This window comes from Diceros bicornis, chromosome 17 (genome assembly GCF_020826845.1).
Source record: "Diceros bicornis minor isolate mBicDic1 chromosome 17, mDicBic1.mat.cur, whole genome shotgun sequence".
Classification (NCBI taxonomy): domain Eukaryota; kingdom Metazoa; phylum Chordata; class Mammalia; order Perissodactyla; family Rhinocerotidae; genus Diceros; species Diceros bicornis.
Window position 1 is genome coordinate 12,179,700 of NC_080756.1, and position 207,506 is coordinate 12,387,205.

At 42.6% G+C, this 207,506-nt stretch overlaps 6 protein-coding genes, 2 non-coding genes and 1 pseudogene across 24 annotated transcripts; 7 read left to right on the top strand and 2 right to left on the bottom strand.

Moving 5' to 3' along the window:
• Positions 1-20,735: 20,735 nt before the first annotated feature.
• PTGES3 (prostaglandin E synthase 3) lies at positions 20,736-44,303 on the top strand. 2 transcript variants are annotated; one of them, XM_058557884.1, is made up of 8 exons: positions 20,736-21,039; positions 38,095-38,208; positions 38,362-38,431; positions 39,174-39,272; positions 40,030-40,119; positions 42,167-42,229; positions 43,077-43,101; positions 43,409-44,303. In XM_058557884.1, coding segments are annotated over exons 1-8 (483 nt in total). In that variant the 5' UTR covers positions 20,736-21,037; the 3' UTR covers positions 43,429-44,303. The 2 variants fall into 2 exon arrangements, with proteins under 2 accessions (XP_058413867.1, XP_058413865.1); XM_058557882.1 differs by lacking the exon at positions 20,736-21,039 and adding an exon at positions 21,664-21,686.
• Positions 44,304-54,611: 10,308 nt separating this feature from the next.
• ATP5F1B (ATP synthase F1 subunit beta) lies at positions 54,612-61,532 on the top strand. Its single transcript, XM_058557905.1, has 10 exons — positions 54,612-54,753; positions 55,235-55,417; positions 55,663-55,837; positions 56,401-56,522; positions 56,771-56,955; positions 58,241-58,399; positions 58,522-58,644; positions 59,328-59,540; positions 59,960-60,161; positions 61,265-61,532. Exons 1-10 carry the CDS (start codon positions 54,627-54,629, stop codon positions 61,360-61,362), a joined length of 1,587 nt encoding a protein of 528 aa, XP_058413888.1. The 5' UTR covers positions 54,612-54,626; the 3' UTR covers positions 61,363-61,532.
• On the top strand, positions 55,487-55,561 carry LOC131416590 (small nucleolar RNA SNORD59). The gene has a single exon (XR_009222610.1). It is a non-coding gene; the product is annotated as a small nucleolar RNA SNORD59 (small nucleolar RNA).
• Positions 56,610-56,680, top strand: LOC131416589 (small nucleolar RNA SNORD59). Its single transcript, XR_009222609.1, has one exon. It is a non-coding gene; the product is annotated as a small nucleolar RNA SNORD59 (small nucleolar RNA).
• A 1,351-nt stretch (positions 61,533-62,883) lies between the features above and the next one.
• On the top strand, positions 62,884-97,423 carry BAZ2A (bromodomain adjacent to zinc finger domain 2A). The gene is given in 32 exon segments (XM_058557885.1): positions 62,884-63,344; positions 64,538-64,632; positions 68,057-68,141; positions 78,137-78,274; positions 79,852-80,445; positions 81,325-81,510; positions 82,125-82,343; positions 82,814-83,314; positions 83,459-83,519; positions 84,858-84,966; positions 85,138-85,239; positions 85,402-85,612; positions 87,338-87,438; positions 87,759-87,824; positions 88,006-88,239; positions 88,360-88,614; positions 89,007-89,221; positions 89,529-89,603; positions 89,814-89,994; positions 90,099-90,158; positions 90,356-90,500; positions 91,019-91,683; positions 91,844-92,066; positions 92,182-92,337; positions 92,444-92,595; positions 92,787-92,978; positions 92,980-93,077; positions 93,181-93,313; positions 93,427-93,573; positions 93,979-94,205; positions 94,321-94,464; positions 94,552-97,423. Coding segments are annotated over 32 exon segments (5,940 nt in total). The 5' UTR covers positions 62,884-63,340; the 3' UTR covers positions 94,718-97,423.
• A 3,087-nt stretch (positions 97,424-100,510) lies between these two features.
• RBMS2 (RNA binding motif single stranded interacting protein 2) lies at positions 100,511-190,728 on the bottom strand. 5 transcript variants are annotated; one of them, XM_058557909.1, is made up of 15 exons: positions 190,468-190,727; positions 178,644-178,700; positions 169,969-170,036; positions 122,057-122,223; positions 117,505-117,563; positions 116,530-116,621; positions 114,980-115,137; positions 110,477-110,556; positions 110,232-110,341; positions 109,863-109,909; positions 109,334-109,427; positions 104,953-105,030; positions 104,511-104,621; positions 103,796-103,876; positions 100,511-103,368 (listed from the first exon to the last, which is right to left on the bottom strand). In XM_058557909.1, exons 4-15 carry the CDS (start codon positions 122,197-122,199, stop codon positions 103,288-103,290), a joined length of 1,134 nt encoding a protein of 377 aa, XP_058413892.1. In that variant the 5' UTR covers positions 122,200-122,223; positions 169,969-170,036; positions 178,644-178,700; positions 190,468-190,727; the 3' UTR covers positions 100,511-103,287. The 5 variants fall into 5 exon arrangements, with proteins under 5 accessions (XP_058413892.1, XP_058413891.1, XP_058413893.1 ...); XM_058557908.1 differs by lacking the exon at positions 178,644-178,700; XM_058557910.1 differs by lacking the exons at positions 169,969-170,036; positions 178,644-178,700; positions 190,468-190,727 and adding exons at positions 125,990-126,103; positions 168,975-169,036.
• LOC131416495 (iron-responsive element-binding protein 2-like) lies at positions 127,927-128,839 on the top strand (annotated as a pseudogene).
• Positions 190,729-190,972: 244 nt separating the features above from the next.
• GLS2 (glutaminase 2) lies at positions 190,973-204,279 on the top strand. Of its 11 annotated transcripts, XM_058557900.1 has the most exons (20): positions 191,297-191,372; positions 191,515-191,611; positions 192,212-192,406; positions 195,223-195,912; positions 196,369-196,490; positions 197,098-197,227; positions 197,741-197,820; positions 197,906-198,069; positions 198,285-198,343; positions 199,836-199,868; positions 200,151-200,209; positions 200,702-200,768; positions 200,918-200,968; positions 201,172-201,348; positions 202,257-202,388; positions 202,498-202,590; positions 202,760-202,821; positions 203,571-203,647; positions 203,923-203,986; positions 204,118-204,279. In XM_058557900.1, the coding sequence occupies exons 4-20, from the start codon at positions 195,832-195,834 to the stop codon at positions 204,272-204,274; spliced, it is 1,608 nt and encodes a 535-aa protein (XP_058413883.1). In that variant the 5' UTR covers positions 191,297-191,372; positions 191,515-191,611; positions 192,212-192,406; positions 195,223-195,831; the 3' UTR covers positions 204,275-204,279. The 11 variants fall into 11 exon arrangements, with proteins under 11 accessions (XP_058413877.1, XP_058413883.1, XP_058413887.1 ...); XM_058557904.1 differs by lacking the exon at positions 192,212-192,406 and having other exon boundaries at positions 191,303-191,372; positions 195,813-195,912; XM_058557901.1 differs by lacking the exon at positions 191,515-191,611 and having other exon boundaries at positions 191,327-191,372.
• A 91-nt stretch (positions 204,280-204,370) lies between these two features.
• SPRYD4 (SPRY domain containing 4) lies at positions 204,371-206,916 on the bottom strand. 2 transcript variants are annotated; one of them, XM_058557913.1, is made up of 3 exons: positions 206,820-206,916; positions 206,088-206,452; positions 204,371-204,577 (listed from the first exon to the last, which is right to left on the bottom strand). In XM_058557913.1, exons 1-3 carry the CDS (start codon positions 206,902-206,904, stop codon positions 204,371-204,373), a joined length of 657 nt encoding a protein of 218 aa, XP_058413896.1. In that variant the 5' UTR covers positions 206,905-206,916. The 2 variants fall into 2 exon arrangements, with proteins under 2 accessions (XP_058413896.1, XP_058413897.1); XM_058557914.1 differs by lacking the exon at positions 204,371-204,577 and having other exon boundaries at positions 205,811-206,452.
• Between the last annotated feature and the right edge of the window lie 590 nt (positions 206,917-207,506).

Sequence of the window (207,506 nt, forward strand, 5' to 3'; positions counted from 1 at the left end):
GCTATAGTGGAGAAGTTGGAATAGCTCTGTTGCAATAAAAAGAACATAAGTCAGAAGATGACATTTAATATTAAAAAATATTTACTAGCAAGCCAAAATAAAACAATTTAAAAAATCTAAGCACTATGTTCTATCATCCCACCACATTTGGCATGAAGCTTCAATCAAGATAAATGAAATAATACTACAGAGCCCGCCCGTGGCTTAGCGGTTAAGTGCACGTGCTCGGCTACTGGTGGCCCAGGTTTCCCATCCCAGTGCGCACCCAGGCACCGCTTCTCCGGCCATGCTGAGGTGGCGTCCCACATACAGCAACTAGAAGGATGTGCAGCTATGACATACAACTATCTACTGGGGCTTTGGGGGCGTAAAAAAGAAAAGGAGGAGGATTGGCAATAGATGTTAGCTCAGAGCCAGTCTTCCTCAGCAAAAGAAGGAGGATTAGCACGGATGTTAGCTCAGGGCTGATCTTCCTCACACACACACAATAAATAAATAAATAAATAAATAAATAAATAAATAAATAAATAAATAACTAGATTAAAAAAAACAAATTAAAAAAAAAGAAAGAATACTACAAAATCAGGATTTTATTACCCTTTGAGTTGGCATCAGGCAACCACAAATCCTCCACCACAATGGCAAGACATTGAACCTTTTCGATATCAAGTGTCAGGTTCCATCCCTAAGGCCATAGGCTATAAGGCCTTGCTAGATTTTTACTGAAACGCTTTTGTGTTTTTTATCATTTCATGTACCATTACCAATTCATGTAAGCATCAGGAACATTTTAATTATTTTAGCCAATCCACAGTACCGCTATTTTCAACAATGAGAGCCCATTTCTAACATCCATTATTCCAAGTAACTATCTATTAATGTCTCCAATATAAATGGATTTCTGACCTTCATTAGTTTAATAAGCAAAATGTCTGATGTTGATCAGAGTTAAGACAGCTGAAATGCTTCTGGTAATCCCTTTGGAGTGTGAATTCCCAATTAGAATGCTAGCTGCACCTAGAGTATAATTTAACCTAACATACCCATATTTCACTCTCTGTGAAATATTCACTCTCTGTGCTGAAATATTTTAAACTAAATTATAGATATTGTAACACCAGATTCAAATACCAATTCTGCCACTTAATAGCTATGTGATATTGGATATGAATGTAATTCAATCCCCTTGAGACTCAGTTTCCTTAAGTGTAAAATGGGGATAATATCTCACACAATGGTGAGGATTAAATAATGGATATGAAAAGGCATTATAAATTCTAAAATAGTCTACAAATGTTAGGCATTATCATTGGATAATAATACCTCAAGGAGCCGGCCCTGTGGCGTAGCGGTTAAGTTCGCACGCTCTGCTTCAGTGACCCTGGGGTTCGTCAGTTCGGATCCTGGGCGTGGACTGACGCACTGCTTGTCAAGCCATGCTGTGGCAGCGTCCCATATAAAGTAGAGGAAGATGGGCACACATGTTAGCCCAGGGCCAATCTTCCTCAGCAAAAAAGAGGATTGGCAACAGATGTTAGCTCATGGATAATCTTCCTCACAAAAAAAAAATGATAATAATACCTCAAGTAGAGGTTAGGTTCTATCGAGATCCTTTGAGGATTTGTCCATTACATGGAAGATGAAGTGACCCCTAATGTTCACCTATTGTAAATATTACAGTTTTTATATTCTCTTTGCTTGTCTACAAAGAGGATAAAAAGCAAAATGAGTAAGTTATGGGGTCCTTAACCCAGAAGGCCAAAATAATTACCTTAGCCAGGCATTGCAGCTGTGACCCTCGCCTATGCTATTCCAGGGGAAGATTCTCTATCAAATGAGGACAGACTTGATAGATTTAATAATAATAACTAACATTTATCCAGTGTTTGCTATCTTCTAGGCCATGTGCTAAGTACATTATCTTATTTAATCCCCATAATAACCCAATAAAGTAAGTACTGCTTTTTAAGCCCATTTTAAAATGAAGAAACTAAGGTTTAGATAAATAGGTAATGCCCAGGTGGTGATTCAAGGATTTGAACTCTTGAGCAATTGTTGAAAACCTATATTCTAAACACAACAGTTAATATATAAATATATAATATATAATAACATAAGACTATATATATGAATTTTTCCTGACATCCTGGACTTAAAAGAACAAGGGGGCTGACAAAAATGCATGATGTCTCCTTCCTTTATTAAACATACATAAACCTTCAGCTAGTTTTCCTGGGGAAATTCAAGAATACTAACTCACAAAAGTATTGTAGAAGTGTAATTATATTGTTTTTCCCTCTCACCTTATGTTTCTCCTCTTTTTTTTTTTTTTGTGAGGAAGATCAGCCCTGTGCTAACATCTGCCAATCCTCCTCTTTTTTTGCTGAGGAAGACTGGCCCTGGGCTGACATCTGTGCCCATCTTCCTCCACTTTATATGGGACGCCGCCACAGCATGGCTTGCCAAGCAGTGTGTTGGTGCGTGCCCGGGATCCGAACTGGCAAACCCAGGGCCGCCACAGCGGAGCGCGCGCACTTAACCACTTGTGCCACCGGGCCGGCACATCCTCTTTTCTGAACTTAAAGTTTTTTCCCTCTTTTTAGTTTTCTCTTTCCCCATTTACCGTAGATTGTCCGCGAAGATGGCTACCAGTAGTTCCTCCTATTCCTATACATGCGTGCTGCTCTTCTCATCAAGAGGTAACATCTATTACCTCACCCCTTGAATCTGGACTGGCCTTACTACTTGTTTTAACCATGAGAATGTGGTGGAAATAAAGCTCTGACAGTTTGAGGCTTAGGACTCAAGAGACTTGGCAGTTTCCACTTTTCACTCTCTTGGAGCCTTGTAGAGAACTCCAGCTATCCTGCTGGAGAGATTATGTTGCCAACAGCGGACACCAACTGACCAATGTGTGAGGTCATCTTGGGAACACCCAGACTCAGTTGAGCCTCCAGCTGACTGTCATATGAGTGACCGCAGCTAATACCACATGGAGTAGAAAAACCACACAGCTGTAGCCAGCCAACCTACAAAACAGTAAGAAATAATAAATTTTTGTTTTAAGCCACTGGGTTTTGTAGTGGTTTGTTACGCAGCAAAGGCTAATTGAAATATGATGGGCCAGAAACATTTAAACAGAATGGCCATGGGGCTGGCCCAGTGGCTCAGCGGTTAAGTGCGTGCGCTCTGCTTCCGCGGACTGTGGTTCGCAGGTTCGGATCCCATGCGCACACCGATGCACCACTTGTCAAGCCATGCTGTGGCGGCGTCCCATATAAAGTGGAGGAAGATAGGCACGCATGTTAGCCCAGGGCCAATCTTCCTCAGCAAAAAGAGGAGGATTGACAACAGATGTTAGCTCAGGGCTGATCTTCCTCACACACAAAAAAATTAAATAAATAAATAAATAAATAGAATAGCCACATCCTTGGGAAATGTCTTCAGGTAAAGAGATGACTGTTCTTGAGATGTCTACAAAAGAGCTTGAGGCAGTAAAGTAAAAATATGTGGCTGATTTGGATTTGTCTTATCTAACTATAGATTTTCCACCAAGAACTGGCATAAAGGAAAGAAAATCAGATACAAAGATCTTTCATTTTTTTCTGACCACATATAAGAAAACATGAATGTGTCTCATTTTGTCCAATACTCCATCTGTTGGACCTGAATCAAATAGGAGAACAGATTCTCAGACATAAACATCTTACTACTTGAATTTGGCTTTAAGGTGCAAAAAGGCTGCTTTTCCCTGAGAGCTAGAAACCTACACTTACTGGATGGAGAGGATACCAAAACATCAACCTTCTTAAAAGCTGCATTTGGAACTGCTGTCAATTCCTTGCCTATGTAATGGAAGTTAAAGCCAGTAAAATATAGTTAAAACTTATCTGAGGAAAAACACTTTTATTTTTGGGTTTCTTTTTCCTACCTTTTTTGGAATATACTGAGGTTTACTTTTCTCATTGTATTTTACCCATGACATGTTATTAAAAAGACATCTCATTCCTCCCAAGCCCAACAAGGAAAGGAGGCCCTAAAGTATTAGAAGAAACTATTGTAAAATTAAAATTTGTTTCAACAATAAATTTTAAGCATTGAGTAGACAGTGCCAACTTTACCAGTTATCTCATAATTTAGAATGTGACAAAATTAAGGTACAAAATACCTTCCTCCTCACCCCTCCCCCCAGTTACTGCAGAGAGAAGGACTGTAAGGAATTGAGAGTTGCTTCTCATGAAGTAGAGGAAAGGAGGCTGAAGAGAAAACCTAAAAGTGATCTTCAAACACAGTACAAAGAAGAGGCATCAACTTGGTTTCCAAAGACAGAATGTGAAAGGGAGGAATGGTGATTGAATTAGGTAGATTCAGGGTTCTTTTTGAGGAACGGATTCTCACTTCTCTGAGAAGTAGGCATAGGAGAATGGGTGAGATTACTTTCTTGATTTCTTCATGTGTAAGAATTTTTCTATCTATTTTTGGGGTTCTTCTTTTTTTTTTTTTTTTGTGAGTAAGATCAGCCCTGAGCTAACATCTGTTGCCAATCCTCCTCTTTTTGCTGAGGAAGATTGGCCCTGGGCTAACATGCGTGCCCATCTTCCTCTACTTTATATAGGATGCCACCACAGCATGGCTTGACAAGCAGTGCATTGGTCCGCACCCAGGATCCGAACCCACGAACTCCAGGCCCATGAAGTGGAGTGTGCAAACTTTAACCACTAGGCCACAGGGCTGGCCCCCTTTTTTGGGTTCTTAATATGAAAATTTTCACACATAGGGAAAAGTAGGAAGATTAGTACAATAAATAGCAATATTCCCTTCCAGAATCAACATTAATATTTTGCCATTAATTAATATTATTAATATTTTATTTATTTGCTAAACGATTTTAAAGAAAATTACAGATGTCAAGATGTCATGGCACTTCACACCTTCATCAGTATGCATCTCCAAAAAAAAAGTATTCTTTTACAACACCATAATATCATTATTGCACCTAACAAAATTAAGAATAATTCACTAATCACTGAATACTAAATCTGTGTTCAAAATTCCCCAATGTCATTTATAGCTGATTTATTTTTTCAAACCATTATCCAATCACGCATGAAGATTATAATCCACAGGTTTTTTGTTTGTTTGTTTGTTTGTTTTGTTTATTTATTTTTCCCCCAAAGCCCCAGTAGATAGTTGTAGGTCACAGCCGCACATCCTTCTAGTTGCTGTATGTGGGATGCGGCCTCAGCATGGCCAGAGAAGTGGTGCGTCGGTGCGCGCCCGGGATCCGAACCCGGGCCGCCAGTAGCGGAGCGCTGGCACTTAACCGCTAAGCCACGGGGCCGGCCCCTGTCCACAGGTTTTTGATATCTGAGTTAAGCACAAAGTTTCCTGACCTCTGTCCCAGAAGCTGTTTCAGCAGTCCCATCGATTTATTAATCCAATTCTTAGAAATCATCATTAAGTCAGATCTTTTTCAGCCTTTCCATTTTGGTATAATTCTGGGTTAAAGAAGTAGCCACTGCCTAGATCCAGTTAGTGACCTTGACTGGGAAAGCAGCAGCTCCCAGAGGACACAAATTAAGGATGAAAGCTGCCAACTGCTCTTAGCCAACAGTATGATGGAGAGGGGTGTCAGGGAAATTTCATCTTTTGGCATTTAAAATAAAGACTGTGGTTAGTAATTCACAATAGCTTGTGTCTCCAGCAATGAAACAAGCCCTTAAGAGTCACAGGGGACCTAATAATAAGGACTCTTGACTTCCCCACTGAGCATTTCCGGTAATTTCTATATTGCTCAGATAGTTCAGGAAAGCCTCCACCAAAATCACGGGGAGAAACTATAATGCTGGAAGTGAATAGATCCATTAAAATGGGGATTACTTTAATTGGGCATAACTCCTGTTTCTCTACCCAGGAGATACCCTAGCCAGATGCTAAGCCTGGGCAATCATTTTTACCCTTCCTATCCTATTAAAATCTTCCTTCACTTCCACTGTCATCCCAGGAACTGTGAAAAACACCAAATAACTGAAAACCTAGGCACACACGTGGTATTCTGTGCTGTCACAGGTATTTGCAGAAGAATAGGGGACCTTGAGAAAGCCCTAAAGGGAGGACCTAAAGATGAATTAACTGGAATTCACACAAGCCTCTGCCCCCAGTCACCCCAAAGCTCCTCTTCCTGCTATGCCTTCCCTTCCCCATTGAAAGCAAAAAATATAATCAAATGTTGACGTTGTAAAGTAGTTCTCCCCACATCCACCTTAGGGAGGGACCATGGTAACCACCCAGGAATTACAATATAGTCCGTATTAAAGCTCCTACAGAAATGCAGAAAACTGTTGATAAGATGTAATTTACAACGAGAAGTAAAACAATTCGGCCTGCCCACCCCTCCAATATTCTCTTGCCTATGCAAGCAGAGAATAATAATTTCACCTTTAAGAAACATTGAGAGGATAAGGCTGCCAGAGTAGGGAGAACACTGGAGCTTTGGATCTCCAAGTTTCTTGGAGGCTTCTGGGCTACTATGGAGAACTCCAGGTTGGGCCCAGAGAAGAGGGAATAGGGACTTGACTACTTAGGATTTTCTCTAGGATTTAAGAAACTGAACTGAGGAACGGTAGCTGAAGTTTTTTATATAGTCAATCAGCTCACTAGGGTAGGAAAGGAAATCAAGATACATTCTTTCAAGAATATTGTACATTTGACTGGTAGGTCCCTGCTGTGGCATCTTTTCAGGAACCTTTGGATTATATACAACAGGCATAGGGGAGAGAACCCCCAAAACCTCAATAGTGTGCTGTGGGGTGGAAATAAAAAGATAAGTATGTATCCTTGCCTCAAGGAATTCAAGTTTTTTTGGAGGGAGGCAGGTGTATAAGATAAGTACATACGCAACTGGTAGCACAAGTTTTTAATTTATAAATATAATTACGCATATACAGTCAACCCTCATTATCCATAGATTCCATATTTGTGAAACTGTGGTCATCCACAGACAGGCACAAAGCAGCGAAAAACATGAGTTGCCTGATGTGCATGTTCCCAGCTGAGTTGGAACAAGGCTCTGTCTTCTTGTTTCAGCTCTCATACTATCAGGTGTTTTTGTGGTATATTTAGTGACATGTTTTTTGCATTTTGGCTTTGTTGGCGATTTTACTATTTAAAAAGGCCCCCATGTGTAGTGCTGAAGTGCCATCTAGTTTTCCTATGTGCAAGAAGGCTGTGATGTGCCTTATAGAGAAAACACATGTATTAGATAAGTTTTGTTCAGGCATGAGTTACAGTGTTGCTGGCCGTGAGTTCAACGTTAATGAACCAACAACATATAATAAGGCATCTTTAAACAGAAACACATCGGCCAGCCCTGTGGCTTAGTGGTTAACTGCGCTTGCTCCGCTGCTGGCGGCCCGGGTTCGGATCCCAGGCACACACCGACGCACCACTTCTCCGGCCATGCTGAGGCTGTGTCCCACATACAGCAAGGATGTGCAGCTATGACATACAGCTATCTACTGGAGCTTTGGGGGAAAAATAAATAAATAAAATTAAAAAAATAAAAAAATAAACAGAAACACATATAAAACAAGGTTGGTACTGATCAGTGATGAAAGGTGACCAGGGGCCGGCCCTGTGGCATAGCAGTTAAATTCAGCACATTCTGCTTCAGCGGCCTGGGTTCACGGGTTCAGATCCCGGGCACGGACCTACACCACTCATAAGCCACACTGTGGCAGGGACACACACATAAATTTGAGGAAGCCTGGCAACAGATGTTAGGTCAGGGCTAATCTTCCTCAGCAATCAATCAATCAATCAATAAGTAAGTAAAGTAAGTGACCAGAGGCTTTTAGGAATCTAACCTTGTATTTTTCCTAGGAGCAATGGTTCAGTATTTGCTAATTCAGTACTCATGGTGCCTTTATAGAACATAACTACTATAAAGAATGAAAATCGACTATATATATATATTAACTGTGATCGAGAAAGTTTGGCAACCCCTAGTGATGGAGAGGAGAGCTCCAATATTTAGAGAACAGTAGAGAGTCAGAGAAGGACAGAGAAAGGCCAGACAGTTACAGAGATTGATAAGAACTAGGAGACAGCCATTTCAAGAAAAAAGGAATGGTCAGTCAACTATGTCAAATGCTTCACAGAGGTCAATAATGGGGACTTAAAAAAGGCCTTTGAATGTGGCAATTGAGTGACCAATGTATCCATTTTTGTAGCTTGGGGAGAGTGGAAACCAGAGAATGGATAGTAAAATAGTGTCTTTAGTGAGAATAATGAGCATGGATTATTCTTAGAAATCTAGAAAAAGTTTAGCAGACCACAACATGACAGGGAGGCCTGAGGGAAGATTTTTTGTGTTTTTGTAGTGCTTTTTAATTTGGAGGACCAAAGCATATTTCTAGGCAGAATGGAAAGATTAAAGGAACAAGCTGAAAATGCATAGCCCTGGAAAAGGCAGAAAGGTAATCCTGAGCTTGAAGGAGGACACTTCTTATAGATGGAAGCAAAAGTAGACTTCACAATTTTTGTTTACTTTTTAAAAAAATTTTTATTCTTTTTTTAAAATATTTTATTTATTTACTATTTTTTTGGCGAGGAAGATTGGCCCTGAGCTAACATCTGTTGCCAATCTTCCTCTTTTTTTGCTTTGAGGAAGATTGTCCCTGAGCTTAATATCTGTGCCAACCTTCCTCTATTCTGTATGTGGGACTCCGCCACAGCACAGCTTCACGAGCAGTGTGTAGGTCTGCGCCTGGGATCCGAACCTGCAAACCCTGGGCTGCCAAAGAGGAGCACGTGAACTTCACCCCCAGCCCACTGGGCTGGCCCCTACTTTTTATTTTTAAACAGTACTTTTACTTATTTATTCAGTTCTAGTATACACATAGTGTCAGAATTGCTAACCCATATTTCTGTGGAAAACACATTTACAGCACTTATGTACAGTTATTTTTGTCTTAAACCTTGCAGTATCCAGATAAGATACCATTTTCCAAAGTTTAGCGTAGTTCTTTTCTTCATCCCTCTTTCAGTGTATTTATGTTTTTTAATTATAATATAGTTAGATTCATGTGTTATTGTTTGCATTCCATTTTGGGTTCCTTCCACATTCTCATTGGTTTGAATTATTTATTTTTTGGGAATGTGAAGGGCATATGAAACACTACTATGGTTCTATACAAAAAGGTATTCTCGAAGAGGTGTTAACCCTATCCTCATCCATATTACCCATTCCTGTTCTCCTCTTTTTACTCCTTTTCCAAGCACCTCTTATAACCAATTTCTTAAGTTTCTGAGCACTGCACTTTTTTCTCATCTTTTAAAAAACAGTATAATATGTGAACATGTCTGAAGCAGAGACTGTTAGCCACCTATCCCAACATCTCTTCATCTTCCTAAATCATACAATCTCCGATTTTAGCTTGGCACATAATCACCTGGATTAAACACTTCCATTCTCCCAGTCTCCCTTGCAGCTAGAAGTGGCCACATGAGTTCTTACCAGTGAGATGCAAGTAGAAAGGTTGTATGGCCGCTTCTGGCAGACTGATTTAAAAGATTGCTGGCATGTCTTCTTTTTCTCTCTTTTCCTTCCGTCCTCCATCCTGCCGCCTGCAACATGAATGTGATGGCTGGAACTCCAATAGCTATCTTAGACCATAAAGACAGGGGTCCTAGGGATGGAGGAGTGAAAAGCCTAAAGAGCCTGGATTCCTGATGATATCTTAGACTCTACATACTACTTCCAGATGCATATATGTGTGTGTGTGTACTTTAACATTTTTAAATGGCACATAGGGATATTCTCAATTTCCGTGAAGGTAAAGGTAGCCCTGCATCATTCTTGCATTCATATATTTCTTTCTGCATCCTCACATTTTGTAAACTTTGTAAAGCTCAGTGTGATATTAGTATGCTCATCTTAAGATACGGTGTTTAACAACTGAAATAGATGGAGTTAAATATTACTTCAGGGGCCGGCCTGGTGGTGTAGTGGTTAAATTTGAGCATTCTGCTTCGGGGGCCTGGGGTTCACGGGTTCGGATCCTGGGCACAGACCTACACACCGCTCATCAAGCTGTGCTGTGGCAGCATCCCACATACAAAATAGAGGAAGACTGGCACAGATGTTAGCTCAGGAACAATCTTCCTCAAGCAAAAAGAGGAAGACTGGCAACAGATGTTAGCTCAGGGCCAATCTTCCTCACCAAGAAAAAAATGTATATATATATTACTGCAGCATCATTTCTCTAATGTGGGGAATTAAACAGATGAAGCTTGGATAAGAATATACTAGTAAGAAGTTGTGATAGAAAACGTAGATATGGAAATAATTTACCAATTATCACAATTATCCCTGTTCATTCCTCATACCGATGAAGGCTATAAATATCTGTCTTTGTTAGTATTTAATCACTTTTCTATTCGTGAGCATCAGGCAATAAGCCATACATGCTGAACAGAAGATCTAAAAACATAAGGGCTTCTTTGGCATTTCCCTGAGGATTTCAAAGCCCTTAAAGTTACCTATATAGGAATATATGTTAGATATTATGTGGGAGTTAGATATTAGTTTTAGGGCTGGCCCGGTGGTGTAGTGGTTAAGTTTGTGTGCTCCACTTTGGCAGCCCGGGGTTCACAGTTTCGGATCCTGGGAGCAGACCTACACACCACTAATCAAGCCATGCTGTGGCAGCATCCTATATATAAAATGGAGGAGGATGGGCACAGATGTTAGCTCAGGGCTAATCTTCCTCAGCAAAAAGAGGAAGATTGGTAACAGATGTTAGCTCAAGGCCGATCTTCCTCACCAAAAAAAAAAAGATATTAGTTTTATTTCCATGTTACAGTACCTAACAAACCTTGAAACACAGAAATCAAGTGATCTGAGGTCCTCTGAGGTAAAAAATTATTTCCCTCATGGATCTGGCACCTGATGCATTCATTCAACAAATTATGTATTGAGTAAGAATCAAGATAAAGCTACTAGGAATAAAACTAGTCCTCTGAAGACTGCTGTTGGCATCTGCAGGGGTCAAGAGAGTGGCCCATGGGCTAGGAATTATGAATGCGGGGCTGGCCCAGTGGCGCAGTGGTTAAGTGCGCACGCTCCACTTCGGCAACCCAAGATTCGCAGATTTGGATCCTGGGCGCACACCGGGCATCACTTGTCAAGCCAAGCTGTGGCGGCATCCCATATAAAGTAGAGGAAGATGGGCACGGATGTTAGCCCAGGGCCAATCTTCCTCAGTAAAAGAAAACAAAAAGAGGAGGCTTGGCATCAGATGTTAGCTCAGGGTTGATCTTCCTCACAAAAAAAAAAAAGGAATTATGAATGCCCCTCTATAAGCCTGGAGGTTCCTGAGAAGTCAAGAAGGACCCAGATTTGTGCACTTCAATAAAAATTCTTATAATAAAAATATAGTCAGTATCCTCAGGGTAAAAACAGCCCCCCTACAAGTCTCCCTACTGACTTCTATCAGAAGAGGTCAAGAGGGAACCCCAGAACTCTGCATGTCCTGCCAAAACTCCTCACTCTTCTCATCATTCACAGCCTCTCTACCACCATCCTCCTTGAGATCATCATGCCCTTTACCCCTGTTCACGTCAGTTATCACTAGAATCTGGGATTCCCCAGCCATGCCTTATATGCCCAGACTCCAATATGCCTACAATCTGTACATCACGGCTTCTTTTTGTTGTTGTTGTTGTTGTGAGGAGATCAGCCCTGTGCTAACATCTGCCAATCCTCCTCTTTTTTTTTTTTTTTTTTGCTGAGGAAGACTGGCCCTGGGCTAACATCCGTGCCCATTTTCCTCCACTTTATATGGGACGCCACCACAGCATGGCTTGCCAAGCAGTGCACCAGTGCACACCTGGGATCTGAACTGGCAAACCCCGTGCCACTGCAGCGGAGCGCACGCTCTTAACTGCTTGTGCCACCGGGCAGGCCCCTGTACATCACTGCTTCTAACTCCATTCTATACCCCTTCTTCTATCTTAAAATCCTCTCACAATTGAATTCAAGATCAAATATCTGCAAAATCTCTTATATCCTCAATCTCTTCTCTGAACATTCCCTTTACCTTCTTGCTCTTAATTGCAATCTGATTCTCCTTTGATGGCAATGTTTCCCTGAAGCCCTCTTGAATGTAGTTATTTCTTCTATACCTTTTGGTACCATTGGGCCTACAGGTGGCATAAGTGTCCTCTTTAAATCAGGTGTTATTAAATTATACCACACACTAGTCCTTCTTGTAATTTATTGCCTTGTCCCCGAGGTTACTTCTACACATTCGGTTAAGATTTTAGGTGCTGGCTCTCTATCACTCTCTCCAGGGACAACTATCAGAATTCTTGAGCCAGCTCTAATGGCCTAGTGGTTAAAGTTTGGCACACTCTGCTTCGGCGGCCCAGGTTCCCAGGCGCACAACCACACCACTCGTCTGTCAGTAGCCATGCTGTGGCGGTGGCTCACATAGAAGAACTAGAAAGACTTACAACTAGAATATACAACTATGTACTGGGACTTTGAGGGAAAAAAAAAGAGAGGAAGACTGGCAACAGATGTTAACTCAGAGTGACACTTTCCCAGCACAAACAAAAAGAATTCTTAGTGATTTCAATATTCCTTCAACACCCTGGCATTTTAAGTTCCTTGAACTTTTCTTTTCCAACAATATTGTCCTTCATCATATCTGAGCTACTCACATCAATGGTCATACCTTTGACTTATCATCAGCAATAACTGCAATTTATCCATAATTGCATTTTCTGGCAACCTTCTTTTTTTTTTTTTGTGAGGAAGATCAGCCCTGAGCTAACATCCATGCTAATCCTCCTCTTTTTGCTGAAGAAGACCAGCTCTGAGCTAACATCTATTGCCAATCCTCCTCCTTTTTCTTTTTTTTTCCCCAAAGCCCCAATAGATAGTTGTATGTCACAGTTGCACATCCTTCTAGTTGCTGTATGTGGGACGCGGCCTCAGCATGGCCAGAGAAGCGGTGCATCAGTGCGCGCCTGGGATCCGAACCCTGGCCACCAGTAGTGGAGTGCACGCACTTAACTGCTAAGCCACGGGGCCAGCCCTCTGGCAAACTTCTTTGGCCACATACTTGAAAATGCATAATTTTAATATATATTAAATAATTTACAGATAATTTTAACTTCCATATCTTTTTGTAAAATACATTGAATAACACATCTCAGCGTACTTCTTGCTTCTTTTTTGTCTCCCTAACCAAAATGTAAGCTCTATGAAGGCAAGGATTTCTTTGTTTACTATTATATCCTCAGCATCTATAAGAATGCCTGGGCCAAAGTAGGTGCTCAACAAATATCTGTTGAAAGAATGAATGAAAGAAATGCCTATTACATGTCAGGCCCTAGGAATATGACAAACAAAACAAAATCCCTGCCTGCATGGAACCTATAATTTTATGGTGAAAATAAAAATATTCACATGGTAAAACTTTACTATTTAGATTACAAAGTATTCTTTTATTTATTTATTTATTTTTATTGATATAAAATTGACATATAACATTATATTAGTTTCAGTACAAAGTATTCTTGAGTCTGTGTCAGGACTCTATCAGGAATACCCCATCCCTGTTATTGGTTATTATTAATGTTTATACAAGGGTGATTGAATCTGTATCAAATCATCACTTCGATACATGCCTGATCATCTTCGGCAAATTGTCTTAGTTTGAGCTGCTATAACAAAGTACCACAGGGCCTGGCCCCACGGCGTAGCAGTTAAGTGCACGCGCTCTGCTGCTGGCGGCCCGGGTTCAGATCCCGGGCGTGCACCGAGGCACCACTTGTCAAGCCATGCTGTGGCGGCGTCCCATACAAAGTGGAGGAAGATGGGCATAGATGTTAACCCAGGGCCAGTATTCCTCAGCAAAAAGAGGAGGATTGGCATGGATGTTAGCTCAGGGCTGATCTTCCTCACCAAAAAAAAAAAAAAAAAAACCCACAAAGTACCACAGACCAGGTGGCTTATAAACAATAGAAATTTATTTCTTACAGTTCTAGAGGCTGGAAGTCTGAGATCAGGGTACTGGCATGGTTGGGTTCTGCTGCAGGCCCTCTTCCAGGTTGCAGACTGCTGACTTTTCATTGTATCCTGACATGGTGGAAAGAGCTCTCTGGGGTCTGTAAGCGCACTAATTATATTTATGAGGGCTCCAATCTCATGACCTCATCACCTCCTAAAGATCGCTACCTCCTCATACCATCACATTGGGAGTTAGGATTTCAACATACAATTCTGTGGGGGAGACACAAACATTCAGCCCATTGCACAAATCCAAAACTGTAACATTCCAGGGTTAGAGTACCAAAATAGTTCTAGCTATACACACACGAGATCCTCCTTACAAGGCAAATCTTGAGTTTTTCTGTGTGTGAAGGAGTTTAGAACCTATTTATATACCCGTTTAAAAGCCCTTAGACTTACTTTCATCCCCTTCCTTCTTCCTAAGCCTTCTCTTTCTTCTAGGTTTTATTCTCTCCTGCCTCATGCCAGATCTTGCTCTCTCAGTTATCATGCCTTTTTCAATCCCTCCCTTTCCACTAGCTTCTTCTCTCACCCTTCAAACATGATAAAAAACAAAACAAAAAAACCTTCTTATTCCTTTTTTTTTGCTTTTGCATTTTATTTATTTATTTTTTTTTTTGTGAGGAGATCAGCCCTGTGCTAACATCCGTGCCCATCTTCCTCTACTTTATATGGGACGCCGCCACAGCATGGCTTGCCAAGCAGCGCATCGGTGCACGCCTGGGATCTGAACCGCTGAACCCCGGGGCCGCCGCAGCGGAGTGGGCGCATATAACCGCTTGTGCCACCGGGCCGGCCCCTTCTTTTCCATTTAAAAAAAATTATTTCATTAAAGTCATACTGGCTTATAACACTGTGTAAATTTCAGGTGTACATTATTATATTTCAGTTTCTGTATAGACTACATCTTGTTTACCATCAACAGTCTAGTTTTTATTTGTCACCATACATGTATACCCCATTACCCTTTTCGCCCTCCTCCCACCCCCTTCTGGTAACCACTAATCTGTTCTCCTTATCTATGTGTTTGTTTGCCTCCTTATTCCTAAACAAGCCACAAAAATAAAAACCCTTCCCTCAACTATTAAATATATACAATATTAAAGTATCTCTTTTTACTCCTCTGTCCCTTTCAGTTTCAGCAAATGGTGTCACATTTCACCCAATCTCCCAAACTAAAAACCTCCCTATCTCTTCCCCCTTTCTAATTAGTCTTCAAGGTCAGAAATTATCAAAATTCTGGGTGAGCTTTTCTCTTCACTCCTACAGCTACTCCTTTGGTTCCGGGTCTACTCTCTTGCCTAAACCACCATAACTGATCTGTCTGCAGTCTTTCCGCACACCAGATGGCAAATTATATTCCACAAACATTTTTTGAGTACCGACTATGTGTCTGGCTCTGGAAACACAAAAGACAAATATGATACCAGTCCCTATACTCAAGAAACTTATCCACCCACACTATAGCTTCGGTCCCTTTAAAAACGTCTCTTTGTTGCCAATAGAATTAAGTTCAAACTCCTTTAAGTAGGCATATAGGGCCCTTCACCATCTCTCCTGAACCCGCTTCTCCAGCCTTATCTCTCACCACTCTCCTTTACCTATAGTCTCTCCTAAGCTCCAGCCATACTGAACTTTGCACAGATCCCTGAAAATTCTATTGCCTCTGCTTTACATATGCTATATTTTCTGACTGGAATACCCTCTTCTGCTTCTCACCATTGGCCTGGGAACAATTTATTCAGCCTTCGAAACTCAACTCTTAATCATTACCCCTCTTTGATGCTCAGACTTCCCTACTTAGTTCTTCAGGCTGCTGTTCCCACAGTAGCTCTCATATAGGACTCATTGCAATGCATCATAATTTATCTATTTACTTATTTTTCTTTCCTACAAGACAACTTCTGGAGGTCAGGAACAACATTGCTTCGCAGTATCTGGCATATTGTCGGCTCTAAATTCCAATTTTTTTTTTTGCTGAGGAAGATTTGCCCTGAGCTAATTAACATCTGTGCCAATCTTCCTCTATTTTGTATATGGGTCACCGCCACATCATGGCCACTGACGAGTGGTATAGGTCCACACCCAGGAACCGATCCTGGGCTGCCGAAGCAGAGTGCGCCAAACTTAACCACTAGGCCATGGGGCCGGCCCCCAAATATTTTTTTAATGCATCTCTTAGCACTTGGTCTTATTTTTCCCCAAATGGTATTACAGAACCCTATTTCCTAGAAAAGAGAGCATTAAAAAAATTTCAGGGGAGCGCCCAGCAGTGTAGCAGTTAAGTGCACGCGCTCTGCTGTGGCGGCCTAGGGTTCGGATCCCAGGCGCGCATGCACACACCGCTTGTCAAGCCACGCTGCGGCAGCATCCCCTATAGAGTGGAGGAACATGGGCATGGATGTTAGCCCAGGGCCAGTCTTCCTCAGCAAAAAGAGGAGGATTGGCGAAGATGTTAGCTCAGGGCTGATCTTCCCCACAAAATAAAAATTTCAGGTGAACAACTAAAAAATCAGAAAAAATGAGGGCCCCCTTAAACTTTGAAACTAATCCTATTTCTCCATTATTCCATTATGTAGTCAGTTATCCTGCAAGGTGCTGAACAAAATGATGTTCATATTCCTCCAAAATTTAATGTCTGAATGTATATGTAAACTTCTCTGGTGACTTCCTACCTTATATGATGGAAAAAGCACAATGAAGTATCTACTTACGGCAAAGAGTTACCCAAGAACTGTAACACATTCTCATTCATGAAGACCATGAAACTAAAATAAAACTTTATTACCTGATTTCTTCTGATGCTAGAGAATATTGCTAATTTACATAGAAATAAACATATATCACTCTTTTTATAGTCTTATTTTCCATAATATGAACTCCAGGTATATATGAGGTGATGTTTGGGGTAGAAGACCATTTTTAGAAGATTTCAATGTATTTCATTAAAAAACATAAATTAGCTTTTTAAAGCCTCTTCCGAGCCGGCCCTGTGCCTTAGTGGTTAACTGCGTGCGCTCCGCAACTGGTGGCCCGGGTTCGGATCCCGGGCGCGCACCGACGCACCGCTTCTCCGGCCGCGTCCCACATACAGCAACTACAAGGATGTGCAGCTATGACATACAACTATCTATAGTTGTATCTATCTATAGGGCTTTGGGGGAAAAATAACTAAATTTTAAAAATTATTAAAAAATTAAAAAAAATAAAGCCTCTTCCTTAACCTAGAGCTGTTCATGCTGTTGTTGGCCCACAGTGAGAGACTGGTAGCAAAACTCAGAATATGAAAAAGGTAAATACAAGGCACAGTTGTTTTTAGCTCTATTACTGCCAAACGAGACTGATAGGGTATGCTTTCAAATTGTGGGACAATAATGGCATCAGATAACATGAAGTAATTTAAGTTGCTATACATGATGTTTACATTTAGCTAGGTCATGATGTTTCCCTTAAACTTTATGACCAATTTCTTATTCCCTACACCTAGAACAGATTACTACTTTACCCCCTTTCCCTTTATTTGCCTTACAAATACAAAATTAACAACCTGTAAGTTCTTTATCTTATTAGAAAATCCTCTCATAAAACCAGTCTGTTCTCATCTGTTATTATTTAAAAAAATATTTTTAATTGCACATGTAAATCTATAAAGTTCTGTTTTGCTGTTAGTGACTATGGACACATATTTAAATTCAGTCCTCAGAAAATATCGGAAGGTTGATGCTACAATTATAACCGACAAATTGTTTCTGCATTCTTTTTACTACTGTTAGTATTAAACTTGTGAAATGGGCATCTACTACTTGCCAGGTATTTTCTAGTTTATGCCAATTTGGGTTGCAGATTTCTCTCCCAAAAGCCCTAACACTGTAACTATACATGTTTGAATCTAGAAAGAGAACTTGTTAGTGAATTCGAAAAAGGAACCTGGTACAACTTGGGTCCCCACCAGCTAATGGTTGAGATAACATGTAAAGGGATGGATAAACCTGATTACAAACTATTTGTGAAACGTCTGAGTGAGAAGCCATTTCCAGAGCTACACTAACATGAAATCCCTTGAAATACGTCTGACGGGGGAAGTAAATAAACTATGAAGTAGGATGCAACGGATTTGAATTTTCAAAAATTTCTTGTGTGGAAGGCAGTTTTTCCCACAGCACTTATTTAGATAAGGGAAACTGCCAGTTATTTGGAGTTGCAGTCTTCTAAACGCTATCTTCAATTCAGTTCCTCCATTTCTAGTTCACCTTATACATTGTTACCAAATTAATCTTTCTAGAACACAAGTGTTACTGCCCTTCAAAAAACTTCAACAGCTTCCCACTGTCAGAGAAATAAGTTGAAAACAATTAGCCTGGTATTCAATGCCACCATTACTTGGTTGTGACCTACCATCTAAACCTTATTTTGAATCATTCCTCTATACTCTGGACTACCTAGGCCAGGGGTTGGCAAACTACAGCCTGCAGACCAAACCCAGCAGGCTGCCAGTTTTTGTATGGCCTTCCAGGTAAAAATGATTTTTACATTTTTAAAGGGTTGGAAAAGAATATCGTGTGACATGTAAACATAAGAAATTCAAGTTTCAGCATTCTTAGTGTTTTTTTTTTTTAACACAGCCACTCTCATTTTTTACATATTTTCTATGGTTGATTTCATGCTGCAACAGCAGAGTTCAGAAGTTGCAATAGAGACCTTATGGCCTTATCTGACCCTGCACAGAAAGTTTGCCAATGCCTGATCTAGATGTACTTCTATTTCTTTCTTTCTTTTTTTTCTGTGTGTGAGGAAGATCAGCCCTGAGCTAACATCCATGCCAATCCTCCTCTTTGTTTGCTGAGGAAGACTGGCCCTGAGCTAACATCCCTGCCGATCTTCCTCCACTTTATGTGGGACGCTGCCACAGCATGGCCTTACAAGCAGTGCGTCAGTGCTCGCCTGGGACCTGAACCCAGGGCGCCAGCGTGTGCACTTAACAGCCACGCCACGGGGCCTGCCCCTATACTTCTATTTCTCTCTCTTCACCTATCTAGAGTCCTGCCTGGAATGTACTATTCCCACTCATTCCTGCTGTCACCTCTATGAGGCTGTCAAAGAATTTTCAAAAAATTTACAAACATGATTCTCCCACAAATATAAAATTAACACGAGCCAAACATTTATTGAACTCACTGACGGAACCAGTAAGACGGTAAAACTGGTTGCAGGCGTATTTAAGGAGCTAAGTATTTAGAGCCACAAAAATAAAAATTACAATAAGGTTGAAGGTTAAACAAAAATACTGTCCTACACAGCAATAAAACTGTAACTTTGGGGTTAGCTTTTCTATCAATCAGAAATCTACAGCGTTACAAGTAACTTACAATGTTTGAGCTCTAATCATTTAATAAATAGCAAAGCCAAACACAGGTACCTTCTCCCAGAGAATAATGCTTAGACAGGCAAGTTAAAACACGTCCCAGTATGAACTGCAAGGCCATCCCTCCAGGCCTTGCCTTATTTCCATGTTTTGGGTAACTTTTAACAAGGCCTATCCTAATCCTTCCAGTCAATGTGGACCTCTCCTCCTTTTATGCTCCCATCACTTTTTGTACTTCCATTATAGCACTCAGTTATCTGCATTTGCGAATTTTATTTTCCCCAACAGGCAGTAGGCTCCTTAGAATCACAGTATTTAAGAGCTGAGATTTAACCTTCCTTTTTCACGGGATTTGAGCATAGGGCCCAGGGTTGCAGTTCTCAATACCTGCCTTGCCCCGCACAGATACTTAAGTCCTTAATGCCGAATATGCAGCCTCCACTCTTTCCAAAATGTCTCAGGGCACTTTCCTTACACCTCCTTTGGGTTCTAACGGGCGGTGCACTGGTGTTTCTCCCTTACTCCACTGTTTAGTGGCCTTCTAGAGTAGGCAGGTACTGTTTGGATTCTCTTGGTTACTATCTCCCATTAGAGCCTAACCCAGTGCCTTGCACAAAGCACCAGTTCAAGAGACAAAGGTTGAAACAGATGGGGGACTCTCTCCCCAACTGATGTAGCTGGAGACACCGAGTGTCCTAGCCTCTCCATTCACATGACCTTCCTGTCTCACCTACAGCACTAATACCTCAAAGCAGGGGGAAATGCCCGCCCCAAATGGCAAACATTCCTCCTCAGCCAAAGACCTCAAATTTCCGCTGCCCCTGGACACGGTCTCCAACCCTCAGAGAAACGGCGAGGTGGACTAGGCCCTGGATTCTGAAGTCAGCCCTTTCCGCAACTATCACCAGCACCGCTTTTCGCATCTTTTGGCGGTGGAATGTTTCCTCGGTGGGCTGGTTTACTTCCTCAAGACTAACCAGTCCTCCCTTTCACTTTTCAAGCCTCCCGACTCTGCGTCTCTCCGCCTCAGCTCGCCTCCCCCGGAGACGGCCCCCGGCGCGTGGCCCCATAGCGGTGCGGCCAACGGTTTTCCGACGCGAGGGGGGAGCGCAGGAGCAGAGGCGGGAACGAGTCGGGCGGGAGAGAGCGGACGTAAGGCGGGGCCAACGCCGGGAAGGATCGCGAAGGAGCTGGGAGGCCCCGCCCTTTCCGTAGATATCTCTAGAAAGCCGCGCAGGAAACCAAAAACAAAGAGTGCGCACGCGCGGCGGTAGGGCCCGGGCATTTTGCTGCGTCACCAGCCGCCGCCCGGCCTCACCACCCCTCGCTCGCACGCACGCACGTTCATTCTCCGTCCTCGCGCCCCTTTTCCTACAGTTTCCTCTTCTCCCCGACCGGAGGAGCCGCTCTCTCCGCGCGGTGCATTCTGGGGACCCGGGTCGAGCCCGCCGCCGCCGTCGCCTGAGGGAAGCGAGAAGAGGCCGCGACGAGGAGAAAACGCCGGAGTCGCCACCGGAGAGGAGCCGACTGCCCACCAGCTGCCGCCGGAGAGGCCCGCCCATCCGTGCGCCCGTCCCCCTGCCCCGTTCGCGATGTGAGTGCGCCACCCCTCCGAGGGAAGGTCGCCCCGGAGGGAGGCCGAGGCCGTGCTGGGGGCTGTCGGGAAGCCGCCTCCCCCTACCCCGCTCTTGGCCCCTTCGGCTCTCTCCCCTCAGTGGTGGCAGTCGTTCCTCCCCGGGGTTGGAGGTCCAGGACCCTGTTCCGGGTATCGTGGCGGGTGGAGGACATTTTCCTCCAGATGTTCGCTTTCCCCTTTGGGCAGTCCGCGTTGTCCGTAACTGTCCCTAACTAGTCTCTGGCCTTCGTCTCCCGCGAGCTTTGGGCCATGTGGGCGCCCTGGAGGTGGGGGCCCTCGTGGATTGCCGCTTGGCATCCTGGGCCGTGCGGTTCGGCCGCGCTGTTGTCTGGGACCAGGCCGTGGGCCAGTGCACCTGTGGTGGGTGCTCCCAGAAGCTGGGGGTGCTCCTCGGAGGGCCCCATGCGGCCTCCGCCGAGAAGCGACAGGCACTGCTAGGCAACTGGAGGAGGCCGCGCCGGCGCCACCACTTACTTCCCTCTCGGGTGTCGGGATTTCTTGAGCGTGGGTCTTTCCAGGCCTCCCCATAACTCTAGTCCCTTTAAGGGGCTGAAGGTTACCAAAACGCAGCTTTGTCCCTGGCAGCCAGGAGCTACCATGAGCAGGTAGTTGTGCACGTGTCGAGTCCAGAGATACTTGTGGACATTTTCTGTGTTCTTTGTTAACAGGCGAGGTTTCATTATCCTATCCTAATTTAAGGTTGAAATAGGTATGTGATTGCCTCCTTGTTGTCTTGAAGAGCTTAAATTTGTTTTTGTGGAGGTGACCACACATTTTTTAGCGATCTTTAGTTTTTATTATGGTAAAGGAAAACCTCGGTGATTTTAACCGACTAAGAATTCTTGGCACTGCCACTTCCAGGTCTTACATTCTTCTCAGGAAAAGCTTTTACGTTTTCAGGTGTGTGAACTGCCGGTTTTATAGTTTTTGGGACTAACTGCTCTCTAAAGGTTACGTATGGAGAGCAATTGAAGGGGAGCAGTTTTTATTCCTATAAAAAGTAATGCACTTTCAAGGGTTTATGTAATTAATGACATTAACGGTGAGTATGTTGGATTAGACATTTAAATGGTAAAGGATACACTATAGCCAGTTGACGACGGGGAACAAGCCTCGGGAGGAAAGCATGTGTTACTGTAAAGGGAATTTATTAGAATTTTGGAAGGATTTTTTTCCCCCATAGGTGATATCTAATAGAAGATTTTAATTTATGTAAAATAGCTTTTGCTTTTCCCTTTGAAATCTCTATTCCAAATAATGTAGCAGGATTGTCGGTCTTAAAGTATCTATGAGAAGAAGATGAATTCTCAGATAAAGCGTTACCAACTTTTAATAGACTAATGTAGCCAAACAAAATATCTTTTCGTTAAGAAATACCATGTTTAATACGGTTTGAAATAGAAAAACTCTAGGGAGGTCACATAAAATAGTTAGATAGGAAACCTTAACTAAATAGATTAAAAGATGAAAAGTGTAACAATATTCCAAAAAGCACTGTCTCTACGTAAAGAATGCTACTTTCAAAATGAGTGTTTTGAAGAGATCAGATAAATCTCATCCTCTTTAAAATAGTCAATATATGCAATTTTGCAAATTGTTTAGGATATCTTATTGAACTAATAAAATGAATGAATTTACAAGATGAATATTATGAGTTATTTGAATTGGGAAAAACTTTTAATGGGTCATCCAGTCCCAGGAAGAATCCACTGATAAGGGTTCATTTTGTTGATGTCTGCTATAAACATTTTTCTAGTTGTGGAAATAGACATTTATGCTGGAAATCTTAAGGGTTTTAGGGTCTGGTTTTTTTTTTGTTTTTTTTTTTTTGAATGCTCTGTAGTAGTGATTTCCTGGGTAAATTTCTTTTAATCACGTTTTTAAAGTTTTGTATAGTAGCATACATGAAAGCTCTCAATCTCTCACCTACCTTGGAGAAGGCTGGAATTTTAGGACCTCCCTCCCCCATTTAAGACCTGCGCAAACCCCCTGCAGGGGGTGCTCATTTGCTTTTTTTTAAATTAGCGATTGTAGTTGGTTTTAAGTTGGACCCATTGACAGTGGGTATAAAGTAAAATGTTTTATTTAGTTTTGAGCTATTTGAAGTCATTCTTTTTGGTGTCCTGTACTTAAACTAATAAATTGTCCAGAACTATACCATGACTATTTCTAACGTTGATTAAAATCTTATTTACTTTGCCATCACTCAGCTTTGTAGGATTGGGACCCGAAAGTAAAATCATCAATGTTTTGTTTCCAGAACAAATTGTAATAGTGAGCATGGGGTATATGGTTAATTTCTAAAAGCTAAGGAAAAGTAACTGATCATGGTCTTTGTTCAGTGTTGACTTCCTAACGACTGTAATCTGGCAACTGGATTTTCTTTTTTTCTATGTTTAGTTAGACTTTAACTAGAAGGCAGTAGAAACTGGAAGTGACAAATCACCTGAGTGCAGACCAGTATGTATTGTTAATTAAGATTCTTCTGTTTAATTGTATTTTCTCAGTTTTGAAATCTAGAAGCTATATCATTTTGGGGTCTTAAGTGGCTTGTGATTGTAGCTTTTCAGAAAAAAATACCTTTGTAATATCAACTGTTTTAGAATCAATCTAGCTCTTAAACGCTTAAGATCCTATTTTATCTGAGTTCTTAAATTGAGAATTGTTGCATCTAGTGTAGTTTGCTACAAAAATACAAAGTGTGTTGTAGTAAACTTTTTGTAATTTACTGTATAGATTGGCAGTGATAGATTTTAAATTGAGGCTGACTTCCCCAGGACACCTTTGAACTTTTGATTTTTCCAGGAAGATGCCAATTACTTGAAACCCTACCTTGAGCAGTATACTCAATTTCATGTTGTATCCCACAGCCAAATAAAATGTGCTGTTGTGGATTTTCTGTGCAATAGTTGATCTTCACATGTAGCTATACTTTATTGCCGGAAAGTTTATGTCGGGGCCCTTTCCACCTTAGCATGTTTAATTATCGTTGTGTACTGAAAGGATCTAAGTTACAGACAGGTGTTTAAAATTTTTAATTTTATTAGATTCTAGGATCTAGTTATTCAAATATCAATTCACATAGCACCAATTAGTATAAAGGGCTGTCTCAAATAGAATTGGAACCCAGGATTTCTGACAGAAGGCTTATTTTTTTCTACTTAACAAAAAGGGAGAATAATTTTCAGGTGGTCCTTTTGTGTGTGTGTGTGTGTGTGTGTGTGTGTGTGTGAGGAAGATCAGCCCTGAGCTAACATCCGATGCCAATCCTCCTCTTTTTGCTGAGGAAGACTGGTCCTGGACTAACATCCGTGCCCATCTTCCTCCACTTTATATGGGACGCTGCCACAGCATGGTTTAACAAGCTGTGTGTAGGTGCGCGCCAGGGATCCGAACCGGCGAACCCCGGGCCGCCACAGCGGAGCGTGCACTTAACCGCTGCGCCACAGGGCCGGCCCCTCAGGTGGTCCTTTAATTTCCAAATAAAGAATCATGTCTCTGTAGTTCATTTTTATTTATTATCTAAACTACTGTTTCTGTTAAAACCTGTGCCACTTCTTGACATATGGTAACGGAGCCCTGAGGCTATGAAATTTGTCTGTAATGGAGGCAGTGAGAGATTGACCTCGTTTGAGTTTTATACGTATGAAGAAAAAAATTTTTTTGTGTGAGGAAGGATAGTCCTGAGGTAATACCTGTTGCCAATCCTTGTCTTTTTTGCTGAGGAGTATTGGCCCTGGTCTAACATCTGCTGCCAGTCTTTTTCTACTTTATGTGGGATGCCTCCACTGCATGGCTTGATGAGCGCTGTGTAGGTCTGTGCCCAGGATCTGATCCTGGGAACCCCAGGCCACCAGGAGCAGCACGTGCGAACTTAACTATTACACCACCGGGCCCGGCCCCGGCCAAGTTATTTTATCTGCTTTGGGCATGTTAAAAGGTTATATGTACAAAAGAGGGAATTTGGGAAGGTCATAGAGTTGCTTGGAAGAAAGGCACTAAGTTTTAGGGGGCATGTTATCTTTGAGAACAGCTTTCACCTGTATATTTTAGAGTGCAAATTACCAAATAAAGGAACTAGCACAGAGCTTCACACAAGTTCTTGGTTCGCCCCCTTGGTGTCTTAGTAGTGTTTTTTTTTTTTTTTATGGTGCTGTTTAGGCCAAAAGGAGTAACCTAGCAGTTCTGTTCATTAGGTAGTGGGTTCAAACAACTTAAGTATTTTGTCCTAACGGCCTAGTAGCTCTTGAAAAAACTAATACACATAAATTGAAAGAAAAACATAGTTTCTTGTATCACCACAGTTACTAATGGAAAGTGTCTGCCTTTTGGGCACTATGTAACTTTTTTTTTTTTTTTTTTTGAGGAAGATTGGCCCTGCGCTAACATCTGTTGCCAGTCTTCCTCTTTTTCTTTTTTCTCCCCAAAACCCCAGTACCTAGTTGTGTGTCATAGTTGTAGAGTTGTAGCTCTTCTATGTGGGACGCCTCCTCAGCATAGCTTGATGAGCAGTAAGTAGGTCCCCGCTCGGCATCCGAACCAGCTAACCCCGGACTTCGGAAGCGGAATGCACAAACTTAACAGCTATGCCGTGGGGCCTGCCCCCCACTATGTAACTTCCTATACCTTGGAATCAGATTGGATACTTCGAGCTAAATTCCTGTTCCTCATTGGTTTTTTGTGGGTGCTTTTTTTTTTTTTTTAATCATAGCAACTACCAAAAATCCAACGATGCAAAAAATGAAACTTAATGGAGAGGGATGTAGTGCATTGAAACTGAACCATTTGGTGGCTTGACTGAAGGTGAGTATCATTGAATTCCTCTCAAATTTAAAATATTCTCTGGCAGCCCTGTAAGTTCCTCCATAGTGCCCTGATGCACCTTCGCACGTAATTTGGGAACCACAGAACTATCAGATCACCTTTCCAGAAAGTTTTACATAGTAGTACAGCTGACATAGAGAAGATCTGAAAGTATGAGAGGCAGGGCCGGCCCCGTGGCTTAGCGGTTAAGTGCACGGGCTCCACTGCTGGCGGCCCGGGTTCGAATCCCGGGCGCGCACCGACGCACCGCTTCTCTGGCCATGCAGAGGCCGCGTCCCACATACAGCAACTAGAAGGATGTGCAGCTATGACATACAACTGTCTGCTGGGGCTTTGGGGGGGAAATAAATAAATAAATAAAATTATATTAAAAAAAAGAAAGTATGAGAGGCATATCTTGGGATTTCTCTGAGCAAGGAATGTGTGTATGAGAGAGTTAGGTTTTAGACGTTTATAGACAGGGATTTTTTTTTGTGTGTGAAGATGATCAGCCCTGAGCTAACATCATGCCAGTCTTCCTCTTTTTGCTGAGGAAGATCGGCTCTGAGCTAACATCTATTGCCAATCCTCTTCCTTTTTTTCCCTTTTTCTCCCCAAAGCCCCAGTAGATAGCTGCATGTCATAGTTGTACATCCTTCTAGTTGCTGTACGTGTGACGCTGCCTCAGCATGGCTGGACAAGAGGTGCGTCAGTGCGCGCCCAGGATCCGAACCTGGGCCGCCGGTAGAGGAGTGCTCGCACCTAACCGCTAAGCCACGGGGCCAGCCCCTAGGCAGGGCTTTTGATAATACTTAGGGAAAAACTGCTCAGTCTATGAACTTGGAACTATTTTTTCACTTTCTGTAGCAGAATTTTCATGTTTCGGAATCATTCCTGACTTAGTACAAACTGAAATAGATTTACCAGTTTCTTGATTGTCTTTTGCTTGTGATAGACCAGTTGACAAACTCAGTTTTAAAAAATCAGTAATTCTGAACTTTATCTTTTTTTACTGCTGACTTTTTTTCTTGATTATAATGAGTTTTATTTTTGTTTTATAACCCTTCTTGATATTTACAGATATTCTGGGATGTATAAAAAATTAGTGAATCTAGTCTTTAAGAAGCTTTGCACTTAGTAGAAATATGTTGAGGTTATTCCTAAAGCTACAAGATAGTTACTCCATTATTAAGCTCTAGTAAAAAGCTTGTCTGCTGATTCCTATTGTTTTATCTTGTAATTCAAAGTGATCTTTTAATTCAGACAAATACCATGCTCCATTAAGAATAAACTTGTGGGTCGGCCCCGTGGCATAGCAGTTAAGTGCGTGCCCTCTGCTGCTGGCAGCCCCGGTTCAGATCCTGGGCGTGCACCAATGCACTGCTTGTCAGGCCACACTGTGGTGGCGTCCCACAGGTACGGGTGTTAGCTCAGGGCCAGTCTTCCTCAGCAAAAAAAGAGAAAGAGGGTTGGCATGGATGTTAGCCCAGGGCTGATCTTCCTCACCAAAAAAAAAAAAAAAAGAAAAGAACAAAAGAATAAACTCGTAAGGGAACTATCATTAATTAATTTTGAATAAGGTGTGTGAGATTGTGTACTGTTAGAGAATGTCTTAATACTCTCCATTATCTTACAAGTTTATATATATATACAAGATATAGGTAAGTTATCTCTCAGTACTAACAACACAAACGTTATCTTATGATGTATCTATTTATACATTAAGAAAGATAAACTAATAGCTAATAATGGACCTGATCACTTTATCCCCATACTTCTTAGAAGATTTTTGGCCTAAATTTCATCTAACTTGAATAGTAAGCTTCTTAAGGGCAGGGATTTTTGTCTATTTCGTTGACTACTGTATCTCCAGAACAATTTCTGGCACCATGTTCAATAAATATTTGTTTATTGAATAACATTCAAACTCTAAATGTATTTTAGCTGTGAGGCTAGGCTACATGAGGTGTTGGACTGAGAGTTAGGACTAACTGGGGTCTTCTTCTATTGGTCCTGTATTCTGCTATGTGACATCTTCAGTCAAATTTAAATATCTCTTACATAGATTGGAAAGTAGATTGGTGGTCAGTAGTTGAAGGATAAAGTTGGTGAGAGCCATCTATAAATGAAATCTCTGATTTTACAGTCTATTAATTCAGGCTTTGCTATATTTTGGGAAATCTGGAAAAGAAGTACCACCAAATCAATATATACTCTCAAAGTACATTTGACTTGTTATGAGCCATTGGTTTTGGGAATATTTAGCTTATTGGTTATGTTTTGGTCAGACTGAGGTTTCTCTTAACTGTGGATTATTACTATAGATTCTCCTTGAACTGATTCTACCCTTCTTCCTCTTGCCCCCAATTTTTTTTATTCCAAAGAAGTTGCCTTTTCAGTCAAAATTAATCCTTTTTTTCAATTTTTTTCTGTTTGATTAATTTCTGTATGAGGCCATTAAATGAAGATAAAACCTAATTTAAAAATATTTGCCTATTTTATCATAAGATTATTTTTTTGTTTGTTTTTAAAGTTTTATTTATTTTTATTTTTTCCCCCAAAGCCCCGGTAGATAGTTGTATGTCATAGCTGCACATCCTTCTAGTTGCTGTATGTGGGACAAGGCCTCAGCATGGCCGGAGAAGCGGTGCGTCGGTGCGCTCCTGGGATCCAAACCCGGGCCGCCAGCAGCGGAGCGTGCACACTTAACTGCTAAGCCATGGGCCAGCCCATAAGATTATTGTTAGTTAGCACATTCTGTATCACATTTTGCAGTCCCTTAAATACTTTTATAAAAGTAGAGCATTTTGGGGGCCGGCGTGGTGGCATAGAGGTTAAGTTCACGTGCTCTGCTCTGGCAGCCCACGGTTTTCAGGTTTGGATGCCGGCTGTGGACCTGCACACTGCTTATCAAGCCATAATTCGGCAAGTGTCCCACATGTAAAGTAGAGGAAGATGGGCACGGATGTTAGCCTAGGGCCAGTCTTCCTCAGCAGAAAGAGGAGGATTGGCAACGGATGTCAGCTTAGGGCTAATCTTCCACACACACACACACACACAGACACACACACACACACACACACACACACGCATTTTTATTAAATAGTCATTTCTGCTGTTTTCTCCAGTACATTTGTGTGTGTGTGTTAAAGAGCCTGATATTGTGTGACTAAGTGATAGTATCTAATTTTTTCCCAATGATTTAGAGTAAGAATTCAAATATTAATAATAATTTGTCACATTTGTATATGATAGAGACCTTTTTTTTTTTGGTGAGGGAGACCGGCCCTGAGCTAACATCTATTGCCAGTCCTCCTCGTTTTTTTTTCCTTTTTCTCTCCAAAGCCCCAGTAGATAGTTGTATGTCATAGCTGCACATCTTTCTAGTTGCTGTATGTGGGATGCCGCCTCAGCATGGCCGCACAAGCGGTGCATCGGTGCGCGCCCGGGATTGGAACCCGGGCCACCAGTAGCTGAGCATGTGCACTTAACCACTAAGCCACGGGGCTGGCCCCTAATAGAAACCTTTTAATAAAGAAACCAATCTAATTGAACACTACTATGACAGAAAGGCATTAAAGATTTCTGGGGGAAATATACTAGAACGCTGTGGAATTATATGTAATTCTATGGGGTGAGCGTATAATATATATATATCCCATGAGGTTGATCTAAATCATGTATTTCAGATTTGAATTATTATGGTATTAACTAAGATTTGTAGGCCTCAATTGAATACTGAAAACTTTTTGTTTCACTAAATTCTTAGGCATAGGCCTCAAGATTTTTTATGTTTGCTATCTGATGGTCCAGAGTACCTGCTTATAAAAATTTTTGAACATTGAAAAGTCTGAGAGAAAAAGAAAAGAAAGGTGTTGAAACTTTGACTATAGTGTTGGTTATAGAGACAAGTCATATGCTGTGGAATTCTATTATATATGGAATTTTGTTCCTCTTCAAGATTTCCAAAGTTCTAAAGGGATGATAGCTGTAATTAATGTTGTTTTTTTTAACTGCTCAGTTAGAGAATAAAGTAAACTCCTTTCTCTTGCCTCCAGGGACATCTGTGACCTAGCCCTAACTTGGTTTTTCAATCTTAAGCTTTATGAATTTACTCCAAATTACAACATGTTTGTCCTACCAGTTAATTAAAAGACTTGAGGTGTTTTATCTTTTATAATGCCTTGCACATAGTATCAAAAGAGTTACAATAGCTGGGAGATTTGCCTTAGCAAATTTTTTCCATTTAGCTCTACTGGTTGTCTTAGTCTGCTTGGGTTGCTGTAACAAAATACCACAGATGGGTATTTATAAACTGGGTAGTTTATAAACAGCAGAAATTTATTGCTCACTCTTTTGGAGGCTGGAATTCCAAGATCTGGGCACCACCGTGATTACCTTCTGGTGAAGGGACTCAGTTCCTGGTTCATAGCTTCTGCTGTATCCTCACGACAGTAGAAAGGGCTAGGGATCTCTCTGGAGCCTCTTTTTATAAGGTACTGATTCCATTCATGAGGACTCTGCCCTCATGACCTAAGCACCTCCCAAAGGTCCCACCTGCTAATACCATCACATTGAGCATTAGGATTTCAACATGTGAATTTTAGGGGGATGTATTTTATGCTATTTTTTTTGTTCAGGAAGATTTGCTCTGAGCTAACATCTGTTGCCTATCTTTCTCTTTTTGCTTGAGGAAGATTCATCCTGAGCTAACATCTATGCCAGTCTTCCCCTGTTCTGTATGTGGGTTACCACCACAGCATGGCTGCTGCTAAGTGGTGTAGGTCTGCTCCCAGGAAGCAAACCTGGGCCACTGAAGCGGAGTGTGCCTAACTTATTAACCTCTAGGCCACTGGGCTGGCTCTCATGGGGGGATGTATTCAAACCATTGCACTGGTGCATTCATTTTTTAAAGTGAGGGGTGCTTATAATTTTCTGCAGATGAGAATACCCACCAGATTCTACCATATTAAAAATGGTATTTGGGAACAAATATGGTTTCCACTCTGTCATTTTAAGACAGACTAAGAAATTTTAGTCAAAACGATAGAGGAGAATTTTAGGCTATGCAAAATTTAGTTGCTGGAGTCGACATAGCCTTAACGTTAAGTGTGGAAGAGCTTGGCAGTAGAGTTTAGAATGTCCCACTGGGGGGGTTTTTGGTATTGTTTTGCTTTATTTTTTTATTTTTTTTTAATTTTATTTACTTTTTTCCCCCAAAGCCCCAGTAGATAGTTGTACATCATAGTTGCACATCCTTCTAGTTGCTGTATGTGGGATGCGGCCTCAGCATGGCCAGAGAAACGGCGCGTCGGTGCACGCCCGGGTTCGGATCCCGGGCCGCCAGCAGCGCAACACGCGCACTTAACCGCTAAGCCACGGGGCCGGCCCTGTTTTGCTTTAAATAGTGGATTATTTATATAATGTATGCAGAGGTGAAAAAAGTTTTTGCATCTTATAGGTATGTTACTATTAAAATGTATTAACAGACTTGAGTAGTAGTTACGAATTTTGCCAATGTTAGTATCAGGCTAGGGATAAATCTAGTGTAATTAGTTTAGAAGCTAGCGTTAACGCTAAATCAGTCCTTCTCTGGGTTAATAGGAGAAAAAGAAGTGTTGTGGTCCTCGTAGAAGACAAAAAGGGATATCATAAACATTCAGTTTCCCTTTCAGATGAATGAATATAGGTGTTTATTACTGGTTAGGTTAAATGTAGGATCCTTCCTGGAATTTTGGTGGTTTAGGTCAGGGTCACCTGGTAAATATTAGGTTTTGCAGGCCACAAGTATCTCTGTCCCATATTCTCGTTTTATTTTTTGGAGGAAGATTGGTCCTGAGCTAACATCTGTTGCCAGTCTTTCTCCTTTTTTTCTGTTTTCTCCCCAAAGCCCCAGTAGATAGTTATATGTCATAGTTGTACATCCTTCTAGTAGCTCTATGTGGGACGCCGCCTCAGCATGGCTTGATGAGCAGTGCGTAGGTCTGTGCCCAGGATCTGAACTGGCGAATCCTGGGCCACCAAAGCGAGTGTGCGAACCTAGCCGATACGCCACCAGGCCCGCCACACCATATGCTTGTTTTTACAACTCTTTAAAAATATAAAAACCATTTTTGGCTCCTGGCCTAACCCCTGGGTTAGATTGTTTAATTTTGTTTTTATTATCTGGAAAATGATTGTATTAGTTTTCTAGGGCCGATGTAACAAAGTACCAGAGACTGGATGACTTAAACAATAAGAATTTATTTCCTCACAATTCCGGAGGATGTTAGTCTGAGATCAAGGTATCAGCAAGGTTGGTTTTTTTTTTTTTTCTGAGGCCTCTTTCCTTGCCTTGCAGATGGCCATAGTCTTCTGTGTCTTCACGAGTCTTCCCTGTGTAACTTGTGTCCTAGTCTCTCTAAGGACACCAGTTATATTGGATTACAGCCCACCCTAAGACCTCATTTACCTCAGTTACCTTTTTTTAAAGATCCCCTCTCCAAATACAGTCACGTTCTGAGGTACTGGGGGTTTAGGACTTTAACATACGAATTGGAGGGGGACACAATTCAGTCCAAACAGTGATATAACTCCAGATTACTTAATGCTAATTTCAGAAAAGAAAAAAGATTCTCTCTTGGTTCCAGTGTGCTTTAATAAGAACAGAAACTGATTTAGCTTAGCTTTATTATGTATTTTTTTCAAACACAAAAGGTAGAATACAACAGTGAATCCTCATGTACCCATTCAGCTTCAGTCATCATCACAGGGTCATTCTTATTTTATCTACACTCTCCCCTTCTCCCCAATGGATTTTTTTTTTTTTTAATTAGTTCCAGACATAATTCTTTAAAATAAGGAACATCTGCAATCCGGAAATCTATGGCAACAAGTAAGTGCTGTTGTTTACTAAAGCAGCAATTTCCAAGATTTTAGAGTAAATGACAATTGGACAGTCATAGATTTTGTGAGCTAACACAATTTCACAATTAGACTGAGTAGCTCCAAGGGAAGAAAGCTCCATGCCAAAATCATTTAATATCATTAAAGAAAAGTATTATCAATATAATCAATTCTCATCTACCCATCATCCAGATTCAACACTTTTCAGGCCTTTCCCACATTGTTTTATCTATCCCTTTTTTCTTTCTTGAAGTGGTTTTTTTTTTTTTTTTTTTTTTTTTTTTTTTGGGAGGAAGGTTGGCCCCAAGCTAACATCTGTTTTCAGTCTTGCTCTTTTTGCTTGAGGAAGATTGTCCCTGAGCTACCATCCATGCTAATATTCCTCTATTATGTACATGGGACGGCCGCAGCGTGGCTTGCGGAGCGGTGTGTAGGTCCGCCGCGCCTGGAATCCGAACCCGTGAATCCCGGGCCACCAAAGTGGAACGCGTGAAGTTAACCACTACGCTACCAGGCCGACCCTTTGAAGCATTTTAATGGAAACCACATATACTTCAGTTTTCATCTCGAATGGACATTTTTTCATAAAAACAATGCCTTTCGCGCCTAACAAAACTAACATTTTCCATATCATCTGCTACCCTGCCCATATCCAGATCTCCACAGTTTCAGTAATCTTTATGTTTAGTTTGAATCAGGATGCAGACTAGCTTCATAAATTGTACTTGTTTGATAACTCTTGTCTTTCTTAATCTAGATCAGTTCCCCCTCTTCTTTATGCCATTGATTTAAGAAACAGTGTTCTGGATTTATCACCTTCTTCTGGTATCATTTAACTTCTTCCTTTTCCTCATATTTCCTATAGACTGGAATTAAGTTTACTGTGGGATATATCATGTTGCATCAACTTGGGAGGTATATGTCTGATTGTCCCACTTTTAGTGATCATAAGTTGTTTATCAACTGTTCATCTAATTGTTAATGGTTTCACCTTTGATGATCACTGCCAAATCAGTTTAAGGGTTCCAAAATGGCAGGTTTTTTTCCCTCCATGTTTTATTCCACACCAGAGCTGGAATTCTGTAAAGAAGTTTCCTTCATGAACTGGTCCTATTTAGTTATGAATAAAGGTTCATAAAGGAAGAGAAGGAAAAGTGCCCAGTTCTTTCTCTTTCGTTGCCAACTTGTAAAGAATTAGAGCTGTTGCATCTTCTGGTGATCTAGAATTATGGGTAATTTTTCTTATTTTTTTTTTGTATGTGTGTGAGGAAGATCAGCCCTGAGCTAACATCTGTGGCCAATCCTCTTCTTTTTGCTGAGAAAGACTGGCCCTGGGCTAACATCCATGCCCATCTTCCTCCACTCTGTATGTGGGACGCTGCCACAGCATGGCTTGAAAAGCGGTGCGTCAGTGCGCGCCTGGGATGCAAACCCGTGGCTGCCACAGCGGAGCGCGTGCACTTAACTGCTGCGCCACTGGGCCAGCCCCCGTATTTTTTTTTTAATCGATACAAACGCAGAGTTTCTTTATTCATTGTATTTGAATCAATTTGCAGTCATTCTTTTTTTTTTTTTTTCGTGGAAGATCAGCCCTGAGCTGACATCTGTTGCCAGTCCTCCTCCTTTTTTTTTTTTCCTCAAAGCCCCAGTAGATAGTTGTATGTCATAGTTGCGCATCCTTGTAGTTGCTGTATGTGGGACGCGGCCTCAGCATGGTTGGACAAGCGGTGCGTCAGTGCGCGCCCGGGATCCAAACCTGGGCCACCAGTAGCAGAGTGCGCGCACTTAACCGCTAAGCCACGGGCCGGCCCTGCAGTCATTCTTTATGATCCTCAAATTGTCCTTGGCCCAGGGGAGAGATATTGATTGTTGCCTCTTGTTTTGGCTGATGTCATTGTCATTGTTTTTAATAGCTTAATTTGCACAAGAAGATGTCCCAGTCTCGTCTATATTTCCCACCTCAGGCCTGAGGTCAACCATTTCTCTGTAGGAATTCTGGTTCCTTGTAGTTGGAAATAGTATTTTGGCACTGGGGTGTGCATTGCCCAAGATTGTAATCATTATTACTTTTTTTTTTCTTTTTTTTTTTGTGAGGAGACCAGCCCTGTGCTAACATCTGCCAATGCTCCTCTTTTTTTGCTGAGGAAGACTGGCCCTGGGCTAACATCCGTGCCCATCTTCCTCCACTTTATATGGGACGCCGCCACAGCATGGCTTGCCAAGCAGTGCGTCGGTGCATGACCGGGATCTGAACCAGCGAACCCTGGGCCGCTGCAGTGGAGCGCGAGCACTTAACCGCTTGCGCCACCGGGTCAGCCCTCATTATTACTTTTTAAAAAGAAGACTATCTGATCACTTCAATTTGAAAATCTATGAAGCTAGTCATTTCAAGTTTTAATTACCTATTAAGTTAGAAAATATTTTCAGTTAAAGACAGAACCTGTTACCACATATTGAGAATACTGTTTGGCAAGAAAATGAGCTAGAAATAATGTGTGGCTTATTGTGACCTATTCATAAAACTCCTAAATTGTTTATTAGCTATATTAACATTAGAAGTTGTGAATTCTTAGTCCACAGAAGTTTGGTTAGGTGTCTGTCAGAGGCATTTAAAAATCTCGTTTTTGTTTTTTGTTTAAATCTGCCAATAGATGCCTAAAGAAATAGCTGGTATTTCCTGGTACTTGCTGATTTGCTGGTATTTAGACTTTGGAAACTACCATTTATAATTTTTAACCTACTTTAGATCTGATATCAGTATTCCAGAGTGGAGTATGACTAGTCAAGTTTAACAATTGCATAAAAATATTGAGCAGTTGGCTGCAACTTTTTATTTATAGAAAGGACTTTAAACTGCTACTCCTTAGGTTTGGGAATTTTAGAGCTTGGAAACAAAGCAATTCCTTTCAGTTGAGTTGATTTATAAGTAGTGTTTGAACATATAATAACTAATATTTTTTAACTCGTATTTTGAAATTTTAGGTTTACAGAAAAGTTGCACAAAATACAAAGAATTGCTGTACAGCCAGTAACTTTAATTTTTAGGTTATTAAAGCAGCACATGCTTATTTTAAAAAAATAATTGAAACAGTTGAATGATGTGGTTCTGTTACCGCCCAAAAAGGGGGTTTGTCTGCCTGCTGCAGTCAAGAGGCAGGTGGGAGGAGAGAAAGGACTTTTTATTACAGCTTGCTAGCAAAAGAGAAGATGGCCGACTAATGTCCAAAAAAAGCCATCTTACAGAACAAGGGTTACAGGCCAGTTATATAGGGGGCTGGTCTTCGGGTGGAGGAGGCATCTGGTCTCTGAGTGGGGGCATCCATCTGACCTCCAGGTAGGGGCAGACATCTGGTCTTAGTTCCTGATAGTGTTTGGTTTTGCTGGATATGCATCAGAGACGGGAGCAAAGCCCTATACCCTGATCTTTCAGTTGTTCTTGATGATGGCTGTCAGCAGACTCTCTGCCCCGGGGGTCATCACATTCCGAAGGAACTCAAGAGAACAAAGTTATGGGCCGGCCCCCTGGCTTAGCGGTTGAGTGCGCACGCTCTGCTGAGGCTGCATCCCACATACAGCAACTAGAAGGATGTGCAGCTATGACCTACAACTATCTGCTGGGGCTTTGGGGGGAAATAAATAAAAAAAAAAAAGAACAAAGTTATCAACTTACAGCAGCTGGGAGGGGCCATAAAATCCACAGAGCGTGTCTGGGCTAGTTAATCAGAGGTCATTCCAAGTTACAGTAGGGTTTCTTTTCTACAATATGGCTTCCCTTATGTCAACCTTATGTTGAGCCGGTATCAGTTCTACTTCCTTTCCCTTGTCTTTCTGGCTCATTCTTTAGAGGCAAATGCTGCTGTGTGTGTGAATTCTAGGAATTTTTATGCATATGCAAATACTTGTCTAAGGATTACAAAGAAAAATTTTAAAGTATTTACCACATATAATATTTATTGCCTGCTAACCATATTTGACTGTATTTACCTCTAGCAGTTTTCTAGCCATGTTCTAAAACTTAATTTTAATGGATGGGTAGAGCTCTAGGGAACTGACAGGATGAAGATGACAGGTATATTGCAGGGAACAGGAGCAGGTGGATAACAAGGAAAGAGCAAATACTCCGGGTTGCATACATGTATAGATAGAGTAAAAGATGAGGTTGTAAAGAAATTTGATTTGTTATCTAATGTCATTATTTAGAAACATAAAATTTTGTTAGGAAGATTTGTTTGCCCAGAAGAAAAAAAAGTTGCTTTATATAGTCAGAAATAAGCTGCAGGGGCCGGCCCCCTGGCTCAGCAGTTGAGTGTGCAAGCTCCGCTACTGGCGACCTGGGTTCACATCCCGGGTGTGCACCGACGCACCTCTTGTCCAGCCATGCTGAGGCGGCATCCCACATACAGCAACTAGAAGGATATGCAGCTGTGACATACAACTATCTACTGGGGCTTTGGGGAGAAAAAGGGGAAATAAAAAGGAGGAGGATTGGCAATAGATGTTAGCTTAGGGCTGGTCTTCCTCAGCAAAAAAAAAGGAGAATTGGTATGGATGTTACCTCAGGGCTGATCTTCCTCACCAAAAAAAAAAAGAAAGAAAGAAGCTGCAGATGAGAACTTTTTTGAGGACAAATTTTGTCATTTCTCATACTTTTTTTTTTTTTTTTTTGGTGAGGAAGGTCAGCCCTGAGCCAGCATCCGATGCTGATCCTCCTCTTTTTTTTTTTGCTGAGGAAGATTGACCCTGAGCTAACATATGTGCCCATCTCCCTCTACTTTATATGGGACACCACCATAGCACGGCGTGACAAGTGGTGCTTCAGTGCCGCCTGGGATCCAAACTCGCTAACCCCAGGCTGCCGAAGTGGAGCGCGAGCATTTAACTGCTTGAGCCACCGGCCCACCCCATTTCTCATACTTTTTAATTCCCTCCAGTTTCTAGCGTTGTTAAGTAGAAATGTTGAATACTGTATTTCAGTTGACAGTGGATTAGTTCTGTTTGATTTTTTTTTTTAAGTCTGTCAAGTTGAATTTTAGGAGCAGGGCCCTAAAGGAGTAGCATATAAATTTTGACAGGGTTACCTAAATGGTTAACTCTATTGAGCATTGTTTGTTTTGTTTTTTAAATCTTTCCTATTATGAAATAAATATCATTGTGTTTTAACTTTGAATGCAGCTGTTATAGTAAAAATGTAGTTTCTGTTTGAAACTGCCTCAAAATAATCAATGTTCTAGTGGAGCAATGTATTACTTTATATAACTTGGGAGGTATGTGAATATGCAGTTAATGAATTCCAGCTTAACTTTGTCTAATTTTATCTCTTTGTAGGCAGCCTGCTTCTGCAAAGTGGTATGATCGAAGGGACTATGTCTTCATTGAATTTTGTGTTGAAGACAGTAAAGATGTTAATGTAAATTTTGAAAAATCCAAACTTACATTCAGGTAAATTACCATTTTACATCATTGGATAAAGAGCTTATTTTCAGACAGCAATAACTTTGGTTTGTTTGTTTTGTGTGTTCACTGACATTACTACTAATCTTTACCTCTTTGAAAAGGCTCATTCTTTTTTTTTTCCTTTTTTTTTTAATACAGTTGTCTTGGAGGAAGTGATAATTTTAAACATTTAAATGAAATTGATCTTTTCCACAGTATTGATCCAAATGTAAGTAGTCTTGATGCTTTAATCCCTGTTTAAATCATGAGGAAATGGGCACACTTTAAGTACTCTTTTTAGCAGTAACCACTAATTCTGTTTTTCTTTTCTTTTCTTTTCTTTTTTTAATTTTTATTTATTTATTTTTTTCCCCCAAAGCCCCAGCAGATAGTTGCATGTCATAGCTGCACAGCCTTCCAGCCGCTGTATGTGGGACGCGGCCTCAGCATGGCCGGAGAAGCGGTGCGTTGGTGCGCGCCCGGGATCTGAACCCGGGCCGCCAGCAGTGGAGCGCGCACGCTCAACCTCTAAGCCACAGGGCCGGCCCTAATTCTGTTTTTCTTAACAGTTCAGAGGCTGACTAGTTATATTTTGCGATGTTTTCTCCCTTCTAACTAATTTTCTGAGTACTCTTTTTGTTCTTGTTATCACTGTTTGGACTCAGGGCAGTACTCTTGAGGCTTGTCTTACCTAAGTATGGAATCTTTAAATTGTTCTATGATTGTACCATGTTTGGTTAATTTTTTTAAGGTTTTCTCTTCACCTTGTTCAGGGAAGAAAAATGGTGTTGTTTTTGCAATTGAATAGCTTATGAAATTTTTAGTAGTCTAGGGGATGTTTTTTTCAGAGTTTAGAGAAAATGTAGGCAAAGAAATTAGGAAGGAGGACTAGGAAATGACAAGCTACTTTCTATCCTCTAGTGATACTGGAGAGGTAAATGTTGTGATGGTGCTTTTGTTTTCGTTTTTAGGATTCCAAGCATAAAAGAACGGACAGATCAATTTTATGTTGTTTACGAAAAGGAGAATCTGGCCAGTCATGGCCAAGATTAACAAAAGAAAGAGCAAAGGTAAGTTTCTTTTTCTTTTTTTTAAAGTTTAATATTTTTATTTAATTTATTTTTTATTGCAGTAACATTGGTTTATAACATCATACAAATTTCAGGTGTATATCATTATATTTCGATTTCTGTATAGATTACATCATATTCACTACCCAAAGGCTAATTACAATCCATCATCATACACATGTGCCTAATCATCCCTTGTGCCCTCCTCCCCTCTGGTAACCAGTATTTTTAAGTAATAAAAGATACATTTGTTTAGTATGAGGAATATAGTATTTTTGTTTATAGCTAAGTACTATTAAAGCCTTGTGTTCTATATGTTTTCCTCTACTTTGAGATTCATTAGTTCTAACTTAAAACCAAGTGTGGTGTAAGATTAGTCACTAGTTGATGCAGAATCTTGTGCATTCAAGAGGCAGACTTTGCTTTAGAAGCCTTTATAAATTACTCAGATATCACATGGAGTATACTTTGGCTCTTAACAAAAAAAAAAGTTAAATAATCTGAGAAAGTTCCTACCAATGAATTTTTGTTGTTTTACAAAGTAGGTTTGTTTAACAGCTGTGAAAGAAGCTTCATGAAACTATATTTACCATTACTGCATGACTTAACTCTGATTTTCCAGTCTATTCTTTTTATGTGCTATTTCCATGCCTCACTAGTGAGTATGAACCCACAGTTCAGGAAATGTAGTCTTAAGGCATACGCCAGTGAGTGCATGTAAACCTAATCATAGGGTGATGTTTGTATTGGTCTATAGCTCAATTGGCTTAGTGTGGACTTCAATAATTGGAAAGACTGGGAAGATGATTCAGATGAAGACATGTCTAATTTTGATCGTTTCTCTGAGGTAAGTTCTTTTAAATATATTCTTCCATCTTCCTCCCAGTGCGTTTCTATGTAGTCTGTTTAATTTGGTTTTAAAGCACCTAGTAGTATTTAAGATGTGTATTATTTTACCTTCAAAGCTATTCTGCCATAAAACCAAATAAGATCTTACCAGTGGTCATTTAATCCTGAAGTTTAACATTCGTTTATGATTTTTTAAAAATATTAGTGTTAAGTTCTAAAGTTGAAAATAAACTGTACAGTCAATGCAACACAGCTAGTTTTTATTCCAGCCTTGGAACATTTTTTTAGGAGCATGAATACAGTAATTGGCTTGCATTTTAAGGTCATGGGACATGAATATAAACCTTCAAACACAAGAATCATGGTGCGATGCACACGATGAGTAGTATATAGGGCCATTTTAGTTTGCAAAATCAAGGAAAGGGTTTAAGTAAGCCTGTTTTTCCAAGATGTCACCCAAATACATATTGCCATGGCCAAAGGAAAGAAATGATGGATCTCCCTTTAGGTAGAATAGACCTTATCAAATGTACTGCAGTAAAGTTGATCAGAAAAGAGCACATTAGGTTGTAAGTTGAAGATATACCCGTGAAATCCATTTTCATTGTGATTTGAGATTTTAATTGACTAGACTTTTTTTAATATTTCTTCTTTGAAAACTAAGAGTTAAAAGGAGTAAGTTTCCAGCTTCATGTATGCGACAGCTTATTTAACATCTCTCTTCACATGGCTCTGGCATCTTGATTTCAAAAGAGGGAAGGGAGGATGTGGTGTGGTATTCATGTGATTCTCCTCAACTATGCTGTTCCTTACCTGTAGTAATTGGTGCCACTATTTACTCATCTGTGTAAGTCACAACTTCTTAACGTTCGTCTCTTTCACTGCCTCTCTCTATCCAATATAACATTAACCACTATCTTTGTTCTGTTGTTTTACCTCCTAAATAGCTCTTCAATATATTCAATTCTCTCTGTTACCATTGTATACTCAACCCCTAGCGTTGTGCTTGGCACATTTTGAGCATTTTTCCTGCTCAAAGAAACTTAATTGAAGTGTTCAACGGTCCCTTCAGATGTAGGGAAATGCGTTTAGTTACTCATACTATTCAAAACTAGATTGCCCAGAATTTTTATGTGGAGAGATTTGACTAGGTATCCTTTTAAGGCCCCTTTTAACTCTCAAGTCCAAGTAAGCGTGTATCTTTGAAGACTTTGATTTTTGTTTACAAAATTTTGTGTGGTTATGTAAATATTTTAAATTTTCAGAAATTTAAACATTATAGAAGAGTTGTAACTTGGGGAGATAAAGTCCTTCCCTATCTGATAATAGTTGTTTAGTCTTTGGTTATTTGTACCTTTTTAAATAATATGCTACTTGCTTTATGATCGCAAACAACCAAAGATAAGAAATTAGTATTTAATGTAATTATGCGCTGTTAGTCCCAGTTTATTGTAAGCTTATAAGAGTGTTTACATATACAAGGGTATTTTCCACAGTGTGTACCTTTTCTTTCAAGAATTACGTTTATTTTCTGTTTTTAGTTACTGCTTTTTAGCCTTTGATTCAATATTCAGGCCTTTTATACAAGTCATCCTGAAGGACTTTGTTTTAAATCATTTATTGGTTCTTCATGATGTTTAAAACTATAATGAAAATACCATAATTCACATACTACTTAGCTTAAGATACAAAACTACAACTACAAATGAATCTCATTCTTGTCCTTAGCCACCAGAGAGGTAACCACTATTCAGGATTTGGGTGTTTAATTTCTACATCGTATGTAGATATCTTGCTGGATAAATTTTAATAACTTCACGTTTCTTCGATGAGAACTTAGCGTTAACTTCCCTACAAGTATTCAGGATTTTATGTAATTACCTGTAATCTACCTTTTCCAGAAAGGAAGGTACTTAAAACATTTATTTTGCTTTTTTATTGGTGGAAATCGATGACAGACTTAAGGTTTATTCTGGAGCGTGCAACCTAATAATTAGGGCTTAATTTAACATCACTTTTAAAACTAATTTTTACACTTCAAATAGATGATGAACAACATGGGTGGTGATGAGGATGTAGATTTACCAGAAGTAGATGGAGCAGATGATGTAAGTCTATAAATTCTTTTCTCTGTTTACCTAAATAGTAAGAAACTATGTGTTTACAGGTTGTTTTCTATAGATTCAAGATTACTTTTTTTGCCACTTCTTTTTTTTTTCCTAAAAATATAAGGGAAAGCAGTTTTTAGAATGTGCCCATTTTTGAGGGATGGGTACCTACTAGGGAACTAGTGTCCTATGGGCCATTTTTAAAGGGACCAGATTTCAAAAGAATCATTGCATAGAGACATCATGTGCGTTATTCAGTCGAGTTCATTTAGGGATTATTTTGACAAAGTTAAATAGGTATTTACAGCAGGATTGGTCAGAGACTATAGAACAGATGGACGTTGTGAAATCTATAGGAGGAAGATATACTGGACCACTCTTCTCAACATTCCCCCCTCTGGCATTCTGTTAACATCTTTAAATAAGTTTTCAATACAGTTTGGAAAATACTTACACAATTCAACAGCCAGGATTAGAGTTCATTGTCTTCTATCAGTCTAGTGGTCTTAATATTAAGCCATTTTTCTCTTCCATTGAATGCCAAGAAAAAAGAAACCATTCTATATAAGATTCAGTCTGGTTGATAGGAAGGGATTTAAAGGATGGGCTCAGTTCCCACCAAAAGGTGCACATCTTACGGGAAGATAGAGCCTCAGCTGTACATCAGTTCATTATATGTAAACCTATTCTTAAGTCCATTGATTAAATTCATAGGCTTGATATAACCACATATATTTGCTACCTTAGTCAAAAGTACAGTGCTTCATCTTTTTAAGACAAACTCTTCAGTTAGCAGAGGAATGTTGGTTTGATCAACTTGGTAACTTGTTTTATTTCCCCTTTGCAGGATTCACAAGACAGTGATGATGAAAGTAAGTGTGTTGGTTAAAAAAAAAAGTGTGTTTGCAGTGATATTTCACTTCAAACACCAAACTCTCAAAATAGAGACGTTAATTTCTTTAAAATTCTTGGAAGAAAAATGATTATTTCTTTATGATCTCTAATAAATAGCCGAAACAGAAATTTGAATGATTCAAGATTCAAATTCAAAAAAAGATAACGAATTAATTTGCTAGGAACTGTTTATTAACTTTATTGTTGGCTGCTTTTCCTGTAAGATTTTGAAGTTGGTAGATTATTCCCTTATACTTCATACTAATCTTTTTAAAATCCTTGCAGAAATGCCGGATCTGGAATAAGGAATGTTGTCGTCACCGGATTTTGAGAAAGAAACATAACTTCTCTGCAAGATTTCATAATTGAGAGAATTCCTGAGTTGATAGCTCTAAAGGCAGATGCTGTATTTGCCTCCTTTAACCCATTTTTCAACCTGTTTGTTTTTTTAAAGGCTTCACTAAGGGTTGATATGTACCACTGTATGGGGCAATTTTAAATCAGCTAAGGCAATAACCTTATGCATGAACATTTCCCAGACTTCCATGACGCTGTTGAGGTCCTAGGCAATTGATACGGCAGTTGTGATAAAATTTCACCTAAGTCTCCTTTACTTCATAACATAGATACTGACATGGTAGGAAGCTCTTGGCTTAGGGAAAGATAACTAAATTTTAGATTTTAGAACATGGACTCAAGAGTGGCTGAAACAAATTGGTTGAAACCTTAAACTGGTAACCTGTTGTTCCTCTGGTATATCCTTCAGGATTGTTCCACTAAAGTTTTATTTTTCAAAAAATTTACTTCACATTATTGTACGTAAGTGATCACTTGTCAGTGTTCCAGATGTATCTTAGCTAAAACTAGTGAATGCCCTAACTTAGATGGTTTTTGAAGCCTGTACATTTGGTATTGTTTGACCCTTAAACTTTTACATCTCTTAGCATGGAGGACGAAGAAAGGCTGTACATTGTCGCTTGAGAGTCTGTACATTTAGACCAAATTTGTATTTGCACTGTCAGTATGGCAAGTGAGCAAAAAAAATGTTAATACACTATTGGATTTTTTATTTCTTTTTTTGATTCAGCTTGTACCAGGGCTGAAAACCTCAATTTATGTTCATGACAGTGGGGATTTTTTTTAATGTCTATATTCTTTCTAATAAACTGTTGGAAGAGTTTTTGGCTGTCCTTTTAAGTGTCTGGTTTACTGTAATTTCATGTATTAGCCTTTATTGGAGTGGAGTTTTTATTTTGAGGAAGAATTTGGGGATATTCCTCTGTTTGAAAAAAGAGGCTTGCTGTAATGTCACAGGAAACCTTTTAAAAGTGGATCTGTAATAGAATATTGTAGATGCACTTTGCAGCAGTTGGAAAAGAAAGTGTTGTGATTTGATTGAAATAAAACTAAATGTGTTGTCCTCCTCTAAATCTTTGAGCTTCTGCATTTTGGCAGTTTTCATTCCCTCCAGTTTCTGTGTGTTTGTGTTAGCATAAAAATGCTTTATATTTCAGCACTTTTTTATGTCCGACGTTAAGGACCTGTGTTACAGGCACTGTTAAGTGCTGGGGATACAAAGATTAATCTTTCAGGTAATTGCTATGCCCAGGGAGCTCACAGGCTAGGCCAGGTGACAAACACTGAACAAAAACTTGATAGTTGGGGGAAATGCAGTAATAGATATGCATAGGGTATTATGGGGATTTAGAAGGGAAAACAATCTTTTTGCTTCCCTTGTTAAGTATATGACTGTTCACAATGATATTCAAAACCATTTTCTTAATGCTACAACTAGAAAATCTTCCTACCTTCCAAGGGCCCTGGGCATAGTAACACATGGCATTCAACTCTGTTTTGTTAATGTTACAGAAGATTAACTTGGGTTCTGGTCCTATTAAAGGAATGCAATTTCCTCAAAGCCCTAGATTTTTTCACATTGGGAGGTATGTTTGAACTTCTGTACTTTTTAAAAATTATTTTACGGCCGGCCCAGTGGCTTAGCGGTTAAGTGCACGCGCTCCGCTACTGGCGGCCGGGGTTCGGATCCTGGTGCGCACCGACGCACCGCTTCTCTGGCCACGCTGAGGCTGCGTCCCACATACAGCAACTAGAAGGATGTGCAACTATGATATATACAACTATCTACTGGGGCTTTGGGGGGGAAAAAAAAAAGGAGGATTGGCAATAGATGTTAGCTCAGAGCCTGTCTTCCTCAGCAAAAAAGAGGAAGATTAGCACGGATGTTAGCTCAGGGCTGATCTCCCTTACAAAAAAAAAAAAATTATTTTAAACTTGGTCTCTTTTCTCTGGCACATGCCAGAGGTATCAGTATGACTGATAAGTAGCGTAGTTGTTAGCTTCAGGGGAAATCTTCTAAAAATTTCAAACACTCTTATAGTTTTAGTTTCATTCTCTTGAAAAACTATTTTTGTATGTCACTTCTGGAAGTTAAAGATTCATTAGAAATTCATTGGCTTACTTCCAGCCGTTAGGCTATACAATTAAGAAAGTATAGCTTGATGGATTTCCAATTCCATCCTGTCTCCTAAGATTCTTAGAGTTTTTAAAGTTTGTGTTCAAACACTTGAATGAGATTTCATTAACCGTTATTGCTTGGTCAGGTGCTAAAGCTTGTGCATGGTACCTGATCCCCCTAACTTGAGTATTTCATGCTGAAAGATGAAACAATAGGTGAAAACTTCAGGAGAACTGTTTGCCCTTGTATCTCAAATCTGAACTCTAATTACTATTGCTTTAAAGACTTATTGGGGAGAGGATCACTTGGGTGAGTTTTTAAGTTTGAATGGGGTGACAGGATCTATTCTCATAGTGTGTCCATTTTGATAAGTAGTGCTAAAGGTGCTATATTCAACTTCCTAAACTGTTAAGTTACCTCCAAGGAAGAGGGGAAGGCAATTAGTTGATACAGTAGCATGAAGGGTTTATTTACCAGTTTAGTTGTGGGCTAGTTTTAATTTCTGTTTAGTAGGAATTCTTTTGACAAACCAGTAATACTGAACTTCACTTGTATGCTAACATCTAGTAATGCTGTTACCCATGGCTCACCCAGCATTTTACCAAACTTAAGGACATCGAGGCTGGGAAGGAGAGGTGGAGGCAGATATCTTGTGTAAGGCCTACTGTAACCACTAAATTATTATTTTATCCTTGTATATGCTTTTCAGTCCTGTGGACTTAATTTAAACGTTACACTTGATTATCAGTTGTTAGATGTCTGTTCCTACCAGAAGAGTGAAGGATGTATATCACCACTAAACCTGCCCTTAGGAAAGCACCTGACATGTGGTGAAGACTCAGTAAATACTTGTTGAATAAATACATTTCAGGAATGCCATAGCGTGAGTGGGTCTGGAGGGAGGGAAATGAGTTAGTGCAGTAATTCAAATGGTAAAAGGCAAAGGGGTCAACTTTGGCACTGGCAGTGAGACCTGGAGAGACAAGAGATATGTAGGTGGTGAAATGGGGTTTGGTGACAACTCATTTAAGAAACTCCCAGTCTTGCTTTGCTCTTAACACTTGTATTGTCAGCCTGGATAATTTCATTGTTTATGTGAAGAACCTATTCAGAACTCTATCCTAAATTTCTTAGCCTCAAAACCAATGACCTTCACTTCCATAGCTCTACTTAGCAACTAATTCCCATGGCTGTATCTCATCGTGATCGTAAGTTTAGGAGTGAGAGAACTGTAAAGCTGCTTCCCCCACAACTTAACAGTCTCCATGAGGAGTACGCCTGTCCCTCAACTATTGTTCTTACTCTGTTCTCACAACTAATTAGTCTTGTAGCTGTAGTTCCTTCCCTATTTGTATAGCCCAGTGGCTCATCTTGAACTCAGTGGTTCTCAAACTATCAAAATCATGGGGGGCCAGCCCCGTGGCTTAGCGGGTAAGTGCGCGCGCTCCGCTACTGGCAGCCGGGGTTCTGATCCCGGGCGCGCACCAAGGCACCGCTTCTCCGGCCATGCTGAGGCCACGTCCCACATGCAGCAACTAGAAGGATATGCAACTATGACATACAATTATCTACTGGGGCTTTGGTGGGGGGGAAGAGGAGGAGGATTGACAATAGATGTTAGCTCAGAGCTGGTCTTCCTCAGCAAAAAGAGGAGGATTGGCATGGATGTTAGCTCAGGGCTGATCTTCCTCACAAAAGAAAAAAAAATCATAGGGCTCTGTGGTGATGTGGATTCCTAGGTCCCAACCCTGAAATAGGCTATAGTAGGTGCACGTGAGGCCCAGGGATTTACAATTTAACTGATGCTTGAGAGAATGGTTTCTGAAGTGTGGTCCCTAGACTAGCAGCATCAGTCTCACCTAGGACCTTGTTAGAAATATAAATTCTGGGCCCCCAAACAGACGTAGTGAATCAGACACTTGAGAGTAGAGTCCAGTGATCTGCCTTAAGCCCTGTAGGTGATTCTGATGTGTGCCAAAGTTTGACAACTGTTTTAGATCTAAAAATGCAGATTATGGGGCCGGTCCCATGGGCTAGTGGTTAAGATCTGCGTGCTCTGCTTTGGCGGCCCCGGTTCGGTTCCTGGGCACGGACCTACACCACTCATCCACGGCCATGCTGTAGCGGCAACCCACATAAAAAATGGAGGAAGATTGGCACAAAGTAGTGCAGGGCGAATCTTCCTCAAGCAAAAAGGAGTGTTGGCAACAGATGTTAGCTCAGGGCAAATCTTCCTCAGCAAAGTAATAAAATGCAGATTGAGTCAGTTGGTCCTGCTGAGGTGTCAGCCCTGTCCAGTGTGACTTTTTTAACAAAGGAAATGTGCTGTATCTCCATTGTCTGATACAGCAGATGCAACAGAGCTGTTGAAGATCTGAAATGTGGCTAGTGCAACTGAGAAAATTTTTAATTTTACTAAATTTAAATAACCCCATATGGCTAGTGATTACCGTAGTGAATAGTGCAGATTTAGACGCAAGTGGATCCTGGTTTACTCACTGGAAAAAAATATTCATTAATCAAATTCTTAGTAATGATAGGGGAAAATCCTTCCAAGCATGATACGAAATCGAGAAGCTTCAAAGGAAAAGTTAATGTCTGACATTAAAAATTACTTAGGTCAGGGGCCAGCCTGGTGGCATAGTGGTTAAGTTAGCATGCTCTGCCTCAGCGGCTCATGGTTCGCAGGTTTGCATCCTGCATGTGGACCTATGCATTGCTTATCAAGCCATGCTGTGGCAGGCATCCCACATATAAAGTAGAGGAAGATGGGCACAGGTGTTAGCCCAGGGCCAATCTTCCTCAGCAAAAAGGAGGATTGGAAGCAGGTGTTAGCTCAGGGCTAGTCTTCCTCACCAAGAAAAAGAAAAATTAGGTCAAAAGATACAGTTAGATTAAAAGATAAGTGACATACTAGAAGAAAATTTTTACAACATACTTAACGCTTTGAAGAGTACTTAATCATAACCCAATAGGAAGAAAAATGGGCAAAAGATAGGATCAGGTAATTCACTGAAGAAATACAAATGGCCAATAAACATGAAAGTATTCCATTTTAGTAGAAGTTAGGGAAATGCAAATTCAATCAATGAAATAATTCCATTCATTTAACATTAGCCACATTTTAAAAAGTTTTGGCAAGGATTCTGGGAACCTAGTAAATTAGCAAGATGGTTGTAGAAGGCCATTTGGCAGAAACTCATTTAAATGAACATAATTTTAAACCAATATTTCTAGAAATCTATGTTAAAGAAATATTAGATGGTGTACACAATGATGTGTACAAGGTTTTTTTAATTCAGTATTGCATGTAATAGCCATTTGAAACAATCCAAATGATCGTTACTGTAGTAAAATAAGATGACACATTCTTCTGGCATAGTGTGCAGTCATGATCAATAAAGTCAACCTAAATCTACTGACACAGAAAGTTCTCTAAAACATAAAGATCAGAAAACTTAAGTTTTCTGTAGTGTGCTTCCACTGAGGTTTTTAAAAAATGGGAATGTGTATGTTATGTGTATATGGAATGAATAGAAAGTGAAAGGTATGTGCAAAATGTTTTTTAGTGGTTATTTCTGGGAAGGGGAGAGAGATTTTGGGGGTAGTGGTGGAAAGATTTGTTCAAATCCTGTATACCTAGAATATGTTCATGTATTACTTGTGTTAAAACCAAAACACCATGGGCCGGACCCGTGGCTTAGCGGTTTAGTGCTCGCGCTCCGCTGCTGGCGGCCCAGGTTCGGATCCTGGGCGCGCACCGACGCACCGCTTCTCCAGCCATGCAGAGGCCGCATCCCACATACAGCAACTAGAAGGCTATGCAACTATGACATACAACTATCTACTGGGGCTTTGGGGGAAAAAATAAATAAAAATTTAAAAAAAGAAAACACCAGAATTGTGGTCTGACTAAAGAATATTAGATTTCTAGGGTCGAACTCTTCAGGATGATAGAAGTTGGGAATGACAGGGGAGTAGGATGCTTAAATGTGAAAGTGAAACTACAGTCATGCATCACTTAACTACAGGGACATGTTCTGAGAAATGTGTCATTAGGCAATTTTGTTGTGCGAACATCATAGAGTGTACTTACAGAAACCTAGATGGTACAGCCTACAACATACGTAGGCTATATGGTACTAACTGTGGTATATGCAGTCTGTCATTGACCGAAACATTGTTATTCGGTGCATAACTGTAATTGGAATAGAAGAGATGAAAGAACTCTGAAGTTGGAGTATTGAATGGATTATTTTCATGAAATTTGAAATCACCCAAGATGATTGTCAAGAAATGTCGTAGAGGGGCCGGCCCTGTGGCATAGTGATTAAATTCACACACTCCACTTCGGTGGCCCAGGATTCGTGGGTTCTGATCCTGGGCGCAGACCTACACGCCACTCATCAAGCCATGCTGTGGCGGTGCCCCACATACAAAATAGAGGAAGATTGGCAACAGATGTTAGCTCAGGGCCAATCTTCCTCAACAAAAAAAAGAAAAAAGGTGGTAGAGACGAAGACATTCTGCCAATTACCAGAGTACTGGAAGAAGGTGGGGCATGACCATTGTGGGTGGCAGTAAAATGAGTTGGTGGAAAATGCAATTTTCACTTTAAGATAAAATTGGTAAGGTTTTCAGTCATAAATTATGGGATCAGTCATTTGGAATTAACTTCAAGTAAGAAGCCAGGTTAGGTCTTTGCGATTCCTATCATCCCATGAAAAGTAGATTGTATTTTGCATGAAATATTAGCTGGGCTATATGGGAATCAAGAAATATGAAATAGGACCAAAACATGTCAGAACTCTAAAATAGATGACATTATTTGTTCAGAAAGATTGTTAAGGCCTGTCTGCCTATCTCCACCCAAGCTAATCTAGTTTATTTACTTTTTTTTCCTTTGGTGAGGAAGATTGGTCCTGAGTTAACATCTGTGCCAATCTTCCTCTACTTTGTATATGGAATGGTGCCACAGCATGGCTTGATGAGTGGTGTAGGTCTGCACCCGGGATCCAAACTTAAGAATCCTGGGCTGCCGAAGCAGCGCATGCCAAACTTAACCACTACACCACTGGGCTTGCCCTATTTACTTTTATTTTATTTTATTTATTTATTTATTTTGTGGGGAAGATCAGCCCTGAGCTAACATCCATGCTAATCCTCCTGTTTTTGCTGAGGAAGACTGGCTCTGAGCTAACATCTATTGCCAATCCTCCTCCTCTTTTTTTTTCCCCCAAAGCCCCAGTAGATAGTTGTATGTCATAGTTGCACATCCTTCTAGTTGCTGTAGGTGGGACGTGGCCTCAGCATCTCCGGAGAAGCGGTGCGTCAGTGCGCACCCGGGATCCGAACCCGGGCCTCCAGTAGTGGAGTGCGCAGGCTTAACCGCTAAGCCACGGGACCGGTCCCGTTATTTTAGACAGTATTATAAATTTAGCAGGTTTATCTGATTTCAGAAGACGACAAGATGTTGCTGAGGGCAAACGTTGACAGCAAAGGAGTTAGAAAAATAAGAAGGTCAGAAACTTAACACAAGGGAGAAATAGCTCTATACATCCACCTCAGTAACGTTGAAAGCATTTAGCATTGCAATGTGATATAACGATTTGTTTAATGATAACCCAAATGTCCAAGAAAAAGTTAAATTACTTGATACTGTAATCTGCTAAAAGGACAAAAATGTATAATACATTGCAAAAAGTGATGGAGCTTCACTTAGCTGAAAATTTATGTGACAATCTTTACTTTGACACCCGGATTAAGTGAAGTGTCAGTTTAAATGTGTTTGATGGTTAATAAAATTTTGGCCAAGACCAAAATTGGTGATACAAAACCAAAGGATCTTAACACTGAGTAAATAGTAAGTAAAAATATTAAAACAGTGCTAACTATATGTTGCATTGTTCTAAACGCTTCTGTCATGTATTAATCTACTTCTCAAAACAACCCTGTGAGATTATACCCATTTTATCTCTTTTGTAGATGAGGAAAATAATGTCCAGAGATTTTAAATAATTTGACCAATGACATCTAGTAAGTGGCAAAAACAAGATTTTAACCCAGTCTTGACTCCAGTAGCAATACTGTAAAGGAGTATCCTAGCATAGCTACAGAAACTTCAGCTCTGGGGAGGCAAATGAAAAATATATAGGTCTCGGGGCCGGCCTGGTGGCATAGCGGTTAAATTTGTGCACTCCGCTTTGGCAGCCCAGGGTTAGCCAGTTTGGATCCTGGGCACGGATCTACTCACCACTCATCAAGCCATGCTGACGCGGCGTCCCACATAGCAGAGCTACAACTCTGCAACTCTGATACACAATTATGTATGGGGGCTTTGGGGAGAAAAAAGAAAAAGAGAAAGATTGGCAACAGATGTTAGTGCAGGTCCAATCTTCCAAAAGAAAAAAAAAATATATAGATATATATATATAGGTCTCTATAAACTGGGTTGCTGCCCAGTGTAACGGAAAAGAGCACAGATCACAAATCAAAAATGTATATCGTGTGTTACAGTGCAGCCTATTGAAATTACCTTTGACTCCACTTCACCGTAGAATGAATTCCTAGTTGCCAAATCCAGTTGGTTCTTTTCAGCCCTCATTTTATAGGATGTTTATGTGATTGTTACTGTACTATTGACCACTTTCTCCTTAACATTCTCTTTCCTTGATTCTTAACACTCGGTTCTTTGGTCCTTATTTCTCGCTGCTTCCTTTACTGGTTCATTTTTCTCTACCTGCACAATACGTGTTGCTGTTTTCTTGGGTTCTTTCCCTCCTACTAAGCAAGATTAGCATAGGCACTTCAAATTTAACATTCTCTTCTGTTTCTGTTTTCTCCTTTAAATCCTTTGATAGCTCTACACTGCCAAACAGTAGGAAACTTTTTCCCAATCGTGCAGACACATGAGAACTAAAGTGGGCTGGTGGGAGAAAGTCTGGGGAGGTAGCTCCATGTTAAAATACTCCATATAGCCTTGTTTGTTCTAATAGAAAGATTAAGGGTCTCCCTTATCCCACCCCCCAATAGCTTTGAATAAAATCAATACTACAGAAAAGGATGCCCTGTTTATTCTATGATTTCCCATACTCAAGGAACACTTCCACACACCTACGTCTGCCCAGCCACCACTACCATCCAAAGCCCCAAGACCTGGCCCCTGCTTCTCTCTACTCATCTCTTTACTACCCTCTTTTTTTCCCTTCCTCACCTCCAACCTTCCTCACCTGCAGTTCCACAAAAGGGACATGCTGTTTCATGCAAAGGTGTGCTTGGAATATTCTTCCTTCCCACTTTACCCTAGGGTTTTCTACTCACTTTTCACAACAGATCTATCAACCGCCTCCACTTTGTTACCGCACCAGGTCCGTTTTTGCCCACCGCCCAGAAAGCCAATCACCAAGACGATGAGATTGCAGAGAGAGAGGGTTTAATCACAAGGCAGCCAAGTGAGGAAAACGGGAGAACAAGTCTCAAATCCGCCCCTCCGAAAATAGGGACTCGGGTATTTATGGGGAAGGGGGCACGGTGGTCTGAAATGATTGGAGGTGAGGAGAGATGAGGTAATTGATGATCTGCGCAAGCGTAGTCAGCCTTCATGTCTCTTCATAGGACACGTCTTCACAGAATGGCGGCATTAGCATGTCCTGAGGGTGGAGTTCCAACCCCTTGCCGTCAAAAGGGCTGGGTTGATGGGTTGGTGGTCTCAATCTGGCCTGAAGTGGAGAAGGGGTTCAGTTCCTGAAAAAATAACTCAAACATCCATTACCATGGTGACCCAGGCTCCAGGGAGATGTCATCTATAGGAACCTAGTGGGAGTCAGATAGCATATTGCCCAAACAGCACAGTTAACAATGAGTAAGTTTATCGTGCAGATTTAAGTCCTCATCTTCTGTTCTGATAAGTTTCTAGGTAAGGCCATCTCCCGCTTCTTCCTGGTACAGGGAAGAAGTTACCTTTACAGATGGAGATTTTCTTTTCCAACATAAATGTCTCTCTTAAAGGGTAACCAGAAGTAAGAATGGGCTTAGCATGGACCCATCCAGACACCAGAGGTGTCTATGGTGATGGCCTATTCTGGGGGCAGGCCTCCCATCCCAAATTCCTTGGGTTAGTTAGTGGGAGTGGGGGCCAAAATGTCATTCAGGCAGAGACATATTCTGAGCTGGCAAATTTCAATCCCCCATAGTTACTAGCTGCTTAATCATCAATGGCTGTTTGCCGGTTTCAACTTTGAGGCAATTTCCCTACATCTCTAGGTGACACCAATTTATCCCCTCCTCCTTCACGTACCCATATTACCCTATACTAACCAGGACCCATCACACTTTATTGCATTGTTTGCTCATCTGTCTTTAAAAGGGAGGTCCTAAATCTTCTTTATCTTCCTCTTCTCAATGCCTAGCACACATCTGTTAAACGACAGGTTACGTTAGTTCCTTTCATTGTACATCTTTAAGAGATATATAGATTCTGTCCGGATTCCTGACCTGCTGAGCTGCCTGTAAGCTTCCAACCTCACTGCTGCGAAAGAAAACCGTGTTTTCACTCTAGAGAAGGCTACTGACTTCGCCAAGGTCACTGTCCGTGGTGCTTCACGACACTACCACTTTCCCAACCCCCGCCCCCGCGACTGTCACCCAGCTCAAGGTCCTATCTAAGGAGAGAGCCCAAGGACACCAAATATAGCCCACGTGCTTCCTGACAGGAACTCAGCCCCTTTCCTAAACGTAGTTCCGCTAAGTACTCTCTCCAATTGACATCCCTGTTGTCCAATTATGTTTCGAGGCTCTGAGGGTTGCACCGAGCCTCACAATGTCCAATAAAAAAGAATTTCAGATTAGCACCAATTTTGACCAATGGTTGAGGAGACGAGAGATTATTAACCTATAGGGGCAGCATTGAGAGTGATGGGCAGCAGACTCATCCAATGGACGTGCCTACTGCAGAGTAGGCCTCGCCCCAACTACGGGGCTCTTGGCGCCGGGAGCGTTGCGGCGCTCAGTCTCCACCCGGGCCCCGCCATGTTGGGTCTTGTGGGTCGTGTGGCCGCTGCCTCGGCCTCCGGGGCCTTGCGGGGTCTCAGCCCGTCAGCGCCGCTACCGCAAGCTCAGCTGTTACTGCGGGCCGCCCCGGCAGCGCTGCAGCCTGGTAAGTGTCTTCCTCTAGGAGCTGGATTCATTTCTGCTGCCCCATGACCTTGAGCTGGGCGCTGATTGTCGCTCGGGCCTCAGGGATCTGTCGTGCTAGAAGGACGCCAGGGCCAGTGCCCTGCTTTCTAACGGGGGGCAAAAAAGAACGGATCGTCCTTGGGAGCTTTCTTCGATCTAATTCCGTCTCATTTTGGAAAAGGGGCCCTGTGTGACGGAGAAGTGTGGACAGGTGCATTGACCTTCCGGTGGAATGGGGGCACCCAGCTCTCGAATAATGAGGTTTTGTGCATGAGGATGGGAAGATTGTACAGGCGCTTTCTCGGTTCATGCGTGGCCCTCCCTCTGGACACGCCTTCCGTGCAAGCGGAAGGAGGCCGGGCCTGGCCTGAAGTCACCAGGCCTTGTGGGTCAAGTGGGGGCTTCCGATGACCTTTCACCGTCCTCACCCCAGCTCCTTCCCATATGTTTTTGTCTGTTAGCCAGAGACTATGCAGCCCAAACATCTCCTTCGCCGAAAGCAGGCGCCGCCACCGGGCGCATCGTGGCGGTCATCGGTGCAGTGGTGGACGTCCAGTTTGATGAGGGACTACCACCCATCCTAAACGCCCTGGAAGTGCAAGGCAGGGAGACCAGGCTGGTTTTGGAGGTGGCCCAGCATTTGGGTAAGTAGAATTAGTTAGGAATAGTAAAGAGCTTGTTTAGTGCAAGTATGCTAAAAACCAGGCTGTCTTCCTTCTATGATGATTTTATCAAAATGACTTTCGTTCTTCTGAGTTTGCTGAAGCCCCATTTAGGTACTGAGAAGGAATCTTGGTTGACTTAGGCCTTTCATGCCAGCTACATTTCATTAAATATCATGAAGCCAACTTGTTCTTATGGATAACCCTGCAGTGCCTTTATCTGGCAGGTGAGAGCACAGTAAGAACCATTGCCATGGATGGTACAGAAGGCTTGGTTAGAGGCCAGAAAGTCCTGGATTCTGGTGCACCTATCAAAATTCCTGTTGGCCCTGAGACCTTGGGCAGAATCATGAACGTCATTGGGGAACCTATTGATGAAAGAGGTCCCATCAAAACCAAACAGTAAGTATCCCTCTTGCTACGTCTACACACAAAGAAACTGCTTTTTCTTACAGTTTTATACTTTAAGGTGACACCTGGTATAGCAGAATTTTCCTGCGGAGAATACTTAAAATGCTGATATATTCAGTTATTTAAACCACACAATCCAGTTTCTTTTGAAGAAAATTAAGGATGCAGAAGTTCTGATTGTAAAAACCCTGCTACTTAGGACCCAAGTTGATTATTTAAGTGAGTTTTAATACCAGTGGCTTAGATTGAGGGGTTTCTAGAACTTACAGGTCTTTTGTATTTCCTGTTGTTATGTGGAGAAGTGCTATTAGGTTAGGGCTCAGTAAAAGGGAAATCTTTATGACAGTTAAAGTTGTCAGGGAATGGGATTATTGCTTCCTGAGATAATGAAATCCCCTTTATAGGGTAGATGAACAACAGGGTAGATGCCAGATGACACCTTGTCTAGAATGTTCTATAAGAGATGAGACTCTGAGTAAAGGGTTATACTTCAGAATTGAGAGGAACCTTTCGACAAGATGGAGAGACATGACTCTTCTCTTCTGCCTTTGCAGATTTGCTGCTATTCATGCTGAGGCTCCTGAGTTCGTGGAGATGAGCGTGGAGCAGGAAATTCTGGTCACTGGTATCAAGGTTGTGGATTTGCTGGCTCCCTATGCCAAGGGTGGCAAAATTGGTATGTTAGTGGTGGGTACATATTTTCCAAACCTAATGTGGGAAGAAAAAAATCCTACCACGTTATGAGTGGGTCCTGAGATCTATCCCTCGCTGATGAGTAGCTTCTGACTTTCGTTCTTCTGAGTTTGCTGAAGCCAGATGCCATTCCTGAGAAGGAAAAAGATGGAAAGAAAAACATTTTTTTGAAGTTTGCTTATTTGGGAACACAGAACACAGAGAGTATTCTTTCTTTTCAACCTCTCCCAGGCCTCTTTGGTGGTGCTGGAGTCGGCAAGACAGTACTGATCATGGAGTTAATCAACAATGTCGCCAAAGCCCATGGTGGTTACTCTGTGTTTGCTGGTGTGGGTGAGAGGACTCGTGAGGGCAATGACTTATACCATGAAATGATTGAGTCTGGTGTTATCAACTTAAAAGATGCTACCTCCAAGGTGAGCATTGAGTTGATTGATGTCCACAGTGTAGTTGTACCAGGAAACTTGCAGTTGAGTGCTTTGCTAGCTGAAGCCATGTTTTATATTTTCATTTTAGTGTCCCAGGACCTACAAAGGAAATTTCTGTCAGTGTGTTCCCCCCAGCTTCTAATATACTAATGACCATTTTCTTTTTTTTCCAAGATTGTAAAGATTTATTTGGAAAAATCAGCATAGGACAAAGATATTATTAATATTCCTTCTCAGAATATTTGAGTATTTAGAATCTATATATTCAGAATCTATATGAAATGTAGACAGCAACTCTGGTCTCACAGAACATCAATGGTTTATTCAAATGTGAACTCCCATTCCCACTGCTCCCCAATGTACTGCTTTGTCTATCCCTTATTGACATTAGCTTTCACTAAGCTTCTCCCTTCAGTGCTACTTGCACAAACTAAAAAGCAGAAAATCATTTTCATTTTTAAATGGCTGAGATCAATTAAAACAACCAAAGTATTACTGTTACAGCAAAGCTTAGTAAAACTATAAGAGAATACCATTAATGTTTTTAAATGATCCAAAATGATTTCTTGATTGAGATTAACTACATAGATTTCACAGTAGTATGGCATACTTATTTTAGTTCAAGTCACAAACACATTTAAACGTTCACAATGATGAGCATCATCACCATTCTAATCTACAAAGCTTATGAAAAAAGAAAAATACAAAAACCTCAAGTTTTACAAAAGAAGAACTTTAAAGTCTACATACATTAACAATAAAACCATTTGTTCCTGGTAACAGGTGAAAGTGTAAAGGCATACCACTGAATTTTTTTTCTCTAAATAGCCAGGAATGAAGAATGTTTCATATCTATGACGCATATTAGGGCCTTCAGAGTTGCCCTCTGGCTCACTGATGACCATTTGGTTTCCTCTCTGACATTAGATTACATTTCCAGGCTATGTTTTTGGTAGATAGTCCCATCATTTGAAAGCTAGTTTTGGGGGGAGTTGGAGGTGGTTCATATGTCTCAGATAATCCAATTTTGTGCCTGTCACTTACTTATAGTTTATTTCCTTCTTACTACAGGAATTTTTCCTCAGTAATCTAAGAACTGTCTTTTATGTTGTTTTGAACTGCACCTCTAAAAGGGAAAAAAATTTGAGAACAAAAAACGTTGACACCTTCTGAAGGGGAGGATTTTTTGGTAGTTTTTCTTGATTTGGGGACCTTGGGTATATGGCTTCCATACGCCTCTGCAAGGTTTTTGAATTGTGTATGATTACTGCAGGTAGCGCTGGTGTACGGTCAAATGAATGAACCACCTGGCGCTCGTGCCCGGGTGGCTCTGACTGGACTGACTGTGGCTGAATACTTCAGAGACCAAGAAGGTCAAGATGTACTTCTGTTTATCGATAACATCTTTCGCTTCACACAGGCTGGCTCAGAGGTAAGAGAGAGTGCTTGAGAGGACCTGGTTCATTGACCTTTCTATGGAATGATGTAGGTGAGGCTAAAGATGTAGACACCTAAGACTATTATTTTTACTCTTTTTTTTTTTTTTTTTCTTAGGTGTCTGCTTTATTGGGCAGAATCCCTTCTGCTGTGGGCTATCAGCCTACCCTGGCCACTGACATGGGTACCATGCAGGAAAGAATCACCACCACCAAGAAGGGATCTATCACCTCTGTACAGGTAAGAACAACTAAATGGGTGAAAGTCTAATTTGTATAAAGGCATGTACAGAGAGGTATAAAATTTAAGTAACATATCTCAAAAGGCTTTTAACTGGGTTCATGAGCTCCCTGAAATAATGTGTAAAATTCTGTGTGTACATGTTAAAGACCCTAAAAGGTTCAGGAACACTTATCTAAAGTAATTGAATGTGTACATGTAAATGTAGATCACAAAGTAGTGGTTTCCAGTCTGAAGGGGAGTCTGGAGATGGAAACAGCATTAAATACATACTGCACGAATGTACTACAAATTTTAAAACATATATAGATGATGTATGTAGTAAAATTATCTAAAAACGTGTCTAGATTGTAGTAACTTGCATGATTCCGTTTCCTAGTGAACTATTGTAGTGGTGCAAGGTTTTTGTTTTTTTTAACTCTCAAAGTGGGTATCACTACAATAGAGTTAAAATGTAGGATGAAGAACAAAAGAATGACAGTGGAAATTCTTTGATCACAGCTTGGAGGGACCAGATAATCTATAAGCTCACTCAGCAGCAATTAGGGGTGGTAAGAAGCCTCTTTTGGGGTGGCTGGAGTGCTATGAAGATGGAGTGAGATGATGAGAAGTGAGGAAAGGGGATGGCTTAAGTAGAATACTTGGATTCTTGCTGCTCTTCATGGGTTCTTGACTCCCCTCAGGCTATCTACGTGCCTGCTGATGACTTGACTGACCCTGCCCCTGCCACTACCTTTGCCCATTTGGATGCTACCACTGTGCTGTCTCGTGCTATTGCTGAGCTGGGCATCTATCCAGCTGTCGATCCTCTAGACTCCACCTCTCGCATCATGGATCCCAACATTGTTGGCACAGAGCATTATGAAGTTGCCCGTGGGGTGCAAAAGATCCTACAGGTGAGTATTTCAGCCATAAAGTCATACAGAGGGAATTGGGGACTATCTTAGGACCAGATCTTCTGGGGACTTGTGTGATTTGCTTTGGAGCAAAGAAGGATAAGACCAGCAGTTTTTAGTGAGTGTTAATGAGGTCTCTTGGGTTTCCAGGTGCTTAGTCTTTGGAATCCAGTTTTTTCTGACAGCACAAGACTAGGAGTAGGGAGAAGAAGACACTGATCTTAACTGAGGGCACTCCTGACCCCGAGTATGTAACATCCCCTCCACTAACTTGTTTAGCTTATGAAGTGAGGTATGGTACTAAAATGCTTTGTACAAAGCTCGGTGTGAATGTAAGGTAGTATTAACCCTTAGGTTTTTGTCCAAATTAAAGAAATGTGAACATTTACTTGGGTCTCTCTTTTCTTGTTTTCTCATAGGACTACAAATCCCTCCAGGACATCATTGCCATCCTCGGTATGGATGAACTTTCTGAGGAAGACAAGTTGACTGTGTCTCGTGCACGGAAAATACAGCGTTTCTTGTCTCAGCCATTCCAGGTTGCTGAGGTCTTCACAGGCCATTTGGGGAAGCTGGTGCCCCTGAAAGAGACCATCAAAGGATTCCAACAGATTTTGGCAGGTAAGATTTTGTGGGTATAAAGCTGAATGGAAAATGGCAGAGAAGCTGAAATCTCTTGAATGCTCGCTGTGCTCTGTTCCCATTCCAGCAACCAGCAAGCAATTATAAGTGTATTGTGCCTGGTTACATAATTTTGTAAATAATAAAATAAGCTATTTCTCATCAATTTTATTTAGGAAATACTCAAGTAATACAAGAGTGAAGCTTGTATTACTTGATTCTTATGTCATATCCAGCACTTACTGAGTGCCTTCAGTGCAAGCTGCTCTTCTAAGTGAATTACAACATCCTTGTAAGGAAAGCATTATTATCCTGTTTTACAAATAAAGCACTGAAAAGTTTAAAATAACTGGTCCCAATATCACACAGCAAAGTAGAGAACAAGAATTTGAACCCAGGTTATGTGGCTCCAGACCATTTGTTTTTTTTTGTTGTGTGTGTGTGAGGAAGATCAGCCCTGAGCTAACATCCAATGCCAGTCTTCCTCTTTTTTGCTGAGGAAGACTGGCCCTGAGCTAACATGCGTGCCCATCTTCCTCCACTTTATATGGGATGCCGCCACAGCATGGCTTGACAAGCCGTGCGTCGGTGCGCTCCCGGGATCCGAACCTGCAAACCCCGGGCCGCCGGAGCGAAGCACACGAGCTTAACTGCTACGCCACCGGGCTTGCCCCAGACCATTTGTTCTTTTTTTTTTTTTTTTTTAAGATTTTATTTATTTATTTTTTCCCCCCAAAGCCCCAGTAGGTAGTTGTATGTCATAGCTGCACATCCCTCTAGTTGCTGTATGTGGAACTCGGCCTCAGGATGGACGGAGAAGTGGTGCCTCGTTGTGCGCCCGGGATCCGAACCCGGGCCACCAGCATCGGAGCGCGCTCACTTAACCACCAAGCCACGGGGCCGGCCCAGACCATTTGTTCTTAATCCATACTGTATCATGTCTTATAAATTGGATTTGTGAGGGAAGTTTGTTAAGAAAAGATTTCTTAGATGATGTGACTTCATCACATTCTGATGGGTGGCCTCAAGTGTGAGGTGTGTACACACTGCAGAAAGTTGATATCCCTCCACTTCTCACCTGCTGGATTTTTTTTCCCGTATAGGTGAATATGACCATCTCCCAGAACAGGCCTTCTATATGGTGGGACCCATTGAAGAAGCTGTGGCAAAAGCTGATAAGCTGGCTGAAGAGCATTCGTGAGGGGGTCCTTTTGGCAAACTTAAGTGCTTGTCCTCCGTGCTGTCCCTCTCCTTGCCCCTAACCCCAAAATCTCAGTTTTCTCTGTAAGCCATGTGAGAGCCTTGATTGAAGACATTGTGTTCTGTCCGAAGAGTATTTAAGGTTTCCAATAAAATGTACATCCCTCAGAATCTGTCTGTTTTTCCTGGTACTGACAGCACAACCAACACAAGTTTTTAATAATTTTAGAGTGGCCACAAGAAGCAGTAGCACAAAGTAGGCCATATATGTTTGAAATGGGGTCATCAAAAAAGAATAGCCATGGTCTTGGATTGAGGGACAACTGTGGGTCTTGTGAGGGGCTTCCTGTGGATGATGTGATCTTAATAGTAGGGCCTCAGCTTTGGCCCTTTTATGTCACTTGTTAAAAGCAAATTGATTTTTTGCAAATATTTTATATAACACATTCCTACTTGGTAAAAAGAAAAGGGATTTTTTTAAAAGCGTATTGGGGAAAATGGGTTGGGTTTAGGAATAACTGCTGTTGTAAGACAAGGCAGGGGTTAATAGTGAATTAAATGAATTAAATTTTTAGGAAATTCTGAAGGATTAATACTGATCTGTGAATTGAGTCAAAAGGGCCCAGTCTTAGCTAGGCCTTCATTTTTTTCAGAATGTGTTCTTAACTACTGCCTCCTGATGTATTCTGGGCAAGCCTAGACTTGTATGTTTGTGATTCCTTGAGGCAATGCAGGGTATAAAATACCAGGAGGCCTGCCCTGAGCTGTACAAAAGTTGGGGAAATAGTTTTCAGGGTTGCTGGATTTGGGCTTCTGAACTGAATAATGGAATTAGGTAATTTCGCATTCATTTTAGCCCAGGGCCAGAAGTGCTCAAAAGTACACCCACCATTTCAGTTTCAAACAAGTGCCTGTTGCAGAGCAAGGTCAGATTTGGTGCCCCTGAAGTGTTCTTTTATGGGCCCAGACCCATCTCCTACTGCCCTCTGGTGGTAGGACTGGAGACTGCAGGAACTCTGATCTCACCATTTTGAAATCCATGAAGGCCATTTGCTGGGATGTGGTTCTTAGCTAATGACTGTTTACAAACCAGCTGGGGCTTCTGTCCTGAGGAGGATCCTGCATCTATAAGCCCCACCCCTGAGGCATTCAAGTGGGGTAGAAGTAGGGCGGGTCAAACTGAAATCCCAATTCAGAGGCCCCGGGGGGCTGAAGGTTGGGGAGGGGCCTTGGGAGAGGCGCCAGGGGTGGAGTAGGGGCCTCTAAATTTCCTCCCATCTGCCTCTGACGTCCTTGGCACCAGTCTCTCCTGTGTCATGATCTGGACGGAAGGTGGAGCCCCTGAGCCGCCTGTGCCCGGTAGTTTGCTCCCAGAAATGCCTGGATTTGGGGAAATGCTGAGTTCTGGGGGTGGGGGCACTTCCTCTAGGTCCTGACTCTGGAGTGGGTAAGACGCTGCTGCAGAGGCCCCAGGGTATGGGTCAGCCCTTTCTGTTTTGTTTTCTCAGGTTGCTCAGACGCAGACCTGGGAACTGTGATCCTAAAGGTCGTTTGTATCCCTCCCCTCCCCCGCACGTTTATGTCTTTCAGCGTTCATCCAGAACCTTCTCCCTCTCACGAGCTGCAACTATTTCCTTCCTCCTTTACCACTCTCTTCTACCACGCCACTGGAGTGTCAACACAGATCTAACCTTCCTCCATATTTCTCCTGGTTCTGCCCTGTCCTCGCCTCCTCCTCCCTCTCCACCCAGAGAAAGCCCCGCCCTTCCCTCCTCCCTCCCCACCCCAGTCTGTCACACAGGGACATCACCCTACAGCAGTTCAGGCTGTGGTTCGCAGGAAGCATACATTGGCTTTTTGATTCGTGCTAGTTCCCAGCTCACAGTTTGGGAGGATCTAACACCAGCCTTCACGTGAAGGGGGAACCAAGGACACTGAGGAGCTGGGTGGTCCCAGCCCTGGAGCCCTGCCAGCCTGACATGGGTAAGTATGAGGACCAGCCCCGGGGAAGGCCTGAGGGATGCCTACCTCCCTCCCGGGCTGACTCAGCAGGGGTGGGGCCTAACCTTTGCTCTTTTGGGGGTGAAGGAGGGGAAACGGGACTATAGGGGCACAGGGCTCAGCTGGTGAGGCTGCCGACCAAGAGATCAGGAGCATTGGCAAGCCCCAGCTGCAAGGAGGAGGCTGAGACTCTGCACCTTAGGTGGGGGCTCTCCTCACCTCACACCCCCACCCCATCCCCCAACCCCTTGCTCCTCCCCATTTAAGCTGCTGGGATTCAAGTAATATTTTATAGTACTCACTGCTGGCCTCCTCCCTAAAAGTAAAGCCCACTTTTGGTCGCGTTAGAGGGTTTTTGAGGTGCTCCTCCTCCCCCCTATTTTCTCCCAGGCCTTTTAAGTCCCTGTCCTCTCTCCTCCCCCACTCTGACCCACCACCAGGTGGGGGCTGCACCGAGCAGCTGCTTCCTGTTGCCCCAGAGGTTGCTGCAAGGGTGGTGCTGGTTGGGGGAAAAACTGAATTAGAATAAAGCCGATTCTCACGGTCCCACATCAGCCTCACTTCGGCTGCTATTGGCAGCCCCCCACACTCCAGTCACTGAGAACACTGAGTGAGAGGCAGGATTGAGGTTGAAAGGCCTAGGAGGTCTCTGCCCTCGTGGCTTCCTGATTCCAGAGGCTTTTAAACTTGAGCAGTGCTGGGGGAAGGAGCCCGTGCCTTCCCCCAGCTGTAGGGATGGAGCCCTGAGGAGCTGAAACAGGGAACCTGTTCACCTAGTAGGGCCGCGGCGCGTTACCCTCAGCAGCCTCGGCCTTGAGTTCCCTCTCCGGCCCCCCCACCCCCACCCCACCCCTCTTTGGAGTCCTGTGACTCTCACTGCCTTCCTGGCCCTGCTTTGTGAAGAGATCTTTGCTGGTGTCCCGGGAGCGCGGGCGGAGCTCTCCCAAGTCCTCCAGTTCGGACCCACCACCATCCCCCACTTCACCGCAGAAGTTTCTGTGTCTTCTTCCTGGGATGTGTTCTCTTCCTCCATCTGGGATCCTTCCTGGTTCTGGCCCCTAGGAGACGCCACCCGCTTCCCCCTCCCCCAGCGGATTCTTCGCGACAGCCCTACCCGAGCGCTCGTCCTGACCCCAGCAGCTCCTGCCCCTTTAAGTGCTACCCCCCTTCCACAGCCGCCGGCCCCGGGCTGGGGGAGGAGGCGCCGCCGCCGCCCGGCTCGGCCACCTGCGCCGCCGCCGCCGCCGCCCGCGGCCCGGCCCTGCTCCAGGTGAGGCCCGGGACCCACGTCCGGTCCCGGAGTCCCCGGGCAGGCCGCCCCTGCGGTCCCCTGCCCCGGGATCCCCGCTGCCTGGGACTCAGGATCTGACCCTCTCCCTGCGGGAGCTGCCCTTCCTCTCTCCCCCGCACTATCTAGTCACCCATTTCTCCCCTGTCCTCTGCGACCGGAATCCAGAGGCTTCTCACGCCTCTCGGCCAACATCTCCCGGGTACCCCTCCTATTCTGGACCCAGGATCTCCCCCTCCCTCGCGCCTTCCTCGCCAGAAAAATCTCCCGCGGTCTGGGTTTCGCCTCCTCCCCTCTGGCACCAGCGCTTTCCCACGCCATCCTAACCTCCAATGGGAGGGGGAATAACCGCCACCCCAACTCCTCTCCTTCCCCGTAGTAAGGGGGGCTGGGAGGTTAGCATAGACTACAGTCACTTTGGGGCCGTGCTCTGCTTAGCCCTTCAAGTTCAACTAAGTCACATCTAAAGCTTTTCTGTAGCCTTCACCTCACCCCACCTCTCCCGGAGTTTGGGGCCCGACCTCAGCGCCCGCCAACCAGCCCAGGTGGCAAGGCCCTTTTCTTGGGCCTGGGGTGGGATGGTCCAGCCTAGGAATGCTCCTAACCCAGAGTCAGGGGATCGGGGAGGGTGGTGCACCCAGAATCTTGTGATTCCGGGCTTAAGGGGCTATTGGGGGTTAATGGGTGAGGGGCTGGGCCTAAGTCTCTAAGGGTATTGGGGTGGTAGGGATGGTGAGGGAAGCCCAGCCTTCTCTATTCAGATGCAAAGGGAGTCCCCACCCCTAAGGAAATTAGGGCTTTCTCCATCCTCCTGAGACCACCATGGAGAAGTTCCCTGGGGTGTTTGAAACAGGACTCTGAATCTGAGGGGGCATATACCAACTTGGAAGAAGAGGAGGGGTTATGGTCCTTTTGATGTGTTATGGGAGAAGCTAGCCTCCCCAAAATATGGAGGGGGAGGAGACTGTTTTGCACTAACCTAGAGAGGGAGGGGGACAAGTTGGAATGGTTACAGGGTTGAGAGCCATCTCCCTACTAGACCTTATTAACACTGTGAAACAGCCAGGGCAAGGGAGGTCTTTAATAATTACCCCACCTCCATTGGGGAATTCCTCCTCCCTCCAAGGCCAGCTGTGCCCCCAGCTCTGTCCCTTCTCTTCTTGTGCTCTCACCACCACCCCCTCCAGAATGAGGGGACAGGGTGTCTGAATTTGCTTCAGACTCTTCTGAGTCATGGTCCATGGGCTGAGAGTAAGCTGGGAGGAGGAGAGGGTGGTCAGCAGTGGCGTTTGGGGTTGAATTCCAGGAGTATCTGGAGAGGGAGAGGGATGCAAATGAATCCCCGTCTCTCTCCCTTTCTCTCTTCCTCCTCCCAGCCCCAGCCATCTGGCTGCAAAGTGGAGCCAGGCACGGTGGTAGCTGACCCCAGAGTCAGGGTGGTGCAGCAGGAACACAGGGAGAGTGAGAAAGGGGGAGCAGGTGCTAATTTCACCCTCCCCATTCTCTTCATTACCCGCCCACTGCCCTGGCTTAAAAGAGGTTCAGAGTATTCCCTAGGTACCCTTCTCAAGTTGCTGAAAAAATGACCATTTGCCCCTTCCCCTTTCTAGTAGGGTCCTACAGGGAGATGGGGCGGGGGATTGGCCACATCTGATGGATTGAGGAATGTTTGGGGACATATGGGGTCAGTCTGCCCTCTGTCGTCTGGAGGGGGGGAGAAGCACAGCTGCTGCCTGGGGTGGCTTCTGGCAAGAAGTAAACACCCAGCTGTTGGGCATATTGACACCCCACCCTCATCCTTCCTCAAAGAGCAAGGAAGATCTCTGATGAGATAGGATGAGGAGGGGTCTCATACAAGGGAGGAAGATGATTGTAGTCTCTCTGCACCAGACTGGAAGAATGGATCTTGCCCCACTTTTCTTTCCTAATCCCAGGTGGCCCTCCTCTCCAACACCCCTCTTCCCAACTGCTGCTGGCTGGGATAGACCTAGGGGTTGCCCTGGAGACTAGGCCCGGGGCTCGGAAGGGGTGGGGGCAGTCAATAGGGCACAGGAGTAACCGGCTCTTCCGGAGCGGAGTGGAGCCAGCGGGTGGGTGTGTGTGGGTGTGCAGCTGGGGGGGAGGGGCGTGGCTACACCCGTCTGACTGGCGCAGGCTCCTCCCCTGCCTCCGGTCTCCAACTCCCCAGCCCTACGATTGGAGGCGGGAGGTAGGAAGGTTCTCCCTGGAAAAGGGAAGAGAAAAAAAAAGGATACCAGCTCTCTCTCCTGGCCTTTAGGAAGCCGATACCATGCCCTGAGCTCTCTTCTTGCGTTTATTTTTTATTTTGGGGAAGAGGGGCATTCGTTAGCAGAAGTTAGCTGGATCCCTGCTTTCTCCAGAAGGAAGGACCCCTTTCCCCTGAGTGTGGCCCCTATTTGCCTAAGGATTTGAGGTCAGCAGGCTGTTGGGGGTCTTTATTTTTTTTTTCAAGGTCATTTAGAAAGGGAGGAGAGAAGGGTTTTGATTTCTACCTGTCTGCTCCTTCCCCCTGATAATCTACAATCTACTTTTCTCAGGCGAGGGAGAGAAACCCTCCTAACCCGCTTAGCCTCCACTCCCTCTGGCCCATACACTTTGAGGCTTTGCTAAAGCTCGCTTCTTTCTTAGCCTCTCTGAGCCATTTGTAGTGGGGAGTGGAGTCTGTCTCCAAAACTCAGGAAGAGCCCACTCCTCTGTGGAGTAAGGAAATCCAATCTAGGCTGATGTATTTGGCCCTGCCTTGCCCTGTCCCTACCTAGTTTTCAGATCTCCTTCCTCCCCAGACGCCCAGAAGAAAAGGTATTTGTTGACCTCCCAGCCTGCCCGAGTTTCATCATCCCCACTCTGTCTGTTCCTCCTCCAGAATATTCAGTCTGAGTTTTGCACAGTTTAGGCAATTTGTTTGTAGAACTGCATTGCATTGAATTGAATGGGAATTATCTTGAAGCCTGCAAATTCTGTTGAGTTGCAAGGAAAGGAAACCTGGTTTCTAGACACATTTTATCCACCGTTTGACCTTGAACAAGTTAGTTAACCTTTCTGGGGCTTAATTTCTTCATCTGCCAAACAAGAGAAGGTTGAACTAGAAATTCTCTAAATTTTCAATCGTGTGTGACACTATTCCCCTTCCTGGGGCCCTGCAATAGACATTTTATATCATAGCCAAACTCTAGTCCTCTGCTAGATTTTTCTTTCCTGTTCTCAGAAGGTCTCACACAATTATACAGCCCTATCAGAAAAAGTACTGCAGCTATAGGTGGAATGTGGGGCATCTTAGTTGCTGGTCAGTTTTCCGAGCTCATTCCCCTGCCCCTCTGACCAGGTTAGGCTAGACTCAGGTCTTCCGTGTCTGGTCCCAGAGCAAGCTTCCTTTTCCTGTGCACAGGAATCTTCCCGACCTCCAGGGCCCCGCAGATGTCGCCGGGAAAGTGGTGATCCAGGCAGGACCAGGCTGCCCCCACGGGACAGAGGTGAGTGGGCAGCAGACGCAGCAGACTCTTGCCTTTCTCCACCCCTTTAGCAAGACTGAACTTCCTGACTGACCTTTCCGCTTCTACATTTCCATTTTTCCACAACCCAGCCTGGGAAATAACTGACACCGAAATTATCCCCCTCCCCCTTCCCCCCATCTCTCCCCCCCGCCCCCCTCCCACGTTAGGGGAGTGGCACATGCCTTGGTCCTAGAAATTTGGTCGTCTTTTAAGTTAACCTTGGGACCACGGCACGCCTTTCAGTTTGCTCAGTGTGAAGCAGGACTACCGCCCACAATGAGACATGGTGCAGAGGGAGCTGCCCGGTAGGCTCTGCAGACACCGCGGCGCTAGGACCCAGATCCGAGTCGGGGGAAACCAGAATTCACGGCGCTAGGACCCGGCGGCGGAGGCCGCGGAGGGCGGCTCTCCCTCGGCCGCAGCTTCCCCGCCCCCTCCGGCTCCGGCTGCCTCCTCCCCCGCCGGCCATGTTGGCTCCGGTCGGGCCCCGCGGTTGAGCCGCGTCCCCCTCCCCCCTCCCGGACCCCAGACCCCCTCCCCCGCGGTCCCCTCCCCTCCTGGCGCCCGGAGCGCGGCCATGTGAACCGCCCGTCCCCCGGGGAGAGACAAGCCCCGAGCGGGGTTGGACGCCGCCGCCTCAGGTCTGTGGGGTCTGCGGCTGGGGGCCTGAGGGGAGGGAGCCCCGCTCTCCTCGCCGCTTCCCTCGGGGAATCGGGGCTCCGGAGACGCCTGGAGCCTCGCCTGGGGCGAGAAGCTGACTTGGGCTGGTTTCCAGTCAGGCTCCAGCCCCGGGCTGGGGTCTCCCTGCCCAGGGGCCCGGGAGGAGAGGGGGCAGGCGGGGCTGCTGGAGAACCGGGATGGGGCGGCGGGGGCGGGCGGAGCTGTGGAGGTCTCGGCGACGGCGGCAGCGGCGACGAGGAGGCGGAGAAGCTGCCTGGCTGGTGGCGATGACTCCTGGGGGGGGACAGGGGTGGAATCCCCGGGAGGGGCTCCACCTCCTAGGGTGGGGGTGGGGGTGGGGATTGCCCGAGCGCCGGGGTGGTGAGGGGGTTCCCTGGGCGCGGAGACACTCCGTGTGCCGGGCTTGGGGCGTTTGGGCAGCGGTGAGTGGAGGGTAGAAGGGCTTCCAGGGGTCTCTGGGTGCCCTCTCGGGGAGGGTGGGTGGATGCGCGTCCTCTTGAGCGTGGCGAGCAGGATGGGGCCTTGCTGGAGTGGTGCTGAGCTTGGCGTGGGCCCTCAGTCCCGGGAGAATCCCCCCTCCAGGGATGGAGGTTGGTGGGGCTGATGCTGAGGCGTCCGGATTTGAACTGGGCTTAGGGGCTGAAGGAAAGAATAAAGAGGGATCCCTTTCCAAGGGGGATCCCTCACCTAAGAGGATCCCTATTTCCGTGGCAGAAAAGATCCCGCATCATCGCTTTCTATCCTGGTGTTCCCAATTTTCAAGGGAAGGCAATACCAATAGCAGTCATCCTTTGTAGGATTTATTGGAGTGGGAGATTTGCATCCTTCGGGGGGCCACGGGGGGGGGATAGCTTCCACCTCCATCTGTACACAAACAGCCCCTCCCCCAAGCCTCCCGCAGGAAGTGGCCGGGAAATGGCAGCTGTGCATTTGCTGCTGCGTCTCTTGTTGTTTTGAAATGTCCATTTTAATCAGATTTGGTTTCATTTTCTGAGGCCTTCTGGGCAAGCTTGGATCCTGCCAACCATGTGGCCTGAGAGTCCTTTCGTTCGACTTGTTTTTTTTTGTAAACTTAATTTGTCAAGTGGAAGTAGTCACTGCAGTTGATTCACTGATCCTGGTCCCCCCCTCCAGAGCATCTCTGTCTCCCTGTCTGGATTCTTTTTTCCTTTGAGCTAGAGGTCAAAGAGAAGCAAGCTCAGTCATCCACCAGCAGGGCTCCACTTTGAATACAAGTGGTGCAAATTCCCTCAGCCTAGAGAGCTGCCGGGAAGATTTGAAATCTTTTGTGGCATGAGAGTGGCTTTTTGGTATCTTGCTTCATGTATTCTTAAGTATGACGTTTTCTGTATTGCAGAGCACCTGAGCAAGTGAGCTTGTGAGGGGAAGAAGGATAGATTCTGAGAGGTGGAAGGAGAGGAGAGAATGGGGAAGATTTAGCTGTGAATGGCATTCGAGTGTTGGGGTAGGGACTGATTTGCAGAGTAGGATGATGGGGCTTGTTCCTCACCTGTGACTCTCACCTAAGGACAGTTCCTGTGGGAAGCCTGTTAGTTAACATAGGGTGCTGGAGGGTTACCTTCCGCAGAACCAACTAATTAGGAGAGTTAGCTATCATGTGACTTACTCTTTGGTCCATAAAAGACATCTTCTCTCTTATTACCCTTTTGGGAGAGTGGTAAGCTTTTCGTCTGTTCTGTGGAAAGTCGTGTGTCCAGATTTCTCTTTCTCCCACCTGATAACTCCAGGAGATTTCTACTATGGCATACAGTGATGGACTGTGTGTACTCGGTCCCCAGGCATTTGTTATACACTGGCTTTGGTTAGAGATGAGTTTGCCACAGGATTTTATATTTTGAGAGGTGAGGTATTGAGATCATTTGCACTATCCTGAAGACTGTTTAATCCTGGCATTTAAATAATCTTTTCAGTTTTTCCCAGTCACAAATCTCCCACCCGAATTGTAGTTTTCCTAGATTAAAGCTCCAGGGTGGGAACAAATAGACATATATGGTTGTGTGACAGCAGCATCATTGGTAGGATAGCATCATTGCTCTTTTCACTGGAGCTGTTGGGATTGATATGCTAGAAACAGTAAAACCAAGTCCAATGTCATTGTCCTTTTTCTTGCCCCTCTGTTTGACTGGTTGGTTCCTTTGAGTTGCTTTCTGATAGGGTTGAGTTGACACTGATTTTAAGTTCCCCTTTCTTCAACCTTTCTTTACCTAAATTGGGGCCTGACAGAATAGTAAATTCATTTTCCCTGTTGGGGGTTAAAAGAGTGAAAGAAGGAGAAAGACTACTTTTTTCTCTGGACTCTTTAAAAGAAATAGAAGTTGATTTTGAGAAAGTAGATATTGACTTCATTTGATACATGATTGATCAGAAAGCTGAATGAAGCAAACCTTTCGTGGCCTTCTTGTAAAATGGATGCATTTTTCTCCCAGAGATGTGGACTTCTTGATATTGACTGGTCTTTTTTTAGCCTCTCCCTAAAGGAAAAAATTTGAGATACAGAGAGAACTAGGAGGGCTGACCTCAGAGCCAGTCAGAAATCTAGAATGCCTGGAGAGGCTCATCTTGCAGTCTTGTGGTTCTGGAATCAGGTGTTGCCAAGAGAGATGGAAAGCTTGTTAGGGTTACTGACTGTGTCTTGCTGCTGTTGACCTTTCTTATCACCTCTGAAGAGGTCTGCTATGTTCTTTTACTGTTAAGAGTGTGAAAGTTAGTCCAATAGTTGGTGTGATGTCTGACCTTGTGTGAGATGTGTGCAGTGAGGCAATAGTGCCCAAGTTTTTAATGTCCTAGGACATAGAGTGAAGTATAAAACTCTTGAGGTATTTCCTGGGGCAAATCTTCCTGATTTGTTTCTTGGGATATGGATGTCCTCATATACCTCATAACCCAAGATTAATACTTTATCAGCATTGTTGCACATGGGTCAGAAGGTGCATTTTTTACCAGCTTGTTGGCCTGCATGATTTTGAAATTTATAAAATTCCACAAAACAACCTGTCTGTGAAGAGCTCTGGAGATTGTTCTTGGATTGGGTCACTGGCAGTAAAAGTAGCATTGTGTTACCGTGTGACTTAGTGTTTTGTCCTTCTCCTAGCTGTAGAGAATAATTAAGGGGGCATTTTACAGACTAAAAAGGATAATGTAATCTTTCCAAAAATTCATCAAAAAACTAAACATGAGGGTTCTTAATAGGTGGGTGGTCTCCTTACTTTTGGTCTCCTGGAATTGAGGTCAGCTCTCTATAACCTGCCTCACTAAACAGAATTCTTAACCTGCCTGCTCAGCTCAGGTTTTTTTGGGGGGAGGGGGACATCTTCTTGAAGGAAAGGGTGGAGTCCTTAACTGTTAGACCCGAAATTCTGAGAAACAATCAGAGTTGGAAGAGGGAAATAAGCTTGTTACAACCTCAGGAATGTAGCTTTTAATGTCCTCCAATTTCAGAGACACTTCCAGTCCTCTGACAGTAAAGTGACCAGAGCTGTGGCAGAAGCTAGCCTAGATTATGTCATTCCTTTATTCAGTCAACAAATATTTTAAAACCTACTGTGTATCTTGAGTGTTCAGTTAAATCAAGCAGAACTTGATTTTACTAATTTAGAGCTTAAATTTATTGCCTTTTTACATTCTCACTACTTCCCTGTTTTCAGGCCTTATTTTCTGTACGGAACAGCTGTCTAAAATACATCAAGATTTGGGGGCCTTTCTTCCCTCTAGAAATTCTATCTCTATGAAGAATGAAGCTGAATTTTTTGTTCTCTGAGAATAGTAGGAGCAAAACCCACAACCTTTATTGAATGAGTAAGCTGGTAGTGGCTGAAAAGATGGATTTATTCATTTGTTCGTTCAATCTATGGGTTCAGTAAATATTTCCTTTGGTTTTTTAATGTTTTTAGCACTAAATTAGGTGCTGGAGATATAATGGTAGAACTTAATATGTGGTAGTTGCTGTAGAACCTACATAGTTTAGAAGAAATAAGGACGGAGAACAATCATTTGTTCTGAGCAGCCTGGACATGGCAGTTGCCTCTGAGTAGCCCCCCTTAGTATAATCTTCCTACTTTCAGTCATCTTCCTCCTGCCTCACTGTCCTGACTAGGAAAGGGAGTTAAGGAAGGGACATTTTGAGAGTGTGAGCCTCAGTCAGTACATGCTGTAGTTTGGGTCAGAGTTCCTAGGTAAGATTGTTACCAGGGCCATCAGAATGGGCTATCCTGGGGCCGGCCCCATGGCGTAGCAGTTAAGTGCGCATGCTCCACTGCTGGCGGCCCGGGTTCGGATCCCGGTGCGCACCAACGCCCCGCTTGTCAGGCCACGCTGTGGTGGCCTCCCACGTAAAGTGGAGGAAGATGGGCATGGATGTTAGCTCAGGGCCAGTCTTCCTCAGCAAAAAGAGGAGGATTGGCATGGATGTTAGCTCAGGGCTGATCTTCCTCACAAAAAAAAAAAAAAAAGAATGGGCTATCCTGACTAGGGAAGAGGCATGTTGATTTTGTGGCTTGGCGCTTGGAACTCTGTGTTGGTGGAGGAAGACAGTTTAGCCAGGGAAGGGGTTTTTAGATATAAAAGTCAGAGCATCCTTGTTGGCAGCATCAGGAACTGAGAGTAATGAAAACTTCTGGAACTTCCCCATGGGGCAGCTTTGTATTAGAGCAGGGTTTTTCAACTTTGGCACTATTAATATCTTGGGCCAGATAATTCTTTGTTGTGATGGGCTATCTCCTGTATTGCAGGATCATTAGAAGCATCCCTATCTTCTACTTACTAAATGATAGTAGTATATACCTTTTGACATTACTAAATGTCCCCTGAGGGCAGAATCACCCCTGGTTGGGAACCGCTGTATTAGAGTATGGTGGGTGAATCCAGGAATGTGTAGAGTTGAGAAATATCCTTCATGACATTCACAGTTATGGAGCTAAAATGTAGTGGTGTGATTGATTTATTATATGCAAAATTGCATTTGCTGTTTAGTAAAGATAAACGTTTGAAATCTCTCCCGCTTCTTCCAAAAAAATAAAAAATTAGAAACCTCTCTATATGTGGGATTTTGGTATACTATATGGGAAGAATGAACCAAAGAACTGCAGGTACTGCCAAAGTGTCCTGATGGGTGGTGTTAGTGTCTTGTCTTTTGTGTGTGTGTGAGGAAGATTAGCCCTGAGCTAACATGTGCTACCAAAGCTCCTTTTTGCTGAGGAAGGTTGGCCCTGGGCTAACATCCGTGCCCATCTTCCTCTTCTTTATATGGGACCGCCACAGCATGGCTTGACAAGCGGTACGTAGGGCCGTGCCCGGGGATCCGAACCTGCGAATCCCTGGCCACTGGAGTGGAGTGTGCGAACTTAACCAGTACGCCACCGGGCAGGCTCCAGTGTCTTGTCTTTCTGGGGGTAGCCTCAGAGGTCTGAGTCTTAGGATTGGTCAGGGCACCTGCAACAGTGTTGAAATCTTTTATATTTATTTTAACATTTTGTGCATTCTCAGCCTTTTTCTATTAAACCCATGTCACAGGTCCACAGAATAAGTAACTCTTCAGTTGTAACTGAGAGAAAAGCAGCCTATTTGGCCATTTGGCAAGGGCTTTACGGCTTGAAGCTTAAGGGGCAATGTCTCTTAACTCTTATAAATGAAGCAGAGAGGCTCTTAAGAGATCCATTTACATACTACTGGGACTGGGCTGGGTGCTGGCCTGATTGTACTTCCTGGTCATGAGAGCTGTCTGCTATTCTGGGGGTTGGGCACTGACTGATTTCTTTTTTCATTTGGCCCAAATCCTATTAGTTCAAAGGGAGACACTTCCTTTGCTTTACCCTTCTCCTTACTAGCTCTAGATGGGAGGGTATAATTTACCTTCAGGCTTTATTGTGAAAAGCATCTTGGGTAGGAAGGTTAAAATGACGTGGCTTAGCAGTTAAGTGGGCGCGCTCTGCTACTGGGGCCTGGGTTTGGATCCCGGACGCGCACCGACACACCGCTTCTCTGGCCATGCTGAGGCGGCGTCCCACATACAGCAACTAGAAGGATGTGCAACTGTGACATACAACTATCTACTGGGGCTTTGGGGAGAAAAAGGAGGAGGATTGGCAATAGATGTTAGCTCAGAGCTGGTCTTCCTCACAAAAAAATAAAAATAAAAATAACCCTGGGTTTATTGCTGAGAGGAGCTGTCCACATTTTCTTTGCATTCCCATACAGTGATCCCATTTTTAAGTGACATCTGAAATCAAGAGTCAAGTTGCATATAAGAAAGTCAGGCTGAGAGGATCATCTCTAGTTTTGTAGTATCTCCCATACTAGTAATGGTTTTAAATTATATTTATATTATATTTTGACCTTTTGGACTTGATTATCCTTTTGAAAACTGAACAGTCTCTACTCTTTTTGTCTAATAATAATAGCTAACATTTATTGAGTGCTTGCTGGGTGACAGGCTCTGTGCTAGGTCCTTTATATAGATTTTCTCATTTAATCCTCACAAGCCCTGGAGGTAGGTACTAAAATTTTTACTAATGGTGAAACTGAGGCTCAGCAATGTTAAGTAACTTTTCCAAGGTCACACAGCTAGTGGTAGTAGAGCTGAGATTTGAATCTAGAGCCCACTGTGTTGTGCTGATCTCCCTGCCCAGCACAAAGAGTATTTTATGTTTCTAGGAAGCTTCTTGTAAATGAAGTGTTTGTGGTCCTGATGACCCTTCAGTAGAGGCTAGTGGGGAAACAGACCTCAGGCACTAGATAACTTCCCATTCCTTTTACTTGTCTGATTTCTGTGAGCCATCCATTTTTTCTCATTAGTATGTAATGTATGAGACAGGAAATGCTGTGCTTTCCCAGAGTAGCAGAGAGCAGGTGATCACTAGTTTCCTCATGGATTCAAACAGAAAATGGAAAAATGAACTGTGGCCTATCATTGAATGGGAGCATATAGTCCAGTGCACATAGGAGAAGAAGGTGTGTGTGTGTCACATACACCAGGGGAGGTTTAGCTGTGCCTTACACTCGGGGAGGGGAGAGGTGGAGATCAGATGAGATTGGTTCTCCAGGCATAGCATTTCTAGGACTTCTGAAATGAATTACTGCATGTCCTCTTTACCTGTGATGTAAGCTTTGGAAGGAACCTGCCCTAGAGGATTAGGGAATGAACTTTCCTCCTTGATGTCTTTCATTTCAGAAGAATCATTAATCTTATGATTCTTATTTTTCAGATTCCTTACTACTGAGGAGTGGCCCTTAACAAAGGGAAATCCTGGGAGACCCTGAGGTCTTTCTCTAAAGAGACTCATTTTCTTCATTGATGTATAGCAGGTTTAGGTCTGCTGCTTATGCTAGGGTGAAGATGGGAAATCCTGTATGTGAGATGTCAGTCCTAAAAGCTTTTTCTTCTTAAATCAGCAAAATACAAATTGCTTTTGCTTTTTATTTTTTAAAATTTCAGTTAAAATTGATGAAGTAGAGACAATTATGGTATTTAGCCTGGAAAATCTTATAGCTATCATGCCATATACTATACAGGGTTTATATTTCATGATCAGAATTATGTTAGATTCACATATGTACCTAATGGTGTTTAATTGCGTTATCTAGCATATTCAGAAACATGACTCTTGCAGACTTTGGGCAGTGGTCATCTATGTTCTTAACCAATTTATTCCTTCTTTAAAAAGCTTTACTTCTGGTTCTTTTTAAAAAGAGACTATTTTAAAACATCACCTAGGTCTGCTTATTGCCTCATCTTGGGAGCTTGATAAAGAAATCTTTCTCCCTGAATTCTTCTGCCCCTTTTTAAAACATAGGAACCCAGGGAGTTGCTTTTTCTGTATCAAGACAGATCATGTCTCTCACATATCAAATTAGTATGCACTTGTACATCATAAGTATCTGATTGATGTGTCAGATTTTACCAATAATTCTGGCTTCTGCTTCCTATCTTTCTTGCCTCTTCTCTTTGATCTATCATAGTTAAATTTATTCTGATCAAGGGCTTCACTTTTCATCATTCCTAGTAGATTATCACCTCGTATTCAGGAGAGGGTGAAAAGCTTTTTAACCGTACTATTCCCCAGTGAGCCACTGCACTTTACCAATATAAGTATCCAGCTATTCTCTCCATGACCCTTTACATTTAAGCCACAAAACCATATCATTAGGAAGTAACCATAGTAGACATAACAGAATAATATTCCTTGGGACATCCTCTTATTTAATCAGTTTTCCACCTCGGACATTTTTCTGAGCTATGTTCTTGGAGAGTATAGTAGTTCCCATCAAAAAAGAGTAGAAGTATTGCTGGATGATTTGTGTTTTGCCATTATGGTCACCTTTCCTGAAATATATTCTCCTTTTCAAATGTCTTTACTAAGGTAACTGTACTGTCTTCTTCAGATGTCCAGGACTATGGATAGAATAATGTGGAAATTGTTGGGGCTGGCCCCATGGCTTAGCGGTTAATTGCGGGCGCTCTGCTACTGGTGGCCCGGGTTCGGATCCCAGGTGCGCACCTATGCACCACTTGTCCGGCCGTGCTGAGGTGGCATCCCCATACTGCAACCAGAAGGATGTGCAACTATGACGTACAACTATCTGCTGGGGCCATGGGGAGAAAAAGGGGAAAAAAAGGAGGAGGGTTGGCAATAGATGTTAGCTTAGTGCCGGTCTTCCTCAGCAAAAAGAGAGGAGGATTGGCATGGATGTTAGCTCAGGACTGATCTTCCTCACAAAAGAAAAAAAAGAATAATGTGGAAATTGTTTAGCTCGAGTATAATAATAAAACAAAGCAGGATATATATCAAATATGCTTTTTCTGCCAACACCCACATCTCCATGGCTTCCTATCAAAAAGATGGCTTTGAGAACCTTCTGTGGACCCTGGCAGTGGGACTCTGGCCTTACCTTGAGGGGAAAAAAGCAAAAGGATGGAGAATGTTAAATGTTACAATAGAGGGCTAATATCTAATGTAGAGGGGTAACCAGGGCTGGGAGTTAAGAGGGTGGGGCTTACACAAGGGGAAGACTCCTTCAGGCTTATATCTTGGTTTTTCTCACTGTTTTGATCTCTACAAGGCTGACTTTAAAAGACTATTTCAATAGAGTCATTACCCAGGTTAGGGGTATATTTCCTCCTCTTCTTCTCTTTTTCAACCTCCACCCTCCCCCTAGAACTTAGGTAGGAGAAGGGTAAGTAGATGGAGGGGAGGGGGCATTCCCTCTAGAGATTCCAGGTGACATAACCTTGTTTAACCGCCAGTATTTTTTTTTCCCCTCTCTCTCCCCTCCTACAGAAATGGAGGCAAACGACCATTTTAACTTTACTGGCCTTCCCCCTGCACCTGCTGCCTCAGGACTGAAACCCTCTCCCTCCTCAGGGGAGGGCCTCTACACTAACGGGTCTCCCATGAACTTCCCCCAGCAAGGGAAAAGTGAGTGTGAGGGCCACAGGGCCTGGGGAGGGAGTGGGCATCATTCGTTTAGAGCAGGTTGATGGGACAAGGTTTGGCTCCCCTCCGGGCTAGCTGCCTCACAAAGCTCACTTTCCTGCCGGCTGGGGAGGGAGGAAGTGAATCCATAGAACTCCAGGGGCTAGAGAGAAATCAAGTCTCTAAGAACAAGTTCTAGGGGTTTATGGAAGCAACACTTTTAGTTTTGACTTAAGGTTGGAAGGGATTAGAAAAACATACTGGCTTTTTCATTTTAGCCTGCTCTTCTATCAGCCCTGTTCCCCTGGCTACTGCCAGAGAGTGGTGAGGTGGCTACGGCTTCTGATAACCAGGTTGGACCCACGAGAGAGAGATAAAGGGCCGAACCTCCGAGAAGCTGTTTTTAAGAGGTTGGAGAAGCCACCCCTAGGACTGGGGGTGGAAGAGTTGGGTGAAGGTTGGGATGTGTTTGCCTTTTAGTTTGTGCAGCAGAGAAGAGGGCAGATGCTTGAAGTGCCTGTAGCACCACCTGTCCTTGAGGATAGAAGATAGAGACAGGGAGGGTTTTAATGCTACCTAGTTCCCCAGAGAGAAACATCTATAATTCCAGATGGAAGTGTTGCTGCCAAGATTGGGTCTTTTCCTGGGGCTTATCAGTTGTTCTGTATCTTGGTTCTGCCAAGTACCTCTCTAATCTTGCCTGGGTTTCAGGTGCTTTATGCTTGGAAGCAGAGAGAAGCCCAAATACTTCCCTCCTTCCTTGCAGCAGAAAAATACTGCCACAGGCTTATACTTACCACCTCTCCCTCCTATCCTGCACAAAGGAGTTGCAGATAGAAGCTCCGTTATTTCACTGGAGGACCCCTACCCACCCTCCAGCTTCCTTAGTATCTTGGTTCCTTTTATTTGATTGTCCTCCAGTCCAGAGGTTGCCATTGGTCTTGAGAACTGAAGTCTGCAGTACTGGTCATGCAGAGATTTTTCCCCCTGCCTATTACCCTCCAGTGCCTATGGGGAGGGGCCAAGCCTAGCCTTCTGAGCTGGGATCTTGCTGCTGTGGTGACTGCAAATTCTATTCTTAGCCCAGCACAAAGTGCTGGATCTGCATGTGCCAGTGAGGTGGAGGCTGTCCCTTCTGGTGCCACTGCAGGGCCAAACAGGCACTGGGGAAAGGGCGAGGGGGCACTGCTGGAGAATTCAGTCATGCCACTCCAAGGAAAGAATTCCTCTAGGGAATGAGGGTGGAGAAGAATGCAAGTCACTGTAGGGAGTCTGCAGACAGCTTCATTTAAAAAAATTAAAAGCCCTGAGCATCTGCAGCAGCTAGCTCTCTGCTGGTCGCTCCTATGGTAGGCAGGAGAGCTCCCCAGCCCCCTACTCAGCAGCAGTTGCTAAGCTTACATCCAGGAGCATCTGGGTTTGGTGTTCCCTGGAGACTGAAAAGCTATAAATATAACAGAGGGGGAATCCCCCTCCCCTTCACCTTCCCTTTTTCTAGTCAGTGCTGTTCTTTTGGTAAAGTTGGTAGAGTTACTTGCATACATATATGTAACTGACCCTTTTCCCTCCTTCTCTGCCAGGTTTGAATGGGGATGTGAATGTTAATGGCTTATCTACTGTATCTCACACTACTACTTCAGGGATTTTGAATTCTGCTCCCCACTCCTCCAACACCTCACACCTCCATCACCCCAACGTGGCCTACGACTGTCTCTGGAACTACTCACAGTACCCATCTGCCAATCCTGGCAGCAACCTCAAGGACCCACCCCTTCTCTCCCAGTTCTCGGGGGGACAGTACCCGCTCAACGGCATCCTTGGGGGCAGCCGGCAGTCTTCATCCCCAAGTCACAACACTAACCTTCGGTCTGGGAGCCAAGAGTTCTGGGCCAACGGTACCCAGAGTCCCATGGGGCTTAACTTTGACTCACAGGAACTGTATGATTCCTTTCCTGACCAGAATTTTGAGGTGATGCCCAATGGACCCCCTACTTTTTTCACCTCCCCACAGACTTCTCCTATGTTGGGATCTAGCATCCAGACCTTTGCACCCTCCCAGGAGGTAGGCAGTAGTATCCATCCTGATGAGGCGGCAGAAAAGGAGCTGTCTTCAGTTGTGGCAGAGAATGGCACTGGCTTGGTAGGCAGCTTGGAGCTGGAAGAAGAGCAGCCAGGTATAACTGGGTCCATGAGCTGGGTTGGGAGATGGAAAATGGGGCTGTGGGGGGCAGTGGCTTTTTGAGGTGAGGAAAACTTGTCTTTCCAGCTCTCTGCAGTGGAGGCTGATTTGCATGTTGGTGATTAGCAGAGCCAAGTGGCTGGTGTTTTTGTGGCAGCAGCACCAGCTCGCGAGTGGGAGAGCAAATTATTTCAAGCTCATGCAGAGCTGCTGGCCTGGAGAGGGCAGGTGGGCGAGCCCGAAACAGCCCCAACAGATACCCTGCATCAAGAAGGGCTTCTTCCAAAATATAGGAAGGGGTTGGGGCATTAGCAGGGGGCATTGAGGCCAATTTGACTTGACTGTGGCAGGGCCAGACTGGCTGCTAAACTGAGCTGAGCCCTAGGAGTGATTGGCTCCTGAAGGATGGAAGGAAGCAGGCAGAGCATACCATTGCTTGTCTGCTCATAGTTTTCTTTCTTTGTTATTGTTGTTAGCATTGGTACATGTGACAGTCCCTCTCACCTTTTCCCTCAAAATAGATAAATGCTTAGGTTGCTATTGATTCCAAGTACAAGGGTGACCACCTTGTAAAATTATAGGATGTTTTCTCTGTTTACCGCTTGTTCCCACTGGATGGGGAAATAGCTGAGTATGTGATGGAGTTCTTGTCTCAGACTCCACTCTCCTTTCCCCTCTCTTTATCTGCTGTAGGATTTTACTAACACTTCTCTACTTATTCATATCTTGGTGTGATTGGTACCCAACATAGAACTGGTACCCATAAATGCTGAAAGAGTGAACATTCCTCTAGCAAAGACTGACTGCCTCCTAAAGCTAAATGAACCACTGAAGGTACTGATTTTCATTTTTGCCCTCTCCTGGGATTTCCTAGAACTGAAAATGTGTGGCTACAATGGCTCGGTCCCTTCTGTGGAATCATTACACCAAGAGGTCTCAGTCTTGGTCCCTGACCCCACAGTGAGCTGCTTAGATGATCCTTCACATCTTCCTGATCAACTGGAAGACACTCCAATCCTCAGTGAAGTCTCTCTGGAGCCCTTCAACACTCTGGCACAAGGTAGGCTTGGAGGGTGGCTCTCTTCAACTCATCCATGCAGAGGGTAGCCAGCTTCTACCACCTGGAAGAGATAGTAAACCACGGAAAGTATTCAGGAATCTCGGGCATTGGGGCCTCCAGATAATCCTGTGGCAGACCAGTTTCATGCCACCGGCCTGACTGGGCCAACTGCACTCTGAGCTGAATTGGTTCATTTCCCAGGTCCTCTCCCAGTGTTCCTTTTGGCCAGGAGCCCTGGGCCGTAATAATTCACTGTATAGGGACTTATTACCACATAGTTGGGCTATTTGGGTTCTCACTAGCTAGAAAGAAAGCATTTGCCAGTGAACAATTACCTTTTACCCCTCTGAGATATAAGAAAGGCCTATTTTATGATAGATGCTAGAATTTTGCATTAGTCTGTGGGTTGGTACAGGGCCAGTGCCTTTCCCTTCATTTCCACTTCAAGCTTTTACAATCCTTATAGCCTGGTGACTTTACTCTTTCAGAGAGAGGGCTGTAAAATTTCCCTAATTTAATATTAGAAAGAACCTTCACACTATGGGAACTAGAATTGGATATATTCAGACCAATATTTCTTAAGTCTTGCTTTCTGATTTTTCCACTCCCTGAAGAGCCAGTAAGTGGAGGACTCTATGGTATAGATGACACGGAGCTGATGGGTGCGGAGGACAAGCTGCCTCTTGAGGACAGCCCTGTGATTTCTGCTCTTGACTGCCCTTCCCTCAATAACGCCACTGCCTTCAGTCTCCTGGCAGATGACAGTCAAACTTCAGCCTCTATCTTTGCCAGCCCCACCTCGCCACCTGTCCTTGGGGAGTCTGTCCTGCAAGGTAAGTGAGGAGAGGTAGGACAAAGAAAGTCCTTGACCTAGGAAAAGGTGAGAGAACAGTTTCCATAGTTAGGGCCTTAGGGGTGGGAAATCTGTGAGAGCACCTTGCTGGGAGCTGAGGGGACTATGGGATAGTGTATAGGGGGACTAAAAAAGGCACAGGCTGCTACACTCTGACTTTTGCCCTGTGCCCAAAAGAACTTGTGAGACTTGGAGTTTGCAGGAAAAAGGAGGCCAAAGGCCTTACTGGCTTCAGGTGAAAGGTATTTCTTCACACAATGACAGCAGCTTTGCCCTTTAACCTTCATGAATGGTTGGGGAGGACAGCCAGAGGCTACTTTTCTTTTTCCAGCCCTAGAGAAAAGCCCTTGAAATAACCCTATTTAGCTTAGTCCAGGTTTGACTGAGTAGAGTCTCTTGTTTTATATGACGCCATTTTTCCTTTACCCATTCTGTCCCTTTGGATTCTAGACAACAGCTTTGACCTGAATAATGGTAGTGATGCAGAAGAAGAAGAAATGGAGACTCAGGCTTCAGACTTCCCACCACCTCTGACCCAGCCGGCCCCTGACCAGTCATCCACTATTCAGCTACATCCAGCAACCTCACCAGCAGTCTCGCCAGCAGCCTCCCCAGCAATCTCCCTGGCAGTTTCTCCAGCAGCCTCCCCGGAAATCTCCCCAGAAGTCTCCCCAGCAGTTTCTCCAGCAGCCTCTCCGGAAATCTCACCCGTCATCTCCCCAGCAGCCTTCCCTACGGTTTCTCCAACTTCCTCAGCAGTCCTCCCACCAGTCTCCTCAGAAGTCTCCTTGACGGCCTCCCCAGTGATCTCCCCAAAAGTGTCCCCTGCAGCTTCCCCAGCAGCTGTCTTCCCAACAGCATCCCCAGCAAACAAGGATGTCAGCAGCTTCCCTGAAATCACTGCTGACCTGGAAGAGATCACTGGAGAAGGAGTCACTGCTTCTGGCAGTGGTGAGTGTCCAGATCCTGTTTTACCCCTAGGTGCTTTTAGGAAAAGGGTCTGACCCGTGTGGCATTTAGCCCTTCCTTGCTGGCCTATTGTTTCACTATTTTGCTTGAGCTCTTAATTTGGGTATCCCCTATCTTCCTCCCAAGGTGATGTCCTGAGGAGACGTATTGCTACCCCAGAAGAAGTTCGTCTTCCCCTCCAACATGGGTAAATGCTCTAGTTTGCTACATGCATTGACCTTGACAATTTAATGAGGGACTCTAGGAAGAAGGGTAGGGAGCTCCTCTCATCTGAGATGGGGAGGATGGGCTAGACAAGAATGGATTAAATGACAGTTGTCTAAATGATAATGTTTCTCTGTATGAGATTCCTAGGCTTTCCTTCTGCCTCTCTTGGGGTCTGCCTCACTTTACCTATTCTTGCCTCATCTTGTGACCAATCCGTTTTTCGCTCAGGGGCTACAGCTGTTATCATTTCCAAACCCAGCTGGTGACCCTAGGGCTCAGATCTCCAAATTAGCTAACTTGTCCTATGTCCTCAGAGAAAGGATAGCTGTAAATGAGGAGTGGCTAGTGTGGGGAGTGGCTTAGTCTCGATGAATTGAGTTTTTTTTTTTTTTTTTTTTTTGATGCTCTTTGGAGAGGTAAGGGCAGGAACAGTACATGACCAGAGTGAGCCAGCAGCTGCCACTGAGGGCCTTGTAGGAATAATTCCCATCCTGATCTTCCCTACCCCTGCCCCTCTAGGCTACTGGTGGTCACCAAGTTCTGCTTAAAGTTTTGAGAGAAAGATAAAGCTTAGTCTTAGAATAACGTGTTGCTCAGAACACAGAGTTCCGGGGCTGGCCTGGTGGTGCAAGGGGTTAAGTGTGCGTGCTCTGCTGCGGCGGCCCGGGGTTCGCAGGTTGGGATCCCGGGCACACACTGACGCGCCTCTTGGCAAGCCATGCTGTGGCGGCATCCCATATAAAGTGGAGGAAGGTGGGCGTGGATGTTAGCCCAGGGCCAGTCTTCCTCAGCAAAAAGGGGAGGATTGGCAGATGTTAGCTCAGGGCCAATCTTCCTCACACAAAAAAAATAAAAAATGTTAAAAAAAAAAAAAAAAAGAACACAGAGTTCCTTACTAAACCCCGGCCTATGGAGTTACAGTCAGCAGCCAGTTTATTCTTCTGCTTGCCTCCCCACCCTCTGTCTTTTCTGCCTTTTTTCCCTTCCGTCTTCATCCTCTTTACTGAAAACCCAGTAATTGCCCTGAATGGTGTCAAGGAGGGGTTTTCTGGCTGCTCATCTCACTGTAAAGGGAGGGGTGGAGGTCTTTCTGGGCTTGGGCAGTTTGGTGTATCGCTTTACCCTGAGGTCCTGAGGGTTTGTGGAGCTCAGGTCTGCCTTCTGGCCAAGCTTGTGTTTATGCTGCCTTTGCCTCTACGTGCAGTTCTAGTGAGACTGATGCGGAGAGGGTCATCTGCTAAGTGGGCTTGGCTCCTGGGTGGCTTGAGAGTGGGTAGGGGTGTGACCTGGCGGCAGGGCCCGTGTGCTTCTCTGGCAGGTGGCGGAGAGAGGTGCGCATCAAGAAGGGTAGCCACCGCTGGCAGGGGGAGACCTGGTATTACGGTCCCTGTGGGAAGAGGATGAAACAGTTCCCGGAAGTGATCAAGGTAATGTGGCTTTCATGGGCTTTTTTTTTAGGGAAGCACAGACTCCTTTCTTGGACCCAAGGGCAGCAGGCTGGCATTGTCTGCTCTGGGCCTGTTCTGCTTGTGCTGTTGCTAGCCAAAAGCATAGTAGGGCTATGACTTCATTAATGCCACTTTACCTCCTCCTCTTAGTACCTGAGTCGCAACGTGGTACACAGTGTCCGCCGTGAGCACTTCAGCTTCAGTCCCCGTATGCCGGTTGGAGATTTCTTTGAAGAGAGAGACACACCAGAGGTGCAGACCCAAGGGTTAAATATGCTTTCCCTGAGCAAGGTTTGGTGGACAAGCTGCAGCTGCCTCTTGTGGGGTTTGGAGGTTCTGGGACACTGGGTTGAGAGGGCCTGGTGGCTTGCACTGACTCCTCCCATTGTAACACAGTTTTCCTCATTACCTTAGGGCTTGCAGTGGGTACAGCTCTCAGCAGACGAGATCCCATCCAGGATTCAGGCAATTACTGGGAAACGGGGCCGACCTCGAAACACTGAGAAGGCCAAGACCAAGGAAGTCCCCAAGGTGAAACGGGGCCGAGGTCGGCCACCCAAGGTCAAAATCACTGAGCTGTTGAATAAGACAGACAACCGCCTCCTAAAGAAATTGGAAACCCAAGGTACAGTGGTATTTCTTTTTTTTTATTTTTACTTATTTTTAAATTATTTTATTGAGGTCATATTGGTTATAACATTGTGTAATTTCAGGTGTACATTATTATATATCAGTTTCTGTATAGACTGCATTGTGCTCACCACCAATAGTGTAGTTTTTATCCACCACCATGCCCCTTTACCCTCCATTTGCCCACCCCTCACCTCCTTCCCCTCTGGTAACCACTAATCTGTTCTTGTTGATATGAGTGAAATCATACAGTGCTTGTCTTTCTCGGTCTGGCTTATTTAGCTTAACGTCACACCCTCAAGGTGCATCCATGTTGTTGCAAATGGGACAGTTTTGTCCTTTTTTATGGCTTAGTAGTACTCCATTGTGTGTTTTTGTGTGTGTGTGTGTGTGTGTGTGTGTGTGTGTGTATACACACAGTGGTGTTTCTTACTTTGGGATTCTGCTTGCTCTATGAGGCATCTGAAATGTGGATGAATTGCGAATGCCTGGGTTTTCCAGGAGCCTGACTGACGTTATCTGGACCGAATGAATCTGAATCCCCTTTCCCTCCCTGGAAAACACCACTAGGGTCCCAGCACTTTTTTGGTACTTCTTTAACAACGAGTTTCTTCCTATAGTTGCTCTTACTAGTAGAGTCTTGGGCAGTCTGCAGATGTAGTTATGAGAGGAGAGGGCTCTCATGTCTGTCTTACCATCTTTCAGCTCCTTACTTATCTTACTGGTTTTGGTTATACACTCTTACTTTACTCATTGCCACCATCACAGAGGTTCAGAATTCACATCTGAATCCAAAAGATAATTGGCACTGTTTTAGTGAGATAGACGGGTAGGATATGTCTAATTTTTCAGTAAATACTGCATTTACCCTGATATAGTATGAAGAATTTGAAGATTTGGAGTCTTCTGACTCTGATTCAGAGTTCCAGCTCTAACAGATTCTGACTGTATTGACCTAGAGCAAGTCACATATATTTTAATAGAAGCCTATATAGTGGCTCATCTGCAGATAATCTCTGTCTAACTTAGAGAATTGTTGTACAGCTGTGATGGTGGTAGTGTTTCTGTGCCAGAATAGAATAGATACTATCATATCAAAAACATCAATTCTATAACACTCTACTGTTTACAGAATCACACTTCAATATTCAGTCTTCCAAAAGGGAAGAAAGTCAGATCTTTTAGTGGAGCAGGATATAGGAGCTGAGCATAAGCAATAAATATATCAGTGTTGATCTGATTCTACTGAGGTGTCCATTACCTACGCCTTTTCTTTCTGGTGCAGTCTTGGTTAATCAGTGCTTCCAAATCTGGAGTCCTCCCTCTTTCCCTGGCAGTTTGCTTTTCTCTTTCCTTTTTCTGTCCTAAAATCAAGCTGTGGGTTGCTGTCCTTGTCAGTAGCCTGGGAGAGAGACAGGCTACAAGGCTTCTCTGTCATTGTGGCCTCTAGGACCTCTTCTAAAGCAGTCCCGTCTGTTCCAGGGCTGGTGCTTCTGGACAGGAGATACCATTTGAGTTCTTTATGCTAACCCCATAGCACAAAGAGGAGGGGCCTCTCCTACATTTTTTCCCCCCAACATTTTATTACATATACTTTAAAAAGAAAAAAACTTGTAGTTTCTTCAGGGAGCTGCTTGGGAAGCCAGCTTTATGAAAGCATGTTGTCTGGATACTGGAGATCAGTCTGCCTGCCTCTTCATTTTCGTTTCTGCCCTCACAGAAACGCTGAATGAGGAGGATAAAGCAAAGATGAGTAAAATCAAGAAGAAAATGAAGCAGAAGGTACAGCGGGGAGAGTGTCAGACTGCTGGCCAAGGACAGGTGAGGGACACTGGAGAGATTACACAGTGGGTTGACTTTTCCTACAACCTGCTCTGTCTTTTCTTCCTTCTCTCACATCTGCCTCCCCCCATGTAGCAGCATACCTTCATTACCTGGAATTTTGGGGGGCTTGATTTTAGAGAACTGGGCTTGTTCATGAATAATGTGGGCATGTCCAGGGTGAGAGAATTGATCCATTGCCAATCCCTCATCCCATCTCTCACCTCTCCTCCCCAGCACCCTTGTCTGTTTTTGAATCCTAGCCCAAGCAGAGATGCTTTCAGAGTTTGAGGAGAAATGACTTCCCTTATGGTTTACAGGCCAGAAACAAGCGGAAACAAGAGACCAAGAACTTAAAGCAGAAGGAAGCTAAGAAGAAATCCAAGGTAGGTGCATGTCCACAAGTGTAACTTTGAAGTCGCCAAACTGATTTTGCAAGACGTGGGGGTCGTTCTTGTTTTATAGTCACGTTTCTGGGCTCAGAGGTGGGGAGGATGGGAACCAGGGAAGGGTGGTGACTAGAATCTTTATGGTACTCTTGGTTCGTCTTCTCCCTTGGGTGGGTAGGCTGAGAAGGAGAAGGTAAAGACAAAGCAGGAAAAACTGAAGGAAAAAGTCAAGAGGGAGAAGAAGGAGAAGGTGAAAATGAAGGAAAAGGAGGAGGTGGCCAAAGCCAAGCCAGCCTGTAAAGCAGATAAAACCCTGGCCTCACAGAGGCGCTTGGAGGAGCGGCAGAGGCAGCAGATGATCTTGGAGGAGATGAAGAAGCCCACAGAGGATATGTGTCTGACTGACCACCAGGTAGTGAGGGGAGAATAACAGGTCCCAGGTCCTAGAGGGGCCAGTGGTGAAGACATTTCTATTAAAGGACTTGCCTTCCGGTATGTTTGATAGAACCCCCTACCACTTTTCCCCTTACAGCCCCTGCCTGACTTCTCACGCATCCCTGGTCTGATCCTGCCTAGTGGGGCCTTCTCAGACTGCTTGACCATTGTGGAGTTCCTGCACAGCTTTGGCAAGGTGCTGGGCTTTGACCCTGCCAAAGATGTACCTAGCCTGGGGGTCCTGCAGGAGGGACTCCTGTGTCAAGGCGACAGCTTGGGCGAGGTGCAAGATCTGCTGGTGCGGCTGCTGAAGGCTGCCCTCTACGATCCTGGCTTGCCCTCTTACTGTCAGGTGAGGTCCTTTCCTAGGGCAGGTTGGCAGGGCCTGGGATCCAGTGCTTTGTCTCAGTTTTGCTTTCTCTTTAATTTCAACACATGAAAGCCCCTCCCTAAAGTGATCAGGACAAGTGAAGGGAGATAGAATTTCTTTCTGTTTCTGTTTTCCTTATATTTTTACCTTCTGTTTTGTTCTCTTCCTGACATCCCTCTGCTTGCTTTGTTCATTTTCCTTTATTTTATTCCTTTTCTTTTGCACCTTTTGTCTTCTCTCATCTTATCCTAGCAACTTTCATTGTCTTCCTTAACCCCATAGTTCACTCCTACTGTATTTTCCTGTCCCAGATTCACCCAACTTGAGTTGTTCCTCTTTTTCTCTTAACTTTCATTGTGCTCTCATCCAAACAGTCCTTAAAGATCTTGGGCGAGAAGGTATCTGAGATCCCACTGACAAGAGACAACGTGTCTGAGATCCTGCGCTGCTTCCTCATGGCATACGGAGTGGAGCCAGCCCTCTGTGACAGCCTGCGCACCCAGCCTTTTCAGGCCCAGCCACCCCAACAGAAGGCTGCTGTCCTGGCCTTCCTGGTGCATGAGCTCAATGGCTCCACCCTCATCATCAAGTGAGGGGCTGGGGGCAGGGGGGTTTCTTGTATGCCGTGGTCAGAATGGGATGGGGGAGGGCTTTAGCCATCTAGAAATCCTAGGTGATGTCTGTCCACTGCCATGCTCTGGGGATGCTAGAGTGATTTGGGACTGAATCTTAGTGCCTTCCCTGGGAGAACCTAAGCCTGCCTGTGCTGTTCATCCAATCTAGGCTCTAGGCTGAAACTCCTTGTTCAGCTGCAGCCCCTTCGCCCTTGAGACTCCCTTCTTTTTCGTGTGTGCTGCCACTTCTACCTCAAAATTCCATTCCCTATTCTCCTGCAGTGAAATTGACAAGACTCTGGAGAGTATGTCCAGCTACAGGAAAAACAAGTGGATTGTTGAAGGCCGGCTCCGGAGGTAGGGACAAGACAGAGGGTAGGGCCCTGAGAGAGAAGAGGGAAAGGGTGACACATAGCCAGGACTTTTGCCTGGAACTCGATGTCCTTAGTCCCTCCCTGGGGTTGGGAGCTTACCCTAGCGCTCAAGATGGCTTAGATTCCCGGTGTTCTTTTTGGGGCAGTATCACTTTCCTCACTACTTTTTCCCTTAATCTTTGTCTGTTTCAAGACTGAAAACTGCTCTGGCCAAGCGAACTGGGCGGCCTGAGGTAGAGATACAAGGGCCAGAGGAAGGCCTGGGGCGGAGGCGCAGTTCTCGGATCATGGAAGAGACCAGTGGCATGGAAGAGGAGGAAGAGGAGGAGACTATAGCAGCTATCCATGGCCGTAGGGGTCGAAGAGATGGAGAGGTACTAGCCGCAGACCAAGAAAAGTGGGAGTTGGAAAACAGATTATTTCTCTTCTTGAATCTGATAATTCCCTTTCTCTCGGTGTCCACTTGTTTCTTCTCCAGGTTGATGCTACAGCATCTAGCATCCCGGAGCTGGAGCGCCAGATAGAAAAACTCAGCAAGGTATTGTGCTTCTAACATCCCAGGAGCTGGAGATGTGGGCTGGGCGAGAATTGATCACCTTATGAGTTGGGCCCAGATGGTACAATTTTATAGGGAAGCTGAGAGCCCTTGCCCTTCTTCCATATACTGGATGAAGTCACCATTACCACCCTGGAAATGTGTTTTTTATTCATCTTCCTTTTCCACTGCCTACCTAGCGTCAGCTTTTCTTTCGCAAAAAGCTGCTTCATTCATCCCAGATGCTTCGGGCAGTCTCCTTGGGTCAGGACCGCTACAGACGCCGCTACTGGGTGTTGCCCTATTTGGCTGGTGTCTTTGTGGAAGGAACAGAGGGTTGCTTAGGTAGGTGTGTCATGGGAACCTGAATTGAGTCCTATCTAACAAAACTTAAACAGTTTCTTTTCCTCTGCCTAGTTGTCTCGGGCTTGTTCCATTTTATGAGAATTGGTATAGCATAGTGAAGAGCACAGGCCCTGAAGCAGACTGCCTGCCTACCTGCTGTGCCATTCACCAGCCGTATGCTTCAGTGTCTTCATTTGTAAAATGGAGATGATAATACTATGGATACTTCATAGGGCTATTGAGAGAATTAGAGTGAGTTAATACTCTTAGAATAGTGTTTGATATATAGTTGGTTCTCAGTAAATGCTGCTTTATGATTATGCTGCTGCTGATTACTTGGGAGAACATTGTTTCCCCAGATACTGTGTCCACTGGCGTATAAGCTCTTCCCAGTGGAATCTCAAAAAGGGGGAGATTAAGTCCAAGAGGAAAAGAAAGCTTATAGCCTATAGTTGATACACATTCTTTTTCCCCTTATATATCAGTGTGTGTCTTAAGCTCTTCACTTCTCTTTACAGTTCCTGAGGATGTGATAAAGCAGGAAACTGACTCCTTGAAAGTGGCAGCCCATCCAGCACCCAGCCCAGCCCCCTTCTCTCTGAAGAGGGAGTTAGCTGGCTCCAGCACCTCCACCAGTTCTCCTGCCCGGGCCCGAGGCCGGCCTCGGAAAACTAAGCCTGGGTCTATGCATCCTAGACACCTTAAATCCCCTTACAGGGGTCAGGGTTCAGAACAGCCGCAGGCCCAGCTTCAGCCTGAGACTCAGCCCCATCTTCAGCTTCAGACTCATGCCCAGCCTCAGCCCCAGACCCAGCTTCAGTCCCACACTCAGTCCCATAATGGGTTCCTGGAGCCAGAAGGCTCCCCTTTGTCTCTGGGTCAGAGCCAGCATGACCTCAGCCAGTCAGCCTTCCTGTCTTGGCTAAGCCAGACTCAGAGCCATGGCTCCCTGTTGAGCAGCTCAGTCCTCACGCCTGATAGCAGCCCCGGAAAACTGGACCCGACCCCGTCACAGCCCCCAGAGGAGCCAGAGCCTGATGAGGCAGAATCCAGCCCTGATTCTCAAGCTCCCTGGTTTAACTTCTCAGCCCAGATACCCTGCAATGCTGTCCCTACACCACCCCCTGCAGTTTCTGAGGACCAGCTTACTCCTTCCCTCCATCTACCTGCCTCCTCCAAGCCAGTAAGTAGCCAGAATTAGTGGTGTGCACTGTACTTCATCTTGCCACAGGCTCCATTGCCTGGCTGTGGGCTGCTACTGAAGTTGGCAGAAGGGATGGGGCCACTAGGGTCCTGTAAACATGAAAACACCCTCATCCCCTTATGTTTCATCTCATTCACAGGTGAACAGACCCAGTGCTGCCAACCCCTGTTCTCCAATGCAGCTCTTTTCCACCCCCTTGCCTGGGGTGGCCCCTAAGAGGCGAGCAGGAGACCCTGGAGAAACACCACAAAGTCCCACAGGGCTGGGACAGCCAAAACGGAGAGGGAGACCCCCTAGTAAGTTCTTCAAACAGATGGAGCAGCGTTACCTAACACAGCTGACAGCCCAGCCTGTCCCCACTGGTGAGTGACCTTGGGTGGACGGGGTAAGAGTATAGGTAGGGATGGTATCTAATGTGGGCCTTGTGATTCGTAGCTGGTCCCTGCTCCCCACCCCACACACACAAACTGTTCACAGAGATGCTCTCGGGCTGGTGGTGGATCCGAGATCCTGAGACACTGGATGCTACACTCAAGGCCCTGCACCCCCGAGGCATCCGGGAGAAGGCACTTCACAAACACCTAAACAAGCATAGGGACTTCTTACAGGAAGTCTGCCTTCGGCCATCAACTGGTAAGATAGATATTGTGACCTAGCCTGAGCTGAAGAGCCCAGGGTAGACGTCGAGTTGCTGCTGTGGACAATGGCCTAATGGGCCTTCTGCCTTCTGTCTTCTCAGATCCCATCTTTGAGCCCAGTCAGCTACCTGCCTTTCAAGAAGGGATTTTAAGCTGGTCCCCCAAAGAGAAGACGTATGAGACAGACCTGGCTGTGCTTCAGTGGGTAGAGGAGCTGGAACAGCGGGTTATCCTGTCTGATCTGCAGATTCGGGTACACTGGGGCTGGCACTGGGTAGGGGGTTGTTGAGGGGAGGGTATTAATCTCTCATTCCCTGTTGTGAAGTGGGGATCCAGGGTTTTTCCTAAGTGACCTCCCATTACTCTAAATGGGTCACACTTTTTTCTATGCTTAATTTTCTTCCTGTACAATGAAGAGTTGATTATTCCTCTCTCCTACTGCAGGGCTGGACATGTCCTAGCCCAGACTCTACTCGTGAAGACTTGGCCTACTGTGAGCATCTGCCCGACTCCCAGGAGGATATCACCTGGAGAGGTCGAGGCAGGGAAGGTCTGGCACCCCAGCGTAAAACTACCAACCCTCTGGACCTGGCTGTGATGCGGCTGGCTGCCCTGGAGCAGAATGTGGAGCGGCGGGTACCTACGGGAGCCCCTCTGGCCAGCTCATGAGGTTGTGCTGGAGAAGGCCCTGCTCAGCACACCCAGTAGTGCCCCCCAGTGCACCACTACAGAGATGTGAGTGACTCCCCCCACCCCCCCCCATCATTGGTCTTGGGGAGAAGGGATACGTTTAATGGATCCTGCTCCTTATCCAAAGATCACCTCTGTCTCGATCCAGATCATATGAGATCACCCCTCGTATTCGGGCCTGGCGCCAGACGCTTGAACGGTGCCGAAGTGCAGCGCAGGTGTGCTTGTGCCTGGGCCAGCTGGAGAGGTCCATTGCCTGGGAGAAGTCCGTCAACAAAGTGGTAAGAGGCCAGAGAGCCTGGGAAGGCTGAGGAGGCAGCCAGCCAGGGTGGGCGGGGTCACTGGCAGGCGGAGGCTTGAGGGCTCACCTTGCATCCTCACAACCTTGGTCCAGACCTGTCTAGTTTGCCGGAAGGGTGACAACGATGAGTTTCTTCTGCTTTGTGATGGGTGTGACCGTGGCTGCCACATTTACTGCCATCGGCCCAAGATGGAGGCTGTCCCAGAAGGAGACTGGTTCTGTGCTGTCTGTTTGGCCCAGGTAAGGCTTTTGCTCTCTCATTCCCACTCCCAAGCAGAAGTCAGAGATTTTCTTTCCCATCCCATTGACCACCAGTCCTGCAAATATCACTTCCTACCATGCCTTTAGACTCTCCTTGCAGAGAGTTCCAGACTAGGTGCTAGGAGACCTGGGTTCTCGTCCTTCTTTGGACAAGTCGCTGAACTTCTATAGCCTCTGTTGCTTTCCTTTGTAAAATGGGAATGATTATACTCTTTCTTTTACCTATCTTACAGGATTATGTAAATAAATTCACACATGCTGGCTTACACATGCAAGTATTTTGAAGCCTCAATCACACTGAGACAAGTAGGGATTGTCATGAACTGGAGGGCAGGCAGAGTGTATCTCCAGCTGTTGCTGATCTTATCTTTTTTCTATCCTCAGCAGGTAGAGGGAGAATTCACTCAGAAGCCTGGTTTCCCAAAACGAGGCCAGAAGCGGAAAAGTAGTTATGTGCTGAACTTCCCAGAGGGTGACAGCCGCCGACGCCGGGTACTGTCAAGGGGCCGAGAAAGCCCAGCAGTGCCTCGGTACTCAGAAGAAGGGCTGTCCCCCTCCAAGCGGCGGCGCCTCTCCATGCGGAACCACCACAGTGATCTCACATTTTGCGAGTGAGTTGAGTGAATTCTGAGGACAACTGGCTCTATCTTTGCCAGAGTCAAGGGCCGGGAGGGGTCAGTGTATTTGCTTCCTGAGATGCAGCCATCACTATCCCTTTAACAATAGGATTATCTTGATGGAGATGGAGTCCCATGATGCAGCCTGGCCTTTCCTGGAGCCTGTGAACCCACGTTTGGTGAGTGGGTACCGGCGCATCATCAAAAACCCTATGGATTTTTCCACCATGCGGGAGCGGCTGCTCCGGGGAGGGTAAGTAGACATTGGCAACTCTCCCAGCTCCTCTGACACTGCTGTAACTCCTGCCCAGCTCACAGCTCTGCCTCCACCCCTGCCCAGGTACACCAGCTCAGAGGAGTTTGCGGCTGACGCACTCCTGGTCTTTGACAACTGCCAGACCTTCAACGAGGATGACTCTGAAGTGGGCAAAGCTGGGCACATCATGCGCCGCTTCTTCGAGAGCCGCTGGGAGGAGTTTTATCAGGGAAAACAGGCCAATCTGTGAGGCAAGGGAGGTGGGGAGTCACACTGTGGCATCTCCCTTGGCCCTCCAAACAAAAAACCCTGCCATTCTTACCTGCTGATGCTGCCCTGGGTCCAGACTCAAGTCAGAGGCATAACCCTGATTTTTGACCCTACCTTTGGCAGCACTTACATCCTCTTACCCCTACACCCCTTTCTCCCTTTCCTCCTCTCGCTCCTCAAATAAGAGGGACAGAGATGAGATCCTTCTGGACTGAAAGCCAAAAAAAGAAAGAAAAAATAATTTTTCCTTTGTTTTATTTCCTAATTAAAAATGAGGAGGAGGAAAGAAGTCCTTACTTCCTCCCCCCAGCTTCCTCTCCTTCCTTGTACATGCCCCAGCATTCTGGGGCTATTTAACAATAGCAATAGTTCTAGTGAATGTGTGAAACCGAGAAACACTCTGTACTGTGTGTGGACCCGCAGTGACGGCCAGTAAAGTGGACTTAACTCCTAAGTGTGTCGAGCCGGACACCGGGCCCTGAACATGCTGCTTCCATGTTCAGTCCCTTCCCTGCTTTTCTCTTTCTCTCTCTCATTTTTTCCTTTTCCCTCCTCTCCCCTCTTTCAGATTTTCTCTCATCCAATAATGTAAAACTATCGTGTACGGGTTCCTCCATCCATTTCCCCCAAATCTTTTTTTCCCTTCAAAGGAAAAAAAAAAGTTCAGAGGTCCCTGTCTTTCTCTCTGTCCTCATCTTCCCGCCAATAGCTATCCCCTCTATAATGTTGGCTACTCCTCACGCTGAGTTTCTAGCCTTTTCTAAAACTCAGTAGCTGGGGAGAGGGCAGGGAGGCACCCTGGGCCTTCTAGCCTCCTTCCCTACTTCTTACCCAAACCTCCCTCTTGGGAACTCCTCAGGGACAACTACTGCTGAGCTTGGGCGTACCCCCAAGATAGAGGCCAGGTAGCAATTGACTGGCCTCGGAGAGAGAGAGAGTCTGTGTGTGTGTGTGTGTGTGTGTGTGTGTGAGAGAGAGAGAGAGAGAGAGAGAGAGAGAGAGAGAGAGAGAGAGAGGATGCTGTGATTGTGCCCCTGTATTGTTTGATGGCATCCATTCAGTTTCCCCAAATATGTTTTTTTATTCCCACCTTACCCGTTGTTACAAACCATCACTTTTTTGTCTTTAGGAAACCACAGGAACAGTTTTTCTGGGTACAAGGCTGTGTGTCTCCTCTCTCTCCCAGTCATTTCTGTTCCAGCCTCTTCAAACTGTGCAATCTTTTCAGCAGGAACTCCCTCTCCTTTCAGTAGCTTTGAGTCTTAAGCTTTTGCAGGGAGGGGGGTAGAACTGGATCTTTTCCTAATCCCATGAGCTTCTGTGGGTTTAGTTGTGCTTTCCTTCCCTTATCTACTTCATACCCCAGGACCCCTTCCCCAGCAGCAGAGACCCCGGAGCACAAGAGAGTAGGGAGGAGGGGTTCTGGCTCCTCCACTGCCCTATGTGTGACTATGCCCAAGTTAAGCCCCAACATGTGCGAGGAAAGCTGCTAACTCCCAGCTCTAGCCACGGGCCCCTGGCCCCTGGCCCCCTGCTTTCCTGCTCAGCAGAGCCCCTCCCATCAGAGATTACGGGTACTTGCACTGGGGAGGTGGCTGCTGGCTGGCCCAAGCGGAGAGCTGAGGCATCTGAGAAATGTTCCATTGGTGGGGAGGGGGGTACCGGGTGAGGTGGAGCATTTCTCCTACTTCTGGCAGCACTGACTGGCCACTGAAGGGGGTAGGGGGCAGTGGAGGTCCTGGGGCAGCCCCTTATTCCTTTATGCCCCTTCTCCCCCATAGCCTATTTCTAAAGTCGCCTTTTCTGTCAGATAAACCTCAAAACTTTTAATTTTATTTGAGATTCCTTTTTTTTTTTTTGCTTTTAAATAAGAGGTGGATTGAAGAATATTTGAATTGACTTTATATTATGCATAAATATTTATATTTTATCTAAATAACTGCGCTGTAACAAACTTTGTGTTAGTCAGACGTTTGGAACTGTTAAGAGTTGGGGGCTCTTCTTGTTCCCCATGACAGTTCTCCCCTGGTATAAAATGTACTAGATTAATTTTATTGTTGGAGGCGAGGTGGACGGGGGAGTGAAATCGCAACTGTTCCTGCTTTGTGTTCCTCTCCCAGCTCCCTCTCTTCCCTAGGGACCAGGCACTCTTAAGGTAGGGTAGAGTCCTAGCCTCAGTTTGAAGAAGTGGGGCCTGAAGGGGGGTGGGGTGGGGCATGATCAAAGGGGCCATTTCTCACTTTTCTTTCCTCATCTTCACTGCCCCTTGAGCTAGGTGGATTTTTCTCTTCTTGACAAATAAGAGTATTTGGTAGGGAAGGCAGGTTAAAAAAAAATAACAAAACCCACCCCCTGCCCCTTTGTATCCCCTCCCCCTATCAGTCTGGTAACAGGAAGAAACCACACCATCAACACCAACAAGTTACCATGTTCCTTTTACAACAAAAGGGACTTGACTTTTTATATAACCAAATGTGGTGTTTTAGTGACTTTTTGATAATGTACAGTTTTTTGTGAATTTAAATTTATTTCTTTCTATATTTTTAGGACCAATCTCATTTTTAATAAGGTTAAAAAAAGGAAAAAAGTCTAGAGAAAAAAACTCCTGTTTTTGCCATGTGATGTTCCACAAGTGCAGCTGTAGAAAAGTGCTTGTCAGTTGAATAAAAACCACATTTGATAGAGATTCAAAAGACTCTGTGTATTTATCTTCCCTTCAATGTAGTTTATCACGTTTGCAAGGGGAAGGTGTTAGGGTGAGTATGACTGGTTTGGTGTAGGAGGCAGCAGGCAAGGGAGCAATATGCTCCTAAACTTCCAAGGTTTATCCTATCCCTAAACCTCCAAGCTTGGCCTTTCCTGTGCAGGAAGCATCAAAAGCAGAATTTCTGCTTATGTGGATGGAATAGGTTCTTAGTGCTCCTGGCTGAGGTGCTAGAGCAAAGTGGGATTCAGTGTGCCCAGTTCCTGCCTTGTGAGACATGGCCTTGGCTTGCTAAGCTGCCACTTGTGTTCCCGTAGTAGCAAATATGGGCCCTGTCACCAACTTCCCAGCTTCCACCCATGGATAAGACACCAGGAGGTAAATTGTTGTGTTTTATTTTAAAACAAAAGTTGAAATAAGACAAAACGAAGCTCTACCAAATTGTAGGGAAGGAACATGAGACTATCACAGGTCAGAAAAGGAAGAATAAGCTAGAAGGGAGGCACTGGCATAGACACGGGAAGAGTACAGAGTATAAAATTTTTCTGGGTAAAGAAAATATATAAAATGTGTTTGAGTATAAATTAAATTTAATTCCTGGGCCGGCCCCGTGGCTTAGCGGTTAAGTGTGCGCGCTCCGCTACTAGCGGCCCGGGTTAGGATCCCGGGCGCGCACTGACGCACCACTTCTCCGGCCATGCTGAGGCCGCATCCCACATACAGTAACTAGAAGGATGTGCAACTATAACCTACAACTATCTACTGGGGCTTTGGGGAAAAAGGAGGAGGATTGGCAATAGATGTTAGCTCAGAGCCGGTCTTCCTCAGCAAAAAGAGGAGGATTAGCATGGATGTTACTTCGGGGCTGATCTTCCTCACAAAAAAAAAAAAAAATTAATTCCTGTCCAAGGTGGTAAGTGCATGCAAGAGAGCACTCACCACTCAAAAAACATGTGTCTTGGGAGGATAGTAATGAGGCAAGAACTTTCTTCACTGAGGCTGAAAATCTCCTCCTCCAAGCTGGACGTTTTGTTCTGGTGAACCCTCTAAACTAACTGGAACAAGGTAGAGAAGGAACATCCTCTTCGAGCCCTAGAGAAATTACAAATGCTAGTGTTCCTGGGGGTGGCTCCCAAGCATTAGTTAATCTCCTAGGCAGTCATGACACGGCCTACCCTGCTGGCCTACCACAGCAAGACCTAAGTGAAGAGTTCACACTATGCTAGGGTGGTTAATGAGCAAAAAATCCCAAAGACGACATTCTAGAAGTAGAAATAACCAAGTTTTTGCATTTGATCATGAGCCCTGTCTAGCCCCCAGCTTCCTAACCCTCGTGACGGGAAGGAGAGAGTAAAGGATAGATGTAAACCAGGTGCTTGTGTCCTTGCTGAATTGTGAAATTGTGAGGTAGATCTGTAACAAGGACAAGGAAGTTCTGGGATATGCTTGGAGAATGAAGGTTTATTCAGAACAAGTGGATATGCCAGGGAGAAAGGACAGTGGTAAATGGCCTGAGAGGGGGCCTAGCTTTCTCACTACTACAGTCATGTGGGGACCACCCTAGGGCAGTACAGGAAAATTCAGCAACGATCAGAAGGGTGCTAGACCTCACAGGCCGGTCTCAGCTGCTGAAGGAAGACCCTCCTACGAAAAGAAGGGGTGAAAACTGAGTAAATATGAGAGAGCTGCTAATTGCTTGGAAGAACATAAAATTTGGGAAACACAAATGGAGTAAATGGTTCAAGATGGAATCAGGAAGAATCTGTGACAAGGCACAAGATTTAACACCTAGCCCTTACAGACTGGCTTTCATACCACGCACCCTCTTCTCTAAAGCTGGTCTAGCAGAGCCTGGGGACAAGCTTTGACCTGATCACCAACCCAAGTTTATTGCCCTTGATTAAGAAGGTCAAAGTAGCCCCTCATGAGTGCAATCCTGCTGCTCTCCCAGAAGGTGGGACATGTGCAGAAGAGAGTAGCAATGATTTTTTTCTGGGAGACTAGATTCCACTGTTGGGGACCCCTGCAACATTCCATTCCAGCAAGGCCTCAGCACCTTTGTGGTGCAAAGTAACAACCCACATGTAGGCCCCCAAAGGGGTGACACTGAAGCACAGGGAGTGAGCACTCCAGGCACCAAGGAGGTGAATGAGCTCACCCATCAGGAAGTTAGGAAAGGAAGAGGAATGCAACCGGGCTGGGGTGGCCCAACCCAGGTTTGATCGGTAAAGCAGCAAAGTCTAGTCTTCACCCTCAGTGCAAGTAATGTCCTCCTACCTACCTACCACCCCTATCTATTACTGATAAGGGCTCTTACCTCTTCAGAGCCACAAGGCTTCCTAGTCTGGGCAGCTCTTCAAATTCTTTGGTTAAAAATAACATCTCTCCCCATCATCATTCCCACATCTTCCCTCCCTAAGCTCCATCACACCCTAATCAGCCTAGGGTCTGAGTATCATCTCAGAGCATGAGAGGAGCAGTAATAACACTGGCATGAGATGGGACAGGCACGCTCTGAGCCTATCTGGGGAAGGGACACTGGTATGTTCTGTTTAATTGAAAACAGAAAAACACAAAGTACTAAAATATTTTAAGAATGTTATGAGTAGGGGCGAGATGTGAAGTGCAGAGAGTATGGTCTGGGCTCCATGAAGACAGGATTCAGAAAACACTGGGCAGAGTGTTCAAGAGCCCAGGCAGAGGCTGGGAGCTTGAAGGCTCCCCTACAATTCCTCTCCCACCACTGCCACCAGTAGGCTATTTCATGAGAGAAAGTACCCCTCATTCCTTTTCTCTGCGTTCTCCCATCACTCACTCATGTTATGAACTAATTGTTAGAAATGAACTAACAACTAGGGAAAAAATATTAGTATAACCCAAAAACACCAAGAAAAAATTCCACAATGCCATTAACCACTACAAAAATAACTTCAGGCTCCCCATCATTTCCCAGGCCCAAACCTGCCCAATGCAGAAACACGCATTAATAGAATCCATTAAGTAGATGCACATGAGAAGAACACAAAAAATACAACTTCAGAATTTAAAACAAAACAAAGCAAAATCACGGCCATTTGAATATTTTTTTAAATACAGAGAAAGCAGAATCAGGAGTTCTGGGAGGCAGAGAAGGGGCAGCAGTGACATCAACAGTTTCCATCCATGAAAGGCCCCAACTGCACCAAACCTCCTAGCAGAGCAAGTTTCCCCAAACTATCAATCAAATGAACAGGATTCTAGATTTTTCTTTTTCTTCCACGCCACTGACAAGAAATCTATGGTGTACTTCCCTTGACTAAGGGCTGGAGACTCAGAAATGAGCTACCTGCCCAGCTAAACCCTTCTAGAAGGTTACTGAGCGTGGGGCTGTTGTACATTGGATAAGCCCTTCCTGAGTTTGGAAGCACCCATGAAAAAATAGTGGCAATTTTGTCCTTTACACCTAACATCCTACCCATTGTCCCCCACTCCCTTACCCCTAGGATGTACAAAAGGACAGTCTAGGGATAGGGAGCATTGAGAGTCTCAATTCTGGGATGGGTGGGAGGGAAGGGAAAGCTGGGCCCAAGCTCTGTGTACAGCTCCCCGCCCCCAATATCATCTTCCTCTCCCTACAGCCACGCTAATGAACACCTGTCTCTCCATCTGAATGTCCAGTGGAAAGGCACCTGACCCTGAAGTGAAGGGGGGCAGAACTCTCCATTCAGTGCATAAGTGAGTGACTTGGGAGAAGACAGGTGCAGGATCTTATTTCCTAGGAGATGGGCAAAGGCTTTCTCCTGTCTGTCTCCATGTACACAGAGTCAGGTCTTGCAACAAGACATGGAATTAAAGAGCAAAAAATGGACTTTTTTAAAGGACTCCTGACCTTGAAAATAATGAGATAGGCTTCACTGCCCTTTTCTATCCTAGCTCCCTGTTGTCCTTCCACAAGAAGGAAAATTATTTTTGATGTCCTGGTTCCTTGGAAAAGGGGCCCAAACATACCAGGGCAGGGCAGGTTGCTCTGGACAGTTACAGAGAGCTTTGTCCTTTCCCACCCCTGCACTGCACACACAGAACAGTCCCCACTCAGTCCCTCTGAATGTGTGTGTGCATGTGGCATGCGCACAACAGTACAAGCCTTTCAAGGACAGCTCTTGCTGTATGCAGAAGTGTCAAAGGTCAAAGCCTAGGGAAAATTCAAGGACCCTCTAGTTGCATGACTGTCAAAAGGCACTGTGTGTCCACGGTTGGGGTGGGAATTTACCAAGTGATCTGCTACAGGAGTGACGGACACCTTCTATACCCAGGTTTTTCAATCTTGGCACTACTGACATTTTGAGCCACATAATTCTTTGCTGGGGGAGTTGGGGCTGTCCTGTGCACTATAGGATCTTTAGCAGCATCCCTGGTCTCTAGCCACTAGCTGCCAGTAGCACACAGCCCCCACTCCCAGGCATGACAATCAGAAATGTCTCCAGAGATTGTCAATGGCCTCCAGGGGACAAAACCACCTCCTTGAGAACCACTGGTCTAGAGGTAAAGCAGCTGACCTTCCACAGTGGGGAAGAAGCCTAAGTGGATTCGGCAAGGTCACAACTGGAAAGGCTCTGAGTACAGTAATGTGCGATGGGGAGGAGAAGGGCCTGAGACCCAGGGCAAAAAAGAAGGTCCTCCAGGAAGCAGGAAAACAAGTGTTCCTGAAAAGCTGTAGTGGGAGAAGATTCTTCCTCAAGAGTGCGTTGGCCTTGGCCGTGAGAAGAATTAGTCAGAAGTCAGTAAGTCCACCCTTCTGGAACTTGCCAAAGAAGACCTACTCTTCATCCAATTTTGGCTCAAGGATGGCTTCCAAAGGATGTGGGATTGTCTCTAATAAGCCTGGGTCACATCTCTGCTTCCTGAAGGTGAAGTCTAGTCTTTTCTCCCAGGATGTGGCGGGGCAGAGGGAGGAAAAGCGACTTCCACTGCCTGCTTCATGTTCTACCTGTTCCTTGCCCAGTCCCCAAAAATTCCATAGGAAATTTCATTCCAAAAAAATTTCAGAAAATTAAAAATTATAAAAAGGCAAAGTATGCAGGCTCTACTGTATGGAAAAGAGAAAAAGAACAATCTGGATGAGACAAAGAAGGCATAAAATATGTGAAGAAGAGATGGGAGATGTGAGTCAAGAGCTTTATAAAACAAAATTTCAAAAGTCTGCATATTTTCTTACACACACCAAAAAGGTCCATAACTAAATTCAGTAAGAAGGGCCCACAGTCAGACTCCTTCATCCGTATTCTAGCACCACACCTTTCTTTTTCTTTTTTTTTTAGAGGAGAATTTATGAAATTTTTATAACAAATTTTTTTAAAGCCTCCCCAAATAAGTCCAACACATTAAAAACTGTTAAGAAGCAGCTCCAGCCACCATATCTCTTTGGGGTATATATTGCTGTTAAAAAACAAAAAAACAAAAAAAACATAAAATTTTCTTTTCAAAAGAAAGAAAAAAAGTGTTTTTGATCTCCTTGAAGCTAGCACACACAGAAAGTGACGGTCCCCCCGGCTCCGTTAGGGATGGAGAATAGCAGAGGGCAGGAGTGCAGAGATTCCTTTTTCTAGGCCCAGGCCTGTGAAAAATCATGGCCAAGCGTCAGTCCTTAGCAGAGCCCACAGATGGTCTGTATTCCGGGTTAGCCCTCTGGAGTCTGGGAACATCAGCATCTCCAAGAATTCATTTGTATTCAACAAAGATGGGAGGGGAGTTTCCTAAAGGAGGCATAAGCCAGAGAGGGTAGGAAGGGGAGATGACAAATATGAGAACCTGTCTGACTTCAGGCTGCTCAGCACACCCCGCCCCTCAGCGTGTGGTTCTTACCGCTGTTACTTGTTGAACTGGAAAGAATAGACCCCATGGTCTGAGGGAGCATCCACCGTCACTTGATTTTGCTGGCCACTGCTCTCCTGAACCACAGCCAAGGGGGACAGTCACCTGGTGCATTCCTTTCCTCACCTCCCACTGAAGCAGCCTAGCTAAAACCCTCCCAGAGTTGAGTGCCCTCCCTGACCTACGCACTCCCACACACACACGCACACATGTGCGCGCACTCACAGCATTACTTCCCCAACATTTAGAGCGGCCTATCCTCTTCCCAAGACACACTAGTCAACACACACAGCATCCTGGTATTAACTACTATCTGGCTAAACGTGAGGAAGGGCCTCATTCAAGGACACAGATGAAGTCTTTCTTTCCTACATTCTTCACATACCTACCAGCTATTTGTGACCACAGAATCAGCATCCCTGTGAGAGGAAGATCTTGATCGGGGGAAAATCTGCCTCTGTTCATTTTCCTACTCTCAATCCAAAGCGATTATAAGGCTCTTACCTCAACTGAAACACTGGAAGAAGGCACAGGGGTGAACTGGGAAACGTAAGCTCCTTGCACAGCTGCAGCTGTTGGCATATACTAGCACAAGAAACATCAGTGAGCTGACAGCAGTGGTCCTTGGCTACATTTAAAGCACCTGGGGAACTTTAAAAAATCCTGATGCCTGTGTTCCATCTCCAGAGATTCTAGTTTAATTGTCTAATTTAATTGTGCTTTTTAAAAGCACTTCAGGTGGTTCTAAAGTACACTGGCTTAGAGAGACTTCTACCTACATGACTTCCTTTCCTCCTCTTTCCATACTGTCTTCTGCTTTTCCTCAATGCACTGCCTTGTCTGCCTTTAAGCCCTCCTGTGCAAATCAGAATGCGGCAGACCTACAAGAAACCCAATGAGCTTCATCTATTCTTCTTGTTACTATTTTGATAAGGATTTCTAGGAAATGTGTATGAACTCCTAGATAAACTAATATGTAGACAGAAACACTATTTGTTTAGTTTCATGAGTAGGAATCAGTTAAAAGAAGTGGGCTGGGGAGCAGAATGGCTGTATTCCTGGCTCATGGATTACTTTTTAGTTTCTCTCCCATTCTGAGTGTGCCTTCAATGATGCTGAAGTGATTCCCAACCTCATTCATAAGTATTTACAGCTGAAGAATTTTACAAAGGTATTCCTTCCTCGGTAGGAGTTGATAATCAAAAATATCCTGCTTTACCGTGCCTGTGCTGCTGAGGGAGAGGTGGCCCAATTGCTGGGTAAGAGGTCCCATCACGGAGGCAGGCTGGAGAGAAATGGGGTGATCCATCCCTGGCGTCAGAACTGAACCCTAGAGGAAGCAACAAAGGACAGGGTTAGTTGGCAGCATCCCGTGAGGCTGCCTGAAGCAGTGATTCATAGCTACCACGACAGACATTTCAAAATCCTTGGAAATGATAGGTGAGCAGTAACCCAACTATGCAACAGGAATAGGCACTCTGCCCATCAGTCTGGAGGGATCCTTCTCTCAGAACAACAAACTCACAGAATTTAAGGTCATACACCTGGGCTGCGTAAGAGACTGGGCCAAAACTCACACCCACATCTCCTGTCATCAAATCTCATTGTTTTTCTTTACATCAAATTGCCTCTTTGGCTTTTGCCCACTTCTGAACACTCACTGAAGGCTGCATGAGGTATGACTGGTGATGCATCCAAGACGGGTTAGGTACTTGTAGAGGAGATGTCTGAGTTACTCTCTAATGCAAACAAAAACAAAAACGTTAATTGTCTAGAAACTATGTTTCACCCAATGTTCCGACAATGTTCAGCAAAACTCAGAAAAAGTTGAAGTGCCCTCTCAGAAGATAGAAACATTAACTCTTTAAAAAATATTAGCAACTCTTACACCTCAACAAATTACACAATTTAAAAACGGGCAAGGAACTTGAATAGATATTTCTCTAAGAAGATACACAAATGGCCACTAAGCACATGAAAGAGTCTCCACACCATTACTCACGAGGGAAATGTAAATCAAAACACAATGAGATACCACTTCACACCCACTAGGATGGCTATAATTAAAAGGACAGAATAACAAGTGTTATACACTGTGGAAGGGAATGTAAAATGGTGCCACGGCTTTAGAAAATAGTTTGGCAGTTCCTCAAAAAGTTAAACATAGAGGTACTATGTAACTCAGCAATTCCACTCATAGGTATATAGCCAAGAGAAATGAAAACATGTCCACACAATAATTGTACACAAATGTTCATAGCGGTATTATTCATAATAGCTAAAAGGTGGAAACAACTCAAATGGCCATCAACTGATAAATGGATAACAAAATGTAGTATATCCATACAATGGAATATAATTCAATCATAAAAAAAGAAAGTACTGATACATGCTACAACATGAACAAACCTTGAAAACATGCTAAGTGAAAGAAGCCAGACACAAAAGACATATATTGTGTGCTTCCATTTATATGAAATTGTCCAGAATAGGCAAATCTATAGACACAGAAAGTGTGTGGTTGCCTAGGGGTAGGGGAAAATGGGGAATGACTACTAATGGGTACAGAGTTTCTTTCTGAGGTGATGAAATGTTCTGGAATTAGACAGTGGTGATAGTTGCATAACTTTGTAAATATACTAAAAACTACTGACTTGTACACTTTAAAAGAATAAAGAGAATTTTATGGTATGTGAATTATATCTCAATTTTAAAATACAAAAAAAATTAGCAATGAGAAGCTAGAAATGAATCACAAGTAGGGTTTATTCCATGAATGTAAGGATTGTTCAAGATCAGAAACTGTATAAATATAAGTCAAAACTGAAGGAAAAAACCATAGTGTAATATTAGATGCTGAAAAGACATTTGAGAAAATTCAGGAGCCATTTATTTAAAAAAAAATCACAAAGTCAAATAGAGACTACAAAGAAACTACTTACAAATATTAAAGACTATTACCAAAAACTAGCCACTAATATTAACCTAATAGAGAAATATTAAAACCACTGCAATTATAGTAACCTATCTTATAGTAAGGTCAAATGCAATTAGATAAGAACACAATTGCCATAAAATTGGAAAGGAAGAAAAAACCTTTATTTTGCACTGATGATATAATTGAATACCTAAAAAACCTGAGAGATTCAAGTAAAAAAACTCTAGTAGTACTAAGAGGATTTGGTGACTTAGCTGTATACAAGAGAGATGAACACAAGTCAACAGCTTTCCTTCCATGTATCAATAAGCATATAGAAATGCTTATAAAAATTACAGAAACTTAGGAATATATTTAACAAGAAAAGTGTTAGACCTACATAAACAAAACTAAAATCTTACTGAAGGACATAAAGATTTGAAAACATGAAAAGAAATACCATACCTTGGGTGAAAAGACTTAATGCTTTTTTAAAAAGTCAATTCTGTTTAATACATAGATTTAATGTAATTCCTATTAAAATCCTTGCATATTTTAAAAAATTAGATTAAAATAAACTTAATACAGAAGAATAAATGCCAAAAAATAGCAAAGAAAAATATGAAAGAGTGGAGGAGAGGGCTTTGTCTTATCAAATATTAGAACATATTACAAAAGTCAATGTGATCAAATCAATACATTATTGGAATAGGAACAGACACAATATCATTGGAAGAGAATAAAGAATACAGAAATAAATCCCAGTATTTATTATATGACAAAGGTGGCATTTCAATTGGGGAAAGGATGGATTATTTAATAATCTGGTGCTAGGACAACTGATTAACATTTTTAAAGAAAATACAAAAGGACCCCTAACTTATGCCATATACAAAAAGAAATTCCTGGGCCGACCCAGTGGCGCAAGCGGTTAAGTGCGTGCGTTCCTCTGTGGCGGCCCAGGGTTCGCCGGTTCGGATCCCGGGCGTGCACCGATGCACTCTTGGCAAGCCATGCTGTGGCGGTGTCCCATATAAAGTGGAGGTAGACGGGCACGGATGTTAGCCCAGGGCCAGTCTTCCTCAGCAAAAAATAAAAGAGGAGGATTGGCAGATGTTAGCACAGGGCTGATCTCCTCACAAAAAATAAATAAATAAATAAATAAATTCCTGATGATTACACAATTAAATGTAAAAAAATGAAATAAATCTTAGAGACCATATGTGCAATATGGGGATTGGAGAGTTTTTTTTTTTTTTTTGGTGAAGAAGATTGGCCCCTGAGCTAACATCCGTTGCCAATCCTCCTCTTTTTGCTGAGGAAGATTGGCCCTGAGCTAACAGCTGTGCCCATCTTCCTCTACTTTGTATGTGGGACACCACCACAGCATGGCTTGATGAGCGGTGCATAAGTCTGTGCCCGGGATCCGAACCCATGAACCCCAGGCAGCAGAAGCAGAGTGCGCAAACTTAACCACTACACCACCAGGCCGGCCCCTGGGAAGAGCTTTTTAATTAAGAAAGTCAAAAGCTATGAGTGAAAAAGCAGACATATTTAACTCTATATAAATTTTAAACTTTACCAGCAGCAGTAGCAGCAGGAGCAGCATCTGGGAACTTGTTAAAAATACACATTCTTGCCTCCCACCCTAGACTTACTGAATCAGAAATTCTTGTTAAGGTGCCCAGCAACCTAGGCTTAATAAGCTCTCCAAGTGATTCTGATGCATAGCTGGTTTGAAGACCACAAAGTCAATGGACAAAAGTTAAATTTGGGGGCCGGACCCGTGGCTTAGCGGTTAAGTGCGTGCGCTCTGCCGCTGGCGGCCCGGGTTCGGATCCCGGGCACGCACCGACATACCGCTTCTCCGGCCATGCTGAGGCCGCATCCCACACACAGCAACTAGAAGGATGTGCAGCTATGACATACAACTATCTACTGGGGCTTTGGGGGGAAATAAATAAATAAATAAAATTATAAAAAAAGTTAAATTTGGAACAAAATACTTGTAACAAAGATAACATTCAGAGGATTAATACTTATAATATACAAATAGTTTTTTAAGTTGATAGGAAAAAAATAACCAGACAGAAAAATGGGCCAAGCGTATAAAGAGCAAATCAAAATATAACAAACATTAAAAAAAAATGCTTAAACTTAGCTGCAGTCAGAGAAGCACAAATTAAGGTAACACTGCACTTTATATCCATCAAGATAGGAAAAATTTAAAAAGAGCAATATCATCTACAGCTGGAGGGAGTTGCGTACTCTCATACGTTGCTAGTGGATATGTGATTGACACAGCCTTTGTGGAAAGCAATCTGGCAACATCTGTAAAACTGAAAGGTCATATATTATTCAACCTAGCAATTCCACTCCTCGGACTCCAGCCCCCAGAAATAAAAGCACTTGCATGTAAGGATATAGGCACAAGGATGTTTACTGGAGCATTATCTGGACGAGAAAAGAACTGAAATCCAAGTGAATGCCCTTCACTGGGGAATAGCTGGAGAATTCTGATATATCTGCAGCATGAAATATAATGCAACTATTAAAAAAAGAAATAGTTAGAACACAGGATCTCAACATTACCTGCAGCAGAATCACCTGAAGGGGCTGTTAAAACTTAGATTGCTAGGACCCATCCCCAGAGTTTCTAATTCAGTAGATCTGGGATGGAGTCCAAGAATTTGTGTTCCTAAAATTCCCAGATGATGCTGATATTGCTGGTCCTGGGACCACACTTTGAGAATCACTGGTTTACTTTTAAGTGAGAAGAGTAAAATGTAAAAAATATATTTAACATGGTCTAATTTTTGTAAAATAAACAATGACTTTCAAAACACTATACATGTGTGTATATGCACATGAAGAAAAATATGGAAAATAGTAGGAAATTAACATGGGTTTACTTATCAGGTGGTGGACAGAGAGTAAGAGGATGCTACTACAACAGTCTATATATACATAATGTGATCACAGGTTATGCTTTTACATAAAATTATTTGTGTGTAATATGTATAAAGGAAAAACCAAAAACAACAAGTAGTTTCCAGCCTAAACTCCTTCATCTAAAACACTATGATAGGGAAAATTAGCACACTCTTTTTTGGGCATATACATACCTGATATGAAGACACAGGAGATGGAAGATATGGGGAGAGTGCAGACTGAGCAAGCATCCTGTTGGAGGTGATGTTATAAGGAGCTGGGTAAAACCTGTAGGAAGGAAACTCATCAATAAAAAGTCACAGGAAACCAAGAAGGTAAGAGCCCTCACTGATAGACACAGCAACTTCCCACTAACTACTGTTTAAAAATCAAGATGAGGGCCGGCCCCATGGCCTAGGGGTTGAGTTGGGCATGCTCCACTTTGGCGGCCTGGGTTCAGTTCCTGGGCGCGGACCCACAGCACTCATCGGCAGCCATGCTGTGGTGGAGACCCATGTGCAAAATGGAGGAGGACTGGCACAGATGTTAGCTCAGGGCAAATCTTCCTTAAGCAAAAAGAGGAAGATGGGCAAGAGATGTTGGCTTAGGGCGAATCTTCCTCAGCAAAAAAATTAAAGAAAAAAAATCAAGATGAAATATCAGAGTGCCTGGACACAGGCTATTGTCATTTTCAGGTGGCCTGATTATATAAAACACGCTTACCCGTTCTGAAGAGCTGTAGTGGGGTCATAGGTCAAGGCCATACCACCCTATAAATAAAGAACACAGTGTTCAAATTGTGAGCACTTGGGTGAAAACAGGAGCAAGTCCAGAATGTCAAGGCTGGGATGTATTTGGCTCAACTGATTAAAGTGAAGTCTGGACATGTCCCACTACAGCTGTTCCAGAGTTTTTCTGGTTGTAAAATCCCACTCAAGACCCACAGTGAAGAACATGGTAAGCAGCCAGCATCTCTCAGTTACATACTGTAGCTCTCAAGCTTGCCAACTAAGCTCACAGAAATCAGGCCATGGTAATTTCCATTTCACTTTAATGTTCTTAGTACTCCTGTCTCCTCAGAGGTCCTCTTACCATGTCTCCATTCCTTGGCCAGGCACGTCCATTTTGCACAAATTTTCCTTGGTTCTGTCGTTTCTTTGGACCACCATCAGCAAATTTGCAAAGCAAAGGATCAGATGGGGCTGCCAAGAGAGAAAGTAGACAGGCAGCTGAGTCCCACCTCACTTAGCCCACTCACACTCATGCAAAACTCCTCCAGAATCTTCACTGGAAGTAACAACCTGTGGCCCTCTCAGCCTGATTCCCAGATGCCTCACCTGGTACTCCAGGGGGTGTCTTAATATATTTTCCATTAAAGTGGGTGATGATGGCTTCACACTTCTCTGTGGACTCCATCCTAAGGAGCACAAGAGGGGTTAGGCTCTAGCTTCTCCAGGATCTATGCTCTCCCTACATTCAAAGAGAAAGCTCTAAGTTCCCAGCCCCACAAATGCTCCAAAAGTTGTGACTATAGAAACAGTTTCTTCCACACAAATCTAGAAGAGGCAACCCCAGCTTCTAATGAAGGTTCTCTTAACTGGCTCCTGTAGGGGTCCTGAAAGGATTAATGGAGATCTTCAAGATATGAATATTCCAAAGAAGATACTGATGGATGGGCCTAGTATTGTGTCTGGTTCATAAATAAGAATACAATAAATAGTGGCTGTTACCATTAGTTTTTATTACAAAATTCCTAATGGAAATTGTTCCCTCAGTCTGATAAAACTGCACAAGCTAAGAATATGCCAATATTTATTATGCGCTTCTGGTTATAACTACCAAGGTTTAACTAGCTACTGATAACATCATTAAGATTTCACGCATCTGTAGGAGGAAAGAGTAGTAAGACAGGGTTTATGGTCCATAGTGATAGAAAAAACAATGTTGGGAACCACTGAGTTAAAGTATCTTGTTGGGGAAAGAGGACTGAGTAAGGAATCAGAAAATCTAGATTCCAGCACCAGTTCACCACCCAAAGCTCTGTGAGTTAGGACATGCATAAAAACCCTTTGAACCCATTCCTCATTTCTGCTTTAGAGATAATATCCCCCTACCCTACTACACAGGGTTCTACAGATCAAATGAGATAATGTATATAAATGTGTTCTAAAAATTATAAAGGCCTATTTAATACAAGGTACGGTATCTTCCTCTCTTTCCATATTTAAAGTAAGTCTTAGACTATTTTCCATGCCAATAACCACTAAAAATATGAACCATTCCTATGAAGGCGGTCACTAAAAAAAGGACTCAAACGGAACCCTTAAGAGAAACTACATTAGGTATCCTAGAGCGGTAGTCTTTAGTTGGGTTACTCCTACTCCTTAGTCTTTCAAAGGGTGAGCAGGCATGGAGAGTTTTAAAAGAATGACTTTCAGAACCTCAACTTCCTCATAAACTCTTTCCTAAAACTGATCTTCCTGTAAGAGAGCTCATGATCACTTAACGATCAAGGCTCAAGTCCTCTCTCACAACCACTCCTCTCAATTTACTTCACACTCATCCCAAAACTCAACATGAGGCATTGATGACTGAGTTACAAATCTTTTTCTAAGTCAGATGTTACCAATTTTTCCTTCCAACAAAGCTGAAGGATGCAGCAAGTTGTCAACTGACACAGAAAAAAATCAGTTTTGGTAACAGATCACCCTGGTTCTTGGCATATAATTCAGAAGGAATTCAAAGAATTCCTATTTTAACAAAACTAAACTCCATTCCCATTTACTTATTTATGTAAACAAGGTTTCTCAGAGTGAAAACAAAAAACAGGAATAGAACCGATATTAAACCCCATCTTATTATAGCCGTCAACATATTCACTGATGGCTACATGACCTAATTAGAAAAATCTAAACAAAATAAAACTTATCCATGTCACAGAAGCATTTCCAATAAAATTTACTTTATATAAAATAATTTTGTATTGGGCCGCCCGGTGGCACAGCAGTTAAGTGTGCGCACTCCACCTCAGCGGCCCATGGTTCGCAGGTTCAGATCCTGGGCACGCACCGACGCACCGCTTGTCAAGCCATGCTGTGGCCGCATCCCATATAAAGTAGAGGAAGATGGGCACAGATGTTAGCCCAGGGCCAATTTTCCTCAACAAAAAAGAGGAGGATTGGTGACAGATGTTAGCTCAGGGCTGATCTTCCTCACAAAAAATAAAAATAAAATAAAATAATTTTGTATCAACATTTTAATATATTTATGCTGTTTGAGGAAACTGTGAACTAATAATTATAAAGATAATTCTTATGGGTTAATACATATAGCCCTCATGGCCACAGGAAAAAAATTAATTACATATTTTTGTTGCAGTGAAGTATGACAGAATGATCCACAAAAAGACTTTCAGAGCTGGCCCAGTGGTGTAGTGGTTATGTTTGCGCGCTCCGCTTTGGTGGCCTGGGATTTGCAGGTTCAGATATGCACTGCTTATCAAGCCATGCTGTGGCAGCGTCCCTCATATAAAGTAGGGGAAGATGGGCACAGATGTTAGCTCAGGGCCAATCTTCCTCAGCAAAAAGAGGAGGATTAGCAACAGATGTTAGCTCAGGGCTGATCTTCCCCACCAAAAAAAAAAAGACTTTCAACTATAAAAATATTTTACACTAGAATACAATTCTGTAGGGAAATTGAATGGAAATATAAGATCAAGAAGAAAAAAAGGAACACTGTAAGAATGATATGAGAGGTATGACTATTAAAAAAGAAATGCCCCATGTATTTTTAACATGGATGATTTTGTGTATTAAACTGCTACGAGGGGCTGGCCCCGTGGCTTAGCGGTTAAGTGTGCGTACTCTGCTACTGGCGGCCCGGGTTCGGATCCCGGGTGTGCACTGACGCACTGCTTCTCTGGCCATGCTGAGGCTGTGTCCCACATACAGCAACTAGAAGGATGTGGAACTATGACATACAGCTATCTACTGGGGCTTTGGGGAAAAAAAGGAGGAGGACTGGCAATAGAGCCAGAGCTGGTCTTCCTCAGCAAAAAGAGGAGGATTAGCATGGATGTTAGCTCAGGGCTAATCTTCCTCACACACACAAAAAAACCCTGCTATGACATCTATGCTCTAGATCTCATTTGGATATATTTAAAAATGATATGACAGTTTTATTTAAAGGGTCAATATTTATAATTTTCCGGGAATTATACTTTGCAGAATCTAAATGTATGAAGAAAATTTGTACATATTAACACAGAAACATGCAAGAGATTTCATAGTTTTTCAAGTCTTCAAAGCCACAGTTTCCAGACTGGGCTCTGAGGCACCCTGGGCCACTGTGGTGAGCTCAGGGAGGAAATACAGCAACACCTGGTGGATACTGTATGGGCTACCAACTCTAAATAGCTCACCATTTCAACATTAGATCACCCTACAATCCTTCTGATAACGTAGTTTTGCAAAGCTGGTTTTTCAACTGTTGCTATGACAAAAGCAAGTACCATAATTATGAAAACCAATGTACAAGAGAAAATGAGGGTGCAAGTGTCCAATCTGAGTCCAAGGTTTGAGAAGTTGTGCAGTGTCCAGCAAGTGCACATCCCATTAGTAAGTATAGCGATGTAAGAATTAAATAAAAATATTTTCTCTTTCAATATATTTTTTCAAATAGCTACAAAATCGTTACAAAGACATAAACACGTTTTGAGTTGTTTAGACCATTTCATTACTTAATAAATTGACCTGGTAAGTATTTCTTTTGGTATAGAGAAAAAAATTATTGAGACAACTAAGGTGCCATGAACTGAAAAAGTTTGGGAACCTCTGCTCTAAGAGAGTAGGGGAGCAAAAAAAGTTTGATGACCACAGCCTAGGAACTCCCCCTTAATTATACTTGGGATTGCCAGCAGGTGGTGCCACCAAGAAAGAGTTGGCTAGGGAAGAGGCCCCATTTCTTCCTTGTTCCCAAGGTCTGAAACACTCCACAGGAAGGTAGTGTTCCTGGACCAGACAAGACATTATAAAACACAAAGGTACCTTCAGATCACTTAGTCCAGTAGATTTCAAACTTTTTAAAAAAGCAACAGAATCTCCTTTCAAACAAAATCTTAAAGTAAATAAAAGCAGAACCATTTCTTAAGTGGGCTTAGGGGAGGCTACAACAATGACACCTAAGCTCAGAAGAGGGCGCGTGGAGAACTCGGCGGCTCTAGGGAACACCTGAAGAAAACCCCTCATCTAAAGCAACCTCCATTTCAGAGTGAACTAAAACTCCCAAAGGTCTGACACCACAGGGGCAGTTAGTGGCAGAGTTGGTTCTAGAATCCAAGTCTCTGAACAGATCTGAAAAAGTAGACCGAATCTTCCACTTCATCCTACTGATCTTGACGCCAGAAGGATTAGGGCTGTGCTCCACCACCCACTCCTGTGAGACCTTGGGCAAATCACCTCATATTGGAGACTTTGGTTTCCTTATCTATACAATGGAGAATTAATATTTATTTCACAGGGTTGCTATAAAGATTAAATGAGATAATAGGATGTGAAACTACTCAGTAAACTATAAGAATATACCAAATTATTTTATTCTGGTTGGGTCTGGATCAAAGGAACAAAGGCTAGCATAGCAGGAAGTAGTAGGGAAAGGATAAAGAACTGGGGGCAAACGGGCTTGTAAGTATTGTGACCTATATTAAATGAAATTTTGATTACTGTCAAGTACTTTTGGCCAATAGTTTGGTTCCTTGGGAGAGGGCGGCACAGATTTTTTGGTGACCTTCTAAGTGACATTCTTTATTAACCTCATCATTTCCCATTCTTGGCATCTCTCACCTTGCAAAGCCAACCCCTCTGCTGGTCCCACTGGTGTCTCGAAGGATTCGAGTGGAGATAACCTGGCCAAAGGGCTTCAGCATCCCCTCCAGTTCTTGCTCATCCATAGACAGTGGGAGGTTTGATATGTACAAATTTGTGGGGTCCTGCTCCTGTTGCTGTGGAAATAAATGTGAGAAAATAAAGCTTACATCTCTTATCCCTCTCCCACCACCAGCCCTTATCCACAAAATGACATCTCAGGAAAGAGATAGTAGGAAGGGTGCCACATGAACAAAGAGAATCTTAACAACGATTTGTAACAACTAGGTCCACTACCATGGATTGTATATTGAGTCCAGGCAAAAAAAAAGCAGATTTAATATTTCCAGTACTGTACAAGCCCGTAATACAAGTCATCGATGAAGCTTTGGCTGTCTCTTTAAGAACTAGGCAGAGCAGCACTCCCCTCCGCCTGCCAACAGCCTGTCCCAGGGCTGGATTCTCTTGGACTGCCTTGCTCCCCCGCTGGATTGTTTTGAGTAATCCCCCCTCCCCCCTCTTCCGGCCACAGCAGACTCCTCTGAGTAGGAATGCTGTTCACTCTCCAGTGGAGGGAAAGCAGGAAGAGGAGACGAGGGGAAAGGGAAGGCAATGTGCTGGGGGCTGCACTAAGGGCCAGATGTGTAGCTCACTGGGTCACCATGGAGCCCTGAAAACTCCAGTCTCACAGGAACTCTGAAGGCTCCTAAACTCCACTGTCAGAGGACTTTTCTCCAGAAAGAAGAGGTGGGAGAGCCCTTCCAGTGGGCAGAATGTGCAAAATGGCAGTTAACCTCCCACAGCTGTATTTTTAAGAACTTAAGCAGTCACTCTGCCCTAGACAGTGGGTCACCAGCAACCTTAATCCCTCTTCTGCCTTTCCCTTCAGGGTTTCCTTTTTCTTTAACCATTACAGAAAAGGGTAGCTGGCAGGCCTGCCCCATCAGCTCCACAGAGAGTATTCACAATGACTTCAGAGAGGCAAGGGGGCAATCCCACCTAAGAGAAGAGGAGAGAGAAGAGCCTCTAGTTCTCAGACAGATCTGAGAAGGAGGGACAGTTTCCTTCCTTACTGTGGCCTCCCTCTCCCCAACACCTCACACACAGAGAACGGTGTTGGGAGGTGGAGAGCATTGCTCTAAACTTCTGAGTTGCACAACTGGCTTCTTCAGAGAATGTTGCAAAACTACCCCAAGCTGTCTGGTAGGGAAGTGGGGCCAGGGTGGAGATGAGGAAACAGCAGGAGGAAGAGAAGAAGCCTCCTGACCTTCTTGCCTGCTTATAATACTTGATGAGAGGAACAGAGCTGACAGAGCTACCTGCTGAGATTTGAGTACCATCTTCCTGTAGCAGACAAGAGTGCTCAGTGGGACCCTGGCCCAGACTGCCTTTGGCCAGATAGAGTCAAAAACTACTGCAGACAGGTCTTCTATCAACTTCATGGTTCTTCAACCCTCTGGAGCCTTGGAACTGGACCTTTGGTGGTAACTACACCTCTCAAAGGAACAGACATGGGGGAGTGCCCTTACCTTTGCCATCTGTGCCTGCACACCGCTGGCTTTCAGTGCTGTCACAGCCTTCTGTGCTGCTGAAGGACTATCAAAGTCCACAAAGCCATAGCCTGGAACAGGGAAACAGCATCACTGGGAGGTGGGCGGTGTAAGGGAGATAGGAGACCCAGGCTTTTCAGGAGACAGAGGAAGAGTTATGATCCAAGCAACAGAAGCGGTAGGGAGAAAGAGAAATTAAAAGGTTTCAGGTGGTTATCCTCAAACCCTGTGAAATTTGGTCTGCTTCACAGCTGAGAATGCCAAGGGCAATGAGGTCCTTGTGGTGTCCTTGCCCTTCTTCCTCCCCCTTAAGAAATCTGAGGTTTTGGGAAATAGGCTCTTCTAACAATCCACATGTACCCCCCTACTTCTAAAAGAACCCCTGTCTCTTTTCAAGCCACACCCTAGAAATGCTAGGCAAGTAGGGAATACAGTCTCTCCACTGCAGATAACCAGCCACCTGCTGGAAGAAGTCTCTCCCCACCCCAACTACAGCCCTTTCTCTCCTTCCACTCTTGCATCCCCACCTAGAACTGCTCAAAACCCCAACAAAATATTCATCCTCACAAAATAATACCTACCAAGTCACCCACACACACCAAAAGGTATTTACAAGGCTTTGCTAGAAATAACCTCAGCTACCCATATCCACCATTCAATCCAGGGAAGCATGAGGTCCAAAGTAAGCCCAGGGGACTCAAAGGCACTCTGTGCAGGCCTCTAACCTTGGGTCCCCAAAAACAGCATTTTCAGCTCTAGCTAGCTGGTCACCAAAGAATCTAAATATCTTAGTCTTTTAAGATTAAGCCTGAAAACCTTAGTGATACTAAGGTGAAACCACCTTAGTATCATGTGAAAACCACGTGATACTAGGGACTCGCAGCAGTAAAGGACAGAGGCAAGAGATGGCCTCATGCACAGCTGCTCCATCACCAAGGACAGCTGTTCTCTCACCTTTGCACTTGTTTGTGGTCTTGTCCAGTATGGCCTTAGTGGAGACAATCTTGCCATATCTAAGGGAGAAGAAAATGCAAAGTGATAATCTGGGGTAAGGGATTTAGAATAGGACAGAGACTGAGACATCTGGATGAATCCATGCCCTTTCTCCACTCCCACTAAGACAACTGTTCCTACTCAAACCTTAATAAAAACAAAGAAGAAATGAATTTAAAATGTCATGCTTATCTTATAAACCTATTCCCCAAAGGTGCCTACAAGAAATAAGGGAACTGTAGCCATCACAATACCAACACATTTCTCTCTTCTTTCCCAGCTAAGACTCAGACACTAGCTAGAAAGAGACTACTGTCTTTTTGGGAAAGAAGTTTAGCGATGTCCACATAGCAGAGTGTGTAAGTGCAGAGCTCTGGCTGGAATTCCTTGAGGACTAAAAATAATCCTTGATATTACTTATCTTTTTTTGGACAAACACCATTCCTCTTATGAAAAATCTATAGACATTTCTCTTCTCTGACACCCCATTCCCAGCCCCTCTCCTGGCCCCCTGATAGAAGGCCAACCTGAGCCAAATTGCTTTTGTTCAAATCCCATTCTGCCACTCCATAGCTATGTGTGATCTTGGACAAGTCATTTTACCTTTCCGTGCCTCAGTCTTACCATCTGTAAAATGAAGATAGGATTGATGGGAATACAAAATGAGTTTATGACTATAAAGCACTAATGTCTACCACACGGTAAACATCTGAAAATTCTTAACTGCTATTATTATTATTATATTCAAAGGACCTCAACTTTAATCTACTGCAAATGGTTCTCTCTCCTGCTTTACTGTACTCTATTTCTCACTGTCAAGATTTGAGTGTGTTAGGGAGGGGAGGGGGCATAAGACCAGGTGCAACAGCAGTGCTAAGAAAACTATCCAAAACTTGAGGATAAGGCAAAATAAGGATTGCATATCCTTTTGATATCATTCTGGAACATTGTCTAAAAGGCTCATTCAAGGTATATTTCATTATCTAGAGGGATGTTTCTTTGTTTGACTTACTATTTACTACTGATTAGGGCCCAGACTTTGTGAAGATACATATTAACTTGTAGATTTTTATCTAGTAGAAATGCAAATAATTTCTGTCCACTAGAAAAGATAATCCCAAAGGTTACTGTTTTATTGTCTTGTAGGATATGGACCAGCTTTGTATGAAACCTAGCAATCTTATCCCAACATTCTTTTCAGGACCTAAAAATACTCAGTCCCTCACACGCTCTTTGAACGCATTTTACCATCCTGCTGGTTCCCTCATTAATGAGTAAAATAAATCTTTGGCATGTGTTCACCTATATTTGTATGACAGTCATGTTCTTCAACTTTTTGAAAATTATACTTTGGCAGCAGAGTCATGTGGAGTTCCTCAAACTTGAGCAGTGGAGTATCAGAGGTCAGGGGTTATATTAGAAGTGTTCCACTAGAATGAAGTCTCTACATTCCACTCTGGGAGGGTAAAAAACATTAAAGAGACAGAACAGAGATCACTAACAAAGTAAGAAGTACAAGATTTAACTGAAAATAGTTGGCAGGGACTGAATTTGAGACCAATACCCCAAAAAAGCATTTTTTTCTACCTCTCCTCTTGTCCCTAAAGAACATATGATGATTGATGTATTTGTTTCGCTCCTTGGCGGCCTCTCAATGACTTTTTTAGTGGGGCTTCTGTGACCCAATGGATTAGACAGAATAAGCCAAGTGACACCCTCGAGGCTGGGAAAAGAACACACTAAAATGGGGATGAGGATGGACGTGGCGATCCTAGTGCTTCAGAGCTACATACTTGGATTCTTCCCCAAATTTAGGCAAGGAAAGGATGCGCGAGACTGCAGGCCAGAGGACACACATGCTGCTATCCCTGTCAAGGCCCCAGGGTGGAGCATGCTGTGGTCTGAGCAGCCGGAGACTTGAGCTCAGAATTTCCACTGCAGCTGGCAACAGCTGGGTCGCTGCTGCTGCTTCCTCCTCCTCCAAAGGAGCCCCTCCAAGAGAACCAGGAGTTCCAGTCCCAGACGCCACGCCTCTCCTTCCTGCCCATCAGGGCTTAGGATCCAGCAAAGCTTACCTCCCTTACTACCCAGAGAGAGACAACCAGGACAAAGGCAGGAAGTCCTCCTATGCAGGGGAAACACCCTTCCTAGAAAGGTTTAACTCCCAGCTCACAGCACCCACAAGGGTTCCGCCCACCTGCTCTCCTCAGCCTCCCTTTCATCATGACTCATCTATCACCTACTCTTCTCTGCCTCCTTCCTACTTCTCCATAGTCCCCTACTGGTCTCCTTACGTCCACCCTACATGCTGACCCTGACTATTCTCACCCCTTCAGACACAGCGGAAGGTAAGGCAACTGTTGGGAAGGGCAAAATCAAAGTCTAAAAGTATAGTGAAACAGAACTGAGTTCTTCTCTGTTTTGTGCAGTGAGAAGATTTTTGTAGCACATTATAATTAGTACAAGAAACACAAGGTGCAAAAATCAAAGAACTAGACTGATATAATACTCTTTTCCCTCATAAACCAACCTTTCTGCCAATTCCCATTCCCTCAAAAAATTACTAGTCCTAGACTAAGTCCCCTAAGTTCCATTTAAATACCTTCTAGCGAGGTAAGCTGAGGCAAAGGAACCAGTTTTGTAAACACACCTAGCCTTCAAAGATCGAGTCTGTGCAGCCTGGTTCTAGGCAAAATCCATATGATTTGCATGGACCAAACCACGACCTCAGAAGAGCAAGGGATTTATGCAGTACTTCTAATGCCTCATACAACTACATTTTGGGGGCAAAATGTTCTGCCTCTCTAGGATTTGAAACAGCTGGAACTTACATATACTGTCATGGGAGTTTGAATTAGTTTAACCACTGCAGAAAATTGTTTAGAGGGGCTGGCCCAGTGGCGTAGTTGTTAAGTTCACACGCTCTGCTTCAGCGGCCTGGGGTTCACAGGTTTGGATCCTGGGCACGGACCTATGCATTGCTTGTCATGCCATGCTGTGGCGGTGTCCCACATATAAAGTAGAGGAAGATGGGCACAGATGTCAGCCCAGGGCCAATCTTCCTCACCAAAAAGAGGGGGATTGGCAACAGATGTTAGCTCAGAGCTAATCTTCCTCACACACACAAAAATATATATATACAAAAAAGAGGGAGAAAAAGAAAATTGTTTAGTAGTATCTACAAAAGCTGAACAAATGTATATCCTATGACTCAGCAATTTTACTCCTAGGTATATATACCCAAGATAAGTGTGTACACATGTGCACCAAAAGACCCGTACAAGTTCACAGCAGCACTATACATAATAGTCACAAACAGGAAACAACCACATGTCCAGCAATAGTAGAATGGGTAAATAAACTATGGTATATTTCTGTGATGGAATTCTATAAAGCAATGAGAATGAATGAAGTTTTGCTGTATACATGCAACAATGTGGATGAATCTCACCAACAACATTGAGCAAAAGAAGCCAGACACAAAAGGGTATGTGCTATATCATTCTATTTATATGAAGTTCAAACAAGCCAATCAATTATTTAGAAGCCAAACAGTAGATACTTTTGTAGGAGAGGGAGACATAGCAACTGAGAGGTGGGCTTCTGAAGAGTTGGTAATGTTCTATTTCTTAACCTGGTCACAAGAGTGTGTTCACCTCCTGAAAATTCACTGTTGTATCTACACTTAGGATTTGTACACTTTTCTATATGCTTGTTATACTTCAATAAAAAATTTTAAGATTGTAAATTTATACAGTCTGAGGTTCCTATTTCTATCTCTTTCCACCTTTTACTCACTCAAATTCAATTTTCCTCCTCCCATTAATGTCCCCATCCTACTCCCAGACTTCTTCCTCTAATCATTCCCCCTAATATATTGTTTGAAACACATATTTTTCTGCCAAATGGAATTGAGCTGGCATCTCTTTTTTCCCCAGCATTCCTAAGGTTAATTCCACAGTAATTATCTCTACCTCATGACTCAAATCTACTCGGAAGAACTGCAAAGGTCTTTAAGGGGTAGATGCAGAATGACAGTCTCTTTCTCCACCTTTTTTATCCACTAATTTGAGGGCTCCTCTGGTTCACTGGGAATATCTCTAGCAGCAGAAACTCTCCTAAGAGCATAATTCAATTGGCTAGTCCCACTGTCTTCTGTCCCCACTGCCAGCTCTCACTGCCTTCTAATCAATATCCTTAGAGAAATTGTGCATTTCTATTCAAAGTGTAAGGATAGGAATGTTTCTACTAAGACCATCAGTTGTGGGTGCATGCTGGAAACAAAGTATACTAGGCTGCAAAGGCCAGCCCTATCCTGGCTTTCCCCAGAAAACACACAAAGGTTTTCTGTATCAGTAGCAGGCAGAATTTCTTTAAGAGGGGCTGCTGAAAAACCTTGTGACTATGGTGTAGAAGCAAAATAATATTGCATTTCAAGATACGAGTAACTGGAAGCCAGTATCACCAAATCTGTACTGTCCCTGGAAGCCTACCCACATGTACCCCAACTTACGACTGACACAACTTGACAAGGTCCTGGTCAGTAGTGCCTGGTTGCAGTCCCCGGATGTAGAGATTGGTTTTGCTCAGCTGGTCATTTCCATTGCTTCCACTGCTGCTGTTAGGGGTACTGTTGCTTGGACTAGGTGGTGCCATCTGCTGAGACAATGACACATATGGCTGCAGGGAGACACGAGGAATAAAAGGTCAGAAGGATTATACACTTAGATGTTGGAGAGTGAGGAAGACCCTGGCCTCTTGGAAAGAATGACTCCAACTAATAGCAATAAACTCAACACAGAGTTAAGGGGAAAAAAAAAAAACTAAAGGAATTCCTCTCTGTCATAGAATAAGAAAATATGTAACTGTCCTACCTATTTTTCAGGAATAATGAGAGGCCAAAGGAAGCTTGTTAATGGTTTTGAAAAAAGGTACTTTGTTATAGTGGAATGTTTTTTATCATACAAACGCTAGGGAACACAATTAACCTATACCTCTTAAGTAAACTGTGTACTGAGAGAAGACTAATAAAATCTAGGTTCCATTCAAAAATAATGAAGAGGAAATAAAAATGTATCAAATCATGAAGGTATAAATAAGCTGAACATAGATTACTCACAAAACTATAGAATATGAGAACTGCAAAATACCTGCAGGAGCTTGAAGATTATCATAAACTTAGACAAATAAAACGAAATACTAATTACCACGTCAGGTAGTAAAAAATGAAATTTGTTACCATACGAATACTGGTTTAGTCATAAGTTATTTGCAAGTTTTTAAAAGTTTAAATGAATGAATAATAGAGACATCATGGTCAAGGAAATCCAGGATTTGGGGTGAAACATCTCTAATCTTTCACTATTGATACCAGGACAGGCAACCAGGTTCTGCTATAACATTTTTTAGGTACTCCTGTTAGAGACAAAACACCAAGCTGGCTGGAACATGGATCCATTCCTTCATGGTATGTTTTATATCTTTAAGCTCTACTCAGGCTTTTAGTGTTTACATTTATATTTGGTTCATAATACTCTACATCTGCATAATTATCTATAGTACAGTGTATTTTATTATATCACACTCATATTCCAGTTCTCTCTTGGCTTAAAGCACTTTATAGTATAAATCTATTTGGAATTACTTCCCTCTAAAATGCTAGTTCATCTCCAGGTTTTTTCCCCCCCTCTCTCTGTTTTTGGTAGTCGCGCTGATGGATTGAAGTAGAAACAGAAGAAAAAGAAAAACATATCAAAGAGAGGAAATCTTCCCCCAAAGAATCTTAATTAATTTGAAATGTGCCTCTTCTATTTTATGCCTCTGACCTTTAGCAAACTTCAAAATAAAAATCTTTGCTCGGGCTAAACTCTGTTGAAGCAGGCATTTCCCTCTCATTATCAGTCAGTAAACATCATCACAAATGTGCACCTATTTGCACATACGTAGTTTATTCCTCACCTCTGTACTGCAGCAAGGAAGAAGAAGAAACCCAATACCACATCCTCAATGCCCAAAGACTCCTGACCTATTGTAGCTCTTAACATACCCTTTATATTTCCCACCCTTGTCCCCGCCTCTTTGCCAGCACTTACACTAGGATTTCCCATATAGAACAAACCACGTGCCAGAGGAAGACGTATTATTCCTCTGTGATGATGGTGACAGTCACAGTGTAGTCAACAGTTAGCACATGGGGCATGTGCCTGTTTTTTTTTTTACTTACTTATTTATTTTTTCCCCCAAAGCCCCAGTAGATAGTTGTATGTCATAGATGCACATCCTTCTAGTTGCTGTACATGGGACGCGGCCTCAGCATGGCTGGAGAAGCGGTGCATCGGTGCGCGCCCGGGATCCGAACCTGGGCCGCCAGCAGCAGAGCGCGCGCACCCAACCACTAAGCCACGGAGCCGGCCCATGTGCATGTTTTTAAGCAACTTTTAGACAACAAGACAAAAATAGGGCACATAAACCTAAAAGTCATACATCCAGTGCTAGAAATGGCAGTATTTACTTTAAGAAAGACATTGAAATCTCTGTTGAATTACTAACTCTGCAATAATAATCAAATGCTAGTGAGTCTAGGCCCCCTCCACTATCACTACTATCATAAGTGCACTGCCTGATTTACAGTTCTGTCAAGAAGATGGTGACCTATATTCTCACCATGGTTGTTCCTGAGTTCAGAATAAGATCACTGCTGGAGATCGTTCAATAAGATACACCTTTCCTTATCTCTAAGAAATTGCTATTATTGATCCTCAGCTGAGAAAGCCAAGCTTCTTCTCCTGAACATGAGATTGTAGGCAAGGGTGACAAGGATGAGGATGATGCCAACAGCAACAATGACAGCACAAGCCACTCCAGCGGCATCACACCAAGTGCCATGCACGGCAGATGAGACCACCTGCCTCGGTCAGAATTCATCTGTCCCCTTCCCCAAGTTGAGAGAATGTTTCTAAGGGGAAGTATCAATGAGGCCAGGACTGTTCAAAGAAGAACACAAGCGTTTTTGAAGAAAAAAACAAATTGAAAAGAAGCTGTTGGTTTGCTACCATGGTTATAACCTTGGTTTTAATACTAAGATCTTAGCTATAATCTAAAAATATGACTTAGTCAATAATATACTTGCTGTGAGGCCAGAAAAATTCCTAGAAAAAAAGACACGGTTCAGGAAAAAAACCACTTTTATCTTTTGCTATTCCCAAGCAGCTTCTGAAATTGCCACATAGGTTTGGCTCCAAAGAGAAATGGTAGAAAAATATTCACTTTGAGGGGCAGGAGAATCCAAGGAAAAAAAAAAAAGAGAAAGCCCCTAAGCAAAGCTTATCTGGCTCCCCAAAAAAAACTATTTGGAGAGACGTAATAACTAATATAAAATAATAATCCATGTCTACCTATGTATGTAAGAGAGAAAGGGGTGTATGTAAGAGGGTCAAGAGGACTGAGATTCTTACTAGGGGAGGGAAGGACGGGGCAGTATTGTCTCTCTTGACTCCTGTTGGTCTGAAACGGTTCTCTGGGGCCACTGGTTCTCTGTCAGGGCCTAAGCTAGAAAATGAAGAGCAAGATATTTCCTTCAATCTTGCTGCACTATGGTAGATTTCATAAACCGAAGCAGACTCTAATTCTCAAAGCTAATTTGCTATTTATTTCTATGTTCTAAAAAATGTCATTTTCATGTGAGGATCAAATTCAGGGTTATTAGAGGAGCCAAAATGGCTGAATTGTCAATACTCTAGGGTCTCCTAAGGAAGAGAGAGAAATGTACTATAGCATCGATTAGTTAGCTTCAGCCCTTTGAATAGCATTTAATTGAATAGCATGTAGTTTGTTTGGCTCCTAGAAGAAAAGAAAGAATGGTAGAATTTCACTTACAACCTTGGTTTATATTCATGTAGCTGGAATTCCTGAAGTTGTCTGGATTAGTGGCCATTTAGAAGAGGACTCAGAATTGTACTAAACCTCTTACAATTACAAGATTTGAACTCTTTAAAACAAGGGCCCTCAGATTTGGCCTAAAATCTTAGATGCCAGGGATGGTATTAAATTTGCCTTTAGAAATAAAGGATGGTAGCATCTTATCATGTAGCAAAGGAATATGTAAGGTTATCCAGTAGAAGAGCATAGGTATGAGTCTTCTTATGAAGGAGACTTAATTCTGGAAGTAACTGGGAAACATTAATGGGTTTATAAACAGAGAAATGACAAGATTACATATACTTGAGAAAGCTAACACTAGCTGCATTATCGAAGCTGGTTCAGAGGGGTAGGAGAACAGAGGTGGTGAGATTAGTCAGGAGGCATTAGATATAAAGGGAGGTCAGGAAAAAGAACAGAAGTTAAATTCAGACTTGCATAATTTGAAGTTATCTGCTTGACAGATGTATGTTGAATGCTTTTAGAACAAACATTGGTTAACTTATTCATTTAGTAAACATTTGAGTACCTTAAAAATAACAGGACTATGCAGGGAAGGTATGAAGAGCCTGGTAGTGTGATGAAGAGCCTTGACGTTTGATTTCTTAACTGAAAGCTAATGCAGCTCCTAAGAGATGCAGACCTGTAAAGGAGTTTTAATGTTTTTAGAAAGTTCTAGTATTTCACTAATTCTTTGGGAAATGGAGGACTTTCAGCTGTGATCCCTGGAGGTGGGAAGCAGTCTCAGTGCTAGGGCTTTTTGGCTTTGGATCTGACAGTGAAATCCAGATGCCTGTGGGTAACTGGTTACCAAGGCAGAATAGGAAACACTGATGGAACTGCAAAGATGAATTGAATTGCTTGAATGCAAACACTAGGGAACAGCAGATTTAATATGGTTGGAGACTAGAATCTATCACTAAAAGGTGTGAGGACACACCAGCATAGGGAGGACTTTGTTGTTCCCCAGAAGGGCCACTCCTCTGGCAGAGTGAACAGCCACATATAAAAGCTAAAGGAAGGGAAGGAAAGGTGGGATAAATGAGTTAATGGATATAAAGTACTTACCATGGTGTTTGGCATTTAGCAAGTACAAGATGTCAGTTATGGTTATTCTTTTAAAGTTAGGAGTCTTCTTAAGAATGGAGTCCTTTTACAATTAGAGTAAAGGGCAAAATTCTCCTTCCTTTGTAGAATATAGGTAACTCACCCATACTGAGCTGGTATTTGTCTGCAGAGACCTGATGTTTCCCCAAGCAGTTCTTAAGGATCCAGGAGAACTTGGGAGAGATGCTTTTGTGAAAAGCACATGAAGAGATTCAAGGCTGGGAGGCAGGCAGTAAAGTACCTAGACCCCTACTCAACGAGCTGGCCCTGACCATTTCAGAACTACCTCTCTCTGACCTCTTCAGAAAGTTACCATTGTCTAGTAAAACAATTCCTTCTGTTTTTCTCTTCTTTTGTTGTCTGGGACTGAGACCTTCAAGATATAATATTAAAGAGATTTTAATCCCCTAAAGATTGGTGGGGTGGTGTTTAAAGGATGGGCAGATAATTATGCCGTAAGATATCCCATAAGAATCTCTGGGGAGGGCCGGCCCCATGGCTTAGTGGTTAAGTGCTCGCACTCCGCTGCTGGCGGCCCGGGTTCAGATCCCCAGCGTGCACCGGCGTGCACCGTCGACACACTGCTTCTCCGGCTATGCTGAGGCCGCGTCCCACATACAGCAACTAGAAGGATGTGCAGCTATGACATACAACTATCTACTGGGGCTTTGGGGGGAAAATAAATAAATAAAATCTTTAAAAAAAAAAAAAAAGAATCTCTGGGGATAATAATTTGGGGGAGGGCTGGCAGGACAGGGATACAGAAATCATAACTCTCTCATCTTCACCCAGAAAAAGAAAACTCAAATTCCTCTCTTCCTGCAACAAGAACTTGATGTTTCCTGTCCTGCTGAGTTACAGAAAACTAGGAGACAAGAGCATGTTCTTCCCTTTGCTCTCTTTCAAGAGACCATAAAGGGAGGAGTGATACAATGCCTTCTGCCCAATCACCAAGTTTTCATCAGATCTTTAAGAGAACCATCCAGTCAGATGAGCTACTTATTAATTAAAATCTAATGTAAGTAAAACAGTCATTATTCTGAAAATTAGGTTCTCTGATCAAGTGTTCATTTTGCATGGTTTAATAAAATTCACAAATCCTGTATCCATTCATTTGCCATCAAAGTCATCCCCATCCTGGGAACTTAACTTTATCACTACCAGAGCAGGAGAAAACCTCATCCAACATCTAGTGCCTAGCTAAGTTCCTGGTGCATAGCATAGCCACGGATATTTGCTAAAAGGAGTAAAAAAAACTTAGAGATTTGCTAATTGTGTATCATCTTAATAAACCCCTAAAACAGTTTCACAGATATACAAGCCAGTGGCCTGACATTAAAAGCCTACTGCAACCTGGATATGGATGATCCACAAGACATGTTCCTGGAGCCAGTGATCTCTAGGACATATAACATATGTGAAGATTTTTGTCTAAAATACATTATCTCTTGGGTTCTGTCATAATATCTCCTACTAAGAGAAAGTGTACTTTCCCTGAAGTAACAGACCTCCTAATAATCATTCATGAGGCCAGTCCGCCCGCCTTCCTCCCCCTCTTCCCCGCCTGGCCTTCCCCTTCTTCCCCCCCGGAGACCCCCTGCCCTCAGGGATAACATGGTCTCCGCTGACAGACGCCCCAAGGGCAGGATACACCTCTGAGTACCTTATTGAAACATTAAATGACAATTCACATCAGAAGTTCTTCAATGTACCTAAACTTGGACGCACCAAGTATGATGTTCTGCCTTACTCAATATGCGTCCTGTTGGAAGCTGCTATGAGAAATTGTGATGGTTTTTTAATAAAAAAGGAAGATGTTATGAACATTTTAGACTGGGAAACCAAATAAAGCAATGTCGAAGTGCCCTTTTTCCCTGCCCGTGTTCTTCTTCAAGATTTCACTGGAATACCGGCAATGGTGGATTTTGCTGCTACGAGGGAGGCACTGAAAACTCTTGGAGGTGATCCTAAGTCCATCTTGCCTGTCCTACAGATCTCATGGTTGACCAATCTTTACAAATTGACTTCAATAAATGTGCGATACAGAATGCTCCAAATCCTGGAGGTGGTGACCTGCAGAAAGCAGGAAAGCTCTCTCCACTTAAAGCGCAGCCTAAGAAAGCTTCTCTGCAGAGGCCAGACTACCTGCCGAGGATTGTGTGCTTCTGGAGAACTAAGCTGAAACTCAGGAAAATTTTCTTCGCAGATTGAGAATACACCCATTCCGTGTCCCTTTCATTTGCAACCAGTGCCTGAGTATGAGATTTTTTAAAAAATATTTATTAATGCCAGGTTATTTTTCAGTTAACGAAATCACATTTATTCTCCTTCCCCTCCTGATTCCTATTACATTGCTTTCCTACTTACTATGTTGGGTTACATATTTATATGTATTTTCTATTGTACTGAAAGAAGCAAAGTTTAATTAAAATGCTAGTCTCTAAAAAAAAAAAAATCATTCATGAGACCCTTGGCACTATTTGAGTCATTCAATAAATATCTGAATACCAACTATGTGCAAGCCCTGCTTGATGCAGCGGGGACTCATAGATGAATAAGAGTAAGAGTGAACTATTTCATAATAAATTTAAACACACACCCACAAGGAGCCATTAAGGAGTTCACAAACCAGAGCTTACAATCTAGATAACCAGCAGAATGAAATATGTGTACTCATGGGGATCCAAGCAAAATGGTCTAAGAGCATGAAAGAAGAAACAATTCCTGAGGGAAAAGTTTCTCAACAAGATGTTTGAGTTGTAGCTTAAAGAATGAGTAGGATATTAAACTTTTAATGGGGAGCCATAGGGAAATGCAAATCAAAATCATAATGAGATACCACTTCACATCCACTAGGATGGCTATAATAAAAAGATTATAGCTTTAATCAAAAGTAACTTTGATGGCTATAATCAAAAATAAGTGTTGGTGAAGATGTGAAGAAATTGGAACCCTCGTACACTGCTGGTGGGAATGTAAAATGATGCAGCCACTTTGGAAAACAGTTTGGCAGTCCTTAAAAAGGTTAAACACAGAGTTATCACATGACCCAGCAATTCCACTCCTAGGTGTATACCCAAGAGAACTGAAAACATATGTCCACACAAAATCTGTACAAGAATTTCACAGCAGCATTATTTATAATAGCCAAAAGTGGAAACAATACAAATACCTATCGACTGATGAATGGAAAAATAAAATGTAGTATATCCATACGTGAGACTATTATTCAGCCATACGAAGAAAAGGAGTACCAGTACATGCTACAACATGAATGATCTGGAAAACATGCTAAGCGAAAGAAGCCAGTCACAAAGGACCACATATCATATGATTCCATTTACATGAAATGTCTAGAATAGGCAAGTATATAGAGACAGAAAGTAGATTAGTGATTACCTATGGCTGGGAGAGGGGGGTAATGAGAGAAGTGGGGGACAATGCCTAAGTAGGCAGGGTTTCTTTTGGGGAATAATGAAAATGTCCTAAAATCGATTATGATAATAGATGCACGTTGTGAATATACTAAAAGCCACTGAATTGTACACTTATTTATTTTTTTAAATTTATTTATTTATATTTTTGTGAGGAAGATCGGCCCTGAGCTAACATCTGTTAATCCTCCTCTTTTTGCTGAGGAAGACTGGCCCTGGGCTAACATCCACGCCCATCTTCCTCCACTTTATATGGGATGCCGGCCACAGCATGGCCTGGCAAGCGGTGCATCGGTGCACGCCTGGGATCTGGGCCAGCGAACCCTGGGCTGCCGCAGTGGAGCATGCACACTTAACCGCTTGCGCCACCGGGCTGGCCCCTGAATTGTACACTTTAAATGGGTGAATTATATGCTATGTGAATTATACCTCAATAAAGTTGTTATAAAAATTTGATGGGGATGGGTGGAGAGAAGAGGACATTCCAACCATTGAAAACATCTTGAGATGTGAGGCTACCAGAGGTAAGCACGAACTAGCGCAGGATTCAGCCTAGGTTGGCATCATCCTACTTCACTTCCAGGTAGAAAAGTCATACGATTAATATATTTTATTGAAATTCAAGTAGAAATATGAATTAGACATTAAATCATATCAGAGCAAGAAAGGGATATTTCCTGCAATCCCTCTTCCGGAAAAGAACAGTAACAACATCAAAAACAGAACAAAAAAACAAAGGCATCTCTGGAACATGCTGAGCCTGAGCCAGAGAACACATCCCATGTATCTACCCATGACAGCTGGTTTCAAAAGCTGACTCTCAGCACTTTCTACCATTTCCTCTTAGCTCAAGTAAACCTGACACCATCATCAGCTTCTCATTTCCTCCCCCCTTCTTTTTTATCATGGCTCTTACCACTATAATAAGCAATCTGTTTCCCCACATCCCTTGAATACCAAGGTGGTTACAGTAAGGTGCACCAACCACAAGGCCTCCAGGAGCTAGTTACATTCATACCAGGTGGTACTCAAACTGGGTCTCAAGTATAAATTTTTTTAAAGATTTTATTTATTTATTTTTCCCCCCAAAGCCCCAGTAGATAGTTGTATGTCATAGCTGCACATCCATATAGTTGCTGTATGTGGGACACAGCCTCAGCATGGCGGGAGAAGCAGTGCGTTGTGCGTGCCCGGGATCCGAACCCGGGCTGCCAGCAGCGGAGCACGCGCACTTAACCGCTAAGCCATGGGGCCGGCCCCAAAAGTGACATTTTAAAACCCTAAGCCAAAATAACTGTAGAATCCTCAGTGAAGCACACAGCCACAACACACTGCCCAGGAACCCACTGCCCATCCAGATCCACTCGCCACTCTTGTCCACCTTGCTCTGTGCCCCAGGAAGCTGACCATATAGAGTGTATGAACAGGCTCCCTTGTCCTCTGGCTTCCAGGTGGGTTTGGCTAACCAGATGTATACCAGTAAGAGATCAAAGGGCAGGAGGAGAAGAACATCACAGTATTTATTTTCCTAGCTCCTTCCCTGGCCAGAACACCATTATTCGGCTGCAAACCTCTACTGTAGCCCAAAGTTCTCGCCATACAGCTACTCTTAGATTTTAGTAATCTCTCTCAATCCTTCACCGTTTTAGATTTAGAGGTAACGTAGGCTCTGTAATTGCTGGCCATACAGTACTCTGCTTTCTCTCACTGGTTTCCCTAAATCCCTTTGTAAATAGTCCCTTTTTAAGTCTTTCTCAAATCACTCAGTTCAGGTGTGCCATCTGTCTCTTTTTGGGACCCTGAATGATGAAACAACTATTCTATCTTAAAGACTCAGGTAGAAGAGGATTTGTGCCAGAAGCTCTGGAGAAACTTTCTTCAGGATTGAATATGGAACCTCTTCACTGTGCAAAAATCCTCAAGGCACAGTTTAGTGCAGAATTCTGTTCTATTTCTATTTGTCTAACACTTTAACAGTGTCTGAAGTCTTGTCACATTTATGATTTCATGTGATCGTCCCGACAACTCTGTGGAGCAGAGGGTGTGTTACTTCCCTTTTAAAACTTGGAAACTGAGGCTCAGTCTTATTTTAATATTCTCTCTTATATCACTTTGCTTTTTGTTAAGCAGACCAAGTAACAAAAACCCTAATAATGACAGTATCCAAACCAGTACAAATAGCTGAGGAAAGACGTAAAGCAGCCCTTTACATGACCCTACATTCTTTGCTTCCCTCCCTTCTGGAAAGGGAGCCGTTCTGAGTTCTCTGGCAATAGGCAATATCTAGTCAGAGCAGAACATTTAAGGAACAAAGGCATTTGAACTATGAATCAAATAAGCTAGAGGAAAATCTCTTACATAAGACTGGTGCTTATGTAGCCTGATTAGAACAAGAGGCCTCGATGGAAGTATACAGGCAACTCTACGGTGGGCTAAGCCCTTTTAGGCACAGTGTTTTGGGGTAGCACAAACTCATGTCCGCAACCCAAGGAATAACCAACTATGCCACCAGTTTGTGGGTACATGTCAGTGTGGCAATATCTCACATGTACCAGGAAACATACAGTAAACAGTTTAATAACTTCTCAGGACAGAAAAAGGATCTTCGAAGGGTAAGCAGCTGAATTTTGAACACGACAGCCAAATGCTTGGGGAGAACATGGATGAGACACAAGTGAGCCCCACTCAAGTGCTACTCTGCATTACCAAACCCCTCCACTACTCGGCTTGGCTGGTGGATCATCTGTGTTCAGGAGGGCACAAGGCCCAGGAAAGAGTTGCAAAGTGAAAAAGAATCACAGTGTCACAGAGCTTCATGGCTTACGGAGAAATATATTTTCCTCTCTTCCACAATATAGTTGCTTCAGAGAGAGAAAAAGACAGAGAAAAAGATAACGCCCATCTATAGTTTATTTTACCCTACCCTGTTTCATTTTGGTCAGAAATACTGAGATTACAAACCCACAAAAAGTCAGGAAACACGAGCACTCCTCTTCCTCATCCTCACAGCACCCATTCAAAGAATACTCAGATTGAGCCAGCCCTGATGGCCTAGTGGTTAAAGTTTGGGGCACTCTGCTTTGGCCGCCCAGGTTCCCTTCCCAGGCGCGGAACCACATCACTCGTCTGTCAGTAGCCATGCTGTGGTGGCGGCTCACATAGAAGAACTAGAAGAATTTACAACTATATACAACTATGTACTGGGGCTTTGTGGGCGGGAAAGGAAGAAAAAGGAGGAAGATTGGCAACAGGTGTTAGCTTAGGGCAAATCTTCACCTACAAAAAAAAAAGCTCTGATTGGTAGATAAGGGATCTGGTTTTATCAAGGCCCAAAGTCTCAAAGTCATGAAAAGATTCTGCTCCTTTGGTCATTACAGAAACACTTTTGATTCACCAAACAATAAACACCGGCAATGCTACACATCTGAAGGATGTGGCCTCACCCAAGGATATGAAAGATGTGTGTGCCTAGTCTATCTCCAGATCAAAATAAAACGTATATATGCAACCATCCAGCAGTACATCAGGTATATAAATCAATCCTTGCTCTAGCCTGCTTTTTACAAGTCACAAAGAACTTTAGATATATAATTTTTAAAAGTCTAATATGCACAGAAATCTCTCTAGAAAGATACATAGGAAACAGTTAATAATCATGGCCACTAGAAAGGGGAACTAGGTATACAAAGGATAGGGTGAAAATACAGATTTTTCCTTTATTTATTTCATTTATACTTGTTTGAACCTTTTATATTTTATCCCAAGTCCATACATCTATTATCTATTTAAAAACAAATAAAAGTCTTTTTAAAAATCTGACATACTATTTTTTTTTCTTTCCTCCCCAAAGCCCCAGTACACAGTTGTACACTCTAGCTGCAAGTCCCACCAGCCCTTCCATGTGAGCCACCGCCACAGCATGGCCACTGACGGACGAGTGGCACAGACACACACCTGGGAACCGAACCCAGGCTGCCAAAGCAGAATGCGCCGAACTTGAACCACTAGGCCATCAGGGCTGGCTCTGACAAAGTTTTGTTTTGTTTTGTTTTGTTTTTAACTAGGATAGAATATTAAAACACTTGAGTCTACACAGTCCAAATCCTGGACCCATGCTCTTCTAATTCCTAACATATCTTGAATCTCAAAAAGACAGTGATCTGAACAGAACTAGTCCTTGGGAAAGTGTTAACCTAGTTTATCAAACTCATGACCTTAAACTACAATTGAGTATGGGGCAGATGGTGGAGGTAAGGAGCGGAGGTGAGGACTGGCTGCCAAAGTAAGAACTAAATACCAAAAGCCAACAGTGAATAAAGGGATAAGATCTCCAAAGGAGAAGGAGCAAGTTCTATACAGTTCCTGGATAGTGATGAGGAAGACTATGCAAGAACTTCCAGAAGATTCAGTACCCACAAATAAAGATATACTATTTACATAACAGCCACAATATACTAGATTATAAAGAATACAGAAAAGGGGGAAAACCTTATTCTCTTAGGCTGATATATTAAAACAAAATAGCTGTTTTTCTTTTTCCTTATTACAAAATAATTTTTGTGTGTGTGTGTGAGGAAGATCAGCCCTGTGCTAACATCTGTCAATCCTCCTCTTTTTGCTGAGGAAGACTGGCTCTGGGCCAACATCCGTGCCCATCTTCCTCCACTTTACATGGGACGCCGCCACAACATGGCCCAACAAGTGGTGCATCGGTGCGTGCCTGGGATCCGAACCGGCGAACTCCGGGCCGCCGCAGCAGAGTGCGCGCACCTAACCGCTTGCGCCACCGGGCCGGCCCCTACAAAATAATTTTGACAGAACTTACAGAGCAGAATTTCAGGTTCCTACTTACCTTATAAAGGTATCCTTTGGAGGTGAAATTGGAAGAAAATTTAGAATGGGACTAAGAGACTGATAGTTTAGAGGCAACCCTCTACTACTCCTTACTTCTTTCCTTTTCTCTAGTCTCCCTCCCTCTCTTACTCCTTTCCTTTCTTCCTCCATTTTTTCCCTTCTTCTCTACCTTTGCTTAGGCTTACTCCGGACAGTTGCATTCAGTGGTATCCTTAAGTAATAACTAGCCTGGCTGTAGTATTCAAGTTGCTCATATCCTACCTATTAAAAGAAAAGACAGTCCTGGTTCAGAGAATGGGAAGCAAAGTTTAACAAGAATAACTTTTTGTTATGGAAAACATATACACAAGTAAACAGAAGAGCATAATGAGTCCCTACATATTTATCACTTCGCTTTGATAATTATTCAAGGCCACATTTGCTTCATCTGTAGCTCCACCTATTTCCCCATCTCCCATATTATTTCAAAGCAAATACCAAATATATTATTTCATTCCAAAATATTTCAGCATGTAACTCTCAAAAAATTCTGTTTAAAAAACATAAACCACACTATCACTGTATCACCTAAAAAATTAATAATTCCTTAATTTCATAAAATACAGTTAAAATTTCCAATTGTGTCATGCGTGTCAGAATTTGTTTTGTCTTACAATTTATTTGTTTGAAAAAGGATACACACAAGGTCCACATATTGTGACTGGTGGCTATGTCTGACATCTCTTCTTTTTTTTGTTTTAAATGTCACCTTTTAATACCTCATATAAAATGCAAACTTTTTTTGTGTGTGTGAGGAAGATCAGCCCTGAGCTAACATCCATGCCAATCCTCCTCTTTTTTTGCTGAGGAAGACTGGCCCTGAGCTAACATTCGTGCGGATCTTTCTCCACTTTATGTGGGACACCGCCACAGCATGGCCTTACAAGCAGTGCATCGGTGCACGCTTGGGATCTGAATGAACCCAGGCCACCAGCAGTGGAGCGCGCGCACCTAACCGCTACACCACAGGGCCGGCCCCAGCAAACTTTTCTTAACATGCTTTCCTCCGATCCTATTTAATGATCTGTCCGAATGCTGCTTGTACCCAGTCTCGTCTGCAGAGCTAAGGCATAATACAAAGGAAATGTTTTTTTTGGTATTGAAAAATGAAAGGGCTGGGGCCGGCCCCGTGGCACAAGCAGTTAAGTGCGCGCACTCTGCTGCGGCAGCCCGGGGTTCTCCGGTTCGCATCCTGGGTGCCCACCGACGCACCGCTTGTCAAGCCATGCTGTGGCGGTGTCCCATATAAAGAAGAGGAAGACGGACATGGATGTTAGCCCAGGGCCAGTCTTCCTCAGCAAAAAAGAGGAGGATTGGCAGATGTTAGCTCAGGGCCAATCTTCCTCACAAAAAAAAAAATGAAAGGGGGCCTGCCCAGTGGTGTACTGGTTAGGTTCCCGTGCTCCACTTTGGAGGCCCGGGGTTCACAGGTTTGGATCCCAGGCGCAGACCTATGCACCACTCATCAAGTCATGCTGTGGTAGCCTCCCACATATAAAATAGAGGAAAATGGGCACAGATGTTAGCTCAGGGCCAATCTCCCTCAGCAAAAACAGGAAGATTGGCAACAGATGTTAGCTCAGGGCCAACCTTTCTCACCAAAAAAAAAAAAAAAAAAGGAAAAGAGTAGAGGAAATATTTTGAAAGTCAATTAAAATTTTGTGTATTTTTTTTTGGTTTATAACATTGTGTACATTATTATTTATCAAATTCTGAATAGACTGCACCGTGCTCACCACCAGCAGTCTAATTTTTGTCCATCACCATACATATGTGCCCCTTTACCCCTTTCGCCCACCCCAGCCCCCTTCCCCTCTGGTAGCCATTAATCTGTTCTCTTTATCCATGTATTTGTTTATGTTCCACATATGACTGAAATGATGCAGTATTTGTCTTTCTCTGTCTGGCTTATTTCACTTAACATCATACCCTCAGGGACCAACCATGTTGTTGCAAATGGGAAGATTTTGTCTTTTTTTATGGCTGAGTAGTAGTCCACTGTGTATATATACCACATCTTCTTTATCCATTCATCCGTAGAAGGGCACCTGGGTTGCTTCCATGTCTTGGCTATTGTGAGTAATGCTGCAATGAACATAGGGGTGCATAAATCTCTTTGGATTACTGATTTCAAGTTCTTTGGATAAATACTCAGTAGTGGGATAGCTGGGTTGTATGATATTTCTATTTTTAATATTTTGAGAAATCTCCATACTGTTTTCCATAGTGGCTGCACCAGTTTGCATTCCTACCAGCAGTGATGAGAGTTCCCTGATCTCCACATCCTCTCCAACATTTGTTGTTTTCTGTCTTGGTAATTATAGCCATTCTGACCAGTGTAAGGTGATATCTCATTGTAGTTTTGATTTGCATTTCCCTAATAATTAGTGATGTTGAACATCTTTTCATGTGCCTGTTGGCCATCTGTATATCTTCTATGGAAAAATGTCTGCTCATATCCTCTGCCCGTTTTTGCATCGGGTTGTTTGTTTTTTTTGTTGTCAAGTTGTATGAGTTCTTTATATATTTTGGAAATTAACCCCTTGACGGATACACGATTTACAAATATTTTCTCCCAGTTGGTGGATTGTCTTTTCGTTTTGTTCATGGTTTCCTTTGCCTTGCAGAAGCTTCTTAATCTGATGTAGTCCCATTTGTTAATTTTTTCTTTTGTCTCCCTTGCCTGAGTAGACATGGTATTAGAAAAGATGCTGCTAAGACCAATGTCAAATTGTACACTACCTATATTTTCTTCCAGGATTTTTATGGTTTCACAACTTACATTCAAGTCTTTAATCCATTTTGAGTTAATTTTTGTGTACAGTACAAGATAATGATCTACTTTCATTCTTTTGCATGCGGCTGTCCAGTTTTCCCAACACCATTTATTGAAGAGTTTTCCTTTCTCCATTGTATGTTCTTGGCTCCTTTGTCGAAGATTAACTGACCACAGATGTGTGGTTTTATTTCTGGGCTTTCAATCCTGTTCCATTGATCTGTGTGTCTGTTTTTGTGCCAGTACCATGCTGTTTTGATTACTATAGCTTTACAGTATATTTTGAAGTCAGGTATTGTGATGCCTCCAGCTTTGTTCTTTTTTCTCAGGATTGCTTTGGCTATTCGAGGTCTTTTGTTGTTCCATATCAATTTTAGGATTCTTTGTTCTATTTCCATAAAGAATGTCATTGGGATTCTGATTGGGATTGCACTGAATCTGTACATGGCTTTAGGTAGTATGGACATTTTAACCATGTTTATTCTTCTAACCCATGAGCATGAAATATGTTTCCATTTCTTTATGTCTTCCTCAACTTCTTTCAATAATGTCTTAATAGTTTTCAGTGTATAGGTTTTCACCTCTTTGGTTAAGTTTATTCCCAGGTATTTTATTCTTTTTGTTGTGACTGTAAATGGGATTGTATTCTTGACTTCTCTTTCTGTTAGTTTGTTGTTAGTGTATAGACATGCAACTGATTTTTCTAAGTTGATTGACATCTCTTCTAATCAATAGGCTCCCTATCCACTCCTTTTTTTCTTGCAATTTATTTGTTGAAGAAATTGGATTGGTCGACTTATAGCAAATAAATATTAACCCATTCAAAAACCATTTATTAAGTGCCTACTATCTGGAGAATACAAAAAAGAATCTATAACTGAAAAATTATTTATTTTACCTTATGTGCAGCCATGTGGAGATGTTATGAAGAAATCCAAAATGAGAGAAAAGGTTGGCCTCTAAAAGGCATAAAAGTAATACAAAAACAGAACAATGACATAAAAACATAAAAAAAAAAACTCAGGGCCGGCCCCGTGGCTTAGAGGTTAAGTGTGCGCGCTCCGCTGCTGGTGGCCCGGGTTCAGATCCCGGGCATGCACCAACGCACCACTTCTCCGGCCATGCTGAGGCCGCGTCCCACATACAGCAACTAGAATGATGTGCAGCTATGACATACAACTATCTACTGGGGCTTTGGGGGTGAAAAAATAAATAAATAAAAATTAAAAAAAAAAAAATCAACAAAACTTCATAGTAACAATGTAAAAGTGCCCCTGGCCTAGCCTCTCAAAGTGACTACTGACGTTAATCTCAAAAAAACAAAAACAAAAAAACTGGGAACGTCAATACAAGAAAATTTGCAATTGACCTATTATTTTATTATCTTTTCTCAGGCAAAGGGAAGGGAAAACAACATTTGCTAGCTATCTACCATATTCCATGCCCTAGAGGATTTTGTTATCTAATATAATCCTTACAAAGAAGATAATAAGACAGGTATCATTTTCATTTTGATTTATATCAATAAGGAAACTGAGGTTCAGGGGAGCTCACTGCTTTTCCAAATTTACATAATTAATAAGTAGCAGAATCTCATTCTTAACTCAGGATCATGGGGCTCCCAAATCCACATCCTTTCCATTGCTGTTTCTCTAAACACAGGAACAGTAATGGCTTCACAAACTATAAGCAAGGTGAACAATTAGCCCCAATTATTAAAAAAAAAAAATCAATTTTTAAAATGTGTTCAAATCAACAGTCTAAAGTGACACCAAAAAACAAGTCAAGAGATTTAGCTTATCATTTACCTCAATCATCAAAAAAATCTACTAGATTTAAGCATTGTGAAGCATTTTAAGATATGTGAAAATGGACCAAACCAAGAGACTCTCACTATCATCTTTGTAGGGGAAAACACTTGTTCCCCACTCCACGTGTCTTTGCACACAGAGGGACAGGCACTCGCATATCACCACTCCTGCAATGGGCGACTTCAGAAGCAGCAGCACAGCTCCTTCCTCTTTCTCTCTCGAGGACTCAGCTGCCTGAAGGGAGTCCACATTCAGCCTTGCCACCCCATATTGGTTAGGTTTTATGGGGGTAAACCCTCACACGAGGAAGTCTGTAGCTTTCTGTTTGGTTTTGTTTTAACCACTCCTTGTATCTCGGTGGATAAATCTAATTCTGGGGCAGTATGAGAAAGTCCACTGGCCCACAGATATAAGCAATCTTCTTGAATATTAGTTTTATCAGTAACAAAGGTGTGTTTTTATTTCCATCTGTCAAACTTTTTTCTTATTTCTCAACTGGAGTGGAGGAAGAGAAGTACTTCAAACTGAAACCCTCAAACCACAACAATCTCTAAGGGCTAGGCAAGTATTATCTTTGGGAGTTGAAATGGGGGAGGGGGATGGGTAAAATGTTAGTGTGCCTGGCTCTACCAGTTTGCAAAGTTTGTAACTGTAAAAAAAGATTTAATAATAATTTAATTTGGGTTAACAAAGAAAATCATTTTCATTCCTAATGTAAGGTCTTTATTTTACAAACGAGGAAAAATCAGATTTAGTTTTTATATAAGCACTCAATTATTCACTATTCATTTAGCAACTGAGTAGGCAATGAATCAATGTTTACTAAATGTTTTTTCAAAACTATCTTTCTTGGGCCAGCCCCATGGCTTGGCGGTTAAGTGCGTGTGCTCCGCTGCTGGCGGCCCGGGGTTAGGATCCCGGGCGCGCACCGACGCACTGCTTCTCTGGCCATGCTGAGGCCACGTCCCACATACAGTAACTAGAAGGATGTGCAACTATAACATACAACTATCAACTGTGGCTTTGGGGGGAAAAAATAAATAAATAAAATCTTCGAAAAAACAAAAAGTATCTTTCTTAACTATAGATCTCATCAACTAGCAGAAAGCGGTTAAAACACAGGCTCAAAAATCAGAGACTTAGGTTTAATTCTAGCATTGCCATGTACTAGCTGTGTGACTTTGGGTAAGTTGCTTAAACTCACCTGTAAAATGGGGGCAGTAACAGCACCTATGTAATGGGATTGTTGTTCAATTAAAATAAATACATGTAAAGCTCTTATCACAGCGTCTGAAATATAAAAGGAGCTCACACCCACTCACTCAACAAGTACTGAATGCCCGCTTTAGAGTATCAGGCACTATGTCAGGTACCAAGGACAAAACGCTGAGCTAAACCAGAGATGGTCTTGGTCCTAATGGTATTTAGTGCTTAGCGGAAACAGAGACAGTAATCAAATAATCAGAAGGTAATCGTATAATTACCCACTGTGATGAATGGGCTAGAAAGAAAAAGAACAGAAGGCTGTGACCTACTTTAGTCAGTCTGGTCAGACAGGTGATAGAAGAAACTAGCCATTCAGAGAATGAAAGAAAAGATCATTCCAGAAAGAGGGAACATGGGGAAAAGACATAAAGTGGAACTTTCAACTGAATCTGAAAGGAACAGAAGGTCAGTGAAGATGGAGTATAACAAAGGAAGGAGAGGCAGGCAGAACCTTCTATGCTGTGTTAAAGTACTTGGCTTTCATTCTCAACACAATAGACAGTCAGTGAATAATTTTGTGTAAGAGAGAAGTTATAAGCTCTGATCTGTTTTGAAAATATTACTCTGGTTACTACGGGAAGAACAAATTAGAGAAAGGCAGGAGTTGAAATAGGAAGATCAATTAGGAGGCCGCTATAATAATCCAAACAAGAGACAATATAGACTATAACTGGAGAGATGGCAGTAAAGATGGAGAAAAGGGGAAAGATTTGAAATTTAGTTTTTAGGTACAATCAGCAGGACCTGCTTATAGACTGGATGTAAGAAAGGATAATGTCTAGCTTAAGTAACTGGATGGATGATGGTATCATTCACTGATATCGTAGGGATGGAGGGAGAGCCAATTTGAAGACTACAAAGCAAGCCCTACATTTTTAATATGTTAAATTTGAATAATGTGTGAGATTTCCAGAAAAAAATATCAAGTAGGCAGTTGGATAGAAAGAGGAGAGGTCTGGTCTAGCAATTATAATCTGTTAATCCATTAGCATAGTAAGTCAGTCAAATCTAGGAAGAAAGCATATTTAGAGAGAAGGCAAGAAGGCCTAAAGAACTCTAACCGGCCCCATGGCTTAGCAGTTAAGCCCGCACGCTCCACTGCTGGGGCCCGGGGTTCGTATCCTGGGCGCGCACTGACGCACCGCTTCTTTGGTCATGCTGACACTGCGTCCCACATACAACAACTAGAAGGATGTGCAACTATGACTTACAACTATCTACTGGGGCTTTGGGGAAAAAAAGGAGGAAGATTGGCAATAGATGATGACTCAGAGCCGGTCTTCCTCAGCAAAAAGAGGAGGATTAGCATGGATGTTAGCTCAGGGATGATCTTCCTCACAAAAAAAAAAAAAAAAAAGAATTCTAAACACTCAAGAATTGAAAAGAGTAACTGACAGGGAGACCAAAAGAGAAGGGCCTGGGCCAGCCCCGTGGCTTAGCGGTTAAGTGTGCACGCTTTGCTACTGGAGGCCTGGGTTCGGATCTGGGGCACGCACCGACACACCGCTTCTCCGGCCATGCTGAGGCCGCGTCCCACATACAGCAACTAGAAGGATGTGTAACTATGACATACAACTATCTACTAGGGCTTTGGGGAAAAGAAAAAAAAAAAGGAGGAGGATTGGCAATAGATGTTAGCTCAGAGCCAGTCTTCCTCAGCAAAAAAAGAGGAGGATTGGCATGGATGTTAGCTCAGGGCTGATCTTCCTCACAAAAAAAAAGAAAAGAGAAGGGCCAAATGGGCAAGACCCCAGAAGGTTGTGTTCCCAGAGGCAAGGAAAGAGAGTGTTTCAAGAAATGGAGAATAGTTAACTCTTGCAAACGCTGTTAAGAGGTCATGTAAGGCGGAAAGTAAAAAAAAAAAAACAGTACACAGACAGAGAGAACTGTTTGGTGGTTACCAGGGGCAAGCGGGGAGGGCACAAGGGGCAAAGGGATGCATTTATATGGTGACTGAAAAACAATAATATACAACAAAAATTTCACAATAAAGAAAAAAAAATAATAATAAACAGTAGTAGGGGCTGGCCTGGTGGCATAGTGGTTAAGTTCGCACACTCTGCTTCATCGGCCCAGGATCTGCAGGTTCAATCCCAGGCGCAGACCGATGCACTGCTCATCAAGCCACGTTGAGGTGGTGTCCCATATAGAAGAGCTACAACTCTACAACTACGATATACAACTGTGTACTGGGGCTTTGGGGAGAAAAAAGAAAAAGAGGAAGACTGGCAACAGATGTTAGTGCAGGGTCAATCTTCCTCAAAAAAAAAAAAAAAAGTACCTTATGGACTAGACCAAGCAGAAGAAAGAATCAGTGAGGCTGAAGGTATATCATTTGAAATTATCCAGTCAGAGGAGAAAAAAGAATGAAAAGGAATGAAGAAAGTCTATGGGACTTATGGGACACATTAACAGAAACAATCTACGTACCACTGGAGTCCCAGAAGGAGAAGACAGGGAGAAAGGGATAGAAAGCTTATTCAAAGAAATAGGAGTGGAGTCAAGATGGCAGCGTAGGCAGACTCTGAACTCACCTCCTCCTGTGGACACAGCCAATTTACAACTACTCGTGGAAAAATTACCCCTGAGACAGAACTGAAAACTGGATGAGAGGAACTCCTGCAACAACGGACAATCCTAACTGGGGTAGAAGAGGCAGAGACTCCCTTCTGGAGAGGCAAAACGCCACCTTCACAAGCCGCCAGCTTCACGGCCACCGGGAGCAGCTCACAGGTACGCACCCTCCCTGGAGGCGCAGGGTCCTGAGCCGGGGAGCGCCCCCGCTGTGGGCATTTTGTGGACCCAGCACAATCGACACCAGCGGCATAATATCTGACTTTGCCTGCTACTAAAACATTGGGGAGCACCCCCCAGAAAACCCGGTTCACAAAGAAACTAAAACTGGCTCTTAAAGGGCCCGCGCACAAACTCACCCGTTCCAGAAAGCATCCTAAAATCACCAGAAAGAAAGGTGCACAGTGCTTTGGTGACAAGAGACTCACCTAATAGGCCCTGAGTGCATCTCGGTGAGGGGTGAGACCTCTCCAGGGACTGGGACATTGGCGGCAGCCATTGTTGTGGCCTGGTGTGAGCGTGCTGACACAGACGCCATTGGAGTTCTCCCTGAGGCCAGCTAGCCCAGGGTCTGCTCCACCCGCTAGAGCACCGATTTAATCCAGCTCAGCCAGGGCAGGCAGCCCACCCTAGAGACTGGCCCCACCCAACAACAAGCCCTCAGGCAACGTGTGGGCCTGCATAGATTGGTGACTGGATTCCCTGCAGCCTGGCAACTGAGCCGACTTGAGCGGGGCAGGGTGTGCACAAGGAACGGGTGGAGAGTGTGGGGCGGTGGCGGAGTGTGTGGGGCTCCCGCCCTGGAGAGACTGGGTCCGCTTGGGGAGGTCGGGGAGCTCACACAGGGCAGGACTGTGTTGACTGTGTGTGTGGACCTGTGGGCAACAGGGCTTGTCAGCTGCAGAAGACTTGTGCTTCTCAAAGACCCACATAGGAGGTTTGCCCCACCTTCCAAAGCCTGAAACAATTGGGTGTTCCTGTGCCTGAGGCCAGCCCCACCCAGCTGCAATCCTCAGAGAGCTGACAAGAGACATAATAGGCTAGAGGCTTGCAGCAATTGTAAGGCCCTGAGCCTAACAACCTGCCATGCTGGGGGCCTACTCAGTTAAAAGAAATACTGCAACACAAATGTGGTATTAGAACTTACAGCCAACTGTGCTGGGGTGCCCCACACCTGATAAAGAGACTGAAGGGCCCACAACAACTACAAGCAGCTGAGCATTACAACAGCTGGCCAGGAGCATAACTCAGCCTTCCTGGGAGCCTATAGGGAGAGCTAACAGGCCACAATAGAAGGACACACGTAGCACACATAGGGGCCACCCCTGGAACATTGAGAACTGAGGGAAGCACACTGGAAGCCTCCTAAGGCATCACTTACATAAGGTCACCTATCCAAGAGCAGGAGACATAGCTGACCTACCTAATACGTAGACACAAGCACAGGGAAAGAGGCAAAATGAGGAGGCAAAAGAATACATTCCAAGTAAGGGAACAGGACAAAACCCCAGAAAAGGAACTAAGTGAAACAGAAATGAGCAACCTACCTGACAGAGAGTTCAAACTAAGAGTGTTAAGGATGCTCACTGATCTGGGGAGAAGAATAGATGAACTCAGTGAGAATGTCAACAAAGAAATGGAAGATATAAAAAAGAACCAATCAGAAATGAAGAATACAATACTGGAAATGAAAAATTCATTAGAGGGACTCAAAAGCAGAGTAGAGGATACAGAAGAACGGATCTGTGAGCTGGAAGAAAGACTAGAAGAAATTACCCAAGGTGAACAGGTAAAAGAGAAAAGGATTAAAAAGAGTGAGGACAGTCTAAGGGACCTCTGGGACAACATCAAGCGCACTAACATCCGTGTTATAGGTGTCCCGGAAGGAGAAGAGTGAGACAAGGGGGCAGAGAATCTACTTCAAGAAATAATAGATGAAAACTTCCCTAACCTAAGGAAGGAAACAGACATCCAGGTACAGGAAGCACAGAGAGCCCCAAACAAGATAAACCCAAAGAGGCCCACACCAAGACACATCATAATCAAAATGTCCAGAAATAAAGATAAAGAGAGAATCCTAAAAGCCGCAAGAGAATGTCAAGTTACATACAAAGGAAACCCCATAAGGCTATCAGCTGACTTCTCAGCAGAAACCTTACAGGCTAGAAGAGAATGGCACGATATATTTAAAGTGCTAAAAGGAAAAAACTTACAGCCAAGAATACTCTACCTGGCAAGGTTATCATTCAAAATGGAAGGAGAGATCAAAATTTTCCCAGATAAGCAAAAATTAAAGGAGTTTGTCACCAAGAAACCAGTGCTACAAGAAATGTTAAAGGGACTGATTTAAGGGGAAAAGAGAAGACCACAAATAGGAAAAATTATCTATTTCCATGATTAGAACGTAATGGATACAAATGCACAAAAAAGAGGTTAGATATGATATTAAAAACATAAAAGGAGGGAGGAGGGGAGTTAAAGAGTACAGCTTTCAGACAGAGGTCAAACTAAAGTGACCATCAATTCTGTATAGAAGAAGTAAGGAACAGAGAAGGACTACTAAAACACTGAGAAAAAAGAAAAAAAAAAGTTAAAAAATGGCAGTAAGTACATACTTATCAATAGCTACTTTAAACGTCAATGGACTAAATGCTCCAATTAAAAGGCATAGGGTGGCTGACTGGATAAAAAAACAAGACCCATATATATGCTGCATACAAGAGACACACTTCAGACCTAAAGACACTCACAAACTGAAAGTGAAGGGATGGAAAAAGATACTCCACGCAAATGGCAATGAAAAGAAAGCTGGGGTAGCAGTACTCATATCAGACAAAATAGACTTTAAAACAAAAACTGTAAAAAGAGACAAAGAAGGGCATTACATAATGATCAAGGGAACAATCCAACAAGAGGATGTAACACTTGTAAATATATACGCACCCAATGTAGGTGCACCCAAATATATAAAGCAATTATTAACAGACATAAAAACAGAAATAGACAGTAATACAATAATAGTAGGGGACTTTAACACTCCACTTACACCAACGGATAGATCATCCAAACAGAAGATCAATAAGGAAACATTGGCCTTAAATGACACACTACAACAGATGGACCTAGTAGATATATACAGAGCATTCCATCCAAAAACCGAAGAATACACGTTCTTTTCAAATGCACATGGAACATTCTCCAGGATTGATCACATATTAGGCCACAAAACAAGTCTCCATAAATTTAAGAAGACTGAAATAATACCAAGCATCTTTTCTGACCACAACGGTATGAAACTAGAAATCAACTATAGGAAGAAAATCAGAAAAGCCACAAATACATGGAGATTAAACAAAATGCTACTGAACAACGACTGGGTTAACGAAGAAATCAAAGAAGAAATCAAAAAATACCTGGAGACAAATGAAAATGAAAATACGACATGCCAGAATTTATGGGATACAGCAAAAGCGGTTCTAAGAGGAAAGTTTATAGCGATACAGGCCTATCTCAACAAACAAGAAAAATCTCAAATAAACAATCTAACAATGCACCTAAAGGAACTGGAAAAAGAAGAACAAACAAAGCCCAAAATCAGTAGAAGAAGGGAAATAATAAAAATCAGAGCAGAAATAAATGAAATAGAGACCAAAAAAACAATAGAAAAAATTAATAAAACCAAGAGCTGGTTCTTTGAAAAGATCAACAAAATTGACAAACCTTTAGCTAGACTCACAAAGAAAAAAAGAGAGAAGCCACAAATAAGTAAAATCAGAAATGAAAGAGGAGAGGTTACAACAGACACCTCAGAAATACAAAAGATTATAAGAGAATACTATGAAAAGCTATATGCCAACCAATTCAACAATCTGGAAGAAATGGATAAATTCTTAGAATCATACAACCTTCCAAAACTGGATCAAGAAGAAGTAGAGAATTTGAATAAACCAATCACCAGTAAGGAGATCGAAACAGTAATCAAAAACCTCCCCAAAAATAAAAGTCCAGGACCAGACGGCTTCCCTGGTGAATTCTACCAAACATTCAAAGAAGACTTAATATCTATCCTTCTCAAACTCTTCCAAAAAATTGAGGAGGGGGGGAAGCTCCCTAACTCATTCTACGAAGCTGACATTACCCTGATACCAAAACCAGACAAGGACAACACAAAAAAAGAAAATTACAGGCCAATATCACTGATGAACATCGATGCGAAAATCCTCAATAAAATACTAGCAAATCGCATACAACAATACGTTAAAAAGATTATACACCATGATCAAGTGGGATTTATTCCAGGTATGCAGGGATGGTTTAACATTCGCAAATCAATCAACGTAATACACCACATTAATAAAATGAAGAACAAAAATCACATGATCATCTCAATAGATGCAGAGAAAGCATTTGACAAGATACAGCATCCATTTATGATAAAAACTCTGAATAAAATGGGGATAGAAGGAAAGTACCTCAACATAATAAAGACCATATATGAGAAACCCACAGCTAATATCATCCTCAATGGTGAAAAACTGAAAGCTATCCCTCTAAGAACAGGAACCAGACAAGGATGCCCACTGTCACCACTCCTATTTAACATAGTACTGGAAGTCCTAGCCAGAGCAATCAGGCAAGAGAAAGAAATAAAAGGGATCCAAATTGGAAAGGAAGAAGTGAAACTGTCACTATTTGCATTTTGTATATAGAAATTTTTCTATATAGAACATAGATTTTGTATATAGAAAACCCTACAGAATCCACCAGAAAACTTTTAGAAGTAATAAACGAATATGGTAAAGTTGCAGGATACAAAATCAACATACAAAAATCAGTTGCATTTCTGTACACTAACAACGAAGTAGCAGAAAGAGAAATTAAGAATACCATCCCATTTACAATTGCAACAAAAAGAATAAAATACCTAGGAATAAACTTAACCAAAGAGGTGAAAGATCTGTACACTGAAAACTATAAAACATTTCTGAAAGAAATTGAAGAAGACACAAAGAAATGGAAAGATATTCCGTGCTCTTGGATTGGAAGAATTAACATAGTTAAGATGTCCATACTTCCTAAAGCCATCTATAGATTCAATGCAATCCCTATCAAAGCTCCAACAACATTTTTCACAGAAATAGAACAAAGAATCCTAAAATTCATATGGAACAACAAAAGACCCCGAATAGCTAAAGGAATCCTGAGAAAAAAGAACAAAGCTGGAGGTATCACACTCCCTGATTTCAAAATATACTACAAAGCTATAGTAACCAAAACAGCATGGTACTGGCACAAAAACAGACACACAGATCAATGGAATAGAACCGAAAGCCCAGAAATAAACCCACACGTCTATGGACAGTTAATCTTTGACAAAAAAGCCAAGAACATACAATGGGGAAAAGAAAGTCTCTTCAACAAATGGTGTTAGGAAAACTGGATAGCCACATGCAAAAAAATGAAAGTAGACCCTTACCTTACACCATACACAAAAATTAACTCCAAATGGATTAAAGACTTGAATGTAAGACCTGAAACTATGAAACTTCTAGAAGAAAACATAGGCAGTACGCTCTTCGACATCGGTCTTAGCAACATCTTTTCAAACACCACGTCTGACCGGGCAAGAGAAACAATAGAAAAAATAAACAAATGGGACTACATCAAACTAAAAAGCTTCTGCACAGCAAAGGAAACCATCAACAAAACGAAAAGACAACCTAACAATTGGGAGAAGATATTTGCAAACCATACATCTGATAAGGGCTTAATCTCCAAAATATATAAAGAACTCATGCATCTCAACAGCAAAAAAACTAACAACTCAATTAAAAAATGGGCAAAAGACCTGAACAGACATTTCTCCAAAGAAGATATAAAGATGGCCAACAGACACATGAAAAGATGTTCAAAATCACTAACTATCAGGGAAATGCAAATCAAAACTACAATGAGATATCACCTCACGCCCGTCAGAATGGCTATAATTAACAAGACAGGAAACAACATGTGTTGGAGAGGATGTGGAGAGAAGGGAACTCTCATACACTGCTGATGGGAGTGCAAACTGGTACAGCCACTATGGAAAACAGTATGGAGATTCCTCAAAAAATCAAGGATAGAACTACCATATGATCCAGCTATTCCACTGTTGGGTATTTATCCAAAGAACTTGAAAACACCAATTTGCAAAGGTACATGCACTCCTGTATTCATCGCAGCGTTATTCACAATAGCCAAGACTTGGAAGCAACCTAAGTGCCCATCAAGGGACGAATGGATAAAGAAGCTGTGGTATATATACACAATGGAATACTACTCAGCCATAAGAAACGATGAAATCCAGTCATTTGCGACAACATGGATGGACATTGAGGGTATAATGCAAAGTGAAATAAGTCAGAGGGAGAAGGTCAAATACCGTATGATTTCCTTCATTAAGTAGTAGATAATAACAACAATAAACAAACACATAGGGACAGAGATTGGATTGGTGGTTACCAGAGGGGAAGGGGGGAGGGAGGAGGGTGAAAGGGATAATTCGGTACATGTGTGTGGTGATGGGTTGTAATTAGTATTTTGGTGGTGAACATGATGTAATCTATGCAGAAATAGAAGTACAATGATGTACACCTGAAACTTTTACAATGTTACAAACCAATATTACTGCAATAAACAAAAAAAAAATTAAAAAAAATAAATAAATAATAATAATAATAATTCTAATTTTTTAAAGTAGGCTATTGTTGCATTAATTAGAAAAAAATTATATAACTAGAATGTAAGCTCCATGAAGGCAGAAAACTAATTTTGTTTACTGAGCACTGTAGTAGGCATTCAATTACTATTCAATGATTGGGTAAATAAATAAAAACTTTACCTTTAAAATACAAAAAAAAAAAAAAAAAAGAAATAATGGCTGCCAACTTCCCAAACTTGGAGAGAGATTTGGACATCCAAGTTGATGAAGCTAACAGCTCACCTCAAAATTTCAATCCAAAATGATCTTATCCAAGACCTCTTATAATACAACTGTCTAAAACCAAAGACAAAGAGAGAATTTCAAAATCAGGAAGAAAAAAAAATTTCTCTCATCAAAGAGAACCTCCATAAGACCATCAGCCAATTTCTCAGTAGAAACCTTGCAGGCCAAGAGAGAATAGGATGCTGAAAGAAAAAAATGCCAACCAAGAATACTTTACCAAGGAAAGTTGTCCTTTAGAAATGAAGGTGAGATAAAGAATTTTCCTAACAAATAAAAGCTGAGGGAGTTCATCACCACTTGACCAGCATTACAAGAAATGCTGAAAGGAGTTCTTCAAGCTGAAATGAAAGGATGCTAACTAGTAACATAAAACACGAAAATACACAACACACTGGTAAAGATAAACATATAGTCAGATTCAAATACTCTAGTTCTCTAAAGTGGTGGTGTTAACCACTTAACTCTAGTGTAAAGGTTAAAGGACAAAGTATTAAAAATAACTAGAGCTGGGGCCGGCCCGGTGGCGCAATTGGTTAAGTGAGTGCACTCCGCTGCGGTGGCCCGGGGTTCGCTGGTTTGGATTCCGGGCGCGCACCGACGCACTGCTTGGCAAGCCATGCTGTGGCAGCATCCCATATAAAGTGGAGGAAGGTGGGTATGGATGTTAGCCCAGGGCCAGTCTTCCTCCGCAAAAAAAAAAAAAAAAAAGAGGAGGATTGGCAGATGTTAACACAGCGCTGATCTCCTCACAAAAAAAAAAAGGGCCAGCCCGGTGGCGCAAGTGGTTAAGTGCACGTGCTCCGCTGCGGCGGCCCGAGGTTCGCCGGTTCGGATCCCGGGCGCGCACCAAAGCACCACTTGTCAAGCCATGCTGTGGCGGCATCCCATATAAAGTGGAGGAAGATGGGAATGGATGTTAGCCCAGGGCCAGTCTTCCTCAGCAAAAAGAGGAGGATTGGCAGATGTTAGCTCAGGGCCAGTCTTCCTCACAAAAAAAAAAAAAAACAAACTATAGCTAACAATAATTTGTTAATGGATACACAATATAAAAAGAAGTAAATTATGACATCAAAAACATAAAATGGGGGGTAAAAAAGTGGATTTTGTATATAATCGAAGTTATGTTGTTATCAGCTTAAAATAGACTGTTATATCTATAAGATGTTTCAAGTAAGCCTGAAGGTAACCACAAAACAAATACCTATAGTAGATACACATAAGATAAAGAGAAGGGAATCAAAGTATACCACTATGGAAAATCATCAATTCACAAAGGAAAACAGCAAGAGAGGAAGAAAGGAAGAAAGGAACTACAAGACAGCCAGAAAACAATTAACAAGATGGCAATAATAAGTCCTTACCTAGCAATAATTACTTTAAATGTAAGTGGATTAAATTCTCCAATCAAAAGGCACAGCATGGCTGAAAAGATAAAAAACAAGATCCAACTACATGCTGCCTACAGGACTCACTTCAGCTACAAGAACACACACAGGAACAAAGTGAAGGGTTGGAAATAGATGTTCCATGCAAATGAAAACCAAAAGAGAGCAATGATAGCTATACTTATATCAGAAAAAATAGACTTTAAGACAAAAAATGTAACAAGAGACAAAGAGGGTCCTTAGATAATGATAAAGAGGTCATCAAGAGGATATAACAATTATAAATACCTATGCATCCAACATCATAGCACATAAATATATTAAGCAAGTACTAACAGATCTGAAGGGAGAAAGAGACAACAATACAATAATAGTAGAGGACTTCAATACCCCACTTTCGACAAAGGATAGATCACCTAAACAGAAAATCAATACTGAAATATTGGACTTGAACTATACTTGAGACCAAATGGACCTGACAGACATATAGAGAATATTCCATCCAAAAGCAACAGAATACACATTCTTCTCAAGTGCACATGGAACATTCTCCAGGATAGAGCATGTATTAAGTCACAAAACAAATCTCAGCAAATTTTAAAATACTGAAATCATACCAACTATCTTTTCTGACCAAAATGGTATGAAACTAGAAATCAATAACAAGAGGAAACTAGAAAATTCACAAATGTGTGGAAATTAAACAACATACTCCAGAAAAACCAATGGGTCAAAGATGAAATAAAAAAATATCATACAACAAAGAAAAATGGAGACACAACATACCAAAACTTATGGAATGCAGCAAAAATACTGCAAAGAGAGAAGTTTATAGGGATAAATGTCTACAGCAGGGGAAAAAAAAGATCTTAAATAAATAAACCCAAGGAACTTGAAAAGGACAAACAAATTAAGCCCAAAGTTAGCAGAAAGAAGGGGATAACAAAGATCAGAGCAGAAATAAATGAAATAGAGAACAGAAAGACAATAGAAAAGATTAACAAAAGTAAGTGTTGGTTTTTTGAGAAGATAAAATTGACAAACATTTAGCTAGACTTACCAAGAAAAAAAGCGAAAGGACTCAAATAAACAAAATTACAAATGAAAGAGGAGACATTACAACGGATACCATACAAAAGATCTTAAGAGACTGCTATTAACAATTATACGTCACCAAATTTGACAACCCAAAAGAAATGGATAAATTCCTAGGAACGTACAACCTACCAAGTCTTAATCATGAAAAAACAGAAAATCTGAACAGACTAATAACAAGTAAGGAGATTGACTCAGTAATCAAACATATCCCAACAAAGAAATGCCCAATACCAGATGGCTTCCTGGGTGAATTCTACCAAACATTTAAAGGATTAACATCAACTCTTCTCAAACTCTTTCAAAAAAATGAGGACAAGGAAATGCTTTCAAACTTGTTTTACGAGGCCACCGTTACCCTGATACCAAAGCCACATAAGGACACTACAAGAAAACAACAGACCAAAGTCCCTGATGAATGCAGATACAAAAATTCTCAACAAAATACTAGCAAAACAAATTCAACAACACAGTCAAAGGATCATACACCAAGACCAAGTGGGATTTATCCCTGGGACGCAAGGATGGTTCAATGTAGACAAATCAACAAACGTGATATGCCACATTAACAGAATGCAAGATAAAAATCATATGATCATCTCAAGAGATGCAAAAAAAGCAACTAACAAAATTCAACATCCTTTCAGGATAAAAATTCTCAACAAATTGGGTATAGATGGAACATACCTCAACATAATAAAGGCCATGTATGACAAGCCCACAGCTAATATCATATTCAATGGTGAAAGGCTGAAAGCTTTTCCTCTAAGATCAGGAACAAGACAAGGGTGCCCACTCTCACCACTCCTATTCAACATGGTACTAGAAGTCCTAGGCAGAGCAATTAGGCAAGAAAAAGAAATAAAGGCATCTAAATTGGAAAGGAAGAAGTAAAACTGTCTGCTGATGACATGATCTTGTATACAGAAAATCCTAAAGACTCCACCAAAAAAGTGTGTGACCTAATAAACAAATTCAGTAAAGTTTCGGGATAAAAATAAGTTGCATTTCTATACACTATCTGAAAAAGAAATAAAGAAAACAATTCCATTTACAATAGCATCAAAAACAATAAAATACGAATAAATTAAACAAGGAGGTGAAAGATCTGTACATTGAAAACTACAAGACACTGCTGAAAGAAACTGAAGGAGACACAAGTAAATGAAAAGATATCCCATGCTGATGGATCAGAACAGTTAGTATTGTTAAAATGTCCATACTACCTATAGCCATCTATAGATTCAATGCAACCCCTATCAAAATTCCAATAGCATTTTTCATAGAAATAGAAAAAACAATCCTAAAATTGATATGGAACCACAAAAGACCCTGAACAGCCAAAGCAATCTTGAGAAAGAACAAAGCTGGAGGCATCACATTTCTTGATTTTAAACTATATTACAAAGCTATTATTATTGAAATAGTATAGTACAGGCATAAAAACAGACATACGGACCAATGGAACAGAATCAAGAACCCAGAAATAAACCTGCACATATATAGTCAACTAATATTTGACAAGGGACTCAAGAACACTTAATGGGGAAAAGACAGTCACATCAATAAATGGTGCTGGGAAAACTGGATATCCATATGCAAAAGAATGAAATTGGACCCCTATCTTACACCACTCACAAAAATTAACTTGCAATGGATTAAAGACTCAAATGTAGGACCTAAAACCATAAAACTCCCAAAATAAAACAGTAAAGCTCCTTGACATTGATCTGGGCAATGATTTTTTGGATATAACACCAAAAGCACAAGCAACAAAAGCAAAAATCAACAAGCGGGACTACATCAAACTCAGAAGCTTCTGCACAGCAAAAGAAACAATCAACAAAATGAAAAGGCAACCTACAGAGTGGGAGAAAATATTTGCAAATCATATATCTGATGAGGGGGTTAATAACCAAAACATATAAGGAACTCCTACAACTCAACAGCAAATAAACAGAATCTGATTTTAAAAATGGGAATAGGACTTGAATAGACATTTTTCCCAAGAAGACATAAAAATGGACAACAGGTACATGAAAAAGTGCTCAACATCACCAATCATTAGCAAAATGCAAATCAAAACCACAATGAGATATCATCTCACATCTATTAGAATGACTATTATTAAAAAAACGAGATAACAAATGCTGGCAAGGATGTGGAGAAAAGGGAACCCTGGTGCACTGCTGGTGGGAATGTAAACTGGTGCAGCACAGTATGGAAGTTCCTCAAAAAAATTAAAAATAGAACTCCATCAGATCCAGCAATCCCACTTCTGGGTGTATATCCAAAGGACATGAAATCACTATTTCAGAGAGGTATCCGCACTCCCACGTTCACTGCAGCATTATTCACAATAGGCAAGATATGGAAACAACCTAAGCGTCCATCAATGGATGCATAAATTTTAAAAATGTGGTGTATATGTACACAATGGAATTTATTCAGTCATAAAAAGGAAGGAAATCTTGCCATTTGTGACAATATGGATGCACCTGAAGGGCATTGTGCTAAGTGAAATAAGTCAGACAAAAAAGACAAATACTTTATGATCTCATTTATATGCGGAATCTAAAAACATCAAACTCATAGAAACAGAGAGTAGAATGTTGGTTGCCAAGGGCTGAGTGGTGGGGGAAATGGGGAGATGTTGGTCAAAGGATACAAACTTCTAGTTATAAGATAAGTTTCAGGGATCTAATGTACAGCCTGGTGACTATAGTTAACAATACTGTATTGTAGACTTGAAAGTTGCTAGGACAGCAGAACTTTAATGTATGCATCATAACAACAACAAAATGGTAATTACATGAGGTGAAGGATGTGTTAACTAACCTGAGTGTGGGAAACATTTATATATGCATACCAAATCATTACATTGTACACCTTAAACTTACACAATGTTATATGTCAATTATATCTCAAAAAAGCTGGGGAAAACACAGAAGTACTTGATGACTTATGACGACCTGTTCTAGTGGGACAGTGGGGGCAGAAGCCAGATTAGAGGGGGATGAAAAGTAAATAGGAGATTCTGAATTGAATATATGTAACTATCTCTAAAGCTCCCCATTTCCCATTGAAATTATGATAAAGGTATAAAAAAGGCATAAACCTCCAAGGACAAAGAAAATAGATAACAGATATCAACATTTTAGAAGCTGGACACCAGATGGGTTAATGATATATAACTTAGAAGAGCAAAGAAAGCTAAAACCTAATAGGAAGAAATCAAGGAGAAAGGTGATTCTCCTCTAAAATTCCAGAGAGGCTCAGAAATTAGAGGCATCAAGTACCTAAAAAGACAAGAGCGTTAGCCACACAATCAGACTACCACTACCCCACTTCTACCTCCCCTCCAGAAGAAAACTAGTTTTTATTCTTTGGGGAGGTTGCACAGCTGGGTGGGAATAAGTACTAAACAGAAAGCACAGGGATTAAGTACACTCTCAGCCATTTCTCCAACCCCACCCCTCCTAGGAGACTGGAGGATTTCTCTCTAGGGAAACTGACCAGCCCAACAGAAAAGCTCTATAAATGATGGTATTCAGGTCTCTCCCCATGCAACAGCTTGATCACCTATAGTGAAGTCTACCATTTAAGGATTTCCCACGCCAACAGGGCTTCCCTCTGGTCTTTTAATGCCTTCCACTTAAACAAACAGCCAAAAGTCATGAGACATTTAAGGAAAACCCGTGAAGTCAAAGACCAAAGCAAAGAGAAAACCAAAAAAAGGAACTCAAAGGAAAAAGAAATAAGAGAAGAAAACTTAATAATAATAATTGTCTCAAGAGATTTAAACAAAAATATTTCATCTATGAAGCAAAAACAAAATTCAACAAAGAAAGGAACATACAGAGACAAAAAAAAGTTCTTGGAAATTAAAAATATGATAGCAGATACTGAAAATATCCATAGAAGGGCCAGAAGATAAACAGAAGATAAAGTATAGGAAATACCCAGAAAGTAAAACTGAAAGACAAAAAAATGGGGGCCGGCCTGGGGGCATAGTGGTTGGGTTCGCACACTCTGCTTCGGTGGCCTGAGGTTCACGGGTTCGGATCCCAGGCACGGACCTACACACCACTCATCAAGCCATGCTGTGGCGGCATCCTATATATAAAGTAGAGGAAGACTGACATATATGTTAGCTCAGCAACAATCTTCCTCGAACAAAAAGAGGAGGATTGGCAACAGATGTTAGCTCAGGACCAATCTTTCTCACCAAAAAAAAAAAAGTGGAAAATAGTAAAGAACATACAAGAAAAAGACTGACCTGGGAAGTTCTATACAAAAATGACTTTGGAAAAAATACACAGAGAAAACGAAGGGAGTAAATTACAACAAAAACCCTACAACCAATGGATATGAATTTCCAGGCTGAAATAAGTGTACCACTCTAAATAAATAAGAAAAGACCGAAACAAGGCTCATCATCGTTAAATGTTTTTAACATTGGGATAAAGATAAGATCCTAAAACCCTTGCAAGGAAGAGGGGAAAGGCAGGTTTCTAACAAAAGCTCAGGAATCAAAATGGCATCAGTCAGCTCAAAAGCAATACTGGGAATTAAAGAACAATGAGGCAATACCTTCAAAATTCTGAGAAAAAATTATTTCCAACCAATAATTATACATCTAGTCAACTATCAATTAGGTGTTAGAATAGCTTAGACATTTTCAGACTTGTGAAGTTACCAGAAAATTTATTTCCCTTGCACTTTGTGACATTCCACCATGAGGGAGTAAAGCAACAAAGATCCAACCAAGAGAAGAGGCAAAGAACATTCCCAGGACAAGAGTGAACGGAGCTCCTAACCCACAGCTGTGGAGAAAACAATCACTCTAAATTAGAGCAGGTAGTCAGAGAACTCCAGGACAGAGGTCTCCAATTTGTAAAAAATTAAAAGACAGATTTCCTGATCTGTTTAAATGCACTGAAAGATTTACACTCGTCAGAAAGTTTGAGACAAGTAAAAAGTACACAGGTAACACAGTGTAGTGATTAGGAGAACAACCCTGGAGCCAGGTTGGGTGTTTAGAAACTGGCTGCACTACTTCCTAGCTTTGCAACCTTAAGCAAGTCACTTACCTCTCTGTGTTTCAACATTCCCTTAAGAGAGCTAAATTCTGCAAAGGGCTTAGAATAGTACCTTTCATGTATAAATGCTATCTGTCTGTCAAATAAAATAAAACTAAGAAGACAAGGTAATTATTAACTCTAGGGAAAATTTTTTTAAAAAAGAACAAGAAAGGAATTATAATCATAGCATATTATACAGATCAACTAGGAATAATATTTACAAAGTCATAATATAAATACTGATTACTGATTTAACTAAAAATAGTGATATAACTTATACTGGAAGATGGGAGAAGAGGAGAAGTAGGGGGTAGGGGGACAAGATGTAAGAGAAATCCTTATCTTCTATAGCAGAAAGGCAATATATACCTAAAATTGAAAAAACCATGAAAAATTGAAAAGAAATAACAATATAATTGTTAGTTATAAATATGCCTTATACCAAATTATCCAAAAATACCATAAAAAAATCAAAAAAAAATTGAAAGCGGTTGCTTCTGGGCAATGGGAATAATAGGAAGGGATGGGGCCAGGGAACTCCTTTGCTATAAGCCTTGTCAAACAATTTGACTTTTTAAACTGGGTGTATGTCTTACTTGATAAGTATAAGAATTAACTTAAAATATGAAATATGGTTCTATTCACAGGTAACGAGATCTTATATGCAGAAAACCCTAAAGATTCCACTAAAAAGCTGTTAGAAGTGATAAAGAAATTCAGCAAAGTGGCAGGATAAAAAAATCACTTGCATCTCTATACACTAATAATGAAAAATTTGAAAGGAAATTAACAATTCCATTACAATAGTATCAAAAAAATAAAATACTTAGGAATAAGCTTCACCAAGGAAGTAGAAGACTTGAATACTGAATACTATAAAACACTTCTGAAAGAAATTAAAGAAGATACAAATAAGTGAAAAGACATCCCATGCTCATGGATTAGAAGACTTAATACTGTTAAGATGTCAATACTACTGAAAGTGGTCTACAGATTCAATATAATCCCTATCAAAATCCCAATGACGGAGTTTTTTTATTTTACAGAAATAAAAAAAAAATTCATCCTAAAACTCATTTAGAATCTTAAGGTACCTCGAATAGCCAAAACAATCTTGAAAAAGAAGAACAAAGTTGGCAGTTTCATACTTCCTGATTTCAAAACTTATTATGAAGCGACAGTAATCAAAACAGTGTGGTGTTGGCATAAAGACAGACATATAGACCAATGGAACAGAATAGAGAGCCCAGAAATAAACCCTTGCTTATAAGGTCAAACGATTTTCGACAAGGGTGGCAAGACCATTCAAAGGGAAAAGAACAGTTTTTTCAACAAGTGTTATTGAGAAAACTGGATATCTACCTGCAAAAGGATGAAGCTGGATCCTGATCTTATACTATATACAAAAATTAACTCAAAATGAATCAAAAACCTAAACATAAAAGCTAAAACCATAAAACTCTTGAAAGAAAACATAGGGGAAAAGCTTCATGAGATTAGATCTGGCAACTTATCAGACATGACACCAAAAGCATAGGCAACACAAGAAAAAATAAATTGGACTATATCAAAATTAAAAACTTCTATGCTTCAAGGGACACAATCAACAGAATAAAAAGGTAGCCTACAGAATAGGAGAAAATATTTGCAAATCATATATATGATGAGTTAATATCCAGAATATATCAAGAACTCCTATAACTCAACAACAAAAAACAAATAATCCCATTAAGAAAATGGGCAAAGGACTTAAAACAACATTTCTCCAAAGAAGATACACAAATGGCCAACAAGCACAGGAAAAGATGTTCAACATCACTAACCATTAGAGAAATGCAAATCAAAACCACAATGAGATAGCATCTCACAACCATTAGGATGGCTACTGTCAAAAAAACAGAAAATAAGTGTTGGCAAGGATGTTGGGAAATCAGAACCCTTGTGCACTGCTGGTGGGAATGTAAAATGTTGCAGCCTTTATGGGAAACAATACGGTGGTTCCTCAAAAAATTAAAAATAGAATTACCATATGATCCAGCAATTCCACTTCTGGGAATATACCCAAAAGAATTGAAAGCAGATTCTTGAAGATACATTTGTACACCTAAGTTCACAGCAACTTTATTCACAGTAGCCAAAAGATGGAAGCAACCCAAATGTCCCTCATAGATGAATGGATAAACAAAATGTGGCATACACATACAATGGAATATTATCTAGCCTTAAAAAGCAAGGATATTCTGACATACGTTACAACATGGATGAAACTTGAGGACATCATGCTAAGTGAAATAAGCCAATCATAAAAAGACAAATATTGTATGATTCCACTTATATGAAGTACTTAGAGAATTCACAGAGACAGAAAGTAGAACAGTGGTTGCCAGAGGCTCGGGGAGCGGAGAAAGGGGGGTTGTTTAATGGATACAGACTTTCAGTTTTGCAAGATGAAGAGTTCTGGAGATTGGTTGCACAAACAATGTAAATGTACTTAACATTACTATGCTGTACACTTAAAAATGGATAAGATGGTAAATTTTATGTTATGTATATTTTACCATGATTAAAAATAAAAAACAAATACAGCACTAAGAAAAAGAAAGTGGGAGGTAAGGAAGTAGAGACTCTATAGGAACTACTCTTTCAAGAAGTTTGATTATGAAATGGCTCAGAGAAACGGGGCAATAACTAGCAGGAGACATGGTATCAAAGCAGGGTTTTGTTTTTGTTTTTGTTTTTAAGATGGGAGAATCTGTAAGCTTGTTTATATGCAGAGAGGAATAAAGAGAATGGAATCATATTTTCCATGGGTAATTTTAGTTATAATTGCTAACCTTAATGACCATTTACAATGTTCCAGTAATTCCAATAAAGTAGATACTGGTATTATGCTATTAGATATGGGGCTGTAAGAGAAAGAGAAGAGTCAAGGATAAGTAAAGATTTTTGGCCTGAGAACCTGGAAGAATGAAGTTACCCTTCACTGAGATGGAGAAAACAGTGAGGAGAACAGTTTGGGCAGGGCAGGGAGGCAGAAAACAGGCAGAAGTTCTGTTTTAAACATGTTAAATTTGAAATGTCTAATAACATCTAAATGGAGATGTCAAGTGTGATGTCAGATACATGACTCTGGAATGCAGGAGGGTAATCCAGGTTGGAAATGTCACTTGAGAGTTGCCATCATATGGGTGATATTTAAAGCTATGAGACCAAATAAAATTATGAAGGGAGAAGTGTAAAGAGAAAAGAAACTCAAGGACTGAGTCCTAGGGAAATCCAAGGTTTAGAGATCAGGAAAATTAGGAGGAACCAGCTAAGAAGCTTGAAGAGGAGAAGACACAGATACCAGAGGAATAGGAGTGGATGGTGTTCGGTAAACCAAATGAAGAAAGTGTTTTAAGGAATAGCATAATCAACTGTGTCAAGTGTTTGACAATATGTTAAGTAAGATGAGGGCTAAGAACTGACCATTCAAGAACATGAACATCAATGCATGAAAGTCAGGGACATGCAAGAGTAGTTTTGGCGGAGTGTGGGAGTTAAAGCCTAATTAGATTGGGTTTAAGAGAGAATGAGAGGGGCTGGCTCCGTAGCCTTGTGGTTAAGTTCAGCACGCTCTGCTTTGGTGGCCCGGGTTCAGTTCCCGGGCACAGACCTACACCACTCGTCAGCGGCCATGCTTTGGCGGCAACTCAAGTACAAAATAGAGGAAGACTGGCACTGATGTTAGCTCAGGGCAAATCTTCCTCAACCAAAAAAAAAGAGGAAAACTGGCAACAGATGTTAGCTCAGAGCAAAGCTTCCTCAGAAAAAAAAAAAGAGAGAGAGCGACAGACAGAATGAGAGGGCTAGCCCAGGTGGCCTAGTGGTTAAGTTCAGAATGTTCCACTTCGGCGGCCCGGGTTTGGTTCCCAGGTGCAGACCTACACCACTGATCTGTCAGTGGTCATGCTGTGGTGGCGGCTCACATACAAAAAGAGGAAGGTTGGCAGCAGATGTTAGCTTAGGGCGACTCTTCCTCAGCAAAAAAAAAAAAAAGAGAGAGAGCGAATGAGAGAGGGCTGACATTATCAACAAGTTGAAAGGATGTGAATCTACAGTAAATTTTACACATCATTGATGGGAACAAATTTCACACCCTTGGAAAGCAATTTAGCATCATTTCTTAAAGGTACCTTACATCTCAGCAATCCCACTCCTAGATATAAATCCAAGAGAAATTCTTACACAAATGTACCACATATATGAGAATCTTCAGAGCAGCAATATTCGGAATAGCAAAAACAAACCTGGAAACAATCTAAAAGCTCATTGGTAGGAGAATAGCTAAGTAAATTTTGGTGTATATTCACAAAATAAAATATTATACAGCATTGAAAAATGAATAAACCACAACTATATACAACATAAATGAATCATAAAAATGTAATACTGAATGGAAAAAAAAAACCAAAAAGACGACTAGGTATTGCAACAAGGCAATATGGTAGTGGTTGAGAGCACAGACTAGGAGCCAAACTATCCACTGTTCAAATCCCAGCTGGGCCATTCACCAGCAATGTGATTACTAAACTCTCTATATCTCATTTTTTCTCATCTATAAAATAGGGATAATAATAATGAAATTATTGTAAGGATTAAGAGTGGTTAAAGTTCCACGTACTCTGCTTCAGCAGCCTGGGTTTGTGGGTTCAGATCCTGGGCACGGACCTATTCCACTCACCAGCCAAGCTGTGGAGGTGTCTCACATAAAACAAATAGAGGAAGATTGGCAGAGATGTTAGCTCAGGGCTAATCTTCCTCAAGCAAAAAAAACAAAAAACCAAAAAACAGAAAACAACAACAACAAAAAAACCATTTCACCAAAGGTGGTTAATACAAGGAAAAAAGAGATAATACATATAATTATATAACTATACATATAAAGCACTTAGAACAATATAAACAAGCAAATTAAACATGATTTTAAACTATGTTTTTAAAAAACAATGAAATGATAAATATAAAATTTAAGAGAGCGGTTACCTCTTGAGGGGAGGTAGGGGACGGGATGGGGAGAAACTCATAAGTATACGCAATTTATAGGCAATGATTCTAGTTCTTGAGTTGGAAGGCGGGTTTTTCTAATTATTATGCTTTATAATTACATGTAATCTTTTGTATTATCCAATAATATATTAAAGACAATAAAAGAAAAAATAATGGAAGGAAATAAATTGGAGACAGCAAGTATACAACTCTTGAATAAACAATTCTTTCAAGACATTTTACTGTAAAGGGAAGAAGAGAAATGGGGCAGCAGCTGGAGGAAGAAGTGGCATCAAGAAAAAGGGAGTTTTTTTGATAAAAGAAATAACAGTCTATTTACATGCTGATATGTAATTATAAATATTACTGATCCTCACAACTCAATAAAGTACATCAGTACTTTAAGATGAAGAACACACAGAAGGTAAGACAGCCTAAGAAACATAGAACTAGGTCACAGAGCTAGTAAGTGACAAAGGCACATTTCAATTCAGATCTATCTAACTCTATATTTCATGATTTGTATAGAATACAATGCTGCCTTCCTTTGCTTAACCTTAATTTAATGCCAAACATTAGCTTAATTACATTTATTAGGATATATCTTTTAAGTATCTACTCGATAGGCTTAAGATGTTGTATCACGTGTTCTGGAGGAAAATAAACTGAATAACACCATCTCTACCTTTCCAGAGTTTACATTCCAGCAATGAAGATAAGACAGTGACCTAAATGATTCTGATACAATGCAAAATTATACAAATACCACATGTGAAGTACAAAATATCATGGAGGCTCAGAAAAAAGTCCCCCAAAGGGCTGGGAGGTAGAGGGATTAGGGGAAGATTTCTAGAAGAGGTAAAATTTCAGCTGAATTTAAAAGGATAGTGGGTTCATCCATTTTGTACAATATATCAGTACTCTATCCTTTTTTGTTGCTGAATAAAATTCCAAAATTCCATTGTATGGGTATATACAATATTTTATTTACCTGTTCATCAGTTGATGGATATCTGGGTTGTTTCTACCTTTTGGCTATTACAAATAACGCTGCTATGAACATTGGTGAATAGGTTTTTGTGTGGACATATGTTTTAATTTCTCTTGGGTATAGACCTAGGAGTGTATTTAACCTTTTAAAGAACTGCCAAACTGTTTTTGCAAGCAGCTGCACCATATTACATTCCCACCAGCAGCGTATGAAGGGTCCAATTACTCCACATTATTACCTGTCTTTTTGATCATAGCCATCCTAGTGGGTGTGATGTGGTATCCCATTGTGGTTTTGATTTGCATTTCCTTGACGGCTAATGATGCTTAGCATCTTTTCATGGCTATGTATAGATCTTTTTTTTTTTTTTTGCTGAGGAAGACCAGCTCTGAGCTAACATCTATTGCCAATCCTCCTCCTTTTTTTTTTTTCCCCAAAGCCCCAGTAGATAGTTGTATGTTATAGGTGCACATCCTTCTAGTTGCTGTATGTGGGACGCCGCCTCAGCATGGCCTGACAAGCAGTGGGTGGGTGCGCACCCGGGATCCGAACCCAGGCCGCCAGTAGTGGAGCGTGCGCACTTAACCACTAAGCCATGGGGCTGGCCCTGTAGATCTTCTTTGGAGAAATATCTATTCAGATCTTTTGCCTATTTTTTTTTTTTTTTAAGCCGGTTTCTTTTTTTTTTTTTTTTTTATTTTATTTTTTTTTCCCCCAAAGCCCCAGTAGATAGTTGTATGTCATAGTTGCACAGCCTTCTAGTTGTTGTATGTGGGACGCGGCCTCATCGTGGCCGGAGAAGCGGTGCGTCGGTGCCCACCCGGGATCCGAACCCGGGCCACCAGCAGTGGAGTGCACGCACTTAACCGCTAAGCCACGGGGCCGGCCCTTGCCTATTTTTTAATTGGGTTCTGCTCTCCATCTTAATCGAAGTTCTCAAAAGATTAGTTTATACACATCCTTAAGGAATATTTCCTTACCTTTTTTACTCATCAACCCACTCCAACCTTGCTTTTGCTCCCCACTTGAAACTGCTTGTCAAAGTCACTAACCACCTCTACACTGACAAAATCAATGGCTATTCTTCAGTCCTAATCTTCCGGGATAAAACTCTATGGTTTGCACATCTGCATTTTAACTCCACTGACCTCTTATTCTAACCTATATTTTCCCTTGTCCTGTTTCTTGCCTATATTTTTCTGTTTTACAGTGTATTTTCTTATGGAATGAGAAATGTAAACCAACAATCAAAGTGTACATCCAGAGAACTGTAGGTAACAACTGGCTAGAGTAGAGTGAACGTAACGGAATCATGGTGGGGAGGTGGGGAAGACAAGGAAGGGCCGGATTAATGGTGGGTACTGGGCTCAGGATTTGGACTTTGTTTAGCAGGTCATATATAGCCATTAAAGGTTTTTATACATGAAATGCTCAGCACTAGACTGCTGGAATGTTGGAAGATTGTTCTGACAGCAGACATAAAATTACCTGGGGGCAAAGGTGGAGAAATAGGAGGCAAGGAGATCATGCGGGATGTTTATTATAGTAGTAATCAGCAATGAGGGTGTAAATCAGTGTAGTAGTGCTAAAAAGGGAAAGGAGAGATCAGTGGAAAGACATTACTGCTAAACTTTAACCAAGTTAACTTTATTACTGATAACAGAACTGGCTGGCCCCAGTCAAGAGACATTAGACCTAAAGTTTTTTGTTTGTTTTTTTTGTGAGGAAGACCAGCCCTGAGCTAACATCCGATGCCAATCCCCCTCTTTTTTTTTTTTTTTTTTTGCTGAGGAAGACTGGCCCTGGGCTAACATCTATGCCCATCTTCCTCTACTTTATATGGGATGCCACCACAGCATGGCTTGACAAGTGGTGCATTGGTGCGCGCCTGGGATCCGAACCTGCGAACCGGGCCGGCCCCAGACCTAAAGTTCTTAGTCTTCAGTTCTTCTAAATTTGATTTGATGAAAATGTTGTAAACACACAAAAATTCTCTCTCCCTGTTAGAAGTACAAACAATTACAGTATTGCTTTCCACTTTCTTCTCAAAGGGTGAAGATCTGGTAATAGTCAGTTCTCCTGTCATCATTGCCTCCCACCCCTCACTGGCCTTCAATATGTTAAGACCAAGAGAAAATAGAAATTTATGCAAAACAGGTTGGGGAAGGACATTATCCCAAGTAAAACGGAGTCCCCTTTCTTTTTTTCCAAAGAAAATGGTTGTTGGTGCTCTGAGGAGTTAAATTATAATAACACATGCTAGGAAGATGATGTCAGGGAAGGCGTGGTTAGGCCCTTCACAAGTCTGAAATTCCTTTAGTCCCAAACATTTCCTCTTTCAATCTCACCTACACTCAAATCTCTCTACTGAGGCAACGCTCAAACCCTGAAGAAAACAGTGTTGAGACCCTAGAACTCTGATCTTTTTCTGTCAGTCTTTTTCTTTTAATGAACCAAGAGTAATTGAAGATCATTAAAACAGATGTTTTTTACAAAATGTACCACATTATTTTGCAGAATTTCTCTTTGAAATCCACATTTTCCCCCTTCTGTGACTATTTTAATTCCAAAGAAAGGAATGGATATTCAACACCACATCCTGAGAAAGAATCTGCCTTTATTAGGCATTATACATTTGTTGATTATATTTCTATATTTACCACAGCCAAAAAAGAATAAGAAAACCATGATTGTCATGGGCTTCTCAGGAAACAACTTCCCTGATAAGTGAAGTATACAAATACATTTCAAAATAAAACAATCCTCAAACAAGTGAGTCACAACACTGGTATACAAACAGCTTTTCAATTTCACTGGCAATTATTTTTATTCCACAACCTAGAAGTGATGACTATAGTAAATTATGATGTAAAAATTCTCCTTAAAAAAAGCAGATCTCTACAAATCTATTTCTGGATTTTTGTATAACATAAAGATGGATAATAAAAGCAGATATTTATAATTCGTACTTCTTCAGAAGATTAGAATTTGCTTGTTCTTTATTTCAGTTTTTTAAACGTTTTGGACAGGTCCAAGAACTTTATTACACAGACTTCTTCCACTTAAAATACTTGAGTTCTTAATAGAAAGGGCAAAGAAGCCAATGTCAAAATTAAAACTTTACCTTGTCATAGAAAAAAGTCCAGTAGGATACATACAGCAAACTGCTACCAATTTTTTTCCTTGAGGGGTGAGATTTAGGTAAGAACTTCAGGACATGAAAGGAAAACCTGACTTTTTATTTTATATACCTTTTTATGCTTAATTTTTTTAAATGGGCATATCTTACATTTATTACTAAAAACTAATAAAAGTTATTTTAAAAATTTAACCTCGGGTATAAAAATGCACAAATTACATGAGCAAATCCATCTAAAACACTCTTCCCAAAAGAGAAATGAACCTGTGATGCCCACGTCAACACAAAGACAGACAGCAATATAGTAATGCTTTAGTTTAAATAGACCCAATATTCACAAACCTATACATACACACACAAGGAATCATGTATACAGCCACAAAGTGATGTCATCATAACATTGACCTATAAAAACCCACAGAATTCTCGACAATTACATTGTAAGTATGTATCTACCCACCCTCCCATGTTTCCTGAATTGCTTCTCAAACCTTATAAGTTATCAGGAAGAGATATGAGATTTGAATCCAAATCCACAATCATACCTCTTGTCCCCTACATTATCCTAGATTTAGAAGCTGGTTAAATGTTTCCTATACTACAAGGGGGAAAGGGAGTAGAGAGCTGAGAAAAGAAGATTTTAGATAGCATTAAATAAATGAAATCTCTAATAGGAAAAAAACTAATTTCTAGAATTCATTTTACTTGATTTTAATAGGTCTGGGTAACCTGAGAGACCTGGAGAGAAAAAATTAGGAAGGAAACTTTCATATAGTACTATGTAAGATTTGAAAAGAATAAAGAGAGATGAAATATCCCTCTATCGAAATCATATGTTCACATATATGTGTATGTGTATGTATATATAGAATATATATACATATATTATTGATAACCAACAAATATGTAAGGACCCATAAGGATATAAACAGAATGAATACCATATAAAATCCATAAACTAACACTAAGTGTTTGGGTCTAAACATTAACCCACTGCCTTGATCAGACACTTTGTTTAAATCTACCCGTAATAGTCTCTTCACGTATATGAGAAAGCAGGAGGAATTCTTCCCCACCTTCCAACACTCCATCAGATGAGCAAGATTCCTCAATGTCTATGGCACCTCTTTTCTTTAAGGAACTGCTACAACACCAAGAGAGAAGGTAAAGGGTCCTTCTGCTACAACATGAAGTTCTTCCTAATCAGCACCGTGTGCCTTGAAATCCCAAGAAACTGCCAAGGATATTCCCTGGCAAATGTAGGCATGATTGTCCACCTCCCCGCAGACCGCCCACTGCCCAAGCACAGCACACTGGCAGCCGTGAGTTAATCATAAAGACTCCAAGGATCCCTGCTGAGCCTGGCTATCTGCAGAGCTTGAAGCACCAGCTCAGCAGCAGAACCCAAAGAGTCACAGAGCTTTCTGCCTAAATCCCAAGATATGTCTTCTCTTAAGACTCTTTCCCTACATGCTGGGCGGGACAAGAGTCTACCCAGTTCTTGAAGCTGTTGTGATTTCACTGACTATATTTCAGCTACCTGACAATACAGGTGGAATGGGTGGGAAGGAAGGTGAAGTAGGGGAGAAGGGAAACAGTTAATCAAAAGAGAACATAACCTTGGAGGGGGTGGGCTGGGGGCCAGGGTCTGGAGACTGAGTCTATCAGCAGGAAGTCAAACTAACTTCATTTCACAAAGATACAAACTTGCAGTTAGGTTTGTTTTTAATTCTCCTGCCTTCTCAGGCCTCACATACAGGGCCTGGAAATTCCTGGAACTTGAGAACCAGGTGAGAACAGATGCGGAAAGAAGCGGTGGAAAAGGGAGAGGCTCTGAGACGAGAGAGGAATCCCGTTTGCCTCTTAAGGAGAATGTTAAAGCCACGGGCACTCCCAGATCCCCAGAAAAGGAAGTAGCTGGATTCCAAAAAAGCACTTTTCCCTACCTTTTTGTTGTTCTTGTTATAGCCAAAAGTCGAAGTCCCAGGCCTGGAAGTCACTGATAGCAGCATTTTCTCTTTAATGTTAGGGAGCTGAGAGAGAGGAGGAGAGGGGAGGGAGGGGGAAGAGGGAGAGGGAGAGGAAAGAGAGAGAGAGAAAAAAGGAGAGAGAGAGAGAGAGAGAAAGAGAGAGGGAGAGGGGGAGAGGGAGAAGGGAGGGGGAGGAGAAAGGGGGAGAAAAGGAGCAAGAGGGAGAGAGATGGGGGGCGGGAAGAGAATGAACTAGGGCTGCTCATTTACGTCACTGAGAGAAGTTAACCCAGAGTCTGAATGAGGCACTTCCACTGGGTCCTAATGCCCATGATGTTATTTTTTTATTTTCACAGGGTTAGTAGCTAAAGCAAAAAGAAAAGTTTTTAGGTCTAGCCCTTTCAACTCCATCCCCTTTCCTCTACAAACAAGTTCTGAGTCTCATGAAAAGACAATGAGGATTTTTTCCCATTAGACCTCAGCTATAAGAAGATTTCAAGCTTAATTTCAAGGAGCCACTGGGACACTGCCTTGGAGAACATGTGAAGAAAACCATACTGAGACAGAACACGTGAGATGAGCTCAGGACTTCCCCCACACACACCTTTGATACTTACAGTGATCTTAATGCACGAAGAAAGAACAAACAAGAGCTCTCCAAAGAGCAGAGACAAGCAAAACAGACTATGGGAGACAATGGGTTTCAGATCCCTGGATAGTTCTATTCCTCTTGGATCATCCTGACAGCTGATGCCTCTCACTCTTTCAGATTCCTCCAGCTATGACTTCAAACTTAAGAAGTAACTGTCAAACTGGACTACATATGAAACTTGGTGCCTTTTCTCCCCCCGAACTTTACTGAGATATAATTGCCTAGTGGTTTCTTCAACAAGCTATCTTATTTGACTTTTTATCCCACTATTTCCTCATCTTCAAGGTCCACGAGGCTGAAACAATTAGAATTACTCACCAAACCTGGAATTTATGCCCAAACTGAAGTTCACAGAGTTGGGATGTTTGCTTCAAGTTGTCTCTGAGCTGCAGAAAAAAATAACTGTTTAAAAAGCATATGCTTACAGAGAAGAAAAATACAAAGTTCTTAGGAAAGAAGAACAAACACTTAGTCAAGCTGCAACAACACTCACCTCTAAAGGTTTCAAAGGAACGTCCTGTAGAAGTAGCTTTAACAAGAAAAGAAACTCATAGGAAACCAAAAACTTAAGAATGATACCCAGTAACTCCTACCAATTAAAGTGGAACAGGGATATAGAATGAAAGCCTTCGAATTCCTTCTTAAGGCCACCTTGCTGCCATCATGGAATTCTCTTAAGACATAAATTAACTCTGTCTGCTTTGCCACAACACACATTAAGCCCAAATCCTTCCTTAAGTGAAGTCTCAGTCTCTATTCTGGTTTCCTGTCACCTTTTGCTATGATAATGGGACAGACAGTACTAACACTCTGCAGAGTAAACACACACACACTACACCCTCAATCTCTAACTTTCATTTCCAGCAGGACAGGAAGTGCCTGCTCAGCTCTAGGGACACAGGAAGGGTGGGAACAGCCTCAATGTGGGAATTGCAACGGAGACTGGAAGCACAGCAGCCACATGCAGTAAATAAATGAATAAAGGTATCTCTCAGTGATACCATATTTTTTTTTAAGTCCCTTTTCTGCCCTTAGACATTCTCATTCATTATATGCCAAGTTACCCTTGCCATTTAGGCCCTTAGTTGATGTCTCCTCCCTTAGCCTAACAATGTGGTACAAAAACCTTAATTTTTTAGGCCTGATTAATAATGGATTTATAATGGCAGTCAACCTAATTTTATTTTTTTGAAATTCCGATATTCGCAGTGTGTTGTGTTCTACTGCATTCCTTAATGCTCAATGATATCTTAGAATTTAAAATAGTTCAAACCACAAGTTTGAAAGAGAACAGACATGAGTTCAAATGCTGACACCATTCTTAGTTACTGTTTATGTGACTTCAGGCCAAGTTACTTAATATCTCTAATCCACTAATTTGCAAAACGGAGTTAATACCTACTTCATTAGCCTTTGGAATCAAATCTAAGTTCTGGTTCAGTCCGGTTACTCACAAGCTGAGTGACACTGGGAAAATTACCTCAGATGTCTGAACCTTACTTTTCTCATCTATATAATAAATAAATAGAATCTAATTCCTAAAATTGTAATGAAATGAAATAAGGCAATGCATATAAAGCCCTTAGGAAGGTGCCTGGCATTTGGTAAACACTCAATAGACGTCAGCTCCACTAGGATTGATGACCGTCTCCCAGTGTGTGCCCCTCTGGGTACTGTATAACCTAGATCTGATGATCTCAAGTGAACATTTCCAAAAACTAGTATCTAAGTTACATTCAAAAGATTATACTAGGACTAGGCAAGCTAAACTATATAACTGGAAATACTGGATAAGAAGTTTCAGGAATTAATCCAATTTCTTCTCTTTCTCTACCTTCTGTAAGCAAACAATCTGATTATCTGGAAATTCTTTTCATAATTTTCAATCTCCTGGAAATTAGTAGAACATCTCTTATCTCTAGAAAAAAGGAAACAAAATAATACAGAATCAAAGTGCACTAGATACAAGACACCCCAGCTCCCATTTCTGTGGAGTCCTACTACTCTAAGAAATAGAAATAGATCTAGATAAAAAAGTAGGATTTTCATGCATCCTAAGCTTTAACACCATTTCTCTACCCCAAAAGTAGACAGTATCTGATAGGATGGAGATAAAGAAGAATCCAATTAAATAAATACTATTTTATATGAACTAATACTAAAACCTAGGTTTTTATAGTCTAATAAGTTTAGGGCCGCACAAGTAAAATGACCCGATTTGTGATGCCAAAGGTTAATTATGTCAAAGAGCATCAACAAGACTGAAAACTACATCCTTTACTCTGGTAAGTATATTTTTAAAAGGGGTTATGGAATTTCGTGGAGGTGATGGAGACGGTAATGGAGTTCTGTGGTGAGATTCAGGAGGTATACGAGAGGAGGAAGAATCCTATTTCTCCCATTGTGTTTACTTTGACTCCATCCCCCCCATCTGCTTTGTCCATTATATTGCCACATTTTTCTAGATTTAGTCAATGCCTCTCAAATTCTTGGTTCTCATGGGCCCAGCACCCAAGAGTTGTTTTGAGGGAAAAAGTAAAATAAGAGTTATTTGGAACTTGTCTTGGAAAGAGACATTTGTACCTCAGATTCAATATAGACTGGTTTGTGATTTCTCCAGAAAAACAACACTTTTAAATAAGTGCCTCAGGTAAAGGAGTTGGGGCTAGATCAACCTTGATCTCTATGTTGAAAGATGTCTGCAGTTCCATTATAGTTGTCGGCGAGGGTGGCTGTGTGTGTATCTGGGGCTAGTTGCTGGCGGTGAGGGTAAATGAGCTAGAACCTCTCTAGTCTGTAGAAAGATGCTTTCGGGAAGCTCACTTTGAGGGCGGCGGGCAGCTCTGGAAGGGCGCGTCTCCCGGCGCCTGCGCCCACGTGGCCTTCGGGGCGGCGCGGTGGCCGGTGTTGGATCGTCTCGCAGGGCCGCCGTGGGCCGAAGCTCATGATCCGCGTGTGTGTGCGTCCGGGAGGGCCGCCGCCGTCTCGAGAGCCTAGGTCCTCGAAGGCCGGGCCCCCGTTACCCGGGCCCGTCGCGGGGACTGCGCAGCCCCGAGAGAACTGGATGGCAGACTCGCTGCTGAGCGTACCAGGAACAGCATCCCACCCTGAGGTTGCAAATTAGTGAAGGGTTGCCAGTGTGTCATCACCAACAGCTGAGTATTGGGGTGAGGCGCCATGGCCTGCTATGAGGGGTGCCTTAATTCATTCCCCCATGTTTTGAGTGCTGAAGAATGGTGATCAGCAGTACAGAATCTTAAAGCTACTGGCGGCGGCAGCTCAGCCCAAGCAAAGGTTATTTTCGCAGACAATGGTCAGCCACGCTGTGGTAGGGGCAGAATTTGAAGTCCCAAGGACCGGTGGCCACCATTAATTTGGACTCTCAAAACCTCGCTTTCAACATTTGATGTAGAAACACGCTCACCTTGTGTTGAGTATCAGAGGGGTTGTTCTTAGCAACCTTTTCCTGGGACAGGCACATTTGGTGTCGTTAAGTTCATGAGTTTTCTAGTATTGTCCCTTGCCCAAAAGGAGATTCTGTACTTTTTATTTAATACTGTATAAATTTGTTATCTTTAAGCTGGGGACTTATTTCTTGCTGAAATATTTCCATGCAGTTACCATAAACTAATACTGTAATAAAGGATGGGGAAAAAAAAAAAAAAAAGATGTCTGCATGCCACTATTGGCCCCTCCACATCAGGGTGCAGGACTCAGAAGGATGTATTACCTGCAGAGGTGCTAGACCCTAGACAGACAGCTGACTGCAGCCAGGCGGATGTGCCCCATGTGTCTGAAAGCAGGAAAGAGGGCCAGTTTGCTAGCGGAGCTCTGAATGTGGTTCAGACACTTAAACAAGGTATGTTAGGGCCAAAAATGCTTTCTTTTCCAGCTATTAATATTCTCCCTGGATTATCTTTCTACCTGCTGATTAACTTTTGTGCCCAAAAGACCAGGCAATGGAAACAGACCAAAAACTTGAATTTATTTCATGGTAAAGAGATGAGGGTAATGTCTTAGGAAGAAGTGGGAAAAAGAGTTTATTTAACTCTTAAGGAAAACTTAAGGAGTTGCATCAAACAACAAAGAAAAGCTTAGCCCTGCTCCCTTCTGATGTGGGATGGAATGAAAAAAATTGATCTAAAACTAGAAATTGGGTAAATTTGGCCTCTCAACTCCTTGACTTAACTCACTGGAAAACAGGGAAAAAGACAACTCTGAAGAATTATTTATCTCACACCCTGGATATCAGTGCTAATAGTATGCTCTCCTCTCCTCTAGCACCAGATACTTCCAGCCAAAAATTACTACAAGGAATATTCTAACAAAATTTTCAAGTAGACTTTTCCTTTGCCAGACCCTCGAGAAATACAGGAATCAAATCATGTAGAATCACTGGGCCAGAAAATTAGCATAATGTAGAAAGAATAGACTAGATTCTATGAATACCCAGAAAGGACTGCATTGATTATATGGTAATATTATATTTTCTAAACGTATGTTTCCTTCACACCTCAGACGTTAATTTTACTTGGCCTCAGCTATCCCTAAAATATAACTCAGATAATCCCAATAGGGCCCACAACTGAATTCAACAATTAGGCTGAACCAAATGAAATGGTTGTGTCTATAGGTTAAATATGAATCTTTTCCAATAGTCAAATATTGGCAATTTCATATGGTTAAATCTATCACTGCAAAAAGTGTGAGACTGTGGGGATGATGAGTCAGAATACTGATTAATTGGGTAGTTCCTTTCCTTTGTCCTCTCTCATTTTCAGATAAAAAAAAACCAGAGAGGTAAACTCACTTGCACAAGGTCATGGGGGTCAAATAACGGCATAACTCACACCAGAATCCAGACTCTCAATTCAACATCCTTTCCACATCCATCTGATATGTCTATAAAATTAAAAATTCTACTGTATATTTTTGGGTCAGAAATAATAAAGGAATAATCCTAAGATTCCAGAGGTAAAAGTTCAACTCTTTTCCTTTATGTCAGGTAGGAGTGATACCCTGATATTTTGGCCTATTCTTAAATTGCACAATGGGATGATATTTCTAGGGATAAAATTACAATGCAAACAACAGGAAGATTTGTTGAAAACTATAGTTGTTGGGAAGTGTTGCTAATTAAATGTGCAAGATTCTACCTGAGTCCTGATTCACTATATATTTAGAAGGTAATTTGCTTGAATTCTGCTTTCCATCGGGGATAATTTGTACCATATCCTGAAACTCTCAGATGAAACATAAGATTTGAATATAAGAAATAGTTTCTAAAATATCAATATACAGAGCCAGCCCCAATGGCCTAGTGATTAAGTTTGGCACTGTCTACTTTGGTGGCCCTACATTGGTTCCTGGGCGTGGACCTATACTGCTTGACCGTCAGTGGCCATCCTGTGACAGCGGCTCACATACAAAATAGAGGAAGACTAGCAACAGATGTTAGCTCAGGGGAAATCTTCCTCAGCAAAAAAATAAATAAATAAAACAAAATAAAATATCAATATACATTATTTATAAGGCCACTGGTCACTAGCAGGATTTACCTGAAGCATAATTTTTTTTTAAATAATTTTATTTATTTTTTTCCCCCAAAGCCCCAGTAGATAGTTGTATGTCATACCTGCACGTCCTTCTAGTTGCTGTATGTGGGATGCGGCCTCAGCATGGCTGGAGAAGCAGTGTGTCAGTGTGCACCCAGGATCCAAACCCGGGCCGCCAGCAGCGGAGCACGTGCACTTAACCACTAAGCCACGGGGCTGGCCCCCAGAAGCATAATTTTGATGAGGACAGGGACTGTGCCTATTTTGTGTACACTATTATATCCCTAGCATTTAACAATTACCTGGCTTAATTTAAAATTAAAAAATATTTGTTCAGGGGCCTGCCTCATGGCTTAGCGGTTAAGAGCGCGTGCTCCGCTGCTGGCAGCCCGCGTTTGGATCCCGGGTGCGCACCGACGCACTGCTTCTCCGGCCATGCTGAGGCCGCGTCCCACAAACAGCAACTAGAAGGACGTGCAACTATGACATACAACTATCTACTGGGGTTTTGGGGGGAAAATAAATAAATAAATATAATTATAAAAAAAAATATTTGTTCAATGAATGAATGGAATATCTCAATACTAAATTTACATCTGAAAAGATATTACTCATTAGAAATGCTGAAAATAGTGTTGATAGTGATAGAATGGCACATTAGAACATCTACGACCTTTTTCCTTTTGTATTTACAACATATACTATTTTCCTCTTATGGCTTATTTTTGTGTCATTAGGAAGTCAGAGAGCTTGAATTTACTTGTGTCTCTCCTCTGTGTGATACATAAAACTATACTCCTATTATCACATTAAAAAGACACCATCTCAAAAGGTCCATTATAAATTTGCACTACCATAGCATTTTGTACAAAACTTTTATAAGCTTTTACTCTGCTTGACTGTCCCACTTCTTGCACCCAAATTGTGAGCTCCTAGGAAGCAGGCACCAACTTTACTTATCTTTTTATCTTTGGCACCTAAACATAATTTGTGCTCAAGAATGTCAGCTGAAAGAATACAATTTTCCTTCCTTTTAACTATCTCCAATGGGAAAGTGAATTCCCAATGACTATTAAGAGAACACTGCCACCTCCTGGATAATATAGGTTGTGCATCCATTAGCAAATACCAGGAAAACAAAGTATAGAATCTGTACACAGGTAGATCAGAAGTTTGAAATTTAAACCCAGCTCTACCATCTGCTCTGTTAAACTGGAAAATCTCAATTTTTTAAAGATTTTTTTTTTAATTTATTTTTTTGTGAGGAAGATCAGCCCTGAGCTAACATCCAATGCCAATCTTCCTCTTTTTGCCGAGGAGGACTGGCCCTGGGCTAACATCCGTGCCCATCTTCCCCTACTTTATATGGGACGCCGCCACAGCATGACTTTGACAAGCGGTGCATCAGTGCACGCCCAGGATCCAAACCTGAGAACCCTCAGGCCGCCGAAGGGGAGAGTGCGCACTTAACCGCTGTACCACCGGGCCGGCCCCCAGAAAAATCTCAATTTTTTAAAACATCAATTTCTCCTTCTACACAATGGGCACAGTATCTGTCCCATTTCTCAGGGATTATCATGACAGTCAAATCAGATAATGACTGTAAAAGTACTTTGTCGGTTATAAAGCATTTTACAAGTATGAGATGTATTTTTTCACCCATACATGATATTTACTACACCATGTTGGGTATAACAAATCCATCCTTTTTTTTTTTCAAATTGAATATTTTATTAACATGGTAGTTGTCTTAACAAATCCATCTTACTCCTTACCACAAATCTAAATAAATAACTTGCAGCTTGAGGGTCAGAGCCAACTCATTAAATTTTAGATAGCGAATGGCAAATTTCTTTCTTTATATGTTAATGTAGGCTCACTATCATCAACTTATTAAAATGTGTTGTTGAACATAAAAATATGCTAAAATTAAAACTACATGGATGGGGCTGGGCCAGTGGCGCAGCAGTTAGGTTCACGAGTTCCGCTTCGGCAGCCCGGGGTTTGCCAGCTCAGATCCCCGGCACGGACCTAGTCACTGCTCATTAAGCCATGCTGAGGCACTGTCCCACACAGAAGAACTAGAAGGACCTACAACTAGGATATACTACTATGTACAGGGGCTTTGGAGAGAAAAAAGAAAAAGAGGAAGATTGGCAACAGATGTTAGCTCAGGGCCAATCTTCCTCAAAAAAAAAAAAAAAACTATATGGAGATAGCATTTCTCCCTACCAGACTGGCAAAAATCCAGGCTTGACAACAAACTGTTGGAGACACCATGGTAAAAAGGCACTTTCATATATTGTTTATGGAAACGCAAAACAGCATATCTCCTTTCACACTATCTGGCAAAATTACATGTGATTTTATCCCTTAACCTAACAGTTCTACTTCTAGGAATAGATCTCAAAGATACAATGGCAAAAATAAGACAATATGCACATGGTATATTCATAGCAGTAAACAAGGAAGCTATCAAAAAGCACTAGGGTTGTTTTACTGCACACCTCAAATTCAGGATCTTAAAATGAGATGTGATTTTTTATTGAGTATCTTTAGAAAGGTAACAGCAAAATCATAAAATTAAGAGCCAGCCCTGATGGCCTAGTGGTTAAAGTTTGGCACTCTCACCGCTTCGGCAGCCCAGGTTCGGATCCCGGTCCCAGAACCATACCACTCATCTGTCAGTAGCCATGCTGTGGTGGTGGGTCATGTATAAGAAATAGAATGACTTACAACTAGAACACACAACTATGTACTGGGGCTTTTGGGAGGGGAAAAAAAAAAAAGAGGAAGATTGGCAACGGATCTTAGCGCAGGGCGAATCTTCCCTAGCAAAATAGATTAATAATAATTCACAAAATTAAGATTGATGTGCATTGTGAGCCACATCTAAAACCAGGTATAAATATAAAAATTTTATTTCCTGCTTTAATTTCAGAAGAATTACTGTATAGAAAAGCTCTTAGGTAAATGTTTTATAAATTACTGTTTCTCATTTTCAGCCATACCCTAATGATTCTAGCAAGCTAATGTCCTGTCTTCTTAGACACACATCAAACCTAGCACACATTAAAAATCTTATAAAGTCCTAGATAGTTTTCATTTAATTATTCATTGGTGAAACATTTATTTTCCTTTTGTAACAAGTGTGAAGTTTTTTGATTGTTAATAAAAGAATCTGTCAACTACAAAAAAAGAAAACTGCTGGGGTTGTGTTAAAAGGATTCAAGAGTCACCTTGAGGGGACTCAGACTGTCCAAAGATGGGACAATGTGAACATCAATTGACAAGAATGTAAACACATCAAAGTTATTAAAATTCATAAATTCATAACAATTTTTAAAAACTCTGATCACCTTTAGAGGATATCATGGAACCAACTTATTATTCTGAAAATTAGCAAGTAAAGAGAAACAAATCAAATAAATAGCCTACCTTTTCTGTATGAACTGCATCTCTGAATAATCAAACAGTTGATGAAGCAAAGTCTTTCTTTAAAGAAGAATTCAAAATAATAAAGAAATAAGAAACGATAGAATAGCACCACTTTGCAAAACCCCTAGTGAAACAGTTGATCTAGGCAATGATTATCAAAGGTTGCTAAAACCATTAGGTTAAAAATGAATTGCACATCATAGAAAAAAACTATATAAAATTATCCCTTATGAATATAGATGTAAAAAACTTTAACAAAATATTAGCAAACTCAGTTCAGAAACATATAAAAAGGGTTTATACACAATGACCAATTGGGATTTATTCCAGGAACACAAGGCTGGTTAAACGTTCAAAAATCAAGTAATTTAATATGGCATATTAATAGAGCAAAGGACAAAATCTACATAATCATCTCAATAGATGCAGAACAAGCATTTGATGAAATCTAATACCCATTCGTGATAAAATCTCTCAACTAACTAATAATAGAAGAGAATTTCCTCAATTTGATAGATGAAGAACAGTTATCTGAAACTGTTCAGTTAGGGTGTTCAGTTAGCTGAAAACCCTACAGCTACCATCATACTTAATGCTGAAAGATGGAATGCATTCCCCCTAAAATCAGGAACAAGGCAAGGCTATCTGCTCTCAGCACTTCTATTCAACATTATGCTGGAAGTTCTAGACAATGCACTAAGAAAAAGCAAACAAACAAACAACAATAACAAAACCAAATAGCTTAAAGACATCCAGATTGGAAAGGAAAAAGTAAAATTGTCTTTATTCACAAACAACATGATTATCTATGTAGAAAACTCTAAGGAACTCACAATAAAACTACTAGAATTAATAAGTGAGTCTAGTGAGATCATAGGATACAAAATCAAAATACAAAAATCAACTGTATTTCTTTTTTTTATTTGCCATTTTATTTATTTATTTTATTTATTTTTGTTTGTTTTTATTTCTTTCTTTCTTTTGTTTTCTTTGTGATGAAGATTGGCCCTGAGCTAACATCCGTTGCCAATCCTCCTCTTTTTGCTGAGGAAGATTGGGCCTGGGGTAACGTCTGTGCCCATCTTCCTCTACTTTATACGGAACGCTGCCATACCACGGCTTGACAAGCGTGTGTTGGTCCGCACCCGGGATCCGAACCTGCGAACCCCAGGCCACCAAAGCGGAGCACGCAAACTTAACTGCTACCCCACCAGGCAGGCCCTCAACTGTATTTCTAAACACCAGCAATAAACAGATTAAAATGAAATTAAGAAAACAATTCCATTCATCATAGTACCAAAAAGTATTAAATATTTAGGAATAAATTTAACAAAACAAACAAAATTTATGCACTCAAAATTATAAAACATTGCTGAGAGAAATTAAAGAAATAATTGTTAAGACGGTAATTTTCCCCAAATTGATATACAGTTTCAATGCAATTCCTATCAAAATCTTAGCAGGCTTTTTTGTAGAAGTTGACAAGTTGATGAAAATGCAAAGGACCTAGGAGAACCAAAACCATTTCGAAAAAGAACAAAGTTGAAAGATTTATATTAATTGAATTCAAAACTTACTATAAAGCTAAAGTAATCAAGAGACTATTAGTGTAAAGATATGAATATAGATCAACGGAACAGAATTGAGAGACCAGAAAGAAACCTTTATATTACGGTCAATTAATTTTCAAGGAAGGTACTAAGACAATACAATGAGGAAAGAATTTTTCCACAAATAGTGCTGGGATACTTGGATATCCACATGCAAAAAAATAAATAAACTTAGACCCTTACCTCATACCATACACAAAAATTAATTGAAAATGGATCACAGAATTAAACGTAAATGCTACAACTAGAGTCTTCTAAAAGAAAACACTGGAGAAAATCTTTATGACTCTGGGCCAGTAGAGTTCTTAGACATAACACCAAAAGCATGAGCCATAAAAGAAAAATAGGATAAATTGGACATTAAAATTTAAAACTTTTGACTTTCAAAAGATACCATTAAGAAAACGAAAAAACAAGCTACTGGCTGGAAGAAAATATTGCAAATCACATATCTGATAAAAGATCTGTATCTAGGGGCCGGCCCAGTGGCACAAGCGGTTAAGTGCGCGTGCTCCGCTGCGATGGCCCGGGGTTTGCTGGTTTGGAGCCCAGGTATACACGGATGCACCACTTGTCAGGCCACGCTGTGGCAGCGTCCCATATAAAGTAGAGGAAGATGGGCATGGATGTTAGCCCAGGGCCAGTCTTCCTCAGCAAAAAGAGGAGGATTGGCAGATGTTAGCTCAGGGCCGATCTTCCTCACGAAAAAAAAAAAAAGACCTGTATCTAGAATATATAAAGAACTCTTACAACGCAATAATATGACAATAGCCGAATTAAAAAATGGGTAAGAGTTGAATAGACATTTCACCAAAGACATCCAAAACCCTAATAAACACATGAAAAGGTGCTCAGAATCATTAAGCATTAGGGAAATGCAAATTAAAACCACATTGAGATACTATTATACACCTATTAGAATGGCTATAATAAAAAGACAGACAATAACAAGTAGTGATGAGGATGTAGAGAAACTAGACCCCTCATACATTGCTGGTGGGAATGTAAAATGGTACAGCCACTTTGGAAAACAGTTCGGCAGTTTTTTAAAAGTTAATCACATTTTTACCATATAGCTTTATACAAAGCTTTGCTATCCTGGAGGGAAGTCCAGCCCCTTCATCATTCTTCTTCAAAATTATCTCGGCTTCTCTTGGCTGTTCTGTCTTCCACAAAAATTTTAGGATTTATGCAAATTCTGTGCAAACCCTGTGGAGATTTTGACTGGAATTGTGTTAAACTTATAAATTACTTTGAGGAGAGCTTCTATCTTTTTTTAATACTGTTTCCCTCCATTGAACATGGTGTATTAGTTATCTATTGCTGCACATTAATACTACTGCAAACTTAGTGGTGTACAACAACACATACTGATTATCTCACAGTTTCTATGGGTCAGATGTCTGGGCATGGCTTAGCTAGGCGGCCAAGTGTTGGGCAGGGCTGAGTTCGCATCTGAGGCTCAAGTTGGGAAGGATCCTCTTCTGTGACACGATTTTTGGAAGTATTCAATTCCTGGCAAGCTGTTTGACTAAGGGCCTCAGTTTCTTGCTAGGTGTTGGCTGGGGGCTCTCTTCAACTCCTTGCTATGTGGCCCTCTCCTTAGAGCAGCTCACAATATGGCAGCTTGCTTCTTGAAAGCCAAGGAGGGAGAGTCACCTTTGCCATATTCTGTTTGTTAGAAGCAAATCACAGGTCCCATTCACACTCCAGAGGAAGCGATTAGTCAAGTGCATGAACACCAGGAGGATCATGGGAGCCAGCCTAGAGTTTGCAATATATGGTATACCTCTCCATTTAATAATTTCTCCATAAAATTCTTATGCATCCTATATTAGGTTTATTCATATGCACTTCTCAGTTTTTAACGCTATCACAACCAGGCATAATTATTACTTCAATATAGGAACGCCACTGAATTTTGAATACTGATCTTTTATCTAGCAATCTTGTTGAACTCTCCTATTGGCCCCAACAATTCACCTGTAGATTCACTTGGATTTTCCTCTTAAATATCATTTGTGAATAATGACAGTTTTGTTTCTTTTCTTGTAATCCTTATACCATTTATTTCTTTTTGTCTTATTGGACAATAAGACCTCCAATAAAATATTTAACAGAAGTTGTGATACCAGGCCTATTCCCTGATAAATCAGGTTTATCAGGATGTTCCTTTTCTTGTCTAGTTTGCTAAGAGCTTTGAAGATGAAGGGGTATTTTACCCAATACTTTTTCTGCAATGACCAGGAGGATCAAATAGATTTTCTCTCTTATCTGTTGATGTGGTAAATTTTACGCATATATTCTAAAGTTAAACCATTCTAGCATCCTTGGGATAAATACTACTTGGTCATGAAATATCTATTCTATGACTTTTGCACTTATGTCTTTATAATTTATTTTTCTTATACCGTCCTTGTGTGGTTTTGGTTTTCAAGTCTATACTAACTTAACAAAACAAGTTAGTCTTCCTTCTTTTTCTATTTCTTGGAACAAAGTACATAAGATTAGGATTATCTGTTCTTTGAAAGTTTCACAGCACCCCTACATAAAACTGGTGTTTTTTTTCTGTATAAATATTTAAACTACAAAACTTCTAATCTCAGCAGGTTCTCAAATATTTCCCAACACTCCTGTAAGACTCTAGTTAGTGCCCTCTCTCAATCTCCACAACAGCTATTCTAAATATTTACCATTCTCAAGCTTTCTACGTCACTATTTCTCCTTATGTTCTTAGCATATAATATTCATCTGCTACCTTCAACCTTTTCATCTCTACTGGCTTCCCTCCTCAGCACTGATATGATGTTGATTTTTTTTACAAAGACGAAACAAAAATACACATACACCCAAAAGAAACAAAAGCCCCTTCCTTGAACTCTAGGTTCTTCTCTATTCTTGTTCTTTTAATTTTCCCCATAGTCAAGAGTAATCTACATTTGCTGACTAAGTATCCTCATCTCTCATTCATTTTTTTCCCCATCCATTTTTTACTCCAAGTTATATTAGAGGTGGGAAATCATTAGTAGGTTATATAAAAATACAACATAACCAGATTTGCATTTCTGAAAGATCACCTGCAGCTACACTGTAAAGAAAAGATTGGAAGTGACTGAAACTGATGGGAGGGAGACCTAAATTAAGAAGTTTAACTAGGATAGTAGCAATGGGAATGGGGAGAAGTAGATGGATTTGAGACATATTATAGGATGTGAAGGATGAGGAAATCAAAGATTACATGTGAGTTTCCAGGGGAATAATGGATTTTGATGATATTCATTGAATAGAATATACAAATTAAGAAATCTGACTACATAAAGATAAAAATTTCCTATATAACAAAAACCACAAAAGGAAAACCAAATGTCAAATCAAACTGGGAGGTGGGAGCAAATATACGCAACTCATCTCACAACAGACTAATTTCCAAAATATATGAAGCATTTCTACAAATCAATATCAAAACTCTAATATTCAAGAAAAAAATGGGAAAATACATGAATAATTCATAAAAAGGAAACAAATGGTTCTTAAAAATAAAAAAAGATACTCATCCTCATTCAGAATTTTTAAAAAGTAAAATAAAAACAATTACTGAGTTACCATTTCACACCTACTGGAATGGCAAACATTAAAAATAAGTGATAATTGGGGGCTGGCCCAGTGGCATAGTGGTTGGGTGTGCACTCTGCTTTGGCGGCCCAGGGTTCGCTGGTTCAGATCCTGGGTGTGGACCTACACACCACTCATCAAGCCATGCTGAGGCGGCGTCCCACATAGAAGAACTAGAAGGACCTACAACTAGGATATACAACTATGTACTGGGGCTTTGGGCAGGAAAAAAAGAAAGAAAAGAAGAAGACCGGCAACAGATGTTAGCTCAGGGCCAATCTTTCTCAAAAAAAAAAAAAGTGATAATGAATGAGGTGAGGGCAGAAAAACAAGTACTCTCCTATGCCGCTGGTGAGACTGTAAGATGGCAAGACCAATGGAGGGCAATTTGGCAACATCTATCAAAATTACAAATGTATACACCTTTTGACTTAGCAATTCTATTTCTAGGAATTTACCCTACAGTTATATTTGCAAATTTGCAAAATGACAAGATATGTAATCTTATTCACTACAGCATTGTAATAGCTAGGGTAACTGTAAAATACATTCTCCACATTGGGAAACTTTTGTAAGAGAAAGAGGGAATGATTAATATTTAAGCTGGGACAACTGTCCTAGTCCCAAGCAAACCAGGAAATATGGTCACTCTAATAATAACAAAAAATGGAAAATAATATAAATATTCACCAATAGGGAACTTTTAAAATAATAATGATACATCTAGACAATGGAATACTATATAGCCATAAAAGAAAGCACATTAGGTACTATACTGATTTGGAAGGTTTTCCAAGATGTATAGTAAAAATAATTTTTTAAATGAAAAATACAAAACAGTGCTTATAGTATGCTATTATTTGTGTAAAAAAGGAAAAAATATAACTGCTTAGATATAAATAAAATATATCTGGAAGGATATATACAAAACGAATAAGAATGTTTGCTTTTGGGAAGGGAAAGTGGGTAGCTAGCAAACAGAAACAGGTGGGTGACTTCACTATATGCCCTTTTGTACTTCATGAATTTTAAACAAGATGAATAAATAAAATTGTAAAAGAAAATGGTCCTAGTAATGAGTTGGCTAAGTTTTATGACCTATATTTTTCCCATTTGAGCTTATATGCTGAATAATAAAAATTCTGTTAAACATTGTGAAACTATAGAGTTCCAAAAATTGTTTTAAAATCATTTTAATTCTGCTATAAATACAGGAAGAGAATTATGCAAAACTAAGATAATACTTCAGAAAAATTTGAAATCTAAGTACCAGTATTGTTAGTAACTATTACAGAAAATGTACATGTAGTATTACTTTTTTACAATTTCTATATTTAATAATTCTCATAAGACAGGAATTATATTAGTAATGATTTTCATAGATCATAAATTTATTTGGCACCTTCTGTAGTTTTTACCATTATTTTTCATCTAATTAAACTCAACTGGAATAATAAATGTAAATAAATGAGTAAATATACTTAGCATTGAAAATCTCTTAAGTGGTAGTTACTGTATACGTTACCTGATAATCTAAAATTGTTTTATCTAAAAATTTTCCAAAGATCAGAGAGCTGTAACAACAGCTTGTAGAAAATTGACAGGCAGAAGTGGATTATGTAAAAAATTTCAAATTACATACGATCTTGAGAAATTATGGCTTATGGAATGTTTAAGTAGATAAGTGTGGTTAAAAATTAATTTTACTTAGTCTTTTAGAGAATGGTTTTGTTCACTATTTGGTAATACAAGATTCTGAAAATATATTTCATATTCTTGAGGTTAAAAAAACCAAGTATTGGGCCCGCCCGGTGGCACAAGCGGTTAAGTGCATGCACTCCGCTGCGGCGGCCCAGGGTTCGATGGTTTGGATCCTGGGCGCGCACCGACACACCACTTGTCAAGCCATGCTGTGGCGGTGTCCCATATAAAGTGGAGGAAGATGGGCACGGATGTTTGCCCAGGGCCAGTCTTTCTCGGCAAAAAAAGAAGAGGATTGGCAGATGTTAGCACAGGGCTGATCTCCTCACACACACACACAAAAAACCAAGTATTAAAATGCTATCAACTACACTCTGAAGGTTTTTTCTTTTTGTTGTTTCAAATTCTTCCAAATTAGCTTTAGTCTACAAAGAGTTTTTTAAAATCTTGTTTAGGAATTCTGGCAAAATCTATATTCTCTCAGCATATTATGATTCAGACTTTCACAGCTATCAGAGAATTCAGATTAAAGCAGATATTTTTTGGGAAGATAGAGAAAATGTGTATTAGGCATCATAAATCTGACTGGTATAATGATATAATATGATTTTTTTTTTTTTTTTGTGAGGAGATCAGCCCTGTGCTAACATCCGCCAATCCTCCTCTTTTTTTGCCGAGGAAGACGGCCCTGCGCTAACATCCGTGCCCATCCTCCTCCACTTTATATGGGACGCCGCCACAGCATGGCTTGCCAAAGCAGTGCGTCGGTGCGTGCCCGGGATCCGAACCAGCGAACCCCGGGCCGCCGCAGCGGAGCGCGCGCACCCAACCACTTGCGCCACCGGGCCGGCCCCATGATTTTTTTTTTTTTTACATGCTTATCCTTATACTTTTTCAGTCCTATAAAATACGGTTTTGTATTGCTAAACCAAAGAGGAATCAGGAAAACACACTGGAATAGATCACAGATACATCGGAACTCATATGAAATTTCATTTACTCCATGAAGACCTAACATCAAGTTAAAACATGTACACCAGCAACATAGTGCTCTAGCCAGAATCTAAATCCTATTCAAATACATGTGCTTACTAATGATGTCTTAGCAATTTTTAAATATTTTAATCTATTTGATAGCCTTGATTAATATTATTTAAACTTTCAACTCCAATGAATCCCTTAAAGCCTATGAACCCAAGCAACACAATGGCAGCATCAGCTTAGTTTGACCAATATCAAGGAGAGAATGAGAAGTGAGGAGAAAGAAGTGGTAAGTGCAATGTACTCTTTCAAAAAACTTGGTGGTGGAAGGAATACAGATAAGTCAAAATATATCAATTATATCTCAATTAAAAAAACGAAAAAAGTAATATTGATGGAAAATCTGAATTGCATAAAACCGCTTAACTGAAATATATTTGAATTTAATCACACGCACAAAAAGAGAGTCAAAATGCAGTGGTTGTTTCTTAAGATGGCAGAGACTTGAGCATATTTAAATGCTAAAGGATAGAGTCATTAGAGAGGAAGAAGTTGAAAAATAGAACAAAGTAAGTGGAGAGATTAAACTCAGAGAGGAGGACGGATTCCTCTTCAATAGTATCTGGAGGGACAGATAGGGTTATAAGTGTAATGGCAGGACGTTGAGGGCTTCTGTGAAGCAGTGGGGTGGTAACTTTAACTGAAATAGAGAAGCTTTAAAAAAAGGTTGACTATGAAGTTGCCTTTAGGATGTAGCTGAATATTCTTACCAGTGTTCAAAACTCTTCATAATGCACTCCCCACCTACATCCTCAGCTTCACTGGTCCACACGTTCTCACACCCAACCAGACCTGCACTCCAACCAAACTGATCCAGAATCCCTCAAATGCTCCTCTCATGCTATGTTTGTTCTTGCAGAGCCCTCTGTCTGGAACACCTTTTTCCTCATCTCCCTGCGAACATTTCTCATCCTTTAAGAGTTGTCTCCCATCATCCAACATTCCTTAAGGTCCCTTCCCCTTTTACCTCAGCTGCCCTTTACCCTGAGCCCAGTTACATGCTCCTTCTTTTTTTGTTGTTTTCTGTTTTTGTTGTTGTTGTTGTTTTGGTTTTTTTTTTTTTTTGAGCAAGATTGCCCTTGAGCTAACATCTATTGCCAATCTTTCTCTTTTTTTTTTTGTCTTTTTTCTCCCCAAAGCCCCCAGTACATGGTTGTATATCCTAGTTGTAGGTCCTTCTAGTTCTTCTATGTGGGATGCCACCTCAGCACGGCTTGATGAGCAATGCATATGTTCGCACCCAGGATCCAAACCAGTGAAACCCGGGCCGCTGAAGCAGAATGTGAGAACTCAACCGCTGCGCCACCAGGCCAGTTCCCTCCCCTTCTTTATACTTCCTTCTGCATATCTCTTCATCTCAGAATTTTTCATTAAGAATTTTAAACAGTGGGGTCGGCCCCGTGGCATAGCAGTTAACTGTGCACGCTCTGCTGCTGGCGGCCCAGGTTCTGATCCCGGGTGTGCATCAACACACCGCTTGTTAGGCCATGCTGTGGTGGCATCCCATACAAAGTGGAGGAAGATGGGCACAGGTGTTAGCCCAAGGCCAGTCTTCCTCAGCAAAAAGAGGAGGATTGGCATGGATGTTAGCTCAGGGCTGATCTTCCTCACACACACACACTAAATAAATAAATAAATATAAAATCTTTAAAACAACAAAAAAAGAATTTTCAACACTGGCTTTCTTATTTCTACCAGTAGTCAGAAAGTTTTTTGGTTTTTTTCTGTTTTTAATTCCTGGATTCTCTAGCATGGGGCCTGGCACAGTGTAGGCCAATCAATAAATATTTGTTGAATGAATGGAAGATGATTATGTCAGTTTCCAGTACTTATATTTTACCCAGTAAAATACAAGAATATCTTTTACAAATGGAGAAACTAAGGCAGGAAGGAGTATGCACCAATAGTAACATTAGCATAACAAAGATTAATTTAAAAAAATAACTTCTGTGAAATAATCTTTTACTTGGACTAATTAACATCCTAGCCACAGTCTAAAAAGTAGAATAAATGAGACTCTCTAATCATAACAAATAAACATTCTGCAAACACAAACATCAAGTTTCCAACACTGTACCATAGAGGATTTAGCTTTTCTGATTTAAGGATTCAAAATTGTTAAGACCAATCCTCCACCATACACCACAAAACTCTGGCACAACCAGGGACTGACCTAAAAAGCCACTATTAGAGAGACATGAAACAGCTTTATTTCACTTATGAAAAGCCTCATTTCCAGTTGGTCATATCACAATTGGCTAATACTGTTGCACAGATTTAACTAGATGGGTCCTTTTCAAATCAGAAAAAAAAAAAAGGACCTGACATTGCCAAGCTTTAACAATTGGGACGATAAACTTGTTCTTCTTGAGTATCTTACACCTTAAACAATGCTGTGGGCCTCCCAAGTCATCAGTTCATGCTCCATCCTTATACAAAAGCAGCAATAATGCAGTGGAAAAAGAATCAGTCCCAAGGTCAAAGTGCAGTTGGGGGCTAGTTCTCTATGCAAAGAACCTCCCCTCTAGAGGTAGATTTTCTTCACTGCCCAACCAGGTCCTATTATTGGAGAGAACTGAGGAGAAAGGTAAAGAACTCATTACTGATTATAATAAAGCTAATTCAGAAAAGCAGGAGTAGAAAACAAAAGGAAGCAAATAACTTGTGGGTAATGTATAGAAGTTCCCTAATATATGGTATCTTTCTATTGACAGCTTGAAGAGCTACAGAGAAATAACATTCCTATGAAACAAGGATAAGATTACCCTATTATATTTGGAAAAACTAAGCTGGCTTGAGTTTATACTAATTATTAAGACCCAGAACTTTCTTAAGGAAGTCATGGGCAAAGCCATGCATGAGGCAGCCCAGGGCAAGCTGGAGTCCCTGAATTAGAGTCCCACTGACAGGAGAAGAGATAGGGCAGATAGGAAATGACTACAGGAGGGAAAAACAAACAAAAACAAAAGAAAGGTCACTTCCATCTGGTTTCAAACCAAATAAATCCTCCAACCCCAACCAAGGCAAAGGGGAACCAACTTTCCACAGAACACAACAGAGTATGGTTTTGATATTTATTTCCCCACGGTTACCCCTGATGCTCATTTTAATCCAAAAATGAAAAGTGATCTTTTGTGATACAGCCAGCCTCTAGGCAAGTGTCAATACTGTACCATAACGCTTCCACATAAAATGCTTCTTTTAAGGATGAGGTCATTTCCTGGGATAATTCAATGCTACAGTTAATTTTGGAAAGAGCTGCACGATGGAGACAGCCTTGTAGTCAGAGATTTGGGTCTGATTCCAGGCACTGGTCCTTATTAGCTGGGTTATCTTATTCAAACAATTTCTGAGTCTTAGTTTTCTCATCTTCAAGATGGGATTAATAGCAACTACCGTGTAGGTGTCTGGTAAGAGGGAGAGAGACTATATAAAGTGGTTGGCATATGGTAAACACTAGATAACAGCTATTATTTACAAGAGTTCCTACTAATATAGATGCTGTGTTAGGCGCTGCGAAGACAGGTGAATGTTCTAGTTGCAAATAATAAAATTCCCCAATGTGCTTAGTGTTCAAAATTCTTTTTGCACATCACTCTTTTTCTGCCCATGAGGAATACAGGGGGAATCAATTAAAATAGCTAAAATTTTGGGAACACTGAAGCGTTTATAAAATGTTTGAGGGCTCATAATTAAGAACACCCAAGTCCTAAACAGCAACCAAATAATTAGCAGAGATAAAACGAGAACCCAAGGATCCCAGCGACCACCAGAGTAGCCGTTTGGCCGCCTCATGACCTCACTTAAGCGCAGGGGCCGTTTCTGGTCGGGTATTTCCGGCCACTCGACTCCTCACTCACCAGAACCGCGTGCTGGAGACCCGGCGGTCGTGTGGCCTCCATGCCGCACTACGGCCGGGTTACCGAGGGCCGGTGCTGGCCTTCGAATGTGGAAAGTCACTGAGCAGCCTCCTGAACACCGCTCATTCTTGTCTGAGTATAGAGAGGTACCGCTCGCCTCTCTCTCCGAGAACTCCATCGTCCCGACCTCGCCACATCCTCGGCGAGCTCGCCCGGCTCCGCAAGCGCGCAGCCGCCGCTTTCCCGCCCTCAGCGTCCGCAAGCCAAGCCGACCCCGGGGACCGGGGCGCGGAGGAATGCGCAGGACCCGGCGGACGGCCCACCGCCCTGCTCTCATTGGGTAGCCTCATCTTTTCTCCGCCCCCAAGTTTGTTGCTTCCACAATGATTGGACCTGCGCAGTGTCCATCCTATCGCCAGTCACTGCCCCTTTCTCACCACCAGCTAGACCCCCTCCGCCCCGTTTTCTCCCCTATCGGTGCACTTCTTGCCCATGGCCTGTCGAGAGGGGATCGGATGCCCCTGGCAGTGCCCCGAGCCTTATAGGGACCGGGCCCTCCTCCTGCTCGAACCCCACCCACCGGGCCCCTCCTTTCCACTCGCAGACGCCGCATTCCATTCTGGGGCTCCCCCCACCTGCCTCATCTGCGATTCCTCCGCCCCTCCCTCCAGCCACCGCTCAGACGCCGGGACGCTCCGGCCGAACGGGTGGCTCGCTGCCGGGATGCTCTCCATGAGCGCTCTGCAGAATGCGCTGAGCGGGGCGGGCAGTCACTGCCGGCGGGGAGGCTGGGGTTACCTGAGCCGGAGCCCCCTTCTTGGCGGGGGCGTCCGGCACCACTTCAGTGAGGCCGCGGCGCAGGGCAGGAAGACGCCGCAGTGCCACCAGCCACAGCACCAGGATCAGTAAGGCTCGCGGGACAGGGGCAGGGGACAGGCTCGCTCTCACCCCCCTTTCATTCTCGCTAGCTCCCGAGTCCTGTTCCCCCGGGAGCGCACCTCATCTCCCCTCTCCTCGCTCACTAGCCTACGATGCGTTTTCCTTTAGATTTGGGGCTTTGGGTCCGCCGCGCTCGGGCGGTATCGTGCCGTCCGCCCGGGAGGGCGTTTGGGCTGGTCGGTCCTCGGGATGGTGCCTGTGCAAGGTGCGTGCTTAACCGGAAACGGCGATGGGTGCGGAGTGTTGCTTGGTGCACGTGTCTGAGTGCAGGGCTGCGTGCGCACCGCCCATCCTCACCCTACCTCTCCTCCCCGGTCCTCGTGTGTGCTTTAGAGGATGCATGGGTATGGAACAGCCTCCTGCCTCCAGTCCTGGTGTACTTGGCTCTGTCTGTGTGGTGTGTCTGTGTTTCGGCGTGTCCCGGCGTGTAATTTGTGATTCGTGAGTATTATTGGTGCGCAGGTACATGCGTGTGTCCTTTGCGTATGTGTTGGGTGTGTGCGTTATCAGAGCTCCCTGTCCCTCATGTGTAGAATAAGGGTGGTTTTCCAACTGGTTGTTGAATGAGGAAAATCTTTATAATGGGGGGAAAAAATCATAAGACGCAGAATTCCCAAACCAGAGCCAATAAGAGCCGTTATTTGTGCTGCTCAGGCTCCCTGATTTGAAAGGGTTCTCCTCCCGCGGGCTCATATTCTGCCCGAGAGGCTGCCCTTCTTTCCCCCACCACCCGGAACACTTGGTGGCTGAGCCTCTTTTCTCCAAGACGCAGATGGAGCTGAGCAGGAAATTTTGTCCTCCCCAGAAGCCAACGTAGACAGGGCTCCAAGTAGCCCCCGCTCTATTATAGCAGGAACAGGAAATGGACCATCTCCCCTGTCACTGACATCTATCGATGACATTCAGAAAGACATGCACACCACAATTAAAGTAGCCAGACAGACACAGCATTACCTCACCACCACTGGAGTCCCTGTCCTGACAGGAACAGACCAATAAGGTATTATTTATTTATTATTAATAATAATTATTATGCTGTACTTTTCCATCAGCCTCTTCTCAAGGAGACACGGAACATTTCAACTTTAAAGAATAAGCCCTCGCTCTTCTGTTCTACTCTCCACCCCAAATTTTCCCAAATAGTCACCATGGGAGAAATGGTGGTGGGATGGAGCAAATGCTTAACCTCCCTCACCCTCAGGCCTTCTGTGGGATGGGGGGCAGGAAGTATCTCGGGTTCCCCCACGCATACTTCCTTATCCAGTGGAATCAGGTGATAGAAGTGTTTTTCGGAAACTTGATCCTCCTGCCTGTGGCTGCCTGTGCTCCTGAGGACTTCTTGGTGATGGCCTTGGACTGGCGCTCCCTTGGGCAGAAGTTGAGAGCACTGGAGGGGATGAGCTCTGGGAGTGTGACACCATGAGGAGGAGGGATTCTTGTGTTTGGTGGACAAGGAGGGCAGCAAAGAAAAATGCTCTGTTATTCAGGTTATTGTTTATTTGTTTTTTAATATTTAGTTTTATTGTATTTCTGATTATAAAAGAAAAACAAGATAGAGTATCAAGAGGAAAATAAAGATCCCAATATTAGAGGTAACCAGTTAATATTGTGATATATATCCATATATATTCCTATGTATATATAAAATTTAACAAAAATAGGATCATAGTATTCATACTCTTTGGTAACCTATCTTTTCCATTTATGAACAACTTTTAATATCATTGAATGTGTGTGTATGATATTTTTATTTTAATGGCTGCCATTTTGCCATTTTAAGATTCCATTGTATGAGGTATCATAATTTATTTAACCAATCTTCAGTTTGGTTACTACATATTCTTATGCACTTGTTCAATTATTTCTTAAAGTCCTAGGAAATTTTGTTCCCCAGAGACATCCATCATCAATATCTTGTATAATCTTCTAGAGATATTTTATGCATATATCAGCAAATACATGTTGATATTATTTTCTTTTTTTTTGTACAAATGCTATCATACTGTACACGTTGTTCTTCATCTTGCTTTTTTTCCCTCAACATTATATCGTAGGTCAGTCATATCTGAGTTAAAGATGTGCAATTTTTTAAAGCTTGTGATACAGGAAGTGGTGTGGCATTATTTCTTGTCTTCCTTTAGCTTCCAGGCACAGAGACCTGCCCTCAAAGTGTTCCTACATACTTTCCTTCTTAAGTTATTCCTTAGGTAGTTTTTGCCTCCTTTTCCCTGTTACCATATGGATCCTCTCCTCCCTGTAGGCACTAGCCTCATTGTGACAGTTGAATTTCCTCGGAAACAGGAAAACTACCCCCTCTTCTGCTATTCCTTCTGGCCCAAAACACACACATGCTTAGTCTATGCCAAGCTCTTGAGAGGCTTTTTATTTTTTAATGCATTGTTTTAATAGATAATATATTCATATATATCACATTCAATAGATAATATCTGCATATTCATATGGTTTAAAATTCAAATTATACAAAAAGATATATAGTGGGAAGTATACCTCCCACTCCTTTGGTCCAGCTCCTGCTTCATCTCCCTAGAGGGAGATAAATCAGTCTTACCAGTTTCTTATATATCCTTCCAGAAATATTTTGTATCTGAAAAAGCAAACATATTTTTTTCACTTTTAAACATAAATAGTACCATACTATAAACATTGTTCTACAGCTTGCTTCTTTTAGTTAATATTACATTTTAGAGATCATTCCATAGCAATACTTAAAGCATGCCTTCATTTCTTTTTTTTACACTGAATAATATTCCATTATGTGTCTATACCATAATTTACCTAACCAGTTCCCTGTTGCACATTTACGTTGTTTCCAGTCTATTACTAACATGCAATGAATAACTCTGAATATGTTCCTTTGTAGGTATGTGAGTACACCTATAGAATAAATACCCGGAAGTCAAATTGTTGGGTCAAAGGTTTTGAAGGGTCTTAATCTCAAATAGCTGTCATATTTGGAATGATATGATAAAATAATTCCTCTAAATCTGTTAACGTATTAATAGGAGAACTCTTGAAGATGAAGAAGTCTTCAGTACATGGAATTCTAGGTGCTATAAGCCAGCGAGAGAGATACTTTGGGGAACAAGGACTTTCCTAAAAATGTAACTTGGTAATTCTTTATTCAAGACCCACTGTGGGCTAGAACTTTGGTCAATGCTAGGAAGACAAAGGTATATAAAACACAAAGTCCTAATAGTGGGGCAAGGGAGATTCTTCTGTCAGTAAGATGGTGTGTTGTGTCATACCAGCAGCATAAGCAAAAACTGGAGGTTTGGGGAAGCCTTTACGGATTTAGTAATATTTGATCTGGACCTTGAAGGATGAGCAGGACTGTGCCAGGTGAAGGAGAAAAAGGTCATTCCATGCAGAAGTTGCAGCATAAGCAAAGGCCAGGAAGCCTGACAGTGCCTCGCCCATTTGGGGAGCCATCTGTTACCTGGCATAACGCGAGTGTGGGGGCACATTGGAGAATAGGAAAGGAATGTTGGCAGGTTTTAAAGAGTCTTAAATGCCATACCAAGAAATAAGGACTTATTTTGTAGGCACTGGGGAGCTACCAAAGGTTTTTGAGTAGAGAAATGATATTTGAGTTTTAGAAAGATAACTGGCACATTGTGGAAGATGGGTTGGGAATCAAGAGAGTATAGTGGCAGTTGGATAACAGACAATAAGGAGCAGATGATAAAGAAGCATGATTTACTGAGCATTGACTTTGTGAAAGACAGTTTTCCACAGAATGTTAATTAAGCCTCACATCACCCATGTGAAGCAGACATTACTACCCTTATTTTACAGGTTCAGCAATATTAAATAACCTTACTATCCCTATTAAGATGTCACACAGCTATTAAGGGGCAAACTCTGGTTCTTTCTACTACACCATCCTGGCACAGGGGAAGAGAAGAAAAGAGGGTGGATTTGAAAGACATTATGGAGGTAGATTCATCCAATGTTGGTTAGCAACTGAACATGGTAAAGTATGGGAATTATCCAAATGATTACACGTTTCCAGCTTGGCACCTGGGTGAGTGGTAATGCTGTTAACCCAAGTGGGAAACACAAGACAAGGAGCAGAGGGAGGGTGGGTGAGATGACCTCAGGTTTGGACATGTTGAGTTTATGGTACTTGTGGGACATCAGGAAATGGAAGTATCTAGAAAGCAGCAAGAAATAAAGGTCTGAAGGTTAGGAACAAAAGAAAGCTAGCGAGGAAGATTTAAGACTTCTCAGGACAGATGTGAAAGTTGAAATTATAGGGATAGATCAGATGGTTCAGGGAGGAGGCATAGAGTGAGCACACCTATCTACTTATAAACCTGTCTTCCAGGAAGACGAGCAGGGAGCAGTTCTCAGGTTCCTGTCTTCCTCCCTGTCTCTGCCCCCAGTGATTCATCAGAGAGTGGCATGCTGTCCCGCCTGGGTGATCTGCTCTTCTACACTATTGCTGAGGGACAGGAACGCATCCCTATCCACAAGTTCACTACTGTAAGTTCCTCTCTACCTGCTCAGAATGCTAATCCCTTAGGCTCTCTGGAAAGTGGGAAAAGAAGGGTAGAACAAGTGCAGAGCAGCTAATGGGTTGCTTCATGAGGATGAAGAAGAGCAGATGATGGCAGATGCCTCGGCTGATGAGGTGATCCCATCCCTGCCCAGAGTGGGAAGATTAAACCCTCTGACTCAACCCATTTTCTTGGTTTGGGAATTTGACCCCAAGGGGTTCAGAAACCAGCTGCCTTGATAAAAAAAAAATGGAGGGCGGGCAGGAAACCCCTATTAGCCTTCAAAGCTGCTCCATTTCCTCCTTTCTTAGTTTGCAAACCCTTTTGTTCCACCTATTGTAGTAGTTGGGGTTGAGCTAATTTTTATCCATTGGGAAAGATTATTAGGATTGGGTTTCTGTCCTTGTAGCTGACCTTACTAGGCTTCTTTTTTCCCCTAAAGGCACTGAAGGCCACCGGACTGCAGACGTCAGATCCCCGGCTCCGGGACTGCATGAGCCAGATGCGCCGCATGGTTCGAGAGTCCAGCAGTGGTGGCCTCTTGGACCAAGAGCTCTTCCAAAAGTGAGGGCCCAGAAACAAGGGCACCACTCTCAAAACTGTTCTATGCACGTAGACTATAACATCAGGGAGGGATCTTGGGGACTGAATAGTTCTACCCTTCATTTTATTTTATTACTCATTTAATACACAAGTAACACATGAATATGCAGATACTCATTATAAAAGTTCAAACAGTATAGAAATACATGTCCTCCTTTTCCTTTCTTCCCAATCCCAGTCCCTTTTCCCAGAAGTAAACATTGTTAACAGATTAGTAGGTATCTTCAGGATAATGTCCTATGCATTTACATACATATGGGAATATATATAAATATGTGATTTAGGATTTTTAAAATATGAAGGTGACCTACTATACATATGATTCAGGTATTTATTTTTTTCTCATATCCTGTGTCTTGAGATATCTTTCCACATCATTACAACCCCTTATTTAGAGGCAAAGAAACTTAAGACCCAGAAAGATAAAGTGACATGCCGAAGGTCACACAACTGTTGGTCCCAAACCTGATGACCACTCACATTTTCTTTATTCCCAACTTCCATGGCTCCAGAGTGAGTCACAGCTGCGTCTCTCCAGCCCCCTAACCCAATCGTGTCTGGGATCCAGGTGTGTGAGCAGCAACATTGTGCTCCTGACCCAGGCATTCCGAAAGAAGTTTGTCATTCCTGATTTTGAGGAGTTCACGGGCCATGTGGATCGCATCTTTGAGGATACCAAAGAGCTCACAGGAGGCAAAGTGAGGGCCAGGGGACTAAGGGAGGCGCAAGGGCTCTGGGCCAGATATACTTTGCTTCTCAGAGATTTCTTGGGGCTGGGAATCCAATGGATGAGAGATGAGAAGCAGAGCCTCTAAAAATGGGGAGAAGGATTTTATGTATTTCTATACATTTGATTTGTAGAGCAGGTGAGGGAATCTGAGGTTTTTATGGGGACAGTTGACAGAAACATTCAATAGAACTTCGAAAGAGGGTAATTGAGCCTAAGAACCAGGAAGCCGACCCCAGAATTCTCCTCTTTTTACCTTCTATTGGCTTTACTGCCATCTCTATAGGAAAGATAAGGCTTTCTAGGACTTAAGGCTTGGGTGTCTCTGGGAACAACAGGCAGGAGGGAACCCCGTTGCCCTGAACAAGACAGAATTTTAGCTTTTATCTAAAAGATTCCACTCACCCTGAACCTCAGCTCTGTTCCCCCTCTCCACATCCATATCTCCATTCTGTCTCTGTTTTCCCTACCCACTCATGCCCAGGTGGCGGCCTACATCCCTCAGCTGGCCAAGTCAAATCCAGACCTGTGGGGAGTCTCCCTGTGCACCGTGGATGGTCAGCGGTGAGATGCTGGGTGAGGGGAAGGGGAGGAGGGCACAGGTGCAGAACATAGGCCGACCCCTTTCATGGCACCTGTCTGCCTCCAGGCACTCTGTGGGCCACACGAAGATCCCCTTCTGCCTTCAGTCTTGTGTGAAGCCCCTCACCTATGCCATCTCCATAAGCACCCTAGGCACTGACTACGTGCACAAGTTCGTGGGCAAGGAGCCCAGCGGCCTGCGCTACAACAAGCTCTCCCTCAATGAGGAAGGTGAGCACTGCCGGGCTCAGCTAGACTCATAGATGCCCCTTCTTATCCCCCAGCCCGCCAGCTCATTTGTTTGTTTCTCTGCCCTTCCTGATGAACTCTGTCATTCCATCCTCCCCAGCAAAAAAATCTTTTTGTCTAGCCTACAGAGTGGGCAGACTGCAAAGGAGGTTTTGCTCAGTGGCTGATAAAACTCTGAGCGGTTTGTATTTCCCCAGGAATCCCCCATAACCCCATGGTCAATGCTGGTGCCATTGTCGTGAGCTCCCTGATCAAGGTCAGTGCCACCCTAGCCTTCTGGAAGGTACTGTTCTCTAAACCCCCTTGTTCCTATATCCCTCATATCTGCCCAGCTCTCCAGGGAGACTGGTGGGGCCTTGATTCCTTTGAGGGTCCCCAGGAGGCAGTGGGGGCACAGCAGGGACCCACATATTACGCTGAGGATGTTAGTAAAAGGAACCGTACCCCTGCCCCCACCCACGAGTCTGGAGCCCAGAGCTTCTTGGCCCTTAGAGAAGTGAGCAAGTCCTGACCCCTGCCTAGGACCAAGGGCCAAATGCCAGACACAGGGGGAGGACAGCACTCTTAGGCACTGATTGGCCACTTCTGGGTGAGAGACGCATGGAAGGAAGGGTGAATGTCCAGGCCAGGGCAGCTATTCACGTCACCTGGAACTGTGAGTTGGCCTTGAGCAAGGGTGTCAGGCTGGTCTGTCAGCTGTAGGTCTCCCAGGGCTTGAGCAAGAACCTGAGAGCAGTGTGGGCAGCAACACGCCGGAGCCAATCACAGCCCCTCCTGCGGAAGGTGGTGTTAGGAACCCTCCCCCCAGGGACTCGGGTGTCAGAGTCCTGTAGTATTGACACTGTAATTGACATGTACAGGAAGCAATGGGGGGTGGGAGGCAGGCTCAGGCTCTCCCCTTGCTCTGGGATAGCTCTATCTACAACTCTGTGTCTGGGGCAGGCCTCCTCCCATTCCCATCTAAGCAGGCCCTATTGGACTTGATTCTCAGCTAAAATCTTTAGCTTTATTTCAGTTATCAATATAATTGATGTAGTTGAATATTATAATATATGCAACACACACCCTTATCCCATTCCTGACACTCACTCCCGTCTTGGAGATGGCTATGGGAGTCAGGGAAAGGACAGAGTAAGGCTCCAGCCTGGGGTGTAAGGAATAGGGATGGGGACAGAATTGGAATCAGGAAAATGAAAGTGGGAGTCAGGGATGAGGGTTGGGATTGAGAATGGAAGGGGGTTGGTCAGAATCAGGGATGGCTGAGGTTATCTGTACTCGTTACGTGATGATAAAATCTAAATGGTGTGGTTTTTATTTATTTATTTTTTGTGTGTGTGAGGAGATCAGCCCTGTGCTAACATCTGCCAATCCTCCTCTTTTTCTGCTGAGCTAACATCCGTGCCCATCTTCCTCCACTTTACATGGGACGCCACCACAGCACGGCTTGCCAAGCAGTGCGTCGGTGCACACCCGGGATCCGAACCTGCGGACCCCAGGCCGCCGCAGCGGAGCGTGCGCACTTAACCGCTTGTGCCACTGGGCCGGCCCTAAATGGTGTGGTTTTTAAGGTCACTAGATATGCATGGATACAAAAAAGTCTCAGTTGTAAAAAAAAAAATGTCATTGTAAAATATAACACATTCCTAGTAGTAAAACCAGTCTAACACGTCAGCTCCACGAAGTCCTTTTGACCCTCTCCTGCTATCCTCCAAGGCTTGGAATACTGATCTCTCCTTCTCTCTTTGCAGATGGACTGTAACAAAGCAGAGAAGTTTGATTTTGTAAGTTCCCTTGCTCCTCAGTCCTGGCTGCTTTTCTCCATCGCACATTGTCCTCCCAGCTGCCCCAGTGCCTGGCTCTCACCCCAGTTTAATAGTGCACCAGCCCATACCAGAAGCCTTATTTCCAGGGGGGTAGGAATCGCCTGGCCTCAGAGAGGAAGGCCTCCTGCAGTCCCTGCTGGGATAAGGACTGAGGAGTTCAGAAGGGCTAGTCAGCCTAGGACGTGTTTAGGAGGGGTCCTCACTCATGGGGTGCCTCCCATGACCCTTGTTCTCTTCTAGGTGTTGCAATATCTGAACAGAATGGCTGGGAGTGAATACGTGGGTTTCAGCAATGCCACGTAAGGCGCTGTTCACAGGACTGGCTGAATGCATGGGGCGGGGGTGATAGAGGAGGGAGATGAGAGAGAGAACCTTAGGAGGAAGAAATCTCGGAGGAACTTTGGCCTCCCAGCTTCCTCTGAGCCCCTTCATTGACATTTGTTTACTTTGTATAAGAATTTGTTCCATTTCTGTTTAGTACTTAATGAGAGAGGCAGTGTGCGAATTTGCACCTAGGACCTTTCTTGCCAAGCCTCTCAAAGCCAAAAACCTCACCAGTTTTCCTAGACTAGATGATAGACAATTTTGGGTTTTTTTACTTTTTAAAATAATACCGTGCCCCGTGCTTGCTCAGGGTCAGAAGTTTCCTCCAGTATTGCTGTGAGAATTCATAACGGGGCTGATTTAGTTTAACATGTGTGATCCAGTTCTCTCTCAGGGAAGATATTTTTTCCCCTTCTCCTCACACCCACCCCTCACACTTCAAGTACTAAATTGGGTGTTTGCTTCAGATTCCAGTCAGAGAAGGAAACAGGGGATCGGAATTATGCCATCGGCTATTATCTAAAGGAAAAGAAGGTAACTGGGAGAGGCCAGCAGAGAAAGTCCCTGGGAATTCTGTGGCTGGTGGAAGGGCAGTCGGGGTTGGGGACTTGGGCTGAGATCCTGGCAGTGTGACAGGGACTGCTGGTGGCCTGAAGAGAAATGCTCTCCCTTCTTCCTTGCAGTGCTTTCCCAAGGGGGTGGACATGATGGCTGCCCTCGATCTCTACTTCCAGGTAAGCAAACACTGCCGTTCAGCTCAGGGCCAAGGGAACAGGACACACGGCCCTCCTTGCTCCGACCCACAAGAGGGATGCTCCTCTCCAGTGGTTCCGGTGTCTTTCAGAAACACCAGGGGAACTGGCCAAGAACATTGCTCTATACCCAACAGCAGTGTTCACGTCCACACTGCACCCTCTCCTCTGCCTTGTCTCCATAGCTGTGCTCTGTGGAGGTGACCTGTGAATCAGGCAGTGTCATGGCAGCCACCCTGGCCAATGGCGGGATCTGCCCCATCACAGGCGAGAGTGTGCTGAGTGCTGAAGCAGTGCGCAACACCCTCAGCCTCATGCACTCCTGCGGCATGTATGACTTCTCGGGCCAGTTTGCCTTCCACGTGAGTGCCACGAGCCCAGAGCCAAGAAGAGAGGACACTGAGTCTCTGAAGGTGGAGAGGTGGAAGCTTGTTCCTGCCTCTCATTCACTAACTTCCAGCCAGGCAATCAGGCAGAGAATCCTTAGGGAGTTTGTCAAACACACCACATCCCCCAAACACAGAAACACATGATGTTGCAGCTTCTAAGAGCTCTTCTGGCGCCCTTCACGTGGCTGGTGCTTCTCCTCCAGGTCTCAGTTTAGATGTCACTTCCAAAGAGAGGCTCTTCTGACCACCCTGTCTCCAGTGGACCCCTCCCACTTCTATCACAGCACCCTACTTTTCTTCTGTTATCATAAGCTGTGATGATTTTTTTTTTTTGGTGAGGAAGATCAGCCCTGAGCTAACATATGCCAATCCTCCTCTTTTTGCTGAGGAAGACTGGCCCTGAGCTAACATCCGTGCCCATCTTCCTCCACTTTACATGGGACGCCACCACAGCATGGTTTGACAAGCGGTGCGTCGATGCACGCTCAGGATCCGAACCGGCAAACCCCGGGCCGCCGCACCAGAGCGCGTGCACTTAACCACTTGCGCCACCAGGCCAGCCCCTGATTTTTGTCTATTTATAAGTTTACTTGTTTATTGTCTATCCCCTACCACCAGAATGTAGGTGAAATGACTTTGTCCTAGTTCTAGCACAGCATCAGGCACAGAGTAGATACTCAATAAATATTTCCTTACTGAAGCCATGAATTTAAGGGGGGACGAGGGGACGGGGAGAGGGGAGAAGGAAGAGAAGCTAATTAACAAGCCAAAAGGTTGGGATGGGTGAGGCCTCGCCCACGCAGTCATCTGGGATGGACTAACTGGTTAACCCAGACTTGGGGCACCTGTAGCGCATCCTCAGTTTCAAGTTTGTCCCCAAGGTGGGCCTGCCAGCCAAGTCAGCTGTGTCAGGAGCCATCCTCCTGGTGGTACCCAACGTCATGGGAATGATGTGTCTGTCACCTCCACTGGACAAGCTGGGGAACAGCTATAGGGGCATCAACTTCTGCCAGGTGAGTTAGTTTGCTTATAGTACTTAATATTCTTAAATGAGTAAATAAAGCAATTTTGAACTCCTACTAAGTGCAAGAAGTAAACAATCTCTTTGGCTTATAATTCTAGAAGTTAGTGTCTCTCTTCAATTTCCACAATTATGACAACCTGAGACACTGTGCTCGGAAGTTAGACCCACGGCGTGAAGGGGGAGAAGTTCGGGTAAGGAAAACACCAGGTGGCTTGTAAGAATAGTTCAGAATAGAACATTCCATAACACTTCAGCAATACCTTTGGCTAAGCATCCATGGAGGAGGGTCACAGAGCAGAGCTGGGCATGGGTGGGTTCAAAGTCACAGTTAATATCAGGTGGGTACGATTTGTTTTCCAGAACAAGACTGTGGTGAACCTGTTATTTGCTGCCTATATTGGAGATGTCTCAGCTCTTCGAAGGTACTTCTACTGTGACCAAATGAACACAATAAAGTACTCCTGGACAAAGACCTCATTAGGAGTCAACACAGCAAAAGAGTTAAGTGCTTCAGCTTCCACGTCAGACAGAATGGATTTAAAGGAGATTTTTTTAAAGTACAGTGCCTGCCATGTGATAAGAACTTAACTAATGGTCACCACTGTTATGATTAACCTGGGTGTTAAGAGCAGAGTCCTAGGAGGTAGGTAAGGACCCTGCCTCAAATAGATCACCAACATCAACAAATATGTACTGAGTACCTACCACAGGCAGGCAGAGACGTTTCTGGAACCGTCACACTCCTGTCTCTCTGACGTGGGAAAAAGTCTTATCTGGGTAGAGAACAGACTGTGCAGGGTCTACAGATCTTGGCATATTAGCTCTGTTTAACTTTTTCTGGAACCCATCCAGTGTGACCCTTCAGAAAGGACACTAGTGGGGCCGGCCCTGTGGTGTAGCGGTTAAGTGCACGCGCTCCGCTGCTGGCGGCCCGGGTTCGGATCCTGGGCGCGCACCGATGCACTGCTTGTCTAGGCCATGCTGTGGTGGCGTCCCATATAAAGTGGAGGAAGATGGGCACGGATGTTAGCCCAGGGCCAGTCTTCCTCAGCAAAAAGAGGAGGATTGGCATGGATGTTAGCTCAGGGCTGATCTTCCTTACAAAAAAAAGAAAGGACACTAGTGATTCTAGGCTGATCTGGGTAACTCCAGCTGCTTCCACTGCCCTCAGGTTTGCCTTGTCAGCCATGGACATGGAACAGAAAGACTATGACTCCCGCACAGCCCTGCATGTTGCTGCAGCTGAAGGTATCTGAAGGATAAATAAGAGGGGAAGCAGATCGTAGTCCTTTCTTTTCTACCCAGAGTCTATGCCCTCAAGGTTACAAGGGCAGCAACTAGTTTCGTCCAGATGCCCTTCAGTTTGCAGGCCAACTATTATTGGATGCTGCAGGGAGCAAAATGGAAAGAGGCCTTCCCCCTCCCTTCTTGGTTCAGACTCCAGCTGCCAAGAGTCAGTACTAACATTAACACCAAAAGATTCAGGATCAGTACCTCTCATTTTCCTTCTGCCATATTCCTAGGACACACTGAAGTTGTTAAATTCCTGATTGAGGCTTGCAAAGTGAATCCTTTTGTCAAGGATAGGTGAGTAGGATTAAGCTGAAAGGGGGAACGGGAGGTAGGCAGCAGCTTCTCCACCGCTCCACCACAGTTATGTATATAACCAGGGCACTTTCGGTGTCTTCATGCCTGATCATGGCCTTTGTTCCTCTCAGGTGGGGCAACATTCCCCTGGATGATGCTGTGCAGTTCAACCACCTGGAGGTGGTGAAACTGCTTCAAGATTATCAGGACTCCTACACACCATCTGAGACTCGGGCTGAAGCAGCAGCTGAGGCTCTGTCCAAAGAGAACTTAGAGAGCATGGTGTGAGCATGGGGCACACACGGTCCCTGCTTGAGAAAAAGCATGAGCTGGCCACACATTTAACCCATAACCACCAAACCTGGTACGGAGAGCTGCACTGCTTCAATGGGGACCATGACGTAGGCCAGCGCTTTGTGTGAGAGTCAAAACACCCCATTCCCTTGGCAGACAAGAGTACAGAGAAGTGCCTCGGTGGACACCTGCAGTCGGGCTATCCATGGAGACTGTGGGCTTCTTCAGGGTACAGCCCAATGGCTTGGCCCGCTCAGAACCATCCCAGGTCTTCCCCCAGGTCTCCTCTTCCTCCCCCTGAAGAAATCATCATATGAGAGAGAGAGAGAGAGAGAGAGAGAGAGAGAGAGAGAGAGAGAGAGAGAGAGAGAGAGAGAGAGAGAGAGAGAGAGACTCTGGTCAAGGGGCTCTAGCCACCATGCACATGTATATATCCAGAGGAAGGCGGGGAGCTATGTACCTGGCTTTAGTAGTCTGGAGAGTTCTGCCCCCCCTTAGCCAGGAACTGCTGCTGCTACTGCTAACAGCAATTTTATAGACAGAAAATATTTTGTGCTCAAATAAACTTTAATTACACAAATTATTATTTTTGCTAAACCCAGTCCTTCTCTTTCTCCCCTAGGGGCATCCAGCTGCATGACCATCGTAAAGGTAGAATAAGATGCAACCACAGGGTTAGACAGAGCCCAAACAATACATATTTCACATACATACTCACCCCACCAGGTTTCCCTCAACCCCAAATACTTCTTTAGGTTAAGTTTATTCTGCTGCCAAGGGACGGGGAGGGCTGGGGTCTGAGCAGGCCCAAAAATGGATTGTGTAAGACCTCAGGCCTCCCTCCAACATCTGGAAGTTCCAATTGTAGCAGAAATGAAGATAGAACTTCTCAAGAATAAAGTTTTTAGCACTAACCCACTCAGTATGCCCTAAGTGTCTTCTTCCCCTTTGGTCACGGTTATAACTGGCCCAATGATTATAACGCATTGACCAGGTGTCAGAGGTGTGCAGATTAAGGCGGATGGATTCAGGGTGGGGAAAGCTACAGCTGTGTGGGGCTCAGAGTCTGTGGCATGAAGGTACCGTGGGAGGAGGGCTCTGTCCTCACTCTGACACTGTCAGTAAAGCGCTTCCTGAGGGAGCCAGAGCCCAGACTTTATGTGCTGTACAGAAAGGGCCAAGCCACTGACTGCACCACTCCTCCAGCCAGAGGTAGAAAGAATTCACTCTGGAGAGATTCTGTAGAGCCCCAAGAACAAACAAATTACATGTGGGCAAAGGGAGGGCGAGGTATCACAGTGATGAATAAATGCAAACAAAGCTAAAAGGCAAGACCCCAGTACTGAATACGGTCTGAGAAAGGCCAGGGCACAGGGAGGGTCTGAAGGAGGCAGTCAGGGGAGGTGCATTCCTGGTAGCCTAGGAAATTGGCAGCAGTTTGGGGGACGGAGAGGGTGGCTTTATGCCTAGCTTTCACCGGGTAGGGGAGAAGAAGATAACTAAGGATTACACAAAGGACCCGACACTGAATTGTGGGAGCTAGAGGCTGTTTGGGGCAAAGTTAAAAAGATTCAGACACTTTCAGCAGAAGGCTGGCCAAAGGCATGATTAGGGACTCCAGTGATGGACATAACTAGAGGCCCTCAGGCACTTCAAGCCCAGAGTGGGTCAGCAGCTCTCCATCCCACAGGGCAAAGGCAGGCACCACCGGACCCCGGAAATCTGTCTGTAGCGTGTGGACCACAGCCACCCGGCTCACATCCACCAGGCTCAGCTTCTGAGCCTCATACTCCAGCAGCAGCCCCACCTTCTCTGGCTGCCCGATGCCCTCAACAGGGGCTTTCTCCTTGGCCAACATCGTATGCCACTTGTGCTGGGCATAGGTGAACACCCAAGAGCGATCGTCAACACCGATGCAGCTGTCCCGGGACATGTCCACATCTGCCACTCCTATCCGGAACTGCTGGGAGCGCTTCACTGTCACCTCCCAGTAGTGCCTGCCACTGGTGACCGCTGTGTCTGCCAGCACCACTGCCCACTCCCGGAAGCGCTCCACATTCAGGGCCACTTTGGTGGGCTCCAATCCCACCATGCCATACTTGACACCTGTGTCACCTTTGAAGAGTGCCAGGCTGCTGTGGGCGGTTTTTTCTTCCAGTTTGAAACTGATGCCTGCGGGCAGAGCAAAGAGACAGGATGACGACAGGGGCTAGAACTCCAGAACTAGGGATACGTTCATATTCGGATCTGAAGCAGGCAGTCATGAGATCAGAGGAAACAGGGAAGAGTCAGAAGGTCCAGCCGGCAGGAGAGTAGGGGCGCTGTAGGATAGGCAGCCCAAGGAGCCAAAAAGTTCGACTGGGGAAGCCCTGGGATTTAAAGAAACCGGAGAGTGTCCCAAGCTTGGAATCTCAAGACCAAGGCCAGTGGGGGAAGGGAAGTGGCCCGAGGGGGCTGGAGGTGTTTCTCCGAGCGGGCTCCGGGAATAACGAACGGAAGCCTTTTTTGAGGTAAATGAGGGGAATGTAGATAGTCCTACCTCGGCGGGCTTCCACGGCGGCGACCCCCAATTGTTTGGCTCCCCAGCGGCACAGCCACAACGACCGTGCAAAAGGCAGCGCCATCTTGCGCCACGGACGAGCCCGGCACGCCCCCCGCCTGAGACCCCCCCCCCATCGGCCCGCCCACTGCCCTCCCACGTGGTGCGCAAGAGGAGGCGCGCAGTGTGATGACGTAACGGAGCCCGCGCCCGGTAGGGAGCCGCCATCTTAGTGGAGTATATTCCGGTTCCGCCGGGGAGTTGTACAGTTTATTCAGGTTTTCTGCGGAGAGTTAAGGTGCTCACGTTTTAACTAAATAGAACCTTTGCAGAGTTGGTGTAGCAGTGTGGTTGGATTCGAACACGGCTCCGTTGTGTGACTTGGGGCAAATCACTTAACTTCTTTGAGCCTTAGTGTTCTCACTTGTAAAATAGAAAAATATCTAGCTATCAGACCTTAGTAAAAACTAAATGAGAGAATAACCTAAAATACAGCTTGACAAATAGCAACCATTGGGTAAGTGGCAGTTGTTTTAATAAATATTAAATACATAAATACTGTTAATGTTGGTTTTGTATTTTCAAGGCTGGGAATGGAGGGTTTAACCCAGTATTCGGTTTTCCCAACTTAACCAAAAGTATCACTGTTTTGGTTCAGAGTGAAATAGGTAAAAGGTAGCGGAGTGT

What these genes read in the sequence shown, in the direction of transcription:
- PTGES3 (XM_058557882.1), top strand. An exon ending in AAATCCAAACTTACATTCAG is followed by an intron (nt 38,209 to 38,361) that starts GTAAATTACCAT and finishes TTTTTAATACAG; the next exon opens with TTGTCTTGGAGGAAGTGATA. An exon ending in ATTTTGATCGTTTCTCTGAG is followed by an intron (nt 40,120 to 42,166) that starts GTAAGTTCTTTT and finishes CACTTCAAATAG; the next exon opens with ATGATGAACAACATGGGTGG.
- ATP5F1B (XM_058557905.1), top strand. Translation starts at nt 54,627, where the DNA reads ATGTTGGGTCTTGTGGGTCGTGTGGCCGCTGCCTCGGCCTCCGGGGCC. An exon ending in GGAGGTGGCCCAGCATTTGG is followed by an intron (nt 55,418 to 55,662) that starts GTAAGTAGAATT and finishes TTTATCTGGCAG; the next exon opens with GTGAGAGCACAGTAAGAACC. An exon ending in ATTCCAACAGATTTTGGCAG is followed by an intron (nt 60,162 to 61,264) that starts GTAAGATTTTGT and finishes TTTCCCGTATAG; the next exon opens with GTGAATATGACCATCTCCCA.
- RBMS2 (XM_058557906.1), bottom strand. Translation starts at nt 169,040, where the DNA reads ATGCTGCTATCAGTGACTTCCAGGCCTGGGACTTCGACTTTTGGCTAT. An exon ending in CTTGTCAAGTTGTGTCAGTC is followed by an intron (nt 117,564 to 122,056) that starts GTAAGTTGGGGT and finishes CTTCTCCCTTAG; the next exon opens with ATATGGCAAGATTGTCTCCA. An exon ending in CCCTCAGCAGCACAGGCACG is followed by an intron (nt 103,877 to 104,510) that starts GTAAAGCAGGAT and finishes TTCTTGTGCTAG; the next exon opens with TATATGCCAACAGCTGCAGC.
- GLS2 (XM_058557893.1), top strand. Translation starts at nt 191,636, where the DNA reads ATGGGTGCGGAGTGTTGCTTGGTGCACGTGTCTGAGTGCAGGGCTGCG. An exon ending in TGCACCGTGGATGGTCAGCG is followed by an intron (nt 197,821 to 197,905) that starts GTGAGATGCTGG and finishes GTCTGCCTCCAG; the next exon opens with GCACTCTGTGGGCCACACGA. An exon ending in TCGTGAGCTCCCTGATCAAG is followed by an intron (nt 198,344 to 199,835) that starts GTCAGTGCCACC and finishes CTCTCTTTGCAG; the next exon opens with ATGGACTGTAACAAAGCAGA.
- SPRYD4 (XM_058557913.1), bottom strand. Translation starts at nt 206,904, where the DNA reads ATGGCGCTGCCTTTTGCACGGTCGTTGTGGCTGTGCCGCTGGGGAGCC. An exon ending in CGCCGTGGAAGCCCGCCGAG is followed by an intron (nt 206,453 to 206,819) that starts GTAGGACTATCT and finishes CTCTGCCCGCAG; the next exon opens with GCATCAGTTTCAAACTGGAA. An exon ending in GCATCGGGCAGCCAGAGAAG is followed by an intron (nt 204,578 to 206,087) that starts GTGGGGCTGCTG and finishes TGATTTCTTCAG; the next exon opens with GGGGAGGAAGAGGAGACCTG.